Source organism: Notolabrus celidotus, chromosome 2, assembly GCF_009762535.1.
Source record: "Notolabrus celidotus isolate fNotCel1 chromosome 2, fNotCel1.pri, whole genome shotgun sequence".
Lineage (NCBI taxonomy): Eukaryota > Metazoa > Chordata > Actinopteri > Labriformes > Labridae > Notolabrus > Notolabrus celidotus.
The window spans coordinates 14,899,954-15,188,311 of record NC_048273.1 but is presented as its reverse complement, the minus strand read 5'-3'; the positions used below and the strand labels follow the sequence as shown (position 1 = coordinate 15,188,311).

The following is a 288,358-nucleotide window of genomic DNA, read 5'->3' as shown; positions in this document are numbered from 1 at the left end:
TTCTTCATCTTACATTTCCTCATCCTATCGCAGCTCTTCCATCATCTTCTTCATATGTGAGACTAAAGTGCATTTATCTGTTTCTGCTTCTTATTAACATGTTTGTCTCCTTTTGCTTTATTTCCATCCTGTAATCTTTTTCTTTACTATTTCCATCCCTCCATCCTTGGACACATGGTTGTTTTTTTTCCTACTTCTCTCCTTCATTTTTCTTTCTACTTTCCTCATCTGTAAATCAACATAATCCTTCATTTTCTACTGTAACTTTTTCCTGCCTTAGCCACTGCTGCTGAGTCTAACACAGAGCCATTGTAGCTCTCAGTAGCTTATACTGCTCTGTATTGATACGTCGAGAAGGGTCTGGCCTCAGCGGGGAAACCATCAATCAATATTATTGAACTGCAATCAATCAGCGTCTGGTCTGAGCTGGAGACTGCCAACCTGATATGGAGTCTTAAAGTCTGAGTGTGTAAGGATCTGCGTCTCTCGAGGCTTGGTGTGTGTGTGTCTGGGTCAATGTGTGGGAAAGCCCGTTCCTTCACTCTGGCCTCATTCCTGAGAGCGACCCCACACCTCCTGACCTATACACCAGTCGACACCCTCCGTGTGAGAGCCTGTCTGACAGCCACAGCCCACTGTGACCCTTAGCTTCACCATTTACCTCCCACAATTCAACACCGTCCCTGTTAAATCATGAGTCCACACTGCACACATCATGACCTAGCTGGCGACTATAGGGCAGGAAAATTCAGATTCAGAATCACATTTGTTTTAACTTGTGATATTCAATTATCACACAGGGTACATTTCTGTAACAGGAATGATAATACATCACACAATTTAGTACACTGTAAAAAAGTTAATTTATATTTTGTAATGAAAAAACTACAATCAGTAAAATAACTCAAAATGGAGTACTCCCATATTTTCCTTTTTGTTTTGTTTTTGCTTGAAACATTTAGTTTACGTGTAGAGTCAAATTTAAAATTTTCACTTTCTAAAAAAAACAATGGGAAATATAAACAAAAGCAACAAAAACAGGTTGTAACCAAGCGGCAACCTCCGGTCTAAAAATATGAGTCAATGCGGAAGTGTTAAAAGCTGCAGTTCATGCAGGATCCGCTTGAGGCTGGCTCCGGAAGTACCGGAAGTCACATACACATGAATGGGAAAAAGACGATCTTTACAGCAGAAATAAACATATTTATAGCCTGGTACAAAAGATGAGTGTAGTCTGGATAGATCATTTCTCGATGTCCTCTCACTGTTCAGGGGGTGAATTTTTTTCTAACGCGCCAATTTCGAAGATATTGAGATTACTAGTCTTCCAATGAGAGGCACAGCTGCCTGTGGGAACACTGCAGCTGTTGGCTAGGAGGCTCAAAGCCAGCCTCTTTACGTCACACTGGCTCGACAGAAGCAATATGGCTGCTGCTGCTGATTGGCTTCAAAACAGCGTTCAGAAACAGATGGGTGACGTCACGGATACTACGTCCATATTTTATACAGTCTATGGTTGTAACCTACCAATATTGCACGCTTAACTCTGAGATGAATTAGAAAAAAAAGGTACGACGTCTTAACTCTCCTGTTATGTTGCAGGTCAAATTGACCCATTTTAAAGCTCAAAAATTCCTTCCATCTTATGCAATATATGACTTCGAAACCAGCTAAATGCAACATAAAAATCTGGGCTGCATGTGACAGAAGAGGTGTCTCTTGTAATGTCTCAACATCACTTCATAAAAAATAAAAAATAAATAAAAATGTAAAATTAAATTTAAAAAAATCTGTCATGTTAAACTATTATGTTTATATTTAGAGCTTTTCAATGTACATTAAAAACGTTTTAACATGAATTTTCATAAAAACGAGTGAGTTATCCTCAATGAACCATGATCTTTGAGAATTAAAGAGCACCATTGCACTAAATATTGAGTTAAATGGTTAGTAATGGAGTTAATAATGAGATTTAAAAAATGTTTATTGGGATTTTTTTGGGTTCTGACACTTTTGGATCATTAAATATGCCCCTGGTGAAGTTGACCAAGGAACATTATTGCTGTCCCTTAGAAACAAACATAATAGGAGGGTTTAGCCCAAAAATTCTGAACTGAAATGCAAAGAAAGCTAAAAGCAGTATGTTGCAACCAATCCAAAACAGTTGATTTAAACATTTCAATAAGTGAGGAATGGGGATGGGGGGTGGGCATGCCACCCCTTCTAAACCCTGAAAAGGACATTACCTTCTGTTGGGATGAAGTTTAGGGGTGCAGGTTCCTCTGGGAAAGCCGAGCTGGTTGTTTGGAGCAGCCAACACAGCAGAAAGAAGAAGGGAGGGGCCACGGTCGCCATAGCAACAGAACGGCAGAGTCTGTGGAAATTTAAAGAATGACAGAAAAAGGGAGTGAGTAGCTGCTAAATGAGGCAGAGAAGTGAGACGTAAACATAGGCACAAACTCAGATCACTCAGTCACTAACTATTTGACTAACTGGCTGGGTGGTTTTCTCGACTGAACCTACGTTTTTGTATTCCTACAGCATCCCTGTCTCCTCACCCTGATGTGAAGGGAGATAAATAGCTGCCCAGAAGAAAAGATTAAGTCACCCACAAGAGGGGAAGTGTCCAATCAGACCTATGTGCAGTCAGAAAATTGCATAACCACATCAAACATCACACAGCCTGTGACAAATCCGGGAAAGTTAGAGGCTAAGGAAGAATCTTGGGCAATACAGAGAGTAATATGTTGTCTATAGCTGAATGGAAAATCTGTATAGGCAGAATGGGATCGAAATGCTCAATAACACTCCAGAAATAAAGCATTATCCAGGATATGAAAGACAGTGAGGAGAGCAGGGAAGTGGTGGTTTACTTAAATTAAATGCTTGCCAGCGCCACAAATCAGCTCTCTGACGGCGGAGCTAAACTGTCGGTATTTTTCATCGGAGGCACATGCAGGGCTTGGACATGATTCATGTGGAAATACAAATGATACCCAAATTAAGTTACCCTACATGATCCATCTTGAAAATGCATCAAGCACTCTGCCTCGCAGGGGGAAAAGCTCTCAGGACTGCTATCGACTTCAGCCACAAACCTCCGATGGCATGACTGGCTGGCCGCTATCTCTGCATGCTGTTACTGCAATTTTACTGCTGTAGCATGAGTGTGGTGGAATCCAGTGTGCATTACACAGGCACTTTGATTTACGGTGCCATTATTCTCAGCTCTGACTCATCTGTAATCACCCATCCTTTTTTTCCCCCCTGCTTTCATTCCTGGCATGGGATTGTGTTTTTACTAGAAATTTCACACTGTAATTCACTAAACCCCATAACTCCACTTTCATCTTGTTGTAATCTTATTCAAAATGCAACGTCAAGTAATTTGTTTTGAAAATCAAGTGGGGAGCTCTTCCATCCCCACTGCCGCAAACACAAAAACTTTGCATGCACAATTGCAACACATCAAATTTGAATACTCCTGGTTGAATTTCTTTATGTAAAACTCCTCAGCATTTTACTATGGTCACGGATGCATCAGGTGTAAAACAACGCAAACACAAACGGTCTGCTGATTGTACAGGATCAACAATGCACTGCATGCTCAATAACAGTCTCACTGTGGCAGTCTCAATCACACTTTGGCTCTCTGCTTCTGTACGGCTTCACTGCATTGTGTGTTTGTGAGCTTTAAGGCAATAACATTTGTTACATATTGTTAATTGAAGCTCCTGGGGGAGATTTCAGCTTGTAATAAAACAGACTGAAACAAGTGTGGATGCCTCTGTGTGAGAAACAAATCATCACAACAAAGAGTGGTGGCTTTTAAGTGCTGCATTGTCCCCAGGGGCGCAAAAAGTGACCCAAAATGTAATGACCTTTTCCTCACGGGAGCTTAAAGTTACAGCAACCAAACATGAAAGCAGTTTTCAACCGAAAAATTACTTAACATCTGCATTAGTTAAGTGCAATAAAATGAAAACATGACTAGTAAAATGTGGGCTATTAAAATGAAGAATCACACGCCACCCATCTGAACATTTTTTCCACATGATTTTGGAATCAAGTTTGGGACTCTGTTGTGTTGGGTGCTCCTTTTTAGGCTGGCCAGTGTTCTTGAATTCCTGACTGGGTAAGCTACGATAAGACTGGTGACATAGATGAAACCTAACTTTGAAGATTGTTAGAAGTGCTCAATGTCATAAAAATAACTTTTTTTTTTTTTACAGTTGCTCCTCCAATTCTCTCTCCCCCTGATGTCTCTTCTTCTCCATGCCAGTGTCTGAGCTGCTGTCAGAGGGCTGAACCCAGAGAGGTAAAATTAGGAAGGGAGTTAGATTTGACAGCAGAAAACAGACTCTGCTTTCAAATCGTATGATTGAAATTTCAATCGTAAATTTACAAAAAACTGCATGTATTTTGTATTAATTCCTGTATTTTCCATATCACAATGAAAGGAAGAGAATGTGTTGCAAAATCATACTTTGCAGCTCTACATAAAATGCTAAATGCAAAAACATAGCATTCATAGGATTTCAACAATCTTATAACAGATAATAAGGTAATATGAAAGTTGCACAAGTACAACAGAGTTTTTAAGTCACAGATCTATCCGTTTTTCTACTTTTATTTATCATAAGTTTGAATATTTAAGTTAACACATGCTAGTTATACCAACTGAAGTCTCAGTGCAAGTGTCCTGATTGTAGAAAATTGTAGTCAGGCAAGTATCATTGGCAATAAATTCTTCATTGTTTTTGTTCAGGAAGCATTGTTTTATTTCATTTAAAAAGTGTAATCCTTCATAAAGAAGTCCCTTTGAATTGGAAATGAGGGGCATTGCTCAAACCATGACAAACAACTACGAACCAAAACAAAAAGCAAAAGTATACACACATGGGATTTAACAAACTTTTGCCCAATATTGTAGATTCATAAGTAAAGTAGGAAAGTATCATAATGCAGTAAAATAATACAGAGCTTCTTCTAAATCTTAAAGCACAGAAAGTTCAGCAGAGAGTGAATACATATAATAAAATGCCACAACAAAGAAAGCTGGCAAACTGCTTGATAGTCTAGTTTCCTTTTCAGAGTCAGTGTCAGTATTTCTCTCTCTTTTCATTCACTCCCTCTTTTCCCCCACGGGTACAAACAGCCTTTGTGTAGCCCATCTCTTTAATGGAGTCCCAGACATAACCTTATCAGGACACATAATCTTTATGGGACATTTCTCAAATTCCCTTCTCTGGCATCAGAATAAAAGTGGGCGGCATGCTAATTACTCAACACCCACAAGCCAAATTACCAAAGGTGAAGGGGAAAGGGTCACAGAGAGAAGAAAGGAGGTCATGGGGTAAAGAGAGAAAGATGGAGTGAGGGATATGAGAGAGACATTAAGAGGGAGAGAAGATGAGAAGTCAGGAAGTCAGTACAACCAATCAGAGATTGTATTGTTTCTGCTATTAATAATGAATGAATAAATGTCAGGCGGCACGCATTCGATTAGTATAATTAGACACCCTGGGCTATACAATTTCATGGGACAGCAGAATAAGTAGATACACCAGTATAAAAGCGTGTGTGTGTGTGTGTTGTGTATGTGTGGGTGCACAAATGGTTCTGAGCCAAAGCATCACTGTAATTATGACAAATGGCTGCAGCCAAGTCCATTCAGAAGCCTTGCTGCGTGGCACACGCTGAGCAGTAGTACGCCATTACCAGTGAGCCACACATACTACAAGTCACATATACATTTTAGGAGCAGACACTAATCCAAAATATTCAACCCCTGGGTGCTATAGCACTCAGTGTTGGAAATTGAAATGGCAGTAGGTGTCACTGAAGTCATATTGAGGCTGTTTTAATGTGTGGGCTACAAGGATTTAAGAAACATTAAAAAGTACCCTGTCAGCTGCAGATTATTGTGTCAGTTCTTTCACCGTTGGGACTATTGTTTCCAGTGTTGTGACAAACATATTCACTGATTGAGTTTCATTACAGGCACCGTCCCAACTGTTTTTATAGCTGCCAAGTTAATACAGATGGAGAGTGATGGGTAGAGGGAAAATGCCAACCACAGATGGAGTGAAACTTTAGCCTGAGCTTGAATTTATCCTCTACGTCAGCTCAATTTTGTTTGCTACCAATGAAAACCTCACCTGACCTCAGCTGACCTCACCACCATGCTTGATTCATCTCAACAGGATTAAGACATACATGTTAATTTTTTTTTATTACAAAGCCATAGAGCAAGTGATTGTGCTTGTTTAAGAAAGTTATACCCAACACAAAGCCTGTAACAGATCATTTAGGTGCAGAAAAGGTGGATGAGTGGGTAGCATAAGGTGGCTTTAACCCATATCAGTGCCACCTCAGAATGCTGCCCTCTTTTCAAATAAGATAGAAGACAATTTACCAGCTAATCCATGATTTATAGTGTCTCCAGTAAAGCCCTAATAAGTACGGATGCTGTTCTGATACAGAGGCAAGTCAGGCTGACAAACTGTGGGTTAAAAGAGAAGATGAAATGGTTTGATGATGAAGAAAAGATGTGAGGAACTACTACAATGTGGAATTGGACACTGCTTATGCAGATAGAGTGACCCTCTGCAGTAGGGGTTTGGATACTTTGCATGCAAATAGAACACCTCATCATCAAATGATGGTGCTAATATGCTCAGAAATGTGTTTTTCCACTTCTTACAGTTGCCATGGCTCTCATTTTCTCTATCTTCACTTTCACAGTCTTGTTACACCTTAGTTTCTTTCTTGCTCTGCCTCCCACTTTTGTCCTGCTGACGTGTACGCTCTCAATGTGTTTTCATTACACAGCCTCTGAGGTAGTCGCACGAGAAATTTGTAGTGTTGAAAGAAAACTGAGATTATGCGTGTCCTAGATATAGGGAAAATGGTAATGAAATGGAACAGAATTAATGGGGACAGAGTGGAGGTTGAGGTATTTATGATTTAAATATTTAACAGAGAGGCTGTCAAGTATTGTACTATGGTACAGTACTGGTGGAAGACAGTACTCCAATAGTCTTTAATAATCCCTTTTCATATGGGTCGCACATCTTCAAAAAGCTTTCACAGCGTAAGAATAAATTGCGACATGTTTTCCTCCACTTAAACCCTTTTCACAGCCTTTCATAATGAAATCTTATTTTGATAGACCCTATTATTAATATTTTTCTTATAATTTGCAGCTTTTGCACAGAATGAATAGGGTTATATTTACAACTGCTCACATGTCTATGTGTATGTCTAAAGATAAATTGTCAATAATGAAACTGCAAAGAATTCAATTGGTCTTCTCAGGCCTTTAGTTCTATTCAGTGTTTCACCTCAGCCTATTTTTTTTGGTAAGATTGGATTAAACACTGGCCTTCTACCTGTTAGATACTGCAGGCCAGAAGTTCAATTCAATGCCAAGTTGCTCTTTGCCTACAGGATGTGTAATACACTGCCTTTTTGCATGAGTTTTACATTTTAAACTGAACAACAGCGTTGTTTTTACAGCGTGCTGTGCTCCTCCAAAGATGGATGACCATCTCCCGCTGTACAAAGGGAATCCAAAATACCAATCACAATGGGTCCTGACCAAGCGGCAACCTCTAGTCGTAAGAACTGAAGCCAATGCTGAAGTGTTAAAGGTGACATATCATGCAAAATCAACTTTTTAATGGTTCTCTACCTGAAATATGTTTCCCTGGCATGTCTACAAACCCCCCGAGAATGAAAAAAATCCATTCTGCCCCTGTTTTGATTTCTCCACCTTTCTGTAAATGTGTGTGAAACGAGCCGTTTCAGACTTCCATGTTTTTGTTACGTCACAACAATATCCGGTCTGTCACGGAGTCAGAGCTCGGAGCTTGTTCAGCCCATAGACTGTATAAAATACAACTCAATCCCCCCTCCGTTTTTCATTACCTGCACAAATGTGTGCTAACAAGGAGCTTAGGAGGGAGGCATGCTAGTTGTAGGCTGTCTTAATAAACACAAAGGTCAGTTTTACTCCCCACGTCTGCAGATTTGAAGACCTAGTGGATGATTTTTATTTGTCATGGAAAAGTGCTAGCGCTAGTTAGCATAGCCACATAGCTACATGTTAGTAGCTGTAGCTGCGTACCAAGACACACGTCTACATACTGACAAATAAAACAACAAGAAACACAGAATCTGTGACCAATCCTTCAGAAAGGTCCTGCTGCCTTTCTGGCAGAGGTCGGTTTTACTCCCCACGTCTGCAGATTTGAAGATCTAGTGGATGATTTTTATTTATCATGGATAAGTGCTAGCGCTAGACAGCATAGCTACATGTCGTAGCTGTAGCTGTGTACCAAGACACACGTCGACATACTGATAAATAAAACAATAAGAAACACTAAATCTGTGACCAATCGTTCAGAAAGGTCCTGCTGTAGACGCCTCTCCGTCAGGATCAGATTCTGGATCAGATTCAGAGGGTTGAAGTAACACGATCTGTGAGCAGCCGTGTATATTCAGCCAACATGTAAACATTAGATCAACGTGCTGGAGAGCCGAGGCCACATCCACTTCCTGAGGGGGCGTGGTCAGAGGGAAAACACACTGTTCTGAGGAGGTCTGAAGAAGAGGGCTTTTCAGGCAGACCAAAATCTGATTTCAAAGTTTTTTTTTGAGCATTAACTTTAAAGACATGTTTTGGGGACCTCTTAAACCAATATATATTGATGAAAAAAGCGTGATATGTCACCTTTAAAACCTACCCTCTCTCAAGTGTCTGTTTGAGGCTGGCTCTAGAAGTACTGGAGCCACATACACACCAATTTAGAAAAGCCGATCTTTACAGCAGAAATAAACATGTTTACAGCCTGGTACAAAATTACGAGTTTTGCCCATTGAAGGACATGACTGACTTGATTGACAGGCGGGAACACTGTAGCTGTTGGCTAGGAAGCTCAAAGCCTGCCTCTTTACCTCACACTAGCTAGACAGCAGTTGGGTTGAGTTCAGCATTTCTAATATGGCTCCGGCGAACGATTGGCTTCAAAACAACGCTTCAGAAACAGATGGGTGAAAGTCACGGATACTACGTCCATTTATTTATACAGTCTAGGGTCCTGACATATTACAAATTTGTAGCCAAAGTCTGTGTAGTATGATTGGCTGATGGAGCCTCATTATTTATGTCCCACTAAAAAATGAAACTGCAACAATCTCTCAGGTTGGTACAGTCCACAGTGTAACAGCCTCTTGAGTCAGATTGAAGCTGAAGGCTCATTTATACTCTATGTCAAGTTATGGTCAGAGCCCTCTAGCTGAACTCTGTTGCTGCACATTTTCTGGAAGCTTATAGACCAAATGTTTCAGTACCATAAGAAATCTTAGGAGGCAGTGTTGAGCAGTGAACAGTTCAAGCCAGACTAGCAGATCACGTATAGTGGAACTTTGTGGGACACGATTGTGCAAGTTGGGTACTCTAAGCGACTATATGTTACCTATCCTGGGCACAGGGCTGGAAAACTACAACAGACTCGATGGGCAGAGTCCAGAAAGGAACTGAATGTCAGTTGAACGGCAGCAAAGGAGAAGTGGGGTATATGCAAGAATAGTGTTTTACAGCGCTCTCTAGTTGATACATTGTTTAATGTCCATCCTAATGTTAAGGCTGCATAGGAGTATGGGATGTGACTGTTGTATCTTTAGAAATGCACACATCTGTATTCAGACTTAAAGTAAGCCTGAATAAGCCTCAACACCCACTGTCATGAAAACTGAATGACTCTTGCATTAGTGCTCACAATGTCTCCTCCTGCCATTCCTCCTCGACTTTACCAACCCAGTGTACCCAGTGCTGTAAGAATTGTAAGAACAAAATAAAGATTTTGCTGTATTTCATTTTGAGGGACCTGTGACGTTGTCACATTGGCCAATTTAATCAATTAATGCAGGTTACAATGCCTGAATGCAGTTTTCTCATGGCTTCCTGTGATTGCTAATAGTTACCCTAAACGTGCAGTAGGTTTAATATAGTTATCAGTGCCATTCACTCTCATTATATAACAGTCATGGAAGATACAGTGGCAATCAACCATGACATAGAAGCAGAGGCTCATCTCGATTCAGCTCAATTCACAGTTTTCAAAGGTCTGTGAAAGGACAATGTACTGGAAGGAAGCCAACAACGACCTGAAGGGTTTTGAGCTCTAATAACCTCTGTTATTGTACAGGAGGCCGACTCACACGATCAAAAGACTTCAAGCTTGATACTTAAAACACTTAATAACTTTTTAAGAGGAACTAATGTTCAAAAAATGCTCCTTTGCTGCAGGCATAAGAGTAAGCTCCACTTTGCTCTGCTTTTATTGTTCCACATCATAGACATGACCTTCAGACTTCGGTACACGTGAAAGTGTATTAAGTAAGCAGTGGAGGATTTTATCATTGTCCCATTTTTATGTAGACTCAAAGACACCCCATAGATTTTCCAGAGGCTGGCCTAATCGTCATATTAGTAAGGAAAGGGAGGCTGCTTTATGGAGTGTGTAGAATCAATGACATGTGATAGCCTGACGCCGCTAGCAGCTCCTTGAATCAGCATTAACATACGATGCTGTAAGCGGCAGGGATATGGGGAGCAAGGGGATAAAGAATAAGAGATGAGAATGATGGCTCGGATGGAGGATTTAAGGTAAAGATGGAAACAAACCCAGCTGCTATAAAAATAGTTTAGAGAGTGGGGTTAGGACAAGGCAGGACAAAGTAGAAGACAAAAATAATGCACTACAGGGAGTGATGAAGAGATACAGAAGTGATAGAGAGACAAGTGAGGCATTCAAACTGAAAAGGGGGAGTCATGTCGGACAGACAGACAGAAAGAGAAGTCAAAGAATGTCAGGAATGAGAGAGACAAAAAGAAAAAGAGCCAGCAGTGAGCCGGTGTTGCCAGATTTTTCGGTAAACTGAGCCAAAAGTAGACTAGTGGGAAGGACCTCCTGGCACAGTACTCTCCTGGTTGGCAAATTATCCTAAGGGATGACAGTTTTCTCAAGTTAAAGTCCCTCAGGGGTCAATGTTTGGACCACTGCCTTCCAGCCTGTATAGACCACATAATTAAAAACTGAAAGGCATTTTATAATAAAAATGCTGATGACACACTGTTATTCACTCCTCATTCTTGTCCCCTTGAGTCTTCAACCCTGACGCTGGTTGAATTAATTCAAGACTTGGTGAAACCGGACAAAGATAATAACACTGCAGCAGGATATACTTTCTCACTAGCCTTAGAATGTTTCAAATGTCAAACATAAGTTTCACTGTTAAAAAACAAACATGACTGATTCTTTAAGACAAAATATGGAAAAAAGATAAGAAGCACCGCTTTGTACACTGGAGTTGCTGAAATTGACACAGTAAAATAAACTGGTGGTGTGGAGCTAGAAAACAAGAGAACCTGTATAACACGCCCCTCATTTGACTTTAGGCTTTATTTGTTACTTCCTGATTCACACTGGATATTGGCACTGATACTAGCTCTTTATACTGGGTGGTTTCCTTTTCTCCTGCAACACCTATTTAATGATCTACCTTGAAAGACTGCAGGTTGAATAAAATATTCATAACACTAAAAAACAAGTCTTATCACGCACATCACTTTTCAGATCTCTGTATTGCTTCCAGTAGGTTTGAGATTGAATTACAAACTGTTTCCTCTTGTATAGCAAGCCCTACATGGCCTTTCTTCACAGTGAGTACCTCTCTCACCTCCTTCGTCACTTCTCACTGGCCCTCTGGTTCCTCAGAGTGTAAAATCAATTTTCACCACCGTGGTTTTCTAGCTGCTGGGATACTTCGCCAGACTGCATTAGCTGCTCTTCAACATTAACAATGTAAAAAAGCCAGGATGAAAACATTTGTTTTCCCCTGTGCATTTGATTACTTTTCGCTGTGTTTGTGTTTTAAACTGCATCTTATTGTTCTTGTTGTTTGTTTGTGCACTGTATCTCCCCTAGAGTAAAATGTTCTACATGAATAAAGATTTCTTTTGCTCTGCTTTGCTTTCCTGAAAAAAACACCTAAAATCTGCGCCGTTAGTCAGGCAGTTAGCCTTTTGACTCCTTGGCATAGATGCACGTAAACAAAAGCATATGCACTATTTACTCAACACACGTATGCACACAACAAAACCACTAACACAAACATCTCCTCTGAGCATTGTGCCTTCACTTAAGCCAAACCACAGTCTTCCCTCTTTATCTCTCCCTGGCTTAATGTAAGAGCGACGGAGGAATCCCTGAAATGTGCACACAATTTCTTCCCTTTTGCTTGGAACTGGAGTGACCCGAGGTCTGTTTACCAGATATTAGCATCACCATGAAATCCTGGAGGCTCAGTCACATTGCACATATTTAGAGAGAGAGAGGAAAAGGAAAGGTTGAGAGAGAAAAGAGGGGGAGTGCACAGTAAATGATAAATGAAGAGTGACCTTTGTGCACAGAACGCTGATTTTCCCATGCAGTGAGAAACACTGTAGATTTATGTAGTGGGAAATATGTGCAGCATGTGCAGAAAGACAAAACATTCCAGTTACACTAGACTTTTAATCAGACCAGAGAGCACATTGTCTGTCTGTGCCCTCTGTCACATCAGTTAGTAGAGTATCTTCTATACAGAGCACAATGTGTTTAATGGATACATGATTTCAGGGGATTTAAAGGTTGGTACTGGAATACGATAATCTCTGACTCTTACTGTCTGCAGTGAATGTGCACTCATTAACAGGCAAGAGGTAGCCTGACTAGGGGGTGCAGGATGATGGAGCAGTAATGCAATACCTGTAAAAGCTTACTGTTGATGAATGGATATCTTTGAGTACTACTGGAGCTCTGCACAGAATTGTGTCACCATCATTAACCTTCACAGTCCTTAAAAATTACTGCCACAGAAGGCTGAGGAGCCATGGTTGCAATCTAGCAAGGAGTGCAACAAAGATTTTGCAGCACAATTTGACAACGTCTGCCTGAGTCTGCAGGTAATTATAGGTCTGCGTTTCAGGAGGAAGATTCTCCATAAAGGATCCCTGAGATAATTTCCTTTTCTCCCCACACTGCAAATCTTTTGTATTCCAACCCTTCATGTTTCTTCTTCTCTCTTTTCATCTTTCCTAGCTTCAGCATACTTCACGAGACAAGGAGAAACATCATGTCACATCACAACCCAGGAGATAGACCTGACCTTTAGCTTTCCATCAGTTTACAACCATCATTAGCAGGGCAAGGATCAGGGGCCAAGGCCATAAATCATGCTCAAACCATCCACGTAGGAGGAACCAGAGCTACACTGCAGTAAAATTGAAGGGAAAAAAAACACACTCTGAAACTGACAGGAGGCTAAAAGCAACTCCATCCATCGCTTGCTGGAGGCTCCATAAAGCCAGTAAAGGAAAACACACAAGGCGATAATCTCCAGCATGGTTATAAATAATACAGAAACCTTGCTAATGGCAATAAAAGGTTCTGCAGCATGACAGAATCCCCCTTGATGTGATTATTCGGGTAAAGTTCCCCCAAGGACATGTATTATCTAGCATAAATACTCAGGAGTAACTCAATAGGGTAATATGTTCCCATCCAGGGGCTGTTTGCCCTTCTTGCCTGTGAACCAGGAGAGCTGGGTTTATTGTAATGGCAACAAGTGACTGTCAGAGGGGGCATGAGGTCGAGGAGCAAAAAATAGAACATTTGGGGGAAAGAAGAGAGCTTTTGAAAAACAAAACAGGTTCTGGTGACTGTACTGCACTAATGTATTACTATCTTCCCGAATGATCGACTGATAATGAGTCATTCAACTGGAAAATAACAACAGTAAAAGGTGCACCTGCAGAGTGATTTTCACCTTGATTTTTAATTCAGTTTTTATCCTCTTCAGTACAAACAGGCCGGAATTATGAGCCTCAATTTGTTTTGACTGTGACGTTCTTGGGCTGATGAATCACTGCTATTTTGGATGTGATGTCGATATTCTAGTGCTGTGCTTTAACCTGCGTGGACATCCAAAAAAAGACATGATATTGGTGATTTGGTGAGTGACATCAATTTCCATATTCTCCACGAATGCAAACATGTGGACTAGTTTTCTTGCGTACAAAGCAAGTTCAACATATCCTCCTGGTTATCTGGCTTCACCAGCCCTAACAAATAAGATAGCGCTAAAGGGTTTCACAAAGCTGAGAGTACATCCACATAAACTGGGCAGGGCTAACACTATTTGACCAATCACAAACATGAATAATACAAACTCAAAACCAACTATGAAATGAGAGCAATATGAAGAAGTTAAGAACACAATCCTGGTAAAAATCAGCTGCATTTATAAAACTAAGGGAGAACTGGCAGAACAAGAGGAAATGTTTAGAGCGAATGCACAAATTAAGTGTTACCATCATTGTTACTTGTTTTTACCATAGAATGTATAAATAATGGAGGTAGTATCCGTGACGTCACCCATCTGTTCCTGAGCGCTGTTGGCTGTGAAGCCAATTGACGGCGGCAGCCATATTGGAAATGCGGAACTCAACCAGGCAGAGTGTGACGTAAAGAGGTGGAGTTTGAGCCTTTTAGCCAACAGCTACTGTATGTGTTCTCAACTGGGAGTCAAGTCAGTCATGTCCTTATTTGGGCAAAAACTTGGAATCTTAATATCTTCTGAACCATCGCGTTAGAAATAAATTCATCCCCGTACAGTGTGTGCTGATAGAGAAATTAGCTACGTAGAGCCAAGCCGTTTTTTGAACCAGGCTATAAACATGTTTCTTAATGCTACAAAGATCGTCTTTTTCCCATTCATGTCTATGTGGTTTCCGTTTTTTCTGCAGCCAGCCTCAAGCGGATTTTCGACGAACTGCAGTTTATAACACTTCCGCATGGGCTTTACAGTTTGAGACCGGAGGTTGCCGCTTGGGTTTTATATGGCATTCTTACTCATCATGTAAAATACTTGATTCATATCGCTCAAAACCCCATAACAACACAGAGTAGTTTTGATTAACACCAGGGACAACCAGATCACACACGTCATATCACATCAATCCACAGAAAGGAGTCCGGCACATTAGTGAGGCTTATGATTTCAACTCTGCCTGTTGACAATTTGGCAAAATGTTAGTTACCGGTAGCTTAGAGGATATTTTTAGTACTTCTCTCACTTTATTTGGAGAGCACAATACTTTTGATTGGTGGTCAATGACTGACCAGTTAACAACAGGCTGGCTTCAGCTGTTAGGAAACCCTGCTCAACGATGCCCCAACAATTTCTGGGGGTACTGTATCTTTAACTTTATATTTGCAAGCTTCTAGAAAAGCTGAAGAAATATTAATGAAATAAATGTAGATATAGGCAGAAGGCTCCGTCCGTATCACTATGCATCACATACAACATAAATGAGCATTTAAATGTCATTTTGCAGCTGCAGCCCTGACGGTAGCAAACTGAGCAGAATGGAGATAATAAAAAAGAATGTGAAAGTATAATTGAAAACGATACGCATGCCTAATTTAACATCAAATAAGTACAGCAACTTAAAGGCTCATGTGTGGGCCTATTATAGTCTCTGTTGGAGGATATCAGAAAAACACAATTAAAAACTTTCATTATAATTTTTCATATGCCAAATCATACAGGTAGATAAAGTGTCCTTGCAGTAGCTCGCTCCACCCCCCTCAGCTTACTGAGCTCCACCATCAAGCAAACTGGTCAGTGGGTAGTGTTTTTTTAGAGGATGATCTTCTTTCCTGAACATAACCTGCCCCAGAGCAGGTTTGGTCTTTAGCATAAGTTACTGTTGACCCCCGGGAAGAAGTGAACCGCCTCTGTAGTACTGAAAGCACAGAGTTAAGCCTGAAGCTACCTCCCTGAACACTGCAAATCTTATTTTGTAGTACAGGCTCCTGGTCTAACTCAGCTGGACGATCTTCCTCAAACAAACCACATATGAGATGTTAATTTGTAAATGGTTGACTGCATATTTGACAAGACTATGCTCTTTCCCTGTCTAAAAGTATACTATAGGCTAACTGGGTTTTATTGCACTTAACTGAGATCACATTTTCTGAAAATGCTCAAAATATACAGTATATAAACCACTGAACAATTCCTTCAGTTTTCACATTGGCAATTTCCGAATCTGGAAATACAAAGTGGCCTGTATAAAGAGTGGCATGGTTTCTTAAACACAACACAAAGTGGCTGGGCAGAGCATTTGCAGGGTGAGTTTGTGGAATACACAGATACTTTTAGATAATACAATGTGCTAAAAGGGCAGCATGAAAAGAGACTGTGACAAAGCAAAAAAAGAGCCGCCAGGACAAAGAGGGAGAAAGGACTCTAGTCTATAATTTAGGCTCCACAACAACATCTCTGCATGCTAATGTTGATTATCTTCCCTCCCTCTATCTCTCCTTTCTGCACCTTGCATGAAACTGGAAATGAAGCCACCGTTTGGTTTCCACGGTTGAGATCGACATTTCCCATACAAAGCTGACGCTGAAATAATTCAGTGTGTGGAGCTGCTATGTAAGCCGCAAGCTACATGATTCAGCTGTGTCCACTTTTTTCTCTAACAGAAAATATTACAAGGAAATCATCTTGTCACTGCAAACTCCCCCATCATAAACAGGAGCTGAAAGCAATGTTCTCTTTCCTCACAGACAGGGAGTCACAGCATCTTCTCAAAGCAACAGTCCGACATGCAAGTCTGCAAACCTTTGATTTCACTCTGAAGCTCACATACACACATGCACCCAGCAGTCAGGACTTATAAAAGCATCTCTCCACCCTTTTTTTCACCGTCCTCTCTCTCCTCCTTTTTGGCTCCCACACTTTCTCCTATTGCGAAATCTGCCACCTGCTCATCCAATTTAGTCTGATAAATCCCACCTGTATCAATTTCAATTCAGTTCACTCACTTCAGTTAAGCCTGGGTTCCCTTTTCTGCTTTATCTCCCCCTGTTGCTTTGAATGTCACATCTCATGTGGTTTCCAGACGCACACACACAATCTCAATCACACTCACACACTGCGATGTCAATCAACAGACATCTCCATTTGACAACTGTGCACGCCAGGCAGCTGTGAACAAAGCCACATGCCTGCAGAAGATCCAAAGTCACAACAAACAAACAGGAATAAAATGCACACACACACACACACACACACACACACACACACACACACACACACACACACACACACACCACACACACACACACACACACACACACACACACACACACACACACACACACACACACACAGACAGACAGACACACACACACACACACACTATCATCGCATTGCAGGCACAACTCCCAGGCCTGGCTGTGTGTGTGTGAGTTTGATCCCTCTCACCGTGTCTGAGAGGCATGTTAATCAGCGAAGGAGGCTGCCAGCCCAGCCATATATGTCTCTATCTCTCCCGCTCTCACTCCTTATGTCTCAGTCTCTCCGTGTCTATCTGAATCTCTTCTCTTCAATCTGTCTTTCCTCTTGTCACACCCCATTTCTCCACCTTTACCTGCATTTATCTCGCATTCCTTTCTGTTGTCCTCCCATCTCGTCTTTGCTTTGGCTCTCACCCCCTCACAGCAAATCCTGTCTTTTTTTTTTGCTTCTACATTTTAATGCATTTCCCCCTTTTCGGTTAGATTGATGGGATTTACGACTCTAGAGACGAAATGGTTTATTTAGAAAGGCGTGGTGAAGATCTCTCACTTTTAACCACAGGCCTGACATTTTATTGCACCCCCACCCTTCCCTTCCTGTCACCCCTCTTCTCCTCCTCCTCTTCAACCCTACCGCTACGAGGCTTTCGGGGATCTGTTTGTGCCTGCGTTAAAGTGGATTTGGTTATGGTGACTGGATCAGAGTGGGTGGCAGTGGGTTGCTGGATGAGTTTCACAGGACGAGTTTTTAAAAGAACGAGATTTGAAAGCTAAAGGGGGAAAGGGAGGACGAGGAAGGGGGGGTGAGAGGATGGGAAAAGGCTTGTGAGCTATGCAGTGAGAGATATGGCGAGTTATGTGTTTACAGAGACGGTTCCTAAGAAGATTTCCAACCCGACTCTGTTATAAGTCATGTTGTGGGGGAGTGAAGGGAGGTGGTCTTCTCGGCGCAGACAGCGATAACAATGGTGAGACAGAGCATGAGGGAGTAAAGCAAAAGTGGGACGGAAAAGGGGAAATTAAATGAGAAGGAGGACATAAATAAGTGTTGTGTGTGCAGTCATTTTATGGAGAAGAGGGTCTTCATTCAACGGCACAAAAGAGAAACAATGGTGCAAGGCCGAGGCACACACTGAAAGAGATGTTTCTTCCTTGACCTGAATAGCCCAGGAAGACGTGTCATGGTTAACAGCTTCTTTTCTTTACTCAACCCCATAAGGCTCGTCGTGTCGCACTTAAATATAAATGCACTCATATGACACACTTCAGAGATAACATCTCAATGGGGTTTTCCCTGCTCACTCACCCAGTAACATCAATTCCACTTTGCTTAAACTGGCTCAAGCTCAAGCCTCTTTGCCCGGTCTACGTTCGCAGGGATGTTCAACAATGTTACTAAGTACCTGGTATCTCACGGAGCACATCAAATCAATAAAAACCATTTCCATTTGAAAGTCAATGCATGGCTCCTGCTCCTGCTCTGCTTGTCATGTTAATTCAATAAAACCACAGAGGAAACGTCAGAGCAGAGCAATATTTGGGTGAGCTCTCACTTAAATGACATGGTACAAAAGCAGCTCAAGTCAAGTAAGTGGGACATCGACCTTATTCACCATATTCACACAGTCACCATTTCCTCTCTGACATAATGATCAAGATAGGAAGTAAGTCTCTGTTATAATGTTGCACAGCTGTGTTTCAGATTATTGTTGCTTTTACCACCACTCCAGTGATCAGTAATATCTATTTCTAAGACAGTTTTGGTGTTGAAAGTGGTCAGGTTTTTGTTAGCACAAATAGCATCATGCACTAGCATTTTAGTGTTTGGTGTACGCAGAAAAACAGTCGTGCAGAAGGCACACTGGCTCGGAAATGCAATCCACCCGAATGTGATCCAAAAAACGTATTGCCAGTCATTTAACTGCAGTTGGGCCATAAATTATGTCTTGAAACCATAGACTGTATATATAATGGACGTAGTATCCGTGATGTCACCCATCTGTTTCTGAAGCTCTGTTTTGAGGCCAATCGTCGGCGGGAGTCATATTGGAAATGAGGAACTCAACCTAACTGCTGTCGAGCTAGTGTGAGGTAAAGAGGCGGGCTTTGAGCCTCCTCGCCAATAGCTACAGTGTTCCCGCCTGTCAATCAAGTCTTCTTTTAATGGAAAACTTGTAATCTCAATATCTTCGAAATTGCCACGTTATGAAAGAAATCACCCCCCCATACACTATGTGCCGATAAAGAAATTAGCTATCCAGACTACACTCGTATTTTGTACCAGGCTGTAAACATGTTTATTTCTGCTTTTTTATAATTATAGTGTATGTGGGTTCCGGTACTTCCAGAGCCAGCCTCAAGTGGACACTCAAGAAACTGCAGTTTTTAACACTTCCGCATTGGCTTCAATTCTCACGGCCGGAGGTTGCTGCTTGCTTAAAAAAAGATAGCTAAATCTCTTATAAGACAGTCGTCTCTGAAAACTAACTCCAGTCTTTCTTTGCAAGCTGCTAGACAGACTCACAGAAAGGCTAGCTGCTGGTTACACCAATAAGGTTTATCACAAATGCATGGTTGTCATAAGGAATGACCAGCAACTTAAAGTCAGTGAACAGTGAAAAAAGACATGAGGTCAGATTACAAGTTTAAACAACAAACTTGACAATCCATGATGACCAAGCTAACACTAGAGTAAACCTGCTTCCTAGCTAACATGATGTTAGCATAAAGTTAGCTTAGAAATCAAACACTCGTTAACAGCCAAATAGCAAAGGAAGTATTTTACACCATCCTTGACTTTGGCACTACATACTTATTAGCTTTCAATCTCTTCCTACTAAAGCCAATGTTCTTTAGGAAGTGGTTGAATGCTAACATTACTGGTTATTACTTACCTGATGGTAGCTCATGAATGATCAAATATGTTGTTTTAATTTGATACTTATAGCTTTATGTTATTTAGGATTTTCAAAATCATCTTTTTTAGTGTCCGATAAATTCAGAAGCAGAGAAAAACACAATCACTGGTCCTTTTCTCCACTTTTCTAATTGTCAAAACAGCAGTTTGTCATTATATGCGCATCTGATTCTCTCACCTTAAGCATGGGGCGAAAAAGGTCGCAGAGTAAATCTAGTCAATCAACGGTGACGGCTGGAGTATAATGCATTCCCAAGCTTATGTAAGGTTGAAAGGCTGTACAGTATAGTGCAGTTGTTCTGTCTTTGTTACCTGTCATGTAGTCAGTGGAGAGAGACGAAGCAGCTGATCTGGGCTTTTTAAATCCCATAAAACAAGAATCCAACACATGGCAGCATCAACCCTCTGTCACATCTTCCCATTAAAGCACTGCTATCGCACACAGGTTCTTTGTGCTCTTTCCACTCCGCCAGATTGGTGGCTACAGACATTATTTTGTTCTCTGAATAACAGGGTAAGTGGCTCGTCCATTGATTGGTCTATCTCTGGGCTTTTGAGCAACAGGGTATAACACTGCAGAGCCAAACAGACAGGACAAGACTGAGCCCCCTGCTGCGGCTGTTGACAGAGGCTGCCATTTAAAAACACTGAGAAGAGGACAACAACAAGGCGTCAAGGAAATTGCTCAGCTTGGTTTCAACAGAATTATTTCTCCAACACTTTCATCCGACTGGAATATCCTCACAAATACTCTGGAGCTTAAGTTTACCCCTAAAATCCTAAAAAAAAAAGAGGCGAATGCTTCAGGCTATTGTTGTCCAATTTTTTCTTGAAAGGAACATTCCTCCTTTGGATACTCTTACAGAGTTATGTATCCTCAATCTGTGATGTTCAGTGAGTTCCAGGAGCTGTGTTGTAATGAGGAAATTTGCATTTATACCCGCTTTCCTTAAAACCAGCTTGGGCTACTTCCACTGAAGTTCACTACAGTTTCAAGAATGACAACCCTGAGGGAATGTAAACATGATGCATTCAGTAAGTGTAGGTGGACACATCGAAAGCTGTAGTACACTCGAGAAAACCTCGAAACATAACAAGGCCTCAAGCTGTGCTTCTCTCTAGGCTGTGGTGGCCATTGTCACTGTGGAGGGGCTGATATACCCGACTTTTTTCTCTCAATAATCAAATATATGAAAACTAAAGTCTTTGCTGTTATACTATGATTTTAAAAAGTAGTTTTACAGAGTCTTGTAATTGTTTATTATTGAGGAAAAATGTGCTTGAATTAGTTTGTATGGCTCCATTCTGGCAACTAAGGTAGTCATCTCACACTGGACAAAAATAATAACACCCTGTGGGAACAAAGTCGGTGCAGCCAAGTTATATCAGTTTGTCATCTTAGCTGAACACATGACAAGAGAAATATAATGGTGATATAAAATGATGGTATATAGTCCTAATGGTATTGTTAAAATACGAAATAATCCACAAAATTGCTTAAAAGGAATATTGACTGTGTTTATATTTACAGTCAATAAACAGCAGACAACAGCTTAGTATTTTTTACTTTAAAAATGGTTTCATATGTTGCAGTTTTTGATTTAACATATGCTGGGAGCGCCATGAAGTGACCCTTTCCTTCTAGGGATTTTTTGCTATCTGTTTTGTTGTAAAATATTTGGCTCTGCTGTTAATTCCTTGGTGTTTTGGCACACTGTCTACTTTCAGAGACCAATCTGCACCAACATGAAATAAAAATCACTGCAGGAACATGAACAATATGGCAACTAGTCAAACCTGACAGAAATAGACAGTTTAACTACAGCACTGTGTTCTTAAAGTTTCATCATGCAGTTCCTAACACTGTCTGAAAACGGAAATATAGCCTGCACAGCAGAGCACTGTTAACACTGTGAGAAGTGCCATAAAGATTTTGGCTCACATAAACGTACAGAGCATGTGCTCTTGCGTCAGACCACATGGCAATTAGAAGTGAAGCAATGCTCCCGGCCTGGATTGATCCTGCAACAACAACCTGCCTGTTTATTGACAGATCTCCGGGGTTTCACTGCTGCACAGATGCCCTGAGGCCACTTTGTCGGGCTCCAGCTTTCACACTCTCTCTCTCCCATGCTCCCCCATGTTCTTTGTGACCATGTGAGAAACACAGCTATTCAATATTCCCTTGCCAGTGTCAGGCTTGGTTTTCCTATCAACAAATAAGTCCAGCCTCAGAGCATGAAGGCTGTTATTATTCTGCTTTGGCACAGGCAAAACAGTTTGATTAAGTCCTACCTTGCCTTAGGAGCCAGGATTCGACTTCCCTTTCAAATTTGATACAATGTCTGAATAAAAACTCTTGCATTACAGTGTGCATATATCATTTCTGACACAAACTTAATGCAATATTCAGTGTTTATTTGAAATATGGAACTTGCATGAACTCCATCAGGTCAGATTATAAGTCTGGTTAAAGAAAAGACAGTTTAAACTCTACATGTAGATCCTTTTGAAAGTCTACACACACGTAAGTAATGCTCTGCATTTGCTCAAGTTGTTTTCACACATTTTATTTGAGAATTTACAAACACTCAAAAAGTAGGTCCAAAACTTTTCACAACTGACAACTCAGTTCATAATATCAGTTTAGTTAACTTGAAAGTTTGATACCTCGACATGTATCTTGTTTCATTATTTTGTTAATGCTGTTACAGCTCCTTTTTAAATCTAGTAACATATCCATATATAATCTGAGGTACCTTACTACCCCCAGTCTGTCAAGCAACCATTCTGTCATTCTTTTTTGCTGACATGAAATGGCATAAAGTACCTGCTCCAGAATAATAATCATTTAACTAATAATCTAAGGACACAATTTGCAAAAGCTTATTTAACACCAATATAGGCAAAACATAAATTAAGTTGAGGCAATTTGCTGATTTTGTATGGTGAAATTGCATCTACCTCATAATATTGCATGCTTTCTCTGCAGAACAGAACTTAAACTCTGCAGTGAAGTTGAAGGGGTTGGCTATGATAGCAGTGTTCAAGTTAATCTGATTGATTTACTCCTGTTTCGGTTATTAATCCCTGCTTGATTTCTGTCTTTTAGTCTGATTTATACTTCTGCACTGCATTTACACCGTAACACACGCTGCAGGTCCAAGTGGCTCCATACTTACACACATAGCCTGATATACACCTCCTCAAAAGTATAACCACGAGTTCAAAAATGCAGTTCCCAAGCCCTATGATTGGTCTGCCGGGTGGTGGATATTTCCAGTATTGCCGCGTATACCTATCCTCTTCCTACATTAATTCACCAGCAATAATTGCGATATGATCAACTGCTACTCAACATTTATCAGCTCCAACTCAAACATCATACACTGTGATTCAATTGCCATAGTTCTTGTACACAAACAAGCAGAGAACGTAGCAAGACCGGCATGGCGGTATGAATAGCATTCAAATCGCTCTAACCACTTGCATTTAGATGAAGTATTTCAGTGCATTGCAGACAGATATGAAGTGCTCATGATGGCTTTGAGTGACTACAGAAGTATAAACCAGGCATAATAAGTAAGAACCAAGCGGCAACCTCCGGTCTAAAAATATGAGTCCAATGTGGAAGTGCTAAAAACTGCAGTTAATCGAGGATCCGCTAGGGGCTGGCTCCGGAAGTAACGGAAACCACATACATACCAATTCAAAAAAGCCGATCTTTAGAGCAGAAATAAACATGTTTACAGCCTGGTACAAAAGACGAGTGTAGTCTGGATAGCTCATTTCTTGATCGGCACGCACTGTACGGGAGTGAATTTTTTTCTAACGCTGCAATTTCGAAAGATATTGAGATTACGAATCTTCCACTGAGAGGCACAGCTGACTTGATTGACAGGTGGGAACACTGTAGCTGTTGGCTAGGAGACTCAAAGCCTGTCTCTTTACCTCACACTGGCTTTACAGCAGCAATATGGCTCCCGCTAACGATTGGCCTCAAAACAGCGCTTCAGAAACAGATGGGTGACGTCACGGATACTACGTCCATATTTTATACAGTCTATGGTAAGAACGTTTGATTAAGAAGTCTTAGCCATTATTCCAAAGCTTTCACTGTCACCATCTTGTCCTTTGGAACATAAAATGCCACATTTGGGGTTGGCCCCAAGAGGATTAAAGAGTTATCACACAATGAGTTGTGTAGTTTGGTTAGCAAGATGAAGCCGTATTGATTAATTGTTACTGTGATATTGATTTGAATGCTGTTCAGCCAGAGAAAAAGAGGCTTTAAACAATATATACAGAAAAATAACATCTGAGTCTTTTGAGTCCTCTTTGACCTCTATATGGAGTCTTTGAACAATGCCTATACTTCTGCATTGGTTCAACTTGTCATGCCTGAAAGCTAAAAAACCTCCATGCACGGTTTAAGGTGATAACTCTTTTTGTGTCCCTCAAATAGTGGTGTCAGGCCAGGCTATGTTTCCAAATCTGAGCAATCATCATGGTCAGGATGCTGATTAATGAAGGTCAACAATAAACAAATAGGAAAATAAATTGCACCAAATCAAAATTATCCATTGAATGGGATATAAGTGATTACAATGGTATAAGGTTGCAAAGCCAGGACTTCCAGCGAAACAAATGTGAACTGTAATGAAACGAATGCCACAGTGGCTCTGTTTACAAATGACCCTAGTCCGACCCAGCCAAACTTTCTCCATCTGCAGGCAAGATGAAACACAATGAACAGCTGAAGGATGTCTGTCAGGAAGGTAACCCCTAACTCTATGGGGAGAATGAAAAAAAAGGGAAAGAGAGTTGACGTCTATGCAGAGGTGAGCATAGTGAGGGAAGGTATAAGGGGGGAGTAGAGATTAAGACCGAGAAGAGAGAGACAAAGGTAAGCTCTGAGTAAAAGAGAGAAAGAGCACACAAATGAGTTTTAGAGCTGGCGCGAGATGACACGGGGAGATAAAAATGAAAAAAGAGGGGTGAATTGGAACAGCTGGAGACAAAGGAAAAGATAGCAGCGAGGCAGCATCCCCAGCACCATGGTATACGGTGCTCTCGTGCTGAAACAGTTTGGCCCATGACAAGATAAGGACAGCTATCGCAACCACAGCCTCCATTTTTTTTAACTCATCCCAAGAGGTTGCTCTCTCCCACAACTTTGTTTCACCCTAAAGCGCTTATCATGACCTGCAACTGTTTACACAGGCAAACAAACCCAGCAACACAAATGATTAGCCGTTACAGTGACATTAAATGGGGTTTAAAGAGCGTCACAAAAGGACAGACACAGTTCATTAATTGGTGTGCTCCTGAATTAGACCTGCTAGCTTTATGGGTCGGAACATAATGGCTTCTTCATTTTTCTTTCCTTTCACTTTCTTCTTAAATTGTAGATCTCTGACCACAGAGTGGAGAAAAAGGAACTGTTTAATGCTATATGTCAAGGCCTCTATGAGCTTTGAAATGGCTGCCCAGTGCTAATCAGAGTGAGTCATGCTGTGGGAAATCTGTCGGAGAGATAAAAAGAGTGAAGGCAGGGAGGGACAAAGGGATGAAGGAGAAGCAACAACAGAGCTCTGAATAACCAAATATTCAGCTTTATGGCTGTTCATTAACCTCAACATCCAACCCCTTGCTGTTTTCATTCTTTCCTGTGCGTCTCCTTTTCTTTATGCGTTGCTCTCTCTCCACATACAGCCAAGCTTCGCTGCGTCCCTCAATGCCAACGGGCGCTATGGCAACAAGACATTGACTCCAGGGGGGTCTCAGTGAATATGAGAATCAACCTGTTTGTTTATGTGTCAGTCTCCTTTTGAGTACATTCATACATATTGACATCTTATATCCAGGGACGAAGATCCTTTCAGATCCTTCCACACCAGTAAAATTAATCAGTGCTAGAAGCTTAATGATGTAATTAGTACTGAGTTATTTGGAGAGCTACTGCAACTAGTTAGCCATGCTAGCTCTCTGGGCACATTTTCACTCTAGTCACAACATTTTTTATTGCTTCTTTTTATGTTATCCATTTTAATGAGCTTATTCCACATATCTCAATAAGTAGGCTGCATTGTCTCTTCAAAAAAGAAATAATTACTGAGGAGGGAAGAAAAGCTATTGAAGCTAGCACACTTTTTGAGTTGGCAAACACTAGCTAGATCACTAACATAACAGTCTATTCAAAATAGTGAATTGTATCATTAATTCCTGTCTCTTAATGTCTAAAAACCATTATAACTCTGTATTAAATATTCCATTTACTTAAGGTTTTCAAACCTTAATGGTACAATACAGCTACTTTGATAAGCTAGCTTGTTAGCTTGTTCAGTAACAGGAAACTGAATTAACAATTCATTTAAAACATTGTCCAAAACAAGTTGAACATTTTGAAATATCACACAGGTTTTGAGGAGCACTTTATACTCTGGCAGAAGAGTCTGCTAAATAAATCTGGACTGCTAACCAGTGCTAACAGCATATTTCTTCAATATTAGCCTCTTTCATTAAAACAGGACAGTAACAAATACCACCACATACGTACATACATCAAATCCAGTGTAATATTGGTGTCACAGTTTAGGGTTTTACATTGCGTTACAATGTACGAGTGACACAACGTGGGAACAACCAGTAGGAGCTTCTCATACACATGCAGACAGCTCCGTTCGACCCAGCTCCAAAGTTGTACAGTAATGCTGTTACTTCCACCGTTGTCAACTCAGTGATGGAACAACATTACCCTTCTGTGACATTTTCATCATACACTAAAACATGGGTGTAGTCCCAGTGCAGCACCCATAAGTTTCTGAAGCAGTATTTTGAAGCCTGTGATGTGACGTCCATACTTGTGCAAATCTATGCATAACTCTTAGTCTTGATATAATCAAAATTGGTAAGCTATAGAAAGGAATTCAACCCTGCACAATGTGTATGGATAAAGAAATGAGCATTTCATACAGAACATGTTTTTGATTCACATTGATAATAAGACTTTGCCTTTAACTTGCAGGAAATAGTCTCTTTACTCCAAAAATGTCAATCATGTCTCGTGTTTGTTATTTTTCAACAGAAAAATAAAGTTAATCCACCTCCAAATGACTTGATGGCTTTTACAGTATATTGGTGTTTGTTTGTCTTATTAATTCTTTGTGGAATTCAGGAATCATAGACCTTTTATTTTCTGCAATGCCACACAAGTGCCTTCATTAAAGATAGATACAAACATTCTGCATCCTCTATTCAGCCAGTTAGGATACCTCTTTTAGTTCTTTTAGAGAAAAAAAAAATCAAACAAAGAGTCAAAACAGCATTCAAAGCAGTTCAGCCTTTTTATATTATGCTCCCATCAGCTTATTCTTCCCTTTATTTAGTATTGTCTGGCCAGTGCTGATGTCAGCTCAAGGCCATGTTTTTCCTGTGAATGCATCTTCTTATAAGAAGTGTTCCTGCTAATAATAGAAAACTTCCCACACAAAGTTAAGAACTCTCGTTAGACATCAAAACTTATCTTAAAAGACGTGAAACAAACAGGGTCTTTCTCTTAAGGCCCAAACAGCCGAGAGTAAGAGCACTTTGGTTTTGAGTGAATTGAGGCTGTCTGCCTATGAAGAGAGCAAGAACACTCAGGGCTAAAATCCATAACCAATCACAAGTACAACAGGAAGTTATGCTCTGACTTGAGTTGCTCTTTGCTGTGATGGCTGGTTGACTGGTAGAGCTGAGCTTCAGCTCCCTAAGGAGGCCGGCGAGGCTGCCTCACTTATCCTCCAGCCGTGATGAGTGAACCGCTTTGAAGAGGGTTTGAGTAATGAGGGTAACGCCATGTAACCTGGCAAGTTGCTACACAAGAGGATGCCAAGAGCTGCAGCCTTTAAGGGGAAGACAACAAGGGCAGAGGACGCACTGTGAAACTTTAATTGTGAAAAACATGTCTTCATGTGACTTCAAAATGTGTTTGATTTTAGCTTCCAGAGTTGGTGTGCAGCTGCGGCTGAAAGTGTAGAGCTGACCAGATGTTGGGTTGCATTTTCTATTAGCTGGTCTGCCTGTAAGTGGGAGGGGATCTGGTTAGTCCAAAAAGCACCAGATGCTGTTTATAGTGATCAAAGATGGCAAGGAAGAAACAAGACGAGGAGACAGGTTGGGCGTATAGGGAGGCTTAGATTTTCTTCTCTGGCTTCCACTGCATGTGATTTAATACAAATCAAAGGCAAAAAACAGAAGCAAGGGACATGTGGAAGAGTTTAACATTTGAGTGAATTCCCTTGAAATTAGTGATTACACCATGAAGGCATCTTTCCTGACTCATGTGCAAGGCATCTCGTATTGGAAAGTGAACACAGTCACTGGGCAAAGTATGTACGCAGAGCTTATAAATCAACAAATAGAATTTAAGGTGTCTTCCATGTTGCAGCAGATATCTTATTCTGCTTACAAGGTGAGAGAGGATATATCAATAAAAACTGGTCTGTGCATAACAACATTTTTGGGAACATTTTAGAAAAATCTGCTCATTCTCATTGTTTTGTCTGTTGTCAGCAGGTGTCATTGATTGTTTTCTCAGAATACTCTTAGATTTGCGATTGCCCAAGGACATGAGATAATTCAACCTTTAAAGGCTGACAATGAGTGGTAAAGCTTTATTTTTGTGGGACTGCATAATCTTTGCAACCAGCAACAGCTCAATGTGTTCTCAAAAGTCAATTTGAAAAGCTAGTAAAACTAATTGAACTGGAAATATGGATGAAAGCTAATTTCCTTTCATGCTTCACCTGGGTGGATAGAGACAGGCTGGGACTTTTTACTGACTGGGTGCATGTGCATCAAAGTGTGTGTGTGTGTGAGAGAGAGAGAGAGAGAGAGAGAGAGAGAGAGAGAGAGAGAGAGAGAGAGAGAGAGAGAGAGAGAGAGAGAGAGAGAGAGAGAGAGAGAGAGAGAGAGAGAGATGAACATGACAGAACCGTCCAACCACTTTCATAGTGTGTCGTTAGACTGCAGCCATGCTATGAGCTCAGCAGCAGCAGGGCAGCTTCCTGGGTGCGTGGTGTAAAAGTGTAATCAGACATGGCGTCAATTAACAGCACCAGCTCTGGCAGTCCATCAGAAGGCCTTTCACGGCACAGTTGGCCCCGAATGTCAAAGCTGCTGAGAGGGGAACATGTGGGAGGCTGTGTGGAGAGGCCCATATGTTCAGAGTCAGAGACAGTAGGTGTGTGTATGTGGGTGTGTGCGTAATCTCCTCTTTGCATGGGTGTCCTGGTGAATGTGCGACATAGTCAAAACATGGGATACAAGCTGTAGAGGAAACTCTTGCTGTGCTATCAATCCCTTACCATGTTCTCTCTTAAAGTTAACCAACATGTATTTGAAGGAGTTTGAGACCCTTAATAAAATAAGACACCAAACCACTGAGGGGGGAGACGTTCTGCACAACTGACCACTGGCAGCGGGGTTGGAGGCGGGAGGTGTAAAAAGATTAGGAGTAACAGACGGGGACGAGGAGAAAAGTGTTGGGAGGAAGGAGAGAGAACAAAAGAGAGAAGGCAGGGGAGAGTCAGGCGAAGGCGGAGAGAGGGAAAAAAAGGAGGTGGAGGGAAAAAAGAAGGGCGAGAACAGACAGCAGGGTTTGGCACTCAGGCGCACTGGCACCTTGGCGTGGATCCAAGCATTGGTCTGTGTGGGCAGAGTAACGATTGATGCAGACGGATCGCAAGGTTTTTCCCACCGAGCTGTCGGTGTCACATGAATTGTTCACAGGCTGACGCACGCACCAATGTCTCATGTGCACACGTCCCACGTTTTCAACAAATCCTGTCATTCTTATCTGTCACATAAACCTCAAAATGAAGCGGTTGTGTGTGGTTTGCGCTTCTTTTCCCTCTTTGTCTGTGTCTCTGTCTGTCTTTCACTGTCTTTCCTTCCTTGCATTTTGTTCATCTGCTCTGCCAGTCTCTAACAGGTCTCTATTGATCATCCTGTTTCCTCTTTATCTTTAATCAAAAGGCTGGGAAACTCTGTTGTTTAATTGATGAATCTCGACTAGAGGCCCACTCGCTGGCTCCCACAGAACCAGCTCTCATTCATAATTAATAAAACCACTGCTAATTATCCAAGCGCGCCATCCACGTCCTATATATGAAGGGAGAAAAAAGGGAAAGCAGCAGGCAGGCAGAAAGGGAGAAAAAGAGACAGTGAGACGGAGCGGGGATTTGGGATTCGAAAAAGAGGATGGTGAAAAATAGAGAAAGATTTTTGGGTGAGAGGGAGGCGAGGATGAGACCTGTCACCTGTGGCTCTCCATCCACATCCAATCCATCTCCATTCCATCATCTCTCTCATCTCCATCACATCACACACTTCCTCTCCCTCGTTTCATCTTCTTATTAAAGAGCTCCAACTTTTATGGGCTTGGGCAAAACAGACAGGGAAGGAGAGAGAGAGAGAGGGAGAGAGAGGTTGCATAGACAGGCCGATGATGGAGAGAAAAATGTGATTGATTTGAGAAGGAATAATGTATCAGAGTTGTATTTATTTATTTATTTATCCTCACATGGATCTGTGTGCCAAATTTCCTCTCTTTATTATTAACTCATGAAATGTTCAGAAAGTGTTTCAGACCCCTTTCGAGAGTTCTCGGTGCTGAGGGCGGATGGTTCAGGCTCAGATGGATGGAGCGGCTGTCTCTAATATGGAGCCCATCTGGAGGAGGATTGACCTGTCTGCCTACCTACCACAGCCTAATGCCAATTGATAAATGGGTGGCGAGGTGTGCTGGCTGTGGCTCAGGAGAGGCCTCAGGGAAAGGGAAACTGGGACGGCACATCATGTTTCGGATACAGAACCTGAGTCACTGCTACGCGGCGCTGCTGGGGACGCATCTGTAAAGACATCCGAGGGAGGAGGAGGGGGCTTTTTACACAAAGAAATCTTTGGCAAGCTGAGAAATCCTGATTGCCTGGATTGTAAAGTCTTTAAATCAACAAAGTAAATGGAAACAAACACATGCACTTACTCACACAGACTGCATAAACCCCACGCTCTTTTAATTAGTCTCTGATGTCTGTTAAAACAACAGATGTATCTATTTATCTCATTTAAGGCAATTCTTATAGTGTACTTCAGCTGCCCACAAACAAATTGGAGGATTGACTTGTTTTCCTCTGCCTATAAAACTATTTTACAATGTGCAACCCAACTTCAGCATGAGTTTAACAAGCTAAAATACATTATTATTAAATTCAATCATGCAATGCTGTGAGAATTTGCACACAGCTCTCAGTGCCAACTCGTATGCCTCTTACTATTCACACCAGCCTTTTGTCATATGCTTCCCCGTTCATACCCTGCAGCCTTTACTCCATCTCTTCTTTTAGCTCCTCGCTAACCTCTCCCTAACCTTAAAAAAATAATAATAGGAAAAGAAAAGGTGAATGTGAAGCAAAGCAGGGACTTGAAAAAAACTCCTCATACATATTCATAACCCTTCAGCTCAAATCGCACACTTACTACAGACAAACAAAGTGTTGGAATATGAGCCGCCTAAAAGTAGATGAATTTTTATGCTTCTTTTTACTGGAGTTTTAATTGACTCCATGGATATTTTTTCCAGCCAAGTCCTCCCACTTTCAATTCATTGACCAGAGATTATATTACAAACCCTCCAACCCGCCTAACCATCCTGGCACTGTTCCATTTCTTTCCCGCCTCAGGCCAGTTAGACCTTGACTAGCCTTCATATCCCTAAACTCCTCCACCATAGCCTCCTCCTTTTCTCTATTTCTGTATCCTTCACCTCCTGATGTCACCCCCCGATGTCACCCCCCATCCACCACTGTTGCCCCCCTCTCCTCGTCATTTTCTCATGCGTCTCTACCCAGAATGCAAAGGGTCATCACATGAAACCCTTGAGTGGCACTGACCTTGCCTTTCTGAACTGAAATAGAAGCTGGATGAAAATGAAAAAAAACAACAACTGACCCCTCTCCTAACCCCAACACCCATCCCCCCACCCATACAGCCTGCCCCTTCCTCTCAGATTACACTCTAATGGTTTAAATGGTGCGGTCCTAGTGAGATGTAGGGCGGACTGGGGCCAGGGTGAAGGGCCCAGCTGACAATTTATGAGTCAACTAAAGGTCAGCTATATACCCTGCACTGTGATTATGAACTTTCTCTCCTAGCAACAGTAAACACAGCAAAACTTGTGCGGCACTTTAAACAAAATCTATCCTGAATTCATAACCATGCAGACAAGTTTTCGGAGCGCTGCCACATACATCAAACAGGGAAAATTATTCGTCTGTTGCAATCTGCAGCCAACAGGCAGGGCCCGATAAAATGGTATCTCCTATGACATGCTGCATTCCCAGCTGACTCATTCGCTGTTTTGGCAACAAAATAGAAACATAGAAATGCACAAATCAACCCAGCGAGTGCATGAAAAACTCATTTTCTAAACTGTGCTGTTAAAACAGTGCTCTCTCTCTATGAAATTGAAAGAGCCTGAGTTGGAGTTTACCCTCTCCTTCTGCTCCACAGGGTGTTTGCAAATGGAGCAGGTGGTATTATTTCATTATGACAGAGGCAATATGTTATAATTATCACGGGCTACCTGCTCGCCTGCCTTACATAACCGTGGTGAGCGTGGGGCATTCTTTCTGTTCAACACTCTGAGGCAAACCTACGACCCAACTGACTCCCATTCATGTTGGTATTAATGGCACAACTCAAGTAATGACCCTTGAAGGAAAAGTCCGTGTACCTTTCAGTTTGATTTTACTGCATCATTCATTTATTTTAGAACGGTGCTGTGAAATGCAAACCATCAGGCAAGGCATAAAAATCTGCTTCAGTTTAATATATCATTTTACTTTCATTATCTCAAACATTTAAATGCAGGATACAGACGATAGCTCTTTTGCTGCATGGTAAAATGAAAGAGTTTGATACTACGCCAGAACTGTTTGTGTGAATTTGGCACCCAATGTGGACAAAGTGATACCTTCCATCTCTTTGGGGTTTCCTACCCCTTGCCGTCACCTTGTCTAACACCTACCCCTCACAGCAGTTACAGGCATTACATTCCAGAAATTGCCTTTTTTTTCCCAATGGTCTTTTTTGCCTTTACAGGTCACAGAGAGGCATCACTGTTAAATTCAGACTGTTTCATAAATAGTTTAAAACTCTTCACAGGAGCTCTGGTGTTTCTAGGGTTGAAAACAAGCTACTAGTGGCCGGCTTGGCAAAACAAACTGTAAGGTTCACAGCTCACTTATTAACAGGTTATAAGTCAAAATTAGCTTATATTTAACAACAACAACATTTTGATAACTAAACTAATTTGCATTTTCTTAGCTTTTTTTTATCCGGAGGCAGAGCTACACACTTATTGAGGAATTATATTGTGTTTGTTTAATCTGCTCATAAAGTGCAGTGTAAAAATAACATGTCCAGGTGCTGGGGGGCTATGTGCCTGACAGCTCCATGTCCTGATCCAGTGACTTCTTAGAGTTAGCTTGGCAACCTCAGGGTCTCAACAGAACTCCAGGAAGTCACTGCACCAGGCCAATAAAAAGTCAGAGATGGTTACCCCTCATAAAACCAGCACATGTCACTTTTATGCTTGGTTATTTGCAGAGCTCAAATAAATGAGGTGTTAAATGTTAATAATGAGTTCAAAAGATATGGGAAGCAGAGTTTGTTACCTTTGGACTGAACCATGTTTGCCCTCTTAGCGGTATTTGCGGTATTCAACTTAAAAAATGTCAAACTCTCACTACTATCCTTACAGAAACTCATCACACAAGTATTAAAAGCCACATGTGTAGACAAAATTGTGGAGAAACTACTTTAAAGTTAATGTCATTTTTAAAACCTTCACTATGGTGACACAGCATTTTTGTCCCAGAGAGCAGCTCAAGGTTGAACACTTCTAAACTCTCCCTCGTTCCTCATTTTTCAGTCTCTCCCTCGGGGTATTGGTCTTCTAGACAGACAGGCGGAAGAAAAGAGATATGATGGACTCCACTTGATACATGGCAGCCAATATTTGTTTTGTGTTGAGCGACACACCGTGTGGGTCACAAAATGCGGGAAAGGAAATACACAGCGCTCTACTATCTCCTGAGACAAGACGATTTCTATCAAAACTCTATTTTGGATTCAGGGGAAACAAAACTGAGACACTTCTGCGAAACTGCTTGATGCTGTCCATATCAGCTCTTAGATATTTGACCGGCTGTAAAACAGAATCACCCGAGTGTAACACCAGAAGGGAGGTAGAGGTGTGTTGTAGATCAGCAGATGCTACATGACAAACTGTAAGTTGGCTCATATGTGTGCTAGTCTGAGATGTATTACTCTGCAGGCCAGAAACACCTCTTTGATTGGCTACATCGGCTGAGTAAACACCGCTAACATAGAAAGTTATCTTCAAACAGATGCCAGTCTCCCCAGAGACAGCTCCGCCAGTGTCCAATCCCCACAAACACACACCCCCTTTTTTTTTTTCTCAGAGTCCCAGCACACATTTGCACACAGACCCCCTTCCACTGGTCCTGAATCAAAGCTAAATATAGCCGGTGAAGTTGGGCTTTAGGTAGTTGTCAGATGAGGCCCCATTATCAGCCCCTGACTGTGGGGCTCTTGTGTTCCTCCATAATGACTAGCTGCTGCACCTGTCTCTCTCTTTCTCTCTCTCTTTCACTCTCTCATTCTCTCTCTTACTCTCTCTCTCTCTCTGCCCGGCCTCCTCTACACACGGGCACTCAGGTCAGACTAAATTTAGCTGTGCTCCCTCTTTGTCTCTCCATGTTGCCTCATGCTGCACAACTCTTCACCACCTACCCACTTCATACATCCCTCCACTTTTCAGATCTCTCATTCGGAGCAAACAGTGGCCGGCCTGGCCTGGCCTAAAGAGTTACACTATCCCTCTCTCATCTCAGACCCTTTTATAGAAACACGATGACATTACAGTAGGCAGGGATAACAAACAGGGATCTATTGGCACCAGACAACTTTATCCACCCTGGTTATAGTGCTGATGTCTGTTTGTAGAGTCTAATTTTAAACAGCCTGAAACTCAGAGTGGAGGGCTGTTTAAAGCTGTCAACTTTTAGAGAATAATTTCAACTCCCTATCAAACTTTGGCTAATTACTTCTGAGTATTAGTATTTTTTTTTCAGTTTTAGGAATTAAAACGCTCAGCTAAAAAGGGAGAAAATGCAATTAAAACATAAACTTAAAAGCTCAAACACATGGTTGCACATTTACTATAATTTAACTGAGTTTGTCAATACTTTGACCAATTAGCAACCTATTTAGACTTTCTATACATTTTCACTTTCACTCTCAAGTACATGAAGTGTATTCCAAACACTGCTCAATGCAGGATGTAATAGTTTACTCATAAGTAGAGGAAATAACTTCTTGTTTGGTGAACTTGGTCTAGACTGTAATGTTTGTTGGAACTTCAATCATGTAAAGTTGGGCACATTATGGTCCCTGTAGTAACTCTGAATATGCTAAAATTGCACACTTTTGACTCAATCAACCATTTAAGTGAAAAAGTAACAGGGAAAAGAAACACTTTGATGACTTAATTGGCTGTTTTAAATCAGTAAAAGCAGAAAATGTCATGGTGTTCTCCCTTGATTGATGTTTGTTTTCTTGAGTATCTGAAAAATAGATCAAATAACTTAAAATATGAGCTACAGCTGGAATAGAAGGCCTGTGATTCTCTCCTCAATCCCCATGGTGGCATAACGATTTGAAGGAATGTTTTCTTAATGCAGTTTGGTAGAGCTGTGAGAATTTGTTGCAATCCAGCAATCCCCCATATATTAATTCCCGGGAGCAAAGTGAGGATATTACTGCCAGTCACATTATGATCTGTCTCCACTTCTTTATTCTGCCACTGACAAAACTGTCCAATACTGCAGGAAAACATCTGCAGTGCCAGCACCCAGGAGGAGCACGACTTCCCGAGGTAATAAAAGATGAGATGGAGTGATTAGGGAAATGTCAGTGAATGGCTGCGAGGCGTTCCAGCTCAGTCTTTCACCCTTACAAACGCCAGTCAGGTGTTTCTTCTAACAATGGACAATGCATCACCTGCTCGACCTCTACTGCAAGCTGCTGCAGACAACTCTAACTCTGTATAAGTAAATGCAATCACATAAACAGATTTCATGCAATGATGTTTTGTCTAATAAAACCATCACTGTCCTACATCCTCATCTCCAAACCGCAGGATGCCAGCCGTGCAGGCAGGCAGGCAGAGTGTTTCAGAAATGGGCCAAAACATTCTGGTGATAAAATTGACTACACCACGGTGCACTCCGTGGCCTTCTCTCCCCACGTCTCCGTTACCCTGGAAACTGTTGTCCAATGTAGGAAGGAGCAATTCTATTACAGCGGCTGGGGCCAGCCAGCAAATAGAAACTATAAAACATGACTTAACAGTTATAGAGATGGAGAGGAGGAAGAGATGAAGAGGGTTACGAAAATTCAGAGGAAAGATGGAGAGGGAAAGAGGACAAAGGGGGATAAAGAGCAAGAGATGAAGGTAGATTAAAAGGGCACAGTTAGTGTTGGCGGAGATAGGAATGTGGCAACCCCTCCAATCCTTTGACCCTGAGATGCCGATAGAGCTACATAGGAATGTAAGACGAGTCAAGAATTAGCTTTATAACAATATTAGAGGAGACCGCTAATGCACACTTGGCACAGATATGATAAGAACTGCTATCGAAGTACGTCTGACTACACACAAAGTGTAAAAAGATGGAGATTTTGGGGAACAGGGCCAGGAGCAGTAAGCTGGTTAAGCAGATTGCCTCGTCTAACTATGCTTCTTTACATCTATTCACATCCTCTCAAAGCCAGCCATCTCTCGACCGCCACCCCTCCTCGACTCATAATAGGCCCTTTGAGTCCCTCCATTTGTCTCCCATCACATGCCTAAAGCCAAGTCCCTTTCTTTATTCCTCCTTTTTTCTCTTCCTTTGTTTTTTTTCCCCTGCCCCTGACACCCACACACACACACCATTTCCATCAAGGTTAAGTTATCACGCTCTTGGCAGTGTGTGTGTTTTCGTGTGTGTGTGTGTGTGTGTGTGTGTGTGTGTTTTCGTGTGTGTGTGTGTGGAGACAGACAGTCAGAGAAGGTCAGGGAGGAGACACAGGAGAGCAGCGACTGGCAGGGATCAAATACTAATCGATACCCAACACACACGCTTAACTCAGCCTTGTCCCTTTCACACTCACTCTAGTGCCCGTCAGAGAGGATGTTAGTGTGTGTGCGTGCAAGTGTCAGGTTTCTCTTCACGGTGACACCGCCTTTGAGGGACTTGTCCGTGTGTGTGTGCGTGTGTGTGTGTGTGACCCCCAATGCCTGGGAATCATTGCTGGGCGGATCATGTTGCCAGCTGGTTTAGGCCCGGCTTACTTTGTTGTAAGGTAAACTACTCTAGCTAGTAAAGCAGCGCTGCCCAGGGCTAAACTATCTGACAGAGGTCAAATTACTCTTCCAAATCCATCCCAGTACTTTGGTGAGATCAACTGAAGGTTTCACAATAGAAATACAAGTGAGTCAGTCAGTCCTGAGGCTTTTAACACACCCACCTGTCTGGATCTTAACACACACCAAGAAATGCGGTTGTTAAAAGATATGTTTCTTTGAAACCTGATTCAGACATGTCTATTGTTCAACAGACTATCAGGAGTGATGATAAATTCCCCGGAAAAATGACTGTCAGCCCTTAAAGCATCAAAGAGTTACTGAGAAATGTTATGAAAAAATTACTGCCGGTTCTAAAGACTGTAAAATACTGCTGCCTTCATTCTGAAAACGCAAGAGTTAGAAGTTTCTGAAACGCTGCTATATAAGTTTGGTAACTTTTGATAAAGGGTGAAATATCCTCTAGATTATGGAGTCAGTCAAGATTTGTGAAGAAGGAGAGCCCTTTATGATACGTTTTAGGGGGTTTGTTTCTACTGTTGCCAGTTTAAATGTGACTTTTTCTCCAAAAGAAAGTAATGTAACAAATGTTCTCTTGAACTGTTTTGTTTTCAAAGGGAACGCAAGGAAAATGAAGTTTCTGACTACACGAGAAGCCCTGAAAAGTTCACCATTACCTCCAGTGTCTACGGCGTCATAATGGTGTTATAATTGTAACGGCACACTACAAAGTTAAAGATCCTTTCAAAAGTAGTCTGACAATGGTTTATTGTGTGAATTACTTTCTTCCATAACGATTTGTGCCACGTTTGTGGATATATAACTTGTGTTACTGCCTGCTTAAAAGTATATTCCACAGAGTAACCCTCTATTTTTCTCTTCTCTATCAACTGCCATTTAAAAACATATTGGAAGGAAACAAATGCATCTGTAAAAGTAGTTAGAAATGTTCCATAACTAAACCCTGCTCTCAAATACAATAGCAGCTGTTTGCGCAATACTTAGTACATGTAATGCCAGTGAAGTGAACTCAGGGACAAGGCTCAAATCTTCTGTTTGTGAGAGAATGGAAACGATAGCTGCCAAGGTATGAGAGAGTATTTCAGAGAAAGAGTAAAAAAGAAGTGCGAGTTTGACTGAATAATGTAGGGAGATGCCCAGAAAAGAGGAGGAGGGAGGAGATGTGAAAAGGTTACAAAAGGGAGAAAAGAGAGAGGGAGAGAGAGAGTTATGAACAAAGACAGAGACAGAAGGTAGAATAGGCTTAATCTGTGAGAAGGTGAAACTAGATTGTGGTATATCAGCACCTTCTGCACCCCACAGCCTCCTCCCCGGAGATTTGATTCTCTATCCTCCGTCTACGACTTTAACTTTAAATTGAGGAAGTTGTGTGTGTGTGTGCCGTGTGTGTGAAGAGAGAAAGTTTGAAGAAAACTGTTTCACTGCTGTGTGCTCTTACTAATGAACAGCTACCTGTTTCTAAGCCTCTCATGTACATGTCACTTTGTCTGCTACATTACCGTCATGTCTACTGCTCCACATAACGATTCCACGTTGTATTCCTCACAATAACTACCCAACCTGTCATTTCACCTGCTGCACACTGTCTCTTATTCTCTAAACCAGGTCACCTTGTCTAACTATTTCTACGGTTTCTGCATCTCTTCAGCATTATATGTCAGCCCGGAGTCACTAATCCTCATCTACAGAGAGGAAAAGTTCCAGTAAACTCAGTCTTTGCCAGAAGCTGTTCATCAATGAGGTCTGATAGAGACAATAACATTTAAATGTGTTGCTATTTTCCAGCTGTCACACTTTCCCTTTGCTTCTGCTGTGCCCCTCCATTGACTGTGAGCAAATACATGTTCAGCAGATCAATGGCTCCGTATTAAAGAGACTCCACAGTCCAAACCTCAGTGAACTTTTCCACCTCTGTCTCTGCGTTCTGGATAATACAAAACTAATTGTTAAATGTCAACTCAACATTGTTATATGCCTCTTTAACTGGCCTGCAGTCAGCTGCAAAATAATGTTAAAATGTGAAACCTTCAACACTGTTTGGGTGTTTGTGTGGGCTCTAAGAAGCTCTTGTGACCTCACTGTGAATTACATGCTTGATGGCTTGTTCAGCATGTTTTACAGATCCAGAGTTTTACTTTTTATCAAGTTAATATAGATCTGTTTTCCAATCCTTTTATTTGGTATTTATATTTAATTAATTAATACATTAATCTGTAGCTGTGGTTCAGAAGATTCAATAATCTGAACACAGTTTGATATCTGTATTCTGAAGTGTCCCATATAGCTTTTTAATATGTACTATATGGTCAATTAGAGAATTGTTGGAAGGAGCCTCATACCCCTTCACTGCAAATATAGAGATAACAGATGATGGTGGAAGTTGCATGTGAACCATTTTTGCCACAGTGTCAACAGGCAAAGGTGAAAAGTGCTGGAGTCCTTCCCACAGATTGACAAGATAGGATGTGTGATCAGGCTCTCTTATTGATGCCACTTCAGTTTCCTGCATGTTGTCCTTCAGGCGTTTTCTACTTGGTTGCTTCTGCAAATACATGTTTTAAAAGTTATCATTACCCAGCTTTCTTACTGATCTTCCAGTTGTGTAAGATGCTTGATTCTGATTGGTCAAAACACCTTGACAACCCCTTAAAGCTGGAGTTGGTAGTCAGATTTATATACACTTTTTGTCATACTGGTTAAAATTATCTTTATGTTCCGATGGCAAACAATACATAATGTCTTCTTGAAAAAGAACGAATAAAAGCCACTAACTACAGCCGGAGTAAACCTGGGAAAACACCAACCAATCCCTGCCATCAGGAGCCAAATTATGCCATCAATCAAATCCCGTCCTGCCGTTCTGCCGGCCTCCTGCGCGTACATTTCATGTTTATTTGTGTTTTTAACTTTCACTATGATCATTTTTTGGTGTTTTCTCACCAATGAGTGAGACATGAGTTGACGTAGTGCAAAACACAAGCGATGTGCTGAGGACCGGTTTTGAATCAGTCACGATCATATGGTCGCGAATCAGCAGCACTCGTGCGTGTGAGCGGGGGCGTCATTTTGGAGGAGCTCCGAGGGGAGGGGGGGAGGGGTTAGACGGAGTCCTGAGGAAATGCTACATTCAAATTCATGCTAGTTATCCGTGACTACCAACCCTAGCTTTAAGAATGGGGGGTAACTTTCACTAATATGAGCAACACCTGAGCTAAACTGAACACATCATGTCAAATCAATCCGCGGTAATGTGTTCTGGCACATTTTGCTGCTTGTTGACACCATAGACTGTAAGGTGAGGTAAAACAGTTAGTTTTTGTTTGTTTCAAAACAATGTGTCTAGTTTCGGTTAGCATGCTAATGCAGCTGGCTAAACCACATAGATAATTACATCTTGGATCCTGTCCAGCATTTTTAGCAATGAGCGGAGCAGGTGAGAGCAACTTTGAGTTACCTTCGGGGTTACCATGTCCACCCTGGCTGGATTCTATTTCCCATAACCACCTGCTAATCATACATTATCCCTTACATAATAAAGGCAAAGTGAGGACGGTAGATGTTGTCTTAATATGGAACCGAAAACTTGATACATCTTCACCGTAAACAAGTTCAAACCTGAAAACAACTGCTTTTTAAACTGAAAACAAATCTAAAACAAGTGTATTAGGTGAAGTGAAGTTGGGCTTGTAATAAGCTAGCACTGGCCACATCTTCATTCACAAATAAAGTGTACACATGAAGGTATCTGCATCCTTACAACATGGGACCTTAAATCAAGTGATCAATCCAAGTTAAAGTCATAATAAAAGGTAATGTAAAATACTTCTACTAACTTCTTGGGCTACAAGTTAACCTGAGCAGGCTTTGCAGTCAGAAAATGCATGAATGAGTGGATTATATCTGCTGCAACAATATTTCTCAGGCATTTTTAATACCATTTCTTGGCAGCTGAGCCAAAATAACTCTAGCTCTTCTTTCCGTATCATCCAGTTACTCTCCCTGCAGCTTCAGTCATCTCCAATCCTTCATTTTTATCTTTCTTTCAATGTTTCACCTGTCAGTCTGTTTGTCCATATGTCTGTCCTTCTCCTTCCTGGAAGAAATAAGAAAAACAGAGCTATCTGCTGCTCCACAGTAAAGTCCCATAATCAGAGGCTTTGCGGGGTCTAAACAACACTCCCACAGCATACAGAAGAACAAGAGGAGAGAGGTAAGCAAAGGTGGAGAGAGGTTCATACAATAAGTGAGAGAGGGAGAGCTAAGAGGAAAATACACCATCCTTTCCCATAATCCCCTGCTATCCCACTTGAATCCTGACAGCTCTAACCTGTTTTTATTGCAGTGAATGGGAAGAATACCAATGAAAACACACCTATGAGAAGAGCTCTTCACTGAGCCGCTGGATGTCTCTGCTCAGGGAGGCTGCTCCTCTTTTTCTCTGTGCACTGATATTCTATTATTCAGCCAGGAAATCTTCAGAAAATATGTCTCAGAATCAATTATTTATTTTCTTTGTCAGTACAAAGTCTGATGATTATTATTTAATTTTCAGATGTAACTTTTTTTTGTCAAACTGAAAGAAAATCACAGCAACAACCAGACTCAAAAGACAGAACTTGAAGCCGGCTTATGGCAACTTTAAAGATACAACATATTTTTGTTATAAATAAAGTCATATACAGACATGGATTGCTCCTATACTAGAAAAAGAAAAGCTGCTGTGTGAGACTGAAACTTTAAAATTTGCTGATGTTTTTTCACATGATATTGAAACTTTTTTTCACATATTTTGATGTACCAATTTATCCTGTTATTAAAAATCCATATTTTTTGTTATGCATAAATAACTGGTTTTCTAGTGGCTTATGTTATAACATCTTTACTCTAATTTCTGTACCATAAAACTCTTGTTCGAGTTGGCAAACAGTGTAAGTAACATATACATTTAAGTGTATGGATCATTTCATAGATTTGATCAACTTCTACACCCAATCCAAATCCAATCTAATCCTTATGTATTTATGAAGCTTGCTTATTTTAAGATAGGACACAATTCAGCTACCACTACCGTCATTGTTATTATCAGTACATTCACACTAAGTGGGATGTTAGAATGCATTGAGCTGTATAGAGGGCAGAATGAGTCCAGCCCTCTGGAAGTATACCACCATGTCCCAATGATCAGCTGCCTTATTGGTAATACAACAGAGATTGGAGGGAAGCAAATATGTTTCACTCAGTTATTTTCTTCATCAACCACAGAATAAGAAAATGTTATATCCTATTAAATATAACATAACATCCCATTGTCTACATCTGATTAGAAGCTCTAGAAAAGCTCTATGTCTAATTATCAGAGCAATACAAGATATGAAATCCTGCTTTGAATTAGAGTAACTTATCTCATATTATTGCATTTTTAGAACAATAAAAGTGTCATGTTCTAACATGATGATTAAGTATATCATGATGGTGTATCTATATCTATATCTAATATATTTTTATGAAAGTTAAAAAAAACTGCAGAACCTCAAGGAAACCCAATTGCCACTAAAGCAAATCTTTACAGCATAAACGAACGTGTTTACAGCCTGACACAAAAAATATTTCAGGCATTAATAGCTTATTTATTTTTTATAACTAGTTATGCTGAATAGGGTCACAGTGATTCGACTGACAGATGAGTGCGTTACAGCTGTTTGAGACTAAAGGCCCATCTCGACTCCACCTTTGTCCATTTGTAAGTTGATCAAAAATAAGGTTGAGTCCGCATTGCCATTATGGGGGCTTCAAAACGCCTCTAAGAAACAAATGTTAGAGGTCATTGGGACTCCATTAGCATTTCATACAGATTATGATTGTGTCATGAAGCCCAACAACAGCAGCCACCATGGTGGAAATCTTGAATCAAATAAACTTTCAACTAATCAAGAAACAGGCGAAGAGGTGGAGCTGAGGCGGGCCTTTAGCCACCTGGAAAACAGCTACAACACGCCCTCCTGTCTGTTAACTCGACCAAGCCCCCAATTATGCCTACTTATACATAATTCCTTAGAATAATAAAATCTGATGTGTAATAAAGAAATTCAGCCCCATGTGGTTGTCATGAATAAAGAAATAAGCTATTGAGACCACAACTGTTTCTGCTGTAAAAATGGGCATTTTAACATTAGAGCCACTCAGCTTATACACTCACAGTAAATATATGATGTACTTACAGACTGTGCTGGACCGGCTTAATTTAGGGAAGAAAAGATAAATCAGCTTTAGATCAAGAGGCAAATTAGGAGCTCACTAAATAATGTTTCTGCTGTTAAATCTCAGAATGAATTATAATTCAAGCATCAGTGCCCGCTAGGAAGGTCTCACTCTTTAATGTGATTATTCGCCTCAAATCTTAAAACAAATTCTGTCCAATCCAATTATACTGAAATGCATTAAACAAAAGATCAGGTTGGTTTCTATAAATTAGACTCAAAGAATGCACAACTTTCAGGGGAAATCTCACATTATGCAGCAGGCTGAACAAATAAAAGGGATATTACTCTGCAATATAACGCTCTAAAGCGATTTCAGTCCAGGCAGGTTCCAAACTCTTTTGTTTTCATGAAAGCAAAAAACCCCTCCTCCTTTTTATTACCCAAGATTCCACCTGCCTGCCAGACATCTCCTCACACTCCACACTCCCCGCGCCTCCTTCTGAGCGTGTCGACGGGGACGCATCATTTCTCAGGCTGCACCGAGACGAGCCGGTGGATGAGGTGTGTGACAACTCGTGTTTACTCCACTCACGATCGCTGCGTGGAGGAGATGCAGGGAGGAGGTGATGGGGGGGAAATGGGGCATAAATGGAGACGAGCAAGACAGACAGGGAGGGAGAAATAAAGAAAGACAAGAAAGGTGCTGGGTGGGTGTGCTATACCTCGTCTAGACTGTGATTAGGCTCATATCTGCGGGGGGACGTGGCAGGGTTGTGGAGAGTGAGGGAGGAAGACATGGATAGAAGAGAAAGAAAGAGGGCTTGGTAACCAATCATCTCAGAGATCAAAGACCTGTCTGCTTGTTTGCCTGAAGCCCTCCTCCTCCTCCTCAGATTGGAAGAGGGGAATATGATAGTCGGAGTGAGGAGGAGGTCTGCATCAAGAAGCTGACTGGAGAAACTTTTTCTCGCTAACTTAGCTCTTCTTTCTCAAATCCATCCTGATGCTGTCTCTTTTATGAACAACAACCTTCCCTCAGCCTCTTGACATGCTCGCTAACAACCACAAGCAGACACACTGCACATACACACAAACACACACACAGAAGGAGTGCTACAAGCAGAATTGCAGAGTTAATGAAGCAGAGGTCACAGGCTCTCACCCAGGGGGAGTCAATCATGGGACCCTGATCTGTATGACTAATACAGACCACTTTCATCTCCTTCATCACCTCCATTTTTCTCGCCACTATTCTATTTTTCTTGAACACACACACTTTTCCAAGCAGATAACACTCTTCCCCTTCTTAACCTGAAAGAGGGATTAAAGGGTGAAAAAAATTCATAGATATTCTCTGTAATCTCCGGTGCTGAGCTCAGTTGAGTTGAGGATTGCAGAGTGCAAAAAAAAGAGTACTATGCAGGAAAACTTATTCTGCAAAAGTTTTACCCCTTTCACTCTCTTCCTCAACTTTCACTCCTGTAGAACCGCTGCAGAGCGCCTGAACATTTTTAGCATTCATCTCAGAGGCAGTGGAAATCCAAACATCTGCTCGTGCCAAAGCACCACCAGCAGACCACAGACAATGTCCGACAGCATTAAGGTATTTCACATGAGCTCTGGGAGCTGCACAGAGCAAGATTGAGAAGTAGTGAGTGGGAAATAAAGCAAAAAAACGGGAAAGGAGTGACAGAATCTGAGGATGAGGACAAATTAATTCATTGTACAGAGACGAGGCAGCGTGAAAATCAATCATGATGGCTCTTTATCATATCAGAGAAAAGACATTATTGGTTATAGTGAGTCTCCAAGAGAAGCTTAAGTGAAAAAGTGTTTGGTGAGAAACATTGTTATTTCTCCCCTCGTTCAATGCTTACTCAATTTAAATGCTAATATTAAGGTTAGCTCGCGTGTGAATGGAGCTTTATGACTGCCAAGTTGTTAGCAGATGACAAAGTGGGCCAAATGTCTTTCTTTTGGCCCCCAGTACTGCTTTCAATGCTTTGTCAAGGCAGGCAGCTGTTCAACAATTACTCTACTCAGGGTTTCTGCCTGTTAGGAGGAAGTATTTTTGCTGCGACTCCTGATAAGTTCTTGCCCATACTGTATTTCTGTCAGCTCCCTGTAGGTACCATAAAGAATATGGTGACCTATTCTTCAAGTGTCATGAGACTAACAAACCTCAAATCATACCAAGTGTATGTGTCTCATTTCCAATCAAAATATCTCATTAGACTTAGTATGAGCCACATTGATCTGACAATTCCAGATATGAATCCTTTTTCAAGATATTACCCGCCAAAAGTAAGAAATGAATTGGTTTTAATGATTAAATGTGTTAGACATCTTTATTCAAGCAACCTATCAATACAATTTTGCCTAACTTATTTCAATACAATTTGCTCCTTTCATTGGCAGCCACTTTTTCTCATTACATGGGTTCATTGTATATGGAGAGCTTTGCTCCATCTCCTCCTACTGTGAGATGTGAAGCCAAAATACCACCTTGATGGGAGCTGACATAGTGTGCTGATGGAGACATGGCATGTGCAGAAGCAATCTGGTTGGGAGAGCCAAAGAACTGACATCACACCTTTCTGCTAACTAAAACACAAGATTAACTTACTGATAAAACATCAAAGATCCCTCAAGTCAGTACAATCCACAGCAGAACAGAATCCTATGTTGATTTGAAGAAGAAACTCATGGCTATCAAAAGTTCAACGACTGGTGTTTTTATGTTTTCTCGGATTGTTCATTCTCTGCTCTGCTAATCTGACAACAAACACTGCAGGAGCTTTCATTTGACAATCCAGCTGTCAATCAGTTATCTTTTTTAACATCAAAAAACATATTAAAACTACACTTCAGGGAAATGAACACTGGCACATAATTCAGCATAATAACGACTAACTGTTGTGAAAGACAGCACGTTTGAGAAAAAAGTATTTGACATGTGATTAAGTTTTGTAATTCATTTCCACGTTGATCCATGTTCAATCTGTAATAAAGGAGGAGGCAGGCTTTATGATCTAAACTGCAACCAGTCAGTTGAGGGAACTCTAAAAGTTTTGGCTTAATAGTTAAAATAAATGCAGGAAAAATAGTTTTTTTCTATTAAGAACCTTTAAATATTCACTGTGAAAAATTCAGCCATTGCAATGTTTATTGCCAGTACTCATACTGTGATGTTAAAATTGCGGTTTTGCTGCCCTACGTGACAAACTTTGATGTGATATGGCACTATCTAAATCAAAATCAATTGATTGACTAATAAAAAAAAGATACAAAGAAAGAGAAATAAGTGAAAGTGAATGGGTTGATGCCAAGAGTCAAACTTCCTTTTTCTCCCTCCATGGCTGCCATAAATCTCCCATTTGACATGACAGTAAAAAATTAGAGAATTTGTTGTGTAAACATGACCTCTGACCCCTTGTTTATGCAATATTCCATCAGAATGACAAGAGTCAGACAGCCTGTCCCTGCCAACCTGCAGGAGAGTTTCCATCAGGCCGTCTCCAGCTGGGTCAAAGTAGATGCAGAGGGGAGAGATTGAGGTCTCCCACGTCTTCCAGCGTGACAAACAGCTAAATAAAATGTTCCTGATGGCTGCGAGACGACAAGCCATCTGCTGGGGCTGACTCCTCTGGGGACGACTGGATGCTCATGTGCTTGCAAATGTTTAGTCAAGGGGACAGGAAGTGGAAAAGCGTTGCCTTTTTTTTTCCTAAGATATCAGACACGACCTCATTGAAAAACGTAGTGGTATATAGGAAGGCCAGGAAAAGGTGGTCCATCCTGTAGTCTGGTAATACGGTCTGCTAGCTACTGTATTCCTGGCAGGTGGAGGTTGATTCAGTTTCCTTAATCAGAAACTACTCTGCCCTCAGGGTGTGATACCAACTTTGTGCAAGAGGGAAGGAGAGAAATAGAAGGAGGAGAAGAGAAGGAGGGTGATTAAGTTAACAGGACATATGGGAGTCATGTGTATCACTGGTCTGTGTGGCCAAACAAAACTCATGTTCAGTAGAACTTTGTTAAACAACCGCTCCCTGTCCTTTGGCTGTTCTCTACAAGTTCTCTGGTATTTCTTTGGCATCTGTCCCCACGCCTCAGATTCTTGTGTGATGGCCAAAAAACACAATCCCCATCCTAAAACCAGCACTGCTGATTCTGACCTGATCCACACCAGATCCACACCAGCTCTCTGATCCAATTTTAGTATATTGGTGGCTTTACCTCAAGCAGGCACAGGCTTCATGTACAAATAGAAACAGCGGCACTATTCTGTGAGGCAACTCCGTGAGCCGCATTGTTGTTTTCTAGGCTGGTTTCCAAGCAGTTCACCCTGTCAAAAACACTGAAAACAAGTGTATCTGCAGCATCAAGTCTCAGATTCAGAGATTTAGACTAACACTGAGCGGCTAGTAGCTTAAAAGACGAACAAATAAAGGCTTGCTTGGTTCCCAGCATCAAAATAGCTCATATGCATGCAGAGCAGGTGGACATGAAGAGCAGCAGAGATGCAGTGGTCTGCCGGGGGGCGGTGCAGAAGGCAGTCGCAGAGTTAAGTGAGCAGATTTAGACCCAAGGTGATGCTTGATAGGTCGATTAGGACGGCTGAGGCCTGCAGGAAAGGCCCCAGTTTAGCTTCACGTCAGGGGGCGGGGAGGCTTTTAATTTGAAAACGTGATGTCTTTTACAATCATGCAGCATTCAGTGTTTCTGTTTTCAGAGTCGAGACTTCCTAATTGTCGGAGTAAATGCCTGATCTTATCTCTAATCTAATTACTTTAACTCAATCAGGAGAGTCTACGTTACTGCTTCCATAAATATCAACTAAAATTCTAGGTTAGACTAAAACACACACTGCAACAGATCTGCTGTAGTTAGGAGTTTTTCCATGAAAATACCCTGCTTTCAGAAACAGGCTGGGTGGTTAATGGAACCGAGGCGCACATGAGCATGAGTAGTGAGTGCAGCCATGAATAGGCTGGAATAGAAGAGGGAATTCAGATAATATAAACACCCTGAACTCTATTTATCCCAACACCGTGAAGCTGTGTTTATGTCTTAATCTCACCTGAGTAGTGTTTAATAAAGAAAAACCAGGACCATATTTAAAAAGCACTCACACCCTGTCAAACTCACTGTCAATGGAGTGTTTTCATTTCCACTGTAAATTGCACTGGGACTTAAGTGGCAGGGAGTGTGTTTATGTGTGTGTGTGTGTGTGCCTGGTGAATCGAAAGCTGTCCTATAGTGAAGCACCCTCTACCTGCCTCTCTCATCTCCCAGTGAGAGGGCGAGATGCCATCAGCAGATGCTCAGATGTGTTTGTTAGGGGGGGGCGTGGAGTTAAATGAGATCGGAGGAAGAGTCAAATAGTCAAACAGCTTCTTTCTGTAACTGTCGACTCCTTTTTTCAGCTCACTTTGTGGTGCGGTAAGCGGATACACACCTTTTTTGGATGTGTGAGAGACAGAGAGAGAGAGAGAGGGGGAGAGGGAGGCATGGCACCTCTTAAATGTGTTTTTGTAGAGCCGGTTTCTAAAGTGAGTCAGCCCATAGTGACTGAGGAGAAGTGAAAAGACTCGGATCTCTTGGACGCGAGTATATCTCATTATCAGTCCACACTGTGTACAGTAGGTTTCTTTATAGATGTGGGGGCCGGGCGGCGATCTGTCTACACAACGCTTGGCAGGCTCAGGCACTATATCTCTACCAGAATGGAAATCAGGCCATTCAAGTGCAGAGACACAGAGGACCTGCTTTGTCCAGTGTTTTATGCTAGTTTAATGTAAAGCTAAAGAGGAAGAAAAAGCTAAGGAGGAAGAAGAATCAAACTTTCTGAGAGGAGAAAGCGGGTCTAGTTGCCAGTGGGAGGTGGCGGCTATGGTTCAGTGAACTTTTGTGTTTGTGTTTGGTGTAATCGCCAATTTTTGTTGGATGTCACCCTCATTTTAGAAGCAAGAGAAATGTCGCTGTGGTTTCTGTTTGGACTGACGCCAAGAACAAACTGTTAAACTGCCCAAATGCACTGCTGACATTTAGAATCAGAGAGAGGTAACAAAGGGGAAATAGTGCTGATTCAAAATGTGGGAAAAAGACAAGATGTAACGCTCCACACCATCCAAATGAAAGCAAAGTTGAAAACAATCAGTTTTTCTGCAAGAGATTAACACCAAAGTCGTTTTTCTTAGGAAATGTCACAAAAATGACACTTTTCACTTTGCATGAGATCCTTCTGGTTCACTGATACATTCAACGATGGATGACGGATGGCACGCCCATGCCCTCGCCTTTTGTCATATCATTACTTAATCCCCTCAGTGACAATTACACCTCTGAGGGGAACAAAAGCTGGTGCCAGGCAACTATAACTGACATGGCAGCTCAATGAACAACAGAGCATGCTTTTCTATAAGGCCAATTTGCAGAGCAGTCGCAACAAGATCCCGGTGTAATGAAGGGAAATGTTGAGATGGGCAGATGCAGGCCACAGTCACGCAGTAATGCAGGCAGGGATGTGAACATTTCGGCGTGAAGTGGGAGAAAACAGGAGGAGGGCTTTTAGAACAGAGGAGCATTGTGGGTCAGCTTGGTGGAGAGAGTGGGGAGAACAGTATAAAGTGTACAGGCAGTGATTAAAAATTGGAAAGAGCACAAGCTAGGCCGTCTGAAAGAGGCATTGTGGCAGCAGTGGACGAGGTTTCATAATGAGAACAGACAGGGCAAATGGGAGGGCAAAGCTAAAATGTCAAGGCGCAGGGAGCAGGCCTGGATGGTAAATTGTGTACAGCAGTGAAGGGATGAGAGGTCATGGGATGTCTGCTCACTCTGCAGGTTATGTGCTGGAGTCAGCAGTGACCAGGGCTAATCTGTCTCCCAAAACCACAGCAAGATGTTCAGAAAATACTGCAGGGAACAGGAGATGGACAGACAGTGGGACTGATACATCAAAGCAGGTAGCCATCTTTGGGAATATCATTTCCTGGCGCTCAAGGTAGAGGCGAAGAAAATTTTTTAAAATGTGAAAATTGAGGTAACAATTAGAAGAGAAAAATGTTTGAGTAAAGGTTGAGACAAAGTGTCTCCTTTAAAACAATTATCCAAGTGAAAACGAGGCCCCCAGACTGACGCAGAGAACAAATGAGGCAGTGGGAAAACGGTCGGGGGTTCGTTCAGGGACGGCGCGGATGTTAATCATTTCCACCGGTGGTTTACAAGAACCCAGCATGCTTTGTCTGCCAGCTCCCACACCGTTTATTTACACGTACTCATCAACATTCTCCTTCTGCGGCACACACACTGTCGAAAATGATACTTGCACAATAACATGCACACACACACACACACGCACACGCACACGCACAGGTATAAATCTCAGTGGAATTAAATTCTGTGGGCTGAGGCCGCAGGGAGTCTTTTTATAAATGCAGAGCAAGGAGAATGATGCCCATGAATGCCAGAATATACGCACGTGTATCAAAAGAATGAGGGCACAAAAAGTAAATGCAGTCACTCATGATAAGGCCGATTTCTCATCCTTCCCTAACAGAAAAGCATCAAATGATCCTGAAATTGGTACCTCCCCTCCTTCCTCCCCTCAGATGATAACATTCCCAGTCTTTGTTGCTTCGAGGAAAAGCAAACAGCCCAAAACTACCTGCAAGAATTTTCCCTCTCAGGAGTCTCTCTCACGAGGGGAGAGAAGACGTTCACATCGTTCCTGTTTATCAGCCTGGAGAATCAGTTTTAGTCTTTTTGGTTAATTAACTAAGTGGTGTCTCTAGGCCTTGTCTGCACATTGCTCTGTGCCAAAACTCCTTTAAGCCACCCAAGTGTCTCAATGCTATAACTTCACGGAGACCGCCTCTGGTCTCAGGATGATAATTGCAAAAGCAACAGGGGGCTGGGGGGGGGGGCATGCACACGCCGGAACAATTACAAACTTGCAAAGGGGGAACATTGCTTTCCCCATTGTTTGTGTTTCTCCTCAGCCCTCACTCACTTGTTTGGCTGTCCTCTTAATTCTTCAGCTGTTTATTCAAATTCATTTGAGGTTTTAAATAGTGTTGTTCATACACAGTTACCGGTGTTATAAATGAGTGCTTTAAGTGGGCTGGAACACTCTGGTACACAGTACTGCCACTTCCAAATTCAATCCCATGGCTTATCAGTACTTTGTCAGAGTACCGGGAATGCCAGTGTCCTTTCCTGCCCTCATATTACAGTTTCTCTCAGCGATTTATAATAGCACCCAAAATACATTACCCATAGTGAACTACCTGATGCTCATGTGCTTTCACAGGCGTTACATGACTCTCAGTGTCTTTTTCCGCCGAAGATTAAAGTCAAATTAACGCTAACTTGGAAGTATCTACAGTACTGTATAAATGAGGAAAATCTGAATAAAAGGAAGATGACAGCAATGTTGGCCTCGCTCCAAAAGAGTACAAAGAGAACAGGAGCCAAAGCAAAGCTGGATGATGACACAGGCCGGAATTAATTCATCTTATTATGTTATTTTCTCTCTGAATTTATCAATACAATCATAGCTTACTCCTTTTCTGCCTGTATTTTTCTTTCTCTTCCAGCGACCATCTTCTACTGTCTGTTTCTGACTGCTTCTTTCAGTGCTCTCATGTAGAGTCCTCAAGTGAAAGCCAAAGTCTGATGACTTCTTTGCACTGTACACCAAAGCTACTGTTTATAGTTTATTTAGCCTGATGGATGATTGGAGGAGAGCATGGTTTAGTTTAGTTGATTAGTTTCTTTAAGAGGGACCATGCACAACACAGCTGCTGAGCCAGAGTTAGCTAAAGGAGCTTATCTACATCAGTGGTCCCTGGGCAGGAAGATCTAAGAACACACAATACAAACAATCTAAAAAAGACAAAATTCAAACTACTAAAAAACAATAAAAAACTTCACAACGGCATGTCACATTAAAACATATATCTATAGATTGATACAAAGGTGTGTGCAATCAATGATCACATGACTGGTTTGCCTTGGTGATCATTGACTGTATATTATAGGCTAAATAGTTCTGATACACAGACTATGATGAGGATAAAGAGATGAAGAGGTTCTTGGTTTATATGTCATAAAATTCTAAGTTATCTTTCGCTATCTTTTATTAATGAAAAAATGTAGAATAATAATGATTTACTGATACTGGTGAAACGATACACAGGCTAGCAAGTGAATAAGGGGAGTACCAGCTCTTGTTTTTTTCCACTTTAAGCACTGCACAACAGGATGCCTTTGGTACAGCCTAAAATACAAAATCAGGAAGGGAGTCCAAGCAGCAATACAACAGTGATTTGAAGGTTGAGATTTAAAGGCTCCACTTAAAATCAATTTCTTTCACCTGAAATAATTTCTAAGCTTTGGTTCGTTTCTCCAAAAAGGTAGTAGAATAATGTGATCACTTAAAACCACCATTGAAAAGCAAGGTTTTAGAGCAGCAGTAATCTGTCAATATATTCTACATCTAATTGCAGAATCTTTTTTGCGCAACAGCAGATTTTGGTATTGGAAGTGTTCTGGTTTCCATTAATAGTACACAAAAATTATGCCCCAGTGTTTAAGGAGGCATTGGTTGTATGACAGAGAACAGTCCGTGTGGAGAGCAAAAGGAGCGGAACGCAATGATGCACTGCAGGGTAACATTATGTAAAAGTGTAGCATGAGAGCTTCACTGAAATAAGCAGTAAAAGAACAAAAACATTTGTTTCAGCTAATGTCAGGATGAGATGCCGCTGATGTCAGCTCAATTTGTTAGGTTGGCTTCCCACTATCATGTGTTGTTTGTCATACCTGAGGTTGAGCTGAGCTTCTTAAAGCTTCTTCGTGTTGGTTTCCTCCCCGGCACTCTTAATCTGACATAAGTGAGAGAGATGTGTCAGAATGATTACTTATTCCTAGATTTCCTTTGATTTTCTATGATATCCTATAGATTTTAATTATTCTCTTTCATAATTAGGACTGATTGTCGAACCACCAAAAAAAAAAAAAGAAAAGTTATCTGTCATACACTCTTTAAGCCTGGCCATACAAATCTACAGCAATACTACATCAGTTCAGGTTAAATTGTGCACAGGGGCTATTTTTAAAGCCTCTGGTAACCCAAATCAATAAAAACATTCTACCTATGATATTTCAGACCATATGTAAACACTAAAACTTTGTAAAAATATTAGAACTCAACTTTGATCAATTTTTCAAATATGTTCAATAACATTTTTTAACACGTTTTCACACTGGGTTTTAAGGAGGCTGGTTTAACCTAGATACCAATCAATCATAAAATTAAACACCGAGTCACGTGCACACATGTTCAACAAAACTACTCCCCTCCTGCTCAGAGCGTCTCAGCCAGCTCCCCTCAGATTTGTCTTAGCTGTTTGCTTGTCTGCTAAACACGTACTGCCTGTAATTTGTCTGTATAGCTGTCTCTCTGCTCTTTGCCTCTTTGCACCGCTGTGCTCGTGTGTCCCTGTCTACACATCCACCGGTGAAGATGACAGCTTGTAGTCATTCTTTTATTTTCTTAACTGCGGGGACGCAGTATAGTTGAGCCACGCCCGAGTGGCTAAAGCAGTCCCACATTATGCTCCGCTCATTTCCCCAGGACAGGTTCACTAACTTTCCCCTGGATCGTTTCATTAACTTTCCCCAAACAGTTCAGAATTTAGACAAACAGCTCAGTCTGACACCCGGAGCCGAGCTCCTGTGCATGCACATACTACACTTCAGCCTCTGCTGCTCCTGGGATTCCATGGTCCTAATGCCCCGGAGACTACGGAGTGATAAAACTAATAAATGATATAAATCATGATTCTGACATATTTTGTAACTCAGCACCCAGAGATCATTTGAAATGAATAATTTTCAGATTCTGAAGTTTTTATGTCTTCAGATTCAGAGTCAGATGGCTCAAACATGCAGGCTGTGAACTCTCTCTTGACCTGTCAATCAAAAAGTTAGCAGAGGCTTTAAGTCCTACACTGGTATTAGATTGCTACTCTGTGAAGGTCGATTCATAAGTGCAGGTACTGAAATCAGTATTGGTTAAATGTTGTTTGAACATCTCTAGTTTTAAAGCCTTTCTTCTTTCTGACTTCATTTTTTTCTGCTATTTTGCTGCAATCTTTTGACCTCTCCACTCAAACGGATTTACTATATCCCAAGTCTGACCGAGAAGAGCAGCAACAACCCTCCTGCAAACTCCAGCAATCTTTCTCATTTATTCGAGCTTATTCTCCTTCTCCACCTCATGCTGTTCTCTCCACCGCTCCAAATTCTTCAATTTCGCCCTGCTGGGCCTTGGCAAGATGCAGCCGCAGTCTTCCACCAACCAAACTTCGATTGGCCCACTTCAGGCTCTCACTCTAGGGTCCTTTTCCCTTTTTTCCTGGCATGTACTACGTAACATTCTTCCAAAGGCACTTATGCAGCAATGGAAATGATTTTGGAAGTGACCCAGGCTCTCCTCCTTTTTGTGCCCCTGCTGACGCCCACAGAGAGAACAGAGTGGAAAAGGAGATGAAATCTTGTTGTAGTGTGGCCTTTGGATGATCTCCAGGTCAGCTGGACAGTGGGTTAGAGAGCTCTTCAAAAACATAAACTCATAAACACGCTCACATACACACAGAAACACTGAACTTGGTTTCATCTGAGAGCAGCATTCTGCTTGGAACAAAGCTCCTTGTGAAGACGCACGCAGCTTCTCTGGTCTGCTTCCAGTTGAACTCACACGCTGTACTAAAGTGAGGACCATTACCCTGCATTCACTATTACTGACCTGACACTGAAACTGGAATACTGACGCCTTCACCTGCTCCACTGACTCTATTGACCCCGTCTAGATAATTGTTGGATAGCTAAGTGCTTCAGTCAGGTCAATGGTGGGAAGTCAGAGGGCGTAATACAATGACAGAAAAGAAAGGGCTTCAGCCAGGGTGCAGGATATGGGACTGGTTCTTAGCCTGCTTTTACAACAAAAGCCCAAGTGTGGAATTGTATAGCATATGATCATTAAATTCATTGTGGATGGAGCAGCTACACAAGCCATTGTGATACACATTACCCCTTGTTTTTCACCAGGGTTTCTGATCCAAGCTCTGTCAGTTTCACCATTCAAACAATAAAAAGCATATGACCGGCCGTGTTGACCGAACGTAACATGTATACTCTCTGATTCTAACACAAAGTGCCCAGATGTCCTTGTTTAGTCGTGTGATTACTGTCAGGTATTTTGTGTACTTGGGAAGACTTTTACAATGAACTAAGCAAAAACATTATCTTAAAGAAATGGATTAGGGTTCTCTTTTCTGTGTTCATTGATGCTGTTAGCTCTTCTTCAGATGTGAAGACAAAAGACAAAAGATGAAACAAAACTTACTTCAGTGAAGTCCATGACAAAAAAAAAGTAAATCATAAGGAACACTGGAAGCAGGAACCCACTGGGAACTCAGGAGAAGACATAATGATCCAACAACACAAGAGAGGAAACAAAGAGACTAAATACATTCAAGGTAACAAGCAACAGGTGTGGACACAGGCAAAACTAATGAGGGTAATCAAAGTGGAACAGGAAGTAAAACCAAACCAGACACACAGGGATCAGGAACTACAAAATAAAACAGGAAACACAATAGACTTTACTAAAAAACGCAAGAGGAAGGAATACAATACAATGCAATACATGGATCACTTATAAAAAACACAAGAAACACTTAAGGGTAACTTATGACCGATACAGAATACAGACAGGGACATGAAACACAAAGTAAATCTACAAAATAAAACAGAAATCAAAGCTAAACTAAACAACTAATTAAAAGCAACTCATGACAGTATCATAATAAGGCTGGACACCTTTCCGGAGAGAAACTGCATGGGTTAGCTGGAAGTATGATGGGCTATTATTTCTCATACTGCATACCCTGCATCTCTGTCTGCAGTCAATCCTAGAACTCAAGGCAAATATTACCCCTGAAATCCACAGCACGCGTTTGTATACCACAGTCTGACTTCCCTGCACCCTTATGAAACTAATCTGTGCCCAGTCTAGTCAATGTTCTTGTTTCTATAGGAAGCGCTGCAGCTCGTCTCAGATGCGACTCAGACGCTTGTCTCCCCTCAACTCAGCTAAAAATATGCACTGTGTTTATTTTAGATGGAGCCTGCCTCCAGCACGCGTCAAGCTGACAGCAGATCATCGGTGATATAAGGTCAGACACAAAAATGACATAAGGCATCCGGTTGATTTCATAATAAAACACTATGCACCGACTCCAGATTACATAGCAGATCTTATAGATTAAAAATGTTGATTTTGTCCGTAGGTTACAGCACAGCAAACTAGGTAGTAATTATAACATTAAACAAACTTAAACATGACTAAATAGAAAACTTCAACTGTATGGAGCGGTTCCCCATGGTAGATGTACAAAAATCACAAAATAATATCCAAATAAACGGTAAATTAACTACAGAAAGTAACCTGCTATTAGTAAGTTGTTCCATTTCTACATTTTTGTGATCTCAAAGTTATCTTGTGATGTTGTGAATCAAGCTGCCTCTTGCTGTGTTTCATTGTACGTTTCAGAGAATCATCCAGCAGGGGTCAGGTAGAGCAAAGCCATCACACACACAAGGCGGTGCACATGTGTGCCATGGAATCCACAAAAATAAATCAGAGAAATAAATTAGTTTCAGGAATAAAATTGAGTAATTTTAGTCAGATCAAAGTGCAGTAATGATGGGAAAAATATACAATCAGTCTTAATTTGCCCATTTCATTTTGAAAACCCAGCTGTGTAGATTTTAGTCTAGATTATGTGTTCAACTTTACATGTGTTAATATCATAGTTGACTCTGAGTTTGTAAAATATGGGCAGACTTGTTCATGTTTACAGGCGGTCATATGTTGCTTACACAACCCCTGAGTGGTGAAGTGTTGCAACCACAGTTAGTACAGCATGTCTCTGAGCGGTACATTAAAGTTTCAGTATTATTCCTACTTTTTTTGCCTTTTGTGCATAACTGTGGTCAGCCCTCGTTGTTGAAACAGTCCGAGGTGAAATGGTTAGCACAAACAAATTAGCACCAGCTGTTAGCACATTGTTACATAAAAAGTTACCACTGTTTTCTTTTGTCCTCTGGTGCTGAGACAGAGTATCGTCATTTGTGTTGGTTTTCACACAACAGAGCAGTTGGAGTGTCTGGCTCCAACCTTAGACATCTTGACTCTGCAACACTGAAGCAAAACCACAATATTAAGGTCTACAGACACTGTAGGAGGTGAGGCCTTATGCTGGTCAAGCCTGATCTGATGATATCATGGTCTCTCTCCCAAAAGGCAAAGACCATTCAAGGCAGAGACCTTATTATTGCACAGTCAAAGCACTAGACTGTGTTTAACAAACTGATACACAACATTAAACTGTGCCATTTACTCTGTTCTCCTAAAAGAACAGTTTTTTCATGGTGCAATACCATGGATAGTATCTCTAGTTTTGTAGAACCAATTAAGATTAATCTATTGCTACGATATTACTAATACCATTGTTAATTTCTTACTTTTCATGCTGTCCTCAGCCTGGAAGGGTCTCATTTCTAAATTGTAAACCTCGCTCCAAAATGTGTCTCCGTTCTATAAATAAAAGTTGACTTGAACTGCATAAGGCAGATGGGATCTCTGCTCTATATTAAGCCTACAGTTTATACAGTATCTAACTGTGAGTGGTAGGATTGTCTATAATAAGGAGCATACAGATATAAATAAACCCAAACTCAGCAACAGTCAGGACTAGGACCGTTTCCACTTTGCTACTCCAGCGGGAGCTAACCAAAGCACGCTTTACTTAAATAGCAGGCTATTTATGTTGTTCTGCAGTAGTAATGAAACAAATAATAGCTGTAGCTGGGACAGTGTGATGGCTCCGGGGGTTTGTGTTTTTCTTTCCTTGAAGTCTGCCTGCATTTTAAACAGCCACTGCACAACATCTAATTATCACAAAATTGCTTATACATTAGCACTATTACTTTTCTTACAGTTTCAGGGACACTACTTAGAGCAATGAGAAGACCAAGACAGTCGTTTTAGAGTTGATACATGTTATCTTGTTTTCGTTATTTTATTCTAGACACTACTTGCTCCAGGAGGCTTCTGCTTTTTCAAACTGAAACCTGTTAAAAATAAGATATACTTGCTTCCTCTATAATATATATATATATCTGCTTCTGAAACATTTAGTAACTTGAAGCTGTTCTCCTTCACTTTTAAGTCAAGTTTAAGCTTAATTATGTGTGTGATCAAAACTATCAGGAGCAAGAAGTAAACTTTCCCTTCGGCAAAATCTCTCTTTGCCGCCTTCATAAAAAATAGAAAAGCTGCAAAGTGCAGAGGAAAACTGACACAACACTCCAGCGAGTGGAAGCACAAACACAGCCTCACATACTAAATCAGCATCTAAATAAGATGGAAATCCATTTCTGACAGGAAACGGGATGTCAATAGGCTTGTGCAAAGCCGTCAGAATGATCTAAGACACAATGACTCAACACGAGTGGGCATTCTGATTTTTCACACTTGTGTGCCAGTAAACACTTTGGCTGGTCGGCTCAAGATTTGGGCCCCCTTCTTCTCCGAGTGTATAATCAGTCACATTAATGAGAATGGTAATGTGATGCAGACGAATTAGTCCAGGTCCTCAGGGTTGACTCTCCTGAGGCCTTCGAACAGAAACAGGCTGCCTCGGCAGTAGACTCGCTGAGCCTTAAAAACAAGCAACCCCACTCTGAGCTTTCCTGCGACGCCTGACAGCAAAAACAAAATGTTCTGACGTCAACACAGACTAAATAACAATATTTTGCCTTTGAAAACCATTTGACAAAATCAATACTGCTCTCCTGTTTATCATGCTGATGCAAGCTGTTGTTGAGGGGTGAAAAAAAGCTCTAATACACAACAACAAACACGCATTTAGTAGTGCACTGTGTTTATGAGCAACAAACAAGGCTATTTCTATAACCAGTCTCCCCTGTGTGTTTAATCCCCTGGTGCTTACATGAAGGAGAACTAGTTCACCAAAATAAAGCGCCGTTTCAGGGAGTGTTCTGCTTAAGATTTATCACCACATCCCCGCACAGAGACACACTTAAGCCTTAAATCGAACTAAAAATCAACTCCACAGTGAAAACAGCACTTAGCTAAGCTGCTTCTAAACCTATCTGTGTGCATGGATGTGGTGGTGCTTCATATTTTCACGTTTTCTTTCTCTCTCTTTTAGTCCAGGCTCTTCATGAGTTTGTCTATGGGTACTAATGAGTGATGCCGAAATCTCGCCACAGGCTCAGCTTTACCCATCAGCCCTCTATGGCCCATGATGAGCATCACCTCTTAGCTTCTGTTTTTTTAGGTTGGCTTGCTGCCTGGTGTAGCCGGCGGTGCTAAGGTGCATTAATGAGCCTCCATGTGTGTGTGTGTGTGTGTGAGTGTGTGAGTGTGTGTATTTTTGTGTGTGATAAAAGTCCTCTGGCTGCTACTCCACTCTCCCCTCCCCCCCCCTCCTCCTGTATCTACTATCCAAGAATCTATTCATTTCAATCAGGTGAGGATCCCAGCAAGAGTTCTTGATTGCTGGTAGAGAGGCCTCCTCCACGCACACACTCATGGAGATGCGCACTCTCATGCACACGTTCCACTCGTTTCCCTATCTGTTCTGTTTCACACTTTTAACATTTGTAATCCTCGCTCATTTGTAATTTCGCTTCTGCGTGTTCGCCTCAAGAGAGAGAGAAACTAATTTCAGGAGTGAAAGAGGATTATCAGATGCAAACGAAATCTCTCCACCTCCAGACAAAGATATTGATGTAGACTTTTCAGGCGAATAAAAAAAAACAGTCTCAAAGCCGGCTTCAGCCCTGGATTGCAACTCTCAAGGAAGAAGCAAGTAAACTGCCACACTGGCAATTATTTCTTATCAGCATTGGGGAGCCTAGTTGACAATGGCAAGGCAAGGAAATGCTGAGCTGATGGCTCGTGAAAAAAAAACACAAGGAGAAGTGACTGCTGGGAGCATAATCAGCTTCCACTCTTACCTTTTGTGAATTTTTGTATGAGACTAAGTGAAAATATTAAATAAGAAATGCAATGGTTGTGGAGGGTCTTGCGAAGAAGCCAAAAGGTATCTGCATGTGTCAAAATAAAAACTTGAAGCACGCTGAAGTGCTGTGTTATTAATGGAGACTTCTCACTTGGTCCTTCCTCCTGCTGTGGATGGACTCACGCCTGCCAGACAAATAATCCCCATCACATTTTCACTGCCCTCATTGCACTAATACCAGGCCAGGCAGGAGACACTATCCATCTAGCGCACACACACTTTGACACACAAAACCCTCCTTGCTTGACTTTTAAACAAGTCAGCAAAGGAAACCATGGAGACACACACAGAGACAGACAGAAGATGAAGAGACATTGACGAAGATGTTCGGAGCCAGCTGGTTAAAGCCTGCATGACGGTAAATTAACCATCTGATTAAGATTTGAAAAGCAGCAAAGGAAGTGAACATAATGCACCCACTTAACGGAGGAGAAGGCGATAAATACTGAGCTGCAGGCGGTTGCTACCTCTGCCTTTGAAACAGCCACAATTTAACTGCAGTGCATTCACCGTTTAAGCATCATTTCTCCTGCAGCTATGATCCATGTTGCTGCATTCGTCGACCTTTAATGTCAGAGCCTGGTTAAACAGAGATGAGCGGCAGTCAGAAAGGTGGAAGAAGAGACTGCGCATTTGTTCCAGATGCCTTTTGAGCCTTATCTAATGAAAGGGGGCAGAAATGTGAACCAAAAGAGCGCACGGTGCAGCCTCAGAGCTTCCCCTCTATTATAGCCTGATCCTGGAGCTGTCCTCCTATTACGGCCTTCGCCCCGCCAAGCTTCAAAGCTACTTTGTTGTGACCGTTAATGGTTGCTGATGACAGCAAAGCGTATCGCGCTGCCAGGTGAGACGCCACAAGCCAGAAATAGAGGAAAGGAGAGGGAAAAAATTAAAATAAGTATAATAGAAGCTGATCACCAGAGAGGAGCAACCCTGCCCAGCAGGGAAGGGATAACAACTAAAAAACCTTGCTTAAGAATAGCTGCCATCTTTAACATTTGGCAGGAACAATACTCGCCAGTGAGTAAGCACCCAGCTCGCCCCCTCAGGGTAACACAATTAAAAACATGTTCACTGAGAGTCATCAATAACGTAAAACTTAAGGGAAAAAAAGCACACTTTTACGAGTAAGGAGCATGCAGGGAAGACAGGATGTACGCTGAACACTTCCTTGATGTTTTGGGTTATTTTGGCCATGGCCGCTGTTTCCTTGCTGTTACATCAAGAACATGGCTTTTATTGCTATTCTCCTCCTGCATGCATGCAAGTGGAAAAACTCTGTCAATGCGTTTCCCTTGTCACAGAGCCCTTAAAGTTTCATGATACATGGCATATCTCAGGCCTGCAAGAGCTGCCGGCTCTCAGGCATTTTCTGTCTTGTTTATTACTTCGGTTTAGACTCAGGGATCGAGTTTCCTCATTCTGCTGCTGTTGCTGCTGCAGAGAGCCAAGGGAGAGAGAGTAAGGGAGAAAGAGGCTGGTTTGAAATGAAACAGACAGAACAAGCAAGGCTATTTATAAGAAGCCAGCGGATAATTGTTGAAAAGGTTGGAGCAGCAGCAGCAGGTAACAAGTGAGTTGCGTGTTGATGCGCACAACAGGATGCGGAGGCTGCATGGTGATGATGTCATCCAGTAGAGGACTGGGTCAAAAAGAGAATTGCTCAATAGTTGTTGAAAGAAGGGATACTGCTGAGGAGTCAAAAATCAATACAAGCAAGAAGAAACAATTTATCATTTCAGTGTAATTAAAAGGCCAATACACAGACTTCCAAAGCCCACAAGAAGGCAGACCTCCTCATAGTTCATTTAGAGGAACAGCCAATACAGAAATCCCACCAAGAACACATAATAACAGCGACAAACCAATGTTTCCTTTAACCAAACCATACACTAACATCCCATAATTTTCATTAAACAAGTGAGTGCTCAAATGTCAAAGTAGTGGATAAGGGCAATGTTTCAAGTGTTCTAACATCAAACACACACCAGAAACTAGAAAATGGAAACTTTAAAGAAGTTTTTGTGTTTATTTAGACTGTCTGTATACACAGAGCGTCCCTTATTGTGGAGACATGCTCACATACTCAGACAAAGATGCAACATGCAGCTACGTTTATTCCGTGAAGGCTACAGAGGGTATTGTGGTTGCCCTAACAGACATGTTTGAAATGTTGCAGGTCTCACAGACATACGCATTGCATATATAAACATTCCAACAGCAGAGGAAGTGAATATTTTGATGTCCTCACTCACTCCTAATTCTCCAATTTCCTTGCAGATCTGATCCACTCACTTCTTCCCCTCTTAGTTTCCTTCTTCACAAGGTTCCTTCCGCCCGCCTTGCTAAGCAACCTGAGAAACTAAGCTTGTCTCGCTTAGAGACCTAGAGGACCATGTTGCATTTGATGACAGAAGCTGATAAATGTCTGACAGACTGCCAAATGCCGGGATGTGCTACATGAGTTCACGTTCAAACACTCCTCCGTCGTGGAGATATGCACATGCATCCATCATCGCCACGTGGGAGGAGTGTGTGTCTGTGTTGTCGTGTATGTATTTGTGAGTGTCAGTAGACTGTATAAAAAGATGGACAACAAGACAGCTCCCCAGAGTGAAGTAAAAAACGATTGGAGCTCCCCCTGCTGACTGGCAGCATATGCTACTGTATAGGCCATACTACATGAAGTATCTGCGCCACTTTATTCTTTAAGGCTGATTTATACTTCTGCGTCAAATCGACGGCGTACCCTACGCTGGAGGTCTGCGTAGCTCCCGTACCTACACCGAGGGCTACATAAGTAGCTGATGTGCACCTCCTCCAAAATGTAACTACCTGGTAGAGCCGACGTGGACCGCAAGCCCTGTGATTGGTCTGCTCGGCGGCATTGTCTTTCCCGATAAACTGCAACATGTATCAGCTGTAGATTAACATAACATGCTCTGAATCACTGTGGAAAAGTAAACAGAGATCGTAGTGGGGCAGGAAGCAGGCGAGTGGCTATCAGAGAGACCGCACTGCCCTCAATTGTTTCGGCGAAGAATCGCTGCGCGACACGGACACATCGACGCACAAGTATGTGGTGCTCATGTCCGCGTCAGCCCCTGCTGCGTAGGGGAGACCCAGAAGTATAAATCAGCCTTTAGATTAATGTGTACTGGGGCAAAAGGGTGGCGTCAAAATCCCAAATCCACTCTCCATTTCCCGACAGCAGACTCTACCTCTAAAAAGGTCACCAGCCCAATATGTCAGTGATCATCACTCAGAAAAGGTGGTTTTGGCTTCACTTTTGTATGCGTTGTCCATCTTTACATTCAGTCAATGGTATGAGGTACAAAAGCCTTGCAGTTGTCCTTCTCATTGGCGCCATTGGACAATGGCAATGTTCACAGTCTCAATGGTGGATAATTAAGATGATGAAGGATGCTTTAAGCAAATCAAACGGTTAAGAATGGGCTTTTGCAATAAAAGAACCATGGACCAAGTATCACATAAATATAAATAGATACACCCTTTCCTATCTCCCCCTCCTCCTTTCCCACAGAACGACACAAGCCAATGAAAGTAAAAGGTTGAGCTCTGAATGTCACAGTCAGTCATTGCAGCGTTCCTCTTAGCGATGCAGACAGAGAGGCACTCTGATTGCCCCACCAGTCAAGCCGAGGGGTGAAAAACATTTACATGCAAATACAAATGACCCACTAGCCACTGTGAGCACGCTAGCGATGGTTTCCACTGAATGCACGGCCACCACAGAAAATCCTGCACAGAGAACTTGCCAATCAACGGCTCTATTGTAGCAGCAAACACAGGCCTTTGGAAATTGCTGTTATGTGTGTAGGATATCAATTATTCTTGTGGCTTATTGGTTTGTGGCTGCTATTGTTGCATCAAGTGAAATTAATGTTAATGAATTCAGTCTGGAACATAATTTGGTGCATTAACAGATTTGCTGTGAAGAAGTTGAAATCCTCTCTCTATCATTTCCTCTTCAGTGTGCAGAGCGTCCTCGCAGAATCCACTCATCTCTGACAGCAGCGCTAATACCATGTCATCAAACGTCCGCTTTCAATTTGAACAATTAGAGTCCATAATCGTCATAACAAACACGCCTCTCTGTCAGACTGGAGTGGTTAGTATCAGGGGACAGATTGCTAGTGGACCGGCAGGGTCTCCGGGGGGCTTGGACGAGGGGAGACCCTGGCTGTCACCCATGGTTAGAATTCTTGGAGCGGGATCCCGCCTGCTGTCACCAGACCTGTTGCCTCCAGATGGGTCCCGGGTTTGATTCTAATATTCTCACCCTCGAGGAACACTCTGTTCCCCTCATTTACTCCTTTCCTTGTTTCATCCCTTAACCTTCTCATCTCATCATGAAAAAGTCACCTTCCCTTCATCCTTTCACCGATCATTAACATCTCCATCCTTTTGTTCTTTAACCTTGACTTTCAGCTTTTAGTTCCGTGCGACACTTTCATGTCATCTCTCAATCACTGGCTGCAGTTTCTTGGCTCAAAGTCCCCAGTGTGTTTGTGTGTGTGTGTGTGTGTGTGTTTGTATGAATGTGTGTTTGCTTGTGTGTGTGTGTGTGTGTGTGTGTGAGTGTGTATGCATGTGTGTGTATGTGAGATGAGCAGATGCAAAGCACAGCAAGACCTCTTTGATTCAGCTCAGCAGAGACCCACAGCGAGGCTGTACATTAATTGGTGCTTCTGAGCCGTTAATTTAGGCGAGTACGTTCAAGGACCCACTTTCATACAGAGGCTGAACGAGCATCCTCTGAAGGCTCTTCCACTATTTTCCGCTCTCTCCTCCCTTTTCATCATCTCTGCTATACTTGTTAGCTTACTGTCAAGCTTCACCAATCAACCACCAATATGTCGCTGTCACCGGCTGAAGAGAGACAGCACGTCTCAGTACCCGCTCTGTCTGTGCACTCCGCCAAATTCCCCACGTGGACTGCCAGCGGGACGGAGTTTCCTCCTTGTGTTTTTCAGCATGACTGACTCCCCCAGGTCACTGAACATGTCAGGTTGTTAATTACCTCAAAGAACAAAACAAGTGGCACAGAGAGCAAACATTTACATTTTTAAAAACACTGTTGCAATCTCACAAACAGAAAACCAGTCAGAAAAGAAGAGATCAGGTACAGACACAGCAGCCGAAGCTGCAGCTCCAGCAGTAAACAATTCTGTCAACGGGGGCAATGAAAGCATTCTCATTTTATTTTTGCAGCTTCTCTGCGACCATAAAACGACAGGATAGAGCCATTCGGGCTGGAAGTTCCCCTAAGAAATGAATCAGCTATAAAACAACAGCGGGATGAAAAACCCAGTCTGGCCCAGAGGGCACAGTTTCTTCAGATTCACGCTGTGCTGATGCGGGAAATGATTCAGGATGCGTGTGACCAGCATCCCCTCCGGATTGTATCTCACCATACTGTAGTTAAACTGTGCCTTATTAGCTACCTGCTTAGTGATCACTGCAACCAGGAGATAAAACTGAGAAGGTGAACAAAGTGTGTCTTTGGCGGCCATTATAGAAATAAGTGTTCTATTTATATCATGTCAGGGAAGAAAAATAATATAATTGCATTTTGGCTGCTGGAACTGAATATGCTGCTCCGGGGTTTTGGCTTGTGGTTGCTTCGTTCTGTGTGCATATGAGTGTGGTTGTGTACTTCCAGGAATACAAAAACATACCAGTGTGTGTGTCCAAATGTGGCAGTGTGTGTTCATGTATTCCGGGTGGTATACAGGACCGGACTGTCCTCTCCCTGCCAGACCATGGCCCCTCATTAGTCTCCTCTCTTGTTAACAAACTGGGACTCTGCTGACACAGAGACTTCGTAAGAGTGGATGAAGAATGTGTGTGTGTAATGAGAGAAAGCTATATGAACGTAGCTTCATGACAAGAAAACAGGCTGGGAAAAACCTTCAGTTCAAAACACTTATTCATGTTCAGATTGGGTGTGTCGAGAGGGGCAGCATGGCATGGGACTCCCTTGAAATCTGATTGGACTTTCCTTGTGCCACACCAAAATCTTAAACTATGCATTGCCATATTTTCAAATTAACCATTTCATTCATGATGCTGATTATAGTTGAAAGGGAGTATCCATATCGATTTGGTACCAGCTAAACCAGCTTTCATAACCACGCCAAAAAATCCTCACATGAGCTTTAATACTTGTGCTTAAATTAGATGTGATTGGTGAAACTACAGAGTGCAAATAAATGCTATTCATTAGTGTGTGTGCATTCACACATACTTTGTGCCCCCCGACTGGGCCACCCTAGCCCAAAACGTCTTGACAGGCCCCCTAATGTCTAGAAAGTAGAAGTTGGTGTCTGTCACAAACGTGTCTGCCTTTCTTTTCACCCAGCAATATTACTCTTCGTCTACTGCCAGCGGGATGGAGTCTGCACTTGTGAAAATGTGACTTTTTCACTTATGCAAAGAATAGAAGCCTCTCCAGTGTGTCTACAGTATTCAAATACAGGAGTGACACGTATGCAGGAGCACACTCCCCCTGTGGAGGTATACAATAAGTCTACATGGAATGCCAGTTTCACCGACGGGGGAGCATCTTTATTCAAAAGCCACTTGGCCTTTGGTGATAGCAGCTGCATCCTTTGTTCCTGTTATACTGAGCCACCTCAGGCTTACACGACGTGATACCACTCCAACTTCTCCAAGACATGCTGTCACACTTAAAGGGCAGAGACAAAAAAAAGAGTACTGAAATCATAGACTTTACAGACTCAGAGAAGAAGCAGACAACCCCGTGGCTGCCAATGAGGGTGCTATTTCATTTTTAAAGAAAAATGAAAGAATGAAAGAGGCCTTATTATTGACTGTATCGGGCTTCCTCCTTTGAACTCTCTCATCTATTCTGGCTGCTTCTTGGCATTGCACTAGTTGTATAAAAAAGCCATGAAGCAGACAGAGATGAGAGCGGGAGGAAGACAGGAGTGGGGAAACAAGTGATTAAAAAAGATAAAAGGGAGAGACAGCAGATGATAGGGGAGCAGCTGCTTGTAATTAGGTGGTCCACTTATTGCATTTTAATGGGGGGCCGGGTGATCTTTGACCCTTTATGAGGCAGCGGTAACACCTTAGTGTGGAACCAAACTGCCCGACCAGACAAACCCCCCTTTCAAAGGCATCTGGGCCTTGAGAATGAGGTGTGTTTTGTGTGTGCGAGTGTGTGTAAGGGTCACTGGCAAATGTGTTTATCCTGCTGCCATGGTAACTTACACTCTAGCCTTGGGCAAATAACAACAAGAAATGCTGCGTGACTGTGAACAAGAAAGAGAAAGAGGCAATGTGAGGAGAGGGTTTCAAAAGGTGAGGTGTCTGATTTAATATAAGTCTTTGATTCATACATTTCAAAGAGCTGTCCTGCTCTCCCTCTCACTCTCTCTGTCTCTCTCTCTCTCTCTCTCTCTCTCTCTCTCTCTCTCTCTCTCTCTCTCTCTCTCTCTCTCTCTCTCTCTCTCTCGCCCTTCTCAGTGTGGCCGGTCTGCCCCTCAATCATCAGGCCCTCCTTTTCACCTTCTCTTTCTCCCGGCTCCACATGCTAAGTGGGAACATTGTTACGGTCAATTTGTCCCATTCAGGGTCCCAGTGGGCAGTGCCCCTGCCCTGACAGGCTGCAGACAGAGACCACACTGCCTGAGAAGCCTTGACATCAAGGTCCAGAGAAGAGGGAGGAGAAAGGGGGGGATTGAGAGGAGAAAGTGGAGGACAGGACTGTGGGGGGAGAGCAGGATTGGAGAGGTAATGAGGGAAGCAGTGGTATGAAGGCAGAATGTGCGAAGGAAAACATGCAGGGGGAATGTTGTTGAAAAAGAATGACAGAAGAACAGAAAAGGAGGCCAGGTTTGACGCAATCCCCCCAGACTTAGCTGCTCAACACTTTCCCTACCAGTCAATCAGCCTTGAATTAAAGTAATCTAGATGTTTACAGCTGAGTTTCTTAAGAGAACGCTAATACATCTGCTTCAGTTTGGCCACAGAAAAGAAACTCAGATGGGACTGAAGGCAAATGGAAACACAGGTGTTCGTGCATACATATATGGTGTAATACTGAGCTGTAATTAGAATCAAATGTTTGCTCTTATGACTCATTCTTGCAAAGGAAACTCTTCAGCCAAATGGACATTTCCTAGCAAATTGCAATAAATCCTACTTCCTCACATACCTCCAGAGGTATGTGCCGGTTTCACTAGAAATAGTAAACAAATGATCCCGATGAAAACTGTTGACAGCATGTTGATTAAAAAGAATAATAGGGCCACTGTTTCTTGAACGAAATGCAACTTGTGAATTATTAAAAGTAATTCCTTTTTATGGTGCTGACAACCACATGTGAAATTCCATTTATCTCTGTTGTTTTTAGGTGGGAGGAAAAATTACAGCAAGAGATTTTAAAGCCGATAGTGTGCATAGCTGGATTTCGAACCCCAAGCTGAGGTCACAAAAGCATTTTTTTAAACAGTGAAATGTCCCTTTACCTTAGGCCTCATGTGGTGGCCTTTGTCTTACGCTTACAAAAAGTTGGTAGACTTACAAAAGACAGATTAAACGTGATCAAAACATTAACTTAGTTTGTTTAATTTCCAAAAATCACTTCACCCTGTTTCCCATACTGCAACTAAAGAGCACTTTTCATGAGACACTCCCTGCCAAAGTACAGAAGAGTTATAAGGTCAAATGTAGGTCATATGAAGAATTTGGGATACTTCTTTATACGCTTATTGTTTAAAAGAAAGCCAGAGGATCAAGAACTTGGTCAACTTTTAAAGACGTCTTTACTAAATTTTTTTGTGTTGTGAAAAAGGAGGAAATGAGAACCCAACTTATAAACTTTATCCCACTTCACCTTAAAGTTAAGGTTGAATCCAGATTTCACGACTCAAGAAACAAAACTTACAAGGAAACACTGTAAAAGTGAGCTTCTCTGGCACCTGAAACTCTGTCTGACAAATCTATAAACTTTTATGTCTCCCTTGAAGCTGCACATGGCCCAAAGGAGTCATAACAGTCCCTGCAGGGTGCAGTTGTGAGGTGGGGAAGAGGGATTAAGTCACAGTGTAAAGGCACCTGTTTTTTTGGCGCATATGGGTGCAACACTTGCTCCGAGGCAAGGGGTGCAGAGCGGCTGTTGGCGTCAGAAACGCGGTGCAAACAGGGTGCCCATTCAAGCAATGCTGGACAGTGCTGAATCACACTTGTATAAAGCTCAGACAGACTGACTCACACACACAAAGTCTATACAAGACAGGAAAGCAAACAGACACAAAGTGATGAACAAAGTCTCTAATGTTTCTCTCTGATAGACATGTGCAAACTCTCACCCTGTCTTTTTCTCCTTTTTTTAATGACCTACACACACTAACACACACACACACACACACACACACACACAGAGAGAGAGACACAGACACACAAAGGATTCTTCAAACTAATTGGCGATGCAAACTCCACAGTGAAGACAGCGGGGATCTGTCAAGCGAATGTGTGTACGCCGGGATGTTGCCGATCTCCTCAAATTAACTAACTTTATAATAAATCACTGGGCACTGCTAGCCGAGGATTATCCATGCTCCAGTGAACAGTTTGTTAAGCTGCGAGGAGAAGCACAGGGGACGGAGGGAAACATCGCCAAAAACTGACATCAGCGCTGGGACGGTACAAACCCACTGCCTGCTTTCCTGGCCACACATTTAGCCTTGTTGTCTGACTTCTCGACTGACACAAAATCCTCCTCCTGTGTAAGGCTTAAACTTTGAGGTATTGCTTTTGTATTTGTTGGGGTTTCTTCATTAATCACTTATAGTGCTCAGGACATCAGGTACACCATTCCTTTGAGTGCCTTCCTTATGTTCACCAACATGTCTGTGCAATCTTGCCCCCTTCTGAGTCATCTCTTTTGGCAGGAGTGAGGCTTCCTACAGTCTGGTTATTTATACTCTGTCTTGGAAAACATTTATCCCCTCCTTCTTTGCCTGAAGGAAGAAATTAAACACATTCGTGCAAGCGTAATATAAAATCTACAAGACCTATCATAAGGATGAACTTTGTATGAAACTATGAAAGAGTAAGATCTTGATAATGACTAGAAATCTGCTAAAAGGAATATTTTAAGCTTTGTTTGTAGATTCCAACCCCAAAATTTCTAGAAATTACTGAGAAAATTGTGGTATTTCTCTTCTCCACACTCACAAGAGTTTTGTCCTTGACTTCCGAGCAAATGAAAATGAGATCCGGTACAATAAGAAGATCAGAGATCGTATCAGACATGTACTTCCTCTGTTGTCTATTAATTTATTCCCTCTGATAGCGCTTCTCTTGTAATTACTGCGGGTGTGATGGGCCTAGAATGGGATGTCAGCGCATGAGAGTGAAAAAGGGCACTACTCCGTCTCTGTCATGCCAAAGGAGCTGCAAGATGTTGTTTATGATCCTCTCTGCTTTCATGTTTCGTCTTCGATATCCTCCCTGTTTTTACTGGTCTTAAGTCAGGTCCTGTGCAGCACACATACTCCTGATGCAGCAGGGAGGATGAGTCTGTGTGTACCCTGCAGCAGCACCCCTGAGCCCTGGATGTCAGAGCTGGTGACAGCACAGAGGAAGAGGAATTAAAGAGGCTCTTGTCCTCCAAGCTTGATTGACACAGCCAGACAGAGACAGAGAGGTGCTGCTACTCCCTGGACAAGAAGCACTGTCTCACTTTCTGTAGATATATCTCCCTCTCTCTCTCTTCTTTCCTCCTCACTCACACACACACACACACACACACACACACACACACACACACACACACAAACACATTCAGGCTCATTATAGGAATGCTCTGACCCTTGGGGACTTCACTCACTTCTCTGTGTCTCTCTTTCCAGTCCACAAACCTCGGGCGCTGGACAAAAAGGCAGCTTGAAAGGCAATTTGAATTTGAAACAGGGGGCCAAAACAAAAACACACTGCTCCCAAATGGGGAAACTTTAGGAGACTTGGACCCAGCTATTGAGAGTAAGCGGTCCTCCTCGACAAAAAAGGGGCAAAAATGTGATTCTGACACTATCGAATCAAGAAGCTCTGTGTACTGTAAAGATAGCAGCAACTGCAAAGAGAGAGAGAGAGAGGGAGAGCGAGAGGAGGGAGAAGGATGACAGAGCCTGGAGGAAGGAGTAGTGGACACCAGGGGCCCGGCGGGAAGGACTGTAGAACATACACAACCTCGAGCTGATAAAATCCATGAGAGGAACGACAAGACACGCAGAGAAGGGCACATTTTGACCCATCCCAAGTCACATGCAATGTCTGCTTCGACGTTTTTGCAACTGAATGGATTTGAAGATTAGTTTTTCTAGTTCAAAATTAAGTTTATTTTTTTGAGATGGGCATAAAATTCTGCTTGGCACAGCAGGAAAGTCTCAGATCTCTCAGATTTAACAGTTCCCAAAGAAACCTTGTTAAATGGACGAGTCTGAGGGACAGTGACAGTCAGTAACAAACACATACTGTAACAAATGATCACAGTCAATAGGGTACATAACTCTCAGCCATTTTCAATCACACGCTCCGGGTCTTGTCAATATCAGATCAATACTGAATGGTGAAGCGCCTCGTCAGGGCTGCGTGTTTGGTGCGTGCACGGCTGCGAGCTACGCAGTATGAAATTGAAAATTATACAATGAAACCTGCTGTAAAAACCCGATATGTCGGAGATTACAGATGAGCAATTGTGTTTTGATTCAGCTCGTTCTCAACCAGTTCACGCAATTAAATTATTTCGGCTAATTAAAGGCAGCACAAATCCTCCAAAGCATCAAAGCGCGATAAATCCCGTTTCCCGGAGCGCACAAACACCAGCACCAGCACCACCCAGCACCCACTCCGGACAGCTCGGGTCACTTACCTTTGATTATCTTGTGAAAATATGCAGTTTGAGTGGATTGTGTGTCCCGCTGGATACAAAAAAATCCGAGTGTGATCCGAGTAGAGGAGCTCGTTAGTGCGTTACCAGATCCTGAGCGGGGCTTTGTAAACTACTCCTCCCTGTCGCACCTGTCTCTGGCAAAAACTGATCCCGTACGCCGGCCTGACATCCCTAAGACAACTGTCTCAGGGGTTGTGTGTCCATGCCCCCTGCTAGTTTCAACACAGACACACACACAGTGAGGGCACCACCTGTCCCCGGTGCAAAACAGCCCACAAAGAGCTTCTATGTCGCGCAACGACACATGGCATTCCCCGTTAGTCTCTGCAGCAGCAGCAGCAGTACTCCCGTACAGACAGCCGTCCAAGTAATGTTGAAGGAGTCACTGATAAAAAGGAAAACGCAATAATAGCCCATCCAGCGCACAAAGCCAGTTGCAACGTTTGGAAATTACATCTGCCGCTCTCGTCGCTCACCCAGTTGTGTTATCAATCTCCCGTCCCCACAATAGTTGCTCTATTTTGCCGCTGCGCACGACTGCTGCTCTGTCATTGCTGCGTCTTTTCCACCTCGGGTTGGACTAGAAAGAAAAAGACTGTCCTTCTGTCTGCGTCCACACATAGACAAGCTCAGGATCCAGCGCAAGGAAAAGTCCCATTCATAGGTTTATTAGAAAATACTTCCCGTTCTTTGAGCCGCACTCAGGAGCTGTGGGGAGGTGGGAGGAGGACCAGAGCGTTTGTCTTCTAGCGGGTGTGTGCGTATGTGTGTGTATGTGTGTTGAGCTGTACAGCATCTCCGGCTCTGCTCCCCGCTGTCATCCACAAGAGACTCCTGAAGCCTGTTAGTGCCAAAACCTGAAGCAGAATCATGCAGCGACTGGAATGGAACTGATTAATGACTAATTGGGTTTATTTGGGGACCGTTAAATCCCCGAAATACGTTTAATTATCACATGCAAACTGCTCACTAAAAGGGGACACTCATTAACTGTATCCCGACTTACCGTAGGCACGACATGGTGCCAGCCTAACTACACCGCGGGCGCACAGATATTACTAGATAAGCTTTATTCCAAAGAGTCTTTACACTGAAAAGACAAACGACAGAAGGTTTTGCAAGATCTGAACGATGACTTTTACTGCACTGACTTTGCATTACAGTCACATAGCGGATTTCAAGCATTTTTTTTTCTTAGAAAATTGAACATTTATGATGTGAGACATAGGTCACACAGCTGATTCAGAGCTCAGCCAAATTTGGACTGAATTTTATACACGAGTAAAAGTCACGCTGTTTCAAAACTGAATCTTTTTTTTTCTCACCCAGTAACAATTTTCATTTCACATATTAAATCAACGACACATTAGCAATTAACCTAATTTTTAAAGTAACAAGGACACTTCTCAAGTCAGAAATTAAGCCCTCAGCAGTGTAAAGAAACGTTTGTACATTTGATGCAATCCGATAAAGCACACACATATATATCCTAGGATGCACTTAAGTTGGAACAATAGACCTCTGTGGTGATCCAAAAGGTTCTATTTGCAGTCATTATATAACACTAAATATGGTAACTCATGGCTTTTGTCTGACAGTGACATCTCTGGGAGTAACGGCCAATTTTGGGAGGCTCTGTGGTTAGTCATAAACAACTTCCAGACAAGACTGTTTCTTTTCTTGAATGTCTGACGACTTGAGAAGTGAGATTGAAGTTGGAGTTGAGCGATTGGTTGCTGAATCTGTATTCAGATGCCATTTTAAGACATTAATTAAAGCTAAATCTTCATTGGATGAATGTATACATATTTTGATAAAGCATTACTGGAGTCTGTGTTAGGCCTTCTTTGCCCTCTACATGGGCTGTTTTCATGCACAGAGCCAAATCAAGCTGAACTGACATAAAATGATTATTTAACATTGTTATTTTAAATGTCTGAAACAACTGACTATTATGGTGGCCCTGAAGGGCAAAATACAACAACATTTCAGAAAACACGACAGTGTTACAGAAAACACAACAACTTTCCCAAAACTCAATGACATTACAGAAAACACAACAACAATTCAGAAAACACAACATTTCACAATATAACATGTTGCCTATCCTCAACACCACAGGGCTTATTTTTTGTAGTAGTTCAAAAGCACAGCTCATGCACATTGTGAGGAAAGTGCTTCATTTCTATCTTTTCACATTTGCAACACATAGTGGGTTTTAAACCCAGAACCTCAACACCGCAGGGCTGCTTGTATGAACTTACTTTTGTAAGCTTTTTCATTCCACCATTCGGATAGTGTATTTCAAAAGCACAGTTTATACTGCAGTGTGAGGAAAGAGTTTTAATTCAATCTCCAATGGGCAGGCCATGTCTAGGATTTGAACCCAGGATCCTGGCAAAGAAAGGCAGCGGTCATATCCAAAACACCACAGAGCTGCCTGGCAGTGCATGCATTTTTTGGTCTTTTCATTCCACCAATTTGTTGTTCTAACTCCAGTGTGAGGAATGTGTTTAATTTCCATCTCCCATGGACAGTATACACCAGGATTCAAACCCAGGACCCTTGCAACAGCCCTGTCCACCACACCACCAACTTTGCTGTGCTTGCCCCATAAGTCTTAATAAGTCACAATTTTGCTGTAGTAGTTTAGAAGCGCAGCTCATAGACATTGTGAGGGAAGTTTCCTATTTCCACATCACAATGGAAGCCCTTAGTGGGATTTGAATCTAGAACCATCACATTTGAAAGGTTGCAGGCCTATCCTCAACAACACAGCGCTGCTTGGATGAGCTTTCTTCTGTAGCTCTTAAAATGAGCTAACTTAGCTGTTATTACTCACATTTAACTGATCATCACAGTAAAACAAGTTGAGCTCATTCCCATGCAATAGCACAGCACCACATTGACATTTTTATGCCAAGTTAATGTCAGAGTCTTTTTATATATGAAGAAGTCCTTCAACACCGCTGTGTCCCATACTATGTTCCATTCAGTGTGTACTTCATGCACCATCTTCAATTTGATTTGGTTTCTCTGTTGTAGCCAGTTTTCTCCCTCTGTAAACAGACCAACTTCAAACAAACAAGAGCTCTTGCGGTGGATTGATGATTGCAGTTAATCTGCCAGAGTCTGTGATCAGAGCCGCTTCCCTAAAAATGTTGTGGTCTTCAGAGCAACGGTGTGCTATCGAGAAATGACAGACTGTTGAGTATTGACCAATCAGACTCAAGTTTAACTTGACTAACAATATAAAATAAGCATACAGCCAATGAACTGAGGGAAAATCCACACTGCACTCGCCAGACATGGTCAAAAATTGTTTGCTTGTAATTCACCCACCTGGCTGCAATCACCTGGAGCCTTGGCTTTATGCACAAGCCAAGGCTCTACCAAGTGTTCTGTGTCTGAATCACATGCAAATCTAAACTGCATCCTTTGTTACTAAGTAAACAAAGTATAAAACAAATAAAATTCACATTTTGGCTCACACAGTCTGTATTTATTATAACAATGGATTTCAAAACTTCAGTTGTCATTGAAGGTTTCTGCAGCTTCCTAATGAGCCTGAAGTAACACTACAGAGGAATCGTTTCACTCTCATTAAATCCCAATAAGATTCCAGCTTAATGTAATTGTTGCCTTACTACATTTTGGAGTTAGTCATTGGGATGGCTTGTGTTTTTTTGTTGCATTGCCAGGAACATGACTCCAAATAGGAATCCAACAGCCCTGCTAGTTTGTTTTTCAGGTGCTGTATTGCATTATATAGACATACCAGGCCTGTCAATGAAACTGAAAGGGACCAAAGCCACTTTTTAATTTTGATTTAAAGATTATTAATCCCTGAAATAATCTCTTCTATAAGCACAACTCGTGTGTCCCTCACTCAATTTACCTACGTAAAAAATGGACCACCAGCAATGTCAGCCTGATACAATCTGCAAACCAGCAGAGTGATTTTAGATGACTCAAACCCTAATGCCATAGAAAGATGAAAAAAAAAGTCCCTGCTATAAATACAAGTAAGCTTTTACTTTTATAAAAAGCCTTAACATCTTGTTAAACATAGAAGCAAAGGCTTTGAAATAGCCACTTTCTTTGATGTCAGCCATAAGTGTTGGTTCTGGAAGCTGTTTTAAAGGAAGTCTTTCAGGGCTTTCTCTCAGCACATTACAATTGTTGTTACACAGGATCCCTTTTTAGTGTATTGATGTTAGTGGAGCTTATAATGTGCCCTACTGTACTTTCTTTGACATTGATACTGTTGTCGGACATTGTTCTGGTGTGCTTGTTGTTTGCAGTTTTTTTTTAAATGCTGTCTTATCTTCCTTTACACAGCCCAAAATGTGCCTGCACCAGCACTGTAATGCTTATTAACATTATTCATCCTGCTTACCTTATCATCCCCATGCTGCCTGTGACTTTGTAGCCTCAACAATTAAAACTTAAAAAAGAAAGTTTCTTTTGTCCAGGGGAAACATGCTCAAAGTCTTTGTACATCCAGCAGTGGTTACAACAAAGGATGCTGCTCTGACTGCGCTATCATTATTGAAGCAGAAACGGTTTCACAAACAGTGGAATGATAATGAGTTGTCTTTACACACGTTTGCACCTGAACTTCTCCCACATACGACCCAGCATGCCTGTGTTTAACAATGTCAACAAAGGTGTTTTGTGTTTATATCATGCTGTTAATGAAGGTATGTATACGACAATATATCAGGTTATAGAAGTGAGCTAGTGTTACACAGACTGTGGTGCATGCCAAGTGTTAATCATGAGGTGTCATGTCTGTGTTAACTTATGACTGTGTGTGTCTGTGTAAACTGACACTTTTTATTGCTTTGTCCCTGGTGCTCCCTTGCTCCTCTCTAAATCAGTCTTGCTGAACTATTCTAGCATTTTTTTCGCCATGTACTGCATCGAGTGAAACTATTGTTTAAGAGCAGCCACTCTGATCAAGTGATAGTTGGGATTCTATGTTGTATAACCAACCGCTTACTGCACCTTATGTACGGTAGGTAGCACTTCCATGGCAACGGTATTCTTATCAGCCTGCTTGCAGCTCAAATCAATAGTAAAAATAAACATTTTGATTTGCAGTAAGTCTAAACATTAGTGTCTTTCTGTTGTCATTCTTAACAGATGCAGAAAATAACAGTATATAGCACCTGTATCAGGTCCTCTTCCCCTTAACGTTTCTGTTGGCATAGTCTTTTCACTTAAGTCCTGTAGCAACACTGTACCATACCGTGTAGTGATTTGTTCTGTGAGTCTGTTTTCTTCAATTTGATCAATGTCACTTTCACTCAGCTCTTTGTGTGTTTTAACGTTCCTTGCTAGACTCTGTGCTGTGTTCCTCCTTTCTTCTTCTATTCTCCTCTGGTGACTTGTCAGATAAATTAGATGTAACATGAAAAATATAATTCATGTCACCTAGCTAACAAAAGAAAACAGGTTTGCTGCAATGTTTACATATTTACAACATTAATGAAAACTAACATGTTGCTTCAGCGCCAGTGGGAAGAGATGAAATGTGCCAGAGCTCTTTTCCACGGATTGATTTGATATAACTTTTGTGATCTGGTTGGCTCCGACCTTTCTCTTGCTATTCAGAATCAATGAGTCTTGACCAATCAGAGTCAAGTATTTAACACAGCTGGGTAATATTTTGAAATAAACCCTAGTGAGAAGCATAAGCCTTAAGTGAGAACCCCCAAACCCCGACTCCCAATTCACTTCATCCCAGTAGTTTTGCCCTGCTAATAACTTGCATCGCCTTTCACATGGTCCTTAATGGCCACCACAACCCAAAAGGACCCAGGCTCCACTAACGCTTCAGGTATTGCCAACACTAATTTTGGCCACTAATGGCCCCCACACCCCACAAGTGGACCTAGATGAGCAGTGAGAGTCAACACATTAACAAGGGTTATTAACCCGTATTTGGTCACGTTAGCCCTGCGATACCTTGGGGAGGCTAAACAGTAAGCTCCAACCTCTAAAAGCCACTCTCCTCCATGCCAGCTCTCACCACCCATCACACCCACTCACAGAACCTCTTTACATAACCTACTCTGCCACATGGCAACAACAACACAAACAGCACTGACACCCTGAACAAACCCAGGCTCCGTTTATATGAGCTCTTGGTAGAGATAACTCCCTTCCTTACCACGTCCTCTAACAGCCCCCATAAACCAAGCATGTACTGTAGATAAATGGGCAGCTATGCACATCAACAGGGTAATCAATTCAGTACCTTTCCCTATCAAGTTATGCCCACAAGTTATATAGTAGTGGTTAAGTTGTACAAGAAGATGAGAGTAATCAAGTCTGTAAAACAGTCACATCAATTAATACAGCTGCATCGATCTACTGTAAAGTTTATGAACGCTAACTGATATTAGGTACCATTAGCTTGATTGTTACAAACCAAGGCTGTATTAGCAAACCCTTAATTTATTGTTTAGTTCCTGGTTGGGATTTTTTGTATTCCAGAGTTTTCAATTAATTTTATTTTCACTTAAAACAATGGTATGATACATGGTTTATTTATTTGAACTAGTTGGATAATATTTATATGCATGTACATAATTAGTTACGAACAATAATTAATAGTCATCCTTAAAAACACATATTCGCTACATCATACCTTTACAGTGTTAAAATAGTGCTAACATGTTACTATATGAGTTTTAATACCTGATGTTGAGTCAAAGTGGCTAAGCTCAACATTCTAGTTTTGCAGTAACATATCACTCAAAGGTTGAAAATATGTACCAATATTATTCAGTTATTGTGTTTACAGTCTGTTTCTGCCACCCCCAAGTGGCCAAAAACACAGTTTTTGCTGCTTTTAGTACATTCTGTGATGATAATTCTGTATTTATACCCCGTTAAGCTGTATACAGGACCTTTTCATGTGAGGTAGTGTATAAATAAGGCTGTATTTTTCCCGAATTCTACTTCCAACCAATGCTCAAAATTGGAGGGTTTTGGGGAAACCCTGCAGTTTTAAAAGGATGGAAGCAGGACAGCAGGGAGGACTTCAACAATTACTCTCACTGTACATTCACTACCTACTGCTGACAGAGCTCTATTCTAATATTAATCAGTTCTCCATATTTGATCCTTTTAAATCCCCAGATTAGCTTTATTATGCTGTTTCCTGCTACTCTACACAGAAATGATTCAGGACGCAGAATCTTTGAGCCATGTACAATGTCATGTCATCTACTATCACAGCATGTGTGTGTGTGTGTGTGTGTGTGTGTGTGTGTGTGTGTGTGTGTGTGTGTGTGTGTGTGTGTGTGTGTGTGTGTGTGTGTGTGTGCGTGTTGACAATAAATAAATAAAGATTTTTTTTCTTTGTTTATGTGTTTTCTTTCATCCTACTCGGTCTGTCAGAGCAGGCAGGAAGTAGATCTGAGACAGATATTAGGAGAAGAGCTGCCATGACAAAGCCAGAGAGCCACAACCTTCGATGGTGAATGCACTTTTTAATCTTTAAACAACATGGAGGAAAGAGGAAGAGCAGCAGAGTGATCCTCAACCCTCTGAGGCATGGAGAGATAAATGATGTGTGTCTGTTTGTTAAAGCATGAAGATGGGTTATCGTGAAGCAAAAGTGGAATTAACTTTTCACAATAACATTTATTTTTGGCCAACATCCAAGTCAGTAAAAATATAAATGCAAAATAGATCCTTTAGTCTCCAGGGAACATCTTCTATCCTACCAAAGTAATTATAAGGTTCACGAATCGCAAATTAACAAGGACACAAACTGCGGTCATGTGATCAGACCATTGACTGCGTGTAGTTCCATACTGTCTACAGATCAATCCTGATACTTAAAATGCTTGGTAATCATTCTGAATAACAATTTCAGAATAAAACACTTAATCAATACTCGGACAAAGCCCACAAAGTATTACAAGAGTTGAAGATGTCTGTTTAAATGTATCTATTTTTCAAGTTGAATGTTTAATGTATGCATTTCCTCTGAGTTAAAGAGAACAAAGGTTTAAGATGCAATGCAAATGCGAGCTTTAATGTTAATATAATTTTGCAAAAATAACCCGAAGCGATCAGAAATCCTTAGTCAGTTGCAGATCAGTATGATGCTTGTTGTCACAATCTGCAGATTTTTTAAAGGTCATTCCTATTGCAACTTTTTGCATCAAAGATTTTTTAAAGTTAAAAAATGAGAGTATCATTATCTTCAATATAGTTCTCTGTCACCTGGGGAAAAAATCGATGCAGCAACAAACACTGTCATTCAAAATCCAGATCATAGTCACCACAAAAAGCATCTGTGGATTTACAGGATACTTAAGGTGTGAGCAAAAACTTCTGTAGCAATAGCTAGAATTGGAAAAGCTGTTTACTCTATTGTATGAATACGCAACTCCATCTAGCTAGCATTGCACAATGATCCAGTATGAATGATGCAATACAAAACCAGGGGATACACTTATAATACAGCTCTGGACTGTCCTCTTTCTTATCCTCGTTATCCTCCATATAGTGCAACACAATGTTTCCACCACATTAGTTTCCTTATTGCATGAATTTGCAGCATGTGTTCATCACCACTGTTACCATCCAACCTCCCTTGTTTTGTATCAAACTAACAAAAGCAAACTGTCCATAATGAGCTGATTAACATGACCTTATTGTATTTCCTTTTAACAACCAACAGACCAACCAATCAAATCATATGCAGCAAAGTTTTCATTGGTTCAGCTAAAACGTGATTGAATATAAGCCTGATCAATAACTTAATATGTTTCTGTAAATAAAGGACGTTTATGTTTCATTTATTTTGCTGCCCCCTGTGGACAAAGCATTACATCAAACCTTTGCTGGTTTTGCCCTGTTCATTTGTAAGTTGTGTTTCCTCCATGGAAAATGAGGGGGAAAGCTGTTTCTGTAGTGTGCTGTTAATCTCCTCATCTGATACCTACCCCATAGCAGCAGTTCAAGGCATTAAACATTGCTATACAGAAAAAGTAAATGTGGCTACAGGTCTTGTTTGCTTTCATAGTTCATATAGAGGCAACAGTATTAATTTCACTATGTCCTAACCAGTTTAAACTCCCCACAGGAGCTTTAAAGTTGTCTTCCCCTGAATATTTTAGCACAGAACTTCTTCAGGGAGGGGTTTTAAAACTTGTTCAGCCTTGGTGGGGAATTGAATGGGGATGTGGATTTAAGACCTTGCCAGTCCCTCCTGTTGCTGTTTTCATCAACTGAACTACTGAAATTAAAAAGCCAGTTGAATCTACCACAATTAAATGCAAAATATTTGCAAAATGCAGCTTATAAACCTTTTAGAGAGTACATTTGCATCTTCGAATATATTTAAAAAAATGTATTGGGCTTTAAAATCTATGATTCATAGCTCTTGATTATGCAATGTTGACCTCAGTGAGAGTTGTACACTTAATAAGACTAAGAATGATCTCTGCGTGATAGAGTCGTTAAATAACTCATATAAGATAGATCACACCTATTGAGAGTGAGAACCTGGATCAAATGAAAATACAGAGACTGACCTGAAGCGACAGTCCCCGGGGTGAGTCTCTGCTCAAGTATTCATAAAAACAACAATGTGGGGGGCTCAATTTTGAGATGTTTTTCTTCTCTGCGTGACATGTACGCAGTAAAGCAAAAAGGTATGAATAACAAATCTTTGTTTGGGTATGAATGAGGGCAACGGCAAGTCGGCTTTCATAAATGATAGATGGATTTTTTCATTTCCTGTACATGAAACAAGCTAAATCAATTTTATACTTACTGGTTTTTATGCATATTATTCAATTTTTTGTTCTCTGTGCAAAGTTGTGTCATTTGTATTTGGTTTGTCTGCAACCCTTCACTGAATCTTAAGATGACTCAATTAAAGAACATTTAAGTGCTGATTACTTATGATTTACATAGTCAAAGTACAAAGTAATTTACAGCCAATGTGTAGACAGACTTGATCAGCTTGTTGTAAATTAGCCCGGACCAATCGAGGTGACTTTATTATTACTCAGGGGCACTGCAGAGGCAGCCATCAATCTGTCATTGTGAATGTGGTGCAGAGATGACAAGAAGGAGGAAATGAGATGAGATATTGAGTGGGAAGAGAGGACAGGGAGAGGAGAGAGGGCAAGCACACTTTGCTGTAAAGAGTTTTGAAGAAAATAATATTGGAGAAAATAGTGGAAAAGGATAAAAGAAGCAAGGAAAACAACATACTGAAAGGGAAGACGATCAATACTAAAACCTACTGAGATGTCTTTTAACACAGAAAGGAGAGGCAAAGAAAAAAACTTGGCGATGTGATGTATGGTGAAAAAGCATCACCTTGTCTCACCTTTCAGAGTCACTACAGAGAGGAACACATCAGGCCTTTGTCAGGGGAAGGGTCGGGGTAATGTGCCATCGCTGTCAAAACTCATACAATCACAACACTAAAGAACCATAAATATTTCAGGGCCAGTCGGCTCTGTCCATGTTTTCTCTGCTCCTCCGCTGTGGCAGCTGACCTGCTGCCAGGGCTCTGGGGTGAAGTAAGCTCTACAAAATAAACAGGGGAGACCTGGAGAAATATAGAAAAGCAGCCTCTGGTATTTAAAAAGCAATGGAAAATCATAAATCACAGTGTGAGGAAATTGTGCATTCTCCGTAGAAGCAAAGTTGAAGCTACCTGTTGGTTCAGCTCTGTTATTTGTTGCCACTCATTGTGTATGTTGCGTGCAGTGACCCAGCATTTCCCATGTTCTCTGACCGGGGCCACAAATCTTTTAGATTATGTGTTTTTAAGGTCTGCTAGAGGTCCCTCACAAATCACTTTTTCCAATATCCTTTAAGCCGAAGGCACAACAGTCATAAAGCGTCTGTGGCCAGTTAAGTTTCCCTCGCAGGGCAATTTTACTCCTAAGATTAAAGACCGGTACTCTCGCAAAAAGTTTAATGCACAAAGTAAATGACTTTTATGAGCCTTCATTTTTAGCTTTCACTTTATATACCATGGAAACTTCATTGCTCTGATGAATTTGGACACACTCTGATGCAAATAATTAGTTGAAGTCTGTATTTTTTAACTTGTGAGTACGGATTTATAAACCTAAGATCTAAAATCTAGGTGTCATATCAGTAGATCCTTTATTGACTGAGGGTGACTGTGGAAATTAAAAAACGGACCAAAATGCAGCCGTAAAGTAAGTTTTTAATCAGATTCATCCAAATCACTTGCAATCACACTCTCTAACATCATCACAGGTTTGGTCAGTTAGCGATAGTTTAGGTAAACATGCACATTTGAATAGTCATGAAACGTTTTACTGTAGATTTACACCTGGAGCCAGCAGCATGTTAGCCTAGCTTATACAGACTTCAAACTACGTGACACAGCCATTCAGCTTCCATTCAAAGGCAACAAAATTCACTCAATGAAGCTTACATATAAACACATCATGCCTTGTTTATTTTGTTTATTCAAAAAGTGTGGAAGAAGAAACAATTTGTTTGACTACCACTGCTTGCCGAGCAACTGCTCAGGGCCAGGAAAAAGTCTGGTACATACTCTACTTCACAACATCAAATTGTCCTCTTGACACACCGTTTTTTTTGTTTTGTTTAAACATAGACTGGCAAACAGCCACAATGTGCCCACCTGTCAGTCAATTCCGCCCCCCCCCCCCCCCACTTCTGTAAAGGTATGCATAACTCATAGCATCAATATTATCAAAATGGATGAGTTATTGGAGAAATGTATCCCCAGTTCAGTTTATATGAGTGACAAGCTTCTCAGACCAAAACAACATTTTGCACCTGGCCTTAAACATGTTTATTTCTGCTGTATAAATTGGCATGTCAACATGAGCCATAATAGAGTTACCTCAGCTTCTCGAGCCAGCCTCAAGTGGACTCTCCAAAAAGTATGTTTTTTTGCACTTCAACTTTGGCTTAATTTTTCAACACTGCAATTTGTGAGCAGTGATCTTTGTGATCTGTCTATGTCTGCTTATATATAATTGTTATGAATGTATGGCTTGCTGTAAATAAACTTTACTTACTTACTTTTCAGTATTGATTCATGCTAAGCTATGCTATCACTGTTGGCTGCAGCTCCATATTTGCAACAAACATGTAAGACTGTTATTCACGTCCTTATCGAACTCTCAGCGAGAAATCAAGAAGACGTACAGAGTTTCCAAGATGTCAAACAAGTGGGATAAACTTTCTTCAGTACAGTTCCAGATCATGATGTTTTGATTAAAACATAATAAAGAAAAGAATGTTAAATATGAATACCGTACAAGCATGTAACTCAAGGTCACCCTCCTGTCTCTGTATTATTTCAGAATGATGGAGTAGTACCCCCACACAGTAAACTCCCCCAGCCTTGGTTATGCCTTATTAATATGTTATTGGGCAGAATATAGTATAAGGGCAAAGGTCCATATCCTGTTTCAACCTGCGGATGATTTGTTGCAGCTTTGTATGTTACCGATACCTCATGTTTCAAGTGTCCGGAAATTTGTTGCAGGATGTTGGAAACAAGAGTCCTATCAGTGGTGTAGAATAGATGAAACCAGGCAGATCTGGTCAGCTATTAACAGGCCTGGGCTAATTTCTATAGTTTCGTGAGTGCTGACAATGAAGGGCTGAAGGGGAAAGAGGAGGGGAAATGAATGCAGTGCCAAAGGAATATCTGTGATGTGATGTCTTTGCAGTACACCTGAGACTTGAGGCTTAATGGTAAACATGAAACAGAGTAAATGGATTTCATTACAGCATAATGGTTCCGCTTCTTTCATTGCCCAGCAAAGCAAAGACAATGTCCTTGCAGAAGTGCTCTTTGATGATGATGGATATCATATTGAAACTATTAATCTTCCACATGAAATGCATCAAAGACTCAAAGTGCACCTGGGATTTGCACATCTTAAGGTTTTTATTGTGATCTCTTCAACATATATGCTCAATTTGATGTGTTTTTTTGGGATATTTATGGGTTGGTTTGTTATATTCCTATTGGCCTCCATTGAATTGCATATGTTGTCCATTCCATTATATAATTTTTTTGCAAAAATTACTGGTGCTATGTGTTGCTTTACATAAGGCAGTTTGTGTTCTATCAAGACCAAATGATGTGGAAGTAAAAGGCACAAAATATCCTTGAAATAAACCTTCATAAATAAGATGTGTTGCTCCTGCTCTCTAATCCATAAAAATCTGGGTGAATTGCCAATTCATTGCTCTCATCTTGAAAGGTACGGCGTGTCTTCAGGCAAGGGAGAGAGAGAGGAAGAAGAGGGGGCTGTAGTGATCACTTCCCTCTAAGGGACGAGTGATTTTCCTGTTATCTACTAATCTTCAATTACTCAATATCCAGGACAATTTTGGCCTCAATCAACTGATCCAGTGAAGCAGAGTTAAGAGTTAAGCAGGAACAGATGAGAGCCTTCAGGGAACATGTTGCTAAGTCTTTCGCAGGAGATTGTGGGGGCTCTGCTGTGCTTTTATTTAAAGGTGAAAAATACCAAGGACGAAATTGCTTGGTTATTCATAAATATATAAAACTTTAAAAGGGAAAGAGCCTACACAACTGGTCAGGGCTACACACCCATGATTCCCACTTCATGCTTTATTTCTCCTCACTCTGACCCATTTACTGTCAGGGAGTGTGGTGTTACCATTGCAGAGTGGATTTTTAAACCCTGCCAAAACAAAGCCATAGAGCAGCTCCTATTAAATGAATTTCTGATAGCAACATTAGAGGTAATCTGTTTTCTTTCCCTGGGGCGGGATGCAGGCGTTTGGGAAACTACAAAGGGACACGTAATGAAAACCGTAATGGCTTGAATAATGAAAATCCTCTCTAAAAGGAAAGGAAGAGTTGCATTAGAGTTCTAGTGATGATGATGCACAGCACCCAGTAGGAGAGCTAATGTATTGGCTTTACAACAATGAAGCATGTGAACGTCATATGAGGAAAAACAAAGCTGTGTAATACCAAGCATATCCTATTTTTCAAGAAGACTTTTATTCATTCACTCTTGAATATGTAATGGAAAATAGACCCTCTGATTTGGAGTTGCAGTGTATCTGCAGTAAAAAAAAAGATCTTAGGAATGTAGGATGAGTCCAGCTCAGTGTGGGTGAGGCTTCAGGGAAAAGTAAACTTAATTGGGTAAAGACTGCCCCCTCAGGGTTCACTACGTCAACTGCAGTTAACAGGCTTGCCTAGCTTGAACACAGCTCTACCATCGGTCTGTATTGTTTCCTATGCAGACTCAATTAATAGTATATAAAACACCATTTTTATTTTTATTTCTGTTTTTTTCAGAGACCATAACTTCTGATAAGAAGAATGTTTTCCTGGTTTTTAAATTGTTATCAAATGATCAACAACACACTATTATACTGTATATGATAACATCTATGCTGACAAACATATACCTACAATTCATTATGAGGTACTTCTTGACTATCTAGGCTCATTCACAAACTCTCTCTTTATATTCTAACTCAAGGTCTGAGCACTCGATTCCTTCTTAATCTTCATTGTATTCATTTACAAAGGTTTGTGTGGATTTGTAGAATAAAAAAGAGTAAATTATGAATAAACATGTCATTAATACATTGTTTATACTGTCATACTGTTTACTGTGTGTTTGAAAATTGTTGCATGACTTAAAAGAAAATCTCCATTATAATCTGACACAAACCATTTGCCTGTTAAAACATAGTGTTGCCTCAAGGGGGGAATTTTAAAACTTCTTGTAAGCCATGTAATTTACCGTTAAAGTTTTAGTAGGACCAAAACATGACTGCACTATAATCCACTAATGGTGTAATTGAAGCTAATTTTCCCGAATTAAATAGCTGGTGAGTTAGACATACAGGTACTTTTTGAAAAGGGCATGTTTTATATAATTCTGACATGTTTTGAAATAATTATTTTACGATTAACAAGTAATTGAGATACAATATATTTAGAGTTTGCATCTCATCTTGTAGCCCTAGATGAATATCATCATGGTTAGAATATTTGACAGTATGCATGTGCAATATTACTGAACAATCACCTTTTTAATAACAGCTACATTTCTGGAAAGTGTATTCATCAATGTGACAAGCAAAGCTATCTAGTGACATGCAATGATCTCAGTTATGGTAAAAACTTAAGAAAACTATAAACTTATAGAAAGTGACATCTGAATAAAAAGCATCACCTAAATGATGCTGTTAACAAAACACAAACAGTATGTAATATCAATCAATCAATCAATCAATCAATCAATCAATCAATCAATCAATCAATCAATCAATCAATCAATCAATCAATCAATCAATCAATCAATCAATCAATCAATCAGACTTTTTCAGTAAAGTGTTTTTTATTCAATGATATTATAACACAAAGTGATGTATATAAAACAATGAAAATAGATAACATAAAAAATATTTAAAAAATAAAGACTCCCCCATCCTAATCCCAACCCCAGCCCGACCCCAAAACAAACCCCACAATCCTGAAGTTAAGAACACTATATATGCAAAAATAATAACAATAATAAAAATGGTAAAAATAAAATAAATAAATAAGTTCCAGAAAAAAAATGAGGAAACGCTGTCATGATATCTTAATGAGGAAACAGGAGGAAAGATAAGATGTTCAAACTCAACACAGGTAATTAAGCTCACCAAAATAAAATAAATTAACTAAATAATAAAACACTCAAAGATTAAACCAGTAAAAGAAACTAAGATGCTACACTAAAAGTAAATACAGCAACAAAAACTCAGAATAAAATATTAAAATGCTGAGAGATAATCTGTAAAATCGTAAAATGATAAGATCTAAATAAATAATGTAATAATCTACAATAAATTAAAATAAATAAATGATAAAATAGTTAGTTCTACTGTCAAAATGGTGACTGCAGTTTGAACTAGATAATAAATAAATAAAGTAAGATGAAATAAAACTAGTAAAAGAATACAACTCAGTTAAAGGTCTTGAGTTCTCTTTAAAAATGTTGATACTCTGCAGCTCTCAGATCTTCAGGCAGGCTGATTCAAAGGCTATAATAGTCACATGTTTAACACATTGACAACAGGCTTTGAAAACCACACATTCAGCCTAACACGAAACATAATGGGAAACAAGAAATCAATGTTTTTATTCATCTTATGAATGCAATACAATAAATGACAAATACCAGCTGAGATAAAGAAGAGGTCAAACTTAATTACGAATGAAATGATCTTTAATTAAGACTTTTCTATGGAATTATACAAAGCAGCTTGTTCCAGATGTAACAGCTTCTACTTATGGACTTTACTTTCGCTTTCGTACAGTGATTTAATTGGTTGAAAGTTTATAAGACAGTCCCTCTCTCCGCCTCTTTACTCCCTCTGTGTAGCAGCTCAGCAGTCCGGTGGAAACAGGGCCTTGTTGTGGTCTGGACCGATCATTCCACTGCAGGTCACAGCAGGACACAGGAACCACAGGCAGTCAGTGAGGTCAGTGTGATTTGACAGCTCGGTTAAAGCGATCCTTAACCTTTTAAAGAAGTGTTGATAAGATAGCTAAAGTTACTTGTAACTTAGCAAAACAGTAACTTCCCATCGAGAACTGAGTAAACAGTCGCTTATTTGGCTTGTTAAGGACGAGGGGTGTTCACTTGACTCGAAGTTGTACTAAATTTAAGAAACTATGTAAAAGAAGGTGGTTATTGTTTCCTGAAATAACACTGGCACTCCTCATGTAGGGCCAAGTTCACTAGTAGCTATGAATATGTAGAAATGACAGCTGCAGCGAGCTTCAGAGATATTAAAAAAGCTCAAAGCTGAGGAATGATGGACATCATTCTCTCAGAAGGACTGACGCAGATTACAGAAGTAGGCTGCTGTGGTTCAGTTTTATTTTTGCTCCTCAGTGAGTCGTTTCTTCAGAAGCTGGACATTAATCCAATGAACGTTAACACAGAGCTTCTTGTTGTAATATCTCAAGTAGAGTTATGTTTGTGTGCTTTCACGTTTGCTCACAGTGACCCCTTAAGATGAAGAATTTCTCTTCATGTGACTTTCATGTGTAGACTAATCTAGACTGAGTTTATAACCAGTTTTTCTTCTGAAGTAATTTGAGGGACTTTTGGAAGCAATTGATTTTCCCAATCCAATTTTACAAGAAAATAAATGAGTCATAGTTTTGAGTTACAGACTATTTTACCTCTGAATAATCATGCAGCCTCTCACATTTAAGTTGTGACCCCTGGAGGATCTTGAACCAAAGGTTGGGCTCTTCAGCACATTTCTATGTATCTCTCATATCTGGGTCTAAAGGTCTGAATTGTTTTAGATAAAGCTGAAATATACAAGACAGTTTCACTTTTAAAAACCAAGCTTTTTCTTCTTTTTTGATTAATTCTCTACAGTTTTTATCATTTTGTTCTTCACTTTTCAGGGACAGCCTCTTTAACCCACTGACTAGTTGTGATCTATTTGTTTAAACTCCAACACTGTCCTCTTGCAAGTTTCTCAACAGATCCCTGGAGATAAAAACCCGCCTGTCTGTTAATATCAAAGGTCACTAAGTGTGTCAGCTCCAAATGGAGTGTTTCTCTCCTCCTAAAAGAGAATGATGTGGCTCAAAATTGCGAAGATGTACTCTCACATTGCAATATTGAGAGGCTAGATAGCCTTTTTTATCAGCATTTTGCTGGAATGACTCGTCAGTGAGATGATTATTTCCTCCAGTCCTAAAAGAATCTTGTTTTTTGCACATCACTTCCTCTCATAATATCCACTGTGTCTCTAAAAATTATCTCCAGTTCATCTCACAGCTGATAGCAGGGAGTAAAGTGTCAGACTTTGGTTTGTAATGAAGCCAGCGATGATCTCATCAACTGCCACTCGGGGAAGAAAAAACATGTTGCTCAACCAAGCTGTTGCAATAAAATGCAATTTGCAAGCAGACAGAGCCTTGAGAGACAGTCTGCATAGAGAAAGAGTGTTTTATTCAGCCTGACATCTGAAAGACCTTGTGAAATGAATATACAGCAGCTCTAGATAAAGGTCATCTATGGTTTAAGCTGTCTGTCTTCTGTGTAGTTGGTTGGATTGAGACTCTTTGTATCTTCCTCTCAGGTGATTTACTTCAGTGTTTACTGTCACCTCAAAGCTAGTTACAGCTGGTTGACTACACTGCTGTGTGTTCATCTCCTTCTTTGAATCGTCCGCTCCTTATACCGGGTCGAGCATAGCGAACGCATGTCAACAGTGTTGTAGTTAATACAGGTGCAGTCAGTCTGTCTCCCTGTGCCATCTGTTTGGAAATAAACAGATGCTTTCCACATGTCGGGAGCACCAGAGGGTTCTTTCCACTCAATGATCACGCATGTTTGCTTTTTCACTTGCCTCTTTTCAGGTTGGGGTTATTTCCATTATCTACCACCTGCCAGTTGTTTGGTTTTTAATAGGTTGTCGGAAAAAATATTGGTTTAATTTGCGGTAATGCCTTTAACTTTGTTGTTTTTGCTTTACTTAGAGGCCAAAACCCAAAGGTATTCAGCTTACTGTTAGATAAGACTAGAAAACATCATATCTAATAAATTAGATCTAATTTTTTTTTTAATTGAGAAAATGCAAAAGTGTTCAAGTTACATTCATGATAGATATTATATTTATGATACATAGAGTATTTTATCTAGAATATGGAGATCAAGTAATCTGGTAAGTTTGTCCGGCTAACTGGACTGGAGCAATGAGTAATAAACAGACATGTAAATGTTAACCTGCATGGAGAACCTAAGGCTGCTGGTGCTAGCTCTGCTAACGTTAGCCACACTCAGTAAACCCATTCATATTGGCTGTTTTTGAAACCGCCTACTATACTAGTTGTACGTTCTACTTTGGCAAAAATTCAGTGTGTAGTATGCAAAATGTGAACAAGAGCAAAATCTGCACTATGCCAAAACTTCCTGGATGTCTCACAGGGTATGCATCGGACCAGTCTCCCTTGTGTACTATTTCCACAATGCACAGCGCTAACGTTCTACTTTTTTTTCCTTCTTTTTTGAAGGGGGCACTCAGTTTTTAGGTGCTTTGAAAATTATGAAATTCCATATAAACCACCTCTTAATTTTTAAAATCATAAGTGGATGCTAAAGAAGCAGTTTTGCTATCAGCTTGGCCTGCGTTTACCTCTGCTTTCAAAAACGGAAATCCAGCAACGCCTGGCCCAGCATACTGCAAAATAGATCCAACAGAACAGTCATACTACATACTAGCTTCAAACACAGTAAGCAGTATGCAGTACTTACTACATACTACATTTGTTGGTAGTATGGAGCAGGCGGTTTTCGAAAACAGCCATTGTTGACCTGCATGTGAAGCCGTGTAAAATAAATTGTGCGCCATTTTGACTTGTGAGTTTTTTCTTACCTTTGGACTAGTTATTTAGTCAGAATTTATGTCCCCTATTAACCAATGAGCAAACTAGTTGCTTCATAGCATCCCTAATGTAGATCAGTTGAAACTGCTTGTTGGTTCATTGTTCAGTTGATTTAAAGCTCCAGTGAGGAATTCTCTGTTTGCATTGATTTTGATGCCCCCTTTTGGACAAAGTCAAACCTTGTAAATTAAAATATTATCTGGCTTTCTTTGACAGTAAAATGTATCACCTCATCGATAAACTTTGCCGTGGAACATTTTTTTTTAAACGTCTCTAACTTTGAAAACTTTAAGTCACATCATCTGACACCCACCCCCTCATAATGGTGACAGGCAAAAAAATACAATGACGACATTGTTAGTCTTATTTGTAATGGCATCAATGTTAATGTCAATGTGCTGTGTAACCAGTCAAAAACTCCTCACAGGGGCTGGTTGTATCAGACCATTGTAAATAATCCTGCATATCGGTACATAGGGAAGCTGTTTTGGAATTAGGTTAAATGTATCTTTTCAGGTATGTTATACATTTTCTTTATTCTAGAGGATTCTCTTTTGGCACAAGGGCAGAAGTTCCTTTCTGGTTCCTTTATCCCAAATAGATGAACAGCCAATCACTATAAATGTTATAAACTCATAGTGAGACATATGATCTATAAGACCTGAGACTGGCACAGTGGAGTGCACTGGCAGGGAATCATCTGATAATGGATTTAAAGATTGATGCTGTTTTGTTCAGTTTGAACATCCATTTATGTTTAAAGACTCATTCAATCTGGAAATCTTCAATCTCCATTTTTAAATTGTTTAGAAAGGATATAGGATTTTATTCACCGTACCCCTTCCTGGAGGACACATTCACTCGTGTCACCCAGTTAAGCCCATGAGAAATTGAAAATGACACACTATTTCTCCTCTTTACTTCAAGAAGGAAAGAAAGTGGTTATTTAATCGAACAATTCATTGATTTAATTGCAGGCTTATTTCACCTTTTTCTAAGACTCAATTAAGCCATAGATTTTGTTCATTTCAAAGGCAATACCTCATTGTGTTAATGCACCCGGCTAGTTTTCACAGAAAGCCATATTTCACTTGACTAATTCTTCTGGCCTCATTCTCATTTATAGCAATATTTTACATTAGCAGAAGTACAGAGCTGCTTAATATTTCACTTGATATGAATGATATGGAGGTCCATTTTGCCCGCACGCTTTTGTGTGAACTTGTGAATGATCAATCTCCAACAACGGTGTCCTGCTGGTCCACAGTTCCTACCATTACTCATGGCTTTTTCCACTTGGATCTAATCTATAATTTGGAATTAGACCATCCTCTGCATCCCCTGAACTCATTCTTTTGATTTACCTTATTTCTTATTTTGTTTACCTGAATTACCCTAGAAGAAAAATTAAGTCTTGACCCTTCCGATGGTAAAATTCAGTTTGGAGAGTTAAAAGTAAAATCAATAAATTACAACTGTGTCATCTCATTTTTACTATCGACTTTGACAGAGCATAGAAACACTGATAGTTTGCTCGGCGCCACCATTTTATTTCATTTTCTAAAGTGCGGTTTCAACCTCATTGCATCATAGTGTTGACAAATGAATTTAACATGCTTGACTTGCCTTCCTGCCTATATTTTAAAAAACCCACTGACACTGCATTTCAAAATTCATCAGACATTCCTTCCCGGCAAGATAAAGCGTATCAGCCACTTAAACAAAGACTATCAGAGAGGGCGATGTATTTCATCATGCAAACCCAGTGATGTGAGGTGATTCTGTGTTACTGACACTTTCTATATTCCATGTCAGAGATTGAACCCAGCAGTCACAATGGCAGACAGCGGGAAGACTAATGAGACTGGAGCTGCAGCGGCAGAAGCAGCTAATGGAGATCAGCAGGTGAGGAGAACTGTGACCCAAAGTGACACTTATTACAAAACCCAGACATATTATGAACTCATTTGACGCCTAGACTTTCCTCATGTTGATAAGCTACTGTGGGGAATGAATCATTATCCCTGACGAGTACTCTGTACTGAAATGAGCTTTTCTGCTTGTCTTTTCTTTACATATTCAGAATTGTTTTTCACAATTTGCATATCTTGTAATGGTTGTCTTCTGTCCTAGAATGTTGTTTCCAGGGTAAGTAATTTACCTCTGGTCAGCTCAGCCTGCGAGGCAGTTTCCAGCGCCTACAGTAGCACCAAAGACAGTGTGCCCTTGCCCTTGAAGGGGGTGATGGATGCAGCAGAGAGTGGGGTCCGAACCCTGGGAGCAGCTGCAACTACGGGGTCTAAGCCTCTTCTGGACATCATAGAACCACAGCGTACGTTCCTCTCTGATGTAACAAATGTGCAATGACAGCGCAGACATTTACAAGACTGAAATGTGTAGAAGAATACTGCAAGCTTGTTGCACATTAGCAGTGTGAAACTAAGTCCACTTGTTACCTCTGGGTATGAATATGATGAGTATAGAGTTATTCTCATTAAAACATAATTTCCTGTTCACCAAAGGCATATTTTGATTTCTAGGACACGTCCAGGTCTTTTGGTACTGATCAAATTTGAGGACATGAAAATATTTATTCGTATACTTAAATCACCAGCACATTTCTGTTTCAGTTGCTACAGTAAATGAGTACGCCTTGAAAGGATTGGATAAGATGCAGGAGAAGCTGCCTATTCTCCAACAACCAGCCGACAAGGTCAGAGAGAAAATCATGTTCCTTAAGTTACAGGCAAAATAAACAAAAAATGTTATCTTTAATGAACAGTTGTCTGCTGTTTGGAGTAATCAAATGTCATGTTTTCACATTAGATCGTATAACAGCCGTTACACGTGTGATAACGTGTGATTACTTACACATATAATATATCAAGAAAACCCTAGACAAAGCTCTGCCAACAACTAGCTTTCGATAGCCTTGTTGTATTACACAAACGGTTTTAACAGCAACACCAGTTATCCTTTACAGTATGTGAAATACAAAATACCCTATGCCAGGGCTATTCAATTAAATATTTGGTCGGGCCGGATTTTCAGACTAAGGACATGAGCTGGGTTGGACATTTTTAACAGACAGTGAACAAAGTTAACCATTAACGTATTGCCACATCCAAAAGGGCATAAACACAATAAAAGAGCAGTACTTAAACTATTTCACCTATGCTGAAATATTGCTTCTTTAAATTTTACATTTCAAACACATAACTTCAATACATTTTGACAGGTAAATACAAGCACATGTTAAGGTGCATATGAACAAAAAAAACTAAGTGCAGATTAGGAACACTATCTTTTGTTTTGGTCACATCTGAAAGTGCATAAAAAGGTAACTTGCTTAACAGCAACTTTTCAGAACTTGAGGTATTTCTCTTCTTTTGAAATCTGAGACAGATGCTTTCATTGTTTGTTGAAATTTTTGTAAGAACTTGTCAGTTTTAGAAAAAGATGTTCTTGCCGGACCCAAGTCACAATCACTCGGGAGTTGCTTTCAGGCCACTCAAGGGTTGCTTTCGGGCCGCATGTGGCCCGCAGGCCGCTAATTGAATAGGGCTGCCCTATGCTATTATACGATATGATACTGTATGTTATGATACCATAAGATGGCATAGCATAGCATACGATACCATATCATATAATGCACTATGATACAATGCCATGCCATACCATGCATACCATAATATAAAATACTGTATGACACTATGCAATATAATACACATGTTATTGTTTCATTGTGTGGGAAATGTGTTATGGAGTGGTATGCTTCCTCCATAAAAGTACTGATGAGTGAAAATGAATAAAATACCAATCAACCTGCTCAGGGAAGCATGAACTAATGACAACCATGACAATGACATAAGTGACAACATATATTGCACATGACCCATATTGTTCATGTTCTGCGTGATGCACAACATAAAGAAGTGAAAGAGATAAAGCAGCATTAAGCTATATACTCTGTATAACTTACCTCAATATGTACTTAACTTTAGGCTGGTTGTGTGTCATACAATGAATAAGATGAGAGTTATGTTGAAAGTGAATAATAGCATCACCTTAACTTTTAGAGCATGGCACCTAACCTGGTATTTATTCCTCAGGTGGTGTCGAACACAGTAGGTATTATGTACCAGTCGGTGGCAGGAGCCAAAGATGCCATGATGGGGGCTGTGATGGGCGGTGTCGAAATGACCCGGGCAGCAGTCAGCGGAGGTTTGATGACCGCCATGGGCACCAGGATGGGCCAGATGGTCAGCAGTGGGATGGGGCTGGCCCTGAGCCGATCTGAGGATTGGGTTGACCAGAACCTACCACTCACTGAGAGGGAGCTGGGTCAGTAGCTAGCTTAAAAATGCAGGCCATAAAGCCCAGGGGAGGCGATAAACCCATATGTCTACACTGAGGTAAAGACAGGTGTGATGTGACAGTTGGATCAAATGAAGCTTGAACAATGCAGCAATTTGAATTAATTTTGGAAAACGAGGGGCCTTTTTGCCAAGTTTTGATTGTAAATGAGTGTAAGTCGAGTAGCTTTCTGATCCTTTAAAGCGAGTTACATAAAAGATAATTTAGGGCTTCAAGAATCAGTCAGTATTGTGTTCAACAAGATGAAGATGATACATACTTACACTTTGGATGTAATGAAAGTAATCATTTGAAAGGATTTTCTATCTCGGCCCTTTATGAAAATCTAAAGCTGTTTTACTCAAAGGTTTCATAAATAACACTGAAAACCTTAATAATTGCAAAGCACGTGTTGCAGTTTAGAGTAATTCCTTAAAATCTATCTTTTAAAAAAAGAACTGTTTAAACAACTGAAATAATTCTGTGTGTTTGGGCTTTTGGAGGTATGATTTTGTTTTCAGGGTATCAGGTAGGGTCCATTTAAAAAATGGTATTTATAATCACCCAAGGGATCATATTATCTTCATTCATTGGCATTGAGATCCGCTGCACCAGCATCATTCTACTTTCCCCTTTCCCCCCCTGCTTTTACATTATCTTTTGAATTTGCCCTGGCAATAAAAAGATAAATTGGAAAGGAATTAATTAGCTCCACATGGGTTTTGTAAAAAGTGCATGGCAATGGTACAACATCCATCTCCGTTAAGCATTTTTATTCATATAGTTTGGCTTTAAAGAGGACATTTATAAAGTTTAAGCACATTTTTTAGCCTTACATTACTCCACGCTTAATATCATACCTTCTTAACTGTGGCTGTCTTTTACTGAAGCTCAATTTATTCCATAATTAATATGGCTGAATGATGGCATTTGCACTGTTTGACATTTTCTTGTAGTGTCAGTAACTGACACTGTGTCCTTGTGTCTCTGATCTGTAGATCAAACAGCAAATCTGATGAGACTGTCAAAATAAATCATTGTTACAAAGTCAAGGCAAGGTGACTTGAACAAATGGGGGCAGTTCTGATTTAACAGTATTAATTCTACTACATGGAGGCACTCAATCTGAGCGCATGAATGGTTGATGCTATTCATAGAGGTGGAGGCGGGACATTCCAGTGAACCTCCCTTCTGTGAACTTGGCCCATAAAACACCTACAATTTCCAGCACTCACAGCTCTGACACCTGCTACTGTGATGTCATGTTATCGTGACAACCTGCCACACTCCGATATAGCTGTATTACTCAACAGGACATCCTCCTCTGATTTTAGATATAAAGAAGATGCAATTCATTGTGGCAGTAGTTGGTGGTTACTGTGAAAAAGGTCTAGACTCCCCAAAGTGGCTTTTAACACAGGCACAGTGAGAGAAAAAAAATCAATGTTCATATCCCTAAACTTCCATGTAATGATGACTAGGGGAGTGAGGTAGCAATAGTCTTTTGTCTCTCTTGTGCAGATGTACTCTAACACTTTAAGTAGCCCAGCTTGTTACAGATGCTCCAGTTGGTACAGCAGGAAGTTGCCAATTATGCCTTTCTACACTAGAAACATGCTCACAGACCCATGCATAAAATACTGCAAAAGTACTGAAATTCTTCAATGGATTTCTTGTTCTGAGTAAAACCCAAAGACAAAAAAGACCTCAACAATCACTTATATCGTGTTTTGGTTTGTTTGTTCTTGACAATTCTTTGGCAAAGGCTGGAAACATTATTTATAACATACAGTATACTGCAGTCCACCCTTTTTTTCTCAGCCCTAAATGGTCAAAGCAATATTTAAATTAATAGAAAGTCATTGCATGAAATATGTCCTTTGAAAATAAACATAAACACTACTCCTTTTCAGCTGCTGTGGCCGAACCTGCCACCAGTGAGGTGACTACAATGTCAGCCAGCCCCAGCTACTTTGTCCGCCTTGGGAAACTCTCTGCCAAGGTCCAGGAGGGAGCGCTACAGCAGTCCCTGGTACGAGCAAGAAATGCCAGAGATGCCACCTATGCTGCTGTGGCTCAGATTACCAATACCCTGGACCTGCTAGAGAGGGCCCGCACCGGTCTGGGTACCGCCAGTAACCAGATCGAAGGAGCCTCAGAGCAGCTGCTGCAGCGCTGGACGGAGTGGAAACAGAAGCAGGCTGGAGCGGGACAGACTCTGTCGGAGCCAGATGGGGCCAAAGATGAGGCTGAGGTCAGGGCAAGAGCACTTTTGGGAATTGACTTAATGGTTTCTAACTACATTATCTTTGCATTTTACAGCATTTGCAGTTTATATATGACCAGTCCACATGCAGCATGTGAGCTGGAATACTACTTTAGCGAGTCAAAGAAACATCAGAGCATAAAAGGGAAAAGAACAAGAGTCATGAAATTAGATCAGAGTTCATTTTAGAGATTTACTCTGTGTTGTAATGCCCCCACTGGTGTATTTGTGATAGGAGAATATTACATTTTGCTTGGCTCAAAATGGGGATGCTGCTTACAAAAGTGGAAGGAATCAGTAGGATTTTGGATGTGAAAGATTATAACCATATATCATTTAATCTGCAAGCATTCATCATTTATCCATACTTTCATTTTGTTTTGCGTTCACAGCAGCTGGAATGGCGAGCTCTCTCCATGGTGCGTGGTCTGAGTGACCAGCTGATGTCAGCATGCTCCAATGTGGTGTCAAGTGCTCAGGGTCTGCCAGGGGCTGTCCAGGACCAGCTGACCAGTGCCAGACAATCAGCTGAAGAACTGCGCTCCTCTCTGGGGAACACCAGCAGCATCACACCCATCCTGCTGGAGCAAAGCCGGCACCAGCTGACCCAAGTACTAATTGCACTATGCTGTTGTTAGCGCAATGATGTTGTTTTGCTGCATCAGCTTAGCTAAATATAGTCTAGTGCTTGGAGTTTTGTTTTCTTTTTGCAATACCTCCACTTAGCACAGTTAGCGCTCCTATTATGTTTGTTTTTTTATTGGTGCTTAAATGAGATCCATGGAGCCTTAGTGAACAGGAATTAAATAGGATACTCCTGTATACGCTGCATAAACAAACATCCATTCTCAGGGGTGTATGCCAGGGGTGTATGCTCATACATATGCAATTATGAAACTAGGACAGTCAAGCTTATCCTGTGATAACATTTTTTAATTGAAGTATTTATTATTGTGCTTATGATTTAGAAATGTTATTGGAAGTAATACTAGTATGTGCTTGTTCATAGGTTCAAAAGTCTCTGGATGGTGTTATGGAGTATCTACTAAACAACACACCGCTAAACTGGCTGGTGGGACCTTTTGCTCCTCAGATCACTGAGAAGACCGAGAGAGATCTGGTGATGGAGCAGAGCGCACCACACAGTTAAAGACTTGATTGTGTTTCTCCATGAGTTAATCAAGTGATGACAGAAGACTAGTGTCCACTGGAGATGGATTGTTTTCTTACTTTCTCTTAACATTTATCTAATCTTGTTTCCTCCATGATGCACTTAATTTGAACCTTTTAGTTAATTACACTACAATTATAATGTTGAAGTTTATTGACTTTAATTTAGACTGAAAGTTTTGACTTTTTGCTGTGACACTTTTTTATCCTAGAAAAGATTTTTGCACTAGGAAGTTTATTTGTGTGCAGTATGTGATCATACTGATGTTAAAAGATTTCTATAAGTGCATAATAGATTTCAAAGCATTCCAAAAACAAAGCCACATTTGTTTTACGAATCAACCCCAACACACACACACACACACACACACACACACACACACACACACACACACACACACACACACACACACACACACACACACACACACACACACACACACACACACACACACACACACATCATAGAGACCTGAGGTCCCCTGGTAATAATTAGAAACACACAAATGTGCATCTTAACCCTCCTGTTATGTTGCGGGTCAAATTGACCCATTTTAATGTTCAAAAATCTGAAAAAAAATGTTAAAAGTATTTTTTTCGCTAGGAAACTTCTTCTGCTTGGTTTAATTAGCGTAAAAAAAACAGATAAAATGAATTGGCTTGCTCAAGGATACTTTGGCATTTTACTGCAGGAGCTGGGATCAAATAGAGACAAGCTAGCAGCCATTGGGACAGTGAGGGACAAGTGGGTAGAACAACTTCCACTACTCTGCAGGCCCTAATGTCACAGTGGATGAAAGGCTAGTGGAATTCAGAGGTTACTTCCATTTTAGGCAATATATGCCTTCCAAAACACAGCATAAAAATCTGGGCTGCATGTGACAGAAGAGGTGTCTCATGTTAATTTATCAACATCACTTCATGAAAATGAAAATAAATAAAAAATTGAAATGAAATAAACAATAAGTTATGCAAAACTATTGTATTTATATTCATGCCTTTCTAATTTACATTAAAAAAAAAGCTTTAACATGAATTTTCATTAAAAACGAATGAGATATCCTCATTGAACCATGATCTGTGAGAATTAAAGAACACCATGGCACTAAATATTGATTTAAATGGTTAGTAATGGAGTTGATAATGAGATTTAAAAAAATGTTTATTAGGATATTTTGGGGTTCTGACACTTTTGGATCATTTAATATGCTCTGGGTTGAGTTGACCCAGGAACATTATTTCTGTTCTCAAGAAACGAACAGGAGGGTTAAATGAGATTATGCGTTGTTTTCAAATTTCACATTTCAATATCAGTATTTTGAGGGTTTTATTGAAGCAGCTGTTAAACTGAAAATAGATGAAAAGATGACATTTCAATAAAATTTTAACACCCAATGTCAGAGGTGTGCGTCAATATATTGTTCCATTGTTGAGTTTGTGTAGTCCTGATGTTGTGGTGGACTTCATGGTGGACTTTGTATGTGGGCCTGTTTGACTGAAGGCTGGATCGATGCTGAGCATGACGTCATGGTCGTTGTTTCGAATGTCGCGAGCTAGCGCTGGGTAGGAGGCCGCGCGCTCTGCTGGGGACAAAACTTGTACAAATCTGAAGCCCGAGGTCGTCGACAGCCCCCGGTACCTTGAATTTCAGGTAAGGTCTTCTCCTCGGATCGATGTTAAAGTCTCCCGCTGCCTGAGACATATTTTAAACAGCCTGGAACACTGTCGGGAGGAGCTCTGTTTCTGGGGCTGCCTGATTATGCTAGCGGTGAAGCTAACGTGAGCCTGCTAACATTAGCCTTTATTCGATTTTAAACACTACATTTGTTTACAGTCTGTCGCCAAGGACGCTTATTATGTTTTATTTTATACATTTTCGTCATAATGGAAGGCTACTTTGCGAGTTATGTCCTTGTTTTTGCGTTGGTATTCAGTACCAGACAGACAAAACATCTGCTAATGTTACAGTGTTTGCTTTGAGCTATGTAAGCACAGGACGACAATTGTTTTCTGCAAACTGGGGACAGTCAGCTGTAAGTTGTTTAGTTAGATTATATCTAATAACAACGATAACCCCTGCCAGTTGACCACTTCATTCGACTATTTAGTAAAGTTTTCTGGTTGTTTTTGTTGAGATATGTTGAAGCTTTTGTTCCTGTTTTGTTAACTTTGTCCTGACAAAAACAGCTCGCTGTGCGGCGGAAGGAGGCAGAAACTAGCTGAGCCAGCTTGTGTTTTCTTGTCTTTTACAATGGACCTGTGCTTCTGTCTTAATAACATTGTCTTCTTTTAACGTAGATGTGTGGCAATTCAATAGCTTACTACTTCTGAACTCCTTCTGTATTTCCCAGAGAAGGCAAGAGGAGTACTACCCAGTGATTTTCATTGAATGACTTTCCAATATTCTCCTGTTTTAGATATGAGTTTGTCTTTTACATTAAGTGAGATCTGTATTAATACTCAGGTAGGACTGATTCTGGTGTAGTAGAACTGGACTCTGTCACACAGGTCCAAACCTCTAACAAGAGTGACACTCTTTCATCACATCAAGCTAGAATTAGTGCTTCACAATAGGGCTGCACGATATTAGGAAAACATGCGATAATGTTGTTGAAAATTGCAATGAAGATATGTTTTGCGACAAGTAAACAAATACTTAAAGCTGGGGTATGTAGTCAGATTTAGATACACTTTTTGTCATACTGGTTAAAATTATCTTTATGTCCTGATGGTAATCAATACATAATGTGTTCCTAAAAAAGAGTGAAAAAAAGCTGCTATCTAAAGCCAGATTAAACCTGGGAAAACACCAACCATTCACTGTTTTTGGGTCCCAAAATTTTAAACCAATCAAATCCCGTCCTGCCGTTCTGCCCGCGTCCTGCGTGTACATTTCCCCGACGTGCACTCACCCGTCGCCAGCCTCTGCTTCTCCTGCCCCTCTCGCTCGACCTCGGACCTGTCCCCTCTGACCCGATGAGGTTCTTTGCTCTGGACTGTAGTCCAGATCAGAGTCTAAAAAGCTCTCACCACGGGGGCTCTGACAAGCAAAAGAACGAATGACATTTAGTAAGTCCTACAGAAAATGTATATGTATCGCAGCGTCCATCCGGATGCTGTAAGGATGACGAGCCGATTCGTGAACACTTTGAGTTTTAATAACCGGTCACTGTCGGCAGTGATCACGCCAACCAACAAAGCAACAATCAATGTTTGAATGAATGAAAAACTTCTCCTCTTGTCTCTCCTCTCTCCTGCTCGCACACTCTACAGCTATCCTGATGCCTTCACTACCTGTCAACACTGTAGGAATTAAGAACATCTACACTGAACACATTTAACAAACAGGAGAGCTGTTACAGTATTATATGTGTTATAACTTTTCTCCTGATATTGTGTCACCAGTACAACTGGATAATGCTAGCATGACCATTGTGAGTACTAACAACAGCCATGTTTGTTTGTGTTTTTAACTTTCACTATGATAATGTTTTGGTGAGGACCAGTTTTGACTCAGTCACGATCATATGGTCGCAAATCAGCAGCACTCGTGCATCGTCGTTTTGGAGGACCTCCGAGGGAGGAGGGGAGGGGTTAGACAGAGTCATGAGGAAATGCTACATTCAAATTCATGCTAGTTTTCCGAGACTACCAACCCCAGCTTTAAGTATACAATGTTAATGTATTTCAGCTTTGGATTTGCTGCTAACATAGGCCCCAGACAGTGAGTAGCTTATACAGACACTGCGGGGGGAAAAAGACAAGCATTATTTCAATTCAAACAACGTGGTTTTATTTAAAAAATTAAACCTGGCTACAGCTGCTATATTAACAAATAACCAACTTAGTTTGTTGCATGGTGGTATAGGGCAGTAGGGCTCCATCTGATTGGCCAAATACATTGTCATGCGGAGGGTGAATGCATGGCACACAGAGAACAGTTTATCGCAGTTCAAGCAGTGTTTTGCAATATGTATATCACATATGTTGATATTGCGATGGCGGTGTATTTTAGATATATTGTGAAGCACTACTTCACAACCCCTCATTTTCTACTACTCAACTCTCATGCTCAAATGCCATCTCCTGCTATTGTAGCATAAGGAACCCCTGACATCAGAATTCAACTTTATTAAAGGCAATACTTTTATTCTGACTAATTTCCTCTCTCCTATTTTCAGGAATATCCTCTCCCATCCCCCTCACCCCCTCCGTCAGAGCATGGCTCAGGAGACCAATCAGACACAGGTGCCAATGCTTTGCACTATGGGATGTGGTTTCTACGGTAACCCCCGCACCAACGGCATGTGTTCGGTCTGCTACAAGGAACACCTTCAGAGACAACAGGGAGGGGGGAGATCCAGCCCCCCAGGAGAGAAAGGTAGGACGATTGGAGCGGCATTACCTCTGTAAAGCAATGCTGACTGTGGGTCTGTATGTATGGTGGGACAGACAGGAAACTTGAATAGAGGTTCGCTCAAAAGCTACACAGGCTTGGGTCTGGGGGGGGGGTTGCTAAAAGCGGTTGAATGGAGGTAGAAGTAGCGGCCTTCTGTGTTGTATCAGTCAGAGAGTGACAGCTAAATCTGTAATACATCTTATAATGGTAGACAAATACCAGCAAGGACTGTCTTTAGATACTTACAAACTAATTAAAAGTTGCCTATATGCAGGGCAAAAAGATTGTTTCGTGTTGGTGATGCTCTAAAACTTCTTTGTGCCCACACAGCTGCCACATCACCATCAGGATCACCAGGGTCAGCTGGTGTGACTGTGGAGAGTACAACTTCAGAGCCCAGTACAGAAGTGGCAGGAACCCCGCCAGAGGAACAAGCAACCAGGTATATTGACTGACAGATTAGAAACCTGTACCAATTGAGTAATAAAAGAAAATGATCTGAAAACTTAGAACATGATTTTCAGACATTTTAGACTTCCTCAGTTAATTTGAGCTTTGAATAAGGGCTATTTGCAAAGTGATAAAAAGTGTCAGCTTGTTTTAAAGAGTTCAGGCTACAGGTCAAGAATAGTGTGAGCGTCAACCTAACAAGAAGCTAAGGGGTCCTGTGTCCTCCTCACAACAACTGTATACTATAAAGAAATGGCAGACTCTCGCTGTGGGGTATTGACCAATAAGAATCAAGCATTAAACACAGCCATGTAATAACCAAGCGGCAACCTCTGGTCTCAAAATATGAAGCCCATGCGGTAGTGTTATGAACTGCAATTCATCGAGCATCCGCTTGAGGCTGGCTGCAGAAACACCAGAAACCCCATACATACCAATTCAAAAAAGAGGATTTTTGCAGCATTAATAAACATGTTTACAGCCTGGTACAAAACGGCATAGGTCTGAAGAGCTAATTCCTCTATCGGCACACACTGTACAGGGATGAATATTTTTAGAACGCGACGGTCCAGAAGATATTCAAATTACGAGTTTTGCTAAGGACATGACTGACTTTACTGACAGGTGGGAACACTGTAGCTGTTGGCTAGGAAGCTCAAAGCCCGCCTCTTTACCTCACACTAGATCGACAGAATTAAGGTTGAGTTCAGCATTTCGAATATGACTCCTGCTGAGGATTGGCTTCAAAACAGCGCTCAGGAACAGATGGGTGAAGTCACGAATACTACATCCATTAATTACACAGTCTATGGTAATAACATGATAAATGCATCTCCATCTCTTGTCAGCCATGCTTGGTACATGGTCATATCTGGCTGTAGTGCTGTATTTCCAATAGTAGTGATTTATGGTATTGGAAGTTTGCCTGGTGTCTTAAATGTCTGAAAGAATTTTTGAATTCAGTCTGCTTGGACTCAACATTAATTCCTTGTTTCTGTGAGGTTCACATGGTGTTTATTCTAACCTGCATAGCTGTAATCTCTAAAATGAAATACATAATTTCTTACCAGACATCCTAGTACATCTTACCTTCTGAAAGTTACTTTTTGTCTTTACTTTGTGTTGTCCTGACAAGTAGCTTCTTTTAGTCGTTTGTTTTGCAAGTCCTCTAAATTATATGGATGGTTCTGAGTGTATACTATTTTCCCTTACTTATCTACATAAATGCAGACTAAACCACAACATAGATAATCTACTTCAGGTACTGAAGAAATGGCAGAAATGTGACCTTAAAAACTGCTTCAGGGTCAATTCCTGAAACTGCTGAATAATTTTGAATAATTATTGCAGGCCTTGTCATTTTTTGTTACTTCACTCATTATGGCACAGGGCTCTTTTGCAATGTGCTTAGCTATGCCAATGAAGTTTTTAATGTGATGAGTGGAAAAGGTATGGAAATTATACATTGAGGTGTAATGGCCCTTTAAATTGTTCTTATCATTTTTCTTTTTTAATAGGAACTGTTTTTTTATGTAGAGATGAACTATACTAGGATGGATCTAAAAACAGGGAATAAGATATGAGCTTAGTGGATTTGCTTGAAGTGGACTTATGGTAATGGTACTGTATGATTAACCATGCCTATATTTCAGAGTTTCTCCTTGAAAGCACAGATTAGCCCCACTGCAATGAGGCTAATTATCAGAAAAGTAATACAACTTGTTCTGTTAATGGGTTTATTCTTCCCAGGAAGTGTACAGAGCAGTCCAAGCACTCATTTGTCCCCACTGTGGAAAAAATGTTAGAAATAATTAGAAGGGATTCAAGCCTGATTGGTCTGTGTAGTGTAATTATGGATAAATGCATTGTGCACAGTATGTGCAATTTAGTTTTCTGCAAACCCTGCCTGTTTGTTGTTGTTGTTTGCGACTTGTTAAGGTCACTGTAATCACTCATCAAATGAATCTCTCAGTCGTTTTGAAGGGACGTGCTGAAAGAGACTGTTTGAATTATGATCACCTCATTTTCCCAAAGAAGCAACCAGATCATCTGGGTTAGCCAACATTTCCAGATTAATGAACAATAGACAGATCTTTGCCAACGCTTCACCACAAATTAAAATTTGTTGTCCATGTTTTTAATTGGTTGTCTCTGAAAATATTTCCGTTATGGTCCTAGATGTATTATTAATGTGTTGTTTTTTGGGTTCTTGTTGTGATGTCAGTCCCAGCTCTCCTAGCCCAGTAACCCAACAGATGACAGCCATGAGCATTTCCCAGGATTCAGGAGCTGTGGACTCCGATCGAGCGGAGGCTGAAGATGGGGAAGAAGAGGGTACTTCCAGCAGCTCAGGTAATTACAGAAAAAAGCGGTCCTGAGCTGAATCATTAGGTTTCCCACAATCCACATCAAGATAACTCCAACAGACAGCTGTGGAGAGCACTGATTATTTAGGGGCAGGGTGACTTGTAAGGAAGGGGAGATAAAGTGAAAGGATGATGGTTTACTGACTTTAATTTATGTGAAACATCACAATTACCCCTTTTTCGACCCACACAAACCTGGTTGTAGTTCCACACTGGTGCTTGCGCTGGTTCGGAGTTTGTTCAACTTTACCCCCTCGACCGAGGCAGTTTCAGGGCCGGTTCGAAGCCCGTGCTCAATTGAGAACCGTTTTCTTGTGTTTCGACTGTGAGTGAACCGGCTCTCGGCTGGGATAACCGGTTCCAGAGCGGCTCCAACTCTTTGCTGGTCTAGAAACGCAAACCGCTTACGTCAGGCCGAGGGGCGGGTTTGCCGGGATCGAAAAACACAAACCAAATGTATTTCCGCCATTGTCCAGCAATGAAAAAATAAAAAAGACTAATGGATTCTAAGGCGAAGCAGTGGTTGGCCGAGGAGACAAGCTGCTTCTGTCCACCCTCTGGCCGGGAGCCGGTTCTCCCGCTGTCGAAACACAAAAAATGGTTTTCAGTTGAGCACCGGCTCTGAAACTCCCTTGGTGGAAAAGGGGTAAATTAAGACTAGCTTGTAGCAGTGACCTGCTTTTTCTAATGGCTGCTCACCCCACTTTGTCAATAAATATGCTTTATTTTGGGGTTTTTCAGTAAGCCTTGGAAAATGTAGAACTTCAAGTAGGCAGTATGTATAAATCATTTTGTTGACAAAGTTCTTGCTTTCTTCTTCGCTATCACCAGAGCCAGTAGGGGAAGCAGCACAGGCCTTGTCTGATAGTGACCAAACTCCTGATAAAAACAAGAAAAAGAACCGCTGCTTCTCATGCCGGAAGAAAGTGGGCCTTACTGGTAAGAAAGAGTCATTTCACACACACTCACACACAAACACACATACACACTCACACACTCACACACTCACACACTCACACACTCACACACATACAAACTCAGCAGAGCGCTATTCTTAGCTGCTGACATGGTTCAAAGGTCCAAGAGTCATAGACCTGCTTTGCCTGGATGCTGTACTAAACCTGACAATCATAGATAGACTTTGAAATGTAGCACAGTGATAGTTTTTAAACTTTGAGCACTGCTGCGGTCTTTTTGTAAAAACTAATCAAGGATATTAAAATCCTGTCTAAAATCAGTCATCCAAAGAGGTGACATCTCTATCTGCAAATGCATTCCTTTCAACTGTTCAAAATGATGTACTTCTGTTGGTGTTATGATGAATCAGGAGAGGGCTGATATTCTTGTGACAAAAGAGAGTTTGTTGATGATTTAGATGGCAATGTTTTTGCTCAGTCAACCTTGATCACTGGGTCGTATTCACTGATAATGTTCTACCTCTTTTGAGTCAGATCTTTGTTTGTGGTGTTCCCAAAGGGATTGAGCAAAGACTGACACCACTTAAAAACATAATGAATGGCGAGGGCACACACGTTATTTATAGCCTAACACTATCACTATGAGAGTTAGGGTTTCCACCATCTTTTCTAAGATTTATCTAAACATGGTAATCTTATTGTGTTCCCACTACCTTTTTAAAAAAAGCCTCATTTTCATTACTCATGCATGTCTGAAAATACCCCAACTTTACTTTAACCAACAGCTCCCTCAGCTGTCTGCCACAGGGAAATTTGAGGTTAGAATTTCCAAAAGAAAACACACAAAGTTCTCTGTACATGCCTCTTTGCAGTAGCTTAATCATATATTCTAAAATGTATTATATTTACAACAAGTGTAGATACTATATTAAGATACAACTCTGTTTGTGTAGTGTTTTTCTTCTCTCTACAACTAAACAATTGTACAGAGAGCAACATACTGCAGAGTGGTGGTGCATTTCGCAGTCTAAGGCATTTCACAGTGCACTGTGGGCCAAAGCTGGTCAACTCAAAGGAGAGTCCAGTGACCATTTAGTGTTGAAAAGCAACATTTCATTTTTTTTTTAATTTTTTTTTTTTTGCACATATAAAAGAAGAAAACAAAACTTTGCCGTTCAATAACACGAGCCAAGATATAACCGGTAAATTCAATAATAAAACGGACCACTAACATGTTATGTGAAGGAGGAGCCAAAAAACCCTAACAGGCTTGTCGAGTGGCCCTCCAAAGAAAACAGTCAACACAAAGACAGTATCAATGTAGAACAGAATATCTATATACAAACAAAAAAAGATTAATAAGAGGGAGTAATATTTAAAACAATGATAAAAAGAAAAGAAGGGAAACTTAAAAAACAAAACATAACAAAAAAACAGAATATTTATTTATAAGTTAGGAAAGTAGGGAGAGTATGTGTTTGTATATATGTTTTAAAGTGTATGTTTTTTTTCTTGAATGAGTTAAAATTTGTGTTACTTGTTATATGACCAGGTAAACTGTTCCAAAAAAATGTAAGGCATACTCCTGCCCCAAATACTGACTATGTATGTGGCAATGCATCCTGATAAGGTCAGCACCCTCAAGGCTTAGTGGACCTTGTGCTTAGTTGAAGCCATTATTTATGTCCTTTTTATATTCGTTTTAGAGGCATTTTATTAAAAAATTGAAGGTAATAGAAATGAAAAATATTGATACGTCTACTATGACTGCATTATTACACAAAGAACTTTCTAACCCATGGAGGTCAGCGAAGCAGTGCTTATCCTTGAAACAATAGTTGATGTGTTAACTCTTTCAAATGTGTGATGATCTTTAATAATGCGGCTTTAATGTTGACGGCTCTATTTCTCCTCTTCACCGAAGGTTTCGACTGTCGCTGTGGCAACCTGTTCTGTGCCATTCACCGTTACTCTGACAAACACGACTGTCCCTATGACTACCGGAGTGCAGCCGCTGCCCGCATACGTAAGGAGAACCCAATCGTGGTGGCTGAGAAAATTCAGAAGTTATGAGGACTGAGATGGAAAAACAAAAAAGTCTCTGACTTTGTGAATTTGAACAATGGCGACTTGGATGAAAACACCTGATATCATGGCTTCATTTGTTCATGGTAGTCTAAGACGGGTGGGGTGGGGTGGTGAGGTCGCAGCCACTGTCCAGACGCTTCCCTTACTAGCATCTCCCTCTCTCTCCGCTAGTGACTGCAGCTGAACCTGAGTGTTTCTTTGTGTGTGTGTGTGTGTGTGTGTGTGTGTGTGTGTGTGTGTGTGTTTGTATGAAAGTGTGTGTGAGCATATTTGCTTGAGAGTTGGGGAGAGAGCCGTACGGACCTGGTGGACATTAGTGTTGCTGTGGGGAGGGAAGGCATTTTGATTTTTACCCCTTTTTGTTTCTTAAGGTGGGGGATCGTGTGAGCTTATTTTTATACAATCCCTGTGAGGTGGCTGAATTGAGACGGAGGTAAGCTGTTATGGAATGTGTCACAGCTTGGAAAATGGCACAGAGCTCAATTAAGGTCTAACAAGTTTTTTAAAAAAAAAACAAAAAAAAACCTGGGCGATTTCATTCATCTGCAGACCTTGTAAGGGCTTTGGAATACAAATTTTTCTCCATGACTGAAAATGATGTCAACCTCTTGTCAAATTGGCATTTTCTTTTTTTCCTCCCACCTCTTTACTCTATGGGTCACCACATGTCAGACTCCGAAGTCTCAGCAATTTCCAGAAATGTTTCTCTTTGATATAATGACTTATCATACTGATATTGGGTGCATGAACAGTTATTAGAGGGGGATGGCAGGGGAGGGCAAGGGGAAGGGAAACTTGACTTAACTGAGTGATTGAATTCTGTGTTTTTATTTTATTTTATTTTATTTTTCTGTTTTAATGAGCGTATGACATCAGAAGATCTATATTAATATATTGTAGTTAGCTTGAATTGTGTGATTGCATTCTATTTATTTTTTATCGTTTGGTTGGTCTGTGCTGGAGGATTGGCAGCATGTGTCAGCAAATCTTTTAAGATTTGCACTAAATCTTACAACTATATTAAAGTAATTCCATCTTGATTATATAGCCAATTAATTAAGAGAATACACAAGCTCTGACATCATGAGGTAGAGTCCCGTTAAGCTAGTTAAAGCTACACGTTAGAAGCAGCAACATCTCCACTGTTCTGGATCTGGAAACAAAGCACAACAAAGTGTGTCAACTGCAGAGCACAAATTAATGTGCCACACCTACTCAGTTTTGTTCAGCATTTGGGTCATTTGCAGTTTATATTTGATGTGTACAGCAGGCTCGCTGAAGAGGCTGCCTCGTATGAGACGTTCTTAGACGTTCTGTTTTTGGTCGAGTGATGCGTTCTCCTTGAATGCCATTTTCTGTTCTATGGAGTTGGCGTGAACTCCATGTTTCTCTAACCACCAGCAGACCACTGACACATGCTGAATGAAAACTGACCTGGGTCGCAGTCCCTCTACTTATTGACACACCATCTGCTCAGCTAAAGTAAAGATTGTTGCAATGCTGCAGAGCTGCGTGCTGCGCTTTTACAATGTGCTCAGATTCAGACAAGTCCTTACTATGAAGACCGCTTCTTGCTAGCTTCTTCTAGGAAGATCAAACTAACATGCATGTATGCAGTCTAACATAGGAGTTACAGCTTTGTAACTGACTGCACAGTTTGAGATGAAGCTGGAATGTTTTAAAAGCCACACAGCAGTAGCACAATGCATGGCTGGAACCCTAAAGGTTCAAGTTAACAGGACTCTACAGTTTTTTTTTCTCCAAATGTAAATACCATATGGCTCCTATTCATATAGTATACTCTTATTGTAGATTTTTGCCAGGTATTAAAGGTGGGGACTATGGTGAAGAATAGTTCTATGTGTATAAAAGTGATTTTCATAATTATCTGAAAAAAGACAACAGATTATTTCCCCGTCTTCTCCCCTTTTATAATAAGTTATTTACCACATCACATTACCCTCTAAATGTCCAAAATATGTGGATTTACTGGCTCTATCATGAGCGTCTTCTGCAGGCAGGGTAGTTTCTACTCTGCAGTACCAGTCAGGTCGTTAAGAAGCTGTTGTGAGCTTTATTAACTTTGATAAATTACAAAGTATCCAAGCCCATGCTTTTATATGGTTACTGAAGTCTATTCATAGCATAGTGATATTACTGAGAGTTAAAAAAAAAGGCCCCTCGTGAGATGTAGAGGGATATTTGAGGTTTCACCTTTTTCATTATCAAAAGTTTTCCTTGTAAATGTGGCTTGATCTCGTTGATCATTAAATATTTATGAAGAGCTGTAGAAAAGTTGCAAGAACTTTGCCGAGTATGCATTTTCAAAAATTAAGGCAATGCAGAATTCAGGGGGGAGTGAGTGAAACTTTTCCTACACAGAATATTGTGCTGTGCAGGATTCACTTTGGTTTTGGCACCTTTGATTGGAAAATAGGCTTACATCAAAATTCCTGTGTGGGTGATTGACAAGTCTAAATGGCTTTGTGACTCGGCGTGCCAACTCCAGGACTGTTTTTCTCGGATAAGTTGGTCATTTAAAGCCGCTGACTGATTTCATCAACACTAGTGGAAAATTTAGGAGGAGTTTATGGGGAGTTTTGAGTGAAGGTTATGTACATGGAGAGTGATTGTCATATTAGGGGAAACTGCAGCTTGGTGTCCCCTAATGTGTGTCTTTATATATGCAGAATATTGAAGCTTGCCTGCTGGGTTTACGACCATAACAGAATCTCATCTACAGAGTGCTTTGTTTTCCTCCTCAGATAAGAAGTCATTTCACAGGAAAAAGTCCCGTACTTGGGATGATTGTTCAACTGTGTAAATTGTGAGCATTTCATGGTTTACTATTGCTGTTTTCTAGTGACTGCTCATATCAAACCCAACATTTTATTTTCTTAAACGTGAGCGGTTTGAATGTAATCCATCATAATTCACGTAGTAATCTGTTCTGTCTTTATCGGACTACTTGGCCCTCATATTGGCTATGTTTTCAGGCAAAGGATGGAGGCCCAACTTCCATACAAGTGCTTTGGGATAGTTGGATAGCTCAAGTAGTTTTGACTGTTTATGACAAGGACTTGGCACCAGCAAATAGGGCAAGCATACCTGAATAATCAAGATATCAGTACATATACGTCTTTCTTCCTTCTGTTGCTTTGATAGAGTTTTGATGTCTTCGATCCCATCTTTAGCACGACCTTCCATGATCAGTGTCTTCATTGTGCAAGGGTTTTGATTGATGATAATGAAGAACCCGTCAGTTGTGAGGACCCTGGTTTGAATACAGTTTCACTGCAGAAGTAAAGACAAATGACGACGACTTGTTTCGCTGTTTGTCAAGATGAGCTTGAGGGACATCAAGTGAAATCTACAATGTTCACAGAGCTGAAGTTCTTGTCCCTTGGCACTCCAGTCCCCCAGAAACACCACCAGATATCTTTTTATTTTGTTTTTCTTTCAAGATTTAGGATTGTATGATGTGTAAGAGTAAGTATAAAACAATAAATTCACAAAGTTTATTTTAAATTACACTTGTCTTTTGTCTTATTAATGTACAGACACACTGTGAAAAATATACTAAGAGGTATAATCTGAAGCATTCATGACTTTATTGCTACTTCAGATGATGTATTGTACATACTCTGTCATCACTGCTTTGTATTTGGATGTGATTTTTAAATATGAATACACATGTACACTTTTTTTTTTAAAACAACACCGAATGTTCTGCTTATATCCAAGCTATAAAAACAATTGCCAAATGAATCACCTCTGTTGACTGAATTAAACACCTATAAAACAATACAAAGTCACACAGATTCATCAACACCACCAAATTAAGAAAAAGCTGAACATAGAAGTAAATATCTGACAAACTGTCACTAAACAAGTCTTTGAAAGTGATTGAGTAATGTGTTTAATGAGTTGTAAACATTTTAAATATAACCGTAATTGATGTACACCTTTTCACTTCACCTTCTAAGACTCAATTTTACAGGTAAAGAAGTGTATAGGGCAAATTTACTGAGGTCAGTCAAAACAAAACGTGCTGACTAACAGTTATTTGTAAATTTGTATCACAGATGTTGCAAAACTTGTTGAAAAATTGCCATGTTTTACAGTTTTGCACACCTCTCATCAGTTACCCCAAATTAGCTGTAATATTGACATCCTTTCCAACAGATGCATAGGTCTTTTGACCCTAATGGTCTACTCGGTGAACAGTGGCTCATATCTCTTTAAGCCCTCTTACAACAAAATGTATGCCCAGTACCAGGGGCGCCACCAGGGATTTTGGGCCCCATCACCAAAGGCCACAAGAAGCCTGTGCAACTGCTGTAACCACATCTCCAGGATCCAATCGAGCCATTAACGCGACATTAAAACAGACTAAATCCCTCAGTGCTTCAACCTGCCCAGCATCCAAAACAGACTATAGGCTGTAGCTTATGTAGCTTAGCTATAGCTTTGTTTTTATAGGCTTTTGTAATTGTACAGATAGAGAGAGAGAAAAGAAATACCCACAGACCCCCTTCAATAATGCTAATTGACATGCTACGTTGCTCACCTTCTTGTTCATTGGGTTGGGGGGAGTTGTGGGGAGACAATGCACCTGCTGACATATCAGCTGCTGAGTCTGGTAGGGAGGGCGAGGAAACCCATTTAGTATAATTAGCTAAAACGTAGTTCATCCCCTTCAAGATGGTCAAGACCTCTCCGCTTTGCATCGGGGTCTTGTCTCACCCTGTCAGGATTCTTTTTCCCATAACAACCTGCTAACCATACATTATCCCTTACAAAAATATGTCCCTACTCACTTTTTTAGATAAAAAAAATGATCACAGGAAAATAACATTTTATTTCTTCAACCCCAAATGTATGCCTTAGTTGTGCCACCCTAGTCAAAAGATTCTGGACATACCCCTGGATGTTGAGTAAATTTGTGAGAAATCAATTATTTACATCTTATTCTCGAAACTGAATACATTTTTAGTCTCCAGATAAGCTTTGATTTGTCCTCCTGGTCACTCATACCAGGTAACTGTGATGATTCACGAGCACCAGTCACAGGGGGTACTTTTTCTGTATTTGTCTCTAAAAGTTCAAGAGAACAATAAAGTTCAAACATGTCTTCTCTTACTTACGCCGTCACGTCCACTGATAACAAGTTTCCCTTAATTGTCCAATGGAAACTCACTACGTCACTTCCTGTCAGCTGTCGCTTCCGGATGCGGTGAAACAGCAGAGAAGGAGGAAAACACCGTACGTACATGGATTAATTTAAATGTCAAGACAGCATCCGTAAAGTCAGTGGAGACACCTTCCCAGGACAGAATGGATTCAAGGAGACAAACACCCAGCGTCGAGGACTGAGCTTTCACCGCGTTTTAAGTCGGGAGTTCCTTGAATGTGCGCTTGTTTTTACTGAGCAGCCGTATTTATGTCTTCTAGCTAGCTTAAGCCAGGGTAGCATTAGCTGGGACACGCAGACAAATAGCTGCTCTCTCTTGTAAAACATGACTCCTTTGTCCCACTCTTCTTGATATATCGGTCACTTGTGCTGGAAGGAATCGCTCTTTGCAGGTATTATTAAAACTGGAGAGCTTTCACAGTTTGTTTTGGCCACTTTGAGGTCGTGCATACATTGCTTGTTCTGTACTGTCATCACAAGTAGTTAAACTGAAGAAACCTCTATATATTTTTTACCCTGAGGTAACCAGGGTGCATTGTATCTGAAGTCACCCGTCAGTCTTTCAACTAGTGGGCGGAATGGATGTGATCTGGACTGCTATCATGGCGCTGAAAACTCAGCAGACACTTTGTAAATAACGCTTCCTTGTCAGTCTGTGGGCTCCTATACTTCTCCTCCTCTTGCTGACAGAGCGCTTTACGCACAGTGTCTTGAAGTGGAGGAAGTCCTCCTCGTTTTATTTTTGTCTCTTTGTATTCATCTTCTCTTTGACGTCGATAAGATCATCGCTCAACAGGTAGGTCAACTTTTTTTTTATCATCAGTGTAGGAGACTGCATCCAATCATTATTTTCATAACTTTCTTGTCATGTTATTATTTCCTCCAAAATATTTTAAGAAATGCGTCACGAACCATTTTGGTTGACAACAGCCTCCAAGTATAGCCTTAGAGAAATAACATTGAGATCAGTGGTGGACAAAGTACACACCCTAATTACTTAAGTCAAAGTATACTCCAATATTACTCCAATAAAAGTAAATGTTGCTCTGTCAAATTATTACTAGAGTTAAAGTACTGAAGTACTTGCTTTTAAAAGTACTCCTAGTACTTTTTTAAAAATAATTTTCAAAAGCATTGTATTTTTACAATACATAAGTGCAGTCAAGAACACATAGAAGTCCATTTTGTTTCACGTTTATCTAGAAACCATTACTTGAAATCTCTAAAAACTATACCATGGAATAAAAACAGCAACCAAGTTACTCCAAGCACAGACAACTTAGTTTGAAATGTTCATCTGGAATGAAACAAATGTTACGTAGCTCAACACGCTTTCTCAGGTTGGACAGTGAATGTTTGTATGTTTGGGCAGAGTGGGAAACAGGGAGAACATTTCAAACGATACGTATCATTCTTAATTTCAAAAACCTCTAACACTGGCTGAAGATATGACCATGGGTGCTCAGGTGGAGAATTAAAGCCATCATTACCACCTCTAAATGTCTGATCTGAGTGAAATTTGCTCTGTGTTTGCTCCACATTCAACCGTGTACTTAAGTATAGTACTCAAGTAAATTTACTTTGATACTGTCAACCACTGATTGAGATTAACCTCTAGTTTGAAAGCTGGATCAGTTTATCGCTTAGTTGAAGATAAGAAGTAATCAGCCACTGTTGTGATCAGTGATTACTTGTTAAAGTCAGATTTCAAGATAAAGAAACTGAACATTCATTAGCTCCAATTGGCTCTTTATGTGGTAGTAATTAAGCTAAAGTTTTTCAGTCTTTTATCGAACTAAAAAGCAATGGCCAACGTAATTTTGGCCTTTCAAGAATCAAGACAGCTTTATTGCCAAGTGAGCTCACACACACAAGGAATTTGACGTGGTGATTGGAACACCGGTAACAGCACCAGCGAGATTTATTGTACACTAATTTCTTACAGTTATGTGTTTATGATCAATGATATGTCAAATAAATAAGGAAAGAATGTCAATTTTATTAACCTGAAGTAATGGTTAGATGTAGCTAAATTCAGCCTACTATCGCATGAGAAATGAAGGAATTCTTCACATTTATAGAGCTCAAAAGCTGTAAAATATTTCATCATCTTTGCAGCCACCCTCAGTACAATTCAATGTTAGAGGCATTCTGTCTAAGTATCTCATTGTGTTACCAATGGGATAATGTGTATTCATTAGCACAGTGATCCTCTTGTCATCCTCCTGCACAGTGAAGGATGAATGGCCTGTCTCTCAGCGAGCTCTGCTGCCTCTTCTGCTGCCCGCCTTGCCCCAGTCGCATCGCAGCCAAGCTTGCCTTCCTGCCCCCTGAGCCCACGTACACCTTTCTACCAGACCCAGACACAGGTCCCGCTGCACAAGGGGCAACTGGGACATCCAGCCTGAGGGCACGGAGTGGTGCATCGGTCTCTGGAAGTGGTGGCGCCGGGGCTGTGGAGGGAAGATGGAAGCTCCACCTGACAGAGCGAGCCGAGTTCCAGTACACACAGAGAGAGCTAGACACGACGGAGGTGTTCCTCACTCGGTCCAGCCGAGGGAACAGAGTCGGGTGCATGTACATTCGCTGTGTTCCCAATGCCAGGTAGGCGCTTCTTTTCTCTGAGTTACATTGTTACAAGTGTTCACGCGTTAGATCTTATTATGGAATGTTTGTCACTCTCCCTCAGGTGCACTTCCACTCAGGGACGCCACCAGGGTCTTTGGGACCCATTAAAAACATGACACTTGTTTATCACAAACGTTCTTAAAGCCAGGGTTGGTAGTCACAGAAAATTTGCATGAATTTGAATGTAGCATTTCATCAGGACTCCGTCTAACCCCTCCCCCTCTCCCCTCAGAGCTCCATCAAAACGATGCCCCCGCCCACATGCACGAGCGCCACTGATTCGCGACTATATGATAGTGACTGATTCAAAACCGGTCCTCAGCACATCGTTTGTGTTTTGCACTTCGTCCACTCATGTCTCACTCAGGGGAAAGAAAACACCAAAACATTATCATAGTGAAAGTTAAAAACACAAACAAACATGAAATGTACTTGCAGGAGGCGGGCAGAACAGCAGGACGGGATTTGATTGGTTTCATAATTTGGCTCCTGATGGCAGGGGCTGGTTGGTGTTTTCCCAGGTTTACTCCAGCTGTAGATGGCGGCTTTTTTTTTTCGCTCTTTTTTAAGAACACATTATGTATTGATTTGCCTTTGGGACATAAAGATCATTTGAACCAGTATAACAAAAAGTGTATCTAAATCTGACTACCAACCCCAGCTTTAAGTTTGTAGGGCCCTTTCAGTCATCAGCCCTTAAAGTCACGCTGACTCTTCTCCTCCTACATTCATCAGCGCCCCTACTTCCTCTCTATTTCCATTGAGGTGTACTTCCTTTACTTGTCTCCCCTTTGACCCAGCTGACTCAAAGATCTTCTCATCCTGTCTTTCCTTGCAGAACTGCAAAATATTTGAACTGTTTTGTCTTAATATAATTTTCAGGGCCTGTAAGCTGGTGGGAACTTGATTGTTGAGTTCTGCCTGCTCTTTCTATCTTATCTGATTTAAACAGATCATCAGAATTGAAAAAATGTCCCGCTCAGTAACAAGATATCAGTGTTCAGAGTCATACACCAAACATTTTCAAACATCTGGTTACTACTCCAGCAGTTTTGAGTCATTAGATTTGTTGGCCGTGATTGATAGATTTCTTAATGAGAAGTGATCACATATTAAACTTGGTAGAAAATATATTTTATGTCCTGTGATAAAAAAGTACTTATCTTCATTTTTACTCCAGTCCTGCTATGCTGCACTGCTGCTGATTAATTCAGCAAATCAATTAAAAAGACATGGACAGGCTTGTGTTACACTGTGTAACCTGTATTTATGCCTATCTTGTATTACAGAAGAATGAATCCAAGCTAGACATGATATGGCAGAGTCATTGTTGTGCCACGTTCTGAATGGAAATGCCAAGAGCCATGCCACGAGCTATATTGGTTCATAAACAAAACAAATGAGGGAGGATCTCCAAACAGTCAGTGTGCAGAGAAAGTATCACATTTCTCTTTGGAGCACAACATGCATTCATGAATAAAAGGTGAGGGCTAGAGTACCCAGCGTTTATAGAGGATACCCTGCTTCTCAGGTTGAACAAAATGCCTAGAAGTCTGAGTCATTTAACAAGAGTCAAAAGTGGTAAACTAATCCCTCCAACCCTCAGCACCTCTTGGACATAGACCTATTGTCACTGCGTCCAAAGAACAAGAATAAGTTAACAAAACAGCATCTTTCTTATGGTTTGATTCAAAGTCATCAGGCTGAACTCATAGATGGAGATATGTGATAAAATTATGTTTGTTTTTTGTTTCAAATGTACTGTTAAGTTCAGAAGAATTTAAACATCTTAAATATGATTTTTACTTTTGTGTTATTTAGTACCAGTGTTTTAGAGTCATAAAATTTCTTGTAAGTAGGGCTGGGAGATTAAAGCGTTTACGATAATTATCGTGATATTATTATTCTCGATTTAAATTTAACAACCATCCCCAACCACTGGAAAGGGAGGGGGGAGCTACTGTGTCTTAAACACTAGTTCCCACCTAGCGGCAACCTCCGGTCTAAAAACATGAGTCCAATGCTGAAGTGCTACAAACTGCAGTTCATCAAGGATTTGCTTGAGGCTGGCTCCGAAAGTACCGGAAACCACATACACACCAATTCTAAAAAGCCGATCTTTACAGCAGAAATAAACATGTTTACAGCCTGGTGCAAAAGACGAGTGTAGTCTGGATAGCTCTTTCTCGATTGGCAAACACTGTATGGGGGTGAGTTTTTTCTAACGCGGCAATCTCTAAGATATTGAGATTACAAGTCTTTCAATGAGAGGCACAGCTGACTTGATTGACGGGCGGGAACACTGTAGCTGTTGGCTAGGAGGCTCAAAGCCCGCCTCTTTACGTCACAATCGCTCGACAGCAGCAATATGGCTGCCACCGACGATTGGCCTCAAAACAGCGCTTCAGAAACAGATGGGTGACGTCACGGAAACTACGTCCATATTTTATACAGTCTATGGTTTCCACGCTACATTAAACAGAAGAAGAAGTCGGCTTGGAACAGCCAATCATTTCGCAAAGCTGAAACGAGTGACAGCGACACTGAAGAAAACGTGAAACCTAGCAGCTGAAAGCAGAGTGAAAACATGCTCGACAAGAAAGGCCACTAAACTTCATAAGTTAAGATTTTGCTTTTAAAATGATATGAAACAATGATTTGACATTAACAGAAAATTATCAATATTGGTTGAGATTAAAAAAAAGTGTCATTTTTCAATATAGGCCAGCCCTACTTGTGAGAAATATTTATGGAACAAAAAGTGGAGACAAAAAAAGTGTAATTGCTACACTATAAATAAAAGCACATGCAATTAAATCACTCATAAAGCAGTAAGAGACAGAACAGCTTTTGTAGAAGTCTAACACTGCTGAATCTGACTAAACCTCTAATTTTGGAACTGTCTCTGTATCTTTCAGCCCATCTTCTAACCTGTCTCTCATATGTGTACCCTTTCAGGTTTACAGTGCTCTTCTCCCACGGTAACGCTGTGGACCTGGGCCAGATGAGCAGTTTCTATATTGGCCTTGGCACTCGCATCAACTGCAACATCTTTTCCTATGACTATTCAGGCTACGGTGTCAGCACCGGCAAGCCTACTGAGAAGAACCTCTACGCAGACATAGATGCTGCTTGGCATGCTCTGCGCACACGGTATGCTTTGATATAATTGCCCCACATGTGTCCTTCAAGGGATGATTTATTATCTGCTGTCTCGGTCTGCTGTGACATGTAGCTTTTTCATTATGTTTAGATTAGGGGCAAATCAAACAATGTACATGCACTTGTGGATGAATGCAAATTTCCTTACATATTCTATAGGTTTTTCTGCTTTTGCCCGAGGAGAAGCAAAAAAAAAAAAGTGTCAAACTTACAGAAGACGGTGAAGTAGAGTTGAGGATGTGTAGGAGGTGGATCAAGGTGGTAGAGGTTGTTATCTGGGGAGAGCTGGGATGGAGAGAACAGAGCAGAGTGCAGACAGATGCTGTGGGAATAAAAAGAAAAAGAAGATGGATAGATGAATAGAGGAAAGGCTGGGGGGCAAGGTGCCTCTCAAGGACTTTGAGGTGTGATAAAGTGTCTCATTAGTGAAAACAGAGCTGTCTTAATGCAGCTGTAGCCCCAGGAAGACATAACGCTGCAGAGCGTTGACTTCAGGGGAACTTTACTGAGTTTACCTTCCGCTGTAGCTGTCACTTTCCATCATGTTTTTTATGCATCGTTATTAATAACCATTTGATATAAGAGCACGCCACAAGTTTAAATCTAACATCTCTTCCAAACTGCAGTAATGCTTTAAGGACTGTTTATGAGACATTGGTAGAAAATTATAAGTTTTGATAACTTTACCTCCTAAAATCAGCAGAACTATCAAAGATTTGAAACTGCTGCTTGTAAATACTCTCATAAAGTCAGTTACAAGCATCTAACACGTTCTGCTGAAGTTCATATCTGTCGTCTCTACACAAGTACATCCCCCACTCTCCTGCATTGTAATGATATTCTTTCTATCTTGTCTTTTAACCAGGTATGGCATTAGCCCAGAGAATATTATCCTGTATGGACAAAGCATCGGCACAGTTCCCACTGTGGACCTCGCCTCCCGGTATGAGTGTGCTGCTGTGGTCCTTCACTCACCTCTAACATCTGGCATGAGAGTGGCCTTTCCCGACACCAAGAAAACATATTGCTTCGACGCCTTCCCCAAGTAAGTCTCTGCTCAGTGTTGGTGTCTTCGTCTAAACTTTGTGTAACACATCTTTATAAACCTCACAAAGAAATCGTTATACAGTTTTATTTTATAGTACAAAATATCTAAATATTATTTTTGGCAGTACCGACCTAACGTTTGTCAAAGAAATACCCATACGATACCGAGGTCTTTTTTCTGTACCCTGCCTAATCATAAAATCCTTAAATATGATGTTCATTCAAACGTAATATTCATATTACAAAAAGCAAACAGGCTATTTTGCTGCCAGTTGGCATTTCCACATAATTACAGATCTGTCATCAGAAAAGTGTAATTGCTGCTTTCCCTCAAAAAGTTTTTCTTGTCCAAAATAATATCCACATTGAAAGATGAGCTCTTCTGAACAAACATGCTGAAACTCATATTTTTTTATGGTACAGCAATGATTTTTACCTTGTTAGTTTTCAGATATTCTGAGAGAAATGTCTCTTCATACAATAATAATATCTAGCTGACATTCTTGCCATCTATTCCAGCTGAATAGATGCAGGTCGGTAGTCAGCACAGAATACAGATGAATGCAATAAGAACAGAAGACACTCCTAGAAAGCAGCAAATAATGATACATGTTTCTTACAATGTATCTAACAGATTAAGCCACATGTGTATTCAGTGGAATTAAATTAAGCAACTGGAGGAGGTTTAGTGTCATTCCAGATCCTGTAAATACCATAGACTGTATAAATATTGGACGCAGTATCCGTGACGTCACCCATCTGTTTCTGAAGCGCTGTTTTGAACTACTGCAGAGCTAGTGTGAGGTAAAGAGGCGGGCTTTGAGCCTCCTCACCAACAGCTACAGTGTTACTGCCTGTCAATCAGGTCAGCTGTGCCTCTCATTGGAAGACTCCTAATCTTAAAATCTTCAAAATTTCTCTGTTATGAAAAGAATTCACCCAGTGTAGTCTGCTTTTTTTTTTAAATTGGTGTGTACGTGGTTTCCGGTACTTCCAGAGCCAGCCTTAAGCAGACACTCTAGGATTTGCAGTTTTTAACACTTCCACATTGGCTTCAATTCTCGCGGCCGAAGGTTGCCGCTTGGTAAATACATAGAACAAGATGGAATTAGATAGCCAGGCCCTGGTTCAAAGAGAGAGCAGTAATATATAATACAGCAATGCTAAAAATAGAGTTTGAACATGAGTACCTGGCTGTCACCAATTAATACACAAACACTGCCATAGGAAATTAAAATGGGTCAACTTTAGGTCACGATATGTTCAGTTTTGAAGGCTGTGTGCAATGTATGTGAGAAGAATAGATAGAACAGAAATGTATTGCCATTTGCAGAGGTACAGGATGCTATCTGTTCATTGTTATTTGTCAGTGTTGCTCCTAAAGTCTGGGTTATATGATATAAAAGGTAGAAGAGTAACAAAATAAATGAAATGGTTATCACAAAATACAAAAGTACACACTACATAAAAAAACGACTTAAACATGTTGCCCCTGTATTAAATGTATTTATTGAAGAATGAAAAATCTATTGTATCTGATGTCAAATCTTCTCACTTTTTCATCTGGCAGTGGCCTAAATTAGTGGGTTCATAGTTTTATTTTCCACTACAGGGATCAGCACGGTGATTGGTTATTCAGGATGTGTTTTTTTGTATGGGTACAGAGGTGTATCAATGAGGAGTGGTACGATCCTCTTAACATTAGACAGTGTTATGAAAGGTGTTGTTTTACCTCTGTGCTTGTGAGAGCTTCTTTTAATGCCTTATACTCAGTTTGAGCCTCCTACTCTGTTGAGATTTGGTAACCCACGCTTGTGTGTGATTGCTCTGTGGGTGTTCACTGTAGTGTTTTGTTACTGTGATTTTTATTTTGAAACCTTGGCCGAGGAACAATTCCCTTACGACACAAAGTAATACTTTCATTAGCGAGGCTCTCTCCCTTCTGTTCTTGTTATGTTGGTTCAGTTTTAGCTGCTGAATCTAAAGAGGGTCGATAGCAACTAATGCCAGCCTTAACGCAGAGTCTGGTCCCAGATGGTACAAGTGGGTGAGGAGCAGAGGCAGTGAGGAAACCAGGGAAAGCCTTGCTGTGTGGTGAGCTGAGAAAGCCTCCAGTGTTCGCCTGTTGTTCACATTCAGAGTGGGCAGCTGGCATCCCTCTTTCTCTATTTGTGTCCATATCTCTCTCTCCTGTTTTCTATGTGAAATATGCCACGGGATGAGTGAATGTTCCTGTAGGATCGTGCTGTTAACTTTAGTTGGTTCAGTAATTTTGCAAATGTAGAACTTTTAAGTTGAAGGGATTTTCCCTATAGGTTGGTTATAGCCAAGCGGCAACCTCAGGCCGCGAGAATTGAAGCCAATGTGGAAGTGTAAAAACTACAGTGCATCGAGGATCCGCTTGAGGCTGGCTGCAGAAGTACCCGAAACCACATACACACAAATTCAAAAAAGCTGATCTTTAAAGCAGAAATAAACATGTTTACAGCCTGGTACAAAAAAAACGAGTGTAATCTGGATAGCTTATTTCTCGATCAGCACACACTGTACGGGGATACGCTGACGATTAGCTTCAAAACAGCACTTCAGAAACGTCACAGATACTACGTCCATTATCTATACAGTCTATGGTTATAACTGAGTTAATTCTTCTCAATTTTAAATCTATACACAAATTCCAAGGATTGTGGTTTTGTACCTCAACTATGGATTGGCTACACTGATATAACTTTAACACTAGATGAGTTGGTCCTCTGCTGGCTGCCTCTTTTCTGTTTATTGACAATACTTCTCTGTAATCACTAGATTACACTTCACTGCTCCTATATCTGATTTGACACAGCCTGTAGCCCATCATGCACTGATCACATCCATCAAGTGACCCCTTTCATCCAATCACAGCCCTCCTCACTTGCATTAGATATACTGTACCTATAGGACTGCACAATATTGGGAAAACTGATGGTGCAATATTTTTCTTTTCACAACTTCAGACAGCTACAGACTCTGCATGCATATCAGTCAGTTTTCTGTGTTCATGTAAGAGGCTGCATTAAGTGATATCACACAGACTTCAATTGTGTAGGTAGGGCTGGGCGATAAATCGATAACGATAATTATCGTGATATAATTTTTCTCAATAAAAATATAACAAATGTTGGATAAAAATGTGATATATTTAAACCTGTAGTTACACCCCCAACCACTGGAAAGGGAGGGGGTGCTAATGTGTCTTAAACGCTAGTTGCCACCCAGCATTCTAGGTGTAGGTTAATCATGGAAAATGAGAAAGTGGTGACATCATCACGTGTTCCAGGTTTTATGACTGACTGCCCTGAATTTTGACTATATCGTTCAGCCCTAAACTATACTGCATCAAAAAAGGCTAAATCCAGCAGAAATAAATTGTGTTCATGGATGGCGTTGTTTGGTTGGCTTGTGTGGATAAAAGCAGGGATAGCCCACTACAGATCAATTATACATGTTCTGCTTATATGCCACATACACACATAATACCCACACCACTGTGGCACTGAACTCTAAACAACATTTTATCCCACATTTGGTACAGAAAAAAAAGAACCCTGGTAAGAGCTGAGTGATAGCCCTGTTTATTGTTAATCAGGCCTGAGTTAATGTAGTTATGTAGCTATGGCAACCTCCTTTTTTAGCCTGGGTTTGCCATTTGTTCAGAACACAACCTCCATTCTGTTAAATGAAAGGTTGTTTTGCAAATTTGTACAGCTAAATTCATGCTCATACAAATGTGAAGTAATGAAGGCTTAAATGTCTTAACAGTTCTCACTAATGTTTTTGTAATGAAGATTAATTTAGATCCCTGCATGGGCCAGATGGGGAGAATAATAACAGCAAAATTGCAGGAAGAAACAACTGTTGCATATTTAAAAGTAAAAACAAAACATCATTATCTGAATTGGTATTGGTTAAATTTTCATTCTTAACTTTGAATGGATATCAGTAGAGCTGGGCAATATTGAAAAGATGTAATCATGGATTTAGTTCTCTGATAAGCTTCTTGAGCCCCTCATTTTTGACTGTGTTAACACGAAGCAGGTCTTTTGGGTTAAGTGAGATTTTTGTGAAGCTTTAGTTTGTAGATTCTTATTTATTCTCAGGTTGAGGTTATCTGCATAATTTGATTTAAATTTACAACAAAGATATTCCTACAGTGCAGTGAATGCATCACGGTTATTAATGATGAACATTAAACGTGTCTGAAATGCAGCAGAAGTTGTCTCTGTGCTCTTCTTTTACCCACATCCTGAAAGTCTATTTAACTAGGTGTGTTAAGTTAATAGTTAATGCTGAGTTAACACAGTGTCAGACTAACGACTCTGCTTTGAACTGGTAGGGTTTGAGTTTTCTTCAGTGTCGCTCGTTTCTGCTGTGTTTTTACATTCTGCTCCGAATGTCTTTAAGCCCCGCCTACCTCTTATCCTGCGACATGATTGGCTGTTCAATGTCGTCTTCTTCTTCTGTCTAATGTTGGGTGGCAACTAGCGTTTAAGGCACATTAGCGCCCCCTCCACCCCACTTTTATCGAACATTTGTTATATTTATATTAAGGAAAATTATATCGAATTATCGCCCAGCCCTAGGTATCAGGCCTATTTTTCTCTGTTGATCCATCCCTTGGCCAGACAAAAATAAAGCATCAGAGGCCAGCATATCTCTGACTCTTTCTGAGCCCAGCACACTGACCCACCATGATATCACACTTTTTTATAGATTGATCCACAGAGTCAGTGCTTTATGAGTCTAGCCGTTCTCCAATTTCAATGTAATCTGTACAATCTATCTTCTTCTCTGTCCTCATTCCCTTTTTTTTTATTTCCTATCTCTTTTTTTTTTTCTTCTCAGTATCGAGAAAGTGTCCAAAATCACGTCCCCGGTGCTCATCATCCACGGGACGGAGGACGAGGTGATTGACTTCTCCCACGGACTGGCTCTGTTCGAGCGCTGCCCCAAGGCTGTGGAGCCTCTGTGGGTGGAGGGAGCGGGACACAACGACATTGAATTGTACAGCCAGTATCTGGAGCGTCTGCGCCGCTTTATAGGACAGGAGCTGGCAGCACAGCATGCCTGAACACTACCGCCAGGATCACCATCAACAAGTTTATCATTTGCATTTCTCTCTGCCCTTTTTAAAGCTTCGTCAAGATCGGAGGAGAGTCCATCAGGATGACAGATGAGGCTTCTTCATTTTATGGGGCACTTTAACCCGACAGTGGACCATGTATTCACACAAAATGGAGACAAGATGTGTGTTTATTTACATCCAAAGTGTGTGAGTGTGGAAAACTGCATCCAGACTCTAGTTTTCTTTAGCAGTCACTTTAACAAAACAGCTGCCATATGTCAAACACATGGCAGGAGATAAATTCCTTTTCTGTGCAATAATATGGACCACAGGAACAAGACTTGACATGATGATGAGGAGTTTTAAAAGAACAACAAGCTGTTGAGTAATCGCGTTGGTCAGTTGCATTGTGGTCCACATGGAGGATGTTGTCATTTTTCCAGCCTGTTCATAACGTGTGTGAACTTTCTTCTGATCTTAACCCAAGTTAAATGATGTTGAAGCATGGGAGGCACTTTAAAAAGACTCTCTGAAGTGCTTCTGACGGGTTGGAGAATGTTTGGATTCTAGTCCAAAAACAGCAGACTGTTTGCCACTGAGCTCTCTACATGATTTTATGAGTAACACCTTCAAACTAATGCAATCCAATCCCAAGTCCCCTGCATTAGCTGCTAACGCTTTATGTTTGAATAATGTAGTTATTATTATTATAAGCTTATTTTTGCATTGGACTGCATTATACTTAAAGCTATTTCTTATACCCTATCCCTTAATTACTCACAAACAAACATAGAGATACAATTTCTTTCTGTACTCAACATTTCGCTCAGGTAAGCCTTTATTCTTCGTTAGGGTCCGTGTGTCCCGAGTTTGTCTTTGATTTTATTTTTGTTTTATACCTACTCAGCTTAATCCCATCTGATCCTTTGAGCAAAGATTGAATATGTTCATTCAGCGCTTGTGTTTTTATTTCCTTCATTTTATCCAAGTGACTGATCCCAAAACGGAGGTACAGACCAAACTGGGTTTTGCTGCGGCTGCTCCAGCCTTTATTTTTTTCTTTCCTGTTCCACTTGAGTTTCCCTATAAAAACCTTCCAGTCCTCACTTCACCAAGTCTGTAATGAAGCAGGTCTGAAGCAAGTCCAAGAGCAACAAAAGAGAGAAAACTTCATTAAGTTGAATGTCTGAGAGTCTTTTACTCCTGTCTGCTTTGTTTTAGTCTCGCTCGAGTTGTTTATGTCTAATACCAGTGGGTCTCAGCTGTGAGCGAGGTTCCCGTTTCCCCCCTCGGTGTCTTGAACAGAGAAGCAGTACTATAATTAAACAGGCCTTTTCTCATTCAGCCTGTTTCTAATCCATGAATACTCTCTGATTGTCGTCTTCTTTGCTCTCCATCTTGAGGGGCAATTTGATCGACTCTAGTAGTGAATGGAAACTTCTCATTGGCACCGTGCGGTTTATGATTGTGAACAGAAAAACTCACAGATATTTGATGTTCAATGATTGTCAAGCAGCGCATTCTGATAATGTGGAAATCATCCTCACATTTCAACAGATAAGCACACGAGCAGACTTTTTAATCACAGTACAATGACGCTCTGATTCTTAGTTTGTTTTTACATTTTAAACAGAAATAGAGGAAACCAAGAAGCTCAGCATCACAAGTTATAACTCTATACAATGTTGATTTATTAATTGTAAAATATGGTGAGTATTCTGTGCTACAAGTTAAAATAAAACAGCAAACAGGCTTTTTTTAAGTCCTTTTTTTTCCTCACTGGTTTACAGTCCGTACAAGAACTGCCGATAACATCACTCTGTATATTTGTGTCCCACATAATAGTCGAGGATTTTGGCACAACTCTTTTGATAACACTATTGATTTTACTACACAGGATTATGTAAGAGTGGTACAGTACTTTTTCCAGCTGCTGGTGTGAATTTTAACATTTAAAACTGTCCTTTATTGCACTTTTATTGTGCTCATTAAAGGAGGAAAAGCCCCTCGCATGCAGTAAATAATCCTTTTCTAGTCGCATCTTTAAGAACAGTGTACAAAAACAGCTACAACTTCACACCGGCTGGCTGCCCTCTTCAAGTTGGGTTTACTCATGAGGGAACCCTTCCTCCTTCTTGCTTATTTTAGATCTATGAGGATAAAATCAAGTGTTTCAGCTTACTGAGTTGTTGCACGTTCAACCATTGACATTAATTATTGCACCTTTAAACTCTTAAGGAAATCTGAGAAGATGGTTGTCTTTTTTCTTTTAAGGGAAGTCAGGTTTTCTTGTGTATTTATCAACCAAAGTGTAACTATTCTGTCTTTTCTAGAGCTTCACCCAGTGTACCTGCTGTTTCTCTTGGTGTCATCATAACCAAAGCTACAAAATAATCATATTTGAGTTCACTTTTTATTTATCTATCTGATCTTTTCTGTTGTTCATTTGCATAAAGCTGAATTGTACTTTTTTTTTTTTTTTCAGATTCCTTTTAAATTCTGTTTTATCATATCATGTTTGGTTTTGAATGTGCAGCGGCAGAGTTTGAACAACATTGATAACCAAGTTATGTGTGTGTGTTTGTGTGTGTGTGTGTTTTCTTTTAAGCTGTTAGGACTGATCATCTTTGGAGGAGTACAACTAAGCAATACAGCAGAGAGTTGCCGTTGAGAAAAAAAAAGTGTGGGATGATGAAAGAATAGCAGAGGAGCTTCAAGCACACAAATGAAAAGCTGTTAATGTTGTGTCTTCTATTCAAATGTTTGAAGTTCTGCTGTAACACATCCGTGGGTCTCGTTTTGTCACCACACGTTGTTATCCACTTTTTATCATACTGACTCATTTCTAGTTTTTAAAGATTTTGTCTTCTTTTCCAAGATTTAAAGAGAATAGGAGGTTAATAAAACATAATCAGAAAACGGATCATTCGACTCTGTCTTTCTTTTAAGATGTAATGTGTGAAATATGAGCCTTTCTCTTCATAAATCTTTGTAGCATGTGTCGTATTCGTTCTCTGATTTCCTACTCATGGCGGTCCTGGCACTTGGTGAATAATGACCCGCCTGTTAGTGAAAGGCCTCACACGCCTGCACAAGACGTATCCAAGACAGGCCCGGGGGGATAATTGGCTGATGAGTAAATGAGTCTTTAATTGCCTGATGTGCGTTTTCCTCCCTCCTCTGTGGATTCGCAGTGTCTCGATGAGCTTATCTGTGCCAGAAAAAGGCTTGATGATGTGTTTTAATTAAACCAGTACAAGGACTCAGGTCCGACGCAGCCTCCCCTCCTCTGTCTGCCACCATGTCGAGTTGTGGGGAAACAGGGACAGATGGATGGTAAGCTGTGCCCCCACCACTCCTCCCCCCTGACACACACAAACATGCGCACACTTACACACTTGTGCCAGCTCTTTGTCAATGCCCCACATAAACAATCTGGAGTCCCACTCAAATGCTCTTACGGATTAGAAGCAGCTGCAGCACCACGTCCCCCCGTGTGAGGCAAAGTTACTGCAGCCTGACTTCTACACACACACACACACACTGATACTCCCATGGCCCTGCGCACAAGAAGCCTTTCATGTTGAAACGTATCAAAGGATTGTGCATGTGCCGGGGCTACAGAACAGGAGACTTAAAACAAGGCCTCTGAATCAAAGAGCTGCCTGTCAGTGTTCTTAACTGGAGGATCGCACTAAGGTGACATTTAGACTAAACTTTATATCTGTGAGACACAGAGGCACACCTACAGGCTTACTAGTTTCCATCTGATCCTGATATGTTTCACCACGTATTTAAAAAAAGCATCAATCGTAAAAAAAAAACCCTGATTTGTGTACATGTTGTCTCTTTTATCTGCAGGACTCATAAATCTCACATTTTTTACCTGACCTCGTGGTCTCACTGTGGCATAAGCCACTGATAACATTTAAAGACTGCTTGCTAATAAAAAGGGACATGAAAAGTAGGGGCGTGTCAAGACTTTTATGGCCTGGATGGCCCAACTGAGGTGTTGACTTATGCAGGGGTGTCATAAAGTACTGTATGTGTGCACTCACATACTAATGCATAGCATGTATTTATGATTTATATGTCCACCAAACACCCCTTTTTTAACTCCTTGTATCAAAGTATCAAAAAGATGTTATACTCCTGTTTATAGTTTTTTAACTTTCGTCAGTAACACAACAGAGTGGCAAGATATAAATCTTTATAGCTTAATTCTTCAAGGACTAAAACTGATGTTTTTCCAAAGTCCAATTTAAATCACTTAAGAAATACATCAAACTCCTGCACACTATGATGTTACGACCGTCTGCCTGATACATTGTCAGCACCCCTCTCATCAGTTCAGGACCAACATAGACCTGACCTGATGAGACATGGACTCCACTACTCCTCTGAAGGTGTGTTGTTGTATCTGGCACCGAGATTTCAGCAGCAGATCCTAGAAGTTCAGGAAGTTATGGATGGGATCGGATTTTGTTGTCCAACACATCCCCACAGATGCTGTATTGGATTAAGATCTGGGGAATATAGAGACCAAGTCAACACCTTGAACTGGTTGTCATGTTACTCAAAGCCACCTTCTTCCATTGCTCAGTGGACAGGGGTCAGCATGGACATCCTGAATGGTCTGCAGCTACACAGCCCCATACACAACGAACCGTGATTCACTGTGTGTTCTGACACCTTTCTGTCAGAACCAACATTTACTTCTTCAGCAGTTTGAGCACCAGCAGCTAAAAACCAGCCTTCACTCCTTAAAGACATCAGTGATCCTTGGCCGACCATGACCATGTCACTGGTTCACACGTTTCCCTCCTTTGGACCACTTTGCAGACCAGGAACCATCCACAAGAGCTGCAGTTTTGGAGACGGTCTGACCCACTTTTCTAGCATCCAAGTTCAGTCCCTGTCAAAGTTGCTCATATCCCCACACTCACCCATGTTCACTTGCTGTCTAACATATCCCACCCACTGACACTGGTGACACTTTATAGAGATAACCCATAATACTTCACCTGTCAGCAGTCACAATGTTGCGGCTGATCGGTGTATCTACATTTATTGTGCAGGATTGCTTTGAAGTTTTGATGGACTGATTTCTCTTCTTCCCACCTGTCTTATGTAAGAGATGTGTCAGATATTTTCTACAAATTAAAGTCTGAATATTTGGGGCCCACTCTACCAGCCGAGCTAAACTAGCACAACAGGGAGAATATTTCTTATCTAATAGCACGTCTTGCACACACAGAATAAGATTTATAGAATTCAAAGCATGTTCAAATGACCTACAGTTGTGACATTCTTCCATTTAGACAGCTGCATTGTAAACTATTAGACTCCATGTCTGATATGTGTTTTGGTTTAACTGTCAGCAAATGAAGGCCATTAACCTCCTTCACGAATACACTCCCTCCCGCTCCCTCTACTCAACCTCTGCTGGACTATTAACCATCCCATCGCCATGCCTCAGTACTATGGGTGCCCAAGCCTTCAGCTGCTCAGCACCCAGACTCTGGAACTCCCTCCACCAGACATAAGACAGTCAGACTCCATAACATAATTTAAATCCCAACTCAAAACTCACCTGTTCAAACTGGCATATTCACTCTAACTGGACTCTGTGCACTTCACTAGTTTTTATTTATTTATTTATTTATTTAGTTATTATTTCTTGTTTGTTTTAATGATGTTTTAATGATGCATATTTTTATTCTCTGTAAGGTGACCTTGGGTGACTTGAAAGGCGCCTCAAATAAAAATGTATTATTATTGTTAACTGCAATACACAGTTAGATTTTCATCTTATCCACACCTTTTTTTGTTTTGACCTGATACCAGTATAACAGCCTTTACAAATGCACTTACTGTATCAATGGTACATCATTAGCTGAGGCTGATAGATTTGAACTGAGTACATCTGAAGCAGAGGGACCTTTACAGAGACACACAGGCTGACAGTACAAAGCAAGATCTGAGGAAAAAGTGGTTCATTGAGCTAACATACAATTTTATACCAGTTTGCATAATCATTCAACTGTTCACCAGAGTTTTCATTAAGCCTGGGCACTGATGTGCGATTTCTTCCGCAATCAAAAGGAGTTGCATCATGGTAGCTCACTTACATTGGTTGTGACCATTGAGTGGAAGAATTTATTTTCTTCTTTATGTCAGAGCATGAATGTTTGAGGTTGACATGGTTTCTTTTACCCTCTGTTGTGCATGTAACAGTTAATTATCCTCTGTTTTCTCTGTCGTCCATGTTGAGTTTTTTCACGCCCCTTGACATTGTTTACTCTCTTTGTCAGAAAGCCTTTTGTATCAATCGCACAAACTTCTTACAGTAAACTTTTAGTAAATGTCACTGATTTGTTAGTTTACCTGTCCCTGAGGTCAGAGCTCATTTTGTTATTACCTGCCTGTGTGGCCGTGGGAAGACACCTTCTCACTCTGGTGAACTGCAAACTAGCATTTGCAGTAACACAGGAATGAAGCTCCGTCTTTGTCCTTCATGAAGAGCAACCACCTGTTGAAGTGTACTCAGTTTTATCATGTCTCCCAGACCTCACTGTCTTTCAACAAACTTTTTTTTTTGTTCATAGTATACACACATAGACTACACTACAGCTTTTAGAGAGACTTCCAATCCAAACATGCTGCCATGAAGCTGTCACACAAAACCTGGCCCCAAAGCTTTTATACCTCAGCCATCGTGTAACGAATAAAACTGGGATTGTAGAAACATAAACTCTAAATTTAGTAACTGTCAAGAGTGAGAAAGCTGGAGGAGCATAGCATGCAGCCTGAGGAGAGGCATCTGAACTCAAGGATATGACTTCCACCACATATCACTGTTATTCAGTGAGACTTAGTTACAGCAACTTGTATCATAGTTAAGCTGCTGCAGTATCAAGATGAGACTAATTCATTCTCTCTCTGGAGTCTGTTTTTGTTTGCACAGTAATATAGCATAGCTCAACACTTCAACAAAGTAGCAGGTAACACCTGTGTGGATTTTGAGTTGTGACACTGCAAACATTAAGAACATTTGTCAAAATTGCCGGAGGATCTGAGAGGAGCTGACAGAGATATTGAGACTTTTAAACGTAAACTAAAAACATTTTTATTCAGTCTGGCTTATATGTAGATATATATATATATATATATATATATATATATATATATCTCTACATATCTACATATCTACATATATGTATATACACGTATGGATATTTCTTTTACTACTTACCTTTTACTTTTATTTATTTTACTCATCTACTCAGTTTTTATTGATATTTTTAGCTTTAGTTTTATTTTCAACTTTTATCCTTACCCTTTTAAAAACTATTTTAAATATTTGTTTTCTTAATTTTGATGCTTTAACTTATTCTTATAACACATATTTTATTGTCGGTGTGCATTAGTCTCTATTTTATTCAATTTTATTCAATTTATATCTTTATTTTTATTAGTACTATTTTTATTATTATCATTATTATTATTTTCCCCTAATATGTCTTGCCATTGTTTCACTTCTGCTTCTTTCTTGTTTTTCAATCGCTGTAAAGCACTTTGGGTTGCATTTGATTTGTATGAAATGTGCTATATAAATAAAGCTTAATTGATTGATTGTTTGAAAATTTAGAGCTGCACAAGTTATGGTTTCACACCTGAGATTTGTCTCAAATAGTTTGATTAAAAGGATTTTAGAGGCATTGGGAGTTACATATTCCCCTGTTTTTTCTTTTATTTTGATATCAATAAGTCATGGTTTGGTATGAACTAACATTCCTAAGCTCTTAGTATTAAGTTGTTACTGAGTGTGTTAGTTATCAGTCTGAAACAATGGGGCAAATTAATCTCAGATGTGTAAATACAATTTAATTTGCTAACCTTACAGTAGCACCCTCAAATCCAGCTGCAAAATGCTCATGTTTTGTTTTACTGTTATTTGCTCAACTATCCAAATACACTCTTTGTATTATGAGTGAGAACATATTTAGTTGTCTGAAGGGATAGTTAAACTCAAAAGATTGTAAAATAATGTTGTAGTTCCCACAGTTTTAGTGTTCATGTGTTGATTTCGTTCCTGTGAATGTCAAGAATGAATGTTTGCCTTTGAATTCCAGGAAAAGTGTTTGACCAGCGCAGCACTCTGAGGTTCAGGAAAGGAAGGTCGTGACTGCTGCATTCAAGTCAGCAGAAATGTCTTCCACTCAGCGAAATAACTTGGGCTCTGTCCAGAACAGCCTCTGGACGCTTTATTGATAATGTCAATCCTAACGGGAAGAAGAAGCGTGCCGTCCATCACAAGGGTAAAAAGATGAGCTGTAGAAGCGGATGCATCTACAGAACAATGATGCTTCTGCACACTTTAAACTGAAGAAGTGGGCTTGAAAAATGATTAGCTGATTGATTAACACACAACACATCCATCATTATAATGATAATAATTTATTTATTCAGGTAGAGCAAGAGTCTTTGGCAGTGAAGAACAGGGACTGAGGGTGATTTCATGAGAACATTTAAAGTGAAGTGCTGCATGGAGACAAATGATTAGACCAAATGAGTTATTATGATAAGTGAGCTAGCTCTCTCTGGAGGATTATCACACTGGCAGCGGGACATTAACTGGTTACACAAAAGTTTCATAATGGCACATTAAGTATGGCACTGAAAGATCTGCAGGAGAGGAAATAAAAAAAGTCTGCGAGAGTTTCTCTGTTGTTATGTGACAGGTGATAAGTGTCGCTGATGTTGCTGTGAAACGATGATGAAGCTGGGGATGACGAGTGAGCCTGTGAGAGAAACAGACGGCTGCTGGCTGTGTGAAGAGCTGCTTGGTTTTTGTGTGTGATGAAGTGAAGGGTCCCTCAACTGAGTTTTGAAATGTATCACAGTTTAAATCTGGCACTGGCTTTTTTTTTTTTTAAATGAAACTCCATGAATTCATTAACATTTACTTTTAAAAAGTCCTTCATCGCTCTCCAGTCTGGCACACATTTTCTGGCCTGAATTGTGTTACAAAAACATATAAAAAAAGGCAACAATTACAAACACAAATAAGAATAATAATTCATTAAAGTGAAGAGGGAGCGGCTGGCTCAATCTTTTGTATTCACATCCCATTGGCATCTGCTACCAACTGACAAGTGCAACTCTACAGTTCATATAATGAAGGGCAAAGAGGTACAAGTATGTGTCAGTATGAGACATTTTTATGGTGTTTTCTTTTCCAGGAAATCACTCCCTCTTCTTCTCTCGTCTTCTACATCTATTCACTTCTTTTTTCTTAAGCATGCTTAAAATGCAAGGATGTAAAGGAGGGTTTTTTTCCCTGGAGCAGAGAGCAGCATAAAAGTCATCTTTGCACCCTTAAGACAGGGTCAGTAAGGCTGTTTTAAACTTTGACAAGGACTTGTTAAAACCAAGTTAAAGAACCAATCAGAATGCACGCAGCATTCGTCACACAGCTCACAATATGAGAGGGGTTTGAACACCACTAAATGTGTCCGACTAGGGAATATAATAAGATCACAGCTCCTGTCAATCAATGAATTAACATCATCCAGAATACTGTCAGAGGTCCACTTATTCATGGATAAAGGCAACAGGACTTAATGTCCGGTCCAATCTTCCTTCCATTAATCTTCTCTTTCTGCATTCATCACACTTCTGTTACCAGAAAAGTCAAATATTCAGCTACATAGACATCACAGGACAAAAGATTAAGTTCATTTAATTTCAGAATACTGTCGGAGGTCAGGAGTTTGGCCGCTCCCGGAACATGTGCAAAAAACCTGTTGTTGTTAAGAGCTGAGGCCACAAGGGGTCGCTGTCTCACTCCGTAACAGGTATCACTAGTCAAAAGTTGAGTCCCACTGGCACAGCAGTCACGCTACATGTCCTTGTTTAAAGTTAAGGCAAAATAAAGAGCGGAAGAGGAGAAGAGGGGATGGCACAGTCCAGGATGAGCTCTTCAAGAGTCTGTCAACTCATCCAAATCTTTCAGCATCCACAAGAGCTCCTCATTCATCCTCTTCCTCCTACAACCCATCCAGTCCACGCCCTGTATTGTCCTGGGTTAGTGGTGTAAGGGCAAACAGTGGGTCCCTGCGATTCAGGGTCACAGTGTGACTTTGCTGAGTCTGAGTGACAGGCTGGCACGATGCTGCACGCGAGGGAGCGTGGAGCAACACCGGCTTCTGAGCTGAACTGTCCGACCCGCTGAGCCCCTCACTCGCAGCAGGAAGTCGAAGTTAGCTGAGGTGTTCATGGCGTAAAAGACGTTAGCGTTGTCTGGGATCACAAGCTCTGAAGGAAGAGAGGGGAGGAGAGGAAAAGCAAACATGGTTAAGAGTAAGGTTCAAGATCTAGCTGTCATGGTGCTGTGTTACTTTGAGTCAGCAATGCATGAGTCACTGTGTTTCAGGGAGTTTGAAAAACAGCTGATCAGCGGAAAAACTAAAGCAATTACAATGCTGAATTGCAAATATAAAAGGGTATTTTAATCTTTCGTTTTCTATCTGCTGCAATAGTTACTGCATAATGTATTCATTTATTTCCAGTATACGCCTTGGTAAATTACTGAAAATGGGACTTTTGATGCAAATTTGCACAAGTTTTATTATCATTTTAAGGAACCAAACATTGAGCTGGGAAATTGAGCTCCTGAAGAAATGTGTTCATGTTCAGTAATGATAAAAGGTACAAATGCAAAAAAGACTTTAAATTAAAAGGCATTTTTCTTTACCTTTGTCATCAGAGATGACTTGTACCAGCTCATATCCCTCCTCAGGCTCTGCCTCCAGGTTGTGCTTCGCCATGGCTCTTGAAATGACGGCTGGAGTCTTGTCTTGATTGGTTAACTATTTGGAGAATGAACAGAAATGAACATACATGATGCAAAAATGTAAACCAATCACACAATGGTGGACTTGAAAGGTTATACCGTATGTAGATTGTTTTCAAGCTAAGGTGCTTCCTCAATGTGCTCTTTCTCTTCATTGCCTTTGTTAATTTCATCACTATACTCTCTCTCTCTCTCTCTCTCTCTCTCTCTCTCTCTCTCTCTCTCTCTCTCTCTCTCTCTCTCTCTCTCTCTCTCTCTCTCTCTCTCTCCCTCTCTCTCCTCTCTCTCTCCTCTCTCTCTCTCTCTCTCTCTCTCTCCTCTCTCTCTCTCTCTCTCACTCATTCTTCTCTGTCCCTCTTTCCAACCCCAACTCTGTCAAAGCAAATGGCTGTCTAACATCGAGTTCTGTCAGTAAGAGGGGACTGGATCTTATCCTGTCTTGGTGTTGGGTCTTAATAATAATTTAACATAGAGTACTGTCTAGACCTGCGTGTTTGTAAAAGCATCTTTAGTCAACATGTTTTGTGATTTTGCTCTATACAAATAAAGATTGATTGATTGATTAATTTTTGTAGTGTCTCTGTTTAAATGTGAAAACTGACTGAGACATTTTTCTAACACAGGGATACAAATGTATTCATTATTTACCAGTATGCTCTTGTAGAGATTCCCATTGCCCTGCTCCAGACTGACTCTGATGATGCACGCGTCCTGAGCCTGAGTGTTATAAGCCAGCATCTGGCTTGGAGAGCCGGGTGACATAGCTGTGAGGGAGATGGAGCGCCTGTGGGTGCAGGGGGGTCCAGGGTGTGAGGGAGATGCAGAGGTCGTGGAGACACTGGCTGTGGATGAGCTGGTGTCCATGGAGTGGAGTGAAGTACACGAGGAGGATTCTGATAGCTGTGGAAACACAATAGACAAGTTACATCCAGATACAGAGAATAATAATGAGATAGGTTTGCATGAAACAAGTCTTAAAGTTGTGGAACAGAGTGACACTAACATGGCTCAAAGGAGATAACCAGGATTGCTTTACACATGAACCTTGGCCTCTAATAAGAGCATTTCGGTTAATGGACTGTGTAACAATTATTATAGGGTAAGGGTGCCAGACGACAGGGAGTGCTCTGTTCATTATCTTTTCATGAAAGACTTGGAGAGTAATGAACAACCTTTTGCCGATCCTGGAGTTGATTGTTTTGTTCTTCCTTGAAAAGATTATTTTGAAAACAAATAAAAGAGCTGATTTTTCTCCAAGAAAGATTACTCTGTTGTGCTGCTTGTGTCATGAATTTGGTCTTCAGACACATTAGGGGATTTTTTTTTTATAACCAGTTATTTGCTTGTGGACTCAATATGTCAGTTATGTGAAACAGAATGGACACAGAGAGCAAAATCAGACACTTTTGAATGCCTTAGTGAAAGCTGTTTGTTCTTAGAAAAATAAACACCAGAACCTACGAAATGTGTGAATCAGTTCTATAACTTGGACAGTTTTTACACTCAAGTGTTGCTCTCTTAGTGAAGAATAGATAGATAAAAATAAAAAAATTCCCCCTCTCCCCGCACTCAATTTTCATACAATCCTTAGTATGAGTATCATAACTTTAGCATGTATGTTCTGTAGTGTTGGATTAGTAACACACCTTGTTGTGCTGGGAGTCGGAGCTGTGTGTTGGGGTGAGCCCCTCATTGTCAGACGGGCTGCTGGAGTCACTGGAGGACACGCTGACAGAGTCCATGCTCTCCCCTGAGCTGCCAGTAGGGGGCGACCGTGGCGTCTCCCTGACTGGAGAACTGGCTGCACTGCTGTCAGTTCCAAGAAACAGACTGGAAAATAGAGGAAGTGGGTTATTAGATAATAAAATAAAAATAGGTCATGGCAACTCAGTGCATAAATATGAGAAAGAGAAATATACTGCGCTAAGTTTCAGCCTTTTAAAGCTCAACCGTCCTCTATTAAATTGTATCAAAGTCTGGATGTACTCACAGACTGAGTCTCTTCACCATGCTTTTCCGAGGTTTGGGTGAGGTTGGGCTGCTGTCACCGAGACCTTCAATCTCACAGGATAAAGCATAGCTGCAACAGAGAACAATAAAACCTTAAAACAAGATATATTACCAAAACATGTGCCTCTTCTGTCGGTATTTACAGCCATAAAACTTCAGTAGGACAGAGGGAAAGAGAACATAAAAGAGGACAAGAGAAGGAAGAAGAAAAGAGGTTCCACAGGGCAAAAACAACAAGTACAATAGATCAGTAGGGAGTGAAGACATGACAGAGGAACAGCAGGGAGAGCTGAGAGGAAAGGGTGGAAAGAAGCTTCTTTTGTGTGAACAAAAGGTCCAATAGAGCATGACCTCATGCACTAATTTGCTTCTTATCTAATGGATAACGGTGGGATTAGAAAGCAGCCGTACCTCTCCTCTTCGCTGAGCTGAGACTGGCTCTTAAACCAGCGCAGAAATGCTGGTTCTGGAGACAAACAGTAGCTGTTGCAGGCTGACTGGAGCAGCTTGATCTGAGCGATCACCTCAAACTCCTGCAGAGACATTTTCCAACGTTAGACCTGCTGAACTTCAAACACCATCATGTGATAATTGTCAGGTTTTAAGCATGTCAGAGGGGACTCACCCTGCGTCTCTTCTCAAAGTTGATCAGACCACCCTGCGGAGGACACAAAGAGAACGCTGTCAGACCTCGGGACATCACATACCAGCAGCTGCTTAGACAAACAGCATTAGGTGGACCACTCCGAAAATGGACCAACCAAATTCCTCACGCACTCATGGAAAGTTACACCCCGCTTTCTGACAGCGGTAACACAGATGGACTCTCAGATCTGCAGTGCTGTGCAAACTCTCAGACACATGCTCTCAAACTTTCAACCACACACACGCACACACGCACACACACACACACACACACACACACACACACACACACACACCACACACACACACACACACACACACACCACACACACACACACACACACACACACACACACACACACACACACACACACACACACACACACACACACATTCAGCAGGTGTTTCAGATTTTCTCTTACCTCCACCAGGTCAGGCAGAGCTGTGTCCAACATGGTCAGGTCTGTTAGAAAAGTCCCCAAGTATGGTATCGTTCCTTGCATTGCGCCCTAAAGAGAATAATATGCTTTTTCAAACCCTTGAAACCACGTTCAGTTTGAATAAATATTTAAAAGGATGCCACAAAGAAGCTGTAGAGCTCATAGTTACAGATTCCCTGGTGGGTTTTGTAAAATACAACAGAGGCTTAATGCAAGTTCAACACATAGCACGCAGAGTAAACAAAGCTAAGCATGTGGCTCCATCACACTGTGCAGCTCAGAATTGACTTTACAGTACACTGCTTTAGAGGAATGTGTTGTTTAAAGTTATACAGCATTCTTGAAAATGGATCAAATTTTTTTTTGTTGCAGAAGCTCTTGGGTTTGAAGTCTTTGTCTCACCATTTCCTTCTGCAGCTGGAGTCTCTTGTGTGTGCGTTTCTGGTGCTCTTTGGCACAACTCTCCAGACTGGCAAACTTTGAAGTGCCTTCCTGTAGAGGGAAACAAACAAAAAACACAGATTCATTCCGGATTCTTTCCGGGCATATTTTGAAGGAATGTTTCCAGGATTTCCAGATGAACTGTACACACTTAGATGTTGGATTGTTACAGCAAAAACGGATTCACTCCATAAAATTCACACATCCTTTATTAATCACACATGTTGAAGTCAGAACTGACCCTCATGAGCAGCTCTCTGCTGGTCAGGTAGTTGTTGTGGTCAGAGAAAATGTCCGACAGTTCTTCAAATGTCTGCATGCTGTCTCTGTGCCAAACAAAGACAAAGGTTAGCTAATGGATATTTGATTAACAGCTAATTCTTCAAACCAGATTTATTAAGATTCTCTGCATAGCTGCAAAATTTTAGTCTTACTTGTGCACACAGGCCCAGGCCCTTTTCAGCCTGTACAGAGGGTTGGACTGCAGGGCTGACACAATGGCTCTCAGAGAGGAGAAGTTTTTGCGAATTCGACACTCCTGTTTAGAGACAACAAACACAAGGACTGTTACTTCTCTGACAACTTTCTGATAGTTTCTAAACTGAACTTCTGCAGTGTCTTTGTGTTTCTGCCAACCTGAGCGATGTCTATCCAGCACTGAATGACCCGCGCTCTGACGTGTGGTCTAATCTGTCTGTGCTTCAGCACTGTGCTGACCACGCAGGCTGCCACAGCGTTGAACTGTGTGATGGTGGCACGAATTGTCGGGGCACTGTGCTTGTTGTTCTTCTTATCCCTCTGGGACCAGATGGAGCCCAGGCAGTGGTGCGGTACCACCTTTTTAAACAGAAGCTGGAGCAGAACAACACACTGATGTTAGCATGACAACATTGACAAAAGCATTTCAGGAAGGTAACCGGAGTAACCTCTCCCTCCTATGCAACACACATCTCAAATCAAGAACAGTTTCCACTTACTGCATCCATGTAGGTCAACTGCTCTGCCACCAGGTCTGCATCAAAAGACAGGAAGTCCTCTTGGAGCTCAATCTCAACTTCCTCCTCCTCCCCTAGGCAGAAGGAGCTGTTCCCTTGAAAACCAGCTGAAAGTAGACCAACAAAGATTAATTGTGACATCCTTCGAGCCAGAAAAAGAATGAGAAATAAGTAAAGATAAATAGTTTGTTAATTACCATCAGTTTCATCCATGTTAGCCTGACTTTGCAGCTGCTCTAGGAGACCCTCCGCCCGTCTGAGAGCCTCTGAGCCGGGCAGAGTCCTGCGCAGGTAGTCCATCAGCCTGTGGAGGCAGTGGTAGTCAGGAGGCTCCTGGAAATCTTCAGGACACTGGTCCAGCCAGGCGCGCAGGATGGAGGCTAAGGCACTGTGGAGAGAGCAGGGGAAGGATTGAGTGTTTAGAGGGCTGAAAGGACAGCTGTGAATGCTCGAAGAATTGTATCCATTGAAGCTGTGCACATTGGAGTAAGAGTGATGAATATAAAAGCGTCTCTTACTTCCTGATGGCTCCCTTGGTCTCAGAGCCTTGGCGTCTTCCTGAGTCTTGCTCATTTTCTTCCACACTTCCATACCTGCAACAGAAAATTTGCAGAGTGCATTTAAAAAACATAAATCATGTTATGAGTGCTTTCTCTAAGATTTATGGAACACTTGACTCCATCCCTACCTGTCTAGCAGCAGCTGCAGCACAGTCTGCGTGCTGGCGAAGGCTCTGTAGGTGGACAGGAAGATGGAGGTGTAGGTGAGGTCGTTGTCTCCGAATGCTGTCAGTAACGTCTCCACCAGACGCTCCAGTGTTCCAGCACGGATGCTTCGGATTTTGCAGGTCTCCAGCTGGCTCACTGTGTGGCCTGGAGGCAGACGGTCGCCCTCTGCCTGCACACACATACACACAAACACTTATTATTTTTAAACTCTTAAACCAATGGGAACTGAGCTGAGGGGTGCTATTATGCATTGTTCTTATTTGGCAGGTGCCGCCAAAAGTTTCTGTTGGCTTTGGGTCAAAGTCAATGAAGAAATACTGTAATGTGTCCGGATGTTTTGGTTGTTATCCACCTGGTTAATTAGAGCGCATTAAAGCATAAAATGAACTGAGTAAGTTTATCAGTAAAGTGTTGGAATGTGAAATTACAGGAGCAAATGTGGACAAAAATGATAAGAGGAAGGAGGGAGGGGGAGCTAGGAGGACAATCAGGCACTATATTATTCATGATTTCCCAGACGTGTCCGACAATTGTGTGTCTGTATGGAATTGGAACGGTCGGCTGGAGAACATGCAGAAGAAGAGGTGGCAACTAACACAGAGAGAGAAAAGAGACCTTGGTGAAGTTAGCACGCTACAACAGGAACACTCCAATCTGCTTTTAATCACAGCAGGCCCCTCCTGCCTCAGCGTCCATCCCCCCCAGACACAGAGGAGGACAGCAGCGGGGCCAAGTTCTCCCACCTCTACATTCTGATAACAACAACTTGGAAAAATACCACCTTTTATCCGTGAGAAGTGACTAAATCCACAGTACACAGGCTTAGATTTTACAGTTTACAATAAATAGGACGTACACTGAATCTGCAACCAGCTACCACACACACAGTAAACAGTGCATGAATGTAGGCTTACAGTCCAAGTGACAATAATCGCTATTCAAAGTCAATTGACTGTTCATAGTAAATATACTCATGTCTCAATGGGGATTGAGCTCCATTCTATCTACTCAATAGGCAGCACTGTATAGAGATGCCATGTTGTTTTGATTAGCTGAATACAGTTGGCTGCTCGTGAAGCTGTCAATACATCAATACAGTTTTAAAGCCTCAGTGCTGTTTTCTGTTACTTCTTTTTGTACGCCAAAGCCCATCCCCCACTTCATGCACAGAGCAACAGTTATACAGGCACAAATAACAACATAAGACCCTGAGGTTTTCTGAGGAACAAAGGGGAAACCCCATATATCTGACTTGTAATTTCTGTTCAACTTTTTGTCATGCTTTCTTTAGATGTTACAGAGAAACACACACAAGGGGAGAGAAGGATAATGTTGGTAATTGGCTCGTCTGTGCAGCCTAATAATATACTGTAACATCTTATTATGCTGATATAACAGCACAGAGGAGGAAACAGCAATGCCCTCATGCGCAGTGAAAAAATGCACAACTCAAGGAAAAGCCTTTAAACCCCTTTTTTGTTTTGTCATACAAGCGTTTTGTGAAACGCTGCTGCACAGGGGGAGTGAGCACTTTTGTTGGCAGCCGGTGAAGTCAGGAAATCACATGCTTTGGCTAAACAGTCCAAGTCTGGTGAAACTGTTGATTTTCTACTAAAAAGGTGTTATCTGAACTGGGGAGATTTATGGTGAAAATGTTAAAAACAACAGCCCTGTGCTGCACAATGCAGAGAGAGACGCCCAACAACAGAAAGACACGGTGTGCTTTAGACAATAGAGATTAGATTTTAAGTTTGGAAGCTCAGCAGTTTCCACACTGCCAGCTGGATTGCTTTACAAATCGTCTGATGAATTCCACAGAAGAGGCTTTTCCACTTTGGGTCAAAAACACCAGCAATGCAACAGGTTAAGAGAGTGGAAAAGGCATAAAGTTTCAAGCTCAGTTGACTTCTCTTTTCTTCAAAGAAGTTTGTCAATCTTAAATCTGTCACAGCGCGAGACATCAGACAGGCTCACTTACCCCGAGCCATCTTGCTCCCTTGTTGGCAGCTTGCTGGATCTGCACCCGCTTCAACGTCACATTGTAAATGGCTCCTTCCTCGACTTCCTCCCCCAGTCCTGCACTGAGCTCTGAAAAAAGAGAGAGAGGATGTTAGAGACCTCGAGGAGACATGAAAGGAGAGAGAAGAGGAGCTGTATTTAGGATAAAAGGATATAACAATTTCCTGTTAATGATGGCAGACTGCAGACGGAATCAACAAGTTTCCCAACAAGTGTCAGAGCAGTAGTTTCACAAAACAAGGGTGTTCATCTTTAATCCCCTCTTTAAAAAAGCAAAGGAAAGATCTACAAACAAAACAAAGAAACACAACTACAGCTTTGAATTCTTAAACAACACAAATTAGGTGCAGGAAAACATCAAGACTGACCGACTCCCCCACCCCCACATCTGCAGCCTGCCAGGCCTCCCTCCCTGTCTTCTACTCCCTCTTTTATTCCCCTATCCATCTCCTTCACCCTGTCCCAGCTTCTCTCCGCAGCTGAAGTCAGATCTGGAAGACTTTCCCTGATGATAAGAGCCAGAATGGATGAAGTCTCTCAAAACAAGACCCAACATAATAAAGCTGAACATTTGCAGCACTCCTCTTTGTCTGTTTGACTGCCTAACTACATAAGCCGAGAGACTTTGATTACAAATCTGTGCCTTGAGAGACTAAATGGATTTGTGTGCATCGAGCCGCATGTGTGCCATGTCTCTGGTTGTAAATCAGGGACGAGCAGAAGAAACAAACAGAGGGAGCAGAGAGAATTTAAACTACAAGTATGCTGTGGCATCAACATGGAGGCACAGACAGCAAAGATGGGGGGGGGGGGCTGGGCCAAATATAAACACCATGCATGCAGCGTTGTGGCCAAGTCTTCACACACACACAAGCTGCAGCAGCCAAGATCACTCTCACTTGTCCCCACTTTCATTTAAACAGCTCAATGGCAAAGTCCACGCTGTATTCCCCCAAACAGAAGGGCTGCGAGAAAGGAGGTCAAAGGTCAAAGTCGCCATTAACGGACTCAGTGGACAGTCTTGGAGGCCAGAGGCACTCAGCCATGACTGAGCCGTGTTTGGGTTGGAACAGAAACATGTGATGCTGAAAAAGAAGAAAAGAAAGCCCCAAACGAGAAACACAAAGACAGAAAAAAGGGGAGAAGAGGAGCGAGAAAAGGATTTTAAGTGGCTCTCTCAAATGAAACGAATGAGCATGTCTGAGCTTTTTCTGCAGCATTATCTGAAATATGTCTCCATGCCCATTCCCTACCCTGTGCAGCATCTTGTCATAAGGTCAGCAACCCATGAGTGTATCTCTCTCTCAGCCTCTCTCCCTCTCTTAAGCTGGATGGATGGCTGGCCCAGTCACAGATAAATACATCATTGCATGAGTCATGCAGTCCACACACTCCCAAAACAATAGCGGGAGGTCTCTGTGCTGGCCGGCCCGGGCTGCTGAGTTCACAGTCTGCACACACAGCCTGCTTTTTGTCAGCCCCAGCACTGGAGATGTTTTTCAGAGCTGGGTTTTAGAAAAAAAAGAATTTGCCAGCTTTGTGCACCATGGTGAGGGCTTACTGAGTGACAAAGTTCCATGAGCTTGCATTAAAATGGAAAGCAAAAACAAACTGTCACAGTGAGATTTCTATCCGGAGGACAGTAGATAGGAGTGAGTTTAGAGTACAACAAATTAAATAACCCTGAGTATGATGTAAACAGGACATGAGTTGTTTACTGTCTGCACTAGTTTGGATACAACAGTTGTTGTCAAAAAAGTCTAGAGGACCCTAAGAAGAGGCAAATAGTACTCTATCTCTGCTCAAATAGAGCTAATCTGCCTATCAGCCTGTCAGCTGTGTGTGAAACAATACTCTGAAGATAACTACAACTGTTTTGTTAAAGCTTTGGCACTTGATCTGTTGCTTTTGTGTTTTTCTCGCCTGCACGCAGCTGGGACCCGTGCAGACACACCGATGGCCCCGGGGCCACGCCAATTGTTCCCTCTCTGTTTCGCTGCAGGCCCCCAAACAAAAGTTTTCATATCCACCATCAGGGAGGGGAGAACTAGCGGATCGAGATCATATTCTGGCAGAGTCAGGAGGGGATTTCTTCATTTTATCCTCCCCCTTTCCCTTCCCCACGTTTCCAAATTTACGCGACATCTTTACGCACCGACTATGTAGGTTAAACTGGATTTAAAGCGCAGTACGACAAATTAAAATTCACAGTTCAACTGGTCCCCCCACTCCCCCCTCCTACTCCTCCTACTCCTCCTCCTCCTTCCCCTCTTCTCCCCCCTTTATCCGCTACTTTCCCAAGCCTACAAACACCCCCTCCCTCCTCTTTCTCCCCACTCTCCCCCTCTCTCTTCAAAACCACAAACAACAGTACGCAGGATGGAAAAGCATGTTAGGGTTTGTTTCAAAGTTTAGGTTTAGTATTTACCATTTTAGTTTTCCAGGCGAATTTCATGGTGAGCGTTTCTTTCATGATCCGGGGACAGCATCAGAGCTCGGGAGTAATCCGCCAAGGAAAGAAGACGATGTATGTTCCTTCTATGAAATCCCAAAACCTCACTATAAAAGAACTCCTTCAGCACTCACACTTGTGTCTGCCCGCTTCAAACTCCAAGTCCTCCTCCTCTGTCTGTCAGTAAGCTCTCCCTTCTTCTACTGAATGACCTAACTCCTCCTACTTGCACTCACAACAGTCCCGTTTAAACTCCTCCTCCTCTTTTTTTGTCCGACTTTCATCAGATTGACAACAGTGTGCCCGCTCAGACGTAAGGACTCAGGCTTGTGATTTCTGTTTGCGTAAGACATGAACTCACACGAATCATAAATCTAGTTCTTGAGAAGTTCAGAGAAGTCACCGATTTTAATGGTTAGTTTTAAAAACACATTTCTTAGTATGGTAATAACTGGATTTTACACGAAATGCAATCTTAAACCTGGTAATTTACTATTTACATTGATACCCCATTCTTATTTTTTAACATTTTAGATAGATAGATAGATAGATAGATAGATAGATAGATAGATAGATAGATAGATAGATAGATAGATAGATAGATAGATAGATAGATCTTTAATTGCCAGACTTGTGCAAATAAACTTCAAATTCATAATCTATCTATCTATCTATCTATATGCTAATTTTAAAATACTAGTCTAAATGTCTGAATATAAGCAAAATGTTAAAATAAGAATGGGGTATCAATGTAAATTGTAAATTATTAGGATTAAGATTGCATTTCGTGTAAAACTATCAATTTACATTGAAACCCCATTCATATTTTTAACATTTTGCTTATATTCAGACATTTAGACTAGTATTTTAAAATGATTAGATAGATAGATAGATAGATAGATAGATAGATAGATAGATAGATAGATAGATAGATAGATAGATAGATAGATAGATAGATAGATAGATAGATAGATAGATGTTTAATTGATATACTTGAGCAAATAATAAAAAAGGAAACAATTTAGATAAATACACAAATAAAAATATACTCTAAACTAAATGTAAAGACACAATATTGCACATTTGCACATTGGTTATATTGCAGACACACATACACCATGCATTGCACATTTGCTGCTGAATGACACTATAGTGCACTTTAGTTCAGTAAAGTCGAGTTTTAAACTTTAAATAACTGGTCTACATGTCACCCCTCTATAACTTAATACAACAGGCTATCTCACGTAATTAAATTCAGATCAAAGCTGTGGTCATTGTGGTGAGAAATGTCAAATTCTAATAAGCTCAAGTTTAACAACTCCAGTGGTCACAGTTTCTTACTTGTTTCCCCTGACAGAGTTTGTTGTTCTGTGATGTTAACACACGAAGAGATCATCACAATAAAAATCAATAACCCTGGAAGTTACCACTTTATCACCTGGAGGCATGTTAAGAATCCATCTCTGGAGGGTGATTGTGTTCTTTAAAAGCGTTTCCCCTTGCAGTATCTTTTGTCTCATGATGGACTGTTAGTAAAAGATTACAGTAGATTGGTTGGACCAAAGGTGTCATCATTTTCATCTTATCTATGTACCCGTTGAAAGCAGTTAAACCTAGTTAAGGGGAGAACTAAGGGAAACAGGTCAGAATTGTCAGATCTGGACTAGATTATTCCACACAGTCTTCAGACTTTTTAAAACACAGTTTCAGATTTTATTCTACAAGGGAAAGTGCAAAAAAGGGAGATTTCACTGCTTTCTTTTTTTACCACATTGGACCAGATCCAGATCAAGCACCACTTTGCATTTTCACTTTTTCAGCAATGTGATAAACCGTGCACTGTCATTAACCAAAGTGCAACTTGTGTTGTCTACAGAGGCCGTAAGTAAAGCCTGTCGCACGCACAGTAACCTCTTGTTTAAACACAATCATAGTTCTGGTTGATAGTTAAAGAGTCTTTCAAACTTTGGTAGATGATGATGAATCTGTTATGTAATCCATTCATTACCACCATCTAAGGTATAGCTCAGTATTTATTGTGTAAATTTTGGTTTATAACAGTATTTTAATGTTGGTCTTCACCTTTCAATTTATTTTTGTGACAGTTACTGACTACTTTAAAGCTACTGAAACTAAGCTAAACTCTGGTTTGTAAAAGCTGAGGTAGGAAGTCATATACATGGGTCAAATCTCCTTGTTGCTTATGCTAAGAAAACTCATTCAGCAGCTGATCGGTATAATTAGATCACAATGGCCATACAGGAGCATTCAGACCCTGCACAGGACATTGACTCAAGTTGCATCCGGAAACATCTATTACATTTTATTCAAGGCTTTTTACAACTTTTCTTTAACATGTTGAGGAGTTTTCCCAAGTTGACGACTTTGTATCCTACCTTTACACATCAGCAATGGATCCTTAGATGGTCATTAACCTGGAGATTACATAAATTCATGAATGACTGCTGTCTTGAGTGAAGCAGCTGCAGCCTGGAGGCCTCTGCGTGGGACAATACAAGGAAGGCTGTAGATGCCGTCACTGTGTTGTGCATTGTCAGGGACATGAGAGGAGAAGAGAATAGGCTGAGTGTGAGAATGGACCACTCTGTTCTCTGCGCACGTACTCAAACTGCCCACTTGTGTGAATAAACGGGAAGATATGAATCAAATTGCAGCTTTGTGAGGGGTCTTTTTGTACAAATTTGTATCATAAACATGAATCAAATTTGAGCAATAATGGGTTCATACATTTGTAGTCCATGAAATTACTGGACTACTGATACAGAGTCAGGAGACAGCAGTGAGGTTGTGACGTTTATTGTCATATGGCTCTGGGGGAGAGAAAGCTGAACCTGCTGTGGCCCCCTTTTTCAATATTGTGCATGTGTGTGTGCACGTGATAGGATCACCCACTCCTCTGGCTCCCATAACACCAACATGTCACTCCAACGTCACACTCAGCGTCACTGGCTGTCACACACACCACGCTGACGGGCAGAGAAGCATACGTACACACATGCACCTACACACACAAGGTCCCAAATTTTGTTTTCATTGCACCCTTATAGTTTTGCCTGGGTTCACTAAAGTTCAAGGAAGCCCAGCGTACATCTCCGTCAATTTCTCTCTGTGTGTGGTTATCTGTTTTATCAGTGCTGCTTCTTGCCGATCTGGCAGGGCTCCAGTTCCCAGGCCGAGCTGCCCCGGTGTCCACTCGGTGTCTTTGGAGCTCTGGGAAGCCTAGAGTGGCAGTGGGAAGGTTGTGACCCTGCACAACCCCCTGCTCAGCCCCTGGGGGATATGAGTGTTAGTCTCACAGTGGGAGCGATGTCATATTGGTCAAGACAAAATGTCTGACAAATGTGACAGATGCTGCCGTGTGTGATGGATGAGTGCACCTATCTTAAAACTTTTAAGTCCTTTAGTGATTCCAAAACCAAGTCCACCAAAGGATCTAGTGGGATATATCATATCTGACCAACTAAGGCATTTGGTTTAAGAAATAACAGGCCATATTTTGGTAAATGTCAAAGCTGTTTTTAGGTATTGGTCAAAATCCAAGTCATATCCAAAGTCCAAAGACCAGATCCAAGTTAAAGACAAGTTCAGTATTTTGGAAAGTACTGTCATTCCCCCTCTTACCAAGATTTAGACAAAAAAGATAGATACTGCTTTTGTGTCTTTACATCAAATATAAGCCCAACCTGGCAAGCAATCAGCTTAGCTCATCTTAAAGCTCCTGTGAGGAACTTTTGGCTTGTGTCAATTTTTGCACCCCCTTTGGATGAAGCCATACCCCTCATCTCGGGATTCAAGATTATATAGGTCCAATGAATTATCAGCCAAGATTTCACATTGTTTGATTAATCATTCCTTAACCCTCCTGTTAGGTTGCGGGTCACATTGACCCATTTTAAAGTTCAAAATCTAAATGAAACTGTTAATAAAATGAAAAAAATTCAAAATGTAAAATAAAATAAACAAAAATCTAAGTAATGTAAAACTACTGCTATTATATCTGTCTTTCCAATGTACATTTAAAAAAGGTTTAACATGAATTTTCATGAAAAAGGAGTGCGTTATCCTCATTGAACCATGATCTGTGAAAATTAAAAGGTTAGTAATGTAGTTAATAATGAGATTGAAATAATATTTACTGGGATTTTTTGGGTTCTGACACTTTTAGATAATTAAATATGCCCCGGGTCAAGTTGACCAAGGAACATTATTGCTGTTCTTGAGAAACAAACATAACAGGATGGTTAATTAATATTTTAATAAAAAATAAAAAATACAGTTGCTTTCTTTTACTTATTAACAAACCTACACATTCTGACTTAGTAGGTAGTATTATGTGATATGCCATTACATTCAGAGAAGAATATCAAGTGCAGCTGTAGCAAGGTCCTGAGAGAATGAAAAATGCATCATCTGATGGATGGGTGGGCTGCTAATTTGGCAGATGTTTTTCACAGTTATAGAGGAGGATGAGACGATGACAGCTCCCAAAATGTGAAAGTCTTATGAGAGGAGGAATAAACTCCTTAAGTTTTAGCAAAACAAATCTTTTAAGTCACACGTTTTTTTGAAGCACCAATAAAACAGAACTGCAGAGAGTTTACCAAAGACAACCCAAAACTTAAGCAATTAGAGACAAAATGACTATAAACCCACAGCACTTGATGGCCCACCTTTGTGTGAAGAAGAACGTTAAGGACTTAGAATATGTTATATGGAGTATTTTAACAGTATCCTGTCACCACTACTTTGCAGTCATATCCTTATCTACCCTATGTGATCTAGATACATATTCACAGTCAGATGGACAGTAACATCACTGAAATAAGTTTTACCAGTCATATGGACTTCTGATTTTAGTCCAATGAGAATGTTTAGTTTGACGGCCCAGTGGCTGGATGAAGAATTAAACATGGAAAAGATGCAATTGCAAGCTAAGGAGTGCTCCAGTTTGCAGTGAAAACAAAAACCAACAACTGTTCTGTGTTTTTTAATGTAGTAAACAACGCTTATCTTAGTTAGAACATCATATAGTAATTTTTTTCATTAAACCTTGGCCTTTCTTACACTCAGGTCTGCATAAACATACGTTTTAAAACATGGTTTAGAATAAATCGCTAGCTCAGGGGCAGGTAATTATCAGTGATTGGAACTGGAAGAAAGATCAGCTTGATGTTGTGCATCCCTAGTCTTCTTTCCTCACTGATTTTGTCTTTTCCATGTTAAAAGTAGTATTTTTTGACCAACTCATCTCATCTAGCTTTCTTGAAACAATCACATCACTCATTGATAATATTTGTTGTTGGGAATGTTTCTGCTGCCTGAATCTAATGTCCACCCTGCTGCAGTCGTTTCATACATTGAAAATTTCTATATAGACATAATCAGTCTTTATGCTGATAATCTGGTTTGATTTTGCCAGTCATTAAGACGCATCAGTATTACTTTCAATCTGTTTCATAACCAGCTAAGGACTCCTCACAGGAGCTTTTAAGACTGAAAACAGAGGGAAACAGTTTGCCTTCCTCTGACCAAAGGTAACAAAACCTCGCTGCCAGCATCTCTAAAGCTCATTAATTTCAACGTCATGATTCATTTAATTAATCTGCTCAAAAAAACAAAGAGTAAGAAGGATGTTTTGGTTGCACAGGTTTATGTCAGGGACTGAGACACTGACATCCTTGAGTCTCATTATTACTGTGAGGATGGGAAGTCAAACCACTAGTCATATCAAAACTGTGAATACTTCTCATTATCTAAGATGGTGTGAGAAGTTAGAGCAATGTTTCTCTCATATACGTAAAGAGACCAAGTTCTTGTGTTTGCTTATTCTGTAATCTGTTGTGTTTCAAGTACATGTGGTAGCAGCTACAGTATCCCAACAATGTAATCCAGGCTAACCCTCATACCAAGTTTTCCTCTCTCTTGGAAGACTAATGACGTAATAACTCTTAGGAAAGCCCTTGACCAGGACACGCCAGTTTGTTATAATGAGTTCCTGCTATTATTAAACATCCCAAGTACCCTCTTCTCTCTGTTCCACAACGTCCGTACAGGGAGCTACAGTACAGACAGACAGCAAGGGGACAAAAACAGGAGGAGTGCCGCTCGCACTGTTATTGCACCAGTGTGGGAAAAAACGCACATTCCAGGAAATCTCCCACTTCCTGCCTCCAGCCTCCTGACTCCAGCGAGCCTGCTGTCCTCATACCTGACTGGCTGGGGGAGCCTCTCTGGCCTGGAGCATTGTCATAAAATCAGACTAATACAACATAGGTGGAAGGAGGAGAGGAGACATGAGAAAAGGGGGATCGAGATGCAGAAGAAACAGAACCAAACCAGAAGAGAGGGCTGTAAATTTGGGCGGGGGTCTTGTGCAGCATGTGTAACATCTCAGTGTTTACATCCAAGATAAGGGGGCCCTACATCAGAGAAAGTGTAGGACCCTGCTGAGATTAACTTGAAAGAACATTATCTTCTCTTTGAGTGTGAGAAGAAGAGACAGAGTGGGAGTGTGAGAGTTCACAGTACAGTCAGAAAGTGAGAGGATCCATACTGGCTGAGAGACAGGCGTGATGCAACCCGACCATCTTCCAAAGAAAGAATTATAAATTTTTCAGACCGGAAAGAGACGCTCTGTTTTCTTCTCAGAACGAGCAGACGCATCATTTCATCCCGTCAGAGGAGTACCAGCTGTGTCTGGAGCCAAACTCTCTCTATAGAAAGTGGATTTCCAAACGTGGAGGAGAGGATCCTTTCCTGCTTCCATACCCGAACCGAATGTGTCAGAACATTCGTCCTGTGTTCTCTGTTTGTACAGTCTTTTCTCAGTATGTTTGTGTGCGGTTGGTGGGTTTGTGTTTCCAGAGCATACTGCCCAGTAGAGGCAGAGTTCATAAACCACTGTGTTTATCCAGAGTCAGCAGAGGGTTTTGAGCTGGAGCAGGCCAGAGCTACAAAAGCAGAGGTTTAAGATTTATGGTGCAGGGTCAGGGTGATCTGCTGTAACTCAATAAAATTAAGAATAAGAGAATAGAAGGAGCTTTTATTTGTCATTTAAGAGCAGTGAAGCAGCGGCAATGCTTCCATCTAGCGCAGTTGTTTATTTGATAGTGATTTAATAAGGCAACAGATGAGTGTCAGTGTCTCAAGTAGTAGCATCAATGAGAACTCAGATGGATGAGAACATCCCAGATCTTCTCTTATGTAACTGGCAGCTGCATTTTCTCCTTCTTTTCGTGCTCTTTCTCCCTCTTTCTGTCTGTTCTTCTCTCAACTGAACCCCTTTGTTTAAACATTACAGACCCGTCTTCTCTCCTCTCCTGTCCTCTGCTCTCGCCTCAACTCCTTTCCTCACCACTCTTCTCTTATGTCATGTCTCTGTTCCCCTCAAATCTATTGTTGTTGAGCTCTCCCTCTCTTTCTCTGGACGGGTGACATCATTTGTTTCCAGTAAAATCCAGAGCTGCTGTCAGACACCCCTCCTCCTCTTGCACGCTCTCCGCATTAAACACAGCTGACCCTGCAAACTGAGACAGACTTCAAGGAGGAGTTGCTTACAGTTTATTAACAACAAATCCACCATATCTTATTCCTGTGCAGACATGTTTAAGCTACAAGAAAATGTGCTTTCTTTTCTTATAACAGGCTTCATATGGGGTTAGTTAAACCATGGCTGAGGTGCTTCTAGGTGTTTCTGCATTTGGATAAATAAGAGAAGGCATACACACACAAACACACACATACAGAGAGACCTTTTTGGGGCCTCAAATCTGACCCCCACTAGATCTAAGCCCTGCTAAGCCTTGAATGAATAAGTCTGGACTGGATCGGTTGTCTGTCTGACCTCCTGCTAATGAGAGATGGACCATCTGTTGCCCAACAGGGACATGCAAACCCTCAAGTTGTCACATACGCAACAAAAACAACACACAGCTTCAATGGTTGCATGGTGGTGACAACTTTTAGATTCACACTGCAAAACACACATTTAACACAGAAAGTGCAAAATCACTCTTATTTTTTTACCATCAAGCTATTTCAGCTTTTAACTTATAGAATAGTCCTGACTGAAAGAAGGAATTCATTCCTGTCAATTATTCTAATTCTGAGCTGTACAGCACACCCGCCTCCATCTGTTAGTCTTACATCAAAGTGTGAAAGCATGTGCGTTGTAGGAAATGAAACTGCGTAAGCGATGCACACAACAACACAGATTTAAGCGGCTACCAAAAAAGAGGCAGTTGCTTTATTGTAGAACAAAAACAAGCCGCCTGTTGCAACATTACTGACCTTAAATTACTCTCACAGAGCTATATGTATGCGTTAAATTCTGTGTGAAGGTGTCATATACAGAAAGATATCCCGCTGTTTCATTGAATCCATTATAGTGTATTTTCTTGAGCAAAAATAAGCATTTCTATGTTTTTGTTTTTTGCACTGTTTGACCTTACTGAAGCTGTTTCAGTCACTAATCTGCTGATATACCCAATGTGCGTGTGCTGACCACTCACGTTAATAACTGTTGTCCCCCAGCAGCCTCCTTCTTCACACTCACACACACGTTAATACACACATCACAATGTCAGCTTGATCCCAGTCATGCGTCCGGGCTAATACTGCAAACCCTGCTCGAGCAGGAAAAGGAATAGAGCACTTTAAGTAGTGTGTGTGTGTGTGTGTGTGTGTTTGTATGTGTGTCTCTGTCTGTGTGTGTGTGTGTGTGTGTGTGTTTGTATGTGTGTGTCTCTGTCTGTCTGTGTGTGTGTGTGTGTGTGTGTGTGTGTGTGTATGTTTTTAGGGATGGGTCAGTAGAAGGCAGGGAGCAATGTGTGCAGCAGAACTGTCTTTGATTTGGTTTTGGTTTTTATGGTGTAGCAGCTTTAAAGTGTGTGTGCGCAGTGTGGACAACTTGCCCCCTCTACACACACACACACACACACACACACACACACACACACACACACACACACACACACACACACACACACACACACACACACACACACACACACACGCACGCACTCACACACACAAACACACACACACACACACACACACACCCATGTCCATATGGCATGATGAGTTTCTGCCCCAGTTGAGCGAGCAGCTCCCCTGGGGTTGTCCCACTGGGATGGACGCTTGTGTGACAGGAACAATACCCCCAATATTGACTTTTCACACCAGTGCTATTATGTGACCTAATTAGGCCCAAAATCACAATATGAAGCTCCAAAAGAGCCGCGGGCAGAGACAACTTGACACACTGTGGGGGGTCAGTGAGTGTGTAACAATGTCTTAAGAGGTGGACTGAACATGGGGATGACGGAGAAGTGGATTTTTGGAGAAAAGAGAAGTTTGATGCTTTGAAAGTTGCACAATGTGAGACATATGAAAGGACAGTAGTGACGGGACGGAAGCAGAATACCGTCACTCAAATGTGTCTTGTATTGTTGGTTCTCATTGGGTTGATCAATGACCCTAATTCATTCCATGTCTCTTTACTGTGCTCCCTGAGCTTCACAACATATAAACTACATTTTTAAATCTTGGCAACATGAATGAATCACTGAAAGAAAACACAACACAAGCAAGATATGTAAACTTTAGACATGGAAACATCATGGAGCGTCACTGAGCATCCGCCTGAAACGTGCACTTCTCTGTTCAAAAAGACAAGAAAGAGGAAGGAGGAGTGCTAACTCAGCTTTCTTATTTTTTTCAATGGAAAACACGTACATCATCAAAACTGCCCCCTCCTTCCTTAGTCCCTGTTTTCCTTCTTTTAAAGTCACTTCTGCATTTCCAGAAAATGACCCACTGAGGTTATTGAACTGCTCAGCTGGGTATTGAAGGCCAAACTGGTGTGAGGTGGTGGCTCACATTATTCTCTCTACTGGAGTTTAAATTGATCGGAATGTGGCTTAATGATGTGTCTTTTTCACTGGCACCATGAAAAGAATGTATTTGTATGCCACAGACTCTAAAACACAGTTGAATAACCCACAAAGATGTAAGTGTCTGTCACTATCTTTTCCAGTATCTGTCACTATCTTTTTAGGGCAACTGGGTTCAAACCAAACAGCCACCTCTGATGTTGGAAACTGAAGCCACTGACGAAATGATACTGCAGGACCTTAAGTGTCCATTTGGGGCTGGCTTCAAAAGTCAGGGAAATCCAGTTGGAACCATGTTAACATGCCCACGCCAAAATACTCCTATGGCACATTAGGCCCATTGTAGAAAAAACAATTGTGCTGTAGGAAAAGAGAAATATTCTCAAATTAAACTCAGAAAAATGTTTGAAAAAAAGTCGAGAGTAAAGTAGCAAATTTGTAAGATTCTCAAATAAAAAATGTGTAAAAAAAAAGGCAAATTTTCCACCATAAAGTGATAATTTTATGAGAAAAAAAGTGCCAAATCTGTGAGAAAAAAGGGGCAAATTTTTGCTTCAAAACTTCTATTCAGAAATCAATAAGTGAAGCCAGAGAGGCTGTGCCCATGTTGTGTATACTATATGTAACACTTCTTCCAACATCTGCTTAACAAAATTCAAAAATATGCATTTATTTTACTTTTCTTTGTGGTTTATTATCATTAATTTCAGTTACTCCATCTTCTGTGAGCGATTATGTAAGTTTATGTTTGTGTCCCCAGTGGACTGTTGATAATGACTGACACCTCAGCAATCCTCCCTCCATCTCTGACCTGAACTGTGGACCCTGCAAGCCATCTGTAAGAACACAGCAGCGTGATCACAGACATATTATCAGTCCAATTACCGCCTTTATGACTGGCTTGCTTTCATAACCTCACACAGGTAGGGAACAGGTTACCTCCCAGCAGCAGCAGAGTGAGGAACACCTGAGAGCAGTCGAAGCAAAGTGTCAGTCCATTTTGCCAGTTTAAGCCAGCTGATGAGCCCCTAAAGAGATGTGGATCAGCTTGAGTTGTTGAGTTTTATGCTCTTCTGAAAAATCAGATCTTAAGATCCTTATTTCCACCCTTAGAATCATGATTCCCTTTTACTTTGCATTGTTTTATTACATAACTTTACCGTAGGCATTAAGCTTTTTTTATAATCACTCTTATTGCCGTCTTGCCAAGCTGTGAGGGCAATAACAACTCAATATTGTAAAAAAAAGCAGTCACAAGGATGAGGTTCTGACACGTTTAAGCTGAGCCTGAGCTACTCTTTAGTATTCAGAGAGTGTCAGCATCTGTGAGCTAACCTCCAGTCTTTTACCCTTTGGAACAATTGGAGGAAGCAGCGCTGTTAGATGGAAGGACACATCAGCCAGGATGTCAGATATAGGCAGGGAGGAGGAAGATTCCTCAATGCACTGACTCAAAAAAAAAGAAATAAGCATCAGAGTTTGTTAGACACCCATCATACTTTTACAAAAAAGAATTATTACTGTATTTTAAGGTTATTTACACAACAATTATGATTAATTTTTGGGCGTAAAAATAGATCCTTATTGAACAAGCTCCCAAGACATATCTGATCTGGAGCAGGTGGGGGTTCAATGTCAATGACACTTCAGCAGCCTAGTTTTCTGACCTCAGATCTTCTACCCATTAAATCCAAACGTGCCAAGTGTAAACACCAGAAATATTTCCAGTTTAGCCTCAATACCACAAGTGCGCACATGCAAACAGTTAGCTACAAACTAAGCTGGAATAAGCTGAGACTGCATTACCGGTAATCACACTGTTAAGAGGAATCTGCGACCTCACGAGCCAATTACATGAAGGTAAATAAACAATACTGTGAACACACACTAATGTGCGTAATGTAAGCAACGCTTTGGACGTGGACATTAATGGGCTGACACATATTTAAGTAGTTTATGAGTTTGGGTTCTGAGGTAGCGTGAGTCATGGCTTTTCTGTGAACTCTGACCAGTCAGCAAAGCAGAGCTCACAAACACACGCACACACTCACACACATACACTCAGTGACCAATAAGCGGGTAGTTACAGTGTGAATTACAGCCTTTCATAAGAGGTCAGCTGTCCTGTCTGTGCAGCCAAAGGTTACTGTCTAGTGTGTGTAATTGCATTATAAGATGTCAACTTATTGCATCAAATTTCATAGATTCATAGATTTCATAGATTCAAGGCCAAACAGAGGAGCACCTTTATTGCTTATAAAGCAATAAAGGTTATTTTGTTGATGATATTAGTTCCAATTCACCCACACATATTGTACATTACACTAGTGTTTTTTGCATGAGGTGTCGACCAATAATTACAGGATGGAGCGCATCCAACTAGCTGTCCTTGTGACTGCAAGACAGGCCAGAATTTCTAAGTCCAAAACAGCCTCAGATTTGCTGTGATTTACCCAGCTGTAATCAAATACCCACCAATCTCCCATGCAAACACGTAAGAATGTGCAAAAACACTCTCCACAGTTTTCCATCACTCTCACCTTCCACCGTTTCTCACATTCACCAACAAACAGACCTTGGCGGAATCATAAACACAGCCAATCTCACAGCTTGTAATCTTATTCCCCCTGCTGCTCCAAACACTTTCTATTTCACTTCTCGATTCCCATCCTTGAATCTATCCAAACTGACTGAACCTTTGACACAAAACAACAACTGCAGATCCTCAGACACACTCTCCAAACAGCAGAATCAGCAAACATAGGAAGGCCACCCAACATATCAGACTGTTTAGCAGGACTCAGAGTACCTGCATGTGCTTCTACGAAATAATAACAAATTCCTACTAAAGAGATGTGAGTATTTTCTGCTTACCCAGTGGCGAGGGCTGCTCTCTGGGGAGCGAGGCTGGTACCTCTGCAGGTAGACGCCACCCTCCCCCTCCAGCAGCAAGGTGCAGTCCAGGTCGGGACAGGTATTGTAGGGAGCAGTAGGCCAGGGCAGAAGGGTGGCAAGAGGATAGTGTGAGATCATGCTGACTGCCTGGATCAGCGGCATGGACGGCACAGGGGCCAGGACATACTCCTGTCTGGACCGCAGATTGAATGGAGAAATTCTGAAACTGAAGATGTTGAGGATGGAGATGATACAGATATAGGCTCCCCTGGTGTCTTGGTTTCCCAGAAGTTTTCTCTCCTCCTCCTCTCTCCTTGGCCTGTTTGTAGACTTGTCTTCCCTCAGAGGTGTCACTAATGATAACTCTCCTCTCTTCACTCTTCTTCCTTCCTCTTTTTCCCCTTGTACAGTTTCAAACTACCCCTCTTCTCTTTCTTTTCCTCTCTCTAGGCGCGTGCAACTTGGCTTGCCAACAACCACATGAGTGATTAAAGTCTATTGTCTTTCTCCCTCCTTCTTTCTCCTGCCCCCTACATTCATCCCAGCCACAGGAGGAGAAGGAGGAGGAGTTAAGACCAAGTAGCCCGCCCCTCCTCTTTTTAAAAACACTACCCACAGATTAAAGAGAGTGTGGAAGAATGTGGAGAGAGGGAAAGAAAGACAGGAAAGCTGAGATAGAGAGGAGGATGTTAGGAAAGAGGTTCTAAGAATGACTAACAATAGAGGATTTTTTTCCATGATAGATGGACTTTTGGACTTGTTTAGACTGCTGGATTCCAAAATGTGCTCATTAAATCTGCCAACACTTTTTGAATCTAATTCTCATTGTGTTGAGTCATTGCTTTTGCTATATTGTGTAATAATCCCTTTCATACAGCCATTAAAATTCCTTAACCCCTTCTTTTGAGATTTATTACCGGAAGTATTTTGGAATATTGTGTCTGGATAAAAGTGATACAGACTTTTTGCAGTAAGCTTAAAGCTCCTGAGGAGTTTTTACTTCATTAGGGTATCATACCAATTTCTTAATTTGACCTACAAAGCAACCAAGACCAAAACTGAAGTGACTTATACGTTCTATGTATATATTGAAAATTCAGGAACAGCCACCAGCAGTGGCTCGGTCTGTAGAGACTTGGCTTACGAACCGAAGGGTTACCAGTTTAAATCCAGGTATGGACCAAGTTTGGATGTTGGACTGGTAGCTGGGGGGATGCCAGTTCACTTCCTTGTGCAAGACACTGAATTCTAACAGCTCAAAACGCTCATCCGTGTACTAGCCCACACTCAGATATATGGTCTCTGCTTTGTCCACAGGGGGCGCCAGACACAATGAAACTAATAGTCCCTCATAGGATCTTTAGAAAGTTCTACTGTTGTTCTTTTTCTGTGATTTTTTGTTTGTTTTTTGGGGGTTTCTTCCTTTTTTCTCAATCTACAGTTTTTACAATGAACTTTCTTTGGTCTAAACTGTGAATCTGGAAGCATGTCTGAAAATAATCTTTAAAGAATATGGTATTGCAACTAAGAACTGACTCAACAACTTCAGGTGTTAAGACATGTGCACTGAATGAAGTCACTCATTCAGCTCCCTCTCAGACAGATCAGCTCAGTGACATTTGTGACATCAGGGTTAAAGTCAGACCTTGATAAATGTGTAACAATTATGGACAGCAGGCCTGTAAGTGTGTGTGTTTGTGCTGGTGTGTGTTTTTGAGTGTGTGTGTGACTGAGTTCAGAGAAGAAATCAGAGCCACTCATGTGTGAAACACTGCTGTTTAAGAGAGGAGGATTATCTGGGACCAGGCAGTGCTCTGATACACACACGCACACACACAGAGACACACAAGCAGCCAGTGCAGATGAAGATCCAGTGGTTAATATTGTACAAAGTGTGAGGAAAGTTTATCTTACAGTTTGAAGCTGCAGTGTGAAAGTCAGACGTTGCATCCTGTTTTCTTTGGTAAATAAACAGCCACTGGAAAAACACCAGTGTCAGAGAAGCATCCGGTGAAGTTACTCTACAGGAGAGGGACATTACTCGACCCACACACACAAATACGCACACTCACTTACTAGTATCCATAAGTCTGTATTATCTGTGGTTTTGTTAAAACATGTACATCTCCCTGTTTGTCTGTCACTTACTCCATCTATGTCCATTTCCCCCTACTCTCATCTCTCTCTTTCCCACACTCTACCTGTCCAGTCGTGGCAGATGGATCAATGATACGTCTAGACCTGCTTTTTTGACATTTCCTGAGATAACTTTTGATATAATTGAAATTATACAAATGAAAAACGATTGATTGATACAAGCAGCACCACACATAGACACGCCTTTGAGTACAAACACTTGGCGTCTTAAAAAAACAATATCTGCATTGGTCCATTTGTCAGATTTCACATGTTTAGAAGGCATTTTAGTAATCTAAAATGTAAATCCCATACTTATTATATGGCAGTATTTAATTAATTGCTGCAAGACAATGAAACCAATATATTGCAAGAATCATGGATTACGGAAAAAACACCTTACAGCCTTTCAGATGTATCTGTGTGTTAGGTGTTTCACTATCAAAGTCCAACACTATCCACTATGCAAAATATATTTTGCTTGTTCATTACTAATTATTGTCTTCTGAGACTACACTCATTTGTGACCTGTGATCATTTGTGTCTCAGTTGTTTCATTTTAGTTGAGACATTCACAGACTTTTTGACTGAGGTGACCAAACTGGGGCACTGATGTAGACAGAGGAGGCCGGGGTATTTGCACGAACACTAATTACTTGCATTAACCCTCTCTGTCTTCTTCGACTTTCACTACTATCACTTGAGGATCATGCTTTTGATATTTTCCCGTGTACAATTGTCTACTGTAAAACTTAACACAACAGAGTGGTGACACAAACATTTTCTTTTCTAAATTCTTTATGGGCTCAAAAACCAAATGTTTGTCCAAAGTTACAATTGAAGACACACACAGAAGTAGTGCTACATTTTGATACGACAGCTAGTGCTAGCCTGTTATAACACAGCCCAAGGAGTTGATTTTAACATAAGTCCCACTTCTGCCAATAGCCAATCATAGCATAGGATGTGGTTTGGCACGAGAAATGGCCAATCCAATCTGAAGGGGGGCAAGTGCCACCCTTGAGCACCCCTCTGGACACACCCCTGCTTCTTAGGGTCTCTGGGAGCAATACAGATGAAAATTTCAGATGGCAATATTTGAGAAAAGAGATTATCTTGTTTTTGTGTCTTACTGATATAGTTTACGTTTGTCACAGTATTAGTTGAGAGAATGTCATTTGGCTGGTCTGAACAACCAAACGTACTTCTTAAGACATTCGAAATAGCTCCATTTGAAACAGCTACAACAGTGACAGTCTATAAATACAGCAATGCATTGGTATAAGATTGTGATCATGTCATTCATAAAGTCCATTCTTCTTCTGAAAAGTGAAATTGAGTATTTTGACATGGTATTATTGGTATCTCCCACCACAGGTAGTTTTTTTCCAGGAGTGATAGCTCAATAAGTGAAATAATCTCTGCTGTAGCACAAGGTTGTCTCTCCCAAGTCATTGCTCGGGCCATGATTCAAACCTTCAATCCGACTCAGGGTGACTAAGTTCCACTGCAACCTTCATCACAGAAAAATGCAATGAGCCTCCACCTAAACTATGTTTATATTTAGCTCTGACTCATGGTCAGAGGCCATGGATAAAAAATAACTTTAAAATTAAAATGCCTCTGTAATCAGAGCAGATAAATGGAGCTGAGCTGAAGTGTCTGAAGAGGGTGATAATAATAAGCATTTATATGACCATGACTGACTGTGCCTCTGTGTGTTTGTGTGTTTGTGTGTGTTACTGCTGGGAATGATGGGATAATGACAGGCAGGAAGATTGAGTTAACACACTGCATGTCTTTTCGTTGTGGGGATGGACTTCCAGTGAACCGGCCTCCCCCTCTTTCCTCCATTTCCTCCCTCTGTTGTTGAGAGCCTTCCACTTCCCTCCAGTTTACTCATCAGCCACATTCAGTGGTCTTCACTTGACTTATGCCCTACTTACACTCATACAATGTGACAAATTGTCACTGAAACGGCAAGAACCTATCATTTTTTCAAATACTTCTTCTGCTCGTTGTAACATGTTTTCATTGTACATTTAAATCTTTCACTCTCCTGGCTTTTCTTCTCTGCCTCTGTCTGAGTGTGCTGACACAGTCATGGTGTATCCAGCCCCAGTTTACACAGCTGGGAAGTCAAAGCTCTCCATACTCTGACAACACACATACACACACTTTTACACACACTATACACTCAAGATTGTCTCAATAGAAAGAAAACCTCTCGTCCTGCCTTTCAATTTTTCATTCACACGCTCACAGTGGAACACAAAAGGAGAGATCCCCATTGAATACAATATTTGACACAATGGAAGTGAGTTGAATCTTGCAAGCTGATACATGAGAGTAAAAACTCACTCACGGAGGAAGTATTCATATCCTTTTACAGCAAAAGTAGCACTCCTACAGATTTAAACAGTTTAAGTATCAAGTCCAGGCATAGACTTGATAGAAAATGGACAGAACAACAGATATCCTGACTGAAGCCAAAATCTTTAGAGCTCCCTCTGATGACGGCTGCAGTGTAGGTCATAAAGCCCACCTCCTCCATTACTACAAATGATAAATGCATGTCAGTAAAAATACACCTTACATAGCAGTTCTTATCATGCAGATTTATGTTCATGTGTTCACAATTTAGTTTCATTAGTTATTTTTTGTTTAAAACATGATTGATTGACAGCTCTGGTGACAAATGTAGGCCTCTACAGTGTTCTTTATAAGATCAGCAGAGTAGAGGAGGAACGGGGAAAGGAAACGTAAGGAGTCACTTAACTTTCCATAGCCACAAGTTTCTGTTTCATATCAGCACAATAATCTGTTCTGCTGTGAACTGTACTGACCTGAAGGATCTTAAACGGTTTATCAGTAAGTGAAATATGTGTTTTGGTCAGTGGACGGGGTGTGGCTTCAGTCCTGCAGCTCCACCAGCCAGATAGCTTCTGGGCACGCCACAGCTCCACCAGGGCAATATGCCATTATCAATGTCAATATGGGTCTTCACATCTCACAATAGAAGGATATGGAGGCACATAGTCCATTTACTGTCAACAAGTCCGGGACCTTAATTCTAAATAGTGAAGGAGTTACGGGTTTGGAGCTAATCTAAGTCACTTTAAGTATTGTTGGTTCTTTCTCTAATAATGGATACATTCAGGTTAAAGCTCCTGTAAGAAACTTTCACTTCGGCAGATTTTGGAACCTCCTGTGGACAACGTTATACATCTTATCTGTTGCTGACCGTGTAATGTACATAAATAGGCAGTATTTTTTAAATATAGATTTATATTCTCCTTTTTTTCAGTCAAACATATCTGTCACTCTGACTCTTTGAAGTGGAACTCTAAAGAGTCTGCAGCGGCTGAGGCTCAGTGGATAGAATCGGTCGTCTTTTAATCGGAAGGTTGGTGGTTCAATCCCAACTCCAGCAGTCACATGCCGAGGTGTCCTTGAGCGAGACACTGAACCCCAAATTACTGCTGTTGTTCAGAGGTGTGTGAATATGAACGAATGAGATCAGCTAATACTGATGGACCCTTACATTAGCAGCCTCTACCATCAGTGAGTGAATGGGTATGAATGAGTGAATGCGACTTGTAGTATGAGAAAGTGCTTTGAGTAGTCAGACAGACTAGAAAAGCGCTATATAAGTCCATTCCATTTACCATTCCATATCCTGTGGTAGAAATAACACATTTAAAATGACTACAAACGTGTATAAATAAACACTCTTCTTCCTGTAGGTCTTGTTTACTTTTGTTGGTCCTAGAGAGATATGATTATTAATTTCAGTCTGTTTTATATCCTGTTAAACACCACTCAAAGAAGCTTTAAGTAGAAGAAAAAGTGTGTTAAAATCATACACATGTTTATGATGAACTAATTAATCATTATTCATACAAACATCAGCAACATGACAGAAGGTAAACATTATTACACAGAATATTCAAAGTTTTATCAAGCAGATTTTCTTTTACATTTTTTCAGTTTTGTAGAAATCCAGCAAGGCTTTAATGCCTGGCATGTTTTTAGACAACTCCACATTGCCCTCTGTTGGATGAAATGGGAACATAACCAGCGCAATTAACTCAAGAATAACAGAATTAAGACTGCTTAATCCTCTCCAGGGATAATATTGGAGTACTTGCACAAAACAAACACTAATTACATGATAAGATTGTTTGGATGAAGGTTCATATTGCCTGTGAGTATTGGTGCAGTCAGGACTATTTCTGTACTGACAGTACAACCCTGAATAAGTGTGTATGTGCTTTTCCCTCACACACACACATACACATACTTATTTAGTGACTGAATGGAGGTCTCAGGGTGCTCTTGTTGACACTGAACAGTTACTCATTATCAGTTAGAGGAAGAGAACAGAGAGGGACAATGGACACTTTCTCTGGATCACTGACACTGAGAGAAAAAGAAAAACAAAAGACGAAGGAGGCTGCAGAGGCCACCGAGTGTTTCAAAAACAATGTTTTTATTTTACATTTCCTTCTCCTTTCTGTGCTTCCTTGGTCTTTTGAAATCCAAGTGTATGAGTGGATCATGCCCCTACATGAATGTGCGTATGTATGAGTATGTGTGCTTGTCAAAAGGACACGGCCTTACAACAGCGGTGTTAGTCACTGGCCACTTCCCCGCTCAGTCAGCAGCTTCACTGACTCATTTGATCCTCTTACACAATGTTATTACTTTTATTACATAAAGAATCACAGAAGATCACTCTCTGTGTCCAATGACAATTTTAAAAATCAACAACTTACCCTCTGATGACAATGACTCCCTATACAAGATGCAATATCTTATCAAATTTGATTTGCACATAAGTCAACAAATGTTCCACCAAAGATCAATACCATGTGTCTTCTGATATATCATATTAAGCTAATCTTTTACATGAGGTACAAGAATGCTCCCTTGCAGTGGTTCCTGTTCCAACAGTTGGGGCCCCCTTGAAAGCCTTACTTAATTAGAAGCACATTTTCTGTTTCTTAAATCCTGCACAGATTTTTCAAGCCATAAATAATGAGAGCCATGATTATACCTGAAGCAATCTGTGATGTGGAAGCAGCAGGACAGTAGGTTTATGTTGTTCAGTATTATGTATGGTTTTGTCACTGAGGTTCTTGTAGTTCTGATTCATTAACTTACACCTTGTGGCAGATGTGACCTTACTGTCTGGCAGGGCAGGCCAAACTCTAGTACCTAAGCAAGGGGTAGAGATACATTGCACACTCTGGTGGTGGCGGCCACCTCTTTGAATACAAAGGCCATTGGGGCTGCATTGAGGGCCACTTTCTTTACAGTGTGTCTCAAAGGTTCCTCCACCCAGACACACTCTCACACGGAATATGTGACTGGATGGAGAGACAATCGCAGTACAATACAAGAACAGTGGATTACGATTGTAACCTTGGTTCTCTGAATACAGAGAAACTATCTCTGCATTTCAAGGCCAATCGCAAACCCATTCATTCATTATTAACCAGTGGGTCCATTAAGGGCATTAATTACCCACATATGGGCCAGTGGGTGAGTAGGGGTGTGTCTTAAAGAATCATTCACATCAAAAGGACTGTTTGGGGTTAGTCCCTGTATATTTTGAATATGTAAGTGTGTGGAGAGATGGTGTTTTTACTCAAGGATACAATAATGATGACCATTTGGAGAAATCAGAGTAGCACCATATACATTTTTGAGTTTTTTTCCTGTCATACATAAAAAGGGTTTATAATGAATCATGTTGTGTACTGTAAAAACTTCTGAAACAAAGGGGATTTGTGATTTTAGGCTATTCAAGTACAAAAGACCCTACTTGACCCTAATGCTGTTAAAGGTGCAGAGTGTAGAAGGTTAACAGAATTTATAATTATTATAATTATATAATGGGATGTAATAAGTATGTTAAAAATGAGTGTATAATAACCTATATGAAACTATAGTTTCTTTGTTTTTTTTTACTTAGATTAAGTATGTATGTAAACATAAGGAGCAGGTCTCCTCATGGAGGCTGCCATCATTTTTCTTTAGCAGCTCAGAACAGACATATGTATTTTTTTGGAATTGTTCTGTTATTGGAACGAAATGTTGTTTTCGTTCGTGCTGCCTGCTCACAGAGCAGACGGTTACCAACGGCTTATAATGTTTAATAACGTATTTTAGACTTTTCCCATTCCTACACACTGCACTTTTAAACACATTAAATCAGGTTTTGAAAAAAGTAATCTGCCTGTTCTTCTTTCTCTTAAATGTCAAAGGTAGACCTGTATGAACACCTAAACACTATAATTATACTGCCACATGCAGCAGAAATTTCTGGGCTTGCACCATGCTCAGTTTGTATCCACTTGACATATGTGTGAGTATCAGAGTATTTTTATCAATAGGTTCTCATTCTTCTGTTTCTCTGTGTGCAGGCTGAAATCCACTCCAAGCTTTGTGGACTTAATGCTGAGTCGAGCATTCTGCAGAACTTCAGCCTGTGACATGTGTAGTGACAATGAACCCTTGGACTGTTTGTTATTCTTCTGTTCCTCTTAGAAATGAAACTGACAGTTTCCCCTCTTTTTAAATGAGGCTGTTGACATTATCCTATTATTTCAACATATTGCATGAATAAAAAAAAAATAAAAAGCATCATCTTTTTTTCTTTTTGTAAGTCCATCAGATATCCTAACATATGAAATGAAAGATTTAAAACTTAAACCAAAGTTGTATTGTAATTGTTGCTTGATATTACATTTGGAGGTTCATTTTTAGTCTTCACTAGGTTCAGTTAACCTGTGAGTTAAATTTCATACAGTATGTAAATGACTAACCTGGACAGTAAAGGAGGTCATACACGTGACAGCAGGCTTTATCCAACAACTCAAATCCCCTGTATCCCCTGTATCTCACACATGCTGTGTGTGAATGTGTAGCACAGACAGAAGCCAGTGTGGTTTTAAAAGAGCAGTATACGCAGAAAGTGAAGGGCTCAACCTAATCTGATATTCTAGATGATGTCTCAGTAACCAAGGCTGTGTGTGCGCTCTGTTGCTTAAAAAGCACATATACACTCACACAGACATAAATAATATCTTACAAAGATAACAGCAAAGAAGAAAAGAAGTGAAAGACTACTGTTGGTCAATATATTATCACCAACATCTCAGGGGAGAGGAGGTATAGGGAGGTATTGGGAGGTATAAGGAAGTTTAAGGAGGTATATACCCCATCTTGGACTTGCAGGACAACAGATGATTGGAAGGGGGTTCACAGTTCAAACGCTAGATCCAGTAGCTCTAAAATGAGCTCATCAAATTCACAATCTTTTATTGTGTTGGTGACATCCCTAACCCTAATCCTAACCCTAATCCTAACCCTAACCCTAAACCCTAACCCTAACCCGACAATGGGGTCAATATGACCCGACAATATATTGCGGGGTCAAAATGACCCGGCAATATATCGCGGGGTCAACATGACCCAGCACTGTTGCGGGATCAATATGACCCGACAATATATCACAGGGTCAAAATGACCCGACAATATATCGCAGGGTCAATATGACCGGACAATATATCACGGGGTCAAAAGGAACCGACCATATATCGCAGGGTCAATATGACCCGACTCTGTCGCCGGGTCAATATAACCCAACACTGTTGCGGGGCCAATATGACCCGACAATATATCACGGGGTCAATATGACCAAACAATATATAGTGGGGTCAACATGACCAAACAATATATCGTGGGGTCAACATGACCCAACACTGTAGCGTGGTCAATATGATCTGACAATATATCAGAGGGGCAATATGACCCTACAATATATTGCGGGGGCAATATGACCAGACAATATATCACAGGGTCAATTTGACCCAACAATATATCACTGGGGCAATATGACCTGGCAATATATCGCGGGGTCAATATGACTGGATAATATATTGTTGGGTGTAAATGACCCGACACTGTCGCAGGGTCAATATGACCAGGGAATATATCGCAAGGGCAATATGACCTGACCATCGCGGGGTCAACCCCAACCCTAACCCCAACCCTAACCCCAACCCTAACCTTAACCCTATCCCCAACCCTAACCCTAACCCTAACCCTAACCCTAACCCCAACCCTAACCTTAACCCTAACCTTAACCCTATCCCCAACCCTAACCCCAACCCTAACCCTAACCCTAACCCCAACCCTAACCCCAACCCTAACCCTAACCCCAAACCTAACCCCAACCCTAACCCCGACCCAAACCCCAACCCTAACCTTAACCCTAACCTTAACCCTATCCCCAACCCTAACCCCAACCCTAACCCTAACCCTAACCCTAACCCCAACCCTAACCCCAACCCTAACCCTAACCCCAAACCTAACCCCAACCCTAACCCTGACCCAAACCCCAACCCTAACCCTAACCCTAACCCCAACCCAAACCCTAACCCTAACCCCAACCCTAACCCTAACCCCAACCCTAACCCCAACCCTAACCCCGACCCAAACCCCAACCCTAACCCTAACCCTAACCCCAACCCTAACCCTAACCCCAAACCTAACCCCAACCCTAACCCCGACCCAAACCCCAACCCTAACCCTAACCCTAACCCTAACCCTAACCCAAACCCTAACCCTAACCCCAACCCTAACCCTAACCCCAACCCTAACCCCAACCCTAACCCCGACCCAAACCCCAACCCTAACCCTAACCCTAACCCCAACCCTAACCCCAACCCTAACCCTAACCCTAACCCCAACCCTAACCCCAACCCAAACCCTAACCCTAACCCCAACCCTAACCCTAACCCTAACCCTAACCCCAACCCTAACCCCAACACAAACCCTAACCCCAACCCTAACCCCAACCCTAACCCTAACCCCAACCCTATCCCCAACCCTAACCCCAACCCCAACCCTAACCTCAACCCTAACCCTAACCCCAACCCTATCCCCAACCCTAACCCCAACCCCAACCCTAACCCCAACCCCAACCCCAACCCTAACCCCAACCCTAACCCTTAGAAGAAAAGTGAAGGAAAAAGAGAAACTTAAACTGAAGTTTTAAACTAACTTGTTCACGGAGCGCTTTTTCAGACTTTCTCAATTAATTTGTTTAAACTTAACACATTTTTTACTTAAGTAGAAGTATATCAATCATAGATGGTGAAATATGCTTTTTTGGAAAACAATGTACTTTCTATTTGTTCTTATGTATGAATGAATGATGGATTATATAAGGTTATATATGTGCAAACAAGAAGTATTGATATTTCTTGAAATAAAACTCTGTAATGTTTGTGTGTAGTTTACATGCGCTAACTGCTCCTTGACAGCTGATTCTCTCCATCTCTCCCGGACAATGTATCAGAGGGAAAGAGAGAGAGAGAGAGAGAGAGAGAGAGAGAGAGAGAGAGAGAGAGAGAGAGAGAGAGAGAGAGAGCATTCCTGCACACTTCCTAAATATTCATTTATTTGAAACCCATTATATTCATATGAGTTTATTCAAACATAAATAATATATTATGAGCTGTATGACGTGAAAGGCCTCACAAAGCAAGTGAGTCGATCATGTTGTCATTTAAAATATGACCAGCAGGTGGCAGCATTACCCCTCTTGGCACCAAAGAGAGTCCTTACCTGATGGAGCAAAATGTTTAATTGGCATTCGTACTGGAACTTATTTCCAGGCATAACACATATATAAAGCAAGGTCTGGTCTGTGATAAGTGAAGGTTACAAAATAAATTGTGCTGTTGTCTGAACTATCAAAACATGGCCTAATTTTAGGTGAATACAAACAGGTCTTGTACTTTCAGTCAAAGAGCAGGACGTACATTTTTTTTATAGATTTGTCACCACCTTACCATTCATCCGACCTTTTCTTACTCTTCACATCAAATAACCTCCCCCACCAATCCCCACTCCCCTCTTACCTCTCCTCTCCATCCCTCTCTCTTTCAGATCTCGCAGCAGACAGGAACTATAAAACAGTGTGCAGAGGTTCACTCAGCCAGTGAACAGTGGGAGCCAACACTCCTGCTGAGGGTCCTTTACACGATAAACACTCAAAGCTTGAGTTCATTGGGAAGTTGCAGCTCCTTTTATCTTTTACCACTGATTTCAAAATGTCACATGGCTTATTTTCAGATGGTTTGTATCTTATAAGAAATCAGTTGGGTCATGTGAACAGCTGCAGCGAGTTTGTGCTTGAAATCAAACAATAATATACAGGACTTAATGAAGGCTGTAGTGTGTTTCCCACAGAGACAAAGAGTGCTTTGCGTGTGTTGTTTTCGTTGAAGTCTTCCCTTCCTCTCATCATTTGCGTCTATCCACAAATTCTCTGCACCATTAAAAGCTCAGTCCTAAATGATCAATATTATAAGAGGTCATTAGCATGTCAGTTTTCTGCAGAGTGAGTACAAACACATTTTAAGAGAACTTGTTTTATTAGTTCAGCCCAGCACCACAGCTAAACCAAGAACAGCCTGTACTAAAGACATGAATAATTCATTAATCTAGTCTTTCCAAAATATATAACACAAATATGCTCAAGAGCAAAGGTCTGAGGCAGATAAAATAGCATACATCAAACATGCTACAGACTACATGTGATGTATAAATGACTGATGGTCTTAACATTTATGAGCAGGGCCAGCCTGCTTTGTGACTGATAGCTACAATGACAGAAACACTGAGCATAATGACATCTATAACTCACTCGCTATGTGGAGAAGAAATGCTTTTCTGTCACTGTGTGTGTGTGTGTGTGTGTGTGTGTGTGTGTGTGTGTGTGTGTGTGTGTGTGTGTGTGTGTGTGTGTGTGTGTGTCTGTCTGTGCAGCTCTCCTTTTGAGAAATCTTGAGTCTGAGTCTTAGACCTTCTGTATGATACACCTTTAAATCCGGCTTTTGCTGTAATTGTGATGGTAAAGATCAGTGTCCAGAGCTACAGAGTTAGACATTATGTCAGTAAGGGTCCTCATAAGTACAGAAGTATGTGACTGTATGTTTGCGTATGAGTTTGACATCGTCTGAGACAGTGACACTATTGGGTACAGGATGCCATCCCCCCTCCTCCCACATATGCTCAATTCTTTAAACAAATCCCAAAATTACTCTGTACAAAAAGATGGACGACATGACGTTTCCCCTAAAGTGAAGCTAAAACATTTGGAGGTTTAACTACTGCATAATAGGTCATAAGGTTCACTTCCTCCATATTAACAGATGGACCATTGTGAAAAACTATCAAGTCATAGTTGACAGAAAAAAAAATCTGAGACCAATGCCAAAGTTAACAGTTCTGTTGACAAATGCGACTCCTTCAGCATTCTTTACCAGATTAGCAGAGCAAGGAAACAATGGCATGAGAAAACACAGCAGACACTAATAATAGAGTTGATGATCTTTTCAATTATGAATTTTAAAGCAACAAGAGTATCTGATCTGGCCAGGTTTATGAACTCACTGCCTCTCAATATAAACATGACAAGATCTCTAGGTATTATTAAAAGATAACTAACCACCTAACTTTTTAATTGGGCTCTTAATTTGAATACATTTTATAGCCTAGTTTAGTATTTTTATCATTGTTTCAATATTAGTTTTATCTGCTTTTATCGTGATTTAATTTTTTAATTCCTTACTTTTTATAGTTCAGTCTAAAATTGTATCACATTTTTTTTTACATTTTCAAAATGTCTTCTGTCTTGTTTAAGTTGTTCATAATTTAAGTTTCTGCACTCAATTTTCTGTTTGTTCATTTGTGAAGCACTTTAATGTGTGAAAAGTGCTATACAAATAAAGTTGAGTCAATCTGCTGTGGTTTGTGACAGTCAGAGGGATTTAAGTCAAATGTGTGTTTTGACTAGCGGAAAAAAGTCGTCTTAGAACCGATCTATATTGCACAGACTCTGGCTCCAAAAGATGTCAACACCCATCGGGGGGTGCTTTGGCTTCACTTCTGTAAAATGGGAGGAGACAGAGACACGCTGTTCAGCTTAATGTACAATCGATGATCTGCACATATGCACACAAACAGGACACACAGTTAAGTTTCCCACTCACACTTAAGAGTTGTTTTCAAACAGCTTAAAAACGTCTTTATTCCTCTGCTGTCCAATAAACAAAACACATGTTTTTCTTTTTAAATAACAATAATTGTCTTTAACAATAAAAAACATTGATTTGTGAGGAGGATTTTTATCTTTTTCACACAAACTGCAAATAATGTTAGCTCTGGTCCATGTGTTGCTTAAGTTTCATCAGGCTGTAAGTGTCTCCACATGCCCAGAGGAGGCACACAGGGAATAAATAAAGCTTTTTGTCAAAGGCCTGCTGGCCCTCATCCCAGGTTCTCCTCCTCTTCCTCTCCTCAGAGTCCCTTTACTGACATCAGAACTTGACTTTTATCCATGAATGAATGTACAGTATGTCAGCTTGTAGTTCAACAGTCTTTTCAAGTGGGTGTACACCTTAAATTCACTGTGTGTACACTGCACAGTAAACAGGAGTCTCTCTCAGTCTCAGGTGTGTGTCACCTAACGCTCTCAGGTGTGTGTATCACAGTTCATCTCGTGAGGCACGAGCTGCAGGAGGCGGCGAGTCTCCGGTGACGCTGTTCTGTGCCACAGGCCGGATGCTGCCCTGTTGGGCCGTCTTGCGTGCGTGTTGTCGGTCCCAATCAGTGAGTACGGCTTCATCATCCCAGATGGTGGAAGTCTCAGTGTCACTGATGTAGCCAGGCTCTCCAGTGTAGTGGGTGGGGTAGATGAGTAGAGGTTCCACAGAGAAGGCCTGCAGGTCCCGTGGGTTGAAGTGAGACATGTACTTCGTACTGATTGGGAGGAAAGAAGAGCAAAGAAGAATTAATATGGAGGTGATTATTACAGAAAAGGATGATTAAATTCTTTATTAATCTTCTGGTTAATCCTTCCGACCACGAAGGGTTAGATATCAGGCTACAACAATGTCAAGAACCCAAGGTTATTACTTTAAATGTTGAAAGACGTATAAACCCAAGCAAATCTCCACATTTCAGACATGGTAACAGTGCATGTAAGGGAATCAATTTGTGATTGGCTCCACAATTTTAATTGCCAAAACATGTCCTGCTATTTTAGGGAACTCCTAAAATCCACAAGAAAACCAACAAGAGAGTTATACAAACATAGGAAACTTTGTGGAAGGAGAAAGAAAAGAGTTTTGAAATTAACCATAGACTATAAAAAAAAACGTATATTGAACAACACCTCTTTGGAGGGACAACAAAACTTTTGGAGCTCCCCCTGGTGACTGGCTGCAGTATAGGTCATAAAGCCTGCCGTCTTCATGTAAACAAATGTGACGTGTCAAACTTTCAAATTAAAATACACACATCAGATAAATTCTTATCAAGCTTGTTAACTGTAATAGCAGTCAGCCCTTGTCGTGCAGATTTATGCACAGGTGCTCATTTTCCTAAGGAGTTTTAATTTCTTATTTGGTGTTAAAGGATGATTGATTGACAGCTCCGTTAAAAAATACAGGCAGGAAAGAGGAGGAAAAGCTAGAAGACCAAGCTGCTACCTCCAGTCTAAAAATATGAGTTCAATGCGGAAGTGCTAAAAACTGCAGTTCAACAAAGATCTGCTTGACGCTGGCTCCGGATGTACCGGAAACCACATACACACCAATTCAAAAAAGACGATCTTTACAGCAGAAATAAACATTTTACAGCCTGGTACAAAAGACAAGTGTAGTCTGGATAGCTCATTTCTCGATCGGCACACACTGTATGAGGGGTGAATTTTTTTCTATCATAGCAATTTGGAAGATATTGAGATTACAAGTCTTCCAATGAGAGGCACAGTTGACTTGATTGACAGGCTGGAACACTGTAGCTGTTGGCTAGGAGGCTCAAAGCCCGCCTCTTTACGTCACAATCCCTCAATATTAGCAATAAGGCCGCCGCCGCCGGTTGGCCTCAAATCAGCGCTTCAGAAACAGATGGGTGAGGTCACCCATACTACGTCCATATTTTATACAGTCTATGGAAGAAACCAAAGAAATAGTGATCCAAGAGCAACTGGACTTTTGGTAACTTAGTCTGCTTCAAATCAACACAAGAAAATAAGTATTAAAAAACCAAGGCACACCCTCTCTGAGTCCAGGAAGTGCTCCTTCCTCAATTTATTTGATTCTACAACACAAGACTCCACTCTGCTGTGGACTGCACTGATCTGAGGAATCTTTGATGTTTTATCTGTAGCTATTGTTGTGATTTGGTAAGCAGAAGGGGTGTGGAGATCCCTTCTTGCTCCAACAGCGCAATACAATATGTCAGCACCCATAGAGGCAGTATTTTGGCTTCACATTTTACAATGGGAGGAGATGGAGGCACACTGCCCGTATTAACATACAGTCAATGGAATGAACATAATAGCAGTTTGATGTATCAGATTTTTTTTTTGCTCTGTGCAGCTTCATAAATATGAACAGATGTTAAAGTGATAAACACTGGTGTAAATGAACATGTGAAGTATTTAAGTTAATGTCAGCAGCGATAACCAATGGAAGTTCAAATTTTTGCCAATTCCGGTCTGTGACTGTTTTAAAGTCCACTGAACAGAAGAGGAAGGAAGGCTGAACAACACAGCAGTCACTCAAAGCTGTTGACATGACTATTTTTTATTTTGGGTATGTTGCATCAGATCTTGTTTACTGGAAGTTTTAGTTCCTATACCCAATGATCCGGAAATCCCTTTTACTAGACAGCAAATCTACAGGATGTCAGATAAGGAGCAGGACAATGTGTACTTCAGTAAAATTAAGTCATGATACGGGAGTGTTTTTCAACTTATACAAAATGAAACTCTCTAAAGTACGTCTAAATCATGTTAAAACTGAGCCAAATGAATGTATGAAGAACTTGTTGAGACATTTTTTTCAAAGAAAATGTTTCTTATTGAATTGAGTTCTTATTTTCATGCTAATCATATGTTTTATAGGTTTCACTTGTAGTGATAACAGCTGTCAAATAAATGTGTTTGAATGAGAAACACATTATTTATCTGTTTAATAAAGAATTAAACTTGTATTATTTTATAAATGTTGCTAAAGTGACCAGGATCCCCTGTAGGTAATACACTCACTATTAACACGTAACTCAAACAACCCCACCCCAAAAAGCTGAACTATCCCTTTAAAGTGGACATAAAATTAAGCTCTGAAAATAACAATTGAGATACTCATGTAAAGTACAAGCATCTCCAAGTGTTATTTAAACACAGTATACAACCAACTGCAGGTATTATAAAGATGATCTAATAACCAATGTATCCTTACATTCCCCACATCTTAATGCTGTTACATAAACTATTGTCATGTTGAGTGTATCTAGAAAATAAGCAAAGAAAAAGAACAACGAAAACCGACCCATCAGTCTGAAGCAGGGTCAAAGGGAGGAATGAGGGCTAGGTGGATCTGACACGTCAACCAAGAGGAGTCACACTCCTGCAGACAGAGGTCACCACAGGTCACCACAGAGGTCAACTCCCTGCCGCCAAGAGCCTGTTTAAAGCCTGTCAGCTCTACATTAGGACTGGAAACCCTACACCTTTATTAGAGCTGACCTGCTGCAACAGACACATCCTCCAGCAGATTTCTGTGAAATAAGGCATTCTTTTGTGGCTGTTATGGTCATTTTTGTTTTTAGCAAAATCAGAGTTATAAAGAATACAAATAAAGAAAAGTAGTGCAGCCCTTTCTGGAAGTAGACAAACAAAAGAGAGACCATACAGGCTTCCTTCTTGTAACACATACATCTTTGTCATAGCATTCACACAGAACACATAATGACTTGCTGTTAATTTGTGTTATTTAACACATTTTTCCTGCCAGCTTTCCACTCACCACCATCTTACCCATTTCTTTCAATTTTAAACAAACCCACTTTTTCTAAAAGTTGAATACACACACAGTGTATTCACTATTAATCTATATATGCAACACCAGACACACATCTCCATGTATTTATATAGTAACACACACACTCACACAGTGTCCATCCCGACCCAACCCCCCTGCTCAGGCCTCTATCAATGGGAATCCTGTCCCCCTCTCCAACCAGCAGGAAGAGCTGCTCTGGCCCACATTCCTCAAAGAGAGAGGGGGAAGGGGGAGGAGAGGCGGGTGACACAGGGGGGAGTAGGTGCGAAGGAAAGTAAAGTCCTGTTAGGGAGTTAGGAAATTTAAAAGATGCAAAAAGGATAAAATAGATGAGGATGGAGAGCGAGGAAAAGGTGAAGGGCTGACCTAGAGGATAAAGATGCTAAAAAAGGAGGAAAAATTGAGGTTGAGGTGGAGGAATAGTAGAACAGGGTATGGCAAGAATCCCAAAGGAGAAAAGAAACAGAGAAGCAGGCATTGTGTGCACTGTACCCTCTGAACCCCAAGAACAATCCATGCCCTGTGAGTGAGCGAGCACTGAAAAAGAAGAAGAAGGAAGGGGGTTGTGCCAGAAAAATGAAAGAGAGAGGGACACAATCAGGTGGAATGAGGAGTAAAAAAAAAAAGACGGAGGTAGAGAAATGTAGGGAACAAAATGTGGAGTAAAACTGGACATAAGATGTGGTCTACCACTAGAGAAAAAATTTGGAACATTACAAACTGCCTCACATTTAAAACTGGCCCTGCACATGCATGTTCGTGTCTATGTATAGATAATTACTGTACAGTAGGTCCTTTCTGAATGGGTTATAGCCCTCAAGTCTGTTTTTGTGCATGCATGGGATTTATGCATGCCTAAATTACACTGACTAAATTTAACTTTCACTATTGAAACTTCATGTTTATCCTACATTTGAATAAGCTGATGTATTCATTCTTATATAAGAGTGCACCTGCAATCATCTATTTGTGCTCTTCAGTCAATATTTCTAAACTCTAAAAGAGTGTTTTTGCACAGAATGAGTTATTTCTGCAGCCTTGTGGAGTCTGTATTTCATGCATTAAATATAATTTATTTGTAAAATTCGTGAATTCAAAATATGCACCACTGTTATTCTAATTGAAAGAATCCAAAATAAAGACTGACTTGGGGTGTTTGTCGAACATGACAGGCAGGAACTCATCCACAGGCAACATCCTTGTGAAGGGATCTGCATCTAGTAGCTTTCTGGCTCCTTGCTGTGAAAGTGCATAGCCGAGCGTCCAGTAGGAGTAATCGGCCTTCACCAGGTTGTTTACACCTTCCACAGACTGCTCAGGCTGCTGCACCTGCATGCGCTTACGTCCAATATATCTGAGCAGAAGCAGAGAGAGTGTGTTAAAGAGGCTTCACACATAAACTTACATTTTGATACACACATGTGGAATAAAATCTGTGGATGTATACGTGGATGTTCTTACATGAGGTCCCAGTCCAGCTGGGTTTTGTCTACGTCATCCATTATGGCCTGAATTCGTCTTTTAAACCTGGGCTCAAACCTCACATCGTCCTCTAAAACAAGAACTCTCTGGAGGCCCTGCTCCAACATCTGTCAGAAGAAAGTACACAAAGTTAAAACATATCAATGACAGCTGTGGGTTTACCAGCTGCCCAGTTTATAACCTAGCTTACAACTAAAATAACACACTAACTTTGAGTTGTAGCAGAAAAATAGCTCCATGTTTTCACCTTTTAATATAATGTTTACTTAAATGTGAGTGAAGATATATGAAAGCATGTTATTGTTTACAGGCTGTGTAGCTCAGTATTCTTGTCCATACAGTGCAGGGGATTAATTGACTTTAACCCATTCATTGAGATAATAGTACCCGACATTCTTACTAAATGCCAGGCTAGGTTAAGAAACTTGATTCTGATTGGTCAATGGTACCAATTACAGTGGTAGTTCCTTCTCAACAACAAAATCATGCTATTGACAACCTGATCACCTCATCATATCAAATCAATCCACAGAAAGGATTCAACAAATTTTACTACTGCCTATTGACACTGGCAAAAACTGTATTTTATTATTTTTATTAGCTTACTCTTTTTAATTTTAGCTTATCTTTTTCTAGCTATTTCCTATGTTTATCTGTTGTTGTCGTTGCTAGGGTCTGAGAGAGAAACATAATATCAAATCCTCTGTATGACTGGTGCATACTGCAGTATTGACAATAAAGAAGACTTTGAACTTTGACTTTGAACTTTGAACTTTTAATAATGACAGTTACTGGGGACAGATATGAGAGCAGCCTTTCGAGCTACTGGGCCCCAACCATCTCTGATAGAAAAAAGCGGCGCAAGATCCGGTCCGAAAATCCACACAATGGATGTGACATTAGTCCTGCTCACCCTGTCAGGATTCTGATTTGCACAACCACATGTATAGTTTACAGTATCGCTTACTCGAAGGCTAAGGATTATATATATTTGGATAAGGGGCACAGCTGTTTGGACTTAGTGGTGGGTGCCTGGACTAAACGCCCACCTCAGCTCCAGCTCTTTGCCTGTTTTCCAGACTGACTGAAATTTAGGTTGAGTCAGCATTTCCAGTATGGCGATTACCATCATTGGGCTACAAAATGGCTCTTTAGAAACCAGTAAGTGACGTCCCTAACATACCCTTACTGTGAAAGGTCCTCCAAAATGTTCAAAGATTAGAGGACTTGTCTCAACTGGCATCCTCAAATTTTGCAAACAAACAAGTTAAAGACCACTTCAGCAGGTTGAATCTATGATCACAAGATGTTCACTGATCACCACATGTTGCGGCTGACTGACGATTTAACCAAACAAAAACCGACACGCCGCGGAACGCTAAGCATGGGAGTTTACCTGAGACGCGCATTCACAGAAACACACATCCACTTCTAATGCTCGTTAATGCTCTTTATTTCTACTGATGCGCAACTTGAACAGATGCTTCATACAATACAAGACAAAGTACAGAACGGCAAAACTAATGTGGTGTTAAGCGTAGTGGTCAATAGAAAGTTTCACTCCCGACTCACCCTTCCTCGTTAACAAAACCAACAGACTACAGGTGCGTGGAATTATTTGTAACCACCACGCACACACCCACAGTGACGTACCCACCACTCAAGTGCCATCAGAGTGCACACAACCCCCTCACATCAATATACAGCACTTACCAACATGTCACATATAAAACACACACATATGGCTCCTACACCACACTTTGGCCACACTCTGTGTTGCAGTAAGCTGGGCTAGACGTCACTGAATTTCCGGTTTCGGAAAATGGAAGTGAACAACGGCCAAGCTGATAGCGAAACAGCTTCTTTAGCATCCACTTATGATTTAAAAAGTTAAGAAGTGGTTTATATGAAATTTAATAATTTTCACAGCACCTAAAAACTGAGTCCCCCCTGTCGAAAACAGCCTTATTCTTCTTTCCAGTATTAGTATGTCACTCTTCCCTGCTTCTCACCTGTATCCATATGGAGTGATGGCTGAGGAAGCAACCAATCTCCCCTCGGGTCAGGACTCGACCAGAGTACGGGTCCTTATAGTCGGGCATCATTTCTATACCAAGTGCCTGCAGCTGGGACGAATTCAGAGCCCTGAGAGAGAGAGGGAGAACAGGAATTTATGAGCAGAAGTGGGAAAAGACGAGAACGTGCTATAACTACATTTGTCTATAAGCATCTGAGTCTATCATCAAGGGGAACAGCTTGGCTGTAAATCTCAGCAAGTTGCAACAAGTTAGACATTTTGCCAAAGGCTCGTAGAGGGATTAGGACGTTCTCAACAGTGGATTAAAGTAAGTACTGATAGAGGAATATAAGTAAGTCAAGAACATTTCTACAAACACCTAGCATCTGTTTAGGCAGGATGTCAGGATGTTAGAAAAAGATGCAACAGATGGGACACAGAAGAAATTCTCTGACTGCAGCTTATTCAGGGAGAGTCTACACCACCAAGGAAAGTATGATGATGTTGTTTTTTCAAGATTAAATCAGTCCTTATAGGTTAAGCTCATGAAGTGCATACAGAGCCATATGTTTGTGACCTACTTGCCGTCCACTGCATCAGTCAGCGTGGCGTGTAAACCCAGGGCAGTCATTGATTTCAACATCCTGGTTCTTCTGTCCAGACGGCGCTTCAGGTTGATCAGTAAAATCTAAGTGGAGACAGGTTCATTAGAGAGCCATCTTTTACTTTGCTCGAGCCTTAATTTTACTCCGACGTTTCTGCTTGGTGCTATTGTCTTAGTAAAATAGGAGACACAAAATGCAGAGAAACAAAGGAGAACTAAGACAAGAAGCTGGGATCAGAGAGGTAAAGAACTTTGAAGACACAGCTTGGGAGGCAGGATGTGGGAGTTCCCTATAAATAGTAAATACAAAGAGAAACAGATAGAGTTTTCAAGCGCTCTCAAAACTTACTTTATCAAAGCCCATTGTGTCCTGTGGCGATGGCGGAAAGTACAGGTGCTCAGAGGCCTCAATGTCGTGGTCAACTGTTGGCAGGGGAGATAAAGGAGGGTAAAGGTTAAAACAACAACAACAAGATTCAAATACAGCAGTATTTCCTGTGGATTGTGGGGTTTGTTTGATTTGCTTTATTTAAAGCCTGAGTGGAGAGTAGAACAGTGAGTGGGGGGGGGGGGGGGCAAAAGAGAGAAGCAACAGAGTAGGGCGTTGAAAGAAAAATAGAGGGGGGGAGAAGAAGGGGGATGACAGGGTGCAATCAAGGGGGTCCAGGGAGAGGAAACAAGTTATATAGTGTTTGCACTCACTCAGTGCCTCTGTGATGGTGTGTATGAAACTCTCGCTCTCATCCTCCACACTCTGCTGTGCTTTGAGAGGAACAGGCAGGTAACCGTAGTGTTCTCTGTTACACACATACATCTGTACACCTGGAAAACACACACACAAACACACATACGCACATGATTCTGTTAATACAACCTCTTGACCCAAACAATTAAAATAAACATGCAAATTAGACCACCGCAGCGTCTTTATTCTTTCTCTGATATGCATGAGCGTCACTGTGGAGACTTGAAGCTACACAAAAGCAAACCTACCAAAACAAACAAACAGCTTGATATTTCTTACAGTGCTGTTTTCATCCATAAAGCTTACATTGTGGGTGTCTTTTTACCATCTCAAAAGTTGACATGTGTTTCTGTGCCTTTACAATGTAAACATTCTGTATTCATTGTCACATACATGCATAACTTCTATGTCAAATACAATTTGGGATGTGTACGATCACTCAATGTGAGGATCCCAATCTCCTTCCCTTCCTTTTCTTCTCATGTTTCATGTGTTCATCTAGAGCTGGGCATGAATCCACACATCTTGCTGTCAATCAAGCCTGCACACCTGCTGCTCGTCTGCAATCAGGTCACCTACACTCTCTGCAGAGTAAACGCCCGGCTCAGACTTTTACTATTTGCCAGATCGTTGTGATAGTCCGCTCAGACTTCTTTTCTTTTTGAAGGCACTTTTTGACATCTAGTGTTCTTTGAGAGACGAGACGCATCTAGTCCCTCATGTGTCCAGATTATCGTGCCTCCAGCCCTCAGTAATCAAGCACCTAGATTCAGGACCTCAACTTCTGCAACCATGCCAGTTTCTGACTCCTAAAGTTTTCAAAACTAGGACACTGAAATCCTGCAGCCACTACTTTGGACATCAATATTTCAGACCAGCCCAAATCCCCTTGCAAGATTAGATTTTGTAATATTAAACACTGCTCCAACATTTACTAAGAGGCCCTGTTTGTGTATGTATTGTTGGTCCCAATTCATATTTGTACAACTGCTTCTTAATTATCAAACTTAATTCTTCTTCAATTGAGGACACATCTACATTTATGGATTTTCTTTTCAATGGGGATCCATACTTTTCACATACAAGTTTAAATTGTTTTGTCAAAAGCAACTGTCCTGTGCAGCCTTATTGTGTGTTCATGTCTTTAGTAGTGAACACAGGTTTTAATTTCTAATTTCTCTTCCTTTTCTTGACACTGTGACAAACATAATTAATTCAACATATTCCATGACAGAAGTTGTGTTAAAGCAGCAGATTTGAAGGTTTTGTTCATGTGTGACCACGTTTTGTCACTAAAACATTTGCTAACACTAGCAAACATTAGCTAGCTGGTAACCTACAGTAACTAGTCACACAAGACCAAGCAAGGCCACATCAGCAAACTCTGGAGTGGGTTAAATTGAGCAACATTTTTACTTTGAATTCAACATTTTACATAGTCAGAAAATAGTCATCAGCTACAAAATGCTGAACCTCTTTTCTCAAAAGTTAAATACTCACTGCAGTTATGTGTACAAATAGGTTCTTTGTGTTTTGTTTACAATTAATTTGCAGGATAGAAAATTATATTTCTCTTGGCTTCTATAGATTTTCTTGTGTTTGCAGATATTGTCACTGTTTGTAAGGATGCTTATAAGTGTTTACTTTTAAGTTGGCGTGCACGCTTGTTGTCTGCACCCTGGAAGTGGATGGTTGTGTAATTTTCCTCTGGATGATCATTCACTTCAAACACAAGAATCTACAAACACTGATATTTTTTTGCATTCTGACAAACAAACAGATGCAAAGTCAGGACAAACACATGGATTCCTTTAGTGCTGCTTGTTTTTATCTGTTTTAATGTGTAACATGTGCATAAACCAATAAAAAAAGCCCCCAGTGGCATAAAGCAGTACCAGTATGAAGATTAAAACCAGGCTGTGTACAAATGAATGGCTGCGTCACTGACATTCCTCAGTTCCCAAGCCATTAGCAGCTCGGCTAGAAATGTAGCAATTTGTTGTTAGTGCAGCTTTCAGACTGACCTGCTTGACGGGCTGAGAAAGCAAACACCATGATGTCATCAAACGCCCAGCTGTAGTCTGGGTGAGGAGGGTAGAAAGTCAGGTCCCTTGTGGATTCCCGACGCAGGTCCAGCAAGTAGGTGCTGTGCACCATGGGAACAGGGAAACAGCCGAGACGCTTCCACTCCCTAATGGGCTGGTAGTCTGGGGTTCGCTTATAGTAACCCTGAATAAGAAAAATAACAAGTTAAGGAAGGAAAACTAGCTGGATGAATGAAAATATGTTTAAGTTCAGGTTTAGACTGTACCTGAGGGGTGATCCCGCACCAGAAGTTGGAGTAAAGTGAGCGAGACTCTAACATGGGAGCCACAAGAGTCAGGTTTTCAGCCATCATCAGGTTGAGCACTTGTGGGTTGGTCAACAGGTTGTCACTGTCTACAAACTAAAGAAGGGAGGAGAGTTTTCATTATATCACACAAATTGCACAACTTGTTTTGGCTAACAAGCACTAACAAATAATTTAGACCCAATACAAATACAAATAAATATATATATATTTCCCCTCAGTGTCTTCCTTATTATATCGTTTTCATATCGTTCATCAAGGCTAACTCAACTTAATGCTGAGTTGGGCCAATACCTCCATCTACCTCCTAAAATCAAGGGTAGAATTAGCTCAGTCAGTGCAACTATCTATAAGTTGTTTATAAAAAACTTCTTCCTTCTAATCTAAAAATGTAGCCATCACAGCAAAAATTTATAAAATCACTCGTGTCCAGCAAATATTTGTCAAGAATGGAAAAGGAGAACAGCACACTGCTAGCTAAGAGTACCAATGTTAGTTAAAGCTAGCAAAACATTACCAAACCGTTTTTTGTTTTGTTTTTAATTAATCATCGAAAGACAGTTTTTTGTTTATTCTTTTTGAAATGAAGATAATTCAAACTTTTTATAACACTATATAATAGTTTCATGTTAAAAGCTGGGTGTCTGTGATACTCTTGAGGACGTAAAGACATTGGCAGTGTGGAGTAGCTGCTGTCATTAGCTTAGCCTGTTTCTTATAGCTAACTTGTATTTTTTCAGTATAGTCAGGCTATGTGTGTTAACTGTATCACAAATCAAAGGTAAGTATCATAGCCTGGAGCTCTGAATAATTGTGATATTATCCCTTATTTTATTTGTGCTAATATCAAGCCGGATATCAGGATTCCCATTCTCTATGCATGTGCACAATATCACATCTGGGTCTTACTAGTATGTAGTCGGCCCATCGTTCCCTGGCAGACTTCAGTGCTGCCTGTCGTAGCTTCATCACATGGTTGAACCTTGAAGGAGGCCAGTGCTTCGGACCCCACTCATCTGTGTAAGATCTAAAATAGACAAAGATTTAAGATAGTTTATCTTCTTTTCCTATCTGATTAAAAAATATCAATTCTGTGAGGAAAACAGGAACAACTAAGATTTAGAATTAAGTCTGAAGGACTCTGAATAACTGCTAATGAAAGGTGGAAACTGTGACTCACTTTGGCTCCTCCATGGGTCTCCACTCCACATAGTGGTACATATGCTGAGCTCTCTTCAGCCATTCTCTCAGCATGGCAGTAGTGTTGTCTGTGTTATGGTCTGTTGCTGCCCTGAAACACAAACAGAAAAAGCAGAATGTCAGTCAGAAAGAGCAAATTGAGGATCAATTGTATGACACAAAACAACAGTTTCAGGCCTTTGAAAGAACTTCATTTCCTCTTGTAGAGCATCTGCTAAACACTTGTAAACAGCTGCCTCTTGGCGTGTCAGGACTGTTTTCAGGCATGAGACCCTTTGGAAAAATAAGAGGATGTGAAGCTGGGCCAAACATCATGCACAAAGCTGCAAACTGTCATTAACTGAGGTAGATGCTAAGAGGTTGTGACGCTCAAGAAGTACCAACAGCATGTTACGTAAGAATATGTTCAGACCTCCAGGTTTGTCCAATTATTGTCCCATGTCACAACAGCCTTTCAAAGCCAACTTAATGCATAATTAACTGCTCTGCTGGAGCAGGGACGAGAAATCAGAGGCCACAATGCAGACAGACTTCACTGTGAGGGACTTAGGGTAAAAAAACAAAATCAAGACAGGTAGACTGAGCAGGAGTCGAAAGAGTGGCCTCCATGTCTGGCTAGACAGGAACTTCATTTGGATGTGTATTTTGATGCACCAAGTGTCAACAACTGGGCAAAGAAAAACTGCACAGACACCAGAATACAAACACACACACACACACACACACACACACACACACACACACACACACACCCACACACACACACACCCACACACACGTACCTGTAAGCAAATGATGTCAGTGAAAAGTAAGGAAAGCTGCAGACTTATTTGTCATCTTTGTGGTTTTTCACTCAGCAAGAGATTTCCACCTCAGCTCCCAGAGCTGACTCAGAGAACACACTGTGGCTACTGTGTGTGTGGGTATGGCAGTGTATATGAAATTAAAACTGTAACATAAAAGTCCTGGACCAATCAGCAGTGTGCTATCACAGCTGCAAATCTGAGTTTCAGAAAAACAAGGTTTATCTATCTTTGTATTTCAAATTAGTTTTCAATAGGAAAAGTAAACAGTGTGTGAGGCCTGTGTTCAAATGAGTGTGCAAAAACACACACATGCACACACACACACATACAGTGAACACACAAAGTTGGTGAGATGGAGTTTTCAACTGCTTGCTGTAATATTCCTCGCTGTACTCTCTCCAAAATAACACCCAAATTTAGAGTGGCTGGACAGAGATAGAAACACACACACACACACACACACACACACACACACACACAAACGCACACCCACTTAAGCACTGTATTTTTAGTAAATACACTCTCATCATAGAAGATAGCAGTGTTAGTACTCTTCATTTACCACATTGAAGACAAACAGAAGTACAGAAACACCTGTTTTCACACAGACACACCCTCAGATTCTTATGTCACTCCACAAACACAAGACCAAAAATTAGATATTGAGCAATCCCACATAAACAAACACAGTCTGGAGTTATCACACAGAGGATGAGAAGAGAAGATGAAGATGAGTTGAAAAGAAACAGAGCTGTCGTATGTGTGGAATTTCAATAATCCTCATTCAGACAGAAAAATTGCTCATCAGACAGAGGCAGCAGCTGCAGAAAGGCCTTCAGGAGACCGGTCAATAATTTTAATAGCAAGTAAGTGTGTGCCTGCCAATACATGCAGGTGTGTGACGAAACATGAAGCCGTTTATTTTTCTGTCTTGGGAATGTTGGTTTAACAGCAGCATGTCTGGTGATTTATCTGTTGCACAAGTAGAGGTTTACAAGTATAAACATAGCTGTTCAAGTGTGTGTTAAGGTTATAAGCGCGAGTAAACATTTTTAAAAAGTGCATACAAGTACATGCATGTGCTGTATGAGTGCACAAATGCCAATGAGAGTCATAAAGGACCTGATAACAACCTGTTGGTTTTTTATTGTAAGCTTGAAACACCTGCCTGGCTGGTAATGAGCAGATGTGCACACGTTGACATGCTTTTTAAAGTGCTTAAGAGCACATAACCAGGGGGAATAAATGTGTTTCTACATGCTATCTCCCAATGACAGTCTGTGCTTCAGGCAGAGATTTAAAATGAGGGAATTTCTGGCCAGTGAAAAGAGAACAATGCATGGTATGATATGTAGGAACACAAAGTTTATTGTTGTGTCTATAAAGCCATTTTCAAAAATGCATTCATGAAAACATCTAGAAAATTTCAGGACAGCATGCCTCTGAGATTTTCTAAAATTGTTTATTCACACGTCCTTCACAGTGTGAGGTCTTCTCTGACAGGTGGTAGATTACGGGGGATCTTAGCCTTGAGGCAAGACATGGCACAAAAAGTACCACAGAGTTACGTTTACAGAATGTCCAAGGTTGCTAACAAAGCAGAGTCCTAAACTATAAGACAGTTCACCTTTAATCTATTGCTACTAGTAATCAGACAGATTCACATTACCGATGAAAAGAGTGGAAAGGGGCATTCTAGTGAGCAGAAAAGAGAATGAAGCAGCTTCATTTCATGCATATAGATTGCACCATTGCTCACTAGTGGCATGAAGTAAACTTCGTCTTCACACCTGCTCATGGTGGATTTTCATGAATATAACTTTCTGCATTCTCACATCGGCTCACCCTGACAACTTGTACAATTTTATGAATGTGCTAGCACGAAAAGTCTAAGTGAAGGCAAGCAGCTTACCTTATATATTTAATAGTGAAGTGCGTGTGTGAATAAAGCTTAAGGTGACCAGGAGGAGTGCGGGACAGAAAGGGAATAAGTTAGCCTCGTTGTATTTTATTGCTAACCAGCACTGAAAAAAAACAATTCCACAACATAGTTCTCAACACACAATCGACATTTCAATGAATTCCTCATTGAGCTCATTAAAACCCTTCAAAAGTTTTAAAGGGTTAGATTAACTTTATCTTACAAACATCCAATTAAAAAGCTTAGTAGGGTTTTTCTTTTGCTCTCAAGATCTAGAAGAAAGTAAATCTCACTAGCAACCTTTATTTTTTTTATTTTTACAGGCTGTTCCTGGCAGAACACGAGCTAACTGTGTCCAGATCATGAATTGCTGAAGATTAAAGATTTAGTACCTACAGAAAAGTGTAGAAAAGGAATGGATAAAAGGGCCATTTTTGAAGTACATTTAGCCATGATGGGAGAAGTGATACCTTGTATCTATTATGACGATTCTGGGGTTAAAACATTGATAAATATACACTGTACTTCTGTACAGTTTCACAGAAAGAGTTAAATATCACAGGATAATAATAAATATATCCAGGGTGATACATAACGTCTTAAGGGTTTTTCACAAGCACATCCAACATGCCCATTTCTCCCACCTCTCTCCATCCAATCTCAGGACTCAGAGCACCCATGTGACTTTTCGTCCCAAACATTACATCTCAGTGTTCTGTTTAATGTAAGAAAATAATGGAGCCTTTTGATGTAAAAACCAAAGCTGCAAATGTGCACTGAATATCTTTGCAGTCTCCTCTCTTCTATCTATTTCTCTCACACTCATTGGTCCTAAATGGACGCAGCAGTTTGCTTCTCCTCCTCCTCAATTTCCTCTACCTCCAGGCAAGATCAGCCATAACAGCTCAACTGTGCTCTACTGAGACCAGAGTGCCAAGTTTCAAGTGTCTCTGAAAAACTGCAACATAGTGAATATTCATATGGCAATGGGATCTACATCTATACATAGCTAGCACATTTCAAGTTTGTACATGTCAAAAATCAAATGCACATGATATAACTAAATGCGCTTTCATGCCCACACTCCCCTCTTTCCACACTTCTATCTCTCTCTCTCTTTCCTCTGTCCTGTTTTGACGTTTACTCTGAGCTGAAGCCTCATTATTCTGCTGTCTGCAGGGTCTGGGTTGGGCTTCCTCTCCCTGTTTCTGTCTTTATGATCAGCATCTGGACAACATATGCCTTTCAAGGCTTCACCTACACACCCCTACCACTCCATCTCTCTATCACTTCCTGGATGTCCCTTTTATTTCTTTGAAATGTCAGCATGCAAGATTATTTATTCTTTAACCTTGATATATTAATCCTTCTGTTTGAAGTCTCTCTTTCAAATCTCACATACTACATTTGTCTTTGATAAGGTATTAAGTTGTAATGTTGTGAATAGAGGAGTAACAATATCAAATTGGCAGACACAAAAACTGACAAAATGATTTCCTAAACAGTTCATTCGTGTACTGGTTTGTATGAAATCCCCCAAAACAGAGCACTTTTATCACATTAAAAAAGAAATGGCTGTAGTAGACATTACAAGCACTTGATTGGCACTGGATCTAAAAGTAGTGATACTAAGAGTACATGTACGCTAATATTTCAGTGTCATATACTAATCCATAAGCATTGATCATTTGTTCATAACCTCCTCTCAATGGTCAATGGACACCTGTTAAGTTCACTCCTTTAAGTCTACAAACCTCTGTTTCTGCAATATGTCAACACTTCAAGATTTCTATCACTCTAGGTTGCACACAAGCACCCTCAATGTAGGTTTAAATAACATGACTAGTATAAGCTACTAGTTTATTTTTGTATATGGTAAAAACACATGGTAAAAAGGAAATTAAACATAATTCAATGTGTGATCAATATCTCTGACTCACACTGTCAGTCAGCACAGTCCATGTCCTGCTTCTGTTGCTGTTTCAATTGCTAAAAAATCAAACACCCCAATCCAAAACAAAGGGAAACCTGTACTCATAAATTACAAGTTCTTCCTACAGGCCCTGAGCTCAACAAAGTCTGTGACTACACTGATACAGGCCAAATCTCTGCCTCTGTTCTCTATCGCCAGTATTGCTGATCCGCTGAGTCTATCCAGCCCCATGCTGCTTCTTAAATATGTTAAATCAGCTTGAGCATAACACTCATCCTGTTGTCTTTTCACCATCCTTTTTTATGCTTTAGTTGCTAAAAATCATGTAGAAAAGTTTAGTAACAATTACATAAGCACAAATATAAATAAAAAGGACATAGGTTTGATTGTAAACTGTCAGTGTTCCACATAGCTGGTACACATTTCTTTCAAGGATGGTAGAAATTACTATCACATGCACAGCAGAGAAGAATACAAAAGCTTGTTTACATATTGAGTAGTACAGCATACTGTGTCTCACCCAGCATGATTAATTGTGTGACAGAAGTGAACATTTGTCATGGGTCCCTCAAAATGCCTAGGGCATTGTACTGTTTGCACCATCACCAGTATTCTAAGTGCATATTCCAAACTGCTGGTGGCTAAAAGCAGACAGCATTATTCTCTCCATCATGGCTACAGGCCTTTTTCCTATTAGGTTTCTATCCATCTGAAAAGAAATGCACTTCCTTGCGCTCTAACACCTGCATCTCCATCACCTGGTTATCAACCCACTTCATCACTCTCTCTGGCTCTCTCCCTCCCTCTCTTTAAGGCAGAGCGTGTCAGATAACAGGGAAGGTTTCGGCGGCTGACATCTGGGCCTTAAACACAGAGGCTTGTCTTAACTCTGGCCTTCTTAAGTAAACACACCTCTGAATGGCTCCGGCAGGCCAGTGTCAGCTGACTGTTGATCAAATAAACTATCTAATATCCCTGCCAATAATGACCAGGTACTGCATATAATTAAGAAGCAAGAATGCCTCTTTCAGACCAGAGCTTAAGATACCTCCAACACATAATAACCATGCTTGTGTGTGTGTGTGTGTGTGTGTGTGTGTGTGTGTGTGTGTGTGTGTGTGCGTGCGTGCGTGCGTGCGTGCGTGCGTGCGTGCGTGCGTGCGTGCGTGCGTGCGTGCGTGCGTGCGTGTGTGTGTGTGTGTGTGTAAGTACGTTGACTCTGCAGTATAGGCTGACGTGGCTGTGAGCCTCTTGATGGCCTAACGAGAAGAGAAAGAGGAGGGGTCAGATGGGGTGAGAGATGGAGGGGATAAGAAGAGTTGGAGAGAGTGGAGGGAGGGGTTGGTGTGATTGGACCTCCTGACTGAAATTCCTCATGACTCTCAGGGTCAACAAAGGTAGCCAGGCCAGCGGAATTGCAGTGAAGTGTAATATTTAGGATTCATATTCAAGACTTGGAAGAGAAAGTCATTAACGTTGCACATTAAAGAAAGTTAGCGTTGACTGTCAGAGGGAGACAGGATGAAAAGTCTAGCATTGAGTGTTTGAAAGCCTCCACCAGTTCCGGCTCTGTACCTTCACTTTGTTGAAAACATTTTCCTTGGATGTCATTTTGTTCTGTAGAATTGCACTATATTTTCATGGTTCAGAGGGGAATTACTTTTAGGGAGCCTTGGCTAAAACTGGTAATGCTGCAGTGCTATCTGGCACAGAGTCATCCCCTTCGCTTTGAGTGCATTATGATAAATGGAAACAGAACTCTGACATGGTAGACATTAAAAAGAAAGAAAAAGCTGTTCAACAAGCACATGCCTCAAAAAGGCCTTTTGGTTTTACTTCTTTAAAAAGTCCTCTCTCATAGATTTTACATTACAACGGTGTAGCACACTTTAGATTATCTTTAAGCTTTGGGAAAGATTTATAAATAGTTCATTTTCAACAGTATCAAAGTCCATTCAGTGAGGAAGGGTATTCATCTGCCAGAGTTTTAACAAGGAAAAAGAAAACTGATCAAATAACCCCTCTTCTTAAAACTCTGCACTGGCTCCCTGTTTCTTTTACTTGTTTTTAAAGCTCTTAACAGCCTTGCTCCTCCATACATCACTGATCTCCTGTCATTTTATGTTCCAACCCAATCACTGAGGTCCTCGAATGCTTCCCTTTTAAATTTTACTTGTATGTCTCACACAAGCGCAGGCCAGAGAGCTTTCTGTTTTTATGCCCCTAAGTTGTGGAACTCTTTGCCTCTGGACATTAAAACAGCGAGCTCTGGGTGTTTTTAAAAGTAAACTTAAGACGTACCTTTCTAATCTAGCTTTTAATTTGGAGTATTTTCTTTTTAGCCCTGGACTGCATTATTTATTTTTATTATTTATATTATTTTTTTAATCATTATTATTTGAATCAATGCTTTAACATTTATTTATCTTATTTAATTCTTGTATTTATCGGATCTTCTATACCTTATTTTTAACTTTTGTTTCCACTATTTCTTATTTTATTAATTTTACTGTATTGATTTTGTTTTATTTTTAAGTATTTTATTTATAATCATGCCTTTTTTAATTTGACCATTGCTGTTGTTTTCTGTCTCTCTGTTATTCTGTGAAGCACTTTGGGCTGCATGTTTTTATGTATGAAAGGTGCTATATAAATAAAGTTGAGTTGAGTTGAGTTGAGTTGAGTTGAGTTGAGTTGAGTTGAGTTGAGTTGAGTTCATCTTATGGGGAAAACATTGAAGAATAAAGTCAAACATAGGCAAACATATATTGTTGTAGTGTTAACTTTAGTAACAGTGGAGTTGTAAATAAGTAGTCATCTAGATTGGTGTGCTAGCTCATGGAAACTGTCTCATCTTTGCAGCGGAAACTGTAGCAACAACTGGCTAACCTGCTACCTAGCTAATACTTCTTATGTAACTTGCTATGCTACTGCTCACCTTAGCATTACATTCTCTGTCTGTGAATGCTAACAGTACTTACACTGTCATCTTTTTTTCCTCGATTAACAAATACAGAAATATCACTCTGTCCCATGGCACTAGTAAAAAAAAAGCTACTTCGTCCCCAAAACATTGTGAAAGGTGTGCCACTATGCTGATGGTATCCTTAACATGTCTCCAAGGCAGAACATTATCCCTGCTGTTCTGAAGGAACAACATGTCTTTGTTTGGCACTAACCCACTAATTATCTGCTCTTTAACACTTCGAGGCTATTGTTCTTTAACTCGTCAATATTTTACTGCTTTAATGCTTTTCTTCCAGCTCTTTCAGGGACACAGTGAAAGATTTCAACTGTATATGCATCAAAACAACATATGTCTTGCACTCAAAGCAGCTCATTATTTGAAACACACTTGTTTAAAAAAAGCAAGGGAAAAACAGTAACTCAAAGAAACAGATGGAAGAAGTGAATGAGGAACAGAAAGACGAAGGGAAAGATGGAGGAAATGAGAGAGCAGGAGCGTAGAGGAAATACAGTGAAATTCATGACTCAAACAAACAGGTTACCAGACAGGTAGATGGTGTTTGTATAACATGTCTCGGCGACAACATGAGCATGGGTTTCTTTAAATGACTATTCTGCTATTCATGAAAACAGTGCTCTGCACCCTGAGAGACAGGACTTGTTTCTGCCTCTGCATCACCTAAACTCATCCATATTCAGACGTCCCTCTCTCCAGATGAGACTGATGAATCCAAGATACCGTTGTTTTCTTTGCCAACTCTGTCATTGCTGGGCTGCCAGGCTCTGACTATACAACTGGAAATGGGCTAGAACACATGGGGTATCTTAGCAAGAATTCTCAGTCCAGAGCCAACAGCCATGTCCAATCCAAGGCAGAAAAATCCCAAAAAGGCTTAGGGATTGGAAAAATCAATTCTTTTTGTTTAGAGCCCTGTGATTGAATAGGTATGCTGGGTTACTGTGAAATTTTTCCCATGATTACCTCCCTGCTAAAGATCAGGGATTATCGACTTATTGGCAGGTCAACATCAGCTGCATCCTGTTGGCTTTAGTTATACAGTTAACAGGCTCAGTGAGAGGCCCGTAGATTGTCTGTGATGTCACTCTGTTTGTATGATAGACATTGCACCACATAGTAATTTTCTTCTACTAACACATCATCATTACTCATAAAAATTCTTGTTTTTTGCAGATACCCTGCAGGTACTGAGGCAGTGTAATGAAAAGGTGACTCATTACATCTAGAGTTACACTTCACATTTCTAAATGATGTGGCATTAACTAAGACTAAGTGCTTTGTGTTCTCTTGATGCCAGCACAGTAAAAACCCATACATCAGGCATATGACATGTTCCTTCATCATTATAAAGACAGGCTGCGGTAAACCCTCAATAGAGAGCAAAATATGTATTCATCCACTGCCAAAAGTAGTCCACACCAGATGCTCTCCTAACTCCTGTGTGAGTAAAATTTACTAAAAACTACAATTCCCAGCTTTGTGTAGAAATTTCTCAGCTTTTTTTTCAGTGAAACTTCATATTACAACAACTAGTCACCAAGAAAAAGTATCCCCTTGACTAACATCTTGCTATTTTTGAGGTTTCCGGGATGAAAGAAGGATAAATAGAGGTAGAGATAGTATCCTTAGTAGTTGTTTCTTTTGCTCTTTCTGTCATCGTTGTTCTACTGCGTTTTAAAGATCAAATACAAATTCTGGCACTTTCACATTTTCCATTCCAAAACATTACACTCCAGAGCAACGCAAGCTAAGTGTGTCAAACATGTGGTATGCTTGATATGGAGGGTAACATACTTCAGAGTTAACTTCATCACTTATGGTTCACTCTCTCACAGCAGGGAGGCAATGAGGCACAGCCAGATGTACTCTGCCTTTTTTTATTTGAAACCATGTGAGACGTAAATTAAACAAGCCACGTCTGTAGAGGAGTTTGTGGCTTTGATGTCAAATGTTCTGCTAAATGTTCCAGAGAAGTGGTGTGCAGCTATCTTGTGTGTGACATCATTTTTTTTTTGGTACCAAATCGTCCAGAGAGAAGATAAAAGGTCTTCCTCTGTTTTCGTCATTACAAGCTGCAGATCTGGGAAACATAAACCTGCAGTTTTTTATGTCAAAAGACCTTTTTAGTTTCCCAAAGACTGGAAGTGACTACAGAATATGACTCCTCAGGTGATACTGATTGGGAGGTCAGATTGATTGAAGTCCTGTCTCACTGTGGGCTTATGTGGTCATTAGAGAAGTGAAGAGAAAACAGAGGCTGAGCCAGCAGAGCAGAAACACACCCACAACATGTGTGATAGCATATAAACACACATAAAACATACACAGATATTTGAAAACAGACACAATGGCTTGCAAATTAATAGACATAGAATGTGATAATCAAACAAACTCTGAATGCCATAACTGTGATATAATAAATACTGACACACAGCAAAAGCATATGCTGCTAATCAGTATCAAATTCCCATGTTGTCAGCACCAGATAACACACAATAGCCTCCTGATAATTCATTCCATACAATTGGAGAGACTGCCCTCCAAACTCCCTGGGGTAGGAAAAAAAGAACAATGTGTTCTCCCACAGAAGAAAGAAGCCTGAGGTAACACACCTGGCATGTGAAAACCTCCAGTGCGACAAAAGAACATCACAACAATGATAAAGATTATGGCCTTTTTACTCTTTCCTTTGAATGTAGATAAAAAAACAGTAGATCTGCTCAGTAAATGAAACCAGATAAAACCATCAGTGGCCTCAACAGACTGTCCAAGAAGCTACCAGAGGCACCTGTGGCATGCACAAATGTGCTAGCAGGGCATATTTTCAGTTGGTGGGATTCCCTGAATGCATGCCTGCACTCAACAGCACACATGTTTTAATGTTTACAATGAACCAACAGATGTGTTGCCTTTCTGTATTCAACAATTTGAAAGGACAGCGGTATAGACAACATGATACTTACGACTGAGGGCATTTTAACCATCACCTGTCAGTGGGACATAAATATCTTTACTCAATTACTATACTTCAGTATGTATAAGAGGTAGTTATGCTTTACTTGAATATTTCTATTTCACACTCAACACTATTACATCTTTGACATCTAAAAGACAATACTTTTTCCCTTTCTTCATTCATCTGGTATCTTTTAGAAACCAAATTTGGTGATTTGACTATAATAGTTTGTGATAAACTGAGAGGATAATCTGGTCCTTTCTGGGTTGACAAAGTTGTGTTATATGCACCAGGACAAACAGCAGCTTATGTGTGCAGGTGCTGTTTGTGGCTTGCGCATTGAGATCGGCCATCGTGCATTTATTTTGGGCAAAACTGGCCCCTTTCTATGTAAGTGAACCTCGCTGCAAAAAACTTCTGCAGTGAAATATTTGCCATCTGCTGAAAGTTGGTTCAAAGGTATTTATAAGGGATGTCACATTCAAATTTTCCACATTCAGTCTATTACTTTAACATTGCTATCACTATTCATTATTAGTGTTACATCAGGCAGGGGCTGTCCAAGGCTTAACCATGGCATTTGAAGGCACACTTTTCCATATGTGTGGAGATGGTCTGGAGCCCCAATAGACGACTTTATAAACTTTGAAATTTGTATCCCATCTGTCATGATGTGACTTCACAGTAAACTGATAAAAAGGGACCCCTCAGAATTCAGCTCATCATCTGTGGGCAGTCAAGATGGGAACTCAACTCTGCGCGAGTCCAAACACTGACGGCTCATCTCCACAATTAGACCTAGAGACGGATCAGATGACAGCAAATGATCCAAATTCTTGGTGCTATCAGCCGTGGCAGTTCATTCTTAGTGGATCCCCTCTCTCTGTATTGGGAAACTTTCTGTAAAATTCTGATGGTTGGTAATGATCAGCAACATTAAGAACTATTGGCTGAGGTGCAATCATGTCAATATACTTTAGTAAAGAACAAAATGTGTGTTTATTTTACAAATATCCCATCAATTGAGCTTCAACAAAATGGTTCAGTTACTTAATTTGGGGGTTAGTAACGAGCATTTTTTAATTAGAAGTGAGCAGAAGGAGAGGTTTATTAAACCTTGCTACTGGTAAACCAAAAAGGATAAGATAATTGTTTTTAGGGTTAGTATTTCTTTAGTTTATTGTTGCCTTAAAGTCAAATCAGAGCAGCACTTGCCTTAAACAGGGTGCCACCCAAGCCAGGTCACCAAACAGTGTCCTTTAAGGGCTCAGAAATATCCTGGTTAAAAGGGGTTATATAAGTCAAATTTGGCACTTGGAGGACATGTCTTGGCAAAGCATAACACAAGTCAGCATAAACCATCCATTCATAAAGTCTCATACTCAGCATTCAAGTCCAATTTTTTATGGTTCATTTATTGCTGAGTTGCTCAGTACACTTGTCAGAATTACTAAAAGTGAAAAGGTAGAATCTTTTGTTACATCATATCACATAGGATAAAGATTTTTTGAACTGCTTGCTAGGGTGAAGCTACATATGGTATGAAGTATCAAATAATCTCACATCAATCTCCTCATCTCACGATACAGTAGACACAACACTTCTCTACATGTCTGACAGGAGTTACAGTATACATGCTACATCTGTCACTGAGATATTCTGTGTATGCTTAGTGTATTTCAGCAGCTGTGGAAAATTCTTTACATATGAAGTCACATCATACCCTCGGGTACATCAGGATTAACTGTGGTTGTAAAATGTAAGATTTAGTTGGATGTCAAAAGAAACCATCAAAAAATGCAAACCAGATCCATCTCGACCCCTGCATGATGTATACAGTATAAAGTTCAATACCATAAATATGAAATAAGTGACTTTGTGTTGAATGGGTTAATACATGACTTGATATTATGATAACAAGAGAGGTAGTCCTGCTGGGTCGGCTGGTGATGTCAGCGCTCGAACATCCTCATTAAGTTTCAGTATGTCTCCTAGAGAAGTCCACAAATCATCATGTTGACCCCTCGCCCAGCACCTGGGGACACCCATCACCACCTGAGCACAGCCTGCAGGCTGCAGGCAGCCAGCAACAAGCAGCGTCAGGGAACAACACATTGTCTGCATTGTTCCAGAGGTGTTTGACAAACAATGACGCTCCTAAGATTTCCTTTGAAGTTACTTGAAATAATAATTCAACAGATAACAGGCTAAAGGCTGGAGAACTGGCAGCTAACTTAGCTTAGCATGTTACCCAAACAATTGAGGTTATTTTGCTTGCCAAGCAGTGTCTTTAAGACTCCAGGCGCAGTTGGTCAAATTATCATCCTATAAAAAAAAGCACACCTCAACAATATCAAGCTTTTTGAGTTATTGGATATGATAATTTGCCAAATACAACCGCAGACATTTTAATCTGTCATTTAAGTAGATAACTGGACAACTATTCAGATTACTGCTGATAATTTGTATTTAACTAAAAATATATATATATATTGGACAACTGGTCATATTTCAAGAAAGAAATTCATTATTTGATAACCCATTAGCCATTGTTAATCAACAGCTAACATTAAGTATTCAACCAGTTTTCCTACTGAAATTAAGTTAGCTAGGAGGTGAATTCCTAGCTAACATTTATTTTTATCACTCTAATGAGGCGTTCACACCAAACGCAAATCAAATCATTTGCGCGAATGAATTACATGTAAAGTCTATGTAGAGACGCGAATAGACGCGAGTAGTGGTCTGGTGGCGCAAATGGCGCGAATTGGGCAATGCTGAACACCAGCGAATCCATCGTGTCGCGATCACCAATCAGCGTGTAGATCACCCCGTGGCCTGAGGTGTGACGGATGGATCAGCGGAGATTCACTCATCTGGAATATTTGGGACACTTTGATTCCATCTCTTTACAGCTACCCCAAACTCTGTGACTCTACCTGTTTTTATGGGATCAGGAATAAACAGGAGCTCACTGTGAGGACAGAGAGTGAGGAAGATTATCTGGTGAGTTGTGAAAAACTTTGTGTGTCAGCTATCGGTTCTAGTAGGGAGCTAACTCTGTCCCATTTAGCATTTAAAGTCTGCAAGCTCAACCTTGTTTGATAACAACAGACTAGTATGCTGTGGGAACCCCCCCAGCCCCTCCCTCTTGCTCAATTCGCATCTTGAGCTCGCGTGTGCGACTCTCAATTCACGCGAATAGAGCAAGTAAACACAAAACATTCTCGCGCCTGTATTTGCGTGAATAGCGCGATCATTCGCGTCTGGTGTGAACGCGGCATAACACTACAGTAATATCAACTTTGCCTAGCTAATGCCAAAATTGCCAAAATGCGGTTGAATGCTAACGTTAGCTGTTGTCTGACTGTTGCTACAAAAATTTCAAATACTTTGTTGTTACTTGAAATATCACCAGATTTTATTTTGTCTTTTCAGTTGGAGATCAATCAAAGAAGGACGGAGGTAAATGTAAACTCTGGATAGATAGAAACATTAAAATGCACATTAGCACCAAGAGTCAACTCAAGCCTTCAGGGTCACTGACTGTGATATCTATGAGCTGAGCAAAACACCTGGACAAATGTCACCCAAACTCAAGAACTACAAATCAAAACGCTGGCTGGACAGGTCAGCTTCACCGTCTTGCTGCAGGGTAGCACTGCTAACTGAGCCGCGCTGACCTCCGTTTGACAGTGCCTTCTGAGGCCTTTACACCCAAGGTGTAAATCTCACATGTCATCTGAAGACTGTGACGAGGACTGACACATGTCTTAACTGATGCTTGTCTGTTGTTGCTACAGGTATGACACATTTTCCTTACTCAAAGCAACAGTTCATACTGTGACCTATTGCAAAGCTCAGTCGCAATGCATTTGGCTGGTCCAGGTCTTGAAAATCAGAGCGGTAAGTGGACAGAATATTACCATTCTTTGTGAACTTAATCATTGTTCTTGTACAGCCTTACATTTCATTGTTTTTTCTGTTATATCAAGCGATTACACATGGGCAAGCTACCGTGGGAATGTGGATTAACCAACCTGCTAAATGCCCTCTGGAAAATTTCCCAACAGTACTGACCACCCTCTCCCTGCCAGACCAACCCCTTCTCTCTATAATACCCTGCATTCTCCCATTCTTTAACAGCAGTGTGAGAGCCTTTTTCACCACTCTGCCACTTCTCTGTCAGACTTGCACTCACTTGCAGTGGGAAAACTTCTAAAGGCAGATTTTACAGACTATCCCAACCGTCAGGGTGAGTCAGGGCTGAAGTAACAGGGTGGAGGGGACGTGACCTGAACATTAAATGCGGATTATCCTGTGGACAGGCTCAAACTGGAATCTTTGGTACTCCCAGAATCCTCACAAGGGCCAAAGCCTGTCAGGACTTTTTGGGGAGTTTTTGTCATCTGACTGAGTAGTTAAGTAGTTCAGACTCTTAAAGGCTGTTGTCATCATGTCATTTCAACCACGCCTGTTCCTACAAAGGTTTTCCATTTCATTTGTTTCTTGAAAAACTTAACAAAATCTTACTTTAAATCTTTGATTAATGACAGTTAAAAACAGTTGTTCATCACCGGTAGCCATGCAATAACAAATTCAGTGAGAGTTGTCTGCATTACTTTGTATGTATTTTGTTAACTGACCTGAATCAATGGCAAAAATATTAAATATGAAATCTTGGTGCATTTGATGTCAGATTTTTGCCTGTCATTTTTTGTGCACTTTTTCTGCACGAGACAAATGAAGATTTTAAAGATGCATTTGCGCCACAAGTACCCAGGACCTCCTACCCAGAATTACCGCTTGGTGCAATTTTTTAAAATACTTTTATAACTACAGGTCTGAAATGCTGGTCATGTGTTGTGTCTATACGCTGTGCCTATAGACACAATATATATATATATATGTCTTTGTATCAAAAAAGTTAATCAGATTTAAAATTCCTGAGATGCACCAGAAGTTATAAATCTAGCCTTGACAGACCTGACAAAGCTTGTGTTTTACTCTTTTAAAAACCGTGTCATGATGTTGTCAATTAAGAAAACTTAAAACCTGTAAATTGCACGTAAATCACAATAAAATTGGTTTATTTTTGGGGTTCGCACGGCTACAGTAAGTATCTGTGTACCTTACTTTTTACAGTAAAACTGAGACCCATCAGAAACAGATGAATCAGCGCTACCCTGGGGGATATAATGAATCAAAAAGTTACAGCATTTATTTGGCAGACATCTGGGGCAAATTTTAACTTTGCTTTTGATCTAAAGACACTGGCACTGCTCAGACTGCTAATTGGGATGTAAATAATGCAGCACACATAAAAGGAAGTCTTGGTCGGAAGTTGTGTATCGCTAACTGAGGACTGTTCTGTAATATTTCTTAAAGCTGCAAGCAGGGGACCAATCAGAAATGCCCCAGTGCTGTAAGTCCCTGTACTTTCACATAGTTGTACATCTAGAGCTGAAGCATTGGACTTAATTTGGACCCTGGTTCCTGCTGTGAAAATCCAGAGTATCTCTAAAGTCTCTATTCCCTGAGTAAAGTTCCTACAGTGAAAACTCATTTTTAGCAAAACATCCCCTGAATGTTCATCCCACTAGGCTTTCTTTATGTCTAAACTGTTTTGTGACATTATAATGTACATGCACACCCACGCTAATTCTATCAAAAACATACATTAAAACAATTACCAGTGATCCCATGGGTGAAGATGAAAGAGGAGCTGGGTTCCCTTTACCGCTGCTAAAAGAACACCCATGCTATTGTATTTAATCATCTACATCCTTCTTTACTAGTTTTCCTTGCTCTTTGTCATGCATTTCATGACTGAAATGTGTATAGAGCGAATGAAGAGGGAAAACGATTCTCTGTTTAGCTCAATCTGTGGCTCCAGAGAGGAGCTTGAGAGAAGAACATTATGTCCCAGCAAAAACACTGGAGCTTCATGACCAGATGCTGTTGATATTATCGTCCTTCCTGATTGTTTCGTTGAGTTCTTTACATCAGTGTGTCCATGATCTATCCAGATGAGCTGTGGAAATGTAGTAAAGTGGAACAACCTGGCTGCTTTCAGGGAGGAAGATGTGTATCAAGTAACCGCAGAGTCCTTGGCTTGAGTCCAGACGGAGACCCTCATCTCATGTCATCCCCAGCTCTCTATTTACTCTGAGCTACTCTATACCATCATATAAACACACAATGCTGTGCAGTTAAAGCTAATTTGATGTTGTCGTGGGAATGATCTTGAAGTAAGTGTGTTTTCTTTATGTACTTTAGTTCAGCCCTGTGTACTTGTCATGACATTTGAAATCAATTAGTTCTCTACAACACTCGGTACAAAACATGCATTAAAGCTTTTTTTAAAGTTGAGTGTAAATTGGCATTTATTGGGTGGTTTGGCTTACACAGTGGGTGGTAACATTAATGACACTGAGAACACAGAGGCTCACAATGCCATGATTTAGGTTGTGTAAAATGCATAATTACTTTAACCAATTTAGCCACAAAAGGCCAAAAAAGTGGAATAATCATCACTATGGCATTATTTAAGTTTTTAATATTTCCACAGTTCTCAGCTGTCTCTTTTTATCTCTTCTTTTTCATATTTGCTATTTCATTCGAAGTCAAGTGAAGTGCATTATGAAACTTTTGTAAAAATAGAAGACTAAGGATAATGTTGCACTTCTTAGATAGCTGTGGCTCCCAAAATAGAAAATTAAAGCTACAATAAGGAACTTTTTAAAATTTTGTGCCCATATGAACAAAGAAGCTGTATGTTTTATGTCTGTCCTGATCTTGTCCTGTTTGTGTGAGAGTAGTGTTTCCTGACCCCAAAAAATCTCCTCCTACTTTATTCTAAAAGTTATCATGGAAAATGTCAACAAAGGCTGTTTTGGGACCGGCAGTCATCCTCATCGGGCACTGACCCAGTGGAAAAGATGACTGACATTAAAAGAAACTTTAAAGAAACAGTCAATATCTGTGATGGCATCTTTGCTTTTGTAGCTCATTAAGTCATCATCATTTGAATTTGTTTATAACTTGCTAAAATCTCCAGAGGAGCTTTAACTACCTGAATTAAATGTATGATGATGTATGCATTTAGTTGACTGAATGATTTAACATTGTCATTCTTGCTAGTTGGCACCAGACTTATTAGTCAGATCCATAAATTGTGTTCCATTTTGACTATTTTCTGGGTTTTCTTACCTTTAGCAATTAAAATTTATGTTTTAAAAATGAGGAAATTAACCGATTTTCTCCAGCATGCATTTGTGTGAGTTTTGGTGAAGGTCTCTAAATTAGAAACAGAAAGTAACTTTGCAAACAAAAGCAAAATACTCAGCAAAGGAAAGGGTGGGAAACTGAGGAATGCCAACCAAGACTTGCAAGCACCAGTAGAGATGCATGTGACTGCTCTTCTCTTCATCTGGACTCTGATAAGCAACCTGCTTCTAGTCCATAATCTTTCAGCTTCTGTGTGATTCTATCATACCCTCATTTGAACACACACACAGGCACACACATTTTATGCATGACTTCTCACACCCCCCAGCTCTGCTGTCAGACCAACTCAATGTCTCCTTTCATCCCTCCACCTGCAGGGCTCCCTCTTTGATAGCTTCATATTATCTCAGTATGAGACCCAGCTCACTGCAGGACCCTACCTAAGTTTTGAGACCCTTTTATACCTGCCAGCCCTGCTGTTTTAAAGCCTAGTTTCCGCTGGTTTGTGCTGAATCAGATGGAGGGAACCATGATTAAGGGTTAAGCCTAACCCAACATACACAGAAGCTCTTTCATCTTCTCCCACAACGTGCAATTTGGACGCCGGCAGACACGCGAGGTAAGTGCATCGTAAAAACGCTGCAACAGGTCTGTGTGCTGATTCTGACGATCTGTTATTATAATTGAGTTGGACACACGCTGTTCTTGTTTGGCATACAACACGCTCCGGTGCACATCGGTGTACACGCGCAACTTGCATCTAAAACTATGGGAGAACTATACAGTAAGCACTCTCTTTATTCAAATTGCACAAGGAGAAATCTTTGAACATGTTTGATTAAAAAGTAGCCTTTCATGAAAGTAATGTCAGTCTAAAGATCAAAAAAACTCCACCTTTCCCATCCCTTTCTGTCTCTTACCAGATCGCTATGCGTTCCTTTGGGTACTCCAGCTTCTCTATGCAGCCCAGGTAGTGAGGCAGGCTGTGCTCTGCGTTACGAGCCACAATGGCGATCATAACCTTTGGCTTCAGCAGGACTGACTCGGACTTGACCTGCTCCTGCACCAGCGTCAACAGATCCGACGCGCCGCCGGGCACCAGAGCGCCCAGCAGCGCCCAAAACACCCCGACTCCCACGGCACCGAGCGCCCGCATCTTTGCTTCAAGTTTCCGCCGTGATTTCCCCCCGACCTGGTCCCGCAGTAGCCCTGAGACTGAGCGAGAGGAGTTAGTGTTAGTGAGTGAGTGAGAGAGTGAGTGCGCCCTGATGGGAGGGGGGAGGGAGGCAGGAAGGTAAGAGAGGGGGGGATAGGGTGGGTGGAGAGCTTCCTCCCTCTTTTACCCCTCCTACACCCCTCTGCTGATTGCTGCTCGTGAAGAGAGTTGCACCAGGATCCCCCACCTCCAGAATGCTGCCAATACTAACAATAATATGCATTTGTGTTTACTGAATCTGGTGTCTGATGAAGTACATCACATTCTCAGTCATTACACATGATGCATGTCTGCAGCCGGTTAGTTAATCCCTGTCTGTTTCTCCTCGTGTGTCCTGCTGGCCCTCTGAATGTTTCTTTCCCCTCCACACCTTCACTCTTGACAGTCACTTGGATGCTGCAGAGCTGGAGACCATGAAGTCACTGGCTCTGACATCAGCCTTAAGCAGGGCTGCTGCATTTATTTTCTTATTTATTCCACAACTCTGAAATCAGGAAATGTGAAAAACTTAACTTGTATCCACTTTTTCATGATCTATTAGCAGAATAAACAACAAATGTTAGGAAAATAAGAACTTGGTTAATGTAATGAATTGTATCTTCATTCATGATATGGTTACTGAAAGCCACTCTAGCAATGACTTCATCTGATTGTATTCCTGTTTTAAACTACACTATTGTGTGTTTAGTTCAACAGCTCTTGAGCAGTGATGAGGTGTGCATGTGGCACAAGACTTTAGAACATTTAAGAGAGATTCACAATAAATCTGTTTTTTCAAAAAGCTCCTGAAAAAAGAGAAGAGACAACGTTTTCCTGAAATTAGTATCTCTTTATGGATGGAGGCAGTTCTATTCTCATGTCTGATGAATTTCAAAACAGACATACTTCATACTAGCCCCTCATTCTTTGCGCTGATTTGATAATCAAGTTATTAAACAAAGCAGCTTGAATTTAAGTGTGACCAGGCTGACATTATCTTTGGATGAGCTGCTTCCAATTCAGCTGATAAAAGGAAAGTTAAGACTCTTTATTTGTAATTCAGAGCATTTGATTTTGCGGCTTGTGCGCCTCTCACTGTTCCAAGCATGATCTTCAACTCAGGGAAGCTTTGACTTTCAACTTTCAACTTTGTAAGATTTTTATTAAAGTGGGATTTTATTGCTTGTTTCACCTCCAGACCACAGTGGTTCTGGATCAGGACCTGGTCCAATGTGGTCTAGAGGGGAGGAAAAATCTGTAAAATCCCCCTTTTTAATAGAATAGAGCTTTCACAAAGTTGAAAGTGTATTTTAGACACTGTCAAAGCTCACCTATTATCACTAACACATATCCAGAACACTTAGATGTGCAACACTTGCAGAATCAGAGGCTCTGCACTGCAAGTCAAAACTCCCTTCGTTTTCCTCTTGACAGCTGAATAGTAATCTGTGAATTGAAGCTAACTTTAATGTTGTGTTGCAGAGCATGATACAACACTTTAAACAAAAAATGAGCATTAATCAACCAAACATAGATTTTCTGAACTCTTCCTGAGTTTAAACATTAGTGTTCTGTTGTTGAATATGATCTTGTTTTTTCTCTGTATCGTTAATGGTCCGAATGATACTGCATATTTTGTTATCTTAACCAGTCATCATTTTCAGGAGACAAAAAACGGGGACATTTCATTTGGATGTAGGGGGGGAAATATCATAAAACAAAAATGGTTAATTAAACCCAAACACTGCAGTAGAGCTGGAGAGAAAAATGTCTGAAATCGTCTTCTAAATTTTTTGAATAAAGCAAACACTCACCACCGTCCAAAATATTAACCACTAATCTTTGGTGATTTTTACACCGAGTGTTCCATACAAGCTGTCAAAATTCCCCTCTCCAGCTGTCCTATCTAATGAAAACTAAACCCTCCCCCAAATATCAGAAAAGGTCTATCTATCTCTATCATAGAGGATAAAGAGAAATATTTTCTATTAACAACCGGTGACACAATCAGAAGACAGATGTGACAGAGCACATGAGAAATATTTGTCTTCCTCTCTTCAGAAGAACTATAAAAAGGGATTGTGTTCTCATGCAAATAAATAACAGGAGTATCTTTGAAAAAAATCTCTGTTTCTAGTTTTTATGTCATTAAAAAAAAAAAGTACTTTCAGTGGTGGTAAAAACTAAAAAATCATGGCATTAGAGCAAAACATCTGACCAGTGCATAAAAACATGTGCCAAACCCAAATGACACCATGATGCAAACATTTAATCCTAATTTCATCCAGACAAAGTTACTTAATTTTTCTTAAAGTCAAGCAAACGCCTTTAGAAAAAAATCCAATAATACCCCAATTTCTCAAAGTTGCCATCGAGTAATGCACTACATGCAGTCACAACATTACACATCATGGTCTTATATGATTATGTGGAGAAACCTCTTCTTCTGTAATTATAGCAGTGTCACAGCAGACAGACAAGCAGAGCCAGCTCACATCTGTCCTAGTCTCAACTCAGCTTTGTTTATTTAAGTCAGGATCTGGGCCACCTGGAGTTGTTTTCCTTCTTTAGTGAGTAAAAGAGAAGACTTGCCATGTTTTCTGCTGCTGGCAGGACAGACATGGGAGGAAAACAGTGATTTCAATCTGTCCTAGTAATCCCTTAGCTCCCTCTAGTGCTTTCTTAGAGGCAGTTAGGATGAGTTAAAAACAAAAAATACTTGAGGGAAGCCGCCACATACTAACCCCCCAACACACACACACTACTCACTTACAAACTATTGCCCATTTTTTTTTACAACTGGGAGAACATTAATGATCCACAAAAAATTGCATGGGGAGGTTTTATGACCTTTAAACTTGCAATTTAGTTTATGTTCCTGCAAGAGGCTTTCTGAAATCAAGGTCAAAGTTCAAGAACCACAACAGCCCACAGCTGACTGGGTAAGAACAGTATAAGGTGTAGTAAACATTATCATCTTGAGCCAAACTCTGGTCATATAAGACTCTGAATGTTTAGCCTTTGAATAAAAATGAAATGAAAATAGTAATAGATAAATTACTTTATGTCTGGTGTTGGTCACTCAGCTCTGCACTTTATGCCCTTTTCTTAAAAAACAGCCTCACCCTCTTGGCTCAGCATCAGGCATCATCACCGGACGGTCTATGATACATTTTCATGATTCCAGTGGCTCATGCTCTCCCTCTTCTGTCGTAGCAAAAACATCTGCTTTGTAATTTTGGTTTGGTTCTTGACATGCAGCCATTTGTTGCTCTGTCACTGAACTATGGATACCGGCCGGAGAATGACCGTATCATTTCTAGTTATGTTTAGGATAAGTGTACGTTTTAAGAACTGCCAAGCTTTCTCTCAGTTAAACTGTGGTTTCAGAGAAAGCGTAACTTGTAGCTTCAAATAGCTTGGTAAATCCTTATTTTCTGGCTTCAATATGAGAAAATTAAATATGGAAAACTCCAGCAAAAGTCTGTCACACATCACAAGACTAGAAACAAATGAGCACTGAAGCCCAAACATGACAAAATAGAGGATCTATTTGTATGACTCAATGGAAATGAGTGATTTCAAGTGAGGAAAGGCCTACACTCTTGTATATCAAATAAGCTGATTTATGTGAGTATATGTGTGTAAGTGTAAGTGAGGGTGGGTTGGGGGTTTGGGACTTCATGCCTCCTTCACAGCTGTCAGGGTGATGTACAGCTCAAATAGACAGTGCTTCATCATCCAGAGAGCTCTCTGAGGAAACCCATTCATGTGCAAGTGTGTGTCAGCATCATCGTAAGCCAAAACCAGCAGATGGTGCTCTTGTTTCATCATTGTAGCTCACTCTCTTATTCATACTCTCACATAGACTTTACACTCATTCACAGTCTCTGACTTGTCTCATGACCAGACAGTGTGAGAAAAAACTTTTGATGATTGAGATTTTTGAATCCATCCAATGCATGTGATCACAATGTCTTGCCCTGTTCTTATTACCTGTGGTGCTCCAGGCCTTGACAGCCTGCTCAGCTAATGTGAGTTTGGCAGACTGCAGTAAAATACAATACTAGTGCAAAACTATATGGCAGTCAGGCTCTCAGGGAATCCATTTCAACCCTTCCTAATCTTCCTGCAACTTCAGTGGTGTAGAGAATTCATAAATGTATCCAATGTATCGCAGATGTCAAATTTTTGCAGCTAAAACGATTACAAGATTGTTCATATATGAAATAAGATGTGTTCACTGAACAACTGAACAATGAGCATCTTTTGCATTTAAGTAGGTCATTTCTTGTGGATGTGCAGCATGAATGCAAATGCATCCTTACTACCTAAAGCATTGGCCTCATTTGAGTAGTGTCTCTGCCAAGGTAATCCACAGTATGGATCTGCATGGAGAGGCTTTACATACAAATGGGTTCTGAGGAGGGAGGGAGTAGCTGTAGGGCTGGCTCTAGACATTCAGGAATATATATGCTCTAGATGGATGGTAAAATTATACTTCCCCACCCTAAGTGAGGGCAGGATGGTAGAGCGGCTGCTGCCTTTGCTGCCACGCTTCTAAATGAATGTGTTCAGAGCTGCTAGAGGTAGTTTACTCCAAAGTGGGAATCAGGCAGCGAGGAGCTGCTGGAGAGAGTTAAGACACCGAGCTGAGGCCTGCTGGGCATCCAGGCACAGATCCATCCCTTTGCCTCTCTGAGTTGACTCATTCTCTCTATGTGGGCAATGTTTGCATGTACACACAAACACTCACACATTAACAGGAAAATACACACATTTTCCCCCTCATTATGTAAGCCTGGCACTATTAAGGAGGCAACATTTTGGATTCATGAAATGACAATCTCACCAAAAGAGAGTATTTAATCATTAGATGAGCACAATTGTATTGATTCAGTGGCTCAAGTGATCAGCAGGGACATTTCACTGCTCCTACGTTTGTGCAGTTTCTTCCTTTCTACACATTCACACACAAATGCAGAAGCCCAGAATGACCACGCTTTTCAATATTATGTTAGATTGACTGACTGGAACATTTGATCACTCCTGATTTAAGCCTGCGAGATGATAGTCAGGAGTGTCTGGGACAATTTATCACAGAACATTGAGTGATGCACAGTCTGGTATTTTGATCAATAATGGGTTCTTGTTCAACCTATGTATGCCGCTTAAATCAGTTTCTGCATTGTTCAACACGTCATCGATGCATGCTGGTATGGCATTTGATCTACACAAAGTAACGTAATTTTTGTTTCAAGGCAACAGCAGATAACATATAATGGAGGAACTGACGTTGGGAGCTTCATAGCTTTATATAAGATACTGGATTAAAGATCAAACCTCAGGTTTTTGCTGTTGTTGTTTGACTTGATGTTAAAAAAAATAGTGATGTGACATAAATGACTGAACTTCAAATAAACAACTTCATAAGTTAGTCACATTTTTAGAAATGACAGAAATATTATCCAATATCTAAGCACAGTGAGCACTCAGCCTAGTTAAAGCTACCCTGGGCTTGCTTGACTGCAGTCATAGCTTTCATTTAATAAAGCTAACTTACAGAGGTTACATCTTTGAAAAATTCATATTAAAGTGTACTTTTTGTGCACCACTGAATAAAAAAGGTTAGTTAATTAGATTATTTAGAATTAAAAGAATAACATTGATTAAATGCTAAGATAACCTGGCTTAAAGTACATGTTCTTGAGACTCGCTGGGATGCTTGTGGCCCTTTAGCCTCCAAGCGAGGCTAAATCTTGGAGGCTGTAGCCTAGCTTGATAAATAAGTAAATCATACAACCTTAAAGTTTATTTGTGCAGTACGAGAACCTTAACATCCATACTTTGTATTTACTCAGTTTCCCTGTGATATTGTTTAGTGATTGTTCTCTTGAATTTGTGTCTTATTTATATGTAGTTATACCGACACAGCAAAGCTGGTTTTCCCATGGTAATAAAACTTTGTTTATGATTGGGATAATGGATAATGAAGCTTGTTTCCTTATAGAAATAGGGTAATTTTCTGGTGATACAGAAATCAAAAGGGAGGATGGTCTCTGTGAGAGGCCAGACAGAGACAAGCCATGCTGCCATTTCTCACACCAATGAGGTAATTCAAGCACGGGTTGATTTTCTGATGTTCAGTCAACATCTTAAGAAAACAAACTTGTTATCACTGGAAGACAAAGTAAATAAAAAATATATATTGTCATGTTAACTTAAAGCTTGAAAAATAAACACGTCATATATCTTCCATTCTGGTTTTGTTGCAGGTTTTTGTGTATGCCGTGTTCAGTGCTAAAGGCTGAATCTATGACGGAATCTATAATATAAATATAAGGGTCACTCGCAAAACAAATTCAACATGTACCTGCTGTCACTCACACATTTTGTTTGCTAGTGTTGAAATAAGGAGAAAAAGCCCTTGAATGTGTTTTTTAAATTGCTAACTGATTAGCATCCGTGAATTCTGCAAAAACACCAGTTATATTCAAATGTATTAAAAGCAAACCACTTATTTTTCAACAGTGAGATGACTTTCAGTTATGAATGTGAGTGTGGCTCAGATTTATTTAGGGCTTAGACTTAAATCATGCTAGCTGCCAAGAACATGTTGTACCCTAATAAGGACTCTCACACTTTGAGCTCTCTCACACACACTGAAGCAGTTTCACAAACACACAGAAAGCAGGGAGGAGGGGGATCTTTATTGGTACTTGCGTCAGGGTGGAAAGAACATTTTCTTGCCCATATTCCTGTCTGAGGTTAACGGGCAACATCCGTCTCTTCCTCGCTCACTCCCACCCTCCCACATTCTCACTTTCCAGCCTCCCTTGGCTTAATTTTCTCACTCGTACCTCGCCCACCTCCCTCACTCTTTCTCTCTCCCTCTCTCTGTCTGCCTTTAACACACATTTATTTCTCTGTGTGGGAGAGCCTTACTGCGAGCACTGGCCCACAGGGACCCTTTTTATGCTGCTGCGCACAGCGGCTGCAGATTGTAACCTGATGTGCCCCTGCTAGTGAGTCATGCGAGGTAAAAAAGGAGTTTGTGTTTGTGTAAGAGAAACACAGTATAAAGCAACAGCCAGTCCACTGAGTGTTTCTTTCATAATGTGGTAATCAACTTAACCACTGACACTCACTGAGAGCATCCATGGCATCCAGTCCCACAGGGCGAACATTAGGTTGAGCCTAGTGGAGATATTGATTCAGTCTGTGGGGGTTTTATGTTGACTCCAAACACATCATCACATAGTCATTTGTGCAATAAAGGTGCGCACTTACTATGAGTATTACCTCTGTTTCTTGATGTGCAATGACTTCTGTCTGTATTATTATGATGCATTACAAGTATTTTACCTCCATTGCTTCCATCTGTGCAAGTTTGTAAATTAAATATTGAACTCATGAAGAGTAATAAAGCTATTTTAAACTTTTGATGATACTACTATTGATTTCTCTGCACATATAATCCCACAAGGGGCAATAAAAAGTTGTAGTAACAAGTACCCATAAAATTGCTGCACGTTTTGATTTGTTATAGCTGCAGCCCAAATGAACAAGCACAAACAATGAGCTTGAAGATGCTACAGGATGCTAAGGACTGAAAGGACCTCTTAATTGTGGGATGAATACTTTAAGATAGTTGTGACCACAGATGTGACCTATTTTATATTAAATAAGAAATGAGATCTATTGCTATTAAAACAGTGATCGGTGCAGCTTTAATTCATGTATTTTCAAATTATTCTAGTTCAAAGTGGGATGTAATTTTGCGCTGACCAGCATAACCTTCTGCATGTGCCAAGTGCAGGTAAAGGTATATTCACACATCAAAATATTAAGAATTCACATAGTCATCAAACAGAATCAGCAATTTAGTAAGACAGCAACATGTATCACATGTCTGCTAACATTAGTTTATATACAACATTTAACTTCCGGTCATACTCGACCAAGAAAGGATATAGAAGCAATATCTCTAATTTGATTGATCCAAGCAAGGGTGCGTCTCATATCATATGCATTTGGCTTTTATGTCTAAGAAACACAATCTATATTACGATCTTTAAGGGTTCCATTTAGACACTTTAAATATTCATTGGAATTTTTTTCCATATGTAGAGCATTTCCTGGGAAAGAGGCTGAATTAGCCTGACCTAGGAGACTCCAGGATCAAGTTTAACAAATGGGATAGTTAAAAATAATACAAAATGTGTCAATATTTAAGTAAAAAGTTAATTTAATTGTTTTAATCTAATACATTCAAAGTCTTCCTTACACACTTAACTGACAACATATAGTTAAATATGGTATTCAGTAACAGTTGAGGTTTATCACTATCCTTGATATGTTATCCTTCTACGCTGCAGTACTGATCTTGTGCCAGCAGGTGGCACAACGCAGTCTCTCTGTTGAGTGAATCCACTTGGACTGCACAGCTCTAGTTAGCATGACCACATGAAAATAGACTGACTTCACACTCCTTACAACACTGCAAGCATGACGGCAGCGCTCCATCACTCAGCTTATACCAAAACACACACACACACACACACACACACACACACACTCACACACACACACTCACACTCATAATACATGCACTCAGACCCACAAGATAAGAGCTTCTTTGTTTTTAATTTTAATAGAAAAAAAGTATTCCAAATAATACAACAGGAAGTATCCAACAAAGATGGCAACAAAAATGTGATCACGTCTGTGTCTACACAGCAGCCACGCATCCTCCTCTTGAGCTCAGCACTGTTTGCTGCTTCAGTGCCCGAGCATGTGTGTGTATTTGTGCATGTGTGTGAACATTGAACAAAGCAGATATAAAGCCTTACAGAACACCTCTGCACATGACAGTCTGCTGGTGAAATGCGAGAGATACTATGATGTTTATGTTTGTGTGTATGTCGTGTTGAAGGTAATGCTGAAATGAGAGCGTGATTCAAATGTACATTAGAAAGAGGTGTGTGTGTGTGTGTGTGTGTGTGTGTGTGTATCTGAAGGAGGATGAATGGAGTTGAGACACAGATGCTCTGACCTCACGCAGCGTCAGTCTGCCCGCCGCAGTGAGGATGATAATGACTTTGATGAAGATACATTAAGAAGGAAGCCAAGAGTAAAAACAAACTGAAGAACATCAGAAAAGAGGCAAACAACTGAATGAGTGATTGCAGAGTTTAAAAAATAAAGGTCCTTGACTTCAGAAGGCAGGAGGAGTTTTAGAGTTTCTAAACCACCTGCTTGCTCTATATTCTCTTATTAAAATATCACAAATTTCCTCTCCTCACACACACACATTTCTTCTTCCATGGCTATAGGTAGGCGGGCCAAAAAGTTCAGTGTGGATCCTGGTGATGAAGGTAACTCCTCTGCCCCGAGGGGCTTCCTTTCTTCTTCACTTGCGTGTCTCTTAATCCAACTCCCATCGCACAAAGACTTTTGCTCTTCCTGGGCCTCAGTGTTAGGACATTTCGCTGCCCAATAGAAGGGGGTAATGTTCACAATTGGAAAATGGAGGGACAGATACGGAGGGACAGATGGAGGGATGTTGTCCTGCTTCAGGAAATAACTCTGTTTGCGACTGTGGCTAGTCCTTTTTTCCACATTTATGCTGCTCTATGCCAGTCCATCGTCCATCTCCCCCTCGTCTGTCCATCCTTATATCGCTCTGCCACCTCCATCTGTCCGCTCAGGAGCCTGGAGGGCTGGGACGCTTAAAAGGAAGGCTGAACATTCCAATAAAAGTGTCCTTAATCCAACTCTCTCTCTTTCTTTCTTTCTTTCTCTCTCTCTCTCTCTTCTGCTCTTTCACTTTCTATTAAAATACTATCTTCGCCATACGTTCAAAAACACACATGCTCATACCGACACACACAGTGTCCTGTCACATTTGTGCCCATTGATAAAACACTGTTTTTAACTCTTTCTACCAGGCACGCATACGCACACATGTACTCACTCACAAACACACATACACACACTCACACACTCTGTGAGGCTCCCTGTAGGGGTAAAAGTCGGGACCTCTGTGCTATGTCCCATCTTCCTCCTCCTCCGAACAGTAGTCTTGTCCCTGAAGAGAAAGAGACAGAGAATGAGAAGAAGAGTGCAAAATGTTCATGTTTTAAAGTTTTTTTTTAGAACCCAAGCCGCCTGCATAGAGAACTATAGCCTCTGTACAAGGGATGCAAAACTTCAACACTAAGCCAAACCAGTGCCTCAGAATTTTTGTTTTTCCACTCTAAAGTGTTCCAGTTAAGTGTACTCAGTAATAACCTGCTTCAATTGACTATAAGCTGTCTGCATGCAGCAAACCCCCCCACGCACCTGTTACTCCAGTCCCGGCTACACAAACCCTCGTCTCTTTGCAGGTTCTTGTATTGAAAACACTGGATGAGGCAGTAAAGTGCTGACAGGTGGGCAGTTATGTTGCTTTGTTTCTTCCACTGTGATGAGGTGATAGCTTAAATGCCTTCTCTTCCTCTTAAGAGCCACCAAACAGATTGTTTAACTCTACAGTCTCACTCTCTTAAATGAGGCCTTAAAACACAGACTGCAAAGTAGCAACAAAAGAGGTGCAACTATAAAAGTAGAGTACTGCCTGCAGGGATTAACTGCTGTGTGTTCATCTTATGTAACTCTTCACATTCAATTCTCTACAATTCAAATGGCAATCCATGCCATGATATAATGCTTTATGACAGGTCTCCAACTTCTGCAGGGCTATAGTTACATAAAACTTTATTATTAGAGCTAAAACAGAATGAAATGATAAATTAAAGTTTATCTCCAGCTGCTCTGAAAATTGACCAAAGATGTGATTTGGGGGTTTAAGAGGTTGTGCCTGTATTTGTTGCTTTTAACAACTTATCTTAAACTGATTACTTTTCTATCACCTTGTACAATTGTTAGGCGTTTGAGTTTACTGTTGCATCCTATCCAAAAGACACACTTTCTCATGTCTTCATATCAAGATTTTTTAGCTCCAGATTTGGCCTCCACCAGCTCCTTTAGGTTATTTCTGGCTAAAAATGCTTCATAATATTTACCAGCCTGTTGCCTGCTCTGTGGGGGTGAGCAATGCTCCAAAGCATTGAGCTGAAATAAGCTAAAACACTCTGTAGATGTTATTGTGAGAGGGGGCTGAGTGATAATAATTCATCAGAACTACGGGCGGCCCTAAAATCATTCCTCCAGGGCCTCCATATTTAGGCATTTGTTGGGTAAAGTTTTGAGGTTGGACCACAGAGAAATAAGACAGACAGATGGTAACTATGGGTGACCTATAAATTATAGAGCAGCTTTAAGCACATTCTCTAGATAATGACTGGCTGTTTAGACAATGCCTTCCTATTTCTGAACTGTGATATTACTACATTCAAGTTATGGAAAGTGAACACTCCTCTCACCACTTGTTTGAAGGAAGGGTTCAAAAATAAAATGTAGCTGAATCCAGCTATGACTCAGAGTTACTTCACTGTGGAACTTTGACTATAGTCAGAAACAACCAATGTTAGTTCAAGTGGTAGAGTAAGAGGAGTGAGCGCTCATCATTGCAGCGAGGGCCTCCTCCTCCTCCCCCTCACACATGTGGAGCTCAGAGCTGACACTGTGAGCTGATTGACGTTTTTATACAGTCTGTCCTTTTAAATTTTAGGACCCAGCTGTTTCTGCAAATGCTCAAAGAAACATTCCATCCAGTTCTTATAGCTTTACACACACCCTCACCTTTTCAATCTTCTCATCCAGCATCCTGAAAAATTCCTGCTGGCTCTCTGACGTGTGAATACTGAGAGAGAGAGAGAGAGAGAGAGAGAGAGAGAGGGGGAGAGAGAGAGAGAGAGAGAGAGAGAGAGAGAGAGAGAGAGAGAGAGAGAGAGAGAGAGAGAGAGAGAGAGAGAGAGAGAGAGAGAGAGAGAGAGAGAATGAGAGAGAGAGAGAGAGAGAGAGAGAGAGAGAGAGAGAGAGAGAGAGAGAGAGAGAGAGAGAGAGAGAGAGACAGAGAGAGAGAGACAGAGAGAGAGAGAGGGAGAGAAAGAGAGAGAGGAAGTTGGAGAAGGGAGGCAACAAATACATCATGAGAATTTTCCATTACACCCCCCACACAGTACACCAGTACACACACACAAAATATTCCCTTCAGTATAAGAGATCATCCATGGTCACGGGGGATTAAGTATCACTTTAATACGTATTAACCCTGTCTTTCATCCAAAGACTAATTCTTACTAACAACAAACACATAAACATGAACTAAGAATCACACACACAGAGACACACATTCTGCGATTAGCGAAGGTGTAGCATTGCATAATCCAGACACAAAATACAAGTTACTTCACATATCATAGTCTAAACATACTTAAATTGCATCAGAATGAACACAATCAGACTGCCTGTAATTTAAATCTAATTAATGTCAGTTTTTATTGTATACTTTCTGTGGAAGTATAACTCTTTATGAAAGTAGTGTACATGTTTTGTGTAATAAAAATGTACATTATAAAATTTAGGGATATTTGTATTACACAGATTTCTGTAAGTCACTTACTTTGACTTGATGTTGGCTCCAGCAACCTCTTTCTGCTTGTTGCCCTTGTGCTGCACATTACTCTTCTCCTAAAAGACACAAACACACACATGCGTTTACCATCAATGTTCATCATCAGCTGATAAAACAGGGGAAAAAAACAACAACTCATATCAGCAAACAGCCCCCTCCACCGAAAGCCAACGTCACATCTGCATTATTCAATTATGTCCAGGCCCAGCTGGCACTGATTGCACAACAACCATGAGACACTGAGCACAGATATAATTTGTGCAGGTCTGATAGAATCGTTGAATCAGTTCTTGTGATGGCCGTCCACTTCACCTTTCATGTTGTTTGAAGCTTCCTGCTTCAGTGAAATAGTGTTGAAATTCTGCAGAGATCAACCACAGATACTGCAACATGTGTCTTTCATCACTCGCTCTGTGTGTTTGTGTGTGTGTGGGTGGGTGTGTGCGCACACGTGTGAAACAACAACAGTAATGATGACAAGTGTTAGGAAACAAATACAGGTCCGACCACAAGTAGCGGCTGTGCAGGCCGGAAACCTGTCTGAGCAAAAATGTGGTTTGGGTCTTCCAGTACCTTCTGGTAAGTCTTAAATATCTACTCTTATAAATTATTTGTTTTAACTATTTGTTTTTATTTTTATTTTATTTTTATTTAACCTTTATTTAACCAGGTGAGTTAATTGAGAACCAATTCTCATTTGCAATAACGACCTGGGCGAGGAGGCAACACAGGTGGCATGACAATAAATAAAAGACAAAACAAGAAACAGAGAGGACATACAGAGAAACCTAGAGACAGAACAATACAATACAAAAATATGACAGCAGTGAACAACTTAAATGCAATTTAAAAGCAAGTGCAGTGATGTTGAGTTATGGGGTGTATTAGTTTTTTGAAAGTGGCGAGTGGAATGAGAGAGGTCAGCTTTAGGGATTGTTGAAGGTGATTCCAGTCATTCGCAGCGGAAAACTGGAAGGAGGTGCGACCAACGGAGGTCCGGGCTTTGGGTGGGATGAGTTTGATAAGGCTACTTGAGCGCAGGCTACGGTTTGTGCTGTGAAGTTTGATTAGTGACTGTAGATATAACGGGGTTTTACCAGTGAGGGATTTGTAAATGAATAGAAACCAGTGTGTTTGTCTGCGAGAGTGGAGTGAAGGCCAGTTCAGCTGAGAGTACAGGTGACAGTGGTGAGTGGTGAATGGGGCTCCAGTGACAAAACGGATAGCAGCGTGGTAAATGACATCCAGTTTGTGAAGGAGAGTGTTGGAAGCGGACCTTTAGACTATGTCACCGTAATCAAGAATAGGGAGGACTGTCATCTGAACCAGAAGCTGTTTAGCAGAGTGTGTGAAGGAGGATTTGTTGCGATAAAGAAAACTAATGCGGGATTTGACCTTAGTGAGTAGTGTGTTGATGTGTGCTTCGAAAGAAAGTTTGCAGTTAAGCCAGATCCCTAGGTATTTGTAACTGTCAACAAACTCAATCTCCGATCCATCCAGGGAGGAGATTTTGAGGGGGCTGTTGGGCAATGGCATGTTTTTGTTAAAAACCATACATTTAGTTTAATTGGAATTTAAAACCAAATGGAGCCTCATGAGAGCATGTTGGACACTAAGGAAACTGGCCTGTAATGTGGACAGTGCTGTGGTCATGGAGGAACTAGATGTATAAATAATTGTGTCATCTGCATATAGATGGATATGAGAATCACCTGCTGCAAGGGCAATGTCATTAACATAAATGTTGAACAGTGTAGGACCCAATATACTCCCTTGTGGGACACCAATAGAGAGAGGCAGGGGATCTGAAAGGAGCCCCTCCACCCTTACAGACTGAAGACGATCAGAGCAGTAACTCTCAAACCAGGCAAGGCAGCTCTCAGAGAGTCCTATATCTCTAAGCCTGTCTAGCAGTATGCCGTGGTCCACAAAGTCAAATGCCTTGGCCAAATCAACAAAAGCAGCTACACAATACTCTTTGCTATCAATGGCACATATGATGTCATTGGTGACTTTAAGTGAAGCCGTGATGCAGCTGTGCCCGGATCTGAAGCCAGACTGAGCCTGGTTAAGGATGTTGTGAGTCTCCAGATGGTGCAATAGCTGTTTGTTGACCTGCTTCTCCATTATTTTGGAGATACAGGGAAATAGGTCTGTAACAATTCAAGTCTGAATTATCACCCCCTTTGAAAAGTGGGGTGACAGCAGCAGACTTCCAGTCCTTCGGGAACACACCAGTCTGAAGAGAGAGATTAAAAATGCAGGAGATGGGTCCTGAGATGACATGGGCTGCTGTTTTTAAAAATAGGGGGTCCAATGCATCCAACCCAGCAGACTTGTGGATGTCTAGGCGTAGCAGTTCCTCAAGTACCTCAGACTCCTGTATCGGCTAAAAAGTGAAGAGGGGGGAACCTAAAGCAGATGTGTTGGTGACAGGTGCTGAGTTGATGGAAGAGCAGGATTGATTGTGTTTTTAAGCTTTTACAGCACTTTGGTCAACTGCGGTTGTTTTAAATGTGCAATATAAATAAAGTTTGACTTGACTTGACCTCATTCATCAAACTAACACATGCTATACCTCCTCTATTTTGCAACATTAGCTATTTTAACATTTTACACAGTTCACATGGGCATGTGTGGGACAGAAAATATTGTTAAGACCTCAAGAAATACAAGAAAAACAAAACCGTGGCTTACAAACCTGCAGACATCTTTTGGCATAAAGCCAAAAGGAGAGAGCTTAATAGTTGCAAGTTATCCTATTACCTCATGTTAAATCTTTGCTTTGCTGCATTTGGCTTCATCTTTTAGAGTATATGAGGTGCCTATCCTCATGGTTAAAACTTGTTTTTGTGATAAAGCCAGTTCTTGAGCTGAGGTACTATAAACAAAACAGGAGTGTGACACTAATTTGTTTTTAATCAAGATTTATAGCTACATTCCTCATTGTTTACCACTTTCCAGGATGCCAACAAGGCTGACTTGGCGATATGCTGAAAAAGGAAACAGGCTCTCCCTTGTTTAGCTGAGTTTGAGTTTGAAAAACATCTGAAAAAGTGTAACTGTCTTATATTCAGGCTTTAGTAGCTAAATGTCAATATTAATTACAACAGTGGACAGCTCCACTTATCTGCAACGCGAGTTGGCCAGACATCACCCACTGCTACTGTGCTGAGGGGATGAAAGAGGAAGAGACATGGTGACTGGAGCGAAGCAGCACCAAAGTAGGACAAGTTATCAGACAACTGAGGCAGAGTTATGATGCCTTTTTTTAAGAAAACGGTTGCAGAAGCAGCAGAGACTTTCAACTACTTTCAGACAAAAGATTTGGTGTCATCAAGACAATGGTGCAAGACGTAAAAGCACAGAAAGATCGTCTTATGTAGAATGTGCTCATTACCAGACCCATCATCCATTTAATAGACTAACAGTTACTTTACTTTTTCTAGTATTGAGATATCAATGACACAAGTGCTTTATTTAGACGTGTTTATATTTCATTTTGACAGACACTGAAAACATGATCCTATTGAAAGATGTTAAAAAAAATAACCTATCCTGTTTTATGTAAGAAGTTTGTTTTATCATTATTACCAGTTAAAATTGTTTCCTGCTTGGTCCCCAAAACTTTTTTTTTTTAATATTTAGTCTTGAAAAGTTTGGGTCATCTAACAAATGTGTCGTCCTATTCAGGTCAGACATTATTATTCTGTTCCAATTTCGCTGCCAGCTCTGGTTGAACAGCACTTTGATCAATGTGTGTTTTTTAATAGGCTTTTAAAATGAGTTTGACCTGACTAGACAACAGCACTTTCAGATCATTTAGTGTGTTGAGAATGGAGATACTCCAAAGCGATACTTCCAAGTCGTTTAATGATACATTTTAATCCCTAGTCTTGTCTAGAGTTAAGAAAACACTCAAACTGAACATATTTAATTCAACACAGTGAAACACAGGATCACAGGGTCTGCTGGTAAATAATGTCAAAGTGGGGCTAAAGTAAGCTAAGCTAGCATCACCAGTCTTCAGTCCTCCTTGCATCCACATGCAGGTTGCATGTCTGGTCAAGTGGTCAGGTGCCTGATTAACCACCTAGCCTACATACAGCTTTATGCTGCCTAATAGCGCACAGCTAGCAGACAGTTAGTGCTGTCCTCTCTGCTTGCATACATCCAGGTAGTAGAGCATGGCTTTATGGCAATAGCCTTCAATAGGAGCTACAGCCCTGGCTAGTGGTAGGTGACTGAGCTATAGCTCAGACACAGCATATTAGAGTTCGGCGATATTGAAAACGATGTTTATCACAATAAGATCTTTCATACCAGTCGATAGCGATAATTATCCCGCTAAATATCAAATCGTTATTCCATTTAAATTTTCAGTCAGATTTTTGCTCCTGAGAGAAAGTTGAAGCCGGTTTGTTAACTTGTATCTGGAATTTAGTTCTCTGATAAGCTTATTGAATCCAGCAAGCAGGTCTTAAATGTAAGATGAGATTTTTGTGAAGTTTTAGTTTGTAGATTCTTATTTTTCTCAGGTTGAGATAATTTGCTTAATTTGATTTAAATTTACGACTCTGCGTTGAGCTGGTAGGTTTTAAGTTTTCTTCAGTGTCGCTGTCGCTCGTTTCAGCTGTGTTTACATTCCGTTCCAAATGTCTTTAAACCCGTCTACCCCTAACCCTGAAACATGATTGGCTATTCAATGCCTTCTTCTTCTTCTGTCTAATATTAGTTGGCAACTAGCGTCTCAGGCACATTAGCGCCCCCTCCCTTTCCAGTGGGCAGGTGTAATTACAGGTTTAAAAATATCAAATTTTATAGAACATTTGTTATATTTATATTGAGAAAATTTATAGCACGATAAATATCGTTATCGAATTATCGCCCAGCCCTAACCAGTGTGACTAAATTGATTTGTTAAGTTGACTATACATGCATGTTCCTGGTTTAAAGGGGTGTACATTTGTACAAACTTTACAAAGTGGGATAGTACCAATTAAAAACAACTTCTTTAATGAAGACAAAGCATTTCTGGAACAGGATTCAGTATTTACTGCTCAGCAAGGTGTACAGACAGGTAATTTGACACTAGTTTCTTCCGTTTAAAACTTCAGGTTTTGCAGGATGGAGTCAAACCAACCAAGCAACTGACCCCCACATTCCACACACGCCAACATGTTGTCTCTACCTGCGTGTGAGGCATCTCTTTGGGTGTTTTTGATCGTGTGCAATACACAACAAGTGTGGATGTGAGAGCTGCCGAGGCTGACGGAGCTGTCAGTGGACACAAACACGAGCCTGTTCGCTTGAACTGATAAACTGTCAGGAAAAGGTCTGAGGCTCTGTGTGGATGACAGGCTGTCAGTGGAGCAGGAATTGGGGAGTGTGTGTGTGTATGTGTGTGTGTATCTCTCACCAGGTTCTCCTGGTTGCGTGCATTCACCCGGTTTTCATCCCCTCTCATGTACTTCACTTCCTCCACTCCCTTCATCTTGTATTCATCTGAGGAGACAGAGGTTCAGAGAGAGAGAGAGAGAGAGAGAGAGAGAGAGAGAGAGAGAGAGAGAGAGAGAGAGAGAGAGAGAGAGAGAGAGAGAGAGAGAGAGAGCGAGAGAGAGAGAGAGAGAGAAACAACATATATTTATCAGGCATCTCCAACAGAACAAACACTGTCCAGATTCCTTTCATTCATTCTGCATAATTTGATCTGAAAGGCTCAAATGATTGAACTGTGCCAAATCTGTTTCACTTACTCTCACAGCATTTCGTCAACCAGACATGATGACTACACTATTGATTTAATTCATAATTTGTCAAAGGTAATCTGATCACATCAACCTGATACAGTGTTTTAGGAAAGTGGACATGACAGCTGAGGTTTAAGTACAAGGACACCAGTTATCTCCTTTCCATTGAGCAACAACAGCTCATCTGAGGGAAGAAAAAGCAAAAACAGAGAGACAGCGAGAAGGAATATACGTGTGTTTTTAGCGAGAGAAGAGACTGGAGCAAGAAAAATGAGACGATTAAGAAGGAGGAAGCTTGAGGGGATTAAAGATCAGTTAAACAGCTTCTAGGCTACATGGAAAGCTTAGACAGTTAAGACTATTTAAACTCAGGGGCAAGAAAAGTTAACACTTCTGCAGAACTGCCACACCTCCACCACGCATCTTTAATCTCTGCTACATGTGTAAATTTGTCCCAGTGTTGAATTCTGCATCTCTGACTGAGTCTTAAGTTACACATTTTGCACTGTACAATTCAGTGTTTGGATCTCACAGTTCAAAGAGATGCAGCCAGTTACAGAGTTACAGAGGCTATGCAGGTGATGCAGAAGTCACTATGGTGACACCCACTGAGTGGCAGCAACTATGCTCAAAAGCTAAAAACAAGAGAAGCAAATGGACCACTGCACATTGGAGAAACAGTTAAAAATTTAGGGAATGAAATGTGGATTTAGAGTTGCTTGTTTGAGTCAGGTTTGTTGGATCATACCTTAGGTTGTACTGTTCTGACTACTGATCATTGTAATACTGAAGTATTTAATTTATGTTCCATTCAACTGTAGAGCTTATGTCCACATTCATTAAAAAACATCTGTGATGAGGTCCTTCACAAAGCAAGCATAGCGTTAGCTACATAACTTTAAAAAGTTTCAAAAGAACATGTTGAAAACTGTATGTGTCCTCATCACTTTAATTTGGCCAACAAAAATATCCTGCCTTGGCTGAGCATCAAAATGTGGACCATTAAATAAACCTTAATTCAGGGGTTCCCAAAGTGGGGGGTCGCCAGATACTGATTGGGGGTCAGAAGATTTTTAAAAAAATGTAAGTAATCTAAAATTTCGTATATGGCCATTACTGTAAATATATATATTTTTAAAGTAATTCATTTAGGAATACAACCTTGCAAATACATTTCTTTCTTTAGTTTTCTGCCTTTCTTTAGATGACTCCTAAGGTTAGGGTTTGTATTAGTTTACAATTAATTAACAAAAGCATCAGTAGTAGCAGTTAATTCATAACAGCACAGGGAACACAGCAACATGTGCATGTAGGTGGCTACTAATGTGCAGACTAGCTAAATTAATCAATTCGAGGAACAGTGGGGGTCACAAGTGTTTGGCACCTATATTTTGGGGGCCGTGGGCCGAGAAGTTTTGGAACCCCTTGCTTTAATCAAGGGTAGTTTGATGGCAATCCTTAGAATTGACCAGATATTTCTCTATTTCATTCTAGTTTGTTTTTTTTTTCCCTTTTTGGGGACAGCCATGATGCAGGATGTTTTGCCACCTAATTCAATTGAAGGCGCATGTTCTTTAGGAAAAATGACGCCAGTGCATCCCCTCTAGAGGTACAACATATTGATTTGCCAAGGATCCAAATTCTCTTAAAGGATCATCATATCTTGGGTGAGAAAGCTAGAGATATCCACTACTTGCCTGCATTAGAAGGCACCTTTCTTTACATTTTAAATTGAACAGTGAATGTAGAAAGGGATTAAAAATACATTTTTAAGGTTGAATGGTTGATTTGGTTGTTTTCTAAAGCAAAAAAAGGATCCATCATGTGAAAGAAAGACAGAAAAAAACTGCAGAAAATGTCAAATGCAAAACAGACATGCCTGAGGTGACATCTTCTTGTTTGTTTTCTCAGTAAAGCATTTCAAAACTTCATGTTAGAAGTAAAGAGCAGCAATGACTAGCTGATTTGTGAAAAATATTAAAGATCTGCAAATTCATCCATGACGAAAATAATTGTAAGCTGCTTTCTATTTGCCAAATTACTTTTTATTTAATGATATTTTCAAATCACACGCTGAATCACTTCTCCTTCAATACAACACAATATCAACTTGATTGTTTATTATACAACAAGCCCTAAATTAATCAATATTGATTAATTTTGTAAGATACATTTTCATATCTGGCACGCTAAACGTTGGACAGTTAAAACTATGTAGTGTAGATGTTAAAGATCTTTGTATGTCATTGTGGGAACTTTTAGACAGCATTATAGAGAACAAAATTTTTTTCGCATTGAGACTATTAAAATAGAATAGAATAGAATAAATCTTTAATGTCCACTAAGTTGGAAATTTGCCTTTGGCTCTCCAGATACACAATGTGACATAAAAACACTCACACAGTTAATAAAAGAGGCAAACAGAGCAGCAGATTTATACATTAAAAACAATTCAAGTCAAAGATGGAAATATGAATTGTGCACAGGGGACAATTATGGACACATCCTTATTGTTTCTGAAGCAACTGAATTAAAGTACATAATAGACCTGGAAGAGCCAAAACAGGAAGAACAACCCCCTAAGGTGCTTTTGCCACACAATCATAAACAATGTCACAATAAATGGGCCTGCACTGTAACTGATACGCTGTCGAAAAACTCTACATGCAGCACCTTTACGTAAGAACAAACCCCACCTAACCTTGAGCAGAACAATACAAGAACACAGGGTTTCTGCTGACTACCTGGCTGTTGGACATTTACCTGATAAAGCAGCTGAGACACTGATACACACACGAATACACACACTAACTCCCACCTCTCTTACTTATCTGCTGCACTCTTTGTATTTTGCCCTCACTCTATCAGCAGTCTGTTTGTTTATCCACGAGTCTGTCTGTGCCACTTTGTACTCAGCTGAAGGCTCTCCCCCCTCCCTCTACTATGCTTCTCACAGTCCACCTGGATCATGTGTGTGTTTGTTTGAGTGTGTGTTTGCCTCTGTATGTGTGCAATCACCTGTGTTTCTGCCTCTCACATGTGCGTCTCTCAGTGAAAAGCCAAACATGGCCTGCTCTGCTGATGTGAAACCATTTCAAAGAGAGAAAGTCGGCTCATTTAAGGGAATGAGAAGAAACAACTGCTGACTACTTTTCTACTGTTCTGTTTGTCTCAGGAATGTAAACGTGTCGGAGCAAAGCAGCTCTTGTCTGAACATGCAGACACACACAAACACTTTTACAACACTACACAGGCCCTCCAAACGGAGCTGTGCTCTGTAAACATGCAGCACATTCAGTTATTGCAGCAGGAAACAGAATTAAGAGCCCGTATATTCCATGGGCAATCCACATAAATTTCAAGCTATATAACCTGCACATTAAGGTGGATACAGATGATTTGGAGGGTGTAAAATAAGCTGCGGCCGTGGGCTCCATGAACCAATCTAAATGGATGTTTTCAAGCAGCAATTGCGGAAAAATGTCATCGTGTAATTTGGATAAGCGTCAGCTGAATGTTCTGCTCCTGTTACAGGATAGTCTCTAGGCTTAATGTGACGGGTAAACATAGATCAAAGTGACCCAGCTTAAACCAATCAGGACTCTTCACATCACATCACTTTCCGTCACTTTAAACAGGGGCACAAACGTCATGCTGTGAGTAGTATGTGTGCATGTGTGTGTGCGGTATCCGTTGTCACAAGAAACGACAAGGGTGTTTCGTCATGCGATCGTCAGGCTATGATTTTGTGATTTGGACCTCTTTCCCATCTCTGATTAAAGACCCAAGTTCTGTGCTGACCTAAAGGTACCTAAAATCACTGCATGTGCATGGAAATGTGTGTGCCTGTGTGTGTGTGTGTGTGTGTGTGTGTGTGTGTGTGTGTGTGTGTGTGTGTGTGTGCGCACACAAGTATGTTTCTATTTTGCTTGGTCTATGAATCAGCAAGTTTTCAATTTTGTGCGTGTGCGCCATTCTTACGGGTGTGACTCATTTCAATAGCCATTCTTGGGTGTGTGTGTGTGTGTGTGTGTGTGTGTGTGTGTGTGTGTGTGTGTGTGTGTGTGTGTGTGTGTGTGTGTGTGTGTGTGTGTGTGTGTGTGTGTGTGTGTGTGTGTGTGTGTGTGTTCCAGTCTAGTCAGCCTGCCTGTCCTGTGGCTATGTCACTCTGTCCTTCCTGCTGAGTGTTCTCCCTCATGGCCACTCTGGCTCCAGGCCATCATCCCCAGTCTGGCCATGACATTTACACCTGAACACAAGTGTCAGCTCTAATACACACACCCCACACACACTACACACCACACACTACACACACCACACACACCACACACATCACACACCACACACACACTAAAAATGTGCATAATTCAGAATTGACATGTCTTCTGCTGCACGTGGTGAAATGTTTAAAAGATTGAACAGACTGATCAGAGGAGGGGTTTTGAATAGTTTGGTCTGTAACTGTTGTTGAAACTGAAATTATAATACTGATAACAACAACCATAGACTGTATGCGCTGTATATATACTGTATATATACTGTACTGCGCTGTTTTGAAGCTAATAATTGGCGTTAGCCATATTTGAAATGCTGAACGCAACCTAACTTCTGTCGAGCTAGTGTGAGGTAAAGAGGCGGGCTTTGAGCCTCCTGGCCAGTGTTCCCACCTGTGTGTCAAGTCAGTCATGTCCTTAAATGGGCAAAACTTGTAATCTTAATATCTTCTGAACTTGCGTTAAAAAATTCAACCCCCCTGCAGTGTGCCGATAGAGAAATGAGCTATTCAGACTGAAGCTGTTGTTTGAACCAGGCTGTAAACATGTTTATTATTGCTGCAAAGATCGTCTTTTTTGAATGGGTGTGTAAGTGGTTTCCGGTGTTTCTGCAGCCAGACGAAATAGACATTCAATGGTTCATCCCATTGGAGCACCTCAATAACCTATGAAACACCCCAAACAATAATGAAATAATCCTTAAATATGCTATACATCAGAAGTCCTTTCTTGACCCATAAAAATGATATACTATACTTAACCCTCATTACTAAACATCTGACCCCTCTGACTATCCAGCAGGATGCACATTAATGTTGAAAATAGTACTCAATTCTGTGTTTGGTATGATGAAGTAGTTAATGGTATGACAGGACTTTTTCCTTGATTTAGCAAAAACTGTCAGAGTATCTGAACAATAAAGTTCCTTAGTGTCTCGTGATGACAGTTTAAATGTTGTGAGCGATGAGAGAGGTTAAAAATTAGTCAAATATCAAGTCAACAGAAAAAGACTTCAGCCCTCGGGAACTGTGTCCTAAAATATCAATATCAATTCAGTCTGGAGACGATGTGAAGATTGAGGTCTGTGCTGCTGTAATGGCAATTTCATTGGTTACAAGATGTTACCATGCAGCCGCTTCATCAGCTTTGACTCTGTGTGCATGCGTTAAATGTTACTTCAAAGGCAAAGCACATAATAACTCTATCTAGCTCTAGACGAGGGAGGGAGTTTTGTGTGCATACTTATTAAGTATGCATGTTTAATGTACAGTATGTACTTGTACACTTGACATTCAGGGAGGGTTATCTGTCTGTACTCTTTCAAATTCCCAACTTCCCCTTGCTCTTTTGCCTAATCCTGGAGCATGTTGGATCCAAACCAAACCCATTATCTAATGAAAGCATCGATATAACTTTGGATAACTCGCCTAACATTGATGTTCTTTTCAAGGCTGCCAAGTACGACAACGGTTAACTTAAGTTAACCAATGAAAAGCTCGACTGGAGCAGCTCAGCAGCCTTGCTGTAGAAGTTATGGTGAATTGCTCTTTTACAATCTGCCATGTGGAAAGCATAGAGATTGAACAAGCAGTCGTCACAATATCATTCTCTCTCTACACACTTTATTTTTGTATTTGCATCATCACTTGAGTTCCCAAACATGAGAGAATACTATGAAATGATGATGCATAAAAAGTCTTCTCAAGGATTTTAAACTGCTCTTTCATCTGTTTGTGAATGTGAGATAGTTCCCCCAAGGACTCTGCAGGCTGATAAAGAAAGCTCAGTTCATTCATTCAGCTCTTCTATCCGGCACTAATTGTTGAGTAATCTTGCTTTCTTCCTAGGAGTAAAAACATACAACGATACAACCTTGGCATTAATTGTCAGAAAATACTTGATCTCCTTCCTCTTTTCCCACAAATTTCACACACAAGTGGCTGACTCTGTAATCAGGACAACTTCAAACCACTCAGCTGCTCCGGCACAAAAATCAGCACAAATCCTTGAACAAACAGTGAAATCTGCACGCCACTGTGTTGTGTATACATGTAAGTATGCAATAATATACACATAGAGTACCACACAGTCACTATCTCAACTCCAATCTGCTCTGACTGTGATGATTGTAGACATCAATAGCATGATGTTGTGGAAAGTGTTGCTATTTTCCCTTGTCGTCCTTCAGTGTTTGTGTAATGGAGCTCAGACTTATCCGGTTATTGTGAGAGAGGGACGGAGGGAGACGGGAGGAGGGGGGGCAGGGGGACGGGGCGGGGGATTGTTAGTGACAGGAGTCTGACAGCGAGGGCAGTAAGGCAAGAATATCTGGGGCACACACACAAAACACACACATAGACGGATTGACTGGCAGACAAATATGTTAGAGGAGGATCAGTGTCTCACTACATACGCTGATCTGCAATTCACAAACATATGTGAGCACACACACACACACACACACACACACACACACACACACACACACACACACACACACACACACACACACACACACACACACACACACACACACACACACACACACACACACACACACACACACACACACACACACACACACACACACACACACACACACACAGTCTACTGGGGGCTTAGTTAGACCGACTAATCTGTTCCGCCTCCATCATGAGAAGTACACCGGATGCAGTGAGTTAGTTTGACCCAAGTTTGAAAGGGCAGTGAGTGTAGAGGAAGAGAATGACTACACAATATGTGAAAATGATTGTATGAAAAGAGGAGATAGAGAGCGAGATGCGATAAGGAAAGAGGGATGAGAAAGGATAAAGATGAGGGAGGCATGAAGAAAGGATGTTATTATCTCTAATCCTCTCTATCGAGGTCACTTTGGTCTTCTACCTCCGCATACACGCACCAGCATACGCACTCAGACTGTAGTCTAGACCAGCCTTCGCCACTTAAGATTCCCTTTAACGCACTGATAGCATGAGCAAGGGATAGGATGGGAGGGAGAGGAGGGAGAGGGAGGAGAGGAGAGGAGAAAGAGAGAGGAGAGGGGATAAAAGGACAAAAGGTTGTGACCTAATGTGCCAGAGAAGAGAGGAAAAGAGCTGGGGAGGAGAAACACTGGGAGATGAAGGCAGGAAGAGAGGGAGGAGGAAAGAGGAGGAGGAGGGAGGGAGGGAAGGGGTATGGAGACCCAAAATAGAGAGACGGCGAGAAAGAGGAAGGGGAGAACGAGGCCTTGAGAAGGGGAAGGGAAGAGACAGAGAAGTTGAAGAGGGAGGGTGAGAGAGAGATAGAAGAGCAGCAGTGTCAAAACACGTCATATCCCTGTCCTCTCTCGAGGAAAAAGCTCCACTCTTCCAATCACTCCCTCCCTCGTCTCCTGGCTTGTTCTGTCGCTCCCTAAAAAGACGAGAATGGGGAGAGCAGACAGAGAAATCCCAGGGAGAGGCAGGCGGGAGGGAGGAGAGAGGAGGTTGGATGAGGTGAACGTGCCAGAGAGAGTAGCCAGGTCGAGCAAGAGCAGCGAGTCAGAAAGAGGGTGAAGGAGAGGGAGTTATAGGGAGAACGGGATGACAGAGATGGAGAGGGAGAGAGTGAGGCCCCCTGTGGATCATCATCTGCCACCTCCATCCGCATGCATGCCGTCATAGCAGAGTGTTGCTCCTAATTCTTAATCGCCGTTAATCCCTCCAGCACTCATCATCTCTCTCTTCCTCTGGCTTTCACTTTTTATTTCTGTCCCACGTTGCATCACACCCAAAGAGAAATTAATAAAGCTAGAGCTACAACGAGCCGTTATACTCATCACTGATTAATTACATGATCAATTCTTTGTATGTCAAAGTAGTCTTTTTTAATCAATCCATCAAACAGTAGAAGCACAAACCCTGCTCTATAACTGAAGAATGACCTACATTACTGTCTGAATAACAGAGGCCTAAAATGTAAGAAATGTCAAAAAATGAGCTTGAAAACTCCCCAAAGACCAAAGTGACATCTTCAAATTCAACTTTTTTTATTCTTAAAATCTGAAAAAATCCACATATTCAGCTTTTAGTCATGTGAAACAGAAAGTGGAAGCAAATAACTGGAGTAAAGGACTGCATCTTGACCTCTGTACCAACTACTAAGAGAGGGCAAAACTGAAAGGACTATAAAAAAGCCATTGACCTTCCATTAGACTGATTAACTTCTGAGACAGTCTAGGTGCTTGACCCTGATATTTATTTATTTATTTATTGATGGCTATTTTTAGTCCAGCTTACTTTTCCTGGGGACATTTTGAACTGTTTTAAGCTGCACTTGTAAGCTGTTTGTTGTTTGTTGTCTGTACGGTTATGAGTTGAGTTTGCACTCATGCTTTTGCGAAAATGAAAGTCCTTTCAGATAGAGAAAGTTCTTTGAAAGACCAAGGAACCAGGGACTGTAAGCTTTAGGAGAGTTAATCAATTATTACAATCATTGTTGATTAAATGTCTCTCATTACGATCCAGTGATTAATCCAGTTGTGTCCAGTCTTTGTGGATCCTGACCTTTGAAAATTGAGTGCTGCTACTTGTGCTCCTCAGATTTGGAAATGGTCTTAGATTTACGTTTCCTCTTTTCAGTTACGTTTCAATCTGAAGCAAAGGGCACTGGTTCCTTTAGTTGGAAGAGCAGACACCCAACATACAACAACTCCAAACATTTGGTGCATGTCGTCCTCACACTCTGATTCCACTCTTCTTGTCTGTGTACATTAAGTATAGAGCCATGCAGTCATATGAATGGTCCTTTAGTTAGAAAAAATACCCCAAAATGTCTGGCAGATACATTTAAAAAGAAATATTTTGAAGGTAATCTGAGGATTTGCAACCATCAGGGTAGTGTTTCACCAATATTGTTTTATTCACAGCCAATGACGACCGTTAGAGCATGTAGGTTGAAGGCTGATATATAATGTCAATATCACCTTGTTGTTATTGTTATTGTTATTGTTGTTATTTAATTGCACTTAATAAAATACAACAATAACATCCATTACCACATGCAAATTACAATCTAAGACACATGTTATCTTAGTCAGTAACATGTTATTGATAATCTTTTAATTCATTAATTAATGAAATAGAAAAATACACTGGGTTATGCTATAGATTTCGAACATGACTGGTAGGGATGTTAAAAGCAATACTAAACTGCATTATTCTATACATCATAACAGGATATATATTAAACCTTAGCCAGTAAATGTTTTAGATTTAAGATTATTATTATCGTTATGTTTTTAGATCAGTTTCGTGAGCGCAGACATCAACCAATTATTTAAAAATACCATTACTGGGGCGCTGGTGGCCTCGCGGTCCCACGTATAGAGGCTACAGTCTTAGTTGCAGAGGTCGCCAGGCCGGTCAACTATTTGCTGCATGTGCTCAACTTCTCTCTACCCCCCACATTTCCTGTCTCTCTTCAGCTGTCCTATCATTAAAGGCAAAAATGCCCAAAAACATAACGTAAAAAAAAATAAAATGCCGTTACTTTGTCCAGTTAAACAGCCCCAACCACTTAATCAGTCTCTCTCTACATCAGGGTACTCTGACAATGAAGTTTTTCACCTGTTGACTTATATTATTAAATTGAGTTTAAAGCTTGTACAGCTGAAGCACTTAGGTCAACTGCAGATGTTAAACTTTCACTTCACTTGACCTCTATAGAGTTGGGCTACTAAGAATAGTGACAAATTCTACCTGCAGAGAGAGAAATAATCCATGTAAGTCAAGCTTCAAAAGCAAAGACTCTCATACTTCATAATGCAGCTTTATAGTGTATTTTATCAAACCCTTCCGCCTTCTTAATCCACTTTCTTTCAAACCACTGTGTTCAGTCTGTCACACAGATTTGCTTTAAGAAATTAAAATCTCTTTACCTAGTCGTTAGATTTATCATCTTGTCAAAATGTAGAAAAATGTCCTTCTTAGTCACAGAAATGATTAAAGATGTATTTCTTTATTGCCAGAGTAAAACTCTGTTTGATGAATAAACTGAACTTCATGCATAAACTATGGACAGACTCATTAACTACACCTGTACAATCTCATCTTGTCATCTTGTGTCTTACTTTCTTTTCCGTTTACTTTCATTCCTCACACTTTCTCTCTTCAGCTCCAAAGACTAGTTGTAGGACTTTAGGAACATCAAGGATTCACAACACTTGAATAAGTGTACACACTGCAGTCTTACTAACTGGTTACTTCCCCTCTCTTTCATGAACTGTCAACACGTATGACTCCTATAAAACTGCAGTGTTGACAGTTATTGTGTAAAAAGGAGAACTTAACACTCTAACAGAGGACGATGAGCCATAATAAAGAGGATATGAAGTGAAGGCAGACGGGGCAGTGGGTCTGCACCGAGCAATTAACTGAGTGAAATGAAGTTTTGATGTTTTTATTGACATCTCTGTGTGTGTGTGTGTGTGTGTGTGTGTGTGTGTGTGTGTGTGTGTGTGTGTGTGTGTGTGTGTGTGTGTGTGTGTGTGTGTGTGTGTGTGTGTGTGTGTGTGTGTGTGTGTGTATCCTTACCGCTGAACAGGTCTCCATTGCTGTAGGCCTTGCCGCGTCCCTCCTCATCGTTGGGCACGGCCGACACCTGCTTGGCCGAGGTGCAGCCCATGGCCTCACACTCTGAAAGCTCTCTTCATTGCACTCTCACCTGCACAAGACAAGAGACAAACATCAATAAACAATCAATACTGTATTCAGAGTACTTTGGATGTCCCTAAATAACCCTCCTGTTCTTCATTACCCCAAACAATCTGGGTCAATCGATGTAAAATGCTCAAAAATCCCTGCTTCTTCCATTACGACAGCAGATCTGCAAATCTATTCAATGCTGCTTTAGCGAAAAGTACCAACACTGAAGAGCGAGGTGTTCCATGCTGCACTTATGTGGTGGAAAATATAAATTTTTCCATCTTTAGGGGCATCTTTGTTTTTTCTTTGAGGCAGAAATCTTTTTTTCTCACAAAGGAGTTCTCTCTCACACCTGGTGTTCTGAGCCACCAATGTAGGTTGAGTGAGTCATTACACATCAGAGGAAAGTAAGTCAAGCACTTATAAGAAAATGTTGCAGATTATGGCATTCATCTCCTGAACATTTCTTTTAATAGTCACTGTCTCTGCGTGGAGAACAAGAGCAGCCGGGGTGGGCCCCGACCATTATAAACAACAAAACATGGTTATTAATAGGGCTGAAAATAAATTATCATTTCTGTTATGGTCAATTAAACTGATGTATTAATACAGTTAATTGTATACTGTCAGTTATCATTTGTTCTTAAATGTCATAACACAAGGATTAATTTGGAAGCTGCCAAAACAACAAAACAAACACAACTGATTCTCATTACGTCTGAAGAGTAATGACAGGGGATTACAGAATTTCTACTTAGATCTGACATCTAAATATTTACCATTTTTATTTCATAAACCACTTGTATGAGACAATTGATATTTTTTTTGGCCACTTTAGCTAGCATATTACATCTCAAGTTGATAAAGCTAACATGTTAGCAAACTACATGTTCATCCAGCTGACACAGATAAATGCCCTTCTGAAAACCCTGATTTCACTTTTTTTACTCTCCTTTGAGCTCTGTTTTGATTTCCTCTGACTCCTGAGGGAAATATCTCACATTTAAGCAGCTAAAGTTAAATGCTTAACAATGTGTAGTACACAGTTTTTAACATTTAAAGTCTTCTCTCTGTGTGATAGTGGGCTGGTAAAATGGGTTTGCAGTTACATTGTTCACTGGGTTTATCAGTGCTTCTCCTTTAAAAAAAACAAACACCTGCCTGCTGATGCTGTAAATTAGTTTCTGAAGTTGCTGGACTGAAATCAAATGAGCTTAACGACGTAAGGACTGAGAACCAAACAAATCTATGAGCTAATATTTGTTTGCTCTGGCAGACAAGTCTAGTCCTCCTGGTTGGAGAGACTTCCAGCAAACCAGGACCTAGTCTGGCCAATCACAACTCTTTTTCTGAACTACAACACTGAAGAGCCCAGCCAAGGACATTTTTTATAAATAATCAAGATGGCGACTGCTGATATAAAACCTCTAATTACCCCATAGCTTCATGCATTAAAAATAGGGTGCATCATATTGTGCCTAAAGCTGCCAAGCTGTCAATTGCTGCTTCTTATGTTTGTTGTACTTATTGATTATGACAGCTAAACACAGGATCACAGAGTCTGTGGCTAAATGATGTCAAACTGATTTACTGAGCGTGGCTTACGTTAGCGTCACCAGCCTTTGGTCCTCTTAACAGGTTAAATCTCGACTTGTCATAGCTGGTTACAGTGGTCGAGTGGTTATGTGCTTGTTTCCTTTTACCCTGGACTGCATTATTACTTTTATGACCGTTTTAACATCATTTTAATTTATTTTATTTTATCTTATCTTCTTCTTTTTAATTATTTTATTTATTTTTCTAGTATTTATTTGATTTTATTTAATTGACTGATTTTATTTAATGGATTTTCTTTCTTTTCTTTTTTAAGTATTTCACACCACATTCCTCTATCTTGTTTCAGTCTTGTATCATTGTATCTATTGCTGTTGTTTTCTGTCTCTGTTCTTTTGTGAAGCACTTTGGGCTGCATGTTTGAATGTATGAAAGGTGCTAAATAAAAATGAGTTGAGTTGGAACAGACACAGCCCACATTCAACTTAATCTTCATTACTTTACAATAAAATACTGCCAAACAACTCTGCACTAGGAAATGCCACCTGTCATCTGTGCTTGTTTACATCGGGGTGGTGGAGCACAAGAGCATTGTGGTAGCTATTACGGGAGCTACAGCCCCTGAGAGTGGTGGCGGGGGACTGGGCTACAGCTTAGACATAACATATGATCGATATTTCCGGACTAAAATAATAGAAATATTGAACATTTGTTTAAGCAACTAGTAATTCTGGTGCTTACTAGCGATGGGGGATGATCTTAAATTGTTTAATAGGACTGGAACTGGAATTATAAGAATTAGGAGGTTTAAGACTTATTCATATTTGTGACTTTGTGAAGCAACGTCACTCTAAAAAAGATGCTAAAAGGTTATTCAAATTGTATTTTCCTCGAGTGAGAGCTGTGGAGGACAAGCAGCAACCTGTTAAAACAATAATGACTGGAGTTGTTTTTTATCGTCTCAAGAGGAAAATTTACAAAATACATTAAAACTTTGTGATGGCCTTTACCAACAATGTCTCTAAATCACACAGCTACCTTTTTACACCATGGGGCTGAAAACAAAAATAACTGATCACACCATTATTATGCATAAAACATGAAAGTAGAATCCTCCTACCCAGAAGAACAAGCGATGTTGCCTTTAAATGTCACCGTCAGTCAATCACAAGCACAATCTGGCACAATATACTATAGATAGTCTCCATGTCACTCACACATGCCATATGCTGTCATTGACAGAGCCCATCTGACTGCACACCACACACACACACACAGCACACGCACACGCACACACAGCCAATGGTTATCAATCAACACAATAGTACTGTGGAGCTGCTACATAATGGAGAGGAGAAGGAGTCTCAGATGAAGAGAGAAAAGAGAGCTGGAGAGGCTTTCTGGAGGCAGAAAATACTGAGAAAGGGAGGAAGGAGGCAGGGGACAAGGGTCAAGTAAGGATGGAAAAGAGTTGGGATAGAGAGAGGCCGGAGAAGAGACAAGTACGGAGCTTCAAAAGAGCACCGCTTCGCTCCTCCTCCCTCCTTCAGTGATCCTCAGACCGTTTGAAGCTGACAGGAGGCCAGTGTTTACACCAGTGTTTAGGCTGGAGCTGACCAGCCTCCATCTCTCTGGACAATACAAAAAGCACCAGGTGTACAGGGTGCAGAGAGGGGGTGGTGGGTGCTGTAGGAGTTAACTGTATGGATGTGACAACAATAGTGTATGATGTTGGGATTTTGTACTTCAACTTCAGAACTACTGGACTTGGACCAACATACTACTCAATAATAATAGATGACATTAATGTTTATACTGAGACCTGGGGACTCAGTTAGATTCCTAAAAAAGGAGTTGAGAGGGCTAAAGGACATACCAACAAAAAGAACATGTCTGTGACTTCAGGTGCGCTGCTTTTCTGGTTTACGTTTTGCTTATCAGTTTAGATAAAGCTACCTTGTTAATATGTCAGCTTGTTTACCAACCTGTCTGATTTTTAAGTGATCACTTCTTTGCTTGTCAGACTTCAGCCAAACACGCAGGATCCTAAATCCCAGAAGAGTGAAGGCTGCTATTGCAGACCATTTTTATATTTTCTATTATTTTTCATATCTGACCACCATCCCTGATCAGTGATGGATGGATGAAAGAGAGAGAGAGAGAGAGAGAGAGAGAGAGAGAGAGAGAGAGAGAGAGAGAGAGAGAGAGAGAGAGAGAGAGAGAGAGAGAGAAAGGAGGAGAGAGAGGAGAGAGAGAGTGAAAGAGAGAGAAAGAGAAGAGAGAGAGAGAGAGGGAGAGAGAGAGAGTCCTTCAGTCTTCCCTGTTAATGATGAATCCAGAATAAGCACTTTACTGACTGATACACTGATACACGCTGGTTGAGAAAACGGTATTCGTTTCACTGAATATGAAAATACGAAAGGAAATGACAATAAAGTGAATCTTGAATCTAATGCACTATCATTCATTATTCATGATTTTAGCATTTAAACATAACATGTTTTAACATAACATATGTAGTTGTTTATATATATAACAGAAGTGGGACCAACACTGTGCACTGAGCCGGGAACTTAACACATGAATATATTTGTAACTGATCTCTGGTAGAAATTATCTAATAAGAGGACTATTGTAACTACTTCTTGACATTTTTGCCATTTCAGCTCGCCATTTTTTAATGGTCTGCCAATGTAAATGCCAATAACACTATATAAGCAATAAACTCAAATCACCTGTGACTGTAAATTAACTTAGCCACCATAATGGTTTTACTCCAGTCCTGTCAGAGAAACGAACCAAGTAATTAACTATGAAACCAAACGATATTAAAAGTGAGAGCGGAAAGAAAGAAAGAAAGAAAGAAAGAAAGAAAGAAAAGTTTTGAATCAACACTACTTAGGTCAAGAACTCTGAACATCAGTAAAGTTGTTTTCTTCTTTTTTTTAAAGGCCACTGCCCAACAATACCACTAACACATTACACATTTAACATTCCTGCTCCACCAGAGGTAGTGGAGGAATGTTAAAAACGTACCTAATAAACTATACCATATAGTACAGCAATTAGAGTACCCAAAGAAGTGTGTGTGTTTGAATGATTCAGTCAGTCATGCTTTAGTTTTCTGCTGAGGATGTGTGAGTGTTGGTGTGTTTATGTTCCGTAGAGGATAAGGGAATCTGAATCTCTCTCAGCTCTCCAGGTAAAAACGACGTTAATCTCTGGCGCCTGAGCTGAGTTTACACATGAATTTCTCACGGGGACTGCAGGTGAGGGGAGGGCTGTTCCCAGAGAGAGAGAGTCACGACGCTCACACGTACACACATGCTTTGGATGTGGAACAGTGTGTTGGTGTCACCTGTGGCCTGCAGCTTGTGTCCCGGTCTAGCGAGCAGCTTATCACCTCGTTCCAGGCAGCCTGGGACACTTCTTATTACAACTGCCGCTCTGGAGCAACTCAATTACGGCTCACAAACACACACACCCACGCACACACACATACACACCTACTGAGACATGCACAGCTGGAAGGTCTTAACGCAGTCTAAGCCACATCGTCTCACTGAGACACCAGCAGAAAAGTTTCAAATTATTAACTCATCCTGCATATCTCACGACAGAGTCGCTTCAATGAGGATGTGTGAGTAAGGAGGGGGGTTGTGCCCGTAAACACTGCCGCAGGGCTGTATGTTACCTGTCAGAGAATCACAGCACAGTGAAGCAGCAAAGAAAAAGACTCAGAGAGCTACAGAGACAGAAAAAGACCTGCGTAAAAGCACCTAAAACCCCCGAGAGAGAGCAGACAGTGGAGTTTCTTTTTACTCTGGGCTCTTAGCGTAGAGCTGGAGTGACTATTAGAACAGCAAAGCATAAAGATCCCCCCCAAACCTCAGAAGAAAGTGAGACATGTGAGCAGCTTTGATAGATTTGAAGTTTCAAAAGGGTCTCCAGTGTGTGGGCAGCATCTGTTAAAAGAGCTTTGATTTGTGTGAATTGAAACATCAAAATGTGAGTAGGAGCCGGCTATAAATAGGCCAAGCAGTCCCGGAGCAATTGTTTTGCGGAGGGATAATGTTAGGCTGTGTGGATCTGAAAGCCAAGCTGCTATTACTTGGCTTATACATATGGGCTACGGCTAGTAGTCAAAGCTAAATACACCTATAAATAAAGAACTGTGAGGCCTGTAATAAGGCTGAGAGAAGGGCTTCAATGACACAACAGTCTGTTGTAATACAAAGAGTGAGGTCAATAAGTCACACTGGGGTGTTTTACAAATACTAGTCATTATCCAACATTTCTTTAAAGCTACAGTCAGAACTTTACTTCATGTTGATTTGGCGCCCCCTGTGGACAAAGTATATCTTATCTATTCCCTGATCTCTTCATGTACACGTGAGCCATGTTTTCAAACAAAAAAATAAAATCCTGCTGTCTTTATCCGTCACATCATTCACTGTTTTTCTGACGCTGACCAGCTGGCAGAAGTGGTTGAAATTTTAATTGAATGTACAGTAATACTTAATAATCAGGGATGGGATTGGTAAATGGCAAAAAAGCAGGAAAATAAACATTGCAGAGTAGGGCACAGTACAATATCCAACATTTCCAATGTTATTAATATTGAAGTGTAAATATATCTGCAGCTTAAGCTCCATTTGTTTGTTAAATGCCAGTATGTAGTTTACTATATGAAATTAGATTCTGAACAGAGCAGTAGAATAATAAGTGGGGTTCTGAGGTAGCATAATCTGGATTCTGGATTTTGGTGATTTCTTCTCCTCTAATTTGTGTCTTTCCATAGTATTCAACTCTTCTCCTCTTGGTGTCTTTCATTTAAAGATGCAACCTCTTTATTTGTGCATCTGCCAACAATTCACACCAAAGAGATGTTAATTCTTCTTAAATCATTGGTTAACTACTCGACAGTTTTAAAGCACGTTTTGCACAGTTTGATTTATAACCTTTGTGTGGTTTTAACAATAAAGTACGTTTTTTCTCATACCGAGCACCCTCTCAGTTTCATGATGTGCAAAACAAACTGTAAAATCCTGTTTAATAACTTTATTTGTGTATTTCAATCATATTGTCATGAGGCAAATCATAGGGAAGCAAACTGGGGAGTTTCCCCCATACCATAATAACTAACAGTTGCCAGCCTGCGTGCAGTCTGCATAGAGAGGAGAGAGAGATGCTCCGCAGCTGCCAACTGTGTTTGCTCCAATCATTAAGAACAAAAGGCTTGAATTATAACTAAACACCAACCAGCATCACCATCCGTGGGAAAAGTCTTGTGAATCAAATTTCCGGTCAGAAAATCCAGAATCTCAGATACAGGCTGGTGTATCTTTCTGCTTCAAATCAATGCCATAGCATACGCCATAGATCCGTATAGCCCTGTACGCAGCAGCTTATGTAGCCTGACACCAGCCCTGTGATTGATCTGCTGGCTAGCTTCATATTTCCTGTATTTACAACATTTACGGAATTGCTACATTCCATTACCTCCAACATTTCCTCTATTTTCTTCTGTGCAGTACTTGCAGTGTGATCAACTGCTGCTCAACATTAATCAGCTCCAAAAATAACAAAAATACGCTCGGATAATATGCTCAAAGTCGCCACAGTTTCATGTGCACAAACCATAGACTGTATAAAATATGGACGTAGTATCCATGACGTCACCCATCTGTTTCTGAAGCGCTGTTTTGAGGCCAATCGACGGAGGCAGCCATATTGCCGCTGTCAAGCGATTGTGACGTAAAGAGGTGGAGTTTGAGCCTCCTAGCCAACAGCTACAGTGTTCCCGCAGGCAGCTGTGCCTCTCATTGGAAGACTAATCTCAATATAATAATAATATTTTTGTTTAATAACCTGGTGCAATTTTTATCGTGCAATAACTTACCTTTTCTATTATCAGATAGAAGTGTACATAGTGTGTATATATCTGTAATAGTTGCCATATTTTATTTTATTCTATTTATTTATTATATTATTTTATTTATTACATTTTAACCCTTGTCATTGCTATTATTATTGTTATATCTTTTAACTATGTTAGTACATTGTTGCATTCCCCTGTCCCGTGTTGTAAGCTGCTGTAACAAAAGAATTTCCCCCAAAGGGGGACAAATAAAGTATATCTTATCTTATCTTATATCTACAAAGTTAACGCTTTAGAAAAAATTCACCCCCCTCACAGTGTGAGCCGATCAAGAAATTACCTATCCAGACTACACTCGTCTTTTATACCAGACTGTAAACGTGTTTATTTCTGCTGTAAAGATTGCCTTTTTTGAATTGGTGTGTATGTGGTTTCCGGTACTTCCGGAGCCAGCTTCAAGTGGATTCTCGATGAACAGTAGCTTTTAGCAATTCCGCATTGGACTCATATTTTTAAACCGATGTTGCTGCTTGGCACAAACAAGCAAAAGAAACATAGCGGGACCAGGAAATTGTGATATGACTGGCATGGAAATATCCCTGCAAGCTAGCGTGGATACTGTGGAGGGACGTGGACATTCAGACACACTTGTATATAGTGCTCTTGACTATGTAGGCCACTAGGCATAGCTACAGCGTGGAGGCAAAGCAGAGGTATAAACCAGGCATAAATCTGGAAGAATCACATCCGTGGATCATATTCCTGATTGCCTAGTTTGCTTCTGTGGCTCATGAAAAGGAATTGGTATTAATTTCAGCGTGTTTCACAACCAGATAAAAACTCCTCACAGTAGCTTTAAAGGCAGCAATTTACTTCCAAAGCATGAGAAATATCAACTCTGCAGCACAGAATGTTTTGTGTGCCTTTTTTGGATTTGGTTCGTTTTGTGTCAGACAAAGCTTTCTTTATTCTTTCTGAATCTTTAAAACAGACAAAAACCTCTTTTTGATTGAACTACTCACAACTCACATACCACTGTGTACTAAAGAATCCTCTGACTCACTGTGATGAAGGAGACTTAAGAAAAAGTTCAGGCAGCAAATGTTTAGCACTTCTTTGCATGTGTTTCCTTTGCAAATAGCTCCATTCTTACACTTTTGTTAGAGGAATCCATCAGAGTTTGCACTGAGATCTACACCGTGAGTCTTTCAGTGGTGCCACATGTTAGCCCACAGTGGGGCGTTGCACAGTGTTGATTTAACCCACAGGACAGCTGCTGTGTGTGCAGCTCTTAGCTCTCCTACTCCTGTAGATGTGGAAGTGTGTCAATGGGACAAGCTTAGCTGGGAAAGTCAGCTAAGACCCTCATATCGACCAAATATCTCTGGCTCCTGCTGTCACACACACAAACACACACATATACACACACAAAATGAGCCGACATGATCTGATAAACATTGCATCGTCTGAAGGGGATAAGAGTTCTTAATACCAACTGGCACACACAACCACCTCAGGATCCTTGCAGCTCTTTCCAAATGCTTAACATTTATCGCACACTCGCCAAAGCAAAGCAAAGTAGTAGCCTAATTTCAGATATAAATACATGTGATGTCAGCCTGCAGGTCTGCCGTCATTTCCAGCTATAGAATTACACCAGATTTGGCAGGGGGTCCTCTTCTAATGTTTTTCCTCTGTGAGCAGACTTAAATACACATCACAAAATTATAAACCTGCAACTCAAAAAGCTCTAACTCTCTTCAATACACATGGAGGCTAAAAAGAAATCATTACAACACGGCAGCAGACCAATACCTTAAAATGAGTACCATTTGGCAAACACACTGGCTTGCCCCTGCCTGCATACCTGGAGGTGGGACGTGACTTACTCTCAGTCAGATGAATAAGCCTCTATTTACAAGTCAGTTTGTCAAAGGTGGAACTCAACAGGACCGTGCAGGGGGATGTGAGCGTACATGCTTGCATAAACACACACAGTACACACAGGGCCGAGCAGTGTGCAGTCAGTGCAAAGGTTTCTCAAACACAGGTTTGTGCCAGAGGCAGAGCCAACGAACCACCGAGCTTGAAAAACTGGCCGAGCACAGTTCTAGGTGGGTGTGTTACAGGTAATCTGTTAGTGGATTGGTTTGATCATCAGGTCCTGTCACAGGGCCGCTGCAGCAGGAGTGGCTGACTGTGATTCAGCTTCCTGGTAAGAAAAAGATTTGAAAGCCTGGGAGGGGAAGTGATGACATCAGCGGCGGTCAAAGCCACAGGGAAACGCTCAGCACACCCACCTGTGACAGAGCAGAGAATCATCCTCATCATCACACAGCACAACTGAGCGCTGAGCCAGGCTCTGCTGGTCTGCACAGATCTGAGATACACTGGAGTGAACTGAGCTCATTAGTATTATCACTGTGCGCTTGTTACAGAGGCACAGGATCTCACATCTTTCTTTAAAGTATCTCAAACTTGATTAGAGGAGTTTATGACTAAACAAGAGTCACGATCATTCAATAAAACATGGAGACACGTGATATCGTGCCGCAGGGGTTACTGTTTTATTTCATAAAACTTTTTATTATGGGGGGTGAGGTGGCCTGCCTGTGGTATAAAACACTGCAATAAAACCATTAAAAAGGGTTGGTTAGCATGATCATATATATAGCACCATATAAATAATATAAGATTTAGTTATCCCTTTAGTATCTCATGTGGTATTCAGAAATCCTTCAACAAAATTCAGAGTGCAAATCAGTAATGACTTCAGGGTTTTATTAGAAATAAGAAATTACCATATTTTTTATTAACACTGAACTTAGACATATCATTTCTATCATGCCATAAAAACTTTGATCACATTCACCACCCTTCTTTTCATCTTTCTCTTATTATTTTAGAGAATATGTCAAAGCCTTCACCTGAAAATCTGTGTTAATATAAGTTTAAATGGATCAGTTTGATGCTTTGGTGTTTTTATATTACTTCAAATTATTGTACTGGAAGAAGTGCAACACAGAAGTACAATGTATGTATTAAATCCTGTAACATAGTCCATCTTCTCTCATGATCTGATGAACACATTAAAGATATATTCTTGACACACATTTGTATCATCTCATTGTAAATATCACCCAAACTTTGTTCAACAACATACATAGAGTACTTGTACTTTCCCCGGTTACCAGCTTTACAATTTTGACTTTATGTTAGCTCTTACAGTAAAAGCGAAAGTCTAAAGGTCGTACCTGAAGTCTGGCGGTGAATCACTGCTGCAGGCTGCAGAGTGTCTCTGCCGCTCTCTGTGACAGAGCAGAGCTTCAGTACAACTGCTGGGCCAACGCGCCATAATATTTACTCTAGCCAGGCAGCAAATGCTGCACCTCTCCTCTTGTCCCAGTTTAAGCACTCCATCAGTCTGACAAGCCTGGGACCCCGAGCCAACACACACTTCAGTGGACGGTTAAGGTTTCTCTGGAGTTTGTGGCGCTTCTTAAAGCTCTCCTCTCCCACTCTTGGAGTGTTCTTGAGTGTGCAGCAGCCCTTAGGTCTTTCTTTTTGTTGTACAAAAGGTGACAAGTGGTTACAGAGTGAGGGATGGGTGTAGAAGCAGAGTGAGGTGGAGGGGGGGTTAAAGGTGGATACAGGGGCTCCTCTGTTCTGTTAGGGGAAAACGTTAGCCTGGTTGTGTGACTGACAACGAGGGATACATTGCACATAGCTGAGGCATGTGCTGGTAAAGAAATCAAAGCAGCTTTAAGACGAGCTGTCACATACATTTAGCTTGAGACGAGGACTATGTTCTCACTGCAGGCACATATGAAGAATGGAGCTGAAATTGAAAAATCTGCATGGTAGAAAGAAAGGAGTGAAACAGAGAGCAGTAGGTGAGAACATAACACCATAGTAACTTAAGGTGCATTTCGAACAAGAGTTCCGGGGTCTTTTAGGCCCCAGAACTACTTTCCCCGGGACTAAAAGGTTCCTGTACCCCCATTGTTGTCGGCGTTTCGACCACGAGCTGAAGTCATGGGTAGATTGTGCAAATTAGGCCAGTGACGTATGGAGAAAAAAAATATATTAAATAATATTTTGAAATCTTAATAAAAACCTAAACTAGTTTGCATTCCCAGGAACTCACTCTGTGTTTCAACAACTGTGTAAACTCCACAAACACTGAAAGTCCCAGGACCTTTGAAAAGTACTACCCCCTAAGCAGGGGCTTTTCAGGGGGGAGATTATGTACCCCTGAACTAAATTTAGACCCTGGTTCCTCCAGGTTAAAGTTCCCGCGGTGGAAAAACGCCTTTAGCCTAGCCTGGTAGGGTGTGGGAGGGGAAATCGATCCTTTATTGGTCCAAGACTTGGGCAGGTAGAACCAATACCATTCAATAACTGATCATTCCACTGAACACAGCTTCCGCCAGAGGATAAAATGTCTCCTCTGAGGCCCATTACCAGCTGGCTTTTTGTAGCACTGGCTTCTGAAGAGCGAGACAGATTCCCTGAAAGAGCAAAGAAGCAAGTGGTAGTCATACCGGCTTCATTGGCTCTGAAAACTACCGCTCTGTTCGCTGCTTCCAGTGTGTGTCTGAGGTAAAAGCAGGTCAGAGCCGGAGGTGATTGGTGGGTGAAGAGCACACGCAAAAGGGTGGAAAGGTTAGCGCAGGAAAACACAACAGAGTCGGAAAGAGAATCTAAGAGTATAGCATCAGGTGGGTCATTAAGTCAGCTTTCAGTTTAGAAGTTAGACTTTTAAAACACACTGATTGCAAACGTCAGTGCCTAACCTTTGAATCGAGATCTTTCTTTTCTTCAGATCTACTCAAGGGTGTATTTTTAGACATGGCAGTTACTGTGGTCTAAAGAAAAACACACTAGTCAGTGCTGGCTGTAGTTCCTCGTGAGTAAAAGGAACACTCCTAATTGCAGTAAACCTATAAAAGGTCTTCTGTATTTATGTTTTTACTATCATCGCTTTTATGTGTTCATGTTTACTCTTTGTGAGTATGTGCTTGTTCATCACATTTACTATCAGACAGCCGCACATGGCTGATGGAGACAACCTACTCCAACACAAGGTCAAGCATGTTTATGCCTTTTCATCCAAATCCATCTGAATTGCAAACAAACTAACCCACGACCAAAAAAATAAAGGAATAACAGCATTAATATTCATTAAAAATTATCACAGCTGAGGAAAATAAATATCAATCTGTGTGTAATTGGCAAGCACAGAGCAGGATAATTGGCAAAGCTGCATCTGATGTCAGTCAGAGTTTGAATGAAACACATTGAGATGCTTTGGTTCCTTCACAGAGGAGCTGCAGGTGAGCCTGTGTTTAATGGCTTCACATAGCTGGTGTGATATAACACACACAATGTGACTCTTTCAGATGCAAACCAGCACTTTTCTATGTGGACCCATCATCCGGCGCAGTGACGCACAGGCCACATCCAGGAAACATTTAATTCAATAGACTCTTCAACAGGTTTTAATCAGCTGTCCGAGAGACGAATGATGCCAACGTGAGGTTATTGTTATTCACAGGCTGGTGACAGCACAGTAACTTTGCTGGTTTGTATGGCTGAAATCACAAGATTCATGTGTCACGATATCTTGTGACGAGTACAGTTATTAAGCTGCCATAGCAATCTGATTTCCCAATGGGATTCATTTAGTACTCTATTTCTATTCATCCTTCCTTCCGTCCTTCCATCCAGCCACCCATCCGTCCATTGCATTCATGATGTCAGAGAAAAAAAACGTTGTTAGTTTTATTTATATCCTGCCCGTAATCTATTAATTTGCCTCAGAGGATATTAGCAATCAATCAAAGACAGAAAATAAATCAGTTTCTATTTCAAGGGACAATTTTTTTCAGCCAACAATGAGAAAGATCTGATCCAATTCCGGAACACGGTCCTGTCTTTGGTCGTAATTGATAAGAAATTGAATCTTTGAGTTTTGGACTAAAAGTCATAAAGAATGAAATGAGCGAATGGGAATCCTAACTGACACAAACGGAGAGTAAGAGGACGTCACCTGTCGATAAACTGGTTTGTTGTCTTGGCCAAACATGGCAGGGAATGTTGACTGTGTGGGAGTATGACACTGTCTCTGAGAAGAATCAGCAATTCTGTGATAGGGGTCGAAAAGTGATCTACCTTGGTCAAATATCATGGCCGATAAATGGTATTTGGCCAATTATCTGTATTAACCATTTTAAATCAATTGATTTAAAAGTGCGCTTCTCTACAGGTGAGTCTTTCCCTTCTGGGTCTGTTTTCATTCACCACTCTGTCTCACTCAAGCGGCAACCTCCGGCCGTGAGAAGTGAAGCCAATGCAAAAGTGTTAAAAACTGCATTTTCTTGAGGCTGGCTGCAGAAACACCGGAAACCACATACACACCCATTCAAAAAAGCTGATCTTTACAGCAGAAATAAACATGTTTACAGCCTGGTACAAAAAACGAGTGTAGTCTGGATAGCTCTTTTCTCTATCTGCACACACTGTATGGGAGGTGAATTTTTTTCTAACGCGACAGTTCAGAAGATATTAGGATTACGAGATTTGCCCATTCAATGACATGACTGACTTGACTGAAAGGCAGGAACACTGTAGCTGTTGGCTAGGAGGCTCAAAGCCCGCCTCTTTACCTCACACTAGCTCGACTGAAGTTGGGTTGAGTTCAGCATTTCCAATATGTCTCCTGCTGACAATTGGCTTCAAAACATCGCTTCAGAAACAGATGGGTGACGTTCCGGATAGTGTGTCCATTCTTTATAAAGTCTATGGTCCCAACAATTTATTCACATTCATCAGAAGATTTGTTTCAACTACAGCACTACATGGCAGTTTTCAACAGCTGTGATAAGGTGTTCATGAAAATGCTACCATCAGCATATCATGAAGAGGTGTTACTGCAAACCTGTTGTCTGCTGCCAGTTGTAGTATTATATGCTAAAAATGATCAAGGACTTTTAAATCACAATAATGATGAGTCATTGACAAAAAAAATCTGAACTGAACATATTTGATTCCTTTTTGTGCTTGTCATGATTTCAGCTGAAGTAACAGACCTAACTCATGAAAAAAACTAAGATGCCAAACTGTGGTACATTCAGAATACAACATAAAGTAGTGAGTTACCTTGGTGTTGGTAAATCAAATTTAAGGTAAGCAGATGCAAAACAGGAATGTGTTGGAAGTTACACCCAACAAATAACACAATGATTTACATTACGGATCAGACAGTACACCTTTCAGAAATAGATAGGTAGAAAGTTGAATGTTTGCTGCTCCTCAGAGGCCCTCTCTTTCAGTTGCCTTTTTATTTGAGTTCAAGGTTTATGACTCCATTTCAGTCCTCCACTTGAATCTAACAGTTTGTCATTATCAAGGAGCAGGTAAGATGAGATCCTATCAGAGGCTATTTCATCCAAGGTGTGGATTGGAAACAGATGCATTCTGCCTGATGGGCGAACAGTGCAGAGATTCACACAGCACTTCAGAGTGAGTGTACAAGTGAGAAATGAGATAAGAAAAGAACTCGAGGGGGGGGGGAACGTTAAGCGAACTCAGCGCCGGACCCTGTCTCCATGTCGCATCCAAACTGGACTATGAACACAAACTGCGCTGTAAACAGTCAGGGACATAGAGACATGCTTCTTTATCGTGGGACAAATACACAAAGCAGGCGAGCAGGCTGCCAACTCCTGCTGACTCAAAAGGACAAGCAGTCAGAAGACCACCAACGTCAGAAACAGCCCACAACTACAGATCTGCACGTCCACTGCAATGCAGGAGGACAAATATAACCACATGTAAAGAAATAGCAAAAGAAAATGATGAAAAGGGCAGCATCATGTTCAGGTTTCATGCTGCAATACTTGCTGCTTGAACTCTGATTATTCAGGTGGACAAAATGATTGGCCAGCTAGCTCCTCAATCAAATTGACACACATACTCACACACCCTTAAAACACGGGGGGGATCATGTTGTGCTGGCTTAGTGCTTTCTGCACGGCAATATAGACTGCCTCATCAAGCCTGACAGCTCTAAGTACTGCCACCCAGAGAACATAACGCACACAGAGTGGATGTTAGATACAGGGAACTCCCTCTCACCCCCTCACACAGACACACACAGACAGACGGATGGAGGAGACATCCTGGTAGCCATGGCAACCCTCCACCTACTCAAGCAGTGACATCACAGGTGTTGCATCAAGGCCCGAAACAGGCGCCAAATGACCGCCTGAACTGGCGGTCAATCAGCTCAGAGGGAGGAAGACACTTTTGTGTTCGTCGTTCTTGTTGTTGCCGAACCAAATGACATATGCAAGCTCACACGCGCACACACACACATTCATAAGCAAGTGAGGGAGGCAGATGGAGGCACAGGGATGAAGATGGACAAATAAATCAAGCTGGGAGGGTGACTTCAACATCCACTCACAGGATTGCTGTTACTTGATGTTAACCTATATAACCCTGATGTAAGCTGCTGGTGACCGGACGCTGTGCTCTGTAATGCTCGGCCACCCAAACCTACTTTCACACCAGGGTGCTGCATAAACACCAAATGGATGTAATGGTCTGGTGTTGTTGATCACATGATGGGGAAATCTACAGTAGCTAATGGCCATATGGCACATTTAAACGCAGCTGCCAGGCAGGCGGAAAGGTAGTTACTGAGTCCCTGTTCATAGTTTCTTAGTGGGGACTTTGGAAATGCACTGAGGCAAAGTTTAAGCAAATGAGCTGCATCTTAATGTGTCTGTATGTCAAATGCAGATTTTGGTTCTTGTGACTTTCCTGATATTGCCCAGCAGCCCCTGTCTTCCTTCAGAAGCTAACAGCTGTCATAAGCACCATGCCTTCAGTACTTTTTAGATGAAAGCCAAGAACTACGGTGGCCCTGAAGTGCAGTTCACAACGGCAAATCAGAAAACACTACAACACTAACCAAACCAAGGATAGACCAGTCCAATCAGCGACTAGTCATGTCCCCCGAGGGTACCTACTTCTTCTGGTTTGGTTAATGTTGTTGTGTTTTCTGAATTGCCATAGTGTTTTGTGAATTGCTGTAGTGTTTTCTGAATTGCTGTTGTCTTTTCTGACTTGCCATTGTGATTTGCACCACTGTAGCATCTTAATGTGTCTGTATATCAAATGCAGATTTTGGTTCTTGTGACTTTCATGATATTACCCAGCAGCCCGTCTTCCTTCAGAGGCTAACAGCTGTCATAAGCACCATGCCTTCAGTAGTTTTTTTAGATGAAAGCCAAAAACCCTTAGGGTCAACAGAAGGCGATGGTTTCCTCCCATCACACTGAGGATATACTGCTGTAGGAGAAGCCCCCGGCCCGGCCACAGAGCTCCATCCAGTCCTCGGTTTAACAGCTGTGTCCAGCTGCGCTACCAGGAGACACTTGGCGCTTTGTTCCCTATAGACTGACTTGTAGGCAGAGGCAAACACTCTCCGTGTGTGCACATAGTTTCATTTCCACAAAGGTGAACGGCCTGTAGTCTTCTTCAGCCTAGGTCCAGTCTTTACTCCTGCTGAGTGTCGCCTCCCCCCCTTACCACCACAGCAAACGGCCTCCCCAGCGGCAGGCAGGCAGGGAGGGAGCAGCGGGACAGGGTGGCAGGAGCCAACCAGGATGTGTGGAAAATTTGAAATGCGCTTAGCCAACGCTGTCCAAGCCGAGCGAGCATATTGACACACTCCAAGCGAGAGAAACGCACACGTCTCATTTGAAGCCCAGTATAAGAAATGCTGAAGCCGAAGCTGTGTTCGCGTTGCAGCAACAACAACAAAACATCGACAGATGCGAAGCCCCGTGTGCAGGAGGAAGGAAAGCGCCGGGTGATCACGGTACTCTCAGGAAACAACAACAAAAGATTGGAGTAAAGACAGACAGAAAGCACACAGGAGCAGAGTTCACACTGGCGGGTTAATGACACCTCTGGGAGGCGATTAATAAGTATTTCACGCTGCTACTTACTCAGATGAACCGGTTCCGCTCGGTCCACTGGAGGGTAGCCGGTCGGTCTTCCGGGCGGGATCTGCAGGAGGAGACTGTAGAGCAGCTCAGACTAGCCTCGAGGACTCAGCGTAAACTGTGGCGTGCGTCATTTCACCAGGATGCCACTGTAGCGCGCAGCAATGCAGCCATCTTGCTGAGGAGTGCCCCACCAACTCAGCAATCTTAACCTGAGCTGTTCATTTATGCTCATTTAAAAACAAAAGGGATCAATTTAAGAAAAGACAGCCTCTAGCATTTACCATTATAACTGAAATGGGAAATTCATCAACAGAACTATTTTTTATTTTTTTTCATAACAATCTTCAAAGTACAATTTTGAGTTAAATGTGGGGGGGGGGGGGGGGGGGGGGGGGGTTTGAGTATTTTCATGCCAGGTTAATTTATATTCATGTTCCACTCTATGTTTTTTTTTAAGCTTTATTTTAATAATTTTTTGTACCACTCTTTCAAAATCAGAAATGTGGTTTACAAGGTAGAGCCATACATTATCCCCAACACATTAAAAAACAAACATATCATGGGAAAATTACCATCATTTAAAATAGGGTATTTAAATACTTTGATTTCCGGTGCAATACCTCAATACATGTGCAATATTGTAAAGCATTCCATAACATATCTTATTATATTCATCTAGTACATGTGCACTCTAGCTTAGGCTAATTTAACTTATTTCATGTCATCAAAAGTACTTCTATACCTTTCTTTGTACAGATAGTATATTTCTTTTTATTTAGAATTTTTGGATTTTTGTTAAAGCTTATACATGTATTGTCCTTGTCCTGTCTTGTTGTGTCCTTACTGTCTTGTTGTTCAGTACCAGTGTTCCATTCACCACGTCAGATTCCTTGTGTGTGCGAGCTCACTTGGCAATAAAGCTTTCTTGAATCTTGAATCTTGAAAAATACACAGAAGCCTTCAAGAAAAAAAACCATATGCATCTCCCCACATTCTCAATGATACCCTTACGTTTTCCATATGATATTAGTGTCTACTTTCATGTCTGTGGGTTGTTCCATGCTTGAGATGCATGTTCAAGAAAAGGTTCCGTCATAAATGGGAGATGTATAAATAGTAGTACATTTGCAGATTCCAATTTTACATGTTAAAAATTAACTCTACCTCGTCCAGCTGACATTTAAATACAGCCATTATGTCAGCATGTTAATTATAATCCAATATATGATGGTAATATTTACTGTAAAGGGCCTTTCCAATTAACTGTGACTCAGTGTTTCTATTTTTACTCAACTGAAAGAAATATGTAGGCTTCTTCCATCTCTGCTTTATTTACTTTTCCTGTAATGCTTTGTCGCTTACTGAGAATTTTCCAATATGATTTCTTCATGTTGACTCAAATAATTTCATGTGGGCATCTGCCTACAGGTAAGTTGTTTGGAAAGTTAGTGATTTGAAAAAACTTAGATTAGCTAGCTAGATAGCTCAGATTTTCTGCTCTTCATTAAAATAAAATGCTTTAACATCCCCTTGAAAATTCACAGACATGCCGCGTTGGATAAGGGCATTTTTAATATCATTTCTAAGTGGTTTAACATTTTCCTTTCTGAAAATAAAGCTCTTGTTTAAACAGTTATGCTGGGAAAGTTGGATCCCCCAAAATCATGGCACTACTCAAACTTATCTTTTTTGTTTTTAACATTCAACCCCATCTTTGAGTGTAACAGCATAACAGAAAGTCAAAGAATCACACAAATCTTCCCGAGTTCCCTCTCAACTTTTATTTTATTTAATTATCTTAACTTATTGGCTTATTTCTCCCCCAACCAATCAGTCAGCAGCAACAGCATGACATTCATATCACACAGCGCCCTCCTGTGGCTGCCTGCAGATGTGTGATCCATCTCGCAGTGCTGCTGAGGGTGTGTCTGCTCCACCCGTTGTGGTCCAGAGGTTGTTGTTTGTGGGGATGAACCAGAACCTGAGCAAAGCAGCACTTCATAGATATAGTCAGTCAATATATCTCAACAAATACATATGTACATTACATATGACTTCATATATCCTCCACAGAGATAGAGTTTGGTGTTGAGTTTGTCCTCCATAAAGCCATAAAAATATCCTGCAGCTTATTCCCCCGTGAATCACTCCTTAACATACATCAATATGATTAGGGCCAAGACCATGACGTCAGTTAATGTCTCATCACAAATAATCATCACATTTCAATAAAAGCTAATTGGTCGATGGATTAATTAGTTAGAATGACTTGTTGGACCAGCATTGATTTGAGTAAAAGGAGACAGAAATGCATAGAGAGAACAACAGAGTGAGATAAGAGTAGAAACTGAGAGGCTGTTACACACTATCTGGTCCTTTTCATTCATTTCATTGTAACCACATAAACAGAAACTGTATGAGAAAGTGAGGTAAAAACCCTGGTGTCTCAGCTGTAATCTACCAGGCTAAAAAGGACTCCCTTATGGTCCACAGATACAGTATGTGGGCTTTCTTGGCACATGAAAGACATCTCCACAGCCTCCTTAGCTGTCATCACATCGAGGCTGGTGTGAAGATGTGTCCCCTCCAGGTTTCCCACCCACAGTGGGATCAAACCTGCGCTCACAGGTCAGCACGCGCTAGACGACTGTCAGAGCTCATCTTTCTCCATCTGCTGGAACGCCTCCAAGTCTTCCCGCCAGTCAGCCAGCAGTTCGTCCACTGACTGGCTGCTTGAGTCTGTGTCGCCCTCGGGCTCCTCTCCCTCCTCAGAGTCTCTCTCCTCCTTGGGCTGTGCCACATCAGCCTCCTCCTCCTCCTCTTCTTCTTGTGTTGGAGTTACTTCCTCTTCAGGTGATGTCACTTCCTCTGCGGGACTAGTGTCTTCATCTACTGCGCTGACTTCCTCTTGCGATGGAGTAAGCTCCTCTGGAGTCAGTTCATTCTGCTCCAATGTGCTCGTTTGCGTTTGGCTCACAGGATCGAAAGAGGTGGGAGTCGTTGCCTCAGTAAAGCGCTCTTCCTCCGCTTCCGGCGCAACCACACCTGAAAAGAAAGCAGGGGCATGAGATGGAACAGCTTAATACAAATAGATGTGCTGGACACACAATGCACACACACACACACACCTCTTCCTCCTCAGTCAGTAATCTATACAACTTGCCCTGTTGAAAGCCGTTCTCGTCAAAAATAGACCCATTTTCAGAGGTTGTCAACCACAACAGCATGATGCTGTTGTTGAGTCATATTTCCCACAGGAAACAAATATTTTCTCACATAGCTGCAGAACCAAACTGAGTCAACTGAGAAGATACATTTGGCAAAAAGTTACAGTGTGAAATTTGAACGGATGTGATTAAAAAAGATGTGTTAGTTTCTGAAAATGTAGCCACATCTTTGACTGTAGGGTGTGAAGGAAGAACCGTGTGATGTTATTATAGAATTAACGGATATTCACTGAGGTGGCCGCAAGAACAACAATGTATTATTGACTGCACCAGTCCAGCTTTAGAATGGAAGTTCAGATAAGTACAAGTTCTCTGCTCATTGTTGTGTTATAGTGGCCTTTTGGATGTAGTTACAAGCTGTGAATTAAAGGGATGGTAAAGTGTCTGTTACTGGACCTAGTGCTACTTTACATATAGTTTCATTTCAGGCCTCTTAGCATTAGTTGTGAATACTTGGCAACACAGCCAAACATAAAAGTAGACGCAGTAAAAAAACTCGTCCCCCTGGCCATATCCCACCACATTGCCTTGTCATGTGTAGCTCTAGGTATGTTCCACTGACAAAACACCCAAAGCTGCTACCCCTAAAGCTCTGATGAGAGAAATGATAAATGACAGCGCTGTTGCTGCACCAAGCCTTTCTATCAAAATCAAATATAATCCGGTGAGAGAGGGTGTCAGAGTGTAAAGCAGGAGGAAGGGGATGCAGAGATGAAAGAATTTTTTTAAGGAGGACAAACAGAGATAAGAGAAGGATGAATAACACAGGTGACATGCAAGGAAAGAAGATAAAGAATACTTACTCTCCTCAATCAGGCTGCCAGGTAGAGGTTTACCTTTGAATATGGCTGCTGCGTGTCCAAAAGGGAGAGGGTGATGAAAAAAGAAGAGAAACCAAGACAGAAGAGGAAACCTACTGTTACAGTCCACCACGGGGTATAGAGGGATTTGGTACACGAGGATAAAGAGGAAAAGAGTGAGGATGAAATATTGATATGGGTGTAAACCTCCACCATCCACCATCATAAAAACAGCTGGTGGGTGGCTGTGGAATGAGTCACGATCTGCAAAAAAATGCCTGAATCCCTACAGCTCATCTTTATTTTATGAAGCAGAGCACATAATGAGGCTCAGGCAGAGGAGACCGTTAGATCATTCTAATGAAAGCCAGGAGTAGAGACAAGAGTTTGAACAATTTAGGAGGTATATGATGGAGGAATGTCACACCTCTGTCTCTGGCTTTGTCGCTCAGCAGCACCTCCACTTCTCTGTACTCCTTAAGCGCCTCCAACAGGATGTTTCCCTCCTTGTGGAAGAGGAAGAGGATGGGTATGGTGACGTCTTCTGTGTTGCGGCCGTCACCTGCCATCTGAAACAAGGGAGCCGTGTCGCTGCTGCTGCCCTCATTGTCATCTAAAAGGAGAGACAGAGAAAGAAAAAACTTTTACGTTAAAATGTAGCAGGTGCAATGCAATCTTCCCCACAGACTTCATTCATTTATTTCTATACACATAACTACATGGAACTGCAGCTAACCATCCTCTCTAGATCAAAAATGGTAACTTGAGAAGCAAATCTGCTAAGCGCTGTGTCCTGAAAAGCCAATCAGCGTTTTTTTCCATGGTGTCACAGGTTTATACTGAAGCCATATCTGACAGGGCGAATTTCAGTTCCCTTTTGAACTGAATACACTTGTTGCTACTCAAGTTTCGGACTGAATTGTAAACAATGCAAGTCCAAACACGTTTGTTTGGTCTGACATTGTATATTATAGCTAGACAGTTCTTGTTACTAGACCAGTGTGTTTTCTTTTTTCACCGTGACATGTTCCGACTACAAACTTCCAGCAGTCTTCCTCAGAAGAGTCACGTGACAACACTGTGACTTGTCCTTCAGCTCATTCATAGAGGTTTGGTCGTCTTACCTGAAGAGGCAGGACGACCATGCCCCCTGTTGTCATGCTGCAGGACGACCAAACCTCTATAAATCTTCTGAGGAAGACTGTAGGAAGTTTGTAGTCAAAACATGTCAAGCTATAAAAGAAAACACAGTGGTCTAGTTACATAAACTTAACAATGCTGTGCACTTAAATATAAGACCTCACTGATAGTCGTTAATTGCAAACAATTAGCTACACCAGAAATTCTGAAAAATTAGCTGTTGTTCCAAGAGGCACATTTTGTCTTTGGACAAAAGCTGTTGGGTTGTGAGGTCAGTTCGTGATAAAGGTGCTGGAAAAGCTTACATATCAAGTGATAAAAGCTGGATTCAACCTTTCAACAAGAAACAATTGATGGAAATGAAATAATTTCTCCGATTAAAAAAACAAATTGCTTTTTTTTGACCTGACAAAACATGCAATTTTAAGGTTTAAAACAATGGTTTAGGGCAATAATGAATAAAGTTTTTTAATGATCTAACATTTTGTAGACCTAACTCTTAAAGCACAGCAGAATATAGTCCATATAGGAGATTTTAAAAATGCTGCATATGTGCTGTAGACGGATATAGAACTTTTGAAATAGGTCAAAAACTGATGCGAATTAATATCATCAAGCTTATTGAGTTCTGCTGTGTAATTCAGCCATCATTTCTTGAGCAGGACCCTATTCGATGGGCTATTTTCAAGATAATCCATTTATTTAGTCATCGGGAAGTCATCTTCTGTCTTTTGTCGTCAGCGTCTCTCACTCACCGATGACTATGCCTCCGATGGCGCCAGCCTTCTGGATATTTCTGGCCTTCTCTGCAAACATACACTGACCCCTCTGAAGTAGGGCGATGTGGCCCTGAACATACTCAGCATTGGTGATCTCAGAACAGCCGCTGTAGGGTTCAGCCACAGTCACAAAGCCTCGCACCTATGCAAAGGTTGGAAGAACAAGGAAACATTTATGTAATGATACAATGATATGGGGTGTACAGTGGTCTAGTTTAACCCCACATGTCCTCTTTCCTCATCTTTCCTCAGAGGAAATGCCCTCTTTGAGATATCAGGGAAAAGTGAGAGGTTCTCTCTGGATAAAGAAATAACCAGAGGACAGTTACAGTGTCGATTTGAAAGCTGGCGGCTATAAACCCACTCACCCCTGTGGAACTTTTGGACAGGTCTGTGCCAAACTGTGCTGGGCCAGCCGTCAGCACAACCCTGCCAAAGAACGGATGGGAGACGATCTGAATGGCTCTGGGAGGCAGCTGCTCTTTCTGCTGCTGGCTGGACAGCTCCATCATCTCCTGCATGAAACGTACGCCGTCCTCTGCTGCTACCGCACTCACCGCCTGGGGAGTGGGTGTGCCAGAGTGGAAGAGGGGAGAAAAAGAGACAGAGGGTCACAAATAGTGGGGACTGGAAGAACACCAAGACTTGTGGATTTATGATTAAGTATGCGTCCTCTAATCTATGAGGAAGTCTTACTGTATCAGAACTTTTTGTCTAGCAATATTTTTGCAAATTGCAGTTTTGTGCATGCTGTAAAAGTAACAGCATTATTTCAAAATATGTAGCTGAGGTTGTATTTAGTGCTATTATTAAGACACTGCATTGGATTTTGTAGTTTTTATGCTGATCTTCGTCTTGGCTGCTTACCTGTGTAGCATGCTGCACCAGCTGCACCCTGCCATCTTTCAGGTGGATGAGACTGACTCCCATTCTCCTCAGCAGCTCCAGATGTTCAGGATTATTGGCCATGAAGTCCTGAGCTCTCAGAGGAGGGCGTCCCATACCAAGCTCCCTGAAAGAGGCAAAAAATATTAATCCTAAGAATACAGTAGAATAGTAGGAGAAACAAAGTTCACATGTGAAGGCGTTTTTACCGGTAAGGAGCAGGCCGGGGGCAGCTCTTGTCCACAGCAGTGCGAATCGGCTCTCTCAGGTTACGAGGGAAGGCGGGGTCAGGAAACAGGAGCCGGGTGTTTGGGCACGTCCAATCAAAGTTAGAGTCATCCAGCTCCTCTTCTGACTGTAGAATCATACACAGATTATAAAATACTCCTTTCATAGATTATATTTGGACCTGGAATGTGTTAATATGTCAACAGTTGGTTTAGTTTTTAATGGTAACAGTATCGAGGCTTTACCGTTTTGTTTGATGGAATAGATGTAGAGTGAGGGGCAGTGGAGAGGGACAGGGGCAGCAGGTGTGCTTCAGTTGTGAAGACGTAGTCCTCCACATCAAAAGGTAGGTCCTCAGCATCAGCAAACAGCAGGAAGAGGTATTTGAACATCTCAGCGAGGAAGAACGAGTCCATTCTGAAAAGGAAAGAAGAAAAGTAAAGTAAGATACTGCACAGGAGGCTAACATTTAGATCCTACAAGTACTGGTCTCATTTTTAGTAGCCTGACTTATCAGCAGAATGGGCTCTAGTCTGAAGGTAACTGAAGAGGTCTTGTTTTTCTAAGTAATATCTATCTAGGTCAGTTTGTCTGGAGTACTTCTGTTTTTTTGCCACAGATGAGGCCGTCCCTGTCTGTAATTGTGTCTGAAAATTAAAATGTAGTACGCACGTCTGCACTTGCGCTCATATTCAATTCTATTAGCTTCCTCTATTAGTTTCACTCTCTCTCTGTAGGGGTGTAATAATGCACATGTAATTATCAATTTAATTAATACTCATGTCTGTAACCAAGAGGCCCTCACGTCTTGGTTACAATTAGGGCATGCAAAACCATTGTAGAGGAATACATATTCATTATAAAAGGACAAAAAAAATAGCAAAAATGTGTGATTGCTATATACAGCTTGACATATCAATAACTGTATACCAGACCTGAGGATGGTCTTGAAAAAGGGATACCTCTACGGTGCACCGACAAACCGAAATTTTTTCTTACTGTAATAAAAATATAGAAAGTGAACCTCTCGATTATGTGCAGATCTGATAATCCGTAATTGTTTCAGGCAAGTGTTCCTCAGGAATCTTTCATGTCTTTAAAGCTCATCATCAGACTGACATGTGAACGATGACACTTTAAACCTTCCTCCACAATATCAGATTTGGCATACACGCAGGAAGTACCAGTCATTTTTTTTAGTTCTTCTTTAAAAATATGAATCGGATTTTATGACAAATTGGAGCATAAATATACACCAGATATAGGAGATGAAGTGTTTTCTCCCAACCTGTCCTCATGGCTCCCTGTGCGTACGTCCTTCATTGCAGCAAAGCCACAGGGGACACGAGCAAAGCGGTTGAGGTTGTCCATGATGGTGCGACCTGCCTCAAGGTAATAAGGGTCTCCTGTGGCCTGAGAGGACAAGAGGACAGTAACGAAATGAGATCATTACAGAGCACAGTACATTGACTGAGGAGATGGCTTTGGTGAAATACAGACTCAAAGCTTCAAGTTCCATTTCTAAGGCAAGTGATGGCAAAGTTTTATCATATTATGTTCCCTCTTACATTTGTACCAGACACCAGAAGGCATGCTATTCTGATATGATAATGATGAGCTGTAATTAGTGCTCGGTTTGGCTGACGGCTGCTTCATTACTGCAGAAATGGAGACCATTTTTCTAAAAATGTGCAGGGAGTTCTGGTGCACATTGAGATTTTGGCAAAATGGAGGGATATTGAACTTCAACTTGTCAACATTTTACAAATCCTAGTGCTCAGTCAAAGACATTTACTGTGCTGTGGCGGTGAAAGAGAACGTCTGCATTGTGTCAAGCTTCCTTGAGAAATTACCTTGTAAAGGAAATAGGTGCTCTCTGCAAACTCAGGCCTCAGGGGATGTTGGGCCCAGTGTACCCTGAAATCAGTAGTGAAGGCCTGGGGATAAATGTAGAAGGACGAACAGGTCAGCACACAATCCAAGCATTGTAATTAGAACAGCAGACGAAGATAAAATGCAGCTGTGTCGCATGAAATGCAAGCTTGAGCACTTCTGAAGAGTTTTGGCTGACTACACAAGCCGTGTGGGATATTGGACTCCATGGTGAAACAAAACCAAGTCATTTCTGAGGGTTTGAAATGAGTTTTGAGGTTGGTTAAACAGAGAGTACGAGATTACCTCCGGGAGGAAGTTGTGTTTCTTTGTAACTTGATACAACATCTCATGAGTCTCGATGGCTGGACGAATATCTCCCTTCAACACCTGAGAAATGAAAAGTGAGAAAAGTTTGGGAAAGCGTTTTTTAAAAAGCCCTCATAGAAAACACAACAGAAAATACATATTTCCATCTGACCTGTAGTCCAGGGAAGAAAGCAAGCAGCGAGTCCATCCATGTGCGAGCAGGGAGGAGAGGTTTATGGATGTGGACATCCAGCAGCAGTGGAGGCTGGCTGATGTATTTCATTATAGATGCATAGTGCTAAATGAGACAAACAAAGAAGAAGAATTTCAGTCGTAGTAACAGTATTAGGGTGCTTGTTAAACAAAATGTAAAAATAAAAAAAAAGTGAACCTGAGGTCAGAGAAGAGGGCAGTTCTCTGTTCAAACTTATTTTAAGTTTTAAAACAACAACTTCTGTTCTGAGAATAAAAACCCTGATATCAAATTGTAATTGAGATGATGAATGTCATCATGCAGATAGAGACACCAAATTACTCTCATCTCATTAGTGTGTGTGTGCATGTGCATGTGCGTGTGCTTGTCCTCACAATATTGAACCGCTGCAGAAACTGATCATCTCCCAAGAGGACGTAGGCCTTCAGCAGGTATTCATAGTAGGAGTCAATTCCTGCTCCGACTCCACTGTCTGGGGAAAGACAAGATCACACATCACTTCATAAGACAGAAAAAATAGTTGAAGGGCAAATGTTCTATTTTCTGTCTCTCCACTAGACAAAAAAACATGTTCTCCCCAAAATACCACATCCACCCTCTTATTTCAGTCCCTTCCACCTATCATCTTCCTCCCTGCTCTCTCTCTTACCCCTGCGGACCCACTCTCCAGAGTGGATGTTGATGGTGGTTCCCACCAGGTTGCTGTTTCTTTGCCTCTTCTCCCACAGAAAGTCCAGGGCTCTTCGGGCATGGGCCTGTGTTGGAGTGTGAGGAAGGGTGCATTATTGATCAGGAAAGCAAAAAAATCGATATGCAGTAGCTGTCGGCCATTAGAAAGATTACAGTGATGGACTGTGCTTGATCAGCAGTCGACTGCTGCCAGGAAGTGAAGCGGTGCCAGGCTCTTATACTGTGGCACAGGACACCATATCAAAGATTTTCACTGATGCTGATAATAATACCTGATGATGGTGATGCATGATACCACTAAAGATGCAAGCTGCCTGAGACTCTCTCTGTCCCTGTAAGATGCAAAGTTAACCTATTTTTTTACACAAGAGGCAGGTGGATCGATAAAGGTGAAGAGTATTTTAACCCTTCCATAGTCTCATCTAGCAAATACAAATAACACAATTAAAGGTGCCTGGTTTAATGTGTATTGAGTCACTATCTATAACAACTAACTTAAATACTTACGTTAAAAAGCAGCATTATCTTGAAACAATGATTCCTAGTGAACAAGATAACTTCAGATAAACACAAATACATAGAAGGAGGTCAGGAGGTTTACGCTGCAATAATAAGAAGCAGAGTCAATATCTTAAGGAAGAGTTTGTTTTCTCTATGGTGACAACTTTGTGTGAGCTCAAGCAGTCACATTTAAAGTTATATATATTTCGGGGGGGCATTATGGATAGGACAGCTGAAGAGAGACAGGATATGTGGGGAGTAGTTAGTGGGGGAGGACAAGCAGTAAATGGTTAAGGCTGGAATCGTACCTGCGACTTCTGCGACAAGGGATACAGCCTCTGTACATGGGGCGTGCACTTAGACCACTAGGCCAATGGCATCCCTAGTAGCCACATTTAAACTCTGCAACCCACCCCCAACTAATTAAGATACAACTAAGATGATTGGCTCACAAAACACCCAAAGAACAATACACCCTTGACATTTAAAAGCTTTTATAATGATCTAAGATGGATTTTGGTGAAAAATAAAGCGTAGTTGCTGAAGTTTGGTTTTGGTGATCAAGTTTTCCTGACATCGAAACATTTCATCACAACACCTACTGAATGATATGTATATGATGACATGACTAATGTCAAGAGTAAGAGTTAAACTAAGGAGAAGGAAACTGAAAACTAATCAGACATTTGATTGACGTCAGAAAAAAAAAGCAGGAGGACCTCCTCCTCACACGTTTCTATTTTCTCAATGATATGTAGTCGACAAGCATGAAATGGTCTCTTCTTTAACCATTATCATAAAGTACCTCTTTGCGTAATTGAAAACCTGTTTGAGCTACATACCAGCACTGCTGAATGTCTGCAGCTACAGTCTGAACACAAGTGCATATAGAAAATAGATTTTTGTTTAACATGACAAGAATTACCAGATTCGTTCTGTTCGTCTCCACAAGGTAAAAAAAAAGGAACAAACATGTGAATGTGATTCGTTACTGTGACACATACTGTCAGGCAGTAGAGCCCATGCAATGGAGAGGTTATATACATTATTGTTTCAATGGAATCTGGATTTTGATTAACCAGGGGGTCGCAATAAGATTTCAATGACAGAGAAAGAGTGCCTCTGTAACCATAGCAACTAAGTCACATCTTCATTCATAGGAGGGAGAGACAGAGAGATTCTAAACATGTTCTCTAATTATTTAACACTGTTATCATCCTATTGTTTTCAATCTATGTTTTAATCATATTGAATATTTTATTTTATCTTGAATTAAGCTTTGATATTAATTGTTGTAAACTCTTGAAGACTTATTTGCGATTGTATATATTGTTTGATGTGATTTTGTTTATGCTTTGGCAATATTGTTTTAACTTTCATGCCAATAAAGCTATTTGAATTTAATTGAATTGACAGAGAGAAAGAGAGAGAAAGGTACCCAGTTCTGGACCTCAGTGACATTAAAGCTGGTCACAGCCTTTGTTACAAAAACACACAGAAACAACTAGATCCATCCAAGACTGGATCATACTTCAGTGCACATCAGTGTTAGCTGTGCTGTTAGCTGGCAGCTGAGGGTGTGCCCTACTTCGAAGAACACACACAGTGTAGGAGCCATATGTGTGTGTTTATATGTGACGTGTTGGTAAGTGCTGTATATTGATGTGATGGGGGTGTGTACACTCTGCTGGCACTTGAGTGGTGGGTACGTCACTGTGGGTGTGTATTCCACCAACCTGTAATCTGTTGGTTTGTTAACGAGGCAGGGTGAGTCGGGAGTGACACTTTCTGTTGACCGCTACACCTAACACCACATTAGTTTTGCCGTTCTGTACTTTAGCTTGTATATTGTATGAAGCATCTGTTCCAGTTGCGCATCGTTAGAAATAAAGAGCAGTAACAAGCATTAGAAGTGGATGTGTGTTTATGTGAGTGTGTGTCACTGGTAAACTCCCATGATCAGTCAGCCGCAACACACAGCTTTAAAATAAATACGAATAGCCAACATGTTTCACTGCTATTAATCCAAGAGCAACAGATTGGGTTAAGGCTACTTAAAGCTGGGGTTGGTAGTCTCGGAAAACTAGCATGAATTTGAATGTAGCATGTCCTCATGACTCCGTCTAACCCCTCCCCTCCTCCCTCGGAGCTCCTCCAAAACAGCAGAACGGCAGGACGGGATTTGAATGGTTTAAAATGTTGGCACCCAAAAAAACGGTGATTGGTTGGTGTCTTTCCAGGTTTACTCCGGCTGTAGATAGCAGCTTTTCTTCGCTCTTTTTTAAGAACACATTATGTATTGATTGCCATCAGGACATAAAGATCATTTTAACCAGTATAACAAAAAGTGTATCTAAATCTGATTACCAACCCCAGCTTTAAGGGTACTTTAAAACATTTTGATCACACATTTAATCCTGCAGAGGTACTGAAACTCTCCCTATTGCAGCGTATTAACCCCCCTCTTTTAAATGTGTTTAGGTTATCCAAGAGTCACACGGATCACCACTTCAGCTCAGGGAAAGTCTGAATTCTGACAACAACAGGATAGTTTTGAAAAAGAACAAATGAACAGCCTGGTCTAAAAAAGGAATCCTGAAATGACAAATGTCACCTGGGTTTCATGAACAAACAAAGATGATGACACCTGCAAGGTGTGGCTGCTCAGTGCTGATTACGTGGCAGTTAAAATAGCTGTTGGCGGCTTAACTGTTTACAAGCCATTAACAGTAATTATGGGATGTTGGCTTTTCTCGCACAAAATAAAATCCTCCTTTTGTATTCTACAAACATTTTACAGCTTGTTTTTTGTTGTTAAATCATTAGCTTATATTTTAGAATAGATTTCAGGATCAAATCTTTTAAAACTCTAATTTCAGGGATCAATAAATCATATATAACCATTTTTGAGTATGCATATAAAGACCCTCATATCTGAAGAAAATGTTGATACCTCAAACACAGGATCTCCAGTGAAGCGACTTAACGCAGCGAACTCCAGGATGATGGTTCCCGCACAGGCAGTGCAGGTGTCTGTTTCTGTGCCTGTTCTCGTCTCAGGACCCCTGACACCGTATTTCAAGTTCACCTGCAAAGCAAAAATAAATAATGAAACAACACAATCTGCACGACACATTTAGATTGCAAGAGATGGTGCATGAAAACTATTCAGACGTTCACGTCCGCATTCAAAAGATGTGACAGCTGCGAGCAGTGAAGCAGATAATGAAAATATGTGGTCATGATCTGAGAGGATGCAGCGTGTCATACAGTAGCTTGGGTACTGTGCCATTATACTTTGATATTTCTCTTTGTATTACATATTTTTCAACTTATTTCATTAAAAAATTGAAAGAAGGGTTTTATTTCAGATTATTTTTTTACATTTACATATGTACTGTTCAAAATGTGGAGATGCATCATTAATCAGCTTTAGAGACTTCTCTCTAAACAGTGAAGTAGAGGAGAATATTTTGCTTTACAGTGGTTGTGCAGATACAGTTATATGATGCAATACTGTTGACTAAATACAAGGATTTTCAAAAGTTCAGGAGGAAGACAGTTAATCATTCATACTGAGAACTGAAAGGTCTCTGACTTCTGCTTAAAATATTTCCATTATAAAAGACTATAATATACGCAGGTTTGTTTTTGGTATTAAGGGACTGGAGATGTGTAGGTTTGCGTGTATTGTACCCGGGGATAAGGCAAGCCACTGCTGGTGTTGAAGGCTGGCAGCAGACGGAGACCCAGATCCTTGGCCATGTGCAGGAGCTCATCTTGGTACCACTGCATGTTCTGTCCTCCCTCCTTCAGCATCAAAGCCATAGAGTGCCCTCCCAACAGACCTCTGAACACACAAACAAACCAACCAACCACATTTTAAGACCTGAGTACAGGAGAATTCAGTGTTTTCAGAAAACAAATGTTTTGAACAGCTGCCTACCGGAAAGAAAGTTGAGTGTAAAAAGCTAAATATTACATTTACAGTTTTTGTATTAAAGGGTTTTGGTAGTGTAGTCAAATCTCACCCAAGGACTCGAATGTTGGTCTCAAAGACTGACACCACGATGTCATTGTCAAGCCTCACATCCTTCAGCACCCTCCTCACTGCAGCTTCAAACTCTGTCGTCTTGTTCAGAAGCTGGACAGTTGAACAAATAAGAACCAGAATGAATGTAATAATACGTTTCATAATTGGCTCAAATATTGAGGACAGACTCAAGCACTATTCCAGTAAGCCTTAATTATTTTCTGTTTTTAACCTGTGACATTTTTCCTTCAATCATGTTTAGAAAAAACAAAGTAAAAGGAGAACAATAAGATCTGTAACCTTGTAAAATATTGATCTGATTTCTGAATTATGTCCACTGTTGTTAGTTATATTAAATTAAATGCAGCCCGAAATAATAACATATAAATAAACTAAAGACAAAAAAATAATCTCACCACCAGAGTATCCAGAGTGTCAATGAGGGTTAGAGAGAACCTATCAGAGAGACAGAAGTTGATTACATGGGTGTTGGCTACCACTCAAGATAACCGCTTCAATGTGACATGATAATTATAGTCATTTAACGCTGTGCACCTAATACCTCTGCCCAGAACTCAGCCAGGTGTGGTGACACAAGTGAACCCAAGTCATCACCGGCTTGCTATTACGGCACATATAGTGGAGCGAACACAGGGTGCTACTTACTTTCCCAGAGCATCGTCTACGTCCCCTCGACTAGGTTCCAGTCCACGTACTCTTCCTCTGCATGTTAGTGGCATCAGCTCATCTGCTGGGTAAGCGTGGTCCTGAGGGGTCCACAGAAACACACCTCAACACCATGTATGGATTTTGGTTCTATTTTCATTCTTAGGAGATCTAATTTGAAATGCTTTATCTATTTTTGAAACACAATCTGTAACAGAAGGCAAGTCTGGAATGAGGTTAAAAAAAATGCACCAAAGTATAAAAAATGGTGATTACAGACTTCATAATGAACCATAACCAAGACTATTTCTACACGTTCTTCCAGACGAACGAGCTGATACATTGTTCCCATGCAAATATAATAATCAAGGCTCTTTAAGTTCATGTAAAATACTCAAGCGAAAATATATAACTTACCATATAATTCTGATATGCATGGTCAAACATCTCAACCACTTGGTTCCTTCAGTAAGGGGGAAACAAACAAGTCAGCTTTCATAACATCTTCTCTAGACATGAAATAAATATTGTGTTTTTCTGAACTCACCTCAGCTTGCTCTTTTCCTCCTGGGACATGGCCCATCCGGGGCCACATAATGCTCCAAGCAGCACCAATAAGGACAGTAGATCAGGCATTGTGGGAGCTGGGTAAGATCTCAAAAATACAACTACAACTTGGCTCTTCGCAAGCATAGAGTCATTACCACTACCCTCACTAAAAACACAGCCCAAACTTAGAAAAATATTCAAGAACCTGATCCTTCACATTCCCATCTGGGCTACACAGTAAAGATCAAGTGGAAAGCATCATAAATAAACTGTTACTGAGTCCACGCAACTTACCCTCCATCTGTGTCTCTCAGAGGACACCAAATTCAAGACTGTGAGTCAAAGAGCAATACAGATAAAGGTGATCTTCAAATGTCAAGTCGCCAAAAAGGCAAAGAAATAGTTTGAAGGAATGTTTCTAATTCAAGTAACGAGATATCGATGTGCTAGTTACAGAGATGTACCCGGCAGTACCTGTAGTGCTGTAATATTGTTACATGCCCTGTTAGCAGGTTTGTTTGTCAAACCTGTTTACTTTTCCAAGCTGTCACCCGGACCTTCACACACATGTGACACTTTGACGTTCAACAGACAAACACTACATTATTCTCTGCTTTTGCTTCTGGATCATACTTTCTAAATGTGAGAATGACAACAATGTAACTTTCGAGATAAAGACAACAAGCAACAACGATCAAGGGAAGTTTTAGCTTTAAAGTGAAACAGACACGTCGTCATATTTGAGACTTTCTATTAAGAGATCAGTCCCTGACTTATTCTGGATTATAATCCCACTCCTCAAATCCCCAGATCATGCACTCAGTCCCCACTATCTGTCGTTACAGTCTTTAAAACACAAAGAATAAACAGTCCAGTTCATCCCAGCTCCTCTTATCAAACCTTTGATAGGTTAATTATTTCCTCATCATGACAGATATGTTTCGTCAGCTAGTCCGAGAAGAAGCCGACCACTTGTCAGGCTTTAATAAACCAGTTAGCAAGCGCTGCTAACTAGCCCGGCTGGAGACGACGCGAAGACCCGAAATACAAGACAGGTACACGGAAACCACTTCCATTGTTGGGCTGCGGCCCTCACCAGGTGGTTTTTTTCTCCTCTGTGGTATAACTTTTACAGTTTCGCTGTTAGCTAAAGCTTCGAGTTGCTAGCCTGTCTTCACAACCGGATACTGTTGCGTTGAAAACGTCAACACATCCGCTTCCTGGTTCGGTGGGTTTTTTCGCCCTCCGCGAACCTCTAAAGGCAAGGCAAGTTTATTTATAAAGCACCATTCATACAAAGAGCAATTCAAAGTGCTTTATAGAGTGAAAAAACAAAAAACAGGACAGGAACAGTCAACAAAAAATACAGCAAACACTTCGAACATTTACATTTTACATGCAGGCAGTTATGTTTGATCTACTCTCTTTGTGTGTACTTGTAGCTTAACGTACATAGTAAATAGTGTTGGGTCTTGAACTAGGCTGGGAAAGGGTTGGCAATGTCTGTAATATTGGTCGTTTTTGCTGAAACTGTTTTCGGACAGAATATTTGTGATAAAGAAATAATCTATGGCAGTGTACTCCCTTTGGTTATCTTTAATTAATACAGACCATAATAATGTTGTAACATTTTGTAATTAAGGTTTTGGTTTTTTTGGGGGGGGTTATATATGTGTATATATGTGCATGTGTATGTATATATAATTGTTATCATTTTTTTCCTTAGAATTTCTTTAATTGTGATTGTGTCTTTGGAAATGTTTAAAAAAAACTCAATAAACATATTGTTTAAAAAAAATAGTGTTGGGTCTTATTATTTATTTAAATTATGAGGGATTATTATAAATAATCAGCCCCCTTCACTGCTCTGAAGTCCGTAACTTGCTGAGTCTTACTGTCCCGCTGGACACAAAATCCCAACTGATCTTGTCTTCACAGAAATTAACCTTTAATTATTCGATTCATCTCAGAACTTCTTCCCAAGGATTAAGACTCACACATTAATACTTTTCTGTGTCGAGTCGCAGCCTGAAACTGGCTCCGACCTCTTGACACCCCTGCAGGGTGCCCGTATGTCCAACATTTAGTTGTAGATCCAATATCAGGTTAAATCCATAACGCCATACCCTGTCAGAAAATACCCAATTTAAAATATGAAATTTAAGATAAAATATTTCAAAATCTAAGATCATGAAAGAAAGAAAGAAAGAAAGAAAGAAAGAAAGAAAGAAAGAAAGAAAGAAAGAAAGAAAGAAAGAAAGTAAAATTAGTTACGAAACTTCATTAAAACTCAGTTTTTTTAAAAGAAATGAAACGTTTGTAGTTACAGAAATACAAACTAAGGTTTAAAAATGGGTCTGCATCCATTATTGAGCAGTGTAAACAGCTAAAAAGAGGAGTGTTTTTTAGTCTGTTGGGTCTGGTTTTTAATTGGGAAGGATTATTTTAATACCCTTTAATTATCAATTCATCTCAGAACGTCTTATTTTTACCTCGTTTTCTGTCTGAAAAATCCCCTCTACTTTGTCGGGAGGGCTGACTTATCTAGATAAGCTAGCTCTATATTGAAAATACAGTATATAACCTGCACATATGAATAACTAGTCCTGTCATTACTTCAAAGGGGTTGTACAGCAGGTGACGCCGACGCCTGAAAGTCTTTACTGAGGGAAACGACAGTACACAATCCCTACCATCCCCACTTGTGTTGTCTTCATATACAAATAGGAATTTGGTACATTTAACTCTCCTCACTTTCACAAATATATATTAAATAAACAACAAAACTTAGTTTTGATGAAGAACCTGTGATGCTGTCAAATAATAACAGACTCCAGACCTATAGTAACCCAACAGCTGACTTGGAAACCGGAAATTACAAATACAGTAGTTGTGTTATGTGTAGCCTGTTTTAGTAGATGCCCCCCCCCCTCTCAAAATGATATACATTTCATAATTTGGGTACAATCAACGATACACTGTGTCGCCTTCCACGAGGGCCTCTCTTGTCCTTGTTTAACACTTACTTTGGGGTTGCAGAAAATTGCAGTTGTTATTTTAACAATACGCTTTGAACGCAGCATTCATTTTTTAAATCAAAGAATAATCAAATCCCATCCTCCAAATATGACCTCAGCATTATAACACAGTTGACGTACTTACATGTAAGCTTCTTGTTATACATTTATAAAGTTAGTGTAAATTGTGTTTATTTCCTTTTAGATGCTGTTTTTTTCCTTAATTGACTACATATCCCATGGAGCTTTGCTGCATCAGTTGATACCAAGGTGGTGTCACATGACATTACATGAACGATTCCTCAACCAGTGTCTGTCTGAGGAAGTAAGTTCCCCATGGATCACTGATGTCGGTGCACATTATAAAAACGTCGCGCTGACTGAAGAGGTGGAACTTAAGAACCTATTCCAGCATCATAATTTAAGGGTATGTTTTTATGTCCTCTCACTGAAAAATCGATGCATTTCTTTATTTTAAAGGTTACCTAATGCAGTCGGTGCATCATGCATCGTGAAATTAGGTCTATAAACTTGTTTTTAAACAAAAAGGATACATAAGACTTACTACTGCATCTCGTGACCTACTTCTTATCGTTTTCCGCCCCGTTCTCCGTTATTTCTTTCCATCTAATATGCATCTTCTCTAATGCTAGGGAGCAAACTTATGTCAACCATGGCTGCTGTTAACGATAAAAAGCCAAAAGGACTTGCTGCAGCTACCTTCACGCCATTAACTACAGATGGGTAAGCGCTCTTTTGTCGCCACTTCCTTCATCTGTCTGTTTTTTCCATTTTGTGTGCACTATATGTGGTGCTCTGTGACATATGCACATTCTGTTTCTCTGTGAGAAGATGAAAATTAGAAAAAGAAAGCATTGGTGTTGGTATATCTGAAATCTGCGAAATCACTGACTCATGTAAACCGTTGGAATAACTTCTCTGGCATTTTTGGTTGCCTAAGTGTTACAAGCATGTAGGCCTAAGCCTATAACTTTCACATTTTCTCAAAACAGTGAAATCAACCTGTCACTGATTGGACCTTACGTTGACTACTTGACACAGAAGCAAGGTGTGAAACAAATATTTGGTAAGTTTTCCTGGGGAACCCTCCCTTTGATTTATGTCATGTTCTGTGTTCCAATCGGAATCAAACCCAGATGTTACATCGTCTTGATTTGCAGCCATAATTAAAGCAGTATGTTCTTCATGTTGTTAATGATGTTTGATTTCTCCACTTTTAAAACTTTTTTTGAATATATTACAACTCAACTCCACAGAGCTGAAAAATGGCTTCATAATGTATGATTGATTCATTTCTTAATTGGACTTGTGCATTTTTTCCTCTGTTTAGAAAAATATAAAAAGATGTTTTGAAAAACAATATGTCCCCATAACCTCAATTAAAGGTACTCCCAGAAACATATTTCTGTACCCCGACAAGAAAGTTAGATGCAAAACCTTTCACTTAAAGAAATTAACAGAGCTGATTTTATTGTTTTGTTCTTAGTAATTGCTTTGTTGGCACCCATTACTGTGACCTAAATCCAAAGTGATGCCGTTTCGTTTTACATCAGGACTGTAGTAACCCTTGAAAGTGACTCAATGACATGGGCTTAAAACAATAATAATAATAATAATAATAATAATAATAATAATAATAATAATAATAATAATAATAAATTGTATTTATAAAGCGCTTTTCTAAAAAGTCAAAGACGCTGCACAAAGGATAAAAACATCATATAAAACAACAGAATAATAAAAACATGAAGAAAATACATTTAAAAGCAATCATACGTTAAAAGCAATTCTAAACAGGTGGGTTTTGTGAGTGATTTGAAGGTGGACAGGTTGGGGCAGTTTCGAATGTTAAGTGGTAAGGCGTTCCAGAGGGTGGGGGCGGCGACAGAGAAAGCTCTGTCCCCCCAGGTTCGGTGCTTGGTGTCAGGTGGCAGGGAGAGGAGGTGGGCGTTGGAGGATCGGAGGTTACGGGAGGGGGTGTGGTGATGGAGCAGGTCGTTGAGGTAAGAGGGGGCCTGGTTATGGAGGGCTTTGTGGGTGAGAAGGAGGATTTTGAAATGTATGCGCTGTTTGATGGGGAGCCAGTGGAGGTTTTGGAGGACAGGGGTGATATGGTCACGGGAGCGGGTGTGGGTGAGCAGGCGGGCGGCAGAGTTCTGGATGTATTGTAGTTTGTTGAGTTGTTTTGAAGGAAGGCCATAGAAGATGCTGTTACAGTAGTCGAGTCTGGAAGTGATAAAGGCGTGGATCAGGGTTTCAGCGGTGGAAAAGGAGAGAGATGGACGGAGACGGGCGATATTTTTAAGGTGGAAGAAGGCGGTTTTGGTGATGTGCTTGATGTGCTGTTCCAGAGTGAGATGGTAGTCCAAAATGATACCGAGGTTGTGAACATGTGGGGACGGAGTGAGGGAAGCATCGTCGATGGGGAGTGTGTTGTTATTGTTATTAAACTACATTACCCAGAAAGCCTAGCGCTAGAGAGGGGGAGCATGGAACAAGCCCTGGGCTCCGGGGTACAGAGAATGTCATGATGAGGAGCACCAGAGATGTCTGAAGTTAAGATACTCTTTAATGTTTAATAAAGAGAACCTTTGAGCAAGAAGTCACCACGTCTAGTTTGTTAAACAGAAGCAACTAACAAACACAACATGGAGGTTGAAGTTGTTGGTGGTTGTGGTGAGGGATTTGGGGCCGATGATTATGAGTTCAGATTTTTCACAGTTGAGTTGGAGGTAGTTTTTTTGCATCCAGGATTTAATCTCAGTCAGGCAGTTGGTCAGGGTGGAGAGGGTTGGAGCAGTTATGGAATTGGTGGAGATGTAAAGTTGGATGTCGTCAGCGTAGCAGTGGAAGTGGAGACCGTGACGACGGATGATTTGACCGATTGGGAGGATGTAGAGAGTAAAGAGGAGGGGACCAAGCACAGAACCCTGGGGGATGCCTTGGGACAGGGGAGCTGTGGGTGAGGTGCAGTTGTTGATATTGATGAATTGGTGTCTGTCGGTGAGGTATGATCTGATCCAGGAGAGTGCAGTGCCGGTAATGTGTAGAGTTGTTTGTAGACGGGATAGGAGGATGGTGTGGTTGATGGTGTCAAAGGCTGCGGTGAGGTCGAGGAGGATGAGAATGCTGAGGTGTCCGGAATCTGAAGAGAGGAGGAGGTCGTTGGTGACTTTGAGGAGGGCTGTTTCGGTGCTGTGTTTGGGTCTGAAGCCGGATTGAAATGGTTCGAACAGATTATTGGAAGAGAGGTGGGTTTTAATTTGAGAGGCAACGGCACGTTCCAGTATTTTCGACAGAAAAGGGAGGTTGGAGATGGGGCGGAAGTTACTTGGGTTGTCTGGGTTGAGTCCGGGTTTTTTGATTATGGGGGTAACAGCAACCAGTTTGAGGGGTTGAGGGACAGAACCGGAGCTGAGGGAGGAGTTGATGATGGTAGTGATCAGAGGTGAGATGGCAGGGAGGCAGTCCTTGATGAATTTTGATGGCATGGGGTCCAGAGTGCAGGTGGAGGTTTTCATTCCGGTCATGAGGATTTGTAGTTCTGCTGGGGACACTGGGAAGAACTTAGATAGGGGCTTAGTGGTGGAGGGAGGCGAGACAGGCGGGGAGGTGGGGGGGGGTGCTGGAGGTGTTGAGGTTACTGTAGATAGTATTGATTTTTGTTTGGAAGAAGAGGAGGAAAGACTGACATTTTTCAGCAGTGAATGATGAGGAGATATTGTCGGGTGGTTGCTGAGTCGTTCCAGTTGGCGTTTGCGGGATTTCATGACGTGGAGTTCAGGGGTGAACCAGGGGGCAGAGGTATTGAAGGAGACGGATTTGGTTTTGGTGGGCGCGAATTTGTTCAGACTGGAGGAGAGTGTATCATTGTAGAAACTGACCAGGGCAAGGGGGTTGTCAGACAGTGGGGGAGGGGAGTCGGACAGTATGTGGGTGAGAGAGTCTGAGAGAACTGTGGGACTGATGGATTTGAGGTTTCTGAAGGTTATTGTCCGTTTGTGTTTTGGGGTGGGGATGGGAATGTTGATGTCCATTGTGATAGCTAGGTGGTCGGAGATGTGAAGATTGTGACTGGATAGCTGTTGCAGGTTGATGTTGGTGGAGCAGACCAAGTCCAGAATGTGACCACGGCTGTGTGTGGGGAAGTTGATGTGTTGTATGAAGATGTGGCATTGCAGTAGATCTAGAAATTCTGAGGCAGATTTGCAGTTTGGGTTGTCGATGTGAAGGTTGAAGTCTCCCAGGAGGAGAACAGATGGAGAGATGGCGCAGAGTTGAGTGAGAAGATCCGAGAAGTCAGAGAGGAAGGAAGGATGTGGCTTGGGGGGGTGGTAAATGATGGCTGTGACTAGAGGAGTTGGACCGGAGAGCTTGAAGATGAGATGTTCAAATGATGGGACAGCAGGGATGGAGATGGTGGTTGTTTTGATGTTTTTCCGGTGGATGACAGCAATGCCGCCCCCCCGCCCTTGTGGGCGGGGTTTGTCTATGTATGTGTATCCGGTGGGGGTGGTTTGGTTGAGTATGATGTATTCCAGGGGGTTTTGCCATTTTTCGGTGATGCAGAGGAAATCCAGGTTATTGTCTGTAGTGAAGTCGTTCAGAATGAGGCTTTTATTATTGAGGGAGCGAGTGTTGAAAAGGGCCAGTTTCAGTTGACGGGTGGTGGTGAGTGGCTGCACGGATCGGGTAAGTGGACGGAGATTTGCCAGGTTCACGTGATGTTTGTTTTTGTGATGTAGTTCGGGAGTGATGCGTGACCGGATGGAAAACCTCTCTGTCGTGATGACGGGAATGGGGTGAACAGATGATGTACATGGGAGTAATGACGCAAGGGGCTGGTAGGGGGAGCCCGCATGGGGAACAGTGCTTGGAGGTGGTGGAGTAGAGGGAGGGGGAGGGGCGTGTGAGAGAAAAGTGAACAGTCATGCAGGTGTTGATGTGTGAACGGCGTGTTGCATGTTTGCTGCTAATGTGCGGGTACCAAGTGTGGAGTGGTGGATGCCGTCTGACCTCTAAAAAGTGTGCCGGTTCCAGAAGAGATTAAAATTGTCAATGAAGCTTATTTGGTAAAACAAGACCTGCAACTTATGATTACTATTCATAATAACTTGTCTCATAAACTACTACCACTTAAACTAATTTCAGTTACTTTGGTGATGCTTTTGTTTGCTTTTTTAGGTCACAAAGAGACATCGGTGTTGATATCAGCTTGTTTAATAACTAGCTAAAAACTGCTCACAGGAGCTTTAACTTATAATGAAATGTATGGCCTTGTACAGTACTGATTATGTATAAATTCTTTCAATTATACTAATATGGAATACATAGCTTGATCCGAAAAGGCAAATTACATTTTCGGATCAAGCTTTGAACATTGCTCCGAACTTTACACTTTTATCCAAACTTCATGGTTGTTGCTTTTTTAGTTGTTTTGTCTAAAGCCTATCTTGTTTTTCTTTGTCACACTTGCACAACTGTCCTTCAAACAGGAACACATTTGGATAAGATGTAAAGTTTTCTCTTATCTCTATATTGATCAAGGCTAGCCAGTGTTTCCTCAATGTTAAAAAGTGATGAGTTCTTTATTTTAACTTCTCTAAAACCAAATGAATCATTGAAGTTTGTGCTTAATCAAACTTTGTGCTAGTTTACTTATAATTTTTATCTGCCAACCCCTGTGCTTTTATTAAGCAACAGAGGATTTATGTGTCGCAATGCTTTTGTGTTCTCTTTCATTTCCCCCTCAATGTCTGTGTAAGCCCTAATAGCCCATTGTATTGGCATGTTGTATTTTTGTACATGTTGTATGATACACTGTCTTGTAATGCATTTTGGTCTTGCTTGTAATGTGGATACATTATCTGAAAATAAGACAAGATTTAACTTGCTTACAGTCAATGGCACCGCTGGAGAGGGCATGTCCCTCACAGTTGCAGAGAGGAAGATGCTGGCTGAAGAATGGTGTAAGAAAGCAAAGGGCAAGTGAGTCATGTTGCAGCATTTTTTTACCTAGAGGTTTTCAATATGTTGAGTGCAATGCAAGAGACAAAAATGCTGACTGATTGTAAAATGTATTTGTGTGCATGTCACTACAGAATGGATTATGTGATCGTGCATGTTGGCTGCCTGAGTTTTAGAGATTCCCAAGAACTGGTGAGTCACTTCCTTCATGTCTTATTGTGAAGTATTACCTTGGAAACCTGCTCCTGCATTCTTTTTAAGGAGTGGAACCTTAAGTTTGTGTCGATTTTGCAATTTACTTCATTTGACACTTTCTCTGTGGCAGCATTTACAAGCATTAAAGAGTCCTTTGTAGAAGTAATGAATCTTTTTGCTGATGGTTGGCTCTGCTTTTGTAACTCACAGGCAAAAGGCATCAGTATTACACTCAGTCTGTTTCAGAACCATTTAACTCCTCCTGGGCTGTAACTGTTTTTATGTAGTTGTTCTTTGTTGTGTTTATAATATGTTCTCAGACATGAAACAATGCCTTGAACCACGTGCCACCACATTCCTATTGTCTTCAGTGCAATGGAAAATAATCTAGTTCAACACATAACAAGTAGGATATGTTTTTGTATTTGTCATCACACACTGAAATTGCAGTTATGTAAAGATAACATAAAAACCTCTGTGATGAAGCCTCTGTGAAGGTTTTTATAGCTAGAAAAAAAAATGGACTGGAGTTAATACTGATGCCTTAACATGAGTTACAAAATCTAACGAGACCATCATGAATAGGACTGATTATTTTGTTTATGTTATATTACAATGTCTGTCTCTTCTGCAGTGGGGTGTGTGTCAGACAAGCAGTTAATAGTTCAGCTTTTTTTTCACAGCAGCTGCAGGCACACACCACTTTCTTCTTTTTAACTGTTTGGGTGGTACATTAATTGGCTGTTAGTGTTTCTGTTCTCTGAGTCATACAGAACTGGCTGAGTGAAACACAATTTGCATGACAACAGTAGGCACGCATGTTTGGTGTGATCACTGATGGGAGAGACTTAATAAAAACAAATCACCCAGTTCTACATCGCTAACTAGGCCAACTATGTACAGCTGTGAAAGAAGTGAAGTGCCAGGTAAACATAATAGCATAGCAGAGTGATATGTGACAGACAACAACGTTGATCAGACCCCCCTCCTCTCTGTGTTACCCTCTAACACTTCAGAGCAGAGCCACGCTCATCAAACAGCCGCTGCAGCTCGTGCTGCAGGGGTTTTCATCTGTTACCACAGCTCTACCTGCTTGAAAGTGTGTTAAATCTCGGTTGTCTAAAGTCCAAGATGAGCAGGATCAATGACTGTAGCTGTGACTTTAGGCCAGATGACCAATTATAAATATTTTAACTCCCAATGGCCGCCACTAATCGTAGTTAAGCTACATCAATGCTTAATATTATTAACATGAATATTAACAGGGGAGTTGGAGAGAAAAAGGAAACTCAGATTTACCTCAAAAATCTATTTTATAAAAATGACTGTTGTTATAAAAATGTGTTCTGTTCTGTATGAATGTATTATCATGACCCACTTTTGGGCTGAGGCAAAGCTTCAGACCCTCAGTTTGAAGGAAACGGCAATCAGGTATGAGAAGAGAACATTCCAAACTAATAAGCCAGGTAACCAGACAAGAGCGGAAGAAACTGGTTGTGGCCAAGCTACAGAAGTATTAGGTCCTGCAAAAAACAAAAAGTCTTGTTTAGACTTTAGTGTAGATTGAAAACCTCATATAATGTGACATGGTTTTCAGTTGTGTTATTTTTCACTGTCCTTCTCCCAACATTAATTTTCTCTGCAGGCGCGCCATGCAGTAGAGATTGAGGCTGATGCGATTGCAGCCATAGCTCCCTTCTTCTTGAAGCCCAACAGTGCAGGTATGTGATGGTCAAAGTTTGAAATATTGATTGGAAACTTTGTAACATTTCACACACTGTAAAAGTGAATCACACATTCACTTCTCACTCATACTGTATGTTCCATAATGCTGTATTTGTCAAGCTTGGTTTTCAAGTTTCATGATGTAAGTCCCCCCCCCCCCCATCTCATCCTGCCTCAGATGCATTGAGGAAGTTCCTCCAGGAGGTGGCTTCAGCTGCCCCAACTCTGCCCTTCTATTACTATCACATTCCTTCTATCACCGGTGTAAATGGTTAGTGCCATATTTTGAATTGATTGAGAATAAGAAAGTTCTTCAGTATGTCTAATCACCGATGACATAAACTTATGCAAGTTGGTGTATTTGTTTTCATCAGTGTCAGTGCCAGATGTGTTGGAGGATATTGGGAGTCTCATTCCCTCCTTTAGTGGTGTAAAGTTCAGTTCAGCTGACCTGATGGAGTTTGGCCTGTGTTTCAGCCACAGTCCGCCTCACTGGACATTCCTCTTTGGAGTGGATGAGGTCGGTGTTTTCTCTCTCTGTCATCTTTGGTCCAGCAGATTTATGCTTAATTTCAAAATGGTGTTTTGAGTTTCCAACCCCCACCATTAAAAAAAATAATTGAACAAATTTTTTCTCCAGCAACTGCTCTCAGGTTTGGCTATGGGAGCTCAGGGGGCAGTTGGCAGGTCAGTATGGGATCTTCTGTCTCTTTTTTAACTGTGTGCTTAACAGTTAATGACATTCTTCTTTTTTATCACAGCACCTACAACTACATGGGAAGTCAAATGAACAAGCTTATAGCTGCATTTGAAAATAACAACTTAGAAGAAGCCAGAAGGATACAGGTGCTGTTTATTGTCACTTGGTCTTTTCCAAATTTGAAATTTTCTGTCAAATTTGATGACTAACATCTTTTTCTGATTTTCACAACCAGTTCAAGATGCAGGATCTTATCCAATATGCCAAGACACTTGGTGAGTAATCCCTGAGTTTTAATAATTCCTACCAAAATATGTATGTTTGCCATTGAATAGATAAACTAGAAAATTAAAAGACACATCAGTATATGTATATGTGTTTGTATGTGTGTGTATACATATATACAGTATATATTTTTAAATATATATTTAAATTTGTACATTTTTTTTTCCGGATGTGACATTGTGATCGATAGTCAGTTGACAAATGCAGGCCCCTGCAGCGTTCTTTACCGGGATAGCAAAGTGGAGAAGGAAGGAGAGAAAACGTAACAAACACTAACACAGTCAGACTGTTCTGTTGTGGTCTGTTATTATCTCTGAGATATTTGCTGTACAGGATGAATGTGTGCTTTGGCAAAAGTGGTGTGATGTCAAACCCACAGCTCCACCAGCCAGATCACTTCTGTGCATGTCTTTGCTAAAAAAAATGCATCACCAGTGCAATTTGCCAATGCCTATCAATGTGGTGATTAGCTTAACTTTTTTTGCAGAGATAGGAGGTGTACTGTCCGTAGTGGAATACAGTCATTGATATTTACATCATGCAATTGCTCCATGGCAGCTTTTCTCTACTTTTGGCACTTTTTACTGACCATTATCACACAGCAGCCACTTTCCTCCTCATGCTTATAGGAGGAGACTTAAAATGCTGGTATTATGAGGTGCTACTGTGTTATAAGTTGTAAGTTCCTTCAAACTGCAGACATCTGATAATGGTTATCATTTCACATCCTCATTCATTAGCCGCATAAAGACATTGGATTCAGTACATTCTGAAGAGACATGTGACCATACATCGAAGGAAAACAACATGTTTTATAAGCCATTAGCTATGTTTAGAAAACAGCTTATTCACTATCATTATGCAACAGCTGATGCCAGCATTGTACTTCTTCCTTGCTTATACTATTAACTTGGAGTTTACTCCTTTCTTTCTGGTTGTACAGCCCATTTCAAATGTGTGAGCATTCAGCCACTTCCTAGCTAGCAGTTGCCTAATGGAAGATAGTGTCCGCATTAGTGCTACTCTTAGCTGTTGGCAAGCGGTAGCTCTGACTGTAGCTAACTGGTAATGAAATGTGTTTTTTACTTGAAATATGAGCACATGTCCCTCCAGCAATTCTCCATCTTTTTTTATTCACCTGCTGATAAATTGACAAGCAGTGACATGCTAACAAAATGTACTATTCCCCGTGTTTAAGACTTGTAACCAGAGTATAGCAGTATGACATAGTAGCCGAATTTGAGCTGCCCCACTCAAGCAATGTCAGGTGAAAATGTCCCCCATGTGAATATGTTGAATTGTTGTTGTCAGGTTTTGATCTGGGAGTGAACAAGCAGCTGATGAGCGAGTTGTCCGGCTTGTCCCTGGGGCCTCCTCGTCTTCCTGTGATGCCATGTCCTCCTGAACACGGTCGGTCCATCGCACAGAAGTTTCACAGCCTGTTCCCTGAAGCTTCAGTCTTAATGCAACATGTGATGGGAAATCATCTCTAAGTAATCTTGAGATTTCAAACCAATTTTATACCTTTTAACTTTCGGATAACCTTGAACTGATCTCTCAGGTGTATGTTTTCTTGATTTGATACTTTTGAATATTTCTATGAAACTTTTGTCTCAACATATATTTTACGAGTCACTATTTGACCCTGTGTTAGGGTTAAAGTCCAACATTTTATGTAATATTTTAGTGTGTGAATCATTTAGTTTCAACTTTCGTTCTGATGTTACAGCTAAACCTTTCAATGCCAGGCTGATATGTAAAAGTAAAAAAGTATTAGAATTTTACACAGATTATTAGTATTAAATTATGATCCTGTAGTGTTTAAGAACACTATTGAATCGCTTTTTATAAACGTGAGCACTCCAAGCCTTGCCATGTTAGACCTGAGGCATGAAATATATAGACCATGTTATCACTGTAAACTACTACAAAAAAGAGAGTAAAAGGTGATGCTTCCTTCACGGTTTGTTACATATCACCTCTGACGATGAGGAGATGAAAAATTGTTTTTCTACTTTGAAAATCACTGTACTTTAAATGACTATCAGAGGCAGAAAAACACAAAAAGAGAGGGCAGAAATACAATCTCGCTCTCATTAAGAAGTTTCTGAAACTAAAACCGATGTTACAAGGGAACATAAAACTTGCAAACAAGACTCAGACCATGTTATGAGTGTAATTAGTTAAATGCACCTTTTATATGCAATACTCAAAGGGAAATGTATGTTTGTACTGTCTAAGTATGTACTGTACCTTTTAAGACTTAATCAATTCTTACCCATTAAATGTGTTGATCCATTTATTGGTTCCCATTGTGTCTTTTGTTGTTCTGTTCCCGGTTTAAGGTCAAGGTCCTTCTCCCTGCTCCAGGCATGTACAGTTTCAGTGTTACAAAATTTCCTAAATATACCTTTTTTTTTAATTTGACCCACAATGGAGGATATTAAGTCCATTTCAATAGAGATGCATAAAATTTATTATTTTAAAAAGTATGAAATGAGACAGTATTTTCATTTCTGTGTATTTTGGGACACTTTAAGAAAAGTCATCCAATTTAGATTAAAACAATGATATTAATGGTGTTTTTGCTGCTGTCAAATGTCAAAACGGGTCAAATTAACCCAAACAGTACAGGTTAAAAGATATGATAGTTAGTTAGTAGTTTAGTTAGTATGCCTAAGGTTTTTTTTTCTTATAGCTGCAAATAAAATTGCATTTACATCTGCTTTCAAGAAATCATGTGAAACCAGTTAAAGGAGTTTGGAGACTTCTATGACATGCAGCCTGATACTGACAAAACATAACATGTGGACGGATTCCACCAAGTAGTAATTTACTCCAAACCTGGATAAAGTTGTAGACAATGTCTTGTTATTTTGCCCCACCTTAATCAAAGTCTGATTTTTGATAGATTTCAATAAACTCTTTTTGTTTTTGTGAAGTCATTCCAGCAAAACGGACATTTCTGAGATTAATAGTTTGTGGTACAGTTTGTATCAAAAGAGTTGCATAAAAAAAACCCTCCCTCTCTTTTCACCACTTCAAAGCCGGGGAATACGCAGACACAGAATGAGAACAGATATAAAAAATGATGGTGCCTTTGTGAAAAACTGAGACAAATCCTCTATTTATGGATTTGTACCTTTGTATCCTCCTCGCCTACATAGGATTCTACACTTATTCATTCATCCCAAGCTTGTTCAAACCATTTGTTGACATAAGGCGCATATCAATTTATCAGAACATCTAGACCCAAAACAAATGAACTGTCTGTACATGTTTTGCAGCCATTGCCTTCAACTCTGTGTCATTATGAACTGCAGAGTGTGGAGGCTTCAGTGTGTGTTGGATGAATCTGGGTCGTGCAGTGAGCCCATGAGTTCAATTTAAGGCCTCTTACGTGATGCTTATTGTTATTTAGCCAAGAAATAAAATAATTTAGCCAAGAAGTAAACCTCTGCTACTTGAGGCTGTCCCTTCCTGTTAGCATTATCACACACTGAGAGCTGCTGTGGTGGATTCATGCTAATTAAATGTGTTTAAACCCTGAGGCTTAAATGATTACAGCATCAAAAACAAAACAAAAACTCATTACACTTTTATCCTAGTGGCAAGAGAATCTCCAGCATGGAAATATTTAAGATGAGTGCAGTAAAAGTCACCCAGTTGTACTCAGGAGAGTTTCAGTTGCTTCACTGTGACTGAACCTGACTCTGTGCCGTGCTTATATGAACCTATAGCTGCATGGGGACAGGACTTGTGCCATGTTAGCAGATGGAGGCTGGGGGGCAGACAGAGACAGAGAGAAGATGACATAGCATGGTTATTTTATGATTCCCATGAGGACACTGGAAAATATGAGGGAAAAAATAAAGAAATAAGACATAATCTGCCCAGCAGAAATCTTTATTTGGATATTATTTATCCAGATTTGGAACTGAGGTGTGAGTGATAACTTGTAAGTAATCTATTACACTGCACTTATTATATTTTTTATATCCAGTCTGTCTTCAAAACCTTCTTCTTCCACTCAGTTCCTCTTCCTCAGCTTTCTGTTTTTCTTTTTACCATCTCTTCCTCAATCTGTCACGTTCCTCATTTAATTCCCTTTGGACACACTTCATCTATACCCCCTGTCCTGAAAGTATTCAATCTGTGGATTATGAAACGATGGCCTGTTTTATTTTATGTCCAGTCAGAGATACACACTTCTTTTTTTGTCATGCCCCTCTCTGCTCATGCCATGTCTTGCCTCCAACAAATGTCACGCAGGCAGCAGACATGCTGTGTGGCAGACATCAGGGGTCACTCTGTTGGGGTCGGCCATGTCAGGCCTGCAGCCTGTGACAGTGATTCCCTGTGGACCCACCACCTGACTCACTGGGACGTCACAAGACTGAAAGGTTGTGAGAGGATACACAAACTATTCCACTATCTGGAAGTCCATTCTTGCTGTCTTTATCTCACATCAGTCTGGCATTATTTCAGAGCAGGAGTCTCTGGCTAAGGTATTTAATGATTATCCCCAAGTAGAAGCTATTTCACAATGTAGTCATGTGTGCCTTTAAGTTTTGTATTTAATTCATCAATTCTGTATCCCACCTCTCATTGCAAGTCTTATTGAGTGGATTCTCAAAGGCTTTTGTACCTGGATCTCCTTGCTTTGCCCCATCATGTCATGGGAACATTAAGTGATAACTTTTTAGTGAATCCTTGGGTGAGCTTCTCTTTTTTGAAGGATGACAAAAGTCAATATTTTTGTTGTATGTCATTCTATAGACTAGAGTAAATTGCAGTTCTGTTCTAAAGTGGGTTTAGATCAATGATATGGTGGCAATCAATCCAAATAATTACTGGAACATAAGTAGGATAAATCATTGTAATAAATTCTGTTCAATGCTGAATCAAAATGCAGTCGCTTTTCTGTTGATGTAGTGAATGAAGGTGTCAGTGATGCTTTCACTATCAGTGAACAAGGATGACCCCTGCTGCATACATTTTGCATCTGCAGTGACTAGATAACGAGTCATTTTGATCTTTGGTTACCCCACAGTGTAGAGCATGATAAAGAATTAGTGAAGAAAGAGTGATATCTTTCTGTTAACAGAGACAAACAGACAGGAAATGGAAAGGCGTCCGTAATAACTCAAGAGGGAAAACACTGAGCTTGTATGATATGAAATGATATGATATGATTTGATATGACTATACACTACAATACAATAAAACGCACTGCACTTCAATGCAATACAATGCTAGACCATGCACTGCAATATGATAAAACACCATAGGATAGGATAACATGGGATACCAGACAATGGGATACTATAAGACTGGATACAATGTAATGCCATGACATGCAATACTATCCCATGTGTGAGATGTAATGTGATGATATGATACAGTGGGATAAGATACTGGACTCAAGTGTTGCACACATTTAGCTTCCCCTACAGTCCTGTGACAAATAAAAGGGGAAAAACAAACAGCAATCAAAAGAAGCACACACAAATTAAAGCCAGAAACAACATGTACTTGCCATTTTCGGGTTATTCATCTTTATTTACATACAATCTGATGGAGATTTTGGAGGATAGAGACAGAGATGCACTTCCTCCTCCACTGTAGCAAGTTATCTTTACTAGAGATTCCCACTAAAGGTGACAAACTTCCCAACATTAACCCCAGAAGAGAAACTGTCAGTTCTCCTGGGGGAGGGTCAGCAGCTCCTCTGGCTGCTAAATATGTGTCTGCCTGTCACAGCCCGAGGGATGCACCATCCCATAATATTATATTTTATGTGAAGGTTTTATGAGCATACGGCATCAAGTGAGGACATTGAGATATGCTGAATGGGTGACACCATTGTTTATTAATGCGTATAAGAAAGAAGAAAGAAAGGTACTTTATTAATCCTCAGGGGGGAAATTCAATTTTTTTCACTCGTGCTTTTTTTTGGACATGCTACACACACAGTTTTTGGTATATACACTACCGTTCAAAAGTTTGGGGTCACTTTAGGGGCTCCGTAGAAATGTCCTTATTTTTGAAAGAAAAGCACTGTTTTTTTCAATGAAGATAACATTAAATTAATCAAAAATACACTCTATACATTGTTAATGCTGTAAATGACTATTCTAGCTGCAAACGTCTGGTTTTTAATGGAATATCTACATAGGTGTATAGAGGCCCATATCCAGCAACCATCACTCTAGTGTTCTAATGGTACATTGTGTTTGCTAATCGAGTTAGAAAGCTAATGGATGATTAGAAACATCTTGAAAACCCTTGTGCAGTTACGTTAGCACAGCTGAAAAAGGTTTTGCTGGTTAGAGAAGCTATAAAACTGGCGTTTCTTTGAGCTAGTTGAGTATCTGGAGCATCACATTTATGGGTTCGATTATATTCTCAAAATGGCCAGAAAAAGAGAACTTTCATATGAAACTCAACAGTCTATTCTTGTTCTTAGAAATGAAGGCTATTCCATGCGAGAAATTGCCAAGAAACTGAACATTTCCTACAACGATGTGTACTACTCCCTTCAGAGAACAGCACAAACAGGTTCTAACCAGAGTAGAAAGAGAAGTGGGTGGCCCCGGTGCACAACAGTACAAGAAGACAAGTACAGTAGAGTCTCTAGTTTCAGAAATAGACGCCTCACAGGTCCTGAACTGGCAGCTTCATTAAATGGTACCTGCAAAACACCAGTGTCAATGTCTACAGTGAAGAGGAGACTCTGGGATGCTGGCCTTCTAGGCAGAGTGGCAAGGAAAAAGCCATATCTGAGACTGGCCAATAAAAGGAAAAGATTAATATGGACAAAAGAACACAGACATTGGACAGAGGAAGATTGGAAAAAAGTGTTATGGACAGACGAATCAAAGTTTGAGGTGTTTGGATCACACAGAAGAAGATTAGTGAGATGCAGAACAAGTGAAAAGATGCTGGAAGAGTGCCTGACACCATCTGTTAAGCATGGTGGAGGTAATGTGATGGTCTGGGGCTGCTTTGGTGCTGGTAAAGTGGAAGATTTGTACAAGATAAAAGGGATTTTGAATAATGAAGGCTATTACTCAATTTTGCAACGCCATGCCATACCCTGTGGACAGCACTTGATTGGAGACAATTTCCTCCTACAACAGGACAATGACCCAAAGCACACTTCAAAATTATGCAAGAACTATTTAGGGAAGAAGCAGGCAGCTGGTATTCTGTCTGTAATGGAGTGGACAGCGTAGTCACCAGATCTCAACCCCATTGAGCTGTTGTGGGAGCAGCTTGACCGTATGGTACGCAAGAAGTGCCCATCAAGCCAATCCAACTTGTGGGAGGTGCTTCAGGAAGCGTGGGGTGAAATTTCTTTAGATTCCCTCAAC

At 40.8% G+C, this 288,358-nt stretch overlaps 9 protein-coding genes and 1 long non-coding RNA gene across 15 annotated transcripts in view; 5 read left to right on the top strand and 5 right to left on the bottom strand.

The window, feature by feature from the left end:
* Positions 1–73,735, bottom strand: part of sema6bb (sema domain, transmembrane domain (TM), and cytoplasmic domain, (semaphorin) 6Bb) — a 164,378-nt gene extending 90,643 nt beyond the window's left edge. The window contains exons 1-3 of one of the 3 annotated variants that reach the window (XM_034707774.1): positions 56,234–56,351; positions 53,647–53,708; positions 2,247–2,374 (exon numbers count right to left, since the gene is read on the bottom strand). In XM_034707774.1, coding sequence (XP_034563665.1) covers positions 2,247–2,355 — 109 coding nt within the window. In that variant the 5' untranslated portion in view covers positions 2,356–2,374; positions 53,647–53,708; positions 56,234–56,351. Of the gene's footprint in view, positions 1–2,246; positions 2,375–53,646; positions 53,709–56,233; positions 56,352–72,930 lie in introns of those variants that run through there. The other 2 variants (XM_034707784.1, XM_034707794.1) reach the window with 2 other exon arrangements.
* Positions 73,736–89,354: 15,619 nt separating this feature from the next.
* Positions 89,355–101,603, top strand: plin3 (perilipin 3). The gene is made up of 8 exons (XM_034704729.1): positions 89,355–89,484; positions 94,232–94,321; positions 94,550–94,748; positions 95,047–95,129; positions 96,529–96,760; positions 98,686–99,026; positions 99,431–99,649; positions 100,048–101,603. Exons 2-8 carry the CDS (start codon positions 94,253–94,255, stop codon positions 100,186–100,188), a joined length of 1,284 nt encoding a protein of 427 aa, XP_034560620.1. The 5' UTR covers positions 89,355–89,484; positions 94,232–94,252; the 3' UTR covers positions 100,189–101,603.
* A 132-nt stretch (positions 101,604–101,735) lies between these two features.
* zgc:77486 (uncharacterized protein LOC405808 homolog) lies at positions 101,736–113,956 on the top strand. 2 transcript variants are annotated; one of them, XM_034704741.1, is made up of 6 exons: positions 101,736–101,859; positions 104,390–104,589; positions 104,938–105,049; positions 107,282–107,409; positions 108,255–108,362; positions 110,265–113,956. In XM_034704741.1, the coding sequence occupies exons 2-6, from the start codon at positions 104,430–104,432 to the stop codon at positions 110,411–110,413; spliced, it is 657 nt and encodes a 218-aa protein (XP_034560632.1). In that variant the 5' UTR covers positions 101,736–101,859; positions 104,390–104,429; the 3' UTR covers positions 110,414–113,956. The 2 variants fall into 2 exon arrangements, with proteins under 2 accessions (XP_034560632.1, XP_034560635.1); XM_034704744.1 differs by lacking the exon at positions 101,736–101,859 and adding an exon at positions 102,111–102,241 and having other exon boundaries at positions 110,265–111,468.
* Positions 113,957–115,629: 1,673 nt separating this feature from the next.
* abhd17ab (abhydrolase domain containing 17A, depalmitoylase b) lies at positions 115,630–130,483 on the top strand. 3 transcript variants are annotated; one of them, XM_034710560.1, is made up of 6 exons: positions 115,645–116,014; positions 116,144–116,418; positions 117,856–118,226; positions 121,209–121,403; positions 122,278–122,457; positions 127,341–130,483. In XM_034710560.1, the coding sequence occupies exons 3-6, from the start codon at positions 117,862–117,864 to the stop codon at positions 127,564–127,566; spliced, it is 966 nt and encodes a 321-aa protein (XP_034566451.1). In that variant the 5' UTR covers positions 115,645–116,014; positions 116,144–116,418; positions 117,856–117,861; the 3' UTR covers positions 127,567–130,483. The 3 variants fall into 3 exon arrangements, with proteins under 3 accessions (XP_034566460.1, XP_034566451.1, XP_034566444.1); XM_034710569.1 differs by having other exon boundaries at positions 115,630–116,418; positions 117,829–118,226; XM_034710553.1 differs by having other exon boundaries at positions 115,654–116,418.
* Positions 130,484–136,001: 5,518 nt separating this feature from the next.
* On the bottom strand, positions 136,002–161,242 carry rgl1 (ral guanine nucleotide dissociation stimulator-like 1). The gene is given in 19 exon segments (XM_034710326.1): positions 136,002–137,880; positions 138,320–138,434; positions 139,067–139,318; positions 140,065–140,248; positions 140,409–140,498; positions 140,840–140,961; positions 141,054–141,086; positions 141,496–141,582; positions 141,916–142,005; positions 142,196–142,280; positions 142,389–142,492; positions 142,591–142,806; positions 142,932–143,056; positions 143,147–143,337; positions 143,468–143,542; positions 143,638–143,846; positions 145,656–145,744; positions 145,747–145,765; positions 160,937–161,242. Coding segments are annotated over 19 exon segments (2,457 nt in total). The 5' UTR covers positions 161,120–161,242; the 3' UTR covers positions 136,002–137,692.
* A 13,908-nt stretch (positions 161,243–175,150) lies between these two features.
* Positions 175,151–206,532, bottom strand: colgalt2 (collagen beta(1-O)galactosyltransferase 2). The gene is made up of 12 exons (XM_034700103.1): positions 206,179–206,532; positions 187,407–187,517; positions 187,136–187,253; positions 186,188–186,322; positions 185,901–186,105; positions 183,834–183,953; positions 183,481–183,554; positions 183,109–183,215; positions 182,523–182,655; positions 180,490–180,617; positions 180,176–180,382; positions 175,151–175,936 (listed from the first exon to the last, which is right to left on the bottom strand). The coding sequence occupies exons 1-12, from the start codon at positions 206,412–206,414 to the stop codon at positions 175,663–175,665; spliced, it is 1,848 nt and encodes a 615-aa protein (XP_034555994.1). The 5' UTR covers positions 206,415–206,532; the 3' UTR covers positions 175,151–175,662.
* On the top strand, positions 201,431–202,707 carry LOC117824578. The gene is made up of 3 exons (XR_004633613.1): positions 201,431–201,493; positions 201,832–201,934; positions 202,024–202,707. It is a non-coding gene; the product is annotated as an uncharacterized LOC117824578 (long non-coding RNA).
* An 8,548-nt stretch (positions 206,533–215,080) lies between the features above and the next one.
* zgc:92140 (uncharacterized protein LOC447854 homolog) lies at positions 215,081–253,373 on the bottom strand. The gene is made up of 6 exons (XM_034673677.1): positions 253,180–253,373; positions 235,612–235,741; positions 224,453–224,538; positions 219,022–219,089; positions 218,199–218,259; positions 215,081–216,543 (listed from the first exon to the last, which is right to left on the bottom strand). The coding sequence occupies exons 2-6, from the start codon at positions 235,700–235,702 to the stop codon at positions 216,502–216,504; spliced, it is 348 nt and encodes a 115-aa protein (XP_034529568.1). The 5' UTR covers positions 235,703–235,741; positions 253,180–253,373; the 3' UTR covers positions 215,081–216,501.
* A 1,564-nt stretch (positions 253,374–254,937) lies between these two features.
* Positions 254,938–270,303, bottom strand: edem3 (ER degradation enhancer, mannosidase alpha-like 3). The gene is made up of 20 exons (XM_034707200.1): positions 269,071–270,303; positions 268,941–268,986; positions 268,524–268,624; positions 268,274–268,313; positions 267,856–267,968; positions 267,521–267,674; positions 266,778–266,912; positions 263,283–263,388; positions 263,008–263,105; positions 262,592–262,717; positions 262,417–262,500; positions 262,092–262,175; positions 261,527–261,651; positions 260,484–260,655; positions 260,220–260,365; positions 259,993–260,137; positions 259,494–259,685; positions 259,102–259,267; positions 257,634–257,819; positions 254,938–256,224 (listed from the first exon to the last, which is right to left on the bottom strand). Exons 1-20 carry the CDS (start codon positions 269,214–269,216, stop codon positions 255,830–255,832), a joined length of 2,760 nt encoding a protein of 919 aa, XP_034563091.1. The 5' UTR covers positions 269,217–270,303; the 3' UTR covers positions 254,938–255,829.
* A 2,061-nt stretch (positions 270,304–272,364) lies between these two features.
* Positions 272,365–283,282, top strand: npl (N-acetylneuraminate pyruvate lyase (dihydrodipicolinate synthase)). Its single transcript, XM_034675484.1, has 12 exons — positions 272,365–272,516; positions 272,743–272,833; positions 273,103–273,176; positions 278,011–278,098; positions 278,212–278,269; positions 279,918–279,993; positions 280,176–280,268; positions 280,372–280,517; positions 280,638–280,684; positions 280,759–280,843; positions 280,933–280,972; positions 282,294–283,282. Exons 2-12 carry the CDS (start codon positions 272,754–272,756, stop codon positions 282,473–282,475), a joined length of 969 nt encoding a protein of 322 aa, XP_034531375.1. The 5' UTR covers positions 272,365–272,516; positions 272,743–272,753; the 3' UTR covers positions 282,476–283,282.
* Positions 283,283–288,358: the final 5,076 nt, after the last annotated feature.

Bases quoted from the DNA above. Each gene is read 5' to 3' on its own strand.
- plin3 (XM_034704729.1), top strand. From the start codon at position 94,253: ATGGCAGACAGCGGGAAGACTAATGAGACTGGAGCTGCAGCGGCAGAA. The intron at 95,130-96,528 runs GTCAGAGAGAAA...TTTATTCCTCAG, and splicing joins TCCAACAACCAGCCGACAAG to GTGGTGTCGAACACAGTAGG. The intron at 96,761-98,685 runs GTCAGTAGCTAG...ACTCCTTTTCAG, and splicing joins ACTCACTGAGAGGGAGCTGG to CTGCTGTGGCCGAACCTGCC.
- zgc:77486 (XM_034704741.1), top strand. From the start codon at position 104,430: ATGGCTCAGGAGACCAATCAGACACAGGTGCCAATGCTTTGCACTATG. The intron at 104,590-104,937 runs GTAGGACGATTG...GTGCCCACACAG, and splicing joins CAGCCCCCCAGGAGAGAAAG to CTGCCACATCACCATCAGGA. The intron at 105,050-107,281 runs GTATATTGACTG...TTGTGATGTCAG, and splicing joins CCAGAGGAACAAGCAACCAG to TCCCAGCTCTCCTAGCCCAG.
- abhd17ab (XM_034710569.1), top strand. From the start codon at position 117,862: ATGAATGGCCTGTCTCTCAGCGAGCTCTGCTGCCTCTTCTGCTGCCCG. The intron at 121,404-122,277 runs GTATGCTTTGAT...TCTTTTAACCAG, and splicing joins TGGCATGCTCTGCGCACACG to GTATGGCATTAGCCCAGAGA. The intron at 122,458-127,340 runs GTAAGTCTCTGC...TTTTCTTCTCAG, and splicing joins TGCTTCGACGCCTTCCCCAA to TATCGAGAAAGTGTCCAAAA.
- colgalt2 (XM_034700103.1), bottom strand. From the start codon at position 206,414: ATGCGGGCGCTCGGTGCCGTGGGAGTCGGGGTGTTTTGGGCGCTGCTG. The intron at 186,106-186,187 runs GTACAGTCTAAA...TTTCTTATTCAG, and splicing joins GGTGCGGGATCACCCCTCAG to GGTTACTATAAGCGAACCCC. The intron at 180,383-180,489 runs GTAAGAACATCC...GCTTCTGCTCAG, and splicing joins CAGCTGGACTGGGACCTCAT to ATATATTGGACGTAAGCGCA.
- zgc:92140 (XM_034673677.1), bottom strand. From the start codon at position 235,702: ATGGGCTGCACCTCGGCCAAGCAGGTGTCGGCCGTGCCCAACGATGAG. The intron at 224,539-235,611 runs GTAAGGATACAC...CTGTCTCCTCAG, and splicing joins CAATGGAGACCTGTTCAGCG to ATGAATACAAGATGAAGGGA. The intron at 216,544-218,198 runs GTGAGGGTGTGT...CTTTCTCTTCAG, and splicing joins TGGATGAGAAGATTGAAAAG to GGACAAGACTACTGTTCGGA.
- edem3 (XM_034707200.1), bottom strand. From the start codon at position 269,216: ATGCTTGCGAAGAGCCAAGTTGTAGTTGTATTTTTGAGATCTTACCCA. The intron at 266,913-267,520 runs GTACAATACACG...TTTGCTTTGCAG, and splicing joins GTGGCTTGCCTTATCCCCGG to GTGAACTTGAAATACGGTGT. The intron at 262,501-262,591 runs GTCAGATGGAAA...TTCATTTCTCAG, and splicing joins CTTTCTTCCCTGGACTACAG to GTGTTGAAGGGAGATATTCG.
- npl (XM_034675484.1), top strand. From the start codon at position 272,754: ATGTCAACCATGGCTGCTGTTAACGATAAAAAGCCAAAAGGACTTGCT. The intron at 278,099-278,211 runs GTGAGTCATGTT...ATGTCACTACAG, and splicing joins TGTAAGAAAGCAAAGGGCAA to AATGGATTATGTGATCGTGC. The intron at 280,973-282,293 runs GTGAGTAATCCC...TGTTGTTGTCAG, and splicing joins CCAATATGCCAAGACACTTG to GTTTTGATCTGGGAGTGAAC.